This window comes from Coregonus lavaretus, assembly GCF_964263955.1.
Source record: "Coregonus lavaretus genome assembly, contig: HAP1_SCAFFOLD_751, whole genome shotgun sequence".
NCBI classification, from domain to species: Eukaryota; Metazoa; Chordata; class Actinopteri; order Salmoniformes; family Salmonidae; genus Coregonus; species Coregonus lavaretus.
The window spans coordinates 7,529-254,462 of NW_028160142.1; the positions used below are offsets into that span (position 1 = coordinate 7,529).

Here is a 246,934-nt window from a genome sequence, read left to right on the forward strand (position 1 = left end):
ACACTCAACCCATATTTGTCCTGGATGATTTGATGCCTGTAACATTATACTGTGTATTATAAGGATAGAGGGTTCATCTAGAACAGGGGTGTCAAACTCATTCCATGAAGGGCTCAGTGTCTGAGGGTTTTTGTTTTTTTCCTTTCAATTAAGACCTAGACAACCAGGTGAGGGGAGTTCTTTACTAATTAGTGACCTTAATTCATCAATCAAGTACAAGGGAGGAGTGAAAACCCGCAGACACTCGGCACTCCATGGAATGAGTTTGACACGTGATCTAGAGGGTTACTAGAAATGATCTCATTAGAACAAGTTTGTCCTTCTGTTCTCATTAGCAGATGAACCCAGTGGATCCAACAGTCCTAAAGATGAGTCAAAGCCTGAGGGTAAGACACAGTGGCATTCACCTGGAATTCTGCCATCTACTATGTTGTTGTTTACCTTGAGGATTGGTAGAGCAAGTTTGTGGTCCAGAATAGACAAACTAGGAAATCCCTGTACTGTTTGATTGTTGTAGCTTGTGAGGGTGTGAAGGGAGACCAGGGATGTGTGTGCACATGCGTGCTTACCTGCATGTGTATGTATGATTAAGTCCAACTCTTCTGTTGTGTGTTTTCTTGCCAGAAACCACACCGTTGATGGAGTATGAAGACAGACTGTAAATAATCCAGTGTTTTAGGATGGTAAGTCTGAGTCTGAGAAAGACAGTAACCACAAGATTTATTAAGAAAGCATTTGGAAGTGCTCACATTGTTATTACATTGTTATTATGTGTGTGATCAACATGTGGGATTTTTCTTTTAATTTGGATGCCATGAAAGTCAAACATTGAAGAGGTGAGATTGGTGTTGGCATTCTTAAAGCCAGACTCAGTGTCAGTTTCGTCATTTTGTTTACTTTGTATGTTTTGTTTTGTCGCGTCAACAAAACAAACCCAGCCATGATGTCATAACATACTCTAGAGTCTAGGCTACCTGAGAGAAATCTGACCTGCAATTTGTAAACAAAGCTGCTGTATTTATAACATAAGACCAAGAGTTTTTCCAGACCATGTGACCTGACCAGGGAAAAACTCCTGGTCCTAGTCATTAGTAATGTTTTGTCTGATGATCTCTGATCTCTATTGCTTCCTTCCAGCTGGTGGTCTTCCTGGTGGGGAACTGAGGACCACAAAAATGGGGTTTGAAGGCTCTCAGTACATGCCTCCATGTCTGTTACATTGAGACAAACGACCAAGAAGAGAGAAACTGTTGGAGATGTTTTTAATGTACTATACATTTAAAATGGAAAATAGGCAAATATTGCACATAGTAACTTGCATTCAATCAGATGAAGTACAGTGAGCTACAAAGTATTGGCACAGAGACATCTTTTGTTATTTTGGCTCTGTACTCCAGCACTTTGGATTTGAAATTAGATAATGACTATAAGGTTAAAGTGCAGACTGTCAGCTTTAACCCGATATGAATGAGAATACCCTCAAATTAAAGCTGACAGTCAGTCTGCACTTTAACCTCATAGTCATTGTGTCATTTAAAATCCAAAGTGCTGGAGTACAAAGCCAAAACAACCAAAACACGTGTGACTGTCCCAACAATTTTGGAGCTCACTGTATAATGTGATGAGCCGTGTGCTTTATGAACTTACAGTACTTCAGACATTTGAGGGCAATATTTGTATCTCAGAACATTTGGTGATTGACAAAAACAAGAGATTCTTACCCTTTCTCACTATTCATACCTCGTCTTTACAAATCTCCATCAATTTGTGCAGGTTGTTTTTGTTGTTTGAAGCCATAGTATCAATCACTTTGTGGTTGTATGATACCTTTTCAGGTATTTTCCCCAGAGCGCTTTATGCCAACCCACTCCACTTTCTGTTTTAAATCGCAGCTTGTGAATGTCTTATATCATTTCAGAATTTACTAATTCTTCAAGCCTTCACTTGACTTATATCAAGGTATTTGTACAGGTTGTTATTGTTATAGTTATTTTAATCAGAGTAATTTATGCCAACCCCCACACTAGGCAAAGTCTAGTGTAGGGAGAGAGTGTTGGTTGAGAGGAACCAGGCCTGAGGTAGAGCTCATCCTCATCTGCCTTGTAAAGAGAGTGCTCTGCAGTACTGAGATGTTGTATTACTAACAACAATGGTGCATGTGTATTTGTTTTAATACCTTAATATTCCTTCAAATTTCCCTCTGGTATACAGTGCTGCTTGAAAATATGTGAACCCTACAGGGCTGTCATTATTTTTGCTATAAAATATTAAAATAAACTTAAAATCCTTATCTAAACCCCAATTCGTAATAAAGACATTCAAGTAAATGACAAACAAAAAAGAAATGATATTTTCATTGTTTATTTAACAGAAACTCAGATTCGATGTGTCCAAAAATATGTGAACCCCTTCAGTCAATAGCTTGTGGCACCTCCATTAGCAGCGGTAACTTGGACTAAACGTCTCCTATAGCCAGTAAAATCAGTCTGACATCTGTTTTGAGTGATTTTTGCACACTCCTCCTTACAGAATTCAGCCAATTGAGTGAGGTTTGAGGGGTTTCTGGCATGAACTGCCCGCTTCAGGTCCTGTCACAGCATCTCGATTGGATTTAGGTCAGGACTTTGACTTGCCCAATCCAAAACACAAATCTTCTTTCTCCTGAGCCATTCTTTGGTAGATTTGCTTGAATGCTTTGGGTCGTTGTCTTGTTGGAAGACCCATTTTCGTCCCAGCTTTATCTCCTTGACTGATGGCCTGACATTCTGTTCAAGAATCTCCTGGTATACCTCAGAATTCATGGTTCCCTTAATGATGTGAAGTCATCCAGGTCCAGAGGAGAAAAAGCAGCCCCAGATCTTGACATTCCCACCACCATGCTTGACTGTTGGGATAAGGTTATTTTGGTGGTAGGCAGCGTTGGGTTTTCACCAAACATAGCGGTGTTGATTGTGACCAAAAAGGTCAATTTTGGACTCAACGGTCCAGAGACTGGACTTCCAGAAACCTTCAGGTTTGTCCAGGTGGTCTCTGGCAAAGTTAAGATGGGCAGTTTAGTTCTTTTTTGACAGCAGAGGCTTTTTCCTAGCAACCCTCCCATGAATGACATTTCGATTCAGTGTTCTTCTGATTGTTGAAGCATGCACAGTTACCTGAGATGCAGCAAGGGAGGTCTGCAAATCTCTAGATGTTATGTTTGGGTTGGCTTTTACCTGATTTATTATTGTTCTTGTGGCTCTTGGGGATATTTTGGAAGGGCGTCCACTTCTAGGCCGAGTTGCTGTCATGTTAAATGCTCTCCATTTGTAAATTATTTGCCTCACAGTGGACTGATTATGTTATAGCCTTCCCCAGACTGATGTGCTCTCACTACCCTCATCCTGATGTCCTCTGCGATCTCCTTTCCTCTCGGCATGGTGTGCTTTGCATTCACCTGGATGGGGAACACCAAATTGACCAGGTTTCTTATCTCTATTTATCAGAGTCCCGCCCAAACTCTTTCCTAATGATCTCTCCTTTGATTCGTTCATTTGGTAGCTAATTATTTACCCGCCTGATTCTACTTACCTACTTGATTTAACCAATGCAACTTGGGGTTCACTTATTTTTGCACCTGCAATAATTACTTTTTAATTTTGTTTTTCTACTACACGCATGATTTCCTCTACACCAACATATGGTATTGGTAAATATAAACCTGTTATGTCAGATCAAAAAGACTGGTTCTGATTAAAATAAGATTTCATGGTAAAAACGGAAAAAAGGTCTCACATACTTTCAAGCAGCACTGTATATCTGAGCGTATCTGTTTTCACAATATAATTTTGTCACCTGGATTTTAATAAAACAATTCTCATATCTGTACATCAATCTGTGATGGACCAAAGTAAGGAGTAACAGCGGTGTTGACTAGTTGCCACCAGATTGGTAAGAACATTTGTTGGGAAAGACAACTAACCTGGGATATCCCAGGTTTTAGTTTGTTTACTAGTATGTCTCAGGTAATTATGTTACAGAAGAAGATGTTATGAATTAAGACCAGCCACATTGCTTTATTTTGGAACTGGACTGTTCTAAAATGGAGTCCTGGTACATGCAAAAACCTGTACTTGTACAATCATTGTATGTATCCCTGTTTAAACTCCAGACCTCACACTGTAGTGGTGTGTTGATGACTGAATGCTTGTGTTGTCCATGTACACACAACATCTGAACACCAATTCTGTTTCAGCACTTTGTCTTAAGAATGTATTTTTTCCAAACTTGATTGGTGAAAGCAATACAGAGGAAGGTCTGTATAGGGCTGGGCTGAGCCATCATCAACATACTGTACGTATCCCTATCTGAACCCTTCAGATCTATGAATACTGAGCTAGGGAAAGGGACTAGTTGACTCTAGACTTAGAGATCAGTCTCTTTGCATGCACTGGATTACTTTCTCAGCCAGGTTCACTAAACGGATCACACCACAGGACTGACGATTCCTAAATCAAGTGTCAACTCCTTCCTTCCGAGACATGCTGCTGTGATAAACAAATGCACTTCAAAGCGCAGTGTGTTAAAAATATTTTATCTGCAACGATTGAATTCCAGACTGCATATACTGCCAATACTTTGTGAATTTGAGGTGTTTGATATTTATATTGTTTCAATAAAGGAGTTGAGTTCTATATTTCCTTTTCTTATTTTGACCTCTGACAGTGATCACATTTTTTACTAACCTGATAGGTGAAAGAAAACTACTGTATATATGATCTGTTATCAGTGTGTGTGTGCATGTTTGTTCCAATTCTTGCAGTATTGCTGTGTGTGTGTGTGTGTGCCTCTATATTACAGTGGGGGAAAAAAGTATTTAGTCAGCCACCAATTGTGCAAGTTCTCCCACTTAAAAAGATGAGAGAGGCCTGTAATTTTCATCATAGGTACACGTCAACTATGACAGACAAATTGAGAAAACAAAATCCAGAAAATCACATTGTAGGATTTTTAATGAATTTATTTGCAAATTATGGTGGAAAATAAGTATTTGGTCACCTACAAACAAGCAAGATTTCTGGCTGTCACAGACCTGTAACTTCTTCTTTAAGAGGATCCTCTGTCCTCCACTCGTTACCTGTATTAATGGCACCTGTTTGAACTTGTTATCAGTATAAAAGACACCTGTCCACAACCTCAAACAGTCACACTCCAAACTCCACTATGGCCAAGACCAAAGAGCTGTCAAAGGACACCAGAAACAAAATTGTAGACCTGCACCAGGCTGGGAAGACTGAATCTGCAATAGGTAAGCAGCTTGGTTTGAAGAAATCAACTGTGGGAGCAATTATTAGGAAATGGAAGACATACAAGACCACTGATAATCTCCCTCGATCTGGGGCTCCACGCAAGATCTCACCCTGTGGGGTCAAAATGATCACAAGAACGGTGAGCAAAAATCCCAGAACCACACAGGGGAACCTAGTGAATGACCTGCAGAGAGCTGGGACCAAAGTAACAAAGCCTACCATCAGTAACACACTACGCCGCCAGGGACTCAAATCCTGCAGTGCAAGACGTGTCCAGGCCCGTCTGAAGTTTGCTAGAGTGCATTTGGATGATCCAGAAGAGGATTGGGAGAATGTCATATGGTCAGATGAAACCAAAATAGAACTTTTTGGTAAAAACTCAACTCGTCGTGTTTGGAGGACAAAGAATGCTGAGTTGCATCCAAAGAACACCATACCTACTGTGAAGCATGGGGGTGGAAACATCATGCTTTGGTGCTGTTTTTCTGCAAAGGGACCAGGACGACTGATCCGTGTAAAGGAAAGAATGAATGGGGCCATGTATCGTGAGATTTTGAGTGAAAACCTCCTTCCATCAGCAAGGGCATTGAAGATGAAACGTGGCTGGGTCTTTCAGCATGACAATGATCCCAAACACACTGCCCGGGCAACGAAGGAGTGGCTTCGTAAGAAGCATTTCAAGGTCCTGGAGTGGCCTAGCCAGTCTCCAGATCTCAACCCCATAGAAAATCTTTGGAGGGAGTTGAAAGTCAGTGTTGCCCAGCGACAGCCCCAAAACATCACTGCTCTAGAGGAGATCTGCATGGAGGAATGGGCCAAAATACCAGCAACAGTGTGTGAAAACCTTGTGAAGACTTACAGAAAACGTTTGACCTGTGTCATTGCCAACAAAGTATTGAGAAACTTTTGTTATTGACCAAATACTTATTTTCCACCATAATTTGCAAATAAATTCATTAAAAATCCTACAATGTGATTTTCTGGATTTTCTTTTCTCATTTTGTCTGTCATAGTTGACGTGTACCTATGATGAAAATTACAGGCCTCTCATCTTTTTAAGTGGGAGAACTTGCACAATTGGTGGCTGACTAAATACTTTTTTTCCCCACTGTAAATAGCAGATTATTCAGTGCCTCACAAGCTTTTCTTCCTGCTTTGTCTTTGTCTCTCTCTCCTGGATTTACAGAGGCAGTCCCTAAACCCACAATCACTTCTTCCTGAAACTCCAACAAAACCTCCTGCACTCTGACCTGTGAAGGGGACGCCACTAATGCTGAACCAGTCACCTACAGCTGGAAAGTGGGAGAGGGGGCGTGGGAGGTCTTAGACAAACAGCTGTAAGAGTGACAATGGCAAATCAACCAACAGTTACAAGTACAGCTGCAAGCTGAAAAACTGTTAGTGGGGAAGTCAGCGAGCCAGTTGGAGAAGTGTTTGGCTCAGGTGAGTGGTAATGATAGGCCAGGGCATTAACTGAGAGGTCGCTTGTTCGAAACCCTGAGCCGACTAGGTCAAAACATCTGTCTGTGCCCTTGAGCAAGGCACTTAACCCTAATCACTCTGGATAGGAACGTCTGCTAAAGGACTAAAATGTCAATAGGCCTGATCATCATTACTGATGATTATGTTATTACATATAACAAAAAAATCTAATCAGTCTTCATTTTAGAGTCAAACAGTGCTGGTACTGCCATTTGAATTGCTGCCGGTGACCGTACCCTACTTGTTTTGACCACTTGCATTGGTGTTCATAGAAAATTGACCAGTAGGGACAATACATTCTTAGTATTTAGTAACGGAGCACTTGCTCATAGAATCTACTGTAGTTAGATGATTTGTTGTGGTGCAGGTTAACATAACAGTAACAGTGGTAACATTCCCCCTCTTACTTGTTAGTAGGCAACCTTTATGACAGGGTTTGGCTACATTAGGTTTGTGTTTTGGAAATTCCCATGGCTGCAAGAGTCACCGCGCTGAAGTGAACCATCTTATTGTCAACATGTGGTGTTAGTAAGTGCCAAGTTGTAGGTGAGTGGGAGCAAGTAGTACTACCAATATGTCTACATCATTTTGCCGACAAGCAGTAATTCTGAAGGTGGATACTGGTTCTATCTGTATTTACAGTAGTGTTCAGGTGTGCATGAACAGTACACCTGTTGCCTATTGGTATTATCTGATGTGTCCTCATTATTGAAGTAGCTTAGAGTATAAATGTGGGAGAAATCTTCAACAGCTCAGAGCTTGTGATCTTGCAACATAAAGCAACTTTATTTAATCATTTTTCTTACAGAATCTTGGATTCGAAAATATATGAGAACTGTTAAACTAATCTCTGTCTACTTCATAGAGAAGTATAGGTAAATCCTCTGGACCAGTAGACACCAGCTCAGATACAGCCTCTGTACCAGAAGAAACCAGTTGAAAAGCACTTATTGAATATATAGTTTGTTTGACAAATATTTAGATTATGTACAGGGAAGGTTTGTTTCTCTTCAGTAAACTCATCTCTTTTTCTATCAATTTCTACTATACATAATAGTATCATTGTTTTCCTGTATGGGCTGTCATGTTTAGCCTAGAATACTATCATTTTTCAACTTTGAATAATGTGAATTATAATGAAATGTTGATCCATGCAACAAGATGGCAAAAATGTATTATGTTTTGAGGAAAATATTTCGTTGTATGAATGTTTTTGTGTGCATGTCTCAAAGCCTATAGGTTAATGGCTAGGCTGGTGAATCAAAATTCCTCACTCAGTGTACAGGAGGAAAATTAAATGAACTATAATTATTACGTTACCTTTAAATATTACATTATTGCCAACTGTTGTTACATTATAGCACAGTGATCCTATCAATTCTAAATTCTATATGTAATTCTGTACATTGTAGCCAATTATACACACAGGGAGGCGTCAAAGACCAGGTATGGGCACGACTACAGCAAGGAATATTCCAGAAGTGGTTAGAAAAAAATTGATATTAAAGTTATGGCATATAAACATAATGCCAGGTGTAGGTATAGTGTGATTGTATTGCAGCTATTAAACATTATTTACAAGTCAAATGGAACATAATTTTATTTTCCACCACCTTATTTTATTTTCCACAAAGAGGTCAAACATAGGAGGAACTAAACCTAATTACTTTCACTTTCACAGCCTCGGGAAATAAAGATCAGACGTAGACTAGGTGAACCACACAGTGTTTTAGGATGTCTCATTTGAATTTACTGTTATGTATTATCTTCACAAATAAACTAGCAGCAAATATGCCCAAACTAACGCTAATCATCTGGCTTTGTCTGGCGCAAATGGTCTCCGCAGGTAAGTTGAACCGACTGGCAGGGGCGAACCTGGCATTTGGCCTACCTAATATTGGCTACTTGTTTGCTATTCTGTACTAATTGTATAGCCTAGTCTACAACATCACATCATAATCTTTGACATCTTTGATTATCATGAACAAAATGTATATGTAAGATAATGTGATTTATGAACACTATGTGCGCTGTAACTTCAAGTTAGAAGCGCATCCGCCGATGGGATTCTTATCACAGATTTTTATTTTTTAACTACGTTATGGATGAACAATAATCTAAACACGCTCTTCATATTGATTTTCAACATGGAAAATCAGAATGGTTTTAAACGACGTCTATGTGGGTTTCAATGAGAAATAAGCACCGCACCCTTCTAATTCAGTTTAGCTACAGTATGTGTAGACCATGTATCTGATGCTGTCTGGACCAAAAGAGTATGGCGCCAGAACGAATCATTTGGATGGGCATTTGATTTCTATAGGCGGGACCGTTTTTCCCCCGGGACCTCCTGTGTGGACGCCCTTGCATTGTTAATGAGGTTATAAATAAGCAATAAGGCCCAAGGGTGTGTGGTATATGGCCAGTATACCATGACTAAGGGCTGTTCTTATGCACAATGCTGAGTGCCTGGATACAGCCCTTTGCCATGGTATATTGGTAATATACCACATTTTTACATTTTACATTTTAGTCATTTAGCAGACGCTCTTATCCAGAGCGACTTACAGTTAGTGAGTGCATACATTATTTTTTTCATACTGGCCCCCCGTGGGAAACGAACCCACAAACGCCATGCTCTACCAACATCCCTGCCGGCCATTCCCTCCCCTACCCTGGACGACGCTGGGCCAATTGTGCGCCGCCCCATGGGTCTCCCGGTCACGGCCGGCTACGACAGAGCCTGGATACGAACCAGGATCTCTAGTGGCACAGCTAGCACTGCGATGCAGTGCCTTAGACCACTGCGCCACTCGGGAGTACCACAAACCCCTGAGGTGCCTTATTGCACCTAGTGTGAAAAAAATTTAGAATAATGTATGCACTCACTAACTGTAAGTCACTCTGGATAAGAGCGTCTGCTAAATGACTAAAATGTAAAAATGTAAATGTAAATTGTTATTATAAACTGGTTACCAACGTAATTAGAGCAGTAAAAATACATGTTTTGTCATACCCATGGTGTATAGTCTGATATACCACGGCTTTCAGTCAATCAGCATTCAGTGCTTGAACCACCCAGTTTATAATAAAGACCATAGGCAGCTCGTGAGTTTCAAGTTTAACCATTTCTACCTATCTGCGTGCCAGTTATGATAATTTTTATATGTACATTTTCATGCAACAGTTTCATTTTAAATAAAAAAGTTGTAGTTTCTCAGAATTATTGTCATGTGGTTGATCATAAAAATCTGAATTAAAATGATGAAAATCTAAAAGTGAAAATTCAACAAAATGCAAGACCACCAGCCTTTGCCATATGGACACACTGATACACCGTGATCCATTGGCGGCTAAAGAAATTAGCGCATGTAACTCAGAGATACGGTGCCCACAAACTGTTAGGGCCTACATAAAGCTGTCCCAACAACAGTCCCAACACCTTACCACTGCTACACCTGGCTATCAGCGGAGCCTTGTCTGGCAGCGAAACAGTTCATTCAGCCTCATTTACTGCCTTTTAAAAAAACATAGCTGATATGGCTGACTTGCTTAAACAAATGTGGTTTCTAATGACAATTGAGATGTACAAACTATGGCATAAGGGGACGAAGAGCTGATAAGAGGCAATCCGTAATTTCTATGAAGACATTAATGAGCGCGCTAGGACGGACGTAGTCAATATAACTATTTGTTTAGCACTTTTGAAATGTACAGCGACAGAATTCAGAACATGGGCCGTTCTTACAGTGTTCTCCCTGTACACCAAGTCAGAACCGTAAGATAAATAAAAGGGGGCATATAAGCAGACAATTAAAGCTCTTACAATATTTGATGATTACATTTCTCTAAAACAGGTTATAGGCTACATGTGCACTACCAAGTCAGAACAACAGGTGAAATTAAGAGGGGTAAATAGACCAAATTATTAGGGTGAGGCACATGGGCTACTAACAGCTTACTACACAACATACACTTAGTATTACTTTCTTAGCTACAGCATACATATCTCCCTGGCATATTACATCATTTATGCAGCAGCATACAATAAATTTTTTGATTCACCTTGTTGTGCTGTGCTCACTTGAACAGGAAGGTGGCGCGGCGGTCCTTCGTGGGCAAATTTTGTCATCAAAGTCTGCCATTCTCTGGATTGATGGTGCTTTCAAGACAACTGGGAACTCGGGGAAAAAACAAGGTTGAATCATGATGATGTAGCTTTTGAAAGAGGCCGGATTTACAATTCCGAGTTGGATGACCGTTCAAACCATATTTTCCCAGTCTGAGCTTGTTTATTCCCGACCTCCTAGTTGTCTTGAACTCAAGTTTTCGCAGTTCCGAGTTAACAGTTGTTTTGAGCGCGGCACAAATCATGCTTCATTGACAGCATGGCCAATGTCGAATGTTTATAATTTTAAACTTGGAAAATTAATTCCCTTAATCCCAGATTTGGGACCACACAGCCACTCCACTGAATAGCAGGCTAGTGATTGCTTTACAATGCTTGCAGTTAGCCACTGTCACTGATTCCTTCCAAACCACTCATTGTTGAATTTGCGATTTCCAACTTGTTGTGTAATGTTTATGTCCAATGGACGATGAGCCCCGATATGTTTTATCTATCATTTCTCTTCATTATTTCTCTTCATATGACAAGGATTAAAAAGGATTTGCCAGTAGATTGTCGACTTGATTCATGATGATGACTGCTAGCTAAGATTTTGAAAGTATGATGTTGACATGATCAGTCCAATCAAAGCTACTGTTGATATAACGTGATTTGACGTAATTTTATCTGTGGCCAATGACCTTGAGTCTTCTTGGATGGGCAAGTCTAATGTAAATTTATGGCAGCACCCAAGGGGCTTGAATTTTCCAGGTCTACCCTTAGACTTGGCGGTGACTTAGTGTCCCCATGAATGACAGAACACTGAGCCAATCACGACGCAACGCTCCGTATTTTCTGCTGGCTTGCCCCACCACCACAGAAAGCATTGTGCTAGGCTGAAACACCTGCATTTTGGAGCTGCCTTACTCAAGAAAACAAAAAAGAGACCATGTTTGTATGCAGCTTTTGTCACGTTTGTTCAATGACGGTTCAGACCAAGGCGCAGCGTGATATACGTACATGTTTATTAACTTATAAACACCACGACAAAACAACAAACGAAACGTGAAGTCCAAGGTAGAACACACAACTAGCCTAAACACAGAACAAGATCCCACAACTCAATAGTGCCAATCGGCTGCCTAAGTATGATCCCCAATCAGAGACAACGAGCGACAGCTGCCTCTGATTGGGAACCACACCGGCCAACATACAGTGGGAAGAACAAGTATTTGATACACTGCCAATTTTGCAGGTTTTCCTACTTACAAAGCATGTAGAGGTCTGTAATTTTTATCATAGGTACACTTCAACTGTGAGAGACGGAACCTAAAACAAAAATCCAGAAAATCACATTGTATGATTTTTAAGTAATTAATTTGCATTTTATTGCATGACATAAGTATTTGATCACCTACCAACCAGTAAGAATTCCGGCTCTCACAGACCTGTTAGTTTGTCTTTAAGAAGCCCTCCTGTTCTCCACTCATTACCTGTATTAACTGCACCTGTTTGAACTCGTTACCTGTATAAAAGACACCTGTCCACACACTCAATCAAACAGAATCCAACCTCTCCACAATGGCCAAGACCAGAGAGCTGTGTAAGGACATCAGGGATAAAATTGTAGACCTGCACAAGGCTGGGATGGGCTACAGGACAATAGGCAAGCAGCTTGGTGAGAAGGCAACAACTGTTGGCGCAATTATTAGAAAATGGAAGAAGTTCAAGATGACGGTCAATCACCCTCGGTCTGGGGCTCCATGCAAGATCTCACCTCGTGGGGCATCAATGATTATGAGGAAGGTGAGGGATCAGCCCAGAACTACACGGCAGGACCTGGTCAATGACCTAAAGAGAGCTGGGACCACAGTCTCAAAGAAAACCATTAGTAACACACTACGCCGTCATGGATTAAAATCCTGCAGCACACGCAAGGTCCCCCTGCTCAAGCAAGCGCATGTCCAGGCCCGTCTGAAGTTTGCCAATGACCATCTGGATGATCCAGAGGAGGAATGGGAGAAGGTCATGTGGTCTGATGAGACAAAAATAGAGCTTTTTGGTCTAAACTCCACTCGCCGTGTTTGGAGGAAGAAGAAGGATGAGTACAACCCCAAGAACACCATCCCAACCATGAAGCATGGAGGTGGAAACATCATTCTTTGGGGATGCTTTTCTGCAAAGGGTACAGGACAACTGCACCGTATTGAGGGGAGGATGGATGGGGCCATGTATCGCGAGATCTTGGCCAACAACCTCCTTCCCTCAGTAAGAGCATTGAAGATGGGTCGTGGCTGGGTCTTCCAGCATGACAACGACCCGAAACACACAGCCAGGGCAACTAAGGAGTGGCTCCGTAAGAAGCATCTCAAGGTCCTGGAGTGGCCTAGCCAGTCTCCAGACCTGAACCCAATAGAAAATCTTTGGAGGGAGCTGAAAGTCCATATTGCCCAGTGACAGCCCCGAAACCTGAAGGATCTGGAGAAGGTCTGTATGGAGGAGTGGGCCAAAATCCCTGCTGCAGTGTGTGCAAACCTGGTCAAGACCTACAGGAAACGTATGATCTCTGTAATTGCAAACAAAGGTTTCTGTACCAAATATTAAGTTCTGCTTTTCTGATGTATCAAATACTTATGTCATGCAATAAAATGCAAATTAATTACTTAGAAAATCATACAATGTGATTTTCTGGATTTTTGTTTTAGATTCCGTCTCTCACAGTTGAAGTGTACCTATGATAAAAATTACAGACTTCTACATGCTTTGTAAGTAGGAAAACCTGCAAAATCGGCAGTGTATCAAATACTTGTTCTCCCCACTGTAGATCTACACCTACTAGCATGCCCACATATAAAATACTACATAACAAAGAATATACACACCCTGACTCAACATATACGAGTCCCCTGAGTCAGGCCGTGACAGTACCCCCCCCCCCCCCCAAAGGTGCGGACTCCGACCGCACAACCTTCACATACCAGGGTAGGGGCCGGGTGGGCATTCCGCCTCGGAGGCGGATCCGGCTCCGGGCGTGACGACCACACCCTCTCCGCCTCCCTGTTGGGCCCCTGGTCTGGTCTGGACCTCGGCGCGCTGCTTCCCCTCTCCTTCCTCCCACGATACTCCAGGCCCTGTCTGGACCCTGGTGTGGGAGACCACCAACCTGGAGAGGGGCTGACGTCATGGTCTGGACTGGAGCCGCTGACAGGAGCTGGATCAGGCACCGGTGGAGCGGACTACTCAGGCTCCGGACTGGAGCCGCTGACCAGAGCTGGACTGGGCACCGGTGGAGCGGACTGCTCTGGCTCCGGAGTGGAGCCGCTAACCGGAGCTGGATCAGGCACCGGTGGAGCGGACTGCTCTGGCACCGGAGTGGAGCCACTGACCGTAGCTGGATCAGGCACCGGTGGAGCGGACTGCTCTGGCTCCGGAGTGGAGCAGCTGACCGGTGCCGTACCAGGCACCGGTGGAACGGGCACGGGCCGTGCCGGACTGGACAAACGCACCACTGGTCTGGTGCGAGGAGCAGGCACGGGACGGACCGGACTTGGAACGCGCACCACTGGCCTGGTGCGAGGGGCCGGACCGGACTGGCGACGCGCACCACTGGCTTGGTGCGAGGAGCAGGAACAGGCCGGGCCGGACTGGCGATGCGCACCGCTGGCTTGGTGCGAGGAGCAGGCACAGGCCGGACTGGCGACGCGCACCACTGGCTTGGTGCGAGGGGCAGGAACAGGCCGGGCCGGACTGGCGATGCGCACCACTGGCTTGGTGCGAGGAGCAGGAACAGGCCGGGCCGGACTGGCGACGCGCACCACTGGCTTGGTGCGAGGGGCAGGAACAGGCCGGGGCGACGTGCACCACTGGCTTGGTGCGAGGGCCAGGAACAGGCTGGGCCGGACTGGCGACGCGCACCACTGGCTTGGTGCGAGGGGCAGGAACAGGCCGGGCCGGACTGGCGACGCGCACCACTGGCTTGGTGCGAGGAGCAGGAACAGGCCGGGCCGGACTGGCGACGCGCACCACTGGCTTGGTGCGAGGAGCAGGAACAGGCCGGGCCGGACTGGCGACGCGCACCACTGGCTTGGTGCGAGGGGCAGGAACAGGCTGGGGCGACGTGCACCACTGGCTTGGTGCGAGGGGCAGGAACAGGCCGGGCCGGACTGTCGACGCGCACCGCTGGCTTGGTGCGAGGGGCAGGAACAGGCCTGGCCGGACTGGCGACGCGCACCACTGGCTTGGTGCGAGGGGCAGGAACAGGCCGGGCCGGACTGGCGACGCGCACCACTGGCTTGGTGCGAGGGCCAGGAACAGGCCGGGCCGGACTGGTGACGCGCACCACTGGCTTGGTGTGAGGAGCAGGAACAGGCCGGACTGTGGAGGCGGACTGGAGGTCTGGAGCGGAGAGCTGGCACCACCCGTCCTGGCTGAATGCCTACTTCCGCACAGTATGTGTGAGGCATCAGCACAGGACGCACTGGGCAGTGCACGCGCACTGGCGATACAGTTCGTAGAACTGGCGCAGGATATGCAGGACCGAGGAGGCGTACTGGAGACCAGGAGCGTTGAGCTGGCACACCCCGTCCTGGCTGGATGCCCATCTTGGAACGGCACGTGCGTGGTGCAAGCACAGGACGTACAGGACTGTGCCGGCGCACTGGCGACACAGTACGTAGCTCCACATAACACGGAGCCTGCCCAGTCATACGCTTCCTCGCGTGAGTACGGGGAGTTGGCTCTGCTCTGACACTAGGCTCCGCGCACCACCCCGTGTGCCCCCCCCCCAACATTTTTATTGGGGCTGCTTCTCGGGCTTCCTCCTCGACTGGCCTCCTCCGTGTTGCCGTTGCACCTCTCCTGCCTGGGCATCTACCTTAGCCCATGGTCCTCTCCCCGCAAATATCTCTTCCCATGACCACAAATTGCCCACCTGTGACATGGCTATTCGCTCCGCCTGGGCACGCTGCTTGGTCCTGGTTTGGTGGGATCTTCTGTCACGTTCGTTGAATGACGGGTCAGAACAAGGCGCAGCGTGATATACATACATGTTTATTAACTTATAAACACTACGACAAAACAACAAACGAAACGTGAAGTCCAAGGTAGCACACACAACTAGCCTAAACACGGAACAAGATCCCACAACTCAATAGTGCCAATCGGCTGCCTAAGTATGATCCCCAATCAGAGACAACGAGCGACAGCTGCCTCTGATTGGGAACCACACCGGCCAACATAGATCTACACCTACCAGCATGCCCACATAGAAAATACTACATAACAAAGATTATACACACCCTGACTCAACATATACAGTGGAGAAAAAAAGTATTTAGTCAGCCACCAATTATGCAAGTTCTCCCACTTAAAAAGATGAGAGAGGCCTGTAATTTTCATCATAAGTACACGTCAACTATGACAGACAAATTGAGGAAAAAAATTCCAGAAAATCACATTGTAGGATATTTAATGAATTTATTTGCAAATTATGGTGGAAAATAAGTATTTGGTCAATAACAAAAGTTTCTCAATACTTTGTTATATACCCTTTGTTGGCAATGACACAGGTCAAATGTTTTCTGTAAGTCTTCACAAGGTTTTCACACACTGTTGCTGGTATTTTGGCCCATTCCTCCATGCAGATCTCCTCTAGAGTAGTGATGTTTTGGGGCTGTCGCTGGGCAACACGGACTTTCAACTCCCTCCAAAGATTTTCTATGGGATTGAGATCTGGAGACTGGCTAGGCCACTCCAGGACCTTGAAATGCTTCTTACGAAGCCAATCCTTCGTTGCCCGGGCGGTGTGTTTGGGATCATTGTCATGTTGAAAGACCCAGCCACGTTTCATCTTCAATGCCCTTGCTGATGGAAGGAGGTTTTCACTCAAAATCTCACGATACATGGCCCCATTAATTATTTCCTTTACACGGATCAGTCGTCCTGGTCCCTTTGCAGAAAAACAGCCCCAAAGCATGATGTTTCCACCCCCATGCTTCACAGTAGGTATGGTGTTCTTTGGATGCAACTCAGCATTCTTTGTCCTCCAAACATGACGAGTTGAGTTTTTACCAAAAAGTTCTATTTTGGTTTCATCTGACCATATGACATTCTCCCAATCCTCTTCTGGATCATCCAAATGCACTCTAGCAAACTTCAGACGGGCCTGGACATGTACTGGCTGAAGCAGGGGGACACGTCTTGCACTGCAGGATTTGAGTCCCTGGCGGCGTAGTGTGTTACTGATGGTAGGCTTTGTTACTTTGGTCCCAGCTCTCTGCAGGTCATTCACCAGGTCCCCCCATGTGGTTCTGGGATTTTTGCTCACCGTTCTTGTGATCATTTTGACCCCACGGGGTGAGATCTTGCGTGGAGCCCCAGATCGAGGGAGATTATCAGTGGTCTTGTATGTCTTCCATTTCCTAATAATTGCTCCCACAGTTGATTTTTTCAAACCAAGCTGCTTACCTATTACAGATTCAGTCTTCCCAGCCTGGTGCAGGTCTACAATTTTGTTTCTGGTGTCCTTTGACAGCTCTTTGGTCTTGGCCATAGTGGAGTTTGGAGTGTGACTGTTTGAGGTTGTGGACAGGTGTCTTTTATACTGATAACAAGTTCAAACAGGTGCCATTAATACAGGTAACGAGTGGAGGACAGATGAGCCTCTTAAAGAAGAAGTTACAGGTCTGTGAGAGCCAGAAATCTTGCTTGTTTGTAGGTGACCAAATACTTATTTTCCACCATAATTTGCAAATAAATTCATAAAAAATCCTACAATGTGATTTTCTGGATTTTTTTTCCTCAATTTGTCTGTCATAGTTGACGTGTACCTATGATGAAAATTACAGGCCTCTCTCATCTTTTTAAGTGGGAGAACTTGCACAATTGGTGGCTGACTAAATACTTTTTTTCCCCACTGTACGAGTCCCCTGAGTCAGGGCGTGACAGCTTTATTAACTCAATGATATATATATATATATTTTTACATTGTTTGCAAACTGATATGCGACACGTATTAATGCCAAAATAACATGCAAAACAGGCAAGCCCCCCATTTTTGCAAAAAATGTGGGGCTCAAAACAGGTGGGGCCCTGAATGACGAGTCGCTGCTGCCTATAGGCCAATGCAGCAGAAGGCCTATAACTTCCATCATCAACTAAGTAAAATACATAGGCCTAAAGCCAACAAAATAAAAACAGTAGAACATATCCTGATGAAAATGCAGGTTATTTTAATTGCATTCATGTCTCTACTCCGCATGTCTGCCTCCCTTTCTATCTTCTTGACTTGAGTTATTGCTAGTGAAGCGCAACATTGTATCAAATTGGTTTGTTGGCGTGTTCAGGCGCGCACGCTGCCTCAACATTATCACGACAGAGAAACCACACACATGCTCAATGCTCACATGGAGCACTCCAAAAAAAATACAATGAATAAATGGACAACTCCTAAATGATAGTTATGGAATAGACAAGAACTTGTTTCTCACAAGTGTAGCAGGTTGTGAACTCTGCACACAACGTTTCCACTCCGAGAATGAGAAAGGTAAATGACTGTAATTCATGCATTAACAGTAATTAATGTAACCAAATGACGGGGATTAAGGGTACATTTACTAGACCTACTGGTTACATATGTAATGGGGATTTGATCAAAATAAACATTAAAAAGGCATTGAATTCACACAATGAAACAATTGATGTGCACGCTTTGGCGGGAGACAAAGGAGCACATTCTGGAGAGCTGAGTGAATGGAAAAAGACACACATATCTTCGCCACACACCCCTCCCCTTCTTCTTGTCTCAACATTTTAAATTATACTCAACACACATTATCTTCACGCATTTTAGATGCTTTTCACTGACAGCCGCAACTCAATAATCAGCTAGGCCTATTGCCACGTGCGCCGCCCAAATTGCTGGCTTCCCAAGTTGGCATAGGCCTATTCACTTGTGATTTGAAACATTCCACATATATATATTTTTTAAGAAGCTAATGATCCTCTGTGTCTAAGTCAAGCTCTTTGGTAAAGTAATTAGAGTTATTTTATTCAGACAGGAGTAATTATATCGTTTTTGGCAAAACTTAAATTTACTTTAGGGGAAGCCAGCATCCGAACAGTGCACTGTGCACCCGACAACTTTCCTTTCTAATTCGCAAGTGGCTGAAACCAGAGATCTGTATATACAGTGGCTTGCGAAAGTATTCACCCCCCTTGGCATTTTTCCTATTTTGTTGCATCTAGCCACTGGGATTTTTGCCCATTCTTCAAGGCAAAACTGCTCCAGCTCCTTCAAGTTGGATGGGTTCCGCTGGTGTACAGCAATCTTTAAGTCATACCACAGATTCTCAATTGGATTGAGGTCTGGGCTATGACTAGGCATTTCCAAGACATTTAAATGTTTCCCCTTAAACCACTCAAGTGTTGCTTTAGCAGTATGCTTAGTGCCATTGTCCTGCTGAAAGGTGAACCTCCGTCCCAGTCTCAAATCTCTGGAAGACTGAAACAGGTTTCCCTCAAGAATTTCCCTGTATTTAGCGCCATCCATCATTCCTTCAATTCTGACCAGTTTCCCAGTCCCTGCCGATGAAAAACATCCCCACAGCATGATGCTGCCACCACAATGCTTCACTGTGGGGATGGTGTTCTCGGGGTGATGAGAGGTGTTGGGTTTGCGCCAGACATAGCGTTTTCCTTGATGGCCAAAAAGCTCAATTTTAGTCTCATCTGACCAGAGTACCTTCTTCAATATGTTTGGAGAGTCTCCCACATGCCTTTTGGCGAACACCAAACGTGTTTGCTTATTTATTTCTTTAAGCAATGTTTTTTTTCTGGCCACTCTTCCGTAAAGCCCAGCTCTGTGGAGTGTACGGCTTAAAGTGGTCCTATGGACAGATACTCCAATCTCCGCTGTGGAGCTTTGCAGCTCCTTCAGGGTTATCTTTGGTCTCTTTGTTGCCTCTCTGATTAATGCCCTCCTTGCCTGGTCCGTGAGTTTTGGTGGGCGGCCCTCTCTTGGCAGGTTTGTTGTGGTGCCATATTCTTTCAATTTTTTAATAATGTTTTTAATGGTGCTCCGTGGGATGTTCAAAGTTTCTGATATTTTTTTATAACCCAACCCTGATCTGTCCTTCTTCACAACTTTGTCCCTGACCTGTTTGGAGAGCTCCTTGGTCTTCATGTTGCCGCTTGCTTGTTGGTGCCCCTTGCTTAGTGGTGTTGCAGACTCTGGGGCCTTTCAGAACAGATGTGTATATATACTGAGATCATGTGACGGATCATGTAACACTTAGATTGCACACAGGTGGACTTTATTTAACTAATTATGTGACTTCTGAAGGTTTGGTTGCACCAGATCTTATTTAGGGGCTTCATAGCAAAGGGGGTGAATACATATGCACTCATCACTTTTCCGTTATTTTATTTTTTTGAATTCTTTGAAACAAGTAATTTTTTTCATTTCACTTCACCAATTTGGACTATTTTGTGTATGTCCATTACATGAAATCCAAATAAAAATCAATTTTAATTACAGGTTGTAATGCAACAAAATATTATTTTTTTGCAAGGTACTGTAATGACTAGATTGTCTCCGCACTAACTATCTCCCGAGTGGCGCAGTGGTCTAAGGCACTGCATCGCAGTGCTAGCTGTGCCACTAGAGATCCTGGTTCGAATCCAGGCTCTGTCGTAGCCGGCCGTGACCGGGAGACCCATGGGGCGGCGCAGAATTGGCCCAGCGTCGTCCAGGGTAGGGGAAGGAATGGCCGGCAGGGATGTAGCTCAGTTGGTAGAGCATGGCGTTTGCAACGCCAGGGTTGTGGGTTTGATTCCCACGGGGGGCCAGTATTAAAAAATAATAATGTATGCACTCACTAACTGTAAGTCGCTCTGGATAAGAGCGTCTGCTAAATGACTAAAATGTTGTCCCAAAAGCGGGAATGCAGGCGACAAGCTTAGGTCTGCATATTATGTCCAAAGAAAAATATTGGGTTCATTCAGGACAGATTTTGGCTAGAGTGAGCTTTCTCGCTACAGATGAAATAAATTATTATGAACTTCACAGGGTGGAGAAAGTGCAGGGTGATCTTGATGCTACTTTCCAATAAATATCGAGGGTCTCATTCTGGTGACATGATGATCAATGCTTGACTGCCGTTGGACAAATAAAAATATTCTCGCTCTTATCCATGATAATCTCATAATGTAGATAGTTTACGCCCACTGTAGCTGCGAGCTGTTGGCTAGAGTGCATGTGCCAAGACCAGATTGGGCAGATTTGCTATATAATGCAACAGTTTTTGTGACAAACCATCAGTAGAGTTGAAAATGCGATGGAAACCCATGTTTCATTCGGTACATGGGAATTTAACGGCTAAAGTTATTTGTATGTGCACTACGTCATCACGCACAGCCTTTTATCCGCAGAAAGTCAGTTTGATGGAAACATACTGTATCTCTGGTAGAAAAATGTTCATATAGTTTTATGCATATTTTTGAATATTTGCATGAAAATCTGTTTCAAATAGGATGGAAACCTAGCTGGTGATATAATAGTGGAGAGCCTCAGAGGCAGGGTGTAGACAAAGATTTTCATCTGTGGTGTAGTATAGATCAATTTCTGCTCCAGTGGTGGTGGTGAGGGGGCAAATACTGGCAAAGTGGGCAGACTTCATAGGCCAGATATACCCAGCAAGCAGAATTCTTGATATAAAAAGTAAAGGTTCATAATAATGTCTCTTTCAATACCAATAGGGTTAGGACTACATATCTATACCCTAACCATAATGTGTTACCCTGGATACATTGATACTATCTTACATGTATGAAATGTCTGCTTTTCCAGATCTTTATCATAAAGTGGGAGGTGAGGTCTTGTTGAAACCAGACAAGACCACAGTGCCTGGCCCCATCACAAGCATACTATGGAAGCATGGGGAGAACAAGGTGGCAGAGTGGGACAATAATTTTGGTCTGGACATCTATGCTGCCTTCAAAGAGCGCACAGCCCTGAACCAGGCTACTGGAGAGCTGAGAATCAGTGGATTGACGAAAACAGACAGTGGAGTTTATTCTGTGGAGTTCAACAGCAAACTGCAATACAAGACATATAAACTGTCTGTTATCAGTAAGTGTTTCTGTGTGTGTGTGTGTGTGTGTGTGTGTGTGTGTGTGTGTGTGTGTGTGTGTGTGTGTGTGTGTGTGTGTGTGTGTGTGTGTGTGTGTGTGTGTGTGCGCATACGTCTGTCTGTATATACATGTGTGTATGTGTGTGTGTGTGGTCGTGTAGAAACAGCAGGTTATTCAGTGCCTCACAAGCATTTTCCCAAATTATTCCTGTTTCTTTCCTCTATTTACAGAAGCAGTCCCCAAACCCACAATCACTTCTTCCTGTAACACCAACAAAACCTCCTGCACTCTGACCTGTGAGGGCAACACCACTGATGCTGAACCCATCACCTACAGCTGGAAAGTGGGAGAGGGGGAGTGGGAGGTCTTAGACAAACAGATGAATGTCTCTAAAAGCGACACTGGCAATTCAAACAATGGTTACAAGTACATCTGCAAGCTGAATAACTCTGTTAGTGGGGAAGGGGAAGTCAGTGAGCCAGTTGGAGAGGTGTTTGTCTCAGGTGAGTGGACACTCATAAGTAGGCTACAGTCTTATGTATTGATATGTCAGTAACACTGCTAGTGTTGTAGGACATTTTGAATGCTGCACTATGTTGAATACCTGATCAACTCCTGTCAAAGTATCAGTACAAAATGTGTTTTCATTTCAGAGCCTTCCATCAGAGATGTTGTTGGTGTTGTTGTCACTGCCATCGTAGCGTTTGTTTTCATCGTCTTAACAGGTAAGAACAGCACATCTATAGTAACAGAGCACTGTACATGTACATATTTCTGAAGCACAGATTGACATAACAGCAGCAACAACAGTGAGCTATACCCCCTGAAGGGGATACCTGTTCTACCTGTATTTACAGTAGTGTTCAGGCTACTGCTACAGACAAGACAGGGGGTTAGATGCACCACCTGCCGTAGGGGACAGTCTTCATAATGTGTCACAGTGAGGCACCAATTTGGACCTCGCAGAGTATGGATTAGCCTAATCTGAATTAATTAATTAATCAGCAAAAAGGACCGTAATCACTTTGTGGTAACCTAAAAATATGTTTAGCGTACATTGGATATTAGATGTGAAATCACTGGCTATGTTATTTTACAGGTGTGCAGGTACTGTATGCAGGTTGTTTATTGGTGCTCTCAGAAATGGTTTCTTATTGCAGCTTATGCATGTAATTGTGGGTAAATTCAATAGCTGACAGAATATTAATGCAGACTTGTACTTTAAGAAGTTCTAAATTATTTGTATTTTTACTCCCCAGTTTGGTTGGTGTGGAATAAAATAAAAGGTATGATGATTATCTGTCTCTTCCTGGTTCAACTCTTCATACTCACTGATTGACCAAAATGTTACACAATGTGAATTTCATTTGATTGAAAGTGTCTTGATAATGTCTTAAATTAGAGCTTATAGTTAAAGCATTCATCTGCAGGGGTAGACAACCCTGGTCCTGGAGGTCTGCAGGCACTTCATGTTTTTGATTTTGATTTGGAAGACCAGGTGTGTTGAATTTAGGCAATCACTGAACTGATCAATTAGCTCAGTTGGTCTGGTGTGGTGCCTAGTTGGAAGAAAATCCTGCAGTACCTGCAGCACTCCAGGAACAGGGTTGCCTTTCCCTGATCTACTGTATGTTACAAATCAAAAAGTTGGATCATCATCATTCAAAATTGTCACAACAAAGATGTTTGAGAATGCAAACCTGATCTATTCTCTCTTCAGCTAGTGCCAGTGATGTAAACAACCAAACCACAGGCAAGTCATCCAGCTAATTTAAGACGTCATAAAGCAGAAGTAGCATAGATGGTCATCTGCATATCTCAGAATATCACGATAACATAGATTGATTGCTATTTTATTTGAATTCTGTTGTTGATTACTCTAAGTAGGAAGTCGTTATGTCAACCAGAAGGTAACACAAGTTGGGTGTTCCAGCCAGCAGATCCAACAGTCCTAAAGATGAGTCAAAGTTAAAGGGTAGATTTACTTTTACTGACTTTATTGTCCCCATGGGGAAGTTTTGTTGCAGTGTCTTGTACACATTTAAAGTGGTGTTTAAATACAAAACAAATTGACAATACAACTGTCATAACAGTTACATACCAATAAAAAGAGACTAGCCTGCTGGCCTTACTGGGTCGATAGGAACATTAGCCTGCTGGCCTTACTGGGTCGATAGGAACATTAGCCTGCTGGCCTTACTGGGTGGATAGGAACATTAGCCTGCTGGCCTTACTGGGTCGATAGGAACATTAGCCTGCTGGCCTTACTAGGTCGATAGGAACATTAGCCTGCTGGCCTTACTGGGTCGATAGGAACATTAGCCTGCTGGCCTTACTGGGTGGATAGGAACATTAGCCTGCTGGCCTTACTGAGTCGATAGGAACATTAGCCTGCTGGCCTTTCTGGGTCGATAGGAACATTAGCTTGCTGGCCTTACTGGGTCAATAGGAACATTAGCCCAAGCTATTTAGGAGGGATATCACACCTGGCACAAATTATTGTCTAGTTCTGTTTTTCCTGCCGAGGGGTGCCCTATACCTGCACCCAGAGGGGAGTAGTTCAGAGTCCGGGTACAGGGGGTGGCTTGGGTCTAAAATGATTTTATGAGCCTTGCGGAGGGCCCTGACCTTAAAGATCTCATCCAGGCCTGTCTGTTTGACTCCAAGTACCTTGCTTGCTGTGGTGATAATCCTTCTCAGCATATTTCTCTGGCTGACAGTGGCATTGCCAAACCAACAAACAATACAAAAAGTTAAAATAATCTCAATGAAAGATTTGTAAAACAGTCAGTATAGCACAGTCAACATTAAAAGATCCCAGCTTTTTGAGAAAGTACAGTCTCTGTTGACTCTTTTTGTAGATCAGGTCTGTACATTTACTCCACTGAAGCTTATTGTCCAAGAGGACACCCAGATATTTGTATTCCTCTACAATCTCTATGTTCTGACCTCTGATAGATGTTGCAGAGGTAGGTGTTGTACGCTTCCTGAAGTCTATGCACATCTCTTTGGTCTTGTTGGTATTGAGGACCAAGTGTGATTCGTCACACCACTCTACAAAATCATTTAGGACCGGGCCATGGTGTTCCTCGTCATCAGGCTGATCAAGGCAGTGTCATCAGTGAACTTATCGAGGTGTCTGTCAGGATGGGAACAGGTACAACTATTAGTGTACAAGATGTACAGGAGTGGGGACAAAAGGAGAGCCTGTGTTGGTGGTGCGTATGTCCGACACGTGGGGACCTACTCTGACCCGCTGTGACCTCTGGCTCAGGAAGTCCAACAGCCACAAAATCAGCCCCCCATCTAAGGAGAAGTCTCTAATTAGTCTCTGTGCAAGAATGTAAGCAGTGAATGATGCAGTAGGAGAGAGGCTGTAGTTAATGTTTTCCTTCTACGTGTGATTCTGCAGGGGTTAAGGTTCCACAAACGGCCAACCCCAAAACAGGGGAAGACGACGCAGACAAAGCTGGAAAGGGGCAGGAGAAGGGAGGTGTGTATGAAACTTAAGCGGATAGTTTACCCGGAAACAGAGTGCTCTGGCAGTTACAGTACACTCAAACCATATTTGTCCTGATGATTTGGTTCCTTGATTCACCGCTGCTGAATTGTTGCCACCGCTGCAAAAATGATGTATTTTTCTTATGTATATATTTTTGCCAAGATGCTTTTAAATGGATAGTCATTGGCTCAATAACCTGAAGTCTATGGGAACAGCTACACTATATATAGAAACGTATGTGGACACCCCTTCAAATTAGTGGATTAGGCTATTCCAGCCACACCCATTGCTGACAGGTGTATAAAATCGAGGACACAGCCATGCAATCTCCATAGTTTTGACAGTTTGAGTGAGTACTTCGTCAACTTATTCAGCCAGTTAGTTAGCTAGAATAGTTAGCAATTGGGTTGCCAGAGCAGCGAATAGCTTTGACTGGGCTGAGCGGGAACTGTGCTTCCGTAGAGGTAGGGGAGCTAGCAGGCCAGAGGGGGATGAACGTAGTGCCCTCGTTGGGTGTAGGGTCTGATCAGAGCCTGAAGGTAAGGAGGTGCCGTTCCCCTCACAGCTCCGTAGGCAAGCACCATGGTCTTGTAGTAGATGCGAGCCTCAACTGGAAGCCAGTGGAGTGTGCGGAGGAGCGGGGTGACATGAGAGAACTTGGGAAGGTTGAACACCAGACGGGCTGCAGCGTTCTGGATAAGTTGTAGGGGTTTAATGGCACAGGCAGGGAGCCCAGCCGACAGCGAGTTGCAGTAATCCAGACGGGAGATGACAAGTACCTGGATTAGGACCTGTGCCGCTTTCTGTGTAAGGTAGTGTCCTACTCTGCGAATGTTGTAGAGCATGAACCTGCAGGATCGGGTCACCGCTTTGATGTTAGCGGAGAACGACAGGGTGTTGTCCAGGGTCACGCCAAGGTTCTTTGCACTCTGGGAGGAGGACACAATGGAGTTGTCAACCGTGATGGCGAGATCATGGAGCGGGCAGTCCTTCCCCGGGAGGAAGAGCAGCTCCGTCTTGCCGAGGTTCAGCTTGAGGTGGTGATCCGACATCCACACTGATATGTCTGCCAGACATGCAGAGATGTGATTCGCCACCTGGTTATCAGAAGGGGGAAATTAATTGTGTGTCGTCTGCGTAGCAATGATAGGAGAGACCATGTGAGGATATGACAGAGCCAAGTGACTTGGTGTATAGAGAGAATAGGAGAGGGCCTAGAACTGAGCCCTGGGGGACACCAGTGGTGAGAGCACGTGGTGCGGAGACAGATTCTCGCCACGCCACCTGGTAGGAGCAACCTGTCAGGTAGGACGCAATCCAAGAGTGAGCAGCGCCGGAGATGCCCAACTCAGAGAGGGTGGAGAGGAGGATCTGATGGTTCACAGTATCAAAGGCAGCGGATAGGTCTAGAAGGATAAGAGCAGAGGAGAGAGAGTTAGCTTTAGCAGTGCGGAGAGCCTCCGTGACACAGAGAAGAGCAGTCTCAGTTGAATGACCAGTCTTGAAACCTGACTGGTTTGGATCAAGAAGGTCATTCTGAGAGAGCTAGCAGGAGAGTTGGCTAGAGATGGCACGCTCAAGAGTTTTGGAGAGAAAAGAAAGAAGGGATACTGGTCTTTAGTTGTTGACATCGGAGGGATCGAGTGTAGGTTTTTTGAGGAGGGGTGCAACTCTCGCTCTCTTGAAGACAGAAGGGACATGGCCAGCGGTCAAGGATGAGTTGATGAGCAAGGTGAGGTAAGGGAGAAGGTCTCCGGAAATGGTCTGGAGAAGAGAGGAGGGGATAGGGTCAAGCGGGCAGGTAGTTGGCCGGCTGGCCGTCACAAGTCACAAGATTTCATCTGGAGAGAGAGGGGAGAAAGAAGTCAAAGCATAGGGTAGGGAAGTGTGAGCAGGACCAGCGGTGTCATTTGACTTAATAAATGAGGATCGGATGTTGTCAACCTTCTTTTCAAAATGGTTGACGAAGTCATCCACAGAGAGGGAGGAGGGAGGGGGAGGAGGAGGAGGATGCAGCAGGGAGGAGAAGGTGGCAAAGAGCTTCCTAGGGTTAGAGGCAGAGGCTTGAAATTTTGAGTGGTAGAAAGTGGCTTTAGCAGCGGAAACAGAGGAAGATAATGTAGAGAGGAGGGAGTGAAAAGATGACAGGTCCGCAGGGAGTCTAGTTTTCCTCCATTTCCGCTCGGCTGCCCGGAGCCCTCTTCTGTGAGCTCGCAATGAGTCGTCAAGCCACGGAGCAGGAGGGGAGGACCGAGCCGGCCGGGAGGATAGGGGACATAGAGTCAAAAGATGCAGAAAGGGAGGAGAGGAGGGTTGAGGAGGCAGAATCAGGAGATCGGAGGGAGAAGGATTTAGCAGAGGGAAGAGATGATAGGATGGAAGAGGAGGGAGTAGCGGGACAGAGAGAGCGAAGGTTGCGACGGCACATTACCATCTGAGTAGGGGCAGAGTGAGTAGTGTTGGAGGAGAGCGAGAGAGAAAAGGATACAAAGTAGTGGTCGGAGACTTGGAGGGGAGTTGCAGTGAGATTAGTAGAAGAACAGCATCTAGTAAAGATGAGGTCAAGCGTATTGCCTGCCTTGTGAGTAGGGGGGGGGACGGTGAGAGGGTGAGGTCAAAAGAGGAAAGGAGTGGAAAGAAGGATGCAGAGAGAAATGAGTCAAAGGCAGACGTAGGGAGGTTAAAGTCACCCAGAACTGTGAGGGGTGAGCCATCCTCAGGAAAGGAACTTATCAAGGCGTCAAGCTCATTGATGAACTCTCCAAGGGAACCTGGAGGGGCGATAAATGACAAGGATGTTAAGCTTGAATGGGCTAGTGACTGTGACAGCATGGAATTCAAATGAGGAGATAGACAGATGGGTCAGGGGAAAAAGAGAGAATGTCCACTTGGAAGAGATGAGGATTCCTGTGCCACCGCCGCGCTGACCAGATGCTCTCGGGGTATGCGAGAACACATGGTCAGATGAGGAAAGAACAGTAGGAGTAGCAGTGTTTTCTGTGGTAATCCATGTTTCCGTCAGCGCCAAGAAGTCGAGGGACTGGAGGGTAGCATAGGCTGAGATGAACTCTGCCCTGTTGGCCGCAGAACGGCAGTTCCAGAGACTGCCGGAGACCTGGAACTCCACTTGGGTCGTGCGCGCAGGGACCACCAGATTAGAATGGCAGCAGCCACGCGGTGTGAAGCGTTTATATGGCCTGTGCAGAGAGGAGAGAACAGGGATAGACAGACACATAGTTGACAGGCTACAGAAAAAGGCTACAATAAGGCAAAGGAGATCGGAATGAAATGAACTAAACATCTGGGAAAGCGAGAGAGCGGGGCCTCCCTCACTTACATTTCACTGAAACACTCAAATATAACTCTCCCAACTTCCACTTTAGAAATTATAATTGTTGTAAACTACAGCGGTTCAATGTTTTCTAGGAATAGACTCTAACTTAGTTTATTCAGCTAGCTAACTTGGTACAGTATTCTTCTGTGAAAACCGTCCAGGGCACTGAATCCTATGACGCCATAGCCAACTAGCATGCCAGCCTCCAATAACACGGTTTAGCACCAATACTCGGTTACAACAAACCACCAGTGTGTTAACACGCCAAACAGATCATTCGTGTCCGTGTCTAACGTTGTGTAAAGTTTTGGGTTAGTTTTGACAGTTTGAGTGAGTACTTCGTCAACTTATTCAGCCAGTTAGTTAGCTAGAATAGTTAGCATACTAGCTAGCCATTACTCTCTGCCAACGAACCAACCCCTCCACCCACGGCACGAAACACAGAGAGAGCCAAGCTAACGTTAACTAGTCACCCTTGTCCCGAATTCCCTTGAACGACTCTAGTTACCAGTATGTAAAAACAAAACAAAAATAAATGTAGGTTATAACTTACCCTTAGTAGCTACTGTTAGCCAGTTAAGTGCAAAGCTAGCCACTGAATCGATTCAGCCAGTTCGCGTCTGTCCCAATGGAGAGAAAGCGTCTCCAAATATTACAGCTAGGTCGTTTCAGCTATTGTTTAGTTAGCTATCCAGGTAGCAACAAGCTAGCTACAGTTCGAGTACAGTAGCTACTAACTATCTAATGTTAACGCTTCAGATAATTAGAAAAACAGCTGAATGGTAGGTAGCTGGCTGGCATAATTACAGGTACTCTTAAGTGTGAAATAACATTGGAAACAACTATCCACAATTGCTAATAGTTACCAGTAGCTACCCGCTAGCTAGCTTTATTGGTCCAGGTAGTGGGTTAGCTAGCCTCGTGCTTCATCGGGCTCAGCCGAATACAATACTTACCTACAAATAAACTACCTTCAATACCTAACTACAATACCTACCTACAATCTAAATACATGGTTTAAGCTTTACTCAACACCATATAAGAAGCCAAGCTTACCTCCCGCTAGAGAAACACAACCTCACCCGACCAGTATCCTGTTGATGCCCCCATGCACAAAGCGAGGTCCATACAGAAATGGTTTGTTGAGGTCGGTGTGGAAGAACTTGACTGGCCTGCACAGAGCCCTGACCTCAACCCCATTGAACACCTTTGGGATGAATTGGAACGCCGACTGCGAGTGAAGAAGATTTTTTAGTAAACTATGAGATTAACTCTGTTTATCACAAACACGACGAACATGAAGTCAGAATTAGACATGGGTGCTCTCTGATGCTGGGCGGGAACTTGATTGGTTCCTTTCATTGGGTTTGTGTGTGTGTGAAGTGGGGATCTGACCTCGGGTCGAATTCTTCGCTCTTACCTAATCCATGGCTGTCTTACCTTATTGGAGACTGAAACCAGACTGTTGCCTTTTGACTCTCTCCTCAAACAAAGTAGAGAGAGTGGAGCCAGAGTTGAACAGAGTTTAGACTAATCATGAGTAATTACAGCATGATGGGAGGGAAGAGAGGAGTGGGTTTGGGTACGTTTGAAAGATTGAGTGTGGACCTGTCATGTCCAACAATCAATCTTCAGGTCAAGCCAGGGTGAGCCGGGGTTGAACAGTTTAAACTGAACATGATTGCTTTTGCATGACAAGGGTGTGATTGATTATACTACTATTGATTCTAAACTGAATAAAAGTCAAATGTAGCCGCTATCATAGACTAAGGAAGTGGGCGGAGCGGTAGAGAGAGGGAAACTGAAGATGGTGGCGGGGGAACCCAAGAGGGGGGGGCTTTAAGCTAAGATTTATGTGAATATGACTATATAAACGGAGAGCTGAGAGGTAGACGGGAGGTGCTCTGCAGACCAGCTCGGCTTCCGTTACTCTATGTAAAAAAATCTATATTGATTCTACAAAAACTCTGGAAGAACTTTGATTTTTAATAAGTATAGTGATAATTTTCCACATCACGAGCCAGGCCTAATCGCCCAACATCATTGCCCGACCTCACTAATGCTCTTGTGGCTGAATGGAAGCAAGTCCCTGCAGCAATGTTCCAACATCTAGTGGAAAGCCTTCCCAGAAGAGTGGAGGCTGTTATAGCAGCAAAGGGGGGACCAACTCCATATTAATGCCCATGATTTTGGAATGAAATGTTTGACGAGCAGGTGTCTACATACTTTTGGTCATGTAGTGTAGCATGTCATTGCGCTAACACTGGTAGCGTTTAAGCAGTGTTTGATGCAGTAGGAGAGAGGCTGTAGTTAATGTTTTCCTTCTACGTGTGATTCTGCAGTGGTTAAGGTTCCGCAAACGGCCAACCCCAAAAGAGGGGAAGACAACGCTGGAAAGGGGCAGGAGAATGGAGGTGTGTATGAAACTTAAGCAGATAGTTTACCCGGTAACAGAGTGATCTGGCAGTTACAGTGAACTCCAACCATATTTGTCCTGATGATTTGATTCCTGTAACTAACAGATTCTTAAAGGCTAAATACATTATACTGTGTATTATAAGGATAGAGGATTCATCTAGAACAGGGGTGTCAAACTCATTCCATGAAGGGCTTGGTGTCTGAGGGTTTTTGGTTTTTCCTTTCAATTAAGACCTAGACAACCAGGTTAGGGGAGTTCTGTACTAATTAGTGACCTTAATTCATCAATCAAGTACAAGGGAGGAGTGAAAACCCGCAGACACTCGGCCCTCCATGGAATGAGTTTGACACGTGATCTAGAGGGTTACTAGAAATGATCTCATTAGAACAAGTTGGTCCTTCTGTTCTCATTAACAGATGAACCCAGCGGATCCAACAGTCCTAAAGATGAGTCAAAGCCTGAGGGTAAGACACAGTGGCATTCACCTGGGATTCTGCCATCTACTATGTTGTTGTTTACCTTGAGGATTGGTAGAGCCAGTTTGTGGTCCAGAATAGACAAACTAGGAAATCCCTGTACTGTTTGATTGTTGTAGCTTGTGAGGGTGTGAAGGGAGACCAGGGATGTGTGTGCGCGTGCGTGCTTACCTGCATGTGTATGTATGATTAAATCCAACTCTTCTGTTTGTTTTCTTGCCAGAACACACCATTGATGAGTATAAAGACAGACAGTAAAGAATCCAGTGTTTCAGGACGGTAAGTATGAGTCTGAGAAAGACACGAAACACAATATGTATTAAGAACGCATTTGGAAGTGCTCACATTGTTATTACATTGTTATTATGTTTGTGATGATCAACATGTGGGATTTGTCTTTTAATTTGGATGCAATGAAAGTCAAACAATGAACAAGTGAGATTGGTGTTGGCATTCTTAAAGCCAGACTCAGTGTCAGTTTCGTTATTTTGTTTACTTTGTATGTTTTGTTTTGTCGCGTCAACAAAACAAACCCAGGCATGATGTCATAACATGCTCTGGAGTCTAGGCTACCTGAGAGAAATCTGACCTGCAATTTGTAAACAATGCTGCTGTATTTATAACTCATAAAAACGTATTTATCACTTTGAAGTGACCCAAATGGCAACTTAAGCTTTCATCTATCCATTTCGAGATATATTCAACAAAAAAAGAAAATGTGTATTTTATTTGGGACTGAGTCTGGCTTTAAAGGAAAGGAAGAACACATTTTGCATTTATAACATAAGACCAAGAGTTTTTCCAGACCATGTGACCTGACCAGGAAAAACTCCTGGCCCTAGTCATTAGTAATGTTTTGTCTCATGAGCTCTGTTCTATATTGCTTCCTTCCAGCTGGTGGTCTTCCTGGTGGAGAATTTAGGACCACAAAAATGGGGTTTGAAGGCTCTCAGTACATGCCTCCATATCTGTTACATTGAGACAAACGACCAAGAAGAGAGAAACTGAAGAGAGAAACTGTTGTAGATGTTAGCACACTCCGCCAACCCTGATGTTCTAGCAGTGTCTGAATCCTGGCTTAGGAAGGCCACCAAAAATTCTGAAATGTCCATCCCCAACTACAACATTTTCCATCTAGATAGAACTGCCAAAGGGGGTGGAGTTGCAATCTACTGTAGAGATAGCCTGCAGAGCTCTATCATACTATCCAGGTCTGTGCCCAAACAGTTTGAGCTTCTACTTCTAAAAATCCACATTTCCAGAAATAAGTCTCTCACTGTTGCCGCTTGCTACAGACCCTCCTCAGCCCCCAGCTGTGCCCTGGACACCATATGTGAATTGATTGCCCCCCATTTATCCTCAGAGTTCGTACTGCTTGGTGACCTAAATTGGGATATGCTTAACACCCCGGCCGTCCTACAATCCAAACTAGATGCCCTCAATCTCACACAAATTATCAACGAACCTACCAGGTACAACCCTAAATCCGTAAACATGGGTACCCTCATAGATATCATCCTGACTAACTTACCCTCTAAATACACCTCCGCTGTCTTCAACCAGGATCTCAGCGATCACTGCCTTATTGCCTGCGTCCGTAACGGGTCCGCGGTCAAACGACCACCCCTCATCACTGTCAAACGCTCACTAAAACACTTTAGCGAGCAGGCCTTCCTAATTGACCTGGCCCAGGTATCCTGGATGGATATAGATCTCAATCCGTCAGTAGAGGATGCCTGGTTGTTCTTTAAAAGTAATTTCCTCTCAATCTTAAATAAACATGCCCCATTCAAAAAATACAGAACTAAGAACAGATATAGCCCCTGGTTCTCCTCAGACTTGACTGCCCTTGACCAGCACAAAAACATCCTGTGGCGTACTGCATTAGCATCAATTAGCCCCCGCGATATGCAACTTTTCAGGGAAGTCAGGAACCAATATACACCATTAATTAGGAAAGCAAAGGCTAACTAAATTTGCATCCTGTAGCACTAACTCCAAAAAGTTTTGGGACACTGTAAAGTCCATGGAGAATAAGAGCACCTCCTCCCAGCTGCCCACTGCACTGAGGCTATCACTATCACCACTGATAAATCTACAATAATCGAGAATTTCAACAAGCATTTTGTTACGGCTGGCCATGCTTTCCACCTGGATACCACTACCCCGGGCACCACCTCCGCTGCAACTTGCCCATGCCCCCCCCGCTTCTCCTTCACACAAATTCAGACAGCTGATGTTCTGAAAGAGCTGCAAAATCTGGACCCCTACATCTGGGCTAGACAATCTGGACCCTTTCTTTCTAAAACTAGCCGCCGAAATTGTCGCAACCCCTATTACTAGCCTGTTCAACCTCTCTTTCGTAACGTCTGAGATCCCCAGAGATTGGAAAGCTGCCGTGGTCATCCCCCTCTTCAAAGGGGGTGACACTCTAGATCCAAACTGTTACAGACCTATATCCATCCTGCCCTGCCTTTCAAAAGTTTTTGAAAGCCAAGTTAACAAACAGATCACCGACCATTTCGAATCCCACCGTACCTTCTCCGCTATGCAATCCGGTTTCTGAGTTGGTAATGGGTGCACCTCAGCCACGCTCAAGGTCCTAAACGATATTATAACCGCGATCGATAATAGACAGCACTGTGCAGCCGTCTTCATCGACCTGGCCAAGGCTTTCGACTCTGTCAACCACCGCATTCTTATTGGCAGACTAAATAGCCTTGGTTTCTCAAATGACTGCCTCGCCTGGTTCACCAACTACTTCTCAGATAGAGTTCAATGTGTCAAATCGGAGGGCCTGTTGTCTGGACCTATGGCAGTCTCTATGGGGGTGCCACAGGGTTCAATTCTTGGGCCGACTCTTTTCTCCGTGTATATCAATGATGTCGCTCTTGCTGCTGGTGACTCTCAGATCCACCTCTACGCAGACGACACCATTTTGTATACATCTGGCCCTTCATTGGACACTGTGTTAACAAACCTCCAAACAAGCTTCAATGCCATACAACACTCCTTCAGTAGCCTCCAACTGCTCTTAAACAGTAGTAAAACTAAATGCATGCTCTTCAATCGAACGCTGCTGGCACCCGCCCACCCGACTAGAATCACTACTCTCGACGGGTCTGACCTAGAGTATGTGGACAACTACAAATACCTAGGTGTCTGGTTAGACTGTAAACTCTCCTTCCAGACTCACATTAAGAATCTCCAATCCAAAGTTAAATCTAGAATCGGCTTCCTATTTTGCAACAAAGCCTCCTTCACTCATGCTGCCAAACATGCCCTCGTAAAACTGACTATCCTACCGATCCTTGACTTCGGCGATGTAATTTACAAAACAGCCTCCAACACTCTACTCAGCAAATTGGATGTAGTCTATCACAGTGCCATCCGTTTTGTCACCAAAGCCCCATATACTACCCACCATTGTGACCTGTACGCTCTTGTTGGCTGGTCCTCACTACATATTCGTCGCCAAACCCACTGGCTCCAGGCCATCTATAAATCACTGCTAGGCAAATCCCTGCCTTATCTTAGCTCATTGGTCACCATAGCAACACCCACCCGTAGGATGCGCTCCAGCCGGTATATCTCACTGGTCATCCCCAAAGCCAACACCTCCTTTGGCCGCCATTCCTTCCAGTTCTCTGCTGCCAATGACTGGAACAAATTGCAAAAATCTCTGAAGCTGGAGACTCTTATCTCCCTCACTAACTTTAAGCATCAGTTGTCAGAGCACCTTACCGATCACTGCACCTGTACACAGCCCATCTGAAATTAGCCCACCCAACTACCTCATCCCCATATTGTTATTTATTTTGCTCATTTGCACCCTAGTATCTCTATTTGCACATCATCTCTTGCACATCTATCATTCCAGTGTTAATACTAATTGTAATTATTTTGCACTATAGCCTATTTATTGCCTTACCTCCATAACTTGCTACATTTGCACACGCTGTATATATATTTTCTGTTGTATTTTCGACTTTATGTTTTGTTTTACCCCATATGTAACTCTGTGTTGTTGTTTTTATCGCACTGCTTTGCTTTATCTTGGCCAGGTCGCAGTTGTAAATGAGAACTTGTTCTCAACTGGCTTACCTGGTTAAATAAAGGTTAAATAAAAAAATTTAAAAAATGTACTATACATTTAAAATGGAAAATAGGGAAATATTGCACATAGTAACTTGCATTCAATCAGATGAAGTACAGTGAGCTACAAAGTATTGGCACAGAGACATCTTTTGTTATTTTGGCTCTAAGTGGCAGGTAGCTTAGTTGTTAAGAGCATTGTGCCAGTAACCGAAAGGTCGCTGGTTCTAATCCCAGAGCCGACTAGGTGAAAAATCTGTCGATGTGCCCTTGAGCAAGGCACTTAACCCTAATTGCTCCTGTAAGTCGCTCTGGATAAGAGCATCTGCTAAATGACCTATTTACTCCAGCACTTTGTATTTGAAATTAGATTATGACTATAAGGTTAAAGTGCAGACTGTCAGCTTTAACCCGATATGAATGAGAATACCCTCAAATTAAAGCTGACAGTCAGTCTGCACTTTAACCTCATAGTCATTGTGTCATTTAAAATCCAAAGTGCTGGAGTACAAAGCCAAAACAAACAAAAAACGTGTCACTGTCCCAACAATTTTGGAGCTCACTGTATAATGTGATGAGCCGTGTGCTTTATGAACTTACAGTACTTCAGACATTTGAGGGCAATATTTGTATCTCAGAACATTTGATGATTGACAAAAACAAGAGATTCTTACCCTTTCTCACAATTCATACCTCGTCTTTACAAATCTCCATCAATTTGTGCAGGTTGTTTTTGTTGTTTGAAGCCATAGTATCAATCACTTTGTGGTTGTATGATACCTTTTCAGGTATTTTCCCCAGAGCGCTTTATGCCAACCCATTCCACTTTCTGTTTTAAATGTTTTATTACTAAAAGAGAGTCCTCTGCAGTACTGAGATGTTGTATTACTAACAACAATGGTGCATGTGTATTTGTTTTAATACCTTAATGTTTTAATTTGACAAACACAGTGGTTGTCTTCATCAAATTCCTTCAAATGTCCCTCTGGTATACAGAGCTGGTCATTATTTTGGTGGAGGAGGAATAATGGTCTAGGGTTGTTTTTCATGGTTCGGGCTAGGCCCCTTAGTTCCAGTGAAGGGAAATCTTAACGCTACAGCATACAATGACATTCTGTGCTTCCAACTATGTGGCAACCATTTGGGGAAGGACCTTTCCTGTTTCAGCATGACAATGCCCCCGTGCACAAAGCAAGGTCCATACAGAAATGGTTTGTCGAGATCGGTGTGGAAGAACTTGACTAGCCTGCACAGAGCCCTGACCTGAACCCCATCGAACACCTTTGGGATGAATTGGAACGCCGACTGCAAGCCAGGCCTAATCGCCCAACATCAGTGCCCCACCTGACTAATGCTCTTGTGGCTGAATGGAAGTAAGTCCCCGCAGCAATGTTCCAACATCTAGTGAAAGCCTTCCCAGAAGTGGAGACTGTTATAGCAGCAAAGGGGGGACCAGCTCCATATTAATGCCCATGATTTAGGAATGAGATGTTTGACGAGCAGGTGTCCACATACTTTTGGTAATGTAGTGTATATAGTTTGTTTGACAAATATTTAGATTCTGTACAGGGAAAGTTTGTTTCTCTTCAGTAAACTCATATCTCTTTTCTATTTCTTTTGGGTTAGCCTATTAAGTATCATATTGTTATCCTGTATGTGATGTGCTGTCATGTTTAGCCTAGGCTACTATAATTTTCCAACTTTGAATAATGTGCATTATAATGAAATGTTGATCCATACAACAAGATGAGAAAATGTATTATGTCTTAAGGAAAATATTTATTGTGTGAATGTTTTTGTGTGCATGCCAAATAGGCCTACAGGTGAATGGCTAGGCTGGTGAATCAAAATCCCTCACACTCAGTGGACAGGAGGACAAGTAAATGAACTATAGTTATTTATTTACGTTTGAATATTACAGTATTGTCAACTTTTGTTACATTATAGTAGAGATTCTATCAATTCTAAATTCTGTATGTAATTATGTGCATTGCAGCCAATTATACACACAGGGAGGCGCCAAAGACTAGGTATGGGCATGACTACATCAAGGAATATTCCAGAAGTGGTTAGAAAAAAATTATTATTAAATTATTAAAGTTAATGTGGTCCTCTGTAGCTCAATTGGTAGAGCATGGCGCTTGTAACGCCAGGGTATTGGGTTCGATCCCCGGGACCACCCATACGTAAAAATGTATGCACACATGACTGTAAGTTGCTTTGGATAAAAGCGTCTGCTAAATGGCATATTATTTATTTATTTATTATTAATATAGCATATAAACATAATGCAATGTGTTGGTATACAGTGTGATTGTATTGCAGATATTAACATGATTTACAAGTCAAATGGAACGTTATTTTATTTTCCAACAAGAGGTCATAAATAGAGAACTAAACCACATTTTACTTTCACGTTCACAGCCTCTGGAAATAAAGATCAGATGTAGGCTAGATGAACCACACAGTGTTTTAGCATGTCTCATTTGAACTTACTTTTATTTATTATCTAAACAAACTAACTATATGCCCAAACTAACGCTCATCAGATTGTGCTCCTGGCTTTGTCTGGCGCGAACAGTGGTCTCCAGAGGTAATTTGAAACGACTGGCGGGGCCGAAAGCACCGTTTGGCCTACCAAATATTGGTTAGGCTACTTGTTTGCTATTGTGTGCTAAATATTTATCCTAGGCAACAACATCACATCATAATATTTGATTATCATGAACAATAGGTATATGTAAGGTAATGTACTTTATGAACGCTATGTGCGTTGCAACTTCAAGTTCTTAGTGCAGCCGCCGAGTGGGATTCATATCACTGAAAAACAACAACTTGTAACGACATTATGGATGGACAATATCCTAAACACGCTCTTCACATTGATTTTTAACATGGAAAGTCAGAATGGATTTAAACGACGTCTATGTGGGTTTCGATGAGAAAGAAGGGTCTGCATGATCATGGCAGGGCCGGCGTTATGGGCTGGCCCACCCTACCTTACTTCCTTGCCCATCTGATATTACGTCTTTATACAGGATTAGATCATGTTTGATATTGTGAGCTGCATAAGGATTTGGAGAATGAGGACATTCCATGTATTTATTTCTGTCACTGGTCGGTGCCAGGAGGTATGCGGGCCAAGATAGCTGGGGGGCCACTGGTGCTAATCTTAGAAGGAGTGCGTGATGGAATATCCTGACTAGGGTGCAACACGATACCATATAGGGTAATCCTATTCTGGTGAGGAGTGACACTCAATAATGGTTGGCAACTGTTGGATAGAATTAGCTTGCAAACAAGTATATAAGCTAAGAGATTTCCTTTGTTCAGTGAGTTCAGATAGCAATGGGCCACCCACGTGCCGTTTGCTATGTGAACACGGTACCGCAATATTAAATACTTTGAATCAACTCTCCATGAAAGTATCTTCTTGCATACTGAATTACTTGACGTCAGAGAAACTCATAACACCATCCCAAAAAAATATTCAAATATTGATCATTAATTTGACCTAAACTCACGCTGACAGAAAGACCCATCAATCTCAGATAAAGCATCCGAGCGAGCGAAACAGCGCCCCTCTGTCTCAGAATGTGTCGACCATGTACAGTGCCCTCCACTAATATTGGCACCCTTGGTAAATATGAGCAAAACGGGCTGTGAAAAATCGAACCTTTAATTGAAGTAAAATGATTCAAAAAAAATTATGTGAAATAAATATTTTTCTCCGAAACATGTCTGCCACAATTATTGGCACCCCTAGAAATTCTTATGAGTAAAATATAACTGAAGTATATTCCCATTCATATTTTACGTTTTTAAGTTCACTTAGTGTGAAGGAACACTTAAGTGGTAAGCCATGACTTCCTGTTTCACTGGGGTATAAATATGAGGTGACACACAGGCCAAGTTCCCATAGTCATCCATCACTATAGGAAAGACCCAAGAATACTGTAATGATGTGCGAGAAAAGGTTGTTGAGCTGCACAAATCCGAAATGGCTATAAGAAAATATCTCAACAGTTGAAAATGCCTATTTCCACTATCAGGGCAATAATTAAAAAGTTTAAAGCAACTGGCGATGTTAAGAATCGGCCTGGAAGAGGACGTGTTTATTTTTATTTTTTGTAATTATAGTTTTTATTGTTTCCTTATATAATATAACAACAATGCAATTGAATTACATTTGGCATTAAACAATAATTTGACAGACATGAAAATGTCCGCAGATGTCAGAAAACGTATCGAGTTTACCATTCATTTTATAAATCAATCTTTCATATGAAGCTGTTTCTGCCAAGGCTACATAAAATTCCTTATATGAGGGAGTGTCCTTCTCCCTCCAGTGTCTCATTATGACTCTTTTGGCTTTTAGCCAGTTTAAACATGAGCTTCTCAGTCTATCAATATCCTTAGTGACATTCAGTAATAACAAAGCAGGATTTGCAAGTATTGTGGTACCCAGAATATCCCCAATATTTTCCATTACCTTCTGCCAAAAGGTATGCAAGCTTGGACAGTTACAGAACATATGGATCATGTCATCTGTACTTGACTGACATCTCCAGCATAGGTTGGATTCTATCAAACCTATTCTGTTCAACCTCCTATTGAACACTTTAAATTGAATCAGCTTGGACCGGGCATCTCTCATAGGGAGGAGCATCTGTTGTACTATTATATTCCATTCCTCCTCTCCAAATGTTACCTCCAAGTATTTTTCCCATATGGCCTTTAGGCCCTTACAAGTTCCATTAAATGCACCTATAAGGTGGCTATATATAAGCCCTGAGGTATGTGGTAATATGCATAGGATTTCTATATTAACACTTATATCGGAATGTACTGGGAATTTGTTGTTGTTTTGTCCTACCTTAAACATACAATCTCTAAGCTGGAGATACCTCCAAAAGTCTTGTTTCTGTAAATTATCCTTGGACCTTAGTTCTTCAGATGAGGTATAAGTGTTTTCTTGATACAGACAAACAATGTTCTTTATCCCCTTTCTATACCAATCTTTCCAGAAAACCATGTGTCCCCTGATTTTCAATTTAGGGTTGTTCCATAATGAAGCAGAGCTAGTCAAGAAAGGTGAAGATCTCTCTCTCTTATGAATCTGGCTCCATATATTTTTAGTATGGGACATTATTGGATTCTGCAGTCCCAACTTTTGTTGCCTCAAATAATCTGATGCTCCAAATGGGGCATTAAGTTCCTCTTCCATGTCCACCCAAATTGGCCTAGTTGAGTTCTCAAGAAAGAGAGAGCCTATTTGTGTCAGTGTGATGCGTTAGGACGAAGTCAGGCGCAGGACACAGAGCTAATCGAAAACGTACTTTACTCGTAGGTAACATAAATAACATAACCTCCACGCAGGGAGGAAACAAACCCGCTCACCAGACAACAACCAAACATGAACAAACCCGCACAACATACAGTGGGAGCCAGAGGGTTAAATAGGGAAGTAATCAATACTTAATGGTAACCAGGTGTGAACACTAAAGACAAGACAAGTAGAACACAGAAACATAGATCGGTAGCAGCTAGTACTCCGGTGACGACGAACGCCGAAACCTGCCCGAGCAAGGAGGAGGAGCAGCCTCGGCTGAATCCGTGACAGTACCCACCCCCCACCCTTGACGCGCGGCGCAGGGCGAGTCGGATGACGACGGTGGAAATCCCTCAACATGGAGGGATCGAGGATGTCCCTCCTAGGGACCCAGCACCGGTCCTCCGGACCGTACCCCTCCCACTCCACGAGATACTGCAGGCCCCCCACCCGACGCCTCGAATCCAGGATGGAACGGACAGAGTACGCCGGTGCCCCCTCGATGTCCAGTGGGGGCGGAGGAACCTCCCGTACCTCAGACTCCTGGAGTGGACTAGCTACCACCGGCCTGAGGAGAGACACATGGAACGAGGGGTTAATACGGTAATTCAGAGGAAGCTGTAATCTATAACAAACCTCGTTCAATCTCCTCAGGACTTTAAATGGCCCCACAAACCGCCGACCCAGCTTCCGGCAGGGCAGGCGAAGGGGCAGGTTTCGGGTCGAGAGCCAGACCAGGTCCCCCGGTGCATACACCGGGGCATCACTGCGGTGGCGGTCGGCGCTTGCCTTTTGTCGCCTGATGGCCCGCTGCAGACGTACATGGGCAGCGTTCCAGGTGTCTTCCGAGCGCCGAAACCACTCATCCACCGCAGGAGCCTCGATCTGGCTCTGATGCCAAGGTGCCAGGACCGGCGGATAACCTAACACACACTGAAAAGGAGAAAGGTTAGTGGATGAGTGGCGGAGTGAGTTTTGGGCCATCTCTGCCCAGGGGATAAAACCCGACCACTCCCCCGGCCGGTCCTGGCAATAGGACCGCAGAAACCTATCCAGATCCTGGTTAACTCTCTCCACCTGCCCATTACTCTCGGGGTGAAAACCTGAGGTCAGGCTGATCGAGACCCCCAGACGTTCCATGAACGCCCTCCAGACCCTTGAGGTGAACTGGGGACCCCGATCCGATACAATATCCTCAGGCACCCCGTAGTGCCGGAAGACGTGTGTAAACAGGGCCTCAGCAGTTTGTAGGGCCGTAGGGAGACCTGGCATAGGAATGAGACGGCAGGACTTAGAAAACCGATCCACAACGACCAGGATCGTGGTGTTCCCTTGTGAGGGGGGAAGGTCCGTAACAAAATCCACCGATAGATGGGACCTCGGCCGTTGTGGAATGGGTAGGGGTTGTAATTTCCCTCTGGGCAGGTGTCTAGGTGCCTTACACTGGGCGCACACCGAGCAGGAGGAAACATAAACCCTCATGTCCTTGGCTAAAGTGGGCCACCAGTACTTCCCACTAAGACAGTGCACTGTCCGACCGATGCCAGGATGACCAGAGGAGGGTGACGTGTGAGCCCAATAGATCAATCAATCGCAAACCTCGAGCGGCACGTACATACGACCCTCTGGACACTGGGGGGGAGTGGGCTCGGTACGTAACGCCCGCTCGATGTCCGCGTCAATCTCCCACACCACCGGTGCCACCAGACACGACGCCGGAAGTATGGGAGTGGGCTCAATGGACCTCTCCTCTGTGTCATACAGTCGGGACAGGGCGTCTGCCTTAGCGTTCTAGGAACCTGGTCTGTAAGTAAGAGTAAACACAAAACGAGTGAAGAACATGGCCCACCTTGCCTGGCGAGTGTTCAATCTCCTCGCCGCCCGGATGTACCCCAGATTGCGATTGTCAGTCAAAATGAGGAAAGGGTGTTTAGCCCCCTCAAGCCAATGCCTCCACACTTTCAGAGCCTTAACCACAGCTAACAGCTCCCGGTCCCCCACATCATAGTTGCGCTCTGCCGGACTGAGCTTCTTAGAAAATAAAGCACAGGGGCGGAGCTTTGGTGGCGTACCCGAGCGCTGAGACAGTACAGCTCCTATCCCAGCCTCGGACACGTCCACCTCAACCTGGAATGCTAAGGAGGGATCCGGATGAGCCAGCACTGGAGCCAAGGTAAACAGGTCCTTCAGATGACCAAAAGCCCTGTCCGCCTCAGCTGACCACTGCAGTCACACCGGTCCCCCCTTCAGCAAGGAGGTAATGGGAGCCGCTACCTGACCAAAGCCCTGGATAAGCCTCCGGTAGTAGTTGGCAAAACCCAAAAATCTCTGCACCTCCTTCACCGTGGTTGGAGTCGGCCAATTACACACGGCCGAAATGCGGTCAATCTCCATCTCCACCCCTCACGCGGACAGGCGGTGCCCTAGGAAGGAGATGGACTCTTGGAAGAACAGACATTTATCTGCCTTCACATACAGGTCATGCTCCAACAGTCGACCAAGCACTTGATGCACCAGGGACACATGCTCGGTCCGTGTAGCGGAGTATATGAGATTGTCATCAATATACACCACTACACCCTGTCCGTGCAGGTCCCTGAAGATCTCATCAACAAAGGATTGGAAGACTGATGGAGCATTCATCAACCCGTATGGCATGACGAGGTACTCATAGTGCCCAGAGGTGGTACTGAATGCTGTCTTCCACTCATCTCCCTCCCGGATACGCACCAGGTTGTACGCGCTCCTGAGATCCAATTTTGTGAAGAAGCGCGCCCTGTGCAATGACTCCGTCATACTAGCAATGAGCGGTAGTGGATAACTGTACTTGATAGTGATCTGATTGAGACCTCGGTAGTCAATGCACGGGCGTAAACCTCCATCCTTCTTCTTCACAAAAAATTAACTTGAGGAGACAGGTGAAGTGGCTGGCCGAATGTATCCCTGCCCCAGAGATTCGGAGACATATGCCTCCATAGCCGCCGTCTCTTCCTGTGACAGGGGATACACGTGACTCCGGGGAAGTGCAGCGCCTACCTGGAGATTTATCGCACAATCCCCCTGTCGATGGGGTGGTAATTGAGTCGCCTTCTTTTTACAGAAGGCGAGAGACAAATCGGCATATTCGGGGGGAATGTGCATGGTGGAGACCTGGTTTGGACTTTCCACCGTCGTTGCCCCTATGGAAACACCTACACACCTCCCCGAGCACTGACTTGACCATCCCTTGAGAGCCCTCTGTTGCCATGAAATCGTGGGGTCAAGAGAAGTTAACCAGGGAAGCCCCAACACGTCTGGAAACGCAGGAGAATCAATCAGATAGAGACTAATTTTCTCCTCATGACCCTCCTGCGTTTTCATCCAGAGTGGAGCTGTGACCTCCCTAATCAGGCCTGACCCTAAAGGGCGACTATCTAAGGCATGTATAGGGAAGGGCACATCAACAGGAACAATAGGAATCCCTAAACTACGGGAAAACTGACAATCAATAAAGTTCCCAGCTGCGCCTGAATCTACGAGTGCCTTATGCTGGGAATGAGGGGAAAACTCTGGAAATACAATATCAATACACATATGCGCAACAGGGAGTTCTGGGTGAGTCGGGTGCCTACTCACCTGAGACGGTCCACCAGTGCTCTGCCTACCGCCTCGACTCCTGAAAGACCCTCCCCAGCACCGACCAGCAGTGTGTCCTCCGCGGCCACAGTTGGTGCAGGAGATGGCCCTCCTTCCGGTCTCCCTAAGTGCAGCACCTTTGAGCTCCATAGGAGTAGGGTCGGAGGTGCTGGGGGATGGAATGGACGGCCCCTGATCCGGACGTCCGCAGGATGCCAACAGGTTATCCAGCCTTATCGACATGTCCACCAGTTGGTCCAGGTTAAGGGTGGTGTCCCTGCAGGCCAGTTCCCGACGAACGTCCTCCCGGAGGCTGCATCGGTAGTGGTCGATCAGGGCCCTCTCATTCCATCCTGCGCTGGCAGCCAGAGTCCTGAAGTCCAGTGCAAAGTCCTGTGCGCTCCTCCTCCCCTGTCTGAGGTGGAATAGACGTTCCCCCGCCGCTCTCCCCTCCGGTGGTTGATCGAATACCGCCCAAAAGCGGCGGGTGAAATCCTCATAGCGTACTGACGCTGCGTCTATTCCTCCCCACTCGGCGTTGGCCCACTCGAGCGCTCTTCCAGACAGACAGGAGATGAGGGCGGACACGCTCTCGTATCCCAAGGGAGCCGGGTGGATGGTAGCCAGGTAGAGCTCTACCTGGAGCAGAAAACACTGGCACCCGGCAGCTGTACCATCGTATGCCCTCGGGAGCGAGAGCCGAATCCCACTGGACCCAGGTGACGAAGGGGTGGACAGCGGTGTGGGTGGTTGTGTAGTTGGAGGAGGTGTAGGACCACTACCTCTCTCCCATCGCTCCATAGTGTTCAACACGCGCTCCATTGCGGTGCCGAGAGTCTGGATCATGGTCGCATGCTGTTGGACACGTTCCTCCATTGATCCGGACGAAATGTATGTACCTGCTGACTCCATATTTTGGTGCGTGTTTCTGTCAGGGTGTCAGTGTGATGCAGTAGGACAAAGTCAGGCGCAGGACACAGAGCTAATCGAAAACGTACTTTACTCGTAGGTAACGTAAATAACATAACCTCCACGCAGGGAGGAAACAAACCTCCATGCGTGAATAAACAGTGTGCCTATTTGAAAAGATTGTGTAAATACGAGCGGTTGGATTGATCAATCTCCATATATCATAAAGACCAGCATCTTTACACAGTGTTTTAATTGCTTCTTGAGTTTTTGAGGTCCTGGTTAGACCAGTTTTGGATGTATCTAAAAAATCAGGGACCTGATTGTAATCCCCCCCTAGTACCAGAGAAAAATCACTGAAATCCAGTATTATTTTGTTAAGTTGAAGGAAAAAGTCTGGATCCTCCTCATTTGGAACATAAATATTTCCCGATATGATGTTTTGTCCTGAAATCTTTACAAGTAAAATCAAGATTCGTCACCTCTTTGTCCTTAAACTCTTTTTTCACGTGAACATGTATACTTTTGGAAAATAGAATAGAGACGCCTCTTTTTTTTGGGTTGAATGTATTATGGTAAGCACTGCCCACCCATCTGTCTCCCACCCTAGGAGCATCCTTTTCCAGCAGGTGGGTCTCTTGGAGCATAATCACGTCCAAAAATGGAAGAGGAAAGTGGAAGGGGGAGAAAGTAAGGAACTTGTCTGTCGGCCTTGCATTAAAGAACATAATTGGTTAAGGAAAACTGTGATAAATAAAAAAGTATATCAGTTTCATTTAAGGACCAAAGGATTGACAGCCGTCCCATATACAGTGAGGGAAAAAAGTATTTGATCCCCTGCTGATTTTGTATGTTTGCACACTGACAAAGACATGATCAGTCTATAATTTTAATGTTAGGTTTATTTGAACAGTGAGAGACAGAATAACAATAAAAAAATCCAGAAAAACACATGTCAAAAATGTTATGAATTGATTTGCATTTTAATGAGGGAAATAAGTATTTGAGCCCCTCTCAAGCAGAAAGATTTCTGGCTCCCAGGTGTCTTTTATACAGGTAACGAGCTGAGATTAGGAGCACACTCTTAAAGGGAGTGCTCCTAATCTCCTAATCTCAGTTTGTTACCTGTATAAAAGACACCTGTCCACAGAAGCAATCAATCAATCAGATTCCAAACTCTCCACCATGGCCAAGACCGAAGGACTGAAATCCTGCTGCGCCCGCAAGGTCCCACTGCTCAAGAAAGCACATATACAGGCCCGTCTGAAGTTTGCCAATGAACATCTGAATGATTCAGAGGAGAACTGGGTGAAAGTGTTGTGGTCAGATGAGACCAAAATCGAGCTCTTTGGCATCAACTAAACTCGCCGTGTTTGGAGGAGGAGGAATGCTGCCTATGACCCCAAGAACACCATCCCCACCGTCAAACATGGAGGTGGAAACATTATGCTTTGGGGGTGTTTTTCTGCTAAGGGGACAGGCCACTTCACCGCATCAAAGGGACGATGGACGGCGCCATGTACCATCAAATCTTGAGTGAGAACCTCCTTCCCTCAGCCAGGGCATTGAAAATGGGTCGTGGATGGGTATTCCAGCATGACAATGACCCAAAACACACGGCCAAGGCAACAAAGGAGTGGCTCAAGAAGAAGCACATTAAGGTCCTGGAGTGGCCTAGCCAGTCTCCAGACCTTAATCTCATAGAAAATCTGTGGAGGGAGCTGAAGGTTCGAGTTGCCAAACGTCAGCCTCGAAACCTTAATGACTTGGAGAAGATCTGCAAAGAGGAGTGGGACAAAATCCCTCCTGAGATGTGTGCAAACCTGGTGGCCAACTACAAGAAACGTCTGACCTCTGTGATTGCCAACAAGGGTTTTGCCACCAAGTACTAAGTCATGTTTTGCAGAGGAGTCAAATACTTATTTCCCTCATCAAAATGCAAATCAATTCATAACATTTTTGACATGCGTTTTTCTGGATTTTTTTGTTGTTATTCTGTCTCTCACTGTTCAAATAAACCTACCATTAAAATTATAGACTGATCATGTCTTTGTCAGTGGGCAAACGTACAAAATCAGCAGGGGATCAAATACGTTTTTCCCTCACTGTAGATTCCAAAATAGTTGGGAAGAGATTTTTGACATACTGATCCCATGGCATAGTGTTTATGAACTGATACGCAAAACGACACCGGATTCAAAACGTAGAATCTTTCAATTTGAATTATTATATAAGATTCTTGCTACCAATAGAATGTTATTTATATGGGGGATACAATCTTCCCAGCTCTGCAGATTTTGCTGCGAAGAGACAGAATCATTAGATCATTTGTTTTGGTACTGTCCATTTGTAGCTTGTTTTTGGACAAAGGTCCAGGAATGGCTAAAGTATTGCAATATTTACCTGGAGCTAACCTTGCAGATAGCATTACTGGGTGATCTGAAAAGTCATAGTCAATCGTTCAATAATATAATAATACTTTTAGCAAAAATGTTTATTTTCAATTCACAATCTGTAGAAACAATGAGAATAGAAAGGTTCAGAACTTCACAGTACAGTTGAAATATATATGGCAAATAGAAATCCTATATGGATGGTGTTAAGAGATAGATGGGAGGTGTTGAATGGAATTGAAGGATGGGACTAATAACAACTAACAACAAATAATAACAAGATAACTAATAATGTAAGCATAGTGTGTCCATAATAAGTATATAGGTTGTAGGTTGGGAGCTTTTGTGAAAGAGCACAGTTAGAAAGATATGGCATATAGAAGCAAACCGGATGGACATCATGAAAATGATCGGAGAGGTTGAGAGTAGAAGAAGTTCAGGAGAAAAACAAACAAAATATAATGATTGTAAAATTGACTGTGTCCATAAAATGTAGATAGTAAGTATAAGCTGGAAGTAGAGGCCTAAGCATTGTTGTTCACTAGTTTACTCCAAGTAGGGAAAGGGTGGCGGGGTTGGAAAGTAATAAAGGGGAATATATATATATTTTTTATAGGATATGTATGTATGTGTGTATGTATGTATGTATGTGTGTGTGTGTGTGTGTGTGTGTGTGTGTGTGTGTGTGTATATGTGTATATATGTGTATGTATGTATATATATATGTATGTACAGTGGGGAAAAAAGTATTTAGTCAGCCACCAATTGTGCAAGTTCTCCCACTTAAAAAGATGAGAGAGGCCTGTAATTTTCATCAAAGGTACACGTCAACTATGACAGACAAATTGAGAGAAAAAAATCCAGAAAATCACATTGTAGGATTTTTTATGAATTTATTTGCAAATTATGGTGGAAAATAAGTATTTGGTCACCTACAAACAAGCAAGACTTCTGGCTCTCACAGACCTGTAACTTCTTCTTTAAGAGGCTCCTCTGTCCTCCACTCGTTACCTGTATTGATGGCACCTGTTTAAAAGTATAAAAGTCACCTGTCCACAACCTCAAACAGTCACACTCCAAACTCCACTATGGCCAAGACCAAAGAGCTGTCAAAGGACACCAGAAACAAAATTGTAGACCTGCACCAGGCTGGGAAGACTGAATCTGCAATAGGTAAGCAGCTTGGTTTGAAGAAATCAACTGTGGGAGCAATTATTAGGAAATGGAAGACATACAAGACCACTGATAATCTCCCTCGATCTGGGGCTCCACGCAAGATCTCACCCCGTGGGGTCAAAATGATCACAAGAACGGTGAGCAAAAATCCCAGAACCACACGGGGGGACCTAGTGAATGACCTGCAGAGAGCTGGGACCAAAGTAACAAAGCCTACCATCAGTAACACACTACGCCGCCAGGGACTCAAATCCTGCAGTGCCAGACGTGTCCCCCTGCATAAGCCAGTACATGTCCAGGCCCGTCTGAAGTTTGCTAGAGTGCATTTGGATGATCCAGAAAAGGATTGGGAGAATGTCACATGGTCAGATGAAACCAAAATAGAACTTTTTGGTAAAAACTCAACTCGTCGTGTTTGGAGGACAAAGAATGCTGAGTTGCATCCAAAGAACACCATACCTACTGTGAAGCATGGGGGTGGAAACATCATGCTTTGGGGCTGTTTTTCTGCAAAGGGACCAGGACGACTGATCCGTGTAAAGGAAAGAATGAATGGGGCCATGTATCGTGAGATTTTGAGTGAAAACCTCCTTCCATCAGCAAGGACATTGAAGATGAAACGTGGCTGGGTCTTTCAGCATGACAATGATCCCAAACACACCGCCCGGGCAACGAAGGAGTGGCTTCGTAAGAAGCATTTCAAGGTCCTGGAGTGGCCTAGCCAGTCTCCAGATCTCAACCCCATAGAAAATCTTTGGAGGGAGTTGAAAGTCTGTGTTGCCCAGCGACAGCCCCAAAACATCACTGCTCTAGAGGAGATCTGCATGGAGGAATGGGCCAAAATACCAGCAACAGTGTGTGAAAACCTTGTGAAGACTTACAGAAAACGTTTGACCTGTGTCATTGCCAACAAAGGGTATATAACAAAGTATTGAGAAACTTTTGTTATTGACCAAATACTTATTTTCCACCATAATTAGCAAATCAATTCATTAAAAATCCTACAATGTGATTTTCTGGAGAAAAAAAATCTCATTTTGTCTGTCATAGTTGACGTGTACCTATGATGAAAATTACAGGCCTCTCTCATCTTTTTAGTGGGAGAACTTGCACAATTGGTGGCTGACTAAATACTTTTTTTCCACACTGTAATACCCATCATATTGAACTAAACTTGGAGTCACGCAATGACATGTTGTGTGGTCCTCCCAATATTACTCGTCAGGAAAGCATGCAGTTTATTAGGCTAGAGATAAAATAAGTTATGATGAACTTCACAGGGTGGTGAAAGTGTAAGGTGATGAGCTTGATGCTCCTTTCCAATAAATATTGACGGTCTTATTCTGGTGACATTAAGATCAGCCGTTCATCTATTCTGCGTCTCACAAATACATGGCGGTTGGAACCAAAAATCTCACATTTGGACTCATCAGACCAAAGGACAGATTTCCACCGGTCTAATGTCCATTGCTCGTGTTTCTTGGCCCAAGCAAGTCTCTTCTTCTTATTGGTGTCCTTTAGCAGTGGTTTCTTTGCAGCAATTCGACCATGATGGCCTGATTCACGCAGTCTCCTCTGAACAGTTGATGTTGAGATGTGTCTGTTACTTGAACTCTGTGAAGCATTTATTTGGGCTGCAATTTCTGAGGCTGTTAGCTGTAATGAACTTATCCTCTGCAGCAAAGGTAACTCTGGGTCTTCCTTTCCTGTGGTGGTCCTCATGAGACCCAGTTTCATCATAGAGCTTGATGGTTTTTGCGACTGCACTTGAAGAAACTTTCAAAGTTCTTGACATTTTACGGATTGACTGACCTTCATGTCTTAAAGTAATGATGGACTGTCATTACTCTGCTTATTTGAGCTGTTCTTGCCATAATATTGACTTGGTCTTTTACCACATAGGGCTATCTTCTGTATACCACCCCTACCTTGTCACAACACATCTGATTGGCTCAAACACATTAAGAAGGAAAGATATTTCACAAATTAACTTTTAACAAGGCACATCTGTTAATTGAAATACATTCCAGGTGACTACCTCATGAAGCTGGTTGAGAGAATGCCAAGAGTGTGCAAAGCTGTCATCAAGGCAAAGGGTAGCTACTTTTAAGAATCTCAAATATAAAATACATTTTGATTTGTTTAACACTTTTTTGGTTACTACATGATTCCATATGTGTTATTTCATAGTTTTGATGTCTTCACTATTATTCTAGTAAAAATAAGAAAAACCCTTGAATGAGTAGGTGTGCCCAAACTCTTGACTGGTACTGTATATATATATATATATATATATATATATATATATATATATATATATATATATATATATATATTATTTTTTTATCAGGGGGTGCTGCAGCATCCTCAGTACACCTACTTCCAGCAGCTATGGTCATAGGGTAAATCAGGGATCATCAACTAGATTCAGCTGCAGGCAGATATTATTTTTTTGAGCCGATGGTTAGGGCGCCGGAACATAATTACAAATACATTATAGACCCCAAATTGACCGCAAGAAGCCCAAACAGATATAATATTTGACTAAAACATAATACATAATCATTTCAAACCTAGTTTACATTTGTATACGATCACATACAGTATCTCTCTGTATTCTGCGTGAGAATACTTTGGAATAGAGTTCCAAAATGTTAATCACTTGGAGCTGATTTGCTGGTGTTTTTAGTCTTTTATGTTCTACAATAAAACAAATAAAATAACTCAACAGGCAAGTTTTACTTTCATCATGTTATGTCTGCTACGTAGGCTAAAGACATAAGCTGTGTTCGAATACTCATACTACCCGCACTAACCATGCTATTTGTGACGTAAATTGAGTATGTAGTATGCTTATTGGTCATAGTATGGATCAGTGGAGGCTCCTCAGAGGAGGAAGGGGAGGACCATCCTCCTCAGTGAATTTCATTAAAAAAATAAGTTATCATTTTTAGATAAAACTATACTAAATATAATCACGTCACCAAATAATTGATTAAAACACACTATTTTGCAAAGAAGGTCTACAGTAGCCTCCACAGAACTCTGTAGGGTAGCACAATGGTGTAGCCGGAGGACAGCTAGCTTCCAAGTCAAGGTAAGCTTCTGGTTTTACTAATTTATTGCCACCGGGGCTTGCCGGTGTAAGTGCTTACTGACTATACAGTTGTGGTCAAAAGTTTTGAGAATGACACAAATACTAATTTTCACAAAGTCTGCTGCCTCAGTTTTGATGATGGCAATTTGCATATACTCCAGAATGTCATGAAGAGTGATCAGATGAATTGCAATTAATTGCAAAGTCCCTCTTTTCCATGAAAATGAACTTAATCCCCAAAAAACATTTCCACTGCATTTCAGCCCTGCCACAAAAGGACCAGCTGCCATCATGTCAGTGATTATCTCGTTAACACAGGTGAGAGTGTTGACGAGGACAAGGCTGGAGATCACTCTGTCATGCTGATTGAGTTAGAATAACAGACTGGAAGCTTTAAAAGGAGGGTGGTGCTTGAAATCATTGTTCTTCCTCTGTTAACCATGGTTACCTGCAAGGAAACACGTGCCGTCATCATTGCTTTGCATAAAAAGGGCTTCACTGGCAAGGATATTGCTGCTAGTAAGATTGCACCTAAATCAACCATTTATCGGATCATCAAGAACTTCAAGGAGAGAGGTTCAATTGTTGTGAAGAAGGCGTCAGGACGCCCAAGAAAGTCCAGCAAGCGCCAGGACCGTCTCCTAAAGTTGATTCAGCTGCGGGATCGGGGCACCACCAGTGCAGAGCTTGCTCAGGAATGGCAGCAGGCAGGTGTGAGTGCATCTGCACGCACAGTGAGGCGAAGACTTTTGGAGGATGGCCTGGTGTCAAGAATGGCAGCAAAGAAGCCACTTCTCTCCAGGAAAAACATCAGGGACAGACTGATATTCTTCAAAAGGTACAGGGATTGGACTGCTGAGGACTGGGGTAAAGTCATTTTCTCTGATGAATCCCCTTTCCGATTGTTTGGGGCATCCGGAAAACACCTTGTCCGGAGAAGACAAGGTGAGCGCTACCATCAATCCTGTGTCATTTGTTTTACATTTTAGTCATTTAGCAGACGCTCTTATCCAGAGCGACTTACAGTTAGTGAGTGCATACATTTTTCATACTGGCCCCCCGTGGGAATCGAACCCACAACCCTGGCATTGCAAGCACCATGCTCTACCAACTGAGCTACACGGGACTATCCAAAGCAACTTACAGTCACGTGTGCATACATGTTCGTATGGGTGGCCCCAGCGGGAATCGAACCCAAGACCCTTGGCGTTGCAAGCGCCTTGCTACCAACTGAGCCACATAGGACATACTTTTGACCAGGGCCCATAGTAGCTCTGGTCAAAAGTAGCGCTCTATATAGGGAATAAAGTGTAATTTGGGACACAAACCTGTTGTCATGTCAACAGTAAAGCATCCTGAGACCATTCATGTGTGGGGTTGCTTCTCAGCCAAGGGAGTGGGCTCACTCACAATTTTGCCTAAGAACACAGCCATGAATAAAGAATGGTACCAACACATCCTCCGAGAGCAACTTCTCCCAACCATCCAAGAACAGTTTGGTGACGACCAATGCCTTTTCCAGCATGATGGAGCACCTTGCCATAAGGCAAAAGTGATAACTAAGTGGCTCGGGGAACAAAACATTGACATTTTGGGTCCATGGCCAGGAAACTCCCCAGACCTTAATCCCATTGAGGACTTGTGGTCGATCCTCAAGAGGCGGGTGGACAAACAAAAACCCACAAATTCTGACAAACTCCAAGCATTGATTATGCAAGAATGGGCTGCCATCAGTCAAGATGTGGCCCAGAAGTTAATTGACAGCATGCCAGGGCGGATTGCAGAGGTCTTGAAAAAGAAGGGTCAACACTGCAAATATTGACTCTTTGCATAAACTTAATGTAATTGTCAATAAAAGCCTATGACACTTATGGAATGCTTGTAAATATACTTCAGTATACCATAGTAACATCTGACAAAAATATCTCATAACACTGACGCAGCGAACTTTGTGAAGACCAATACTTGTGTCATTGTCAAAACTTTTGACCATGACTGTACACTGTAACGTTACTAAGTGATTGTAGCGGGTTTACTAATGCGTTAGTTCTATTAGCTATGCTGACTATGACGTTACTTTAGCAAATATGGTGACAACGATGTAGGATGTGTGTAGCGGTTTGGCTTGGAAAGGTTTTTTCGCCTGGTCACATACAGCTGATGTGTTGTTCATTGAAGTCCACAAGTGAAGGGAAGAGGTGAGCGGAGGAGAGCGCATGCGAGAAGGAATACAACGTGGCTGCTATGAAAGTGAACCTGTTTACGCGTGATCAGGGGTGTATTCATTCCTCTGATTTTGTTGAAAAACGTTTCTTAAAAATAATAAATAATATAAATAATAAATAATATGCCATTTAGCAGACGCTTTTATCCAAAGCGACTTACAGTCATGCGTGCATAAATTTTTTTGTGTATGGGTGGTCCCGGGGATCGAACCCACTACCCTGGCGTTAAACGGAAGCAAACGGAACAAAACGGGGATAAAATACCTGAATTTGTCCAATAGAAACTCTCGTTTGCAACTATTGGACTGATGATTACACCCTATATCAGCTTGATGGGGGGTTTGAGAGTAGGAGATATGTACCAGTACAGTGGGATAGGCAAGCAAGTGATATATGTTTCAGTAAGATTGGATTTTTAGCGTTTATAGCAATGGTTATTAATTGTACTGCAGGGATGGAACGCAAATCGAAGAAAATTGAGGTTGTGGTGGCAGCTGCAGAGATATTTGGGTGTGCGAGACGTGACAGCAGAAGAGTTACAGGGAGTGTTAAGTGGTGATGTCCCATCAATTCAGGTTGAGGGCATTATGTAGGAGTGAGTATATTTAAATAGTGGAGAAGGGTGGGGTTAATCATTAGTAGTAGCTTTGAAGTTATGAGTGTAGTGTTAGATGGTAGGATATTTCTTTGCTTTGTTGTATTTTATTTTTCAAGGAAAGATAAGGGAGTTGTACTCCAGTCTAGTAGGTGGCAGTAATGCAACAAATTGGATGCCAACCGCCGTTAAACCTCATTGAAGAAGAAGAAGAAGAAGAAGAAGAAGAAGCATAAAATGGCGGAAAATATGCAGCTGAAGTCCAACGAGAGCAGATACAAATTCATTGCCTTAACTAATTATGACAAATGTTAAGAAAATGTTGAGCAATGTAATAAAGTAATGACTTTTCAAATAAGTTACACGTTATGTTTGCTGACAATTTGTTAACTACGCTATCCTTACAGCAGTATGTACCAATATGTTAGCTAGCTACCTAACATTAGTTGGCTACTAATACATCGAACTTGCCAGTATATTAACTATATGCTATCTAACTAACTACCCAACATTCTTAGCGTTGCAAAGTGGTATAGCTAGTTGTGCGTTCTCAATGAACATTGTTAATTCGGGTGCTTTCTTAAATACACTGTCTATCTACTCCAATTTCAGAGCACTGAATAACTGATGAATTTACCAACGCTCAACACCCGTTGAGTATGTAGTGTACAATATGTTAGTATGGGTATTCGAACACAGATAATACAACATAATGTCGCACAAGTATGCTTCGTTTATGATATCATATCAACCGCACACTATAACTATAATATGTGACTGTGCATAAGGCCTATCTGCAGGTCCATAAAAGGATGGTTCATTTTGGCAGTGTGTGTGTGTTTGGCTTTACCAGAAGAAATATGGGGTTTCCAGGGTTGGGTAGGTTACACGTAATCAGTTACTCCCTAACTCTTGGGGTTTCCACTTCTGCCTCCCAATGATGACATATTATAGGCCTGTTGTATTGGCAAGGACAGACATTTTAACAGCTGAAATTGTGCGTGGTAACCTTCACTTACCTCCTGTCGTTTGGCATCAGTTATTTTAAGGGCTATACATAAACCATGCATAACATAATGTCCACATAGGAACTACATGACACATCATTTAAAACTGACATTAACTGTTATTATGGTTACTGTAGATAATATATATCACGTTCAATGTCAATAGGGAAATGTAGGCCCATTTAGAGTGTTAACCTCTAACCTGGACACAAGTCACTAGTTCACTTTCACGTATGATGTCTGGTTTTCACTAAGTGTGTGTGTGTGTGTGTGTGTGTGTGTGTGTGTGTGTGTGTGTGTGTGTGCCACCACGTGTCCTCTGCTATGTGACATACACCTCAATTTCGGTCCACAGATCCAGTATAAAAAACTGAAGTCACCTGTGAATTTAACGATACCATGTCCATGGCAACACTTCCTGCAGCGCTGAGTGTCCACTGGTGGAGTACCGCTGGTCTTGGCCTGACCACCAGGGGGAGATGTGGAGCCAGGAGCAGACTGGACAGCACTACAACATCACATCCCCAGAGTCAGACAGCTACACCTGTGAGATCAAAAAACCCATAAGTGAGAAGACACAGACCTACAACAGTAAATACTGCCTGGCCACAGGTAAATTCAAGATCTGAATTAAGGTAGGGGAGGGAATGGCCGGCAGGGATGTAGCTCAGTTGGTAGAGCATGTCGTTTGCAACGCCAGGGTTGTGGGTTCGATTCCCACGGGGGGCCAGTATGAAAAATAAAATAATGTATGCACTCACTAACTGTAAGTCGCTCTGGATAAGAGTGTCTGCTAAATGACTAAAATGTAATGTAAATGTAATATAGTGAGAAAAGGTTTGGGTTTTGAAAAGTAAATACCATTCTGTTAATATACTCAGTCAGGGTTTAATCATGTCCAAGTATTTTGATGCGGTTGGTAAAGGAATTTCCTTGTTCAGGTTTCACTGATCACAGTGGTGGAAAAAGTACCCAGTTGTCATACTTGAGTAAAAATAAAGATACCTTAATCGAAAATGACTGAAGTAAAAGTGAAAGTCACCCAGTAAAATACTACTTGAGTAAAAGTCTAAAAGCATTTGGTTTTAAATATACTTAAGTATTAAAAGTAGAAGTAAAAGTAAAAATAATTTAAATTCCTTATATTAGGCAAACCAGAAAGGACAGTTTTCTTTTCGTTTTTTTCATTTACAGATAGCCAGGACCCAGAGGCACACTCCAACAACATTTACAAACAAAGCATTTGTGTTTAGTGAGTCTGCCAGATCAGAGGCAGTAGGGATGACCAGGGATATTCTCTTGATGAGTGCATGAATTTTGACAATTTTCCTGTCCTACTAAGCACTCAAAATGTAACAAGTACTTTTGGATATCAGGGAAAATGTGTGGAGTAAAAAGTAAAACATTTTCTTCAGAAATGTAGTGAAGTAAAAGTAAAAGTACTTCAGTACTTTACACCATTGAATGATCACATGACCTGTGTGTGTGTGTGTGTGTGTGTGTTACAGGCAACTGGAAGGTCATAGCTTTGGTTTCTGGTGGTGTTATTGGTGTCAATCTGTTGTTAGTTGTGGTTGCTGTTGTGGTCTGTTTCATCAAGAAGTGTTCCAAAGGTAAGCCCATGTCTTTTTAAAGAATCACTTATTACATTGTATTACAGGGTGTATACTTAAACTAAACAACATTACATTGTTAAACACATTTTAAACCCAACATACCTCCTTGCCTGTTGACTTCCCCTTCTTTTTTCTCCCTTGTTTTTATAACCATGGCTAGGCCAATGGAGACGCTGAGAATAGTGACCATCGGCCATCGACATTAACTCTGAGGTGGAGCCAGAGTCAGAGGAGCAAGAGGAGGAATCCAGCAGAGCCACACACAACAGCCAGACTGACGGTCAGAGGTCTCCACCAACCCCTCAGAGAAGGGATGAAGATGGAGCATCAGAGAGAGAGGAGGGAAAGAACATAACTTCTTCCAAACAAACACCTCCATACCGAATTCCCTTACATCAAGACCCAACTTCTCCTAAAACAACGACATTCCCCCACAATCCCCCACCACGTGTTGCACCAAGACCACCATCTATAAGATACTATCATGGCTATCAGATGGGTGTAGAACAAGGAAGAGTAGCGAAAGCAATGGAAACCCAGAGGAGCAGTGGTCAGGTAGACCGAAAGGGAGGAACACCTGGCCTATCAGGTCTGAGGAGACCCACTAGCTCAGTGTCAGACAGTCCAGACACTCCTGATAGAAGCAGTCCAGGATTGTCAGCTGGTCTCAGAGCCACAGCATGTAGGTACACTATCTACTCCAGTAAAATACAGTTCAGGTGCACCCTCTGGACCAGTAGACACTAGCTCAGATACAGCATGTACAGCCATAGAGAGTAGCTCAGATACTGTCTACTTCATAGAGAAGTATAGGTAAATCCTCTGGACCAGTAGACACTAGCTCAGATACAGCATGTACAGCCATAGAGAGTAGCTCAGATACTCTGTTTACTTCATAGGGAAGTATAGGTAAATCCTATGTACCAACAGAGACCAGTACAGCTCCAGCCTCTGTACCAGGAGAAACCAGTTGAAAAGCACTTGTTGAATATATAGTTTGTTTGACAAATATTTAGATTCTGTACAGGGAAGGTTTGTTTCTCTTCAGTAAACTCATATCTCTTTCTGGTTATTATGTATCATATTGTATGAAAAAAAATATGTATGCACTCACTACCTGTAAGTCGCTCTGGATAAGAGCGTCTGCTAAATGGCTTAAATGTAAAATATTGTTATCCTGTATGTTATGTGCTGTCATGTTTAGCCGACGCTACTATAATTTTTTATAAACTTTGAATAATGTGAATTATAATGAAATGTTGATCCATGCAACAAGATGGCAAACACATATTATGTTTTGAGGAAAACAGTTCATTGTGTGAATGTTTTTTTGTGCATGCCTCATACAGTAGTCCTAGAGGTCAATGGCTATAGGCTGGTTAATCAAAAGCCCTCAGACTCAGTGGACAGGAGGACAATTAGACAAACTATAGTTATTAAGTTACCTTTGAATATTACAGTATTGCCAACTTTTGTTACATTATAGCACAGTGATCCAATCAATTCTAAATTATATATGTAATTCTGTACATTGTAGCCAATTATACACGCAGCCAAAGACCAGGTATGGGCACGACTACAGCAAGGAATATTCCAGAAGTGGTTTGAAAAAATGTATATTAAAGTTATTATAGCATATAAATATAATGGAATGTTGTATTGCAGCTATTAAACATTATTTACAAGTCAAATGGAACGTTATTTTATGTTCAACCTCATGCAGAGGGAGGAACTAAAATCCACATTTTACTTTCACTTTCACAGCCTCGGTAGGCTAGGCTAGGAACCACACAGTGTTTTACCATATCTCATTTGAACTTAGTTTATTTAGATAATACATAAAAGTAACTAACTAGCAAATATGTCCAAACGAACGCTCATCAGATTGTGCTTCTGGCTTTATCTGGCGCGACCGGTGGTCTCAGGAGGTAAGTTGAACTGACTGGCGGAGCCGAAGGAAGCGTTTGGCCGACCTAATATTTGTTAGGCTACTTGTTTGCTATTGTGTGCTAGTTGTATAGCCTAGCCTACAACATCACATAATATTTGATTATCATGAACAATTGGTATATATATATGTAAGATAATGTGCCTTATGAACACTATGTGGGCTGCAACTTCAAGTTAGAAGCGCAGCCGCCGAGTGGGATTCATATAAAAGAAAAAAAGAAACATGGCACTCTGAAATCATAAACGACATTATGGATGGATGGACAATAGCCTAAATACGCTCTTCCTATTGATTTTCAACATGGAAAGTCAGAATAACGACGTCTATGTGGGTTTCGTTGAGAAATAAGGACCGCACCCTTATTCAGTTTAGCTACACACAGAGCCAACTTCAGGAAGTTATCGGATGAGTCCTGGCCTAACCAAGGCTCAAAACTACAGAAGGGTCTGCATGATCGTGGCAGGGCCGGTTTTAGGGGCTGGCCCGCTATACCGTACCTCCTTGCCCATCCAAATAAAATATTGAAATATTTGTCATTTATTTGACCGAGACTCACGCCGACAGAAAGACCCATCAAACTCAGATAAAGAATCCGAGCGAGCGAAACAGCGTTCCTCTGTCTCAGTATGTGTAAACAATGTATCTGATTCTGTCTGGACCAAAAGAGTATGGCATGTCATACTATTTCTGTCCAGACAGCATCAGATACATGGGCAACATATAGGATACTGGCTTCCCCTAAAGTATTTACTAGGGATCCCCCTTACTAGGGATGCCCCCTACTCTTCCTGGGGTCCAAACACATTTAGGCACTTACATTACACATAAAACAGAAGATAAAACAGTTCATCATATAACATTATTACACCACTACATATCTACAATACAAAATGTATAATACCACCATACAACAATATTACAATGTACATGTGTGTAGAGTGTGTGTGCTAGCGTTTGTGTGTGTCTGTACCTGTGTGTGTGTGTCTCTTCACGGTTCCCGCTGTTCCATAAGGTGTATTTTTATCTGTTTTTTAAATTTGATTCTACTGCTTGCATCAGTTACCTGATGTGGAATAGAGTTCCATGTAGTCATGGCTCTATGTAGTACTGTACGCTTCCTATAGCACTTCGAGATATTAGCTGATGTAAGAAGGGCTATATAAAATAAAATTGATTGATTGATATAGTGTGTTCTGGACTTGGGGATTGTGAAGAGACCTCTGGTGTCATGTCTTGTGGGGTATGCGTGGGTGTCCGAGCTGTGTGCTAGTAGTTTAAACAGACAGCTCAGTGCATTCAGCTTGTCAACACTTCTTACAAAATCAAGTAGTGATGAAGTCAATCTCTCCTCCACTTTGAGCCATGAAAGATTTACATGCATATCATTAATGTTAGCTCTCCGTGTACATTTAAGGGCCAGCCGTGCTGCGCTGTTCTGAGCCAATTGTAATTTTCCTAAGTCCCTCTTTGTGGCACATGACCACACGACTGAACAGATTGTTTTGCCACAATTACATAATTACTCCTGACTAAATAAAAACATTGAAAATACTTCACCAGAGAGCTTGACTTAGCCACAGAGGATCATTAAAATACTTCACCAGAGAGCATGACTTAGCCACAGAGGATCATTAAAATACTTCACCAGAGAGCTTGACTTAGCCACAGAGGATCATTAGCTTAATATAAAAATATATCTGTGGATTGTTTCAAATCACAAGTGCATAGGCCTATGCCTATTTTGGAATCCCACAATTTGGGCAGTGGGCGTGACAATATGTCTAGCTGATTGAGTTGCAGCTGTCAATGAAAAGCATAAAAAATGTGTGAAGATAATGTGTGTTGAGTATAATTTTTAATGTTGCAACAAGATGAAGGGGAAGGGTGTGTGGCGAAGATATGGCGTCTCTCTCCAGAATGCACTCAGCTCTCCAGAATGCACTCAGCTGTCTCCCGCCAATCCTTGCCCATTCATTGTTTCATTGTGTGAATTGTTTGCCCTTTGATTGTTGATTTTTAAAATCAATTCCCCATTACATAGAGAATGGCGCCGGAGGAGATGGCTGCCATTTTACCGGCTCCTGACCAATTGTGCTATTGTGTGTGTTTTTTTCGCGTTATTTGTAACTTATTTTGTTCCTAATGTTTCTGCCACCATCTCTTATGACCGAAAAGAGCTTCTGGATATCAGGACAGCGATTACTCAACTCGTATTGGACGAAGATTTTTTCTTTAACAAGTCGGACGCAAAGGATTTTCTTCAGACACCGGACAAGGCCCAAATCCCTGTCATTCGCATGAGAAAGAGACGGAGATATCGGGGACGTAGGTCAGGGTGCCTTGTAAGGATCCGACGGCGAGTGGGTAATCTGCCTCTACCATCAGTCCTATTAGCCAATGTACAATCATTGGATAACAAAATAGACGAACTACGATCACGGATATCCTACCAACGGGACATTAAAAACTGTAAGATCTTATGTTTCACCGGGTCGTGGCTGAACGACGACATGGATAACATACAGCTGGCGGGATATACGCTGCATCGGCAAGATAGAACAGCTGCCTCCGGTAAGACAAGGGGTGGCGGTCTGTGTATATTTGTAAACAACAGCTGGTGCACGAAATCTAATATTAAGGAAGTCTCGAGGTTTTGCTCGCCTGAGGTAGAGTATCTCATGATAAGCTGTAGACCACACTATTTATCAAGAGAGTTTTCATCTATATTTTTTTGTAGCTGTCTATTTACCACCACAAACCGATGCTGGCACTAAGACTGCACTCAATGAGCTAATTAAGGCCATAAGCAAACAGGAAAACGCTCATCCAGAGCATGACTTAGCCACAGAGGATCATTAAAATTGCAGCTGTCAGTGAAAAGCATAAAAAATATGTGTGAAGATAATGTGTCTTGGGTATAATTTTTTATGTTGCAACAAGAAGGGGAGGGGTGTGTTGTGAATGTATGTAGTGTGTATCTCCAGAATGCGTGCACTCAGCTCTCCAGAATGCACTTAGCGGTCTTCCGCCAATCCTTGCCCATTCATTTTTTCATTGTGTGAATTGTTTGCCCTTTGATTGTTGATTATTTAAATAAATTCCCCATTACATACAGTGCATTTGGAAAGCATTCAGACCCCTTCCCTTTTTCCACATTCTGTTACGTTACAGCCTTATTCTAAAATGGATTAAATTCATTTTTTCCTCATCAATTTACACACAATGCCCTATAATGACAAAGCAAAAACATTTATTTTTTTGGGAGCAAGTAAAAAAAAATGTAAAAGCAGAAATACCTTATTTACATAAGTATTCAGACCCTTTGCTATGAGACTCGAAATTGAGCTCAGGTGCATCCTGTTTGCATTGATCATCCTTGAGATGTTTCTACAACTTGATTGTAGTCCACCTGTGGTAAATTCAATTGATTGGACATGATTTGGAAAGGTACACACCTGTCTATATAAGGTCCCACAGTTGACAGTGCATGTCAGAACAAAAACCAAGCCATGAGGTTGAAGGAATTGTCCGTAGAGCTCAGAGACAGGATTGTGTCGAGGCACAGATCTGGGGAAGGGTACCAAAACATTTCTGCAGCATTGAAGTTCCCCATGAACACAGTGGCCTCCATCATTCTTAAATGAAGAAGTTTGGAACAACCAAGACTCTTCCTAGAGCTGGCCTCCTGGCCAAACTGAGCAATCGGGGTAGAAGGCCCTTGGTCAGGGAGGTGACCAAGAACCCGATGGTCACTCTGACAGATGTCCAGAGTTTCTCTGTGGATATGGGAGAACCTTCCAGAAGGACAACCATCTCTGCAGCACTCCACCAATCAGGCCTTTATGGTAGAGTGGCCAGACGGAAGCCACTCCTCAGTAAAATGCACGACAGCCCACTTGGAGTTTGCCAAAAGGCACCTTAAGGACTCTCAGACCATGAGAAACAAGATTCTCTGGTCTGATGAACCCGATCTAACATTTCTGGAGAGACCTGAAAATAGCTGTGCAGCGACGCTCCCCATCCAACCTGACAGAGCTTGAGAGGATATGCAGAGAAGAATGGGAGAAACTCCCCAAATACAGGTGTGCCAAGCTTGTAGAGTCATACCCAACAAGACTTGAGGCTGTAATCGCTGCCTAAGGTGCTTTCTTCAACAAAGTACTGAGTAAATGGTCTGAATACTATGTAAATGTGATATTTCAGTAAAAAGAAAAAAAACTTGTTTCTCACAAGTGTAGTACAGTGAGGGAAAAAAATATTTGATCCCCTGCTGATTTTGTACGTTTGCCCACTGACAAAGAAATGAGCAGTCTATAATTTTAATGGTAGGTTTATTTGAACAGTGAGAGACAGAATAACAAAAAAAAATCCAGAAAAACGCATGTGAAAAATGTTATAAATTGATTTGCATTTCAATTAGGGAAATAAGTATTTTACCCCCTCTCAATCAGAAATATTTCTGGCTCCCAGGTGTCTTTTATACCGTTAACAAGCTGAGATTAGGAGCACACTCAGTTTGTTACCTGTATAAAAGATACCTGTCCACAGAAGCCATCAATCAATCAGATTCCAAACTCTCCACCATGGCCAAGACCAAAGAGCAAGGATGTCAGGGACAAGATTGTAGACCTACACAAGGCTGGAATGGGCTACAAGACCACGGCAAGCAGCTTGGTGAGAAGGTGACAACAGTTGGTGCGATTATTCGCAAATGGAAGAACTGTCAATCTCCCTCGGCCTGGGGCTCCATGCAAGATCTCACCTTGTGGAGTTGCAATGATCATGAGAATGGTGAGGAATCAGCCCAGAACTACAAGGGAGGATCTTGTCAATGATCTCAAGGCAACTGGGACCATAGTCACCAAGAAAACAATTGGTAACACACTACGCCGTGAAGGACTGAAATCCTGCAGCGCCCGCAAGGTCCCCCTGCTCAAGAAAGCACATATACAGGCCCGTCTGAAGTTTGCCAATTAACATCTGAATGATTCAGAGGAGAACTTGGTGAAAGTGTTGTGGTCAGATGAGGCCAAAATTGAGCTCTTTGGCATCAACTCAACTCGCCGTGTTTGGAGGAGGAGGAATGCTGCCTATGACCCCAAGAACACCATTCCCACCGTCAAACATGGAGGTGGAAACATTATGCTTTCGGGGTGTTTTTCTGCTAAGGGGACAGGACATCTTCACCGCATCAAAGGGATGATAGACGGGGCCATGTATCAAATCAAATCAAATTTTATTGGCCACATGCGCCGAATACAACAGGTGCAGACATTACAGTGAAATGCTTACTTACAGCCCTTAACCAACAGTGCATTTATTTTTAATAAAAAAAGTAGAATAAAACAACAAAAAAGTGTTGAGAAAGAAAAGAGCAGAAGTAAAATAAAATAACAGTAGGGAGGCTATATATACAGGGGGGTACCGGTGCAGAGTCAATGTGCGGGGGCACCGGCTAGTTGAGGTAGTTGAAGTAATATGTACATGTGGGTAGAGTTAAAGTGACTATGCATAAATAATTAACAGAGTAGCAGCTGCGTAAAAAGATGGGGTGTGGGGGCAGTGCAAATAGTCTGGGTAGCCATGATTAGCTATTCAGGAGTCTTATGGCTTGGGGGTAGAAGCTGTTGAGAAGTCTTTTGGACCTTTTGTTTTTAATAACCTGCCCAGAGACTGCGGTTGAAAATTAGCCGGCTGGCTAAAACCGGCACTTTTACTGAAACGTTGATTAATGTGCACTGTCCCTGTAAAAATAAACTCAAACTCAAACCTAGACTTGGCACTCCGGTACCGCTTGCCGTGCGGTAGCAGAGAGAACAGTCTATGACTAGGGTGGCTGGAGTCTTTGACAATTTTGAGGGCCTTCCTCTGACACCGCCTGGTATAGAGGTCCTGGATGGCAGGAAGCTTGGCCCCAGTGATGTACTGGGCCGTACGCACTACCCTTTGTAGTGCCTTGCAGTTGGAGGCCAAGCAGTTGCCATACCAGGCATGTTCCAGTCTGTGCTAGCAAAACAGTCCTGTAGCTTAGCATCTGTGTAATCTGACCACTTTTATTAACCGAGTCACTGGTGCTTCCTGCTTTAGTTTTTGCTTATAAGCAGGAATCAGGAGGATAGAGTTATGGTCAGATTTGCCAAATGGAAGGCGAGGGAGAGCTTTGTATGCGTCTCTGTGTGTGTAGTAAAGGTGGTCTAGAGTTTTTTTTCCTCTGGTTGCACATTTAACATGCTGGTAGAAATTAGGTAGAACGGATTTAAGTTTCCCTGCATTAAAGTCCCCGGCCACTAGGAGCGCTGCCTCTGGATGAGCGTTTTCCTGTGGCCTTCTTATGGCCTTATACAGCTCATTCAGTGCAATCTTAATGCCTTGTCGGTTGTCTGTAGGATATCCTTCGCGGCCGCCTCGTTGAAGAAAAAATCTTCGTCCAATACGAGGTGAGTAATCGCTGTCCTGATATCCAGAAGCTCATTTTGGTTATAAGAGACGATGGCAGAAACATTATGTTCAAAATAAATTACAAATAACGCGGAAAAACACACATAATAGTACAATTGGTTAGAGGGCTGTAAAACCGCAGCCATCTTCTCCGGCGCCACTATATTCACCGTCAAATCTTGGGTGAGAACCTCCTTCCCTCAGCCAGGGCATTGAAAATGGGTCGTGGATGGGTATTCCAGCATGACAATGACCCAAAACACACGGCCAAGGCAACAAAGGAGTGGCTCAAGAAGAAGCACATTACGGTCCTGGAGTGGCCTAGCCAGTCTCCAGACTTTAATCCCATAGAAAATCTGTGGAGGGAGTTGAAGGTTCGAGTTGCCAAACGTCAGCCTCGAAACCTTAATGACTTGGAGAAGATCTGCAAAGAGGAGTGGGACAAAATCCCTCCTGAGATGTGTGCAAACCTGGTGGCCAACTACAAGAAACGTCTGACCTCTGTGATTGCCAACAAGGGTTTTGCCACCAAGTACTAAGTCATGTTTTGCAGAGGGGTCAAATACTTATTTCCCTCATTAAAATGCAAATCAATGTATAACATTTTTGACATGCGTTTTTCTGGATTTTTTTGTTGTTATTCTGTCTCTCACTGTTCAAATAAACCTACCATTAAAATTATAGACTGATCATGTCTTTGTCAGTGGGCAAACATACAAAATCAGCAGGGGATCAAATACTTTTTTCCCTCACTGTAGGTAGTGAACTCTGCAAACAACGTTTCCACTACGAGAATGAGAACGGTAAATGACTGTAATGCTTAACAGTAATGAATGTAACCAAATCACGGGGATTAACGGTACATTTACTAGGCCTACTGGTTACATACAGTGTATTCGGAAAGTGTTCAGACCGCTTCTCTTTTTCCACATTTTGTTTCGTTACATGTCTGTATTCCCAGTGATGTGAAATCCATAGATTAGGGCCTAATTAATTTATTTTAATTGACTGTTTTCCTTATATGAAATGTAACGAAATTGTTATTTGGAAATACAATGATTCGGAAAGTATTCAGACCCCTTGACTTTTCCACATTTTGTTACGTTACAGCAATATAAATAAATAAATAAATAAAAATCCTCATCAATCTATACACAATACCCCATAATGACAGTTTTTTTGAAATTTTTGCAAATGTATTACAAATAAAAAACAGAAACAATCAAAAGGGCAAACAGTTCACACAAAGTAACAATGAATGTGCAAGAATTGTCCGGAGACTGCAGGCTTATTCAGGACAGATTTTGGCGAGAGTGTGCCCTCTCGCTTCGCCTCTTCCTCTCTGCTGAAACTAGCGAGTGAAACGCCGCCCCTCTGTCTTACTATATGTAGCCCATGTATCTGATTCTGTCTGGCCAGAAAAGGTATGACATGCCATACTCCTTTTGTCCAGACAGAATCAGATACATGGGCTACACTTACAGAGAAAGAGGGGCGCTGTTTCGCTCGCTCGGACGCTTTATCTAAGGTTGATGGGTCTTTCTGTCGGTGCCGTCTCGGTCAAATAAATGATCAATATTTCAATATTTTATTTAGACGGGCAAGGAGGTACGGTAGGGCGGGCCAGGCCCCCTAGCACCCGCCTATAACGCCTGCCTTGCTTTATGTGCAAATATTGATATAATAACCATCAGATCGAAGTCAACTTGGAGTCACGCGATAAGTTGTGTGGTCCTCCCACTATGACTCGGGAAAGCATACAGTTTATTAGGCTACAGATTAAATTAGTTATGATGAACTTCACAGGCTGGTGAATGTGCAAGGTGATGAGTTTGATGCTCCTTTCCAATAAATATTGACATTCTTATTCTGGTGACATGATGATCGATGCTTTGCTGCCATTTGACAAATACAAATAATATCGTTCTTATCCATAATAATGTCATAATGTAGATAGTTTACCCCCACTGTAGCTGCGAGCTGTTGGCTAGAGCTTATGTGCCAAGACCAGAGTGGGCACATTTGCTATATAACACAGCAGTCTACAGTGGCTTGCGAAAGTATTCACCCCCCTTGGCATTTTTCCTATTTTGTTGCCTTTGTATCATTTGATTTACACAACATGCCTACCACTTTGAAGATGCAAAAACAGAAAACTTGAGCATGCATAACTATTCACCCCCCCCCCCCCCCCCCCCCCTCCAAGTCAATACTTTGTAGAGCCACCTTTTGCAGCAATTACAGCTGCAAGTCTCTTGGGGTATGTCTCTATAAGCTTGGCACATCTAGCCACTGGGAGTTATGCCCATTCTTCAAGGCAAAATTGCTCCAGATCCTTCAAGTTGAATGGGTTCCGCTGGTGTACAGCAATCTTTATGTCATACCACAGACTCTCAATTGGATTGAGGTCTGGGCTTTGACTAGGCCATAAATGTTTCCCCTTAAACCACTCAAGTGTTGCTTTAGCAGTATGCTTAGGGTCATTGTCCTTCTGGAAGGTGAACCTCCGTCCCAGTCTCAAATCTCTGGAAGACTGAAACAGGTTTCCCTCAATAATTTCCCTGTATTTAGCGCCATCCATCATTCCTTCAATTCTGACCAGTTTCCCAGTCCCTGCTGATGAAAAACATACCCACAGCATGATGCTGCCACCACCATGCTTCACTGTGGGGATGGTGTTCTCGGGGTGATGAGAGGTCTTGGGTTTGCGCCAGACATAGCGTTTTCCTTGATGGCCAAAAAGCTAAATTTTAGTCTCATCTGACCAGAGTACCTTCTTCCATATGTTTGGGGAGTCTCCCACATGCCTTTTGGTGAACATGTTTGCTTATTTCTGGCCACTCGTCCGTAAAGCCCAGCTCTGTGGAATGTACGGCTTAAAGTGGTCCTATGAACAGATACTCATATCTCAGCTGTGGAGCTTTGCAGCTCCTTCAGGGTTATCTTTGGTCTCTTTGTTGCCTCTCTGATTAATGCCCTCCTTGCCTGGTCTGTGAGTTTTGGTGGGCGGCCCTGTCTTGGCAGGTTTGTTGTGGTGTCATATTCATTCCATTTTTTTATAATGGATTTAATGGTGCTCAAAGTTTCTGATATTTTTTTAGAACCCATCCCTGATCTGTACTTCTCCACAACTTTGTCCCTGACCTGTTTGGAGAGCTCCTTGGTCTTCGTGGTGCCGCTTGCTTGGTGGTGCCCCTTGCTTAGTGGTGTTGCAGACTCTGGTGCCTTTCAGAACAGGTGTATATATACTGATATCATGTGACAGATCATGTGACACTTAGATTGCACACAGGTGGACTTTATTTAACTAATTATGTGACTTCTGAAGGTAACTGGTTGCACCAGATCTTATTTAGGGGCTTCATAGCAAAGGGGGTGAATACATATGCATGCACCACTTTTCCGTTATTTTTTTAAAATTATTTTTTTAACAAGTATTTTTCTTCATTTCACTTCATCAATTTGGACTATTTTGTGTATATCCATTAAATGAAATCCAATTAAAAATCTATTACAAAATCTAAATTACAGGTTGTACTGCAACAAAATAGGAAAAATGCCAAGGGGGATGAATACTTTTGCAAGGCACTGTATATAACACAACAGTCTATATAACACAGTCTATATAACACAACAGTGTCACGCTCGTTATAATGATTGGACCAAGGCGCAGCGTGATATGCGTACATCTCTTTTAATAGTGTACTAGCAACACGATACAAAATACAAAAACAACAAAACGAAACGTGAAGTCCTCGGTCATGAACACAAACCAACACGGAACAAGATCCCACAAAACACAAGTGCACAACAGGCTGCCTAAGTATGGTTCCCAATCAGAGACAACAAGCAATAGCTGATTCTCGTTGCCTCTGATTGAGAACCACCCCGGCCAACCTAGAAAACACATGAACTAGAAACTGAACATAGAACACAAAACATAGACCCTACACACCCTGGCTCAACATATAAGAGTCCCCAGAGCCAGGGCGTGACAGTACCCCCCCCCCCCCCCCCCAAAGGCGCGGACTGCGACCGCGCCAACATAAACCCAACAGGGGAGGGGCCGGGTGGGCATTCCACCTCGGAGGCGGATCCGGCTCCGGGCGTGACCACCACCCTCTAACAACCCCCCCCCCGTAGCGCCCCTGGTCTGGTCCCGCTGGCTGGAGCTGGACTGGACATCGGTGGAGCGGATTGCTTAGGCTCCGGTGTGGAGCAGCTGACCGGTACCTGACCAGGCACCGGTGAAACAGGCACGGGCTGTGCCGGACTGACGACGCGCACCACAGGATTGGTGCGGAGAGCAGGAACGGGCCGGACCGGGCTGACGACGCGCACCACTGGCTTGGTGAGGGGAGCAGGAACAGGCCGGACCGGGCTGACGACGCGCACCATTGGCTTGGTGCGAGGGGCAGGAATGGGCCGGACCGGGCTGACGAAGCGCACCACTGGCTTGGTGCGGGAAGCAGGAACAGGCCGGGCCGGGCTGACGACGTGCACCATTGGCTTGGTGCGGGGAGCAGGAATGGGCCGGACCGGGCTGACGAAGCGCACCACTGGCTTGGTGCGGGGAGCAGGAACAGGCCGGGCCGGGCTGACGAAGCGCACCACTGGCTTGGTGCGGGGAGCAGGAACAGGCCGGGCTGGGCTGGCGACACGCACCATAGGCTTGGTGCGGGGAGCAGGAACAGGCCGGGCCGGGCTGTTGACGCGCACCATTGGTTTGGTGCGGGGAGCAGGGACGGGCCGGACCGGGCTGACGAAGCACACCACTGGCTTGGTGAGGGGAGCAGGAACAGGCCGGACCGGGCTAGCGACGCGCACCACAGGCTTGGTGCGAAGGGCAGGAACAGGCCGGGCCGGGCTGGCGACGCGCATCACAGGCTTGGTGCGAGGGACAGGAACAGGCCGGACCGTACTGAGAACACACACCACTGGCCTTGTGTGGGGATCAGGAACGGGCCGGACCGGACTGGTAACACACCTCAGTACCTCTCGCCGTGCCTCTACACTCTCCTTCCCTCTACTGACCAATGGCCCCCGTAACCTGGTGGCCTTCTCTCCTCGTCCACAAACTCGCCCTTTATCTGCCTCCAGCAGCCCCGTCGTCCCTGCCATGTGCCCCCCCAAAATGTTTAATTGGGGGTGCCTCTCGCCTGTCCGACGACGGCCCGGTTGGCACCGCTTCTCCTCTCCTGCCTGGGTCTCCCCCTTCATCGCCATCTGGTAACGGACGGCCTCCTCCTCTGTGATCTGCCCCCAACCGAGGAGGACATCCACTAACGTTACCTCCGGCGTTTGCTCATGGACACGCTGCTTGGTCCTGTATTGGTGGGATCTTCTGTCACGCTCGTTATAATGATGGACCAAGGCGCAGCGTGATATGCGTACATCTCTTTTAATAGTGTACTAGCAACACGATACAAAATACAAAAACAACAAAATGAAACGTGAAGTCCTCGGTCATGAACACAAACCAACACAGAACAAGATCCCACAAAACACAAGTGCACAACAGGCTGCCTAAGTATGGTTCCCAATCAGAGACAACAAGCAACAGCTGATTCTCGTTGCCTCTGATTGAGAACCACCCCGGCCAACCTAGAAAACACATGAACTAGAAACTGAACATAGAACACAAAACATAGACCCTACACACCCTGGCTCAACATATAAGAGTCCCCAGAGCCAGGGCGTGACAAACAGTCTATATAACACAGTCTATATAACACAACAGTTTATATAACACAGTCTATATAACACAACAGTCTATATAACACAGTCTATATAACACAACAGTCTATATAACACAGCAGTCTATATAACACAACAGTCTATATAACACAGTCTATATAACACAACAGTCTATATAACACAGTCTATATAACACAACAGTCTATATAACACAACAGTCTATATAACACAACAGTCTATATAACATCTATATAACACAACAGTCTATATAACACAGTCTATATAACACAACAGTCTATATAACACAGTCTATATAACACAGAAGTCTATATAACACAACAGTCTATATAACACAACAGTCTATATAACACAACAGTCTATATAACACAACAGTCTATATAACACAGTCTATATAACACAACAGTCTATATAACACAACAGTCTATATAACACAACAGTCTATATAACACAACAGTCTATATAACACAGCAGTTTGTGACAAACCATCAGTAGAGTGTAAAATGCAATGGAAACCCATTTAACTTGTATTTTTCATTTGGTACACTCTAAAAAGAAAAAGGTTCCTAGAGTATCCTTTAGGGGTTCTTCAAATTGAAACTGTGGGGGAACCCCTATAAGTTCTTAGAAGAACCCTTTAAAAGGAGAAGAACCCCTTTTAATGGATCCTCGAATAACCTTTTGAAGAACCTTTTGGGCTTAATTTTTGAACTACCCCCCCTCCCCTATTATTATTATTATTATTATTATTAATAATAATAATTAGCATAACAATAACAATAACAATAACACAATATTTTAGTTGTCAGTGTTTATTATGATTTTAGTGGCAAAGCAGAATTAAAAAATCTAAATATGAGGTAAACTCCCAGTAGAACCCCAAGTCCAATGGGTATATCTCTGTATCCATAGCCAGAATGATTTTGCAGTACATGGTGATCGAACAGGTTTCCTGTTATATTCATCAGAGGTGTAGGGAGGGTGAAGTCTGTGAATCCCCAAAATAGTAATTATACAGATGATTAACAAAACATGCACACAACAGTATTCATACCTTGGTTTTTGTGGTAAATGTGAATGGAGAAAAAAAACTGTTTTGAGACACATAACATGTCCATAATGTAGAGACCTATGGGATTTTCATTGAAGAGGTAAGGGAGGAGGATGGTAAATGTGATCTGCATAACATACCAATACCAATTGGCATACCTTTGTATGCCTCCTCGTCTGTATACCTGCAGACACAGACACAAAAGTGAGCAGTTCAGTCATCTGCACCCAATACAGCGAGCCTTCAACATATTCTTGTAGCCTACATATTCTTACCTCTTTGTTTATTGATATCCATTGAATTGTGTCCATTTTCTGTTTAAGAAAGATTTACACAAATATGAAAAGATAGATGGTATCATCATAAAACAATATCAATTTAGATCTTTCAAGGGACAAACCTTACCTTAAATTGAGGAGATCTTTACATTTTTCAGTTAAGTGCCTGCACCTGCTGTCCTTTCAAATTCATATCCAAATGTTTCAGTTGGGCAGTTAGGTTCCTGCAAGAACCCCCACCAACTAAGGTTCCTTGATGAACCCCACCTCCTATGGGGTTCATGGAATAACCTTTTGGGGTCCATGTTCAGTGCCAAGAACCCTAAGGTTCTTCAAAGAACGTTGAGGATCTTAGAAGAAACCTTGTTGAACCCCTAAAAGGTTCAACAAGGAGTGTACATGGGAATTTAATGGCAAAAATTATTTTTATGTACACTATGTCATCACACACAGCCTTTTATCTGCAAAAAGTCAGTTTGATGGAACAATATCTCTGGTGGGAAAATGTGCGTATTGTTTTATGCAGATTTTAGAATATTCACATGAAAATATGTCACAAATTGGATGGAAACCTAGCTGGTGATATAATAGTGGACAGCCTCAGAGGCAGGGTGTAGACAAAGATACATTTCCACTCCAGTGGTGGTGGTGAGGAGGGAAATACTATCAAAGTGGGCAGACTACATAGACCAGATACGCCCAGCAAGCACAATTCTAGACATAAAAAGTAAAGGTTGATAATAATGTCAGTTCAATGTCAATAGGGTTAGGACTACATATTTATACCCTAACCATAATGTGTTACCCTGGATACATTGATACTATCTTACATGTATGAAATGTCTGCTTTTCCAGATGATCTTTATCATGAAGTGGGAGGTGTGCTCGTGTTGAAGCCAGACAAGTCCACAGTGACTGACCCCATCATAAGCATCCTATGGAAGCATGGGAAGAACAAGGTGGCAGAGTGGGACAAGGATTTTGGTGGTCTGGAAATCTATGCTGCCTTCAAAGGCCGCACAACCCTGAACCAGGCTACTGGAGAGCTGAGAATCAGTGGATTGACGAAAACAGACAGTGGAGTTTATTCTGTGGAGTTCAACAGCAAATCGCTTGACAAGACATATCAACTATTTGTTATCAGTAAGTGTTTCTGTGTGTGTGTGTGTGCATACATCTGTGTGTGTGTGTACATGTGTGTATGTGTGGTCGTGTAGAAACAGCAGGTTATTCAGTGCCTCACAAGCATTTTCCCAAATTATTCCTGTTTCTTTCCTCTATTTACAGAGGCAGTCCCCAAACCCACAATCACTTCTTCCTGTAACACCAACAAAACCTCCTGCACTCTGACCTGTGAGGGCGACACCACTGATGCTGAACCCGTCACCTACAGCTGGAAAGTGGGAGAGGGGAAGTGGGAGGTCTTAGATAAACAGATGAATGTCTCTAAAAGCGACACTGGCAAACCAACCAATGGTTACAAGTACATCTGCAAGTTGAATAACGCTGTTAGTGGGGAAGGGGAAGTCAGTGAGCCAGTTGAACATGTGTTTGGCCCAGGTGAGTGGACATTCATAAGTATGCTACAGTAATATGTATTGATATGTCAGTAACACTGCTAGTGTTGTAGGACATTTTGAATGCTGCACTATGTTGAATACCTGATGAACTCCTGTCAAAGTATCAATACAAAATGTGTTTTCATTTCAGAGCCTTCTGAAGTTGGTGTTGTTGCTGGTGTTGTCGTTGTCATATTAGTACTTGTCGCCACCATAACAGGTAAGAACAGCACCTCTATAGTAACAGAGCACTGCACATGTACATATTTCTGAAGCACAGATTGACATAACAGCAGCAACAACAGTGAGCTATACCCCCTGAAGGGGATATCTGTTCTACCTGTATTTACAGTAGTGTTCAGGCTACTGCTACAGACAAGACAGGGGGTTAGATGCACCACCTGCCGTAGGGCACAGTCTTCATAATGTGTCACAGTGAGGCACCAATTTGGACCTCGCACAGTATGGATTAGCCTAATCTGAATTAATTAATTAATCAGCAAAAAGGACCGTAATCAATTTGTGGTAACCTAAAAATATGTTTAGCGTACAATGGATATTAGATGTGAAATCGCTGGCTATGTTATTTTACAGGGGTGCAGGTACTGTATGCAGGTTGTTTATTGGTGCTCTCAGAAATGGTTTCTTATTGCAGCTTAACCATGTAATTGTGGGTAAATTCAATAGCTGACATAATATTAATGCAGACTTGTAATTAAGAAGACACCATTTTGTATACATCTGGCCCTTCATTGGACACTGTGTTAACAAACCTCCAAACGAGCTTCAATGCCATACAGCACTCCTTCCGTAGCCTCCAACAGCTCTTAAACGCTAGTAAAACTAAATGCATGCTCTTCAAACGAACGCTGCTTGCACCCGCCCGCCCGACTAGAATCACTACTCTCGGCGGGTCTGACTTAGAATATGTGGACAACTACAAATACCTAGGTGTCTGGTTAGACCGTAAACTCTCCTTCCAGACTCATATTAAGCATCTCCAATCCAAAGTTAAATCTAGAATCGGCTTCCTATTTCGCAACAAAGCCTCCTTCACTCATGCTGCCAAACATGCCCTCGTAAAACTGACTATCCTACCGATCCTTGACTTCAGCGATATAATTTACAAAATAGCCTCCAACACTCTACTCAGCAAATTGGATGTAGTCTATCACAGTGCCATCCGTTTTGTCACCAAAGCCCCATATACTACCCACCATTGTGACCTGTACGCTCTCGTTGGCTGGCCCTCACTACATATTTGGCGCCAAACCCACTGGCTCCAGGTCATCTATAAATCACTGCTAGGCAAATCCCCGCCTTATCTTAGCTCATTGGTCACCATAGCAACACCCACCCTTAGTATGTGCTCCAGCAGGTATATCTCACTGGTCATCCCCAAAGCCAACACCTCCTTTGGTAGCCATTCCTTCCAGTTCTCTGCTGCCAATGACTGGAACAAACTGCAAAAATCTCTGAAGCTGGAGACTCTTATCTCCCTCACTAACTTTAAGCATCAGTTGTCAGAGCAGCTTACCGATCACTGCACCTGTACACAGCCCATCTGTAATTAGCCCACCCAACTACCTCATCCCCATATTGTTATTTATTTTGCTCATTTGCACCCCAGTATCTCTATTTGCACATCATCTTCTCCACATCTATCATTCCAGTGTTCATACTAAATTGTAATTATTTTGCACAATGGCCTATTTATTGCCTTACCTCCATAACTTACCACATTTGCACACACTGTATATATATTTTCTATTGTGTAATTGACTGTACGTTGTGTTTATCCCATATGTAACTCTGTGTTGTTGTTGTTTTTATCGCACTGCTTTGCTTTATCTTGGCCAGGTCGCAGTTGTAAATGAGAACTTGTTCTCAAGTGGCTTACCTGGTTAAATAAAGGTTAAATAAAATAAAATAAAAAAGTCATAAAATATTTGTATTTTTACTCCCCAGTTTGGTTGGTGTGGAAGAAAAAAAACGGTAGGATGATTCTCTGTCTCTTCCTGGTTCAACTCTTCATACTCACTGATTAACCAAAATGTTACACAATGTGAATTTCATTTGAATGAAAGTGTCTTGAAAAACACACCTTTTACATGGTACTTCTATGGGGCCATTTTGACAATGCAGATATGTGGAGATGTTGCCAGAAATGTGTTACTCACATTATTTGTGGCAGCATTTATTTGAAGAACATGTTTTAGTGACATCTACATACAGTATGAGAAGGTGATGACTAATGTGAGTTTAAAGTTAGCAGTGTGTGGACTAGCCTATATAAAATGTGTATTATGCAGTTGGAATCTGCAACAGAAATGTGCTTTAAAAAATGTACGTTTGATGAGTATTTGAAATAACCTGTTTGGTTTTGGTTTCTCTTCACATCTATGCATTCATGCACTGTCAAAATGTTTCCAATAGAGGTAACATTGTGGATAAAGATTCTGTCAACGTCACCCCTTGCTAGTTTATATGTTCCAAAAGCCAATCATTTAATGTGCTTCAGTGTGATTCTTCTGCTTTATTTTATTTGCTCCATGGTTGTCAATCAGGACATTTTCAGTTCTGAGAACTGCTTCCATTTTGTTTTGTTTGATATGCCTGTTGCTGGTTTAGAAATGTGGCTTGTTTCAGAACGTCTCAAGACCTTTGCAGGTTTTGTGTCTTTAAGAGCTTGTGGTTAAAGCGTTCAACTACTGCAGGGGTAGGTAACCCTGGTCCTGGAGGTCTGCAGGCACTTCATGTTTTTGATTTAACCGACCTGGAAGACCAGGTGTGTTGAATTTAGGCAATCACTGAACTGATCAATTAGCTCAGTTGGTCTGGTGTGGTGCCTAGTTGGAAGAAAATCCTGCAGTACCTCCAGAACTCCAGGAATAGGGTTGCCTATCCCTGACCTATTGTATGTTACAAATCAAAAAGTCAGGGTACAGGGGTTGGCTAGAGTCTAAAATGATTTTATGAGCCTTGCGGAGGGCCCTGACCTTAAAGATCTCATCCAGGCTTTTCTGTTTGACTCCAAGTACCTTGCTTGCTGTGATGATAATCCTTCTCATCATATTGCTCTGGCTGACAGTGGCATTGCCAAACCAACAAACAATACAAAAAGTTAATAAAATAATCTCAATGAAAGATTTGTAAAACAGAGTCAGTATAGTACAGTCAACATTAAAAGATCCCAGCTTTTTCAGAAAGTACAGTCTCTGTTGACTCTTTTTGTAGATCAAGTCTGTACATTTATTCCACTGAAGCTTATTGTTCATGAGGACACCCAGATATTTGTATTCCTCTACAATCTATATGTTCTGACCTCTGATAGATGTTGCAGAGGTAGGTGTTGTACGCTTCCTGAAGTCTATGCACATCTCTTTGGTCTTGTTGCTATTGAGGACCAAGTGTGATTTGTCACACCACTCTACAAAGTCATTTAGGATGGTGTTCCTCGTCATCATGCAACAGGCTGATCAAGGCAGTGTCATCAGCGAACTTAATGAGGTGTCTGTCAGGATGGAAACTAGTACAACTATTAGTGTACAGGAGTGGGGGAAAAACACATCCTTGAGGCGAGCCTGTGTTGGTGGTGCATATGTCCGACACGTGGGGATCTACTCTGACCCGCTGTGACCTCTGGCTCAGGAAGTCTAACAGCCACAAAACCATTCCCCCATCTAAGGAGAAGTCCCTTATGAGACTCTGTGCCAGAATGTAAGGCTGGATTGTGTTGAAGTCAGAAGAAAAGTCAACAGAATAATAATAAGCCATTTAGCAGACGCTTTTATCCAAAGCGACTTACAGTCATGTGTGCATACATGTTTACGTATGGGTGGTCCCGGGCATCGAACCCACTACCCTGGCGTTACAAGCACCATGCTCTACCAATTGAGCTACAGAGGACCACAGAACCCTGACATGGGATTTGGCGCCCTCTAGATGTGTATAGACCATGTTGAGGAGAGTAAGAACGGCATCATCAAGTCCTCTGCTGGGCTGATAGGCAAACTGAAACGGGTCGAGGAGGTTCTGGGTGGCACTAAGAATATGACTTCTCACAATTTTCTCAAAGCATTTCATTACTAAGGATGTCAAGGCGACAGGGCGGTGGTCATTCGGCACAGAGGGATTAGATGCTTTAGGAATGGGTATAATTATTGAGTTTTTCCACAATACTGGCACATGTTGCTGGTAGAGCGAGGATTGCTAAATGTCTGTAAAAACACCAGTCAGTGGTTCAGCACAGTGCTTTAACACGTCCAGTTATTTTGTCTGGGCCTGGGCTTTTGTGTGCGTTACACCCCCTGAACAACTTTACAACATCAGCCTGTTTAACAACAACCCTCTCAAACATTTGTAATGATGCTTCCATTTGTTTTACCTCCGACACAAAGTCGTCAGATTCAAATCGTGAGAAGAAAACATTCAGTTCATTAGCCATGTTCTGGCCCTCATGTCTCCCAAGGTCAGCATTGGTTAGCCATGTTCTGGCCTTCATGTCTCCCAAGGTCAGCATTGGTTAGCCATGTTCTGGCCCTCATGTCTCCCAAGGTCAGCATTGGTTAGCCATGTTCTGGCCCTCGTGTCTCCCAAGGTCAGCATTGGTTAGCCATGTTCTGGCGTTCATGTCTCCCAAGGTCAGCATTTGTTAGCCATGTTCTGGCCCTCATGTCTCCCAAGGTCAGCATTGGTTAGCCATGTTCTGGCCCTCATGTCTCCCAAGGTCAGCATTGGTTAGCCATGTTCTGGCCCTCATGTCTCCCAAGGTCAGCATTGGTTTTTACCCTGCCTATGTGGGAGGCACTAGCCATGGATTTAATCCCTCGCCAGGCCACCCTTGAGTTTCCTGAGGAGAGGGTCCTCTCCACCCTTTGCTTGTATGCCTCCTTGTCCACCAGTATCTGTCTTTTGATCTCACGTTGTCTAGCCTGTCTATAACCATCAGCATAAAAGGCCTTCTTCCTATTATGTAGTGATTTTAGATTTTTTGATACCCAAGGCTTATTGTTAGGGAAGATTTTACAGGTTTTAGTAGGCACAACTGACTCAGAAGTTTACATAGTCTGAAACAACATCTGTGAGTTCATCAAGATCAGAGCTGTCCTCATATACCTCATATATCCTCATATACCTCCCACATAGTACAGTCAAAACACCCTTGGAGATGAGTGATACTATTGTCGTTCCAGATCTGAACAGTTTTAACTGTAGGTTTCTCCCTCTCCAGGAGCCGACAGTAGGTTGGCCAGAGGTAGACAACATTGTGGTCTGATGTCCCCAGGGGAGGTCTAGTGGTGGCAGAGAAAGCATTTGGTATTGTCCCATAGCACAAATCAAGAGTCTTATTTTTCCTAGTGTGACATTTCACATACTGGTGGTACGTGCGCAGGATCTTGTGCAAAGTACAGTTGTTAAAATCCCCTAAAATAAATGTGGGTGCGTCGGGGGAGATGGATCCCAGTTTCTGTGACAGATTATAAATAATCTCTGATGCTTTTGCTATATTAGCTTTTGGTTGAATGTACACAACGGTAACAAACAATTGGGGGAGCTCACGGGGCAGATAGTAGGGTCGCAGTGACACAGAAAGCAGTTCAATGTTGGGGGTACAGAGTATCTGTCTTACCAGGATCGATTTACACCACTGGTCCCTGACAAGCAGGCCACAGTGATGTTTCCCTGTGACGGTCAGATCACGGTCCGCTCTGACCATTGTGAAGCCGGCCGGCTCCACTTCCTTGTCCGGGACTCTGTCATCCAGCCAAGTCTCAGTAAACGCCAGCAAACAGGCCTCCCAGTATTCGTGTTGGAAGCACAGATTCTCTGACAGCTCATCCACTTTCCCCCTCAGTGACTGGGCATTGATCAGCAAGGTGGTGGGTAAGGGACATTTTGGTCTTTAATTTTTAAGTATTTGTCTGATTCCCCCGCGTTTTCCACTCAGGGATTATATGTGCCATTGGGATATCCATGGCATTCGTGTTTGAGTTGCATTGTAGTAGGAACTCTCTTCTGTATTGGATTCCGCTGCCAGCAGCGTTTTCATAATTTAGTCCATCTGTAGCGGGTACACGATCAACAAGATCAGTCCAACACCCCACCACTGTAAAGCCATCGTTGACAGATGGTTTACAAACAAAGTGTACAAATTAAAAACATAAAAGAACGTCACACCAAACTTCACACACACTGCGGGATGCAACAGAGCCTCGCACTCCAGGAACAGAGTTGCCTATCCCTGATCTACTGTATGTTACAAATCAAATAGTTGTATCATCATCATTAAATATTGTCACAACAAAGATGTTTGAGAATGCTAAACTGATCTCTTCTCTCTTCTTCAGCCAATGCCAGTGATGGAAACAACCAAACCACAGGCAAGTCATCCAGCTAATTTAAGACGTCAGTAAAGAATCCAGTGTTTTAGGATGGTAAGTATGAGTCTGAGAAAGACACTAACCACAAGATTTATTAAGAAAGCATTTGGAAGTGCTCACATTGTTATTACATTGTTATTATGTTTGTGATCAACATGTGGGATTTGTCTTTTAATTTGGATGCCATGAAAGTCAAACATTGTTTTGTCGCTTCAACAAAACAAAACCAGCCATGATGTCATAACATACTCTAGAGTCTAGGCTACCTGAGAGAAATCTGACCTGCAATTTGTAAACAAAACTGCTGTATTTATAACTCATAAAAACGTATTCATCACTTTGAAGTGACCCAAATGGCAACTTAAGCTTTCATCTATCCATTTCGAGATATATTAAACAAAACAAAAAAAGTGATATTTTATTTGGGACTTAGTCTGGCTTTAAAGGAAAGGAAGAACACCTGTTGTTGCATTTATAACATAAGACCAATAGTTTTTCCAGACCATGTGACCTGACCAGGGAAAAACTCCTGGTCCTAGTCATTGGTAATGTTTTGTCTCATGAGCTCTGATCTCTATTGCTTCCTTCCAGGTGGTGGTCTTCCTGGTGGTGAACTGAGGACCACGAAAATGGGGTTTGAAGGCTCTCAGTACATGCCTCCATGTCTGTTACATTGAGACAAACGACCAAGAAGAGAGAAACTGTTGGAGATGTTTTTAATGTACTATACATTTAAAATGGAAAATAGGCAAATATTGCACATAGTAACTTGCATTCAATCAGATGAAGTACAGTGAGCTACAAAGTATTGGCACAGAGACATCTTTTGTTATTTTGGCTCTGTACTCCAGCACTTTGGATTTGAAATTAGGTAATGACTATAAGGTTAAAGTGTAGACTGTCAGCTTTAACCCGATATGGATGAGAATACCCTCAAATTAAAGCTGACAGTCAGTCTGCACTTTAACCTCATAGTCATTGTGTCATTTAAAATCCAAAGTGCTGGAGTACAAAGCCAAAACAACCAAAACACGTGTGACTGTCCCAACAATTTTGGAGCTCACTGTATAATGTGATGAGCTTTGTGCTTTATGAACTTACAGTACTTCAGACATTTGAGGCCAATATTTGTATCTCAGAACATTTGGTGATTGACAAAAACAAGAGATTCTTACCCTTTCTCACAATTCATACCTCGTCTTTACAAATCTCCATCAATTTGTGCAGGTTGTTTTTGTTGTTTGAAGCCATAGTATTAATCACTTTGTGGTTGTATGATTCCTTTTCAGGTATTTTCCCCAGAGCGCTTTATGCCAACCCACTCCACTTTCTGTTTTAAATCGCAGCTTGTGAATTTCTTATATCATTTCATAATTTACTAATTCTTCAAGCCTTCACTTGACATATATCAAGGAATTTGTACAGGTTGTTATTGTTATAGTTATTTTAATCAGAGTAATTTATGCCAACCCCCACACTAGGCAAAGTATACGGTAGGGAGAGAGTGTTGGTTGAGAGGAACCAGGCCTGAGAGGTAGAGCTCATCCTCATCTGCCTTGTAAAGAGAGAGAGCTCTGCAGTACTGAGATGTTGTATTACTAACAACAATGGTGCATGTGTATTTGTTTTAATACCTTAATATTCCTTCAAATTTCCCTCTGGTATACAGTGCTGCTTGAAAATATGTGAACCCTACAGGGCTGTCATTATTTTTGCTATAAAATATTAAAATAAACATAAAATCCTTATCTAAACCCCAATTCGTAATAAAGACATTCAAGTAAATGACAAACAAAAAAGAAATGATATTTTCATTGTTTATTTAACAGTAACTCAGATTTGATATGTCCAAAAATATGTGAACCCCTTCAGTCAATAGCTTGTGGCACCTCCATTAGCAGCGGTAACTTGGACTAAACGTCTCCTATAGCCAGTAAAATCAGTCTGACATCTGTTTTGAGTGATTTTTGCACACTCCTCCTTACAGAATTCAGCCAATTGAGTGAGGTTTGAGGGGTTTCTGGCATGAACTGCCCGCTTCAGGTCCTGTCACAGCATCTCGATTGGATTTAGGTCAGGACTTTGACTTGCCCAATCCAAAACACAAATCTTCTTTCTCCTGAGCCATTCTTTGGTAGATTTGCTTGAATGCTTTGGGTCGTTGTCTTGTTGGAAGACCCATTTTCGTCCCAGCTTTATCTCCTTGACTGATGGCCTGACGTTCTGTTCAAGAATCTCCTGGTATACCTCAGAATTCATGGTTCCCTTAATGATGTGAAGTCATCCAGGTCCAGAGGAGGAAAAGCAGCCCCAGATCTTGACATTCCCACCACCATGCTTGACTGTTGGGATAAGGTTATTTTGGTATAAAAATGCGCTGCAATTTTTCAATAAAATAAACTGCTGTTCCAATTGCGTCCACTGGATGGCGCAATAGCAATTGTGTTAAGCAAGCAAACTGTTTATACCGGGGCAGAGCAAGTAGGTCAAGCACGTGCAGCCAATGAGCTACTTTGTTTTGCCCGCGATATTTATTACGGCTTCTACTTTTAACATAATGTGCTTTGGCACCCTCATTGCCCCAATATGTCTCTGTCAAAAAAGAGAAAAGTGGACGCAGAGTGCAGAGTGTTCCAAGAAAAATGGTCATCCTATTTAATCACGGAACTGAATGGGAAAGCTGTATGTTTGGTGTGTTCAGAGCATGTTGCAGTGCTGAAAGAATATAACCTTCGTCGCCACTATGTGAGTCTTCATGCCGACAAATATGACAACTCTCAAGGACAGCGGAGATGAGAGAAGGTGAATGAACTGTTGGCGGTCTGAAGAAACAGCAGTCTGTGTTTACTCACAGCCGAGACATCAGTGACGCTGCAGTGAAAGCTAGCTACCTCATTGCTAATGTAATCGCAGTGGCTTCAAAACCATTTAGTGAGGGTGAATTTGTAAAAACATGCATGATGAAGGCAGCGGAGATTGTGTGCCCTGAAAAGCGGCAGGCTTTTGCAAATATCAGCCTGACAAGAAACATAGTTGCAGACAGGATTTCCGATCTTTCAGTGGATTTGGACAGCCAGTTGAAGCAAAAAGTAAAGTCATTTATTGCGTTTTCGGTTGCAATTGATGAAAGCACGGACATTACAGATGTTGCACAACTGGCCATTTTTTCATCCGCGGAGTTGATGACACATTGACCGTCACCGAGGAGTTCGTGGAGTTGGTGCCGATGACAGATACAACGACAGTAGCTGATATTTTTACCGCACTCGTTGGCGCGCTGGACAGGTTCGGCCCTCAATGATCGGGAAAAAAGCAGGCGTTGTGACAAAGTTCAGAGAGAAAGTGCAATCTGCAAATGGAGGACGTGATTTTTTGACTTTTCACTGTATTTTGCACCAGGAGGCTTTGTGTTGCAAGTCATTAAAGATGGATAACGTCATGAAGGTGGTCATCCAAACTGTTAATTTCATCCGATCCAGAAGCCTGAATCACCGTCAGTTTGACAGCCTTCTCAGAGAGAAAGACCACATCTATGGCCTGCCATACCACACTGAGGTAAGATGGTTAAGCCGAGGTGCTGTGCTGAGGCGTTTCTTTGATTTACGAGAAGAAATTGAACAGTTCATGGAAGAAAAGGGCAAACCAGTGTTAGAATTTCATTCCGCAGAATGGATGCCGGACCTTGCATTTATGGTGGATGTTACAGAGCACCTGAATAACTTGAACAAACAGCTGCAAGGGTGCAACAAAGTTGTCACGCAGTATTATGACAGCATGCGTTCTTTCAAGTTGAAGCTGTCATTGTGGGAGACGCAACTTGCCGGTGGTGATGCAGCTCACTTCCCCTGTCTGAAAAATGTGTGCGCGACCCAACATGTGGCAGACATGAAGCGGTTCAAAGATAAAATAACTGGACTGTTACGGGAGTTTGAGCAACGCTTTCAGATTTATGTTTATATGTTTTTATGTTGATGTGCTATTGTTTTTAATTGATTTTATTTTTATTTGTATATTTAACCTATTCTTGACTCTGTAGTTCTTGCACTTGTTTGGGGAACAGGATTTCATTATTTTTATCTACATTTCTGCCTGAGAAATGACACCCTGATATAGTTCTGTGATCTGTGAAACAGTTCTGTTAATCACTGAGGCATTGTGCGTTTGTGTGTTCTTTTTCTTTAGAATTTTCAAATAAACTTGACGTGTTTTATGATTAATAGTGATGTTGTGCTTGTACTATTTTGGACACACTGTCCTCAGGCTCCAGCTTTATGTTGTATGTTGATCGTATTAAAACAAAGAAAACAATCTGAAGTTGTTGTTTTTAAGTTATATATACCATGATTTTTCCGGTCCGGTCCACTTGGGAATAGATTTTCCTCCATGTGGCCCCTGAGCTAAAATGAGTTTGACACCCCTGCTCTAGATGGTATGTTTGGGTTGGCTTTTACCCTGATTTATTATTGTTCTTGTGGCTCTTGGGGATATTTTGGAAGGGCGTCCACTTCTAGGCCGAGTTGCTGACATGTTAAATGCTCTCCATTTGTAAATTATTTGCCTCACAGTGGACTGATTATTTTATAGCCTTCCCCAGACTGATGTGCTCTCACTACCCTCATCCTGATGTCCTCTGCGATCTCCTTTCCTCTCGGCATGGTGTGCTTTGCATTCACCTGGATGGGTAACACCAAACCGACCAGGTTTCTTATCTCTATTTATCAGAGTCCCCCCAAACTCTTTCCTAATGATCTCTCCTTTGATTCGTTCATTTGGTAGCTCATTATTTACCCACCTGATTCTACTTACCTACTTGATTTAACCAATGCAACTTGGGGTTCACTTATTTTTGCACCTGCACTAATTCCTTTTTAATTTTGTTTTTCTACTACACGCATGATTTCCTCTACACCAACATATGGTATTGGTAAATATAAACCTGTTATGTCAGATCAAAAAGACTGGTTCTGATTAAAAGAAGATTTCATGGTAAAAACTGAAAAAAAGGTCTCACATACTTTCAAGCAGCACTGTATATCTGAGCGTATCTGTTTTCACAATATAATTTTGTCACCTGGATTTTAATAAAACAATTCTCATATCTGTACATCAATCTGTGATGGATCAAAGTAAGGAGTAACAGCGGTGTTGACTAGTTGCCACCAGATTGGTAAGAACATTTGTTGGGAAAGACAACTAACCTGGGATATCCCAGGTTTTAGTTTGTTTACTAGTATGTCTCAGGTAATTATGTTACAGAAGAAGATGTTATGAATTAAGACCAGCCACATTGCTTTATTTTGGGACTGGACTGTTCTAAAATGGAGTCCTGGCACATGCAAAAACCTATGCTTGTACAATCATTGTGTCACGATCGCCAATGAAGTATGACCAAAGCGCAGCGTTGGGAGTGAACATGATGATTTTAATTTTGAAACACACGACAAAACAAAACACGATCCGTGACGTCCTCAGTTACACCGACTGAATAAAGAACAAAAACCCACAACCACAAGGTGAACACAGACATTTAAATATGGCTCCCAATCAGAGATAACGAGCCGACAGCTGACACTCGTTACCTCCGATTGGGAGTCACTGACCAAACATAGAACGCGAACACCTAGACACTACCCACAGTACACAACACACGGAAATCTACACACCCTGACTAAACACAAAAAGTCCTAGAACCAGAGTGTGACAGTACCCCCCCCCAAAGGCGCGGACTGCGACCGCGCCTAACTACAAGCAAACAGGGGAGGGCTGGGTGGGCATTCCTCCTCGGCGGCGGCTCCGGCTCCGGGCTTCCTCCCCACTTCCTCTCCAACCCCCCAAAGTACCCCTGGTCCTGCCTAGCCCCGCTGGCCGGAACCGGACTGACGACACGCGCCCCTGGCTTGGTGCGTGGATCCTGGCTGGACGGCTCTGGCGGATCCCGGCTGGACGGCTCTGGCGGATCCCGGCTGGACGGCTCTGGCGGATCCCGGCTGGACGGCTCTGGCGGATCCCGGCTGGACGGCTCTGGCGGATCCCGGCTGGACGGCTCTGGCGGATCCCGGCTGGAAGGCTCTGGCGGATCCCGGCTGGAAGGCTCTGGCGGATCCCGGCTGGACGGCTCTGGCGGATCCCGGCTGGACGGCTCTGGCGGATCCCGGCTGGACGGCTCTGGCGGATCCTGGCTGGACGGCTCTGGCGGATCCTGGCTGGACAGGGCTGACGACGCACCCCGTAGGCTCGGGGCGTTGAGCAGGGACAGGCAGAACCGCACTGGGGACACACACCCCTGGCCCTACACGGGGATCAGGAACGGGCCGGACCGGACTGGAAACACCCCCCAGTACCTCTCGCCGTGCCTCCACACTTTCCATCCCCTTCGTAACCAGTGGCCCCCTTAAACTGGCGGCCATCTCTGCCAACCTCTTGCACTCCTCCGGGCCGTACACCTTCTGCCCCGACGTCGTGAGCCCCCCCCTAAACATTTTCTGGGGGTCTCTCCTCTCGGTGGACCAGGCCTCCATAGTCCTCTCCCAACCTTCGCTCTTCTGGCTCCACCACCCGTTATCCAACTGCTGCTTGGTCTCGTTGTGGTGGGTTTTTCTGTCACGATCGCCAATGAAGTATGACCAAAGCGCAGCGTTGGGAGTGAACATGATGATTTTAATTTTGAAACACACGACAAAACAAAACACGATCCGTGACGTCCTCAGTTACACCGACTGAATAAAGAACAAAAACCCACAACCACAAGGTGAACACAGACATTTAAATATGGCTCCCAATCAGAGATAACGAGCCGACAGCTGACACTCGTTACCTCCGATTGGGAGTCACTGACCAAACATAGAACGCGAACACCTAGACACTACCCACAGTACACAACACACGGAAATCTACACACCCTGACTAAACACAAAAAGTCCTAGAACCAGAGTGTGACACATTGTATGTATCCCTGTTTAAACTCCAGACCTCACACTGTAGTGGTGTGTTGATGACTGAATGCTTGTGTTGTCCATGTACACACAACATCTGAACACCAATTCTGTTTCAGCACTTTGTCTTAAGAATGTATTTTTTCCAAACTTGATTGGTGAAAGCAATACAGAGGAAGGTCCGTATAGGGCTGTGCTGAGCCATCATCAACATACTGTACGTATCCCTATCTGAACCCTTCAGATCTATGAATACTGAGCTAGGGAAAGGGACTAGTTGACACTAGACTTAGAGATCAGTCTCTTTGCAGGCACTGGATTACTTTCTCAGCCAGGTTCACTAAACGGATCACACCACAGGACTGACGATTCCTAAATCAAGTGTCAACTCCTTCCTTCCGAGACATGCTGCTGTGATAAACAAATGCACTTCAAAGCGTAGTGTGTTAAAAATATTTTATCTGCAACGATTGAATTCCAGCCTGCATATACTGCCAATACTTTGTGAATTTGAGGTGTTTGATATTTATATTTTTTCAATAAAGTAGTTGTTCTATATTTCCTTTTCTTATTTTGACCTCTGACAGTGATCAAATTTTTTACTAACCTGATAGGTGAAAGAAATATACTGGATATATGATCTGTTATCAGTGTGTGTGCGCATGTTTGTTCCAATTCTTGCAGTATTGCTGTGTGTGTGTGTGCCTCTATATTACAGTGGGGGAAAAAAGTATTTAGTCAGCCACCAATTGTGCAAGTTCTCCCACTTAAAAAGATGAGAGAGGCCTGTAATTTTCATCATAGGTACACATCAACTATGACAGACAAATTGAGAAAACAAAATCCAGAAAATCACATTGTATGATTTTTAATGAATTTATTTGCTAATTATGGTGGAAAATAAGTATTTGGTCACCTACAAACAAGCAAGATTTCTGGCTGTCACAGACCTGTAACTTCTTCTTTAAGAGGCTCCTCTGTCCTCCACTCGTTACCTGTATTAATGGCACCTGTTTGAACTTGTTATCAGTATAAAAGACACCTGTCCACAACCTCAAACAGTCACACTCCAAACTCCACTATGGCCAAGACCAAAGAGCTGTCAAAGGACACTAGAAACAAAATTGTAGACCTGCACCAGGCTGGGAAGACTGAATCTGCAATAGGTAAGCAGCTTGGTTTGAAGAAATCAACTGTGGGAGCAATTATTAGGAAATGGAAGACATACAAGACCACTGATAATCTCCCTCGATCTGGGGCTCCACGCAAGATCTCACCCTGTGGGGTCAAAATGATCAAAAGAACGGTGAGCAAAAATCCCAGAACCACACGGGGGGACCTAGTGAATGACCTGCAGAGAGCTGGGACCAAAGTAACAAAGCCTACCATCAGTAACACACCACGCCGCCAGGGACTCAAATCCTGCAGTGCCAGACGTGTCCAGGCCCGTCTGAAGTTTGCTAGAGTGCATTTGGATGATCCAGAAGAGGATTGGGAGAATGTCATATGGTCAGATGAAACCAAAGTAGAACTTTTTGGTAAAAACTCAACTCGTCGTGTTTGGAGGACAAAGAATGCTGAGTTGCATCCAAAGAACACCATACCTACTGTGAAGCATGGGGGTGGAAACATCATGCTTTGGGGCTGTTTTTCTGCAAAGGGACCAGGACGACTGATCCGTGTAAAGGAAAGAATGAATGGGGCCATGTATCGTGAGATTTTGAGTGAAAACCTCCTTCCATCAGCAAGGGCATTGAAGATGAAACGTGGCTGGGTCTTTCAGCATGGCAATGATCCCAAACACACTGCCCGGGCAACGAAGGAGTGGCTTCGTAAGAAGCATTTCAAGGTCCTGGAGTGGCCTAGCCAGTCTCCAGATCTCAACCCCATAGAAAATCTTTGGAGGGAGTTGAAAGTCAGTGTTGCCCAGCGACAGCCCCAAAACATCACTGCTCTAGAGGAGATCTGCATGGAGGAATGGGCCAAAATACCAGCAACAGTGTGTGAAAACCTTGTGAAGACTTACAGAAAACGTTTGACCTGTGTCATTGCCAACAAAGGGTATAACAAAGTATTGAGAAACTTCTGTTATTGACCAAATACTTATTTTCCACCATAATTTGCAAATAAATTCATTAAAAATCCTACAATGTGATTTTCTGGATTTTTTTTCCTCATTTTGTCTGTCATAGTTGACGTGTACCTATGATGAAAATTACAGGCCTCTCCCATCTTTTTAAGTGGGAGAACTTGCACAATTGGTGGCTGTAAATGCCCGTGCCTGCGCACTGTCAAATTGCGTCAATTCAAAATCTGGTATAGGAACAAAAAGAGGTCAATACACGTCTTTTAAGATATACTAGTATTTTAATTAATGCAAACACTTGAATGGTAAATGGGTGATTCTTTAACTATGGTACTTTTCTTGTCCCTGGATGAAATAATAAAAACTAAAAAACATTTCTTCTTTTTTGTTTTTGTCATACTTACTCCACCCTAAGGGGAACTTATAAAAAATGTATCATGGCTCAATCATTCTTTTTATTATATAATATGAGGCCTTTTATGCATGGTTTTTACTGTTTTCCCTCTGTCCCTAAGCCAGACTTTGTATCTTCAACCTCGCTTAATTCTAAATTAAATATTTAAATAATGTAGATTTCAAGTACAAATGATAAAATACCATTTATTTCAATTCTACATATTATATATTGTGATACATATTCACATTTTCCTATATTTTTCATAAATAGAACCCTTGTCCCTTGGGGTCACTGTCATTTCCACCACACTGTACAAAATAGAATCCTGGGATCAGTGTTTTAGGTTTGTATATTTAGTAACCATAGCAACAGAAACTCCACAGTGGAACACATGGCTGGATGAAATGGTGTCCTCTACAGGGGGTAATGAAAAGAAGAAAAATCAAGGTAAATATGAGTAAAACTGAGAGTATGTTTATTGGTCGTCATTTCCAAACAGCTCATATTTCACATGGACGTAAAAATAACTAGATACATTTAATTTAATAATGTGTAATTTGTGTATATTTAATGCTAACTCTAAAACTAATATTAGCAGGCTAACATAGCATGAGATTTTAGAGGGAAAGTGGGGAAATGTCATTTCCACCACAGTCATTTCCACCACGGTGTTCATTGTGGTGGTAAAGACAGGTTGTGGTGGAAATGACATTGTTCGTGCTAAACAGCAATGGGAAGGGCCCAGCTGATGGAATTGGTGCGGCTGTTAAGCGCCAAGCAGACTCGCTTGTGGCCAAGGGCATTGACCTTCCAACTGGAAAAGTATTGTATGAACAACTGCTTAACCAGCCATCAACTGTCAAGTTAATGTACATCACTGAGGGGGAAATTGAAGAGATGGATAGTCTCCTTCCTGATGACCTGCTGACCATCAAAGGAACCATGCAGATACATCAGGTATCACACATGTCACTTTTGTTATGAGAGTTTAACATTTTTCAATTTATATCTCCACAGTATTCAAATGCACTTTGTTCTTTTAGATTGTCTCTACAAGACCGGAGGAGATTTCTTGGCGAGTTCTCAGCTGCTTTTGTGCAGATCCCCATCCTTGCCAGTGTTTTGGTCTCAAAAAAGTCAACATACTGGGAGCACAGAACATGGAGACTGCATTGGGATCACCAAGTTCAAGCACACTTACCAGCACATCTCAACCCATCATAGACCTGCATGAGGGACTGATTGGAAGTTGGTGTGTGGTACGGTATGATGGGGATCCTTACCCTGGCATTATACAGGATGTGGACCCTGAGGGTTGTGCTCTGGTGAGAACCGTGAGTCATATTGGCAAAAACAAGTTCTTCTGGCCTATGAGAGACGATGTTATTTGGTATCGGCCAGAAGATGTGATCAGGCTGGTCCCAGAGCCTCAACCAGTAACAAAGAGGCATGTGATGGTGGAGCCAACAGTTTGGAAAGAAATATGCTCTGTTCTTGACCATGAAACATAACTGAACCTCTGGCCCATATGCAAGTTTGACAGATACAGTATTTAGCAAATACAATGTCTATTTAGTCAGATTCAACTTGTTATTCCACATGATTACATTTGACAGTACATGGATTTACGATATAACACACATGACAGTAATGTTTAAGTACAGAGTGTTTGCTCTGGTTCAGCATAGGCATATAAGTTTTCAATTTCAAAATATATTGCCTATTTTATCTGTTATTCAACTGGTTATATTAAGGTTATGTTAAGGTAATGATGACATAAAGGGTTTGCTCTAGTTTGTACTAGTTTGCTCTAGTTCAGCATGTAGAAAACAGTGAAGAAATGATTTGCTGATTTTTAACACAAATTCATGTTTTTTCATTTTTTGGATTGTTTTTAATTTAAAAATATTGGTGATATGTTTTTGTTCACAAATGCTGTTGCTTATTGATTTGCTCTGGTTCACCACATAGAGCAGTAGAAAAATTGTTTTTAATTGGAAGTTGCCTATCTGTCATTTCCGCCACACACTGTCTCTTCCGCCACGCCATGTCATTTCCACCACAACACATATTTTAAAGTAAAACATATAAAAAACATACAATCAAACCAACTATATTCAGTGGTGTTGATAATTGTGCAGTTAGGGCCAGGGGCGGTGTGTTCAATAGGGTGATATGGGCGACGCACTGCCAAACGGGAAAAGGAAGGGATTTTTTTTCTAATCAATTATATCACGGCAACAGTAGTTATCAGTGTTGTAATCTGCCACAGTGCCACACTGCCACTAAATGTCCAATCAGGCTAAAGTCGTGCTTCAAATGGCTCCCCCCCCTTTTGGGGCGATTTCAGTCAGGTTGAAAATCGCCCAGAAGTCTGTCATAGACTCCCATGTAAAATCTATTTTTTTCAAATTTCAGAGCTTTCAATACAATCTCTATGGGTGTCTGAGGGCTTGCACTTACGCGCTTTCGTCATACGTAACGTAACCATGAACGTAACTAAGAAAATAGCGGGTAGCAGCATCAATCAATTCACTATTACTGTCAAAATGGCTAGGCTTCAGTGCAACGCGATTGTGTCTTTGAAAGAAGTTCCTTTTTGTCGGCGAACAAATGAAGATAAATTGGCAACGAAACAATTAGGACCTCCCAGACCAAATTTAATAATTCAACAGGTTTCTACTAAAGGCGGAAAGTCCTACACCCGAGGATTTTCCAAAAATTGGTACGAACGAAAAAATAACATTGCCACTCAACTGGATGAGGGATACAGGCTAGCTGTCCGCCGCCACAACGATGAGGTTAGTGTTGATAATCACAAGTTTACTGGAGAACTGAGACCAAGTAGAGACTTTGGACAGGGTGGATATGGTATAATAAAGGCAGTTTATTCAGAGGTAAAGATATCTGGAATCGCGTGCACGGACCCGTTCGTCAAACTCTTAGGGAGCTATATATTAAGCCCCATTACTTACCATATCAGATAAGAGAAATTGCTGCAGCTACATATATTTTACATCCTGGCCCTACATAGTTCACTATTTGCATCACTTACCAAAATATTACATGTGGTCATATATGCTTGGAAAGTGGAGATGCCATAGAACGTCAAAAAAGTAAACATTGCTGGAGACACATTGCCGTTTTGGAGAAGACATCGCGTTTGCTAGCGAAGAGATTTGTTGTGGCAAATGAACTTGGGCTGGGAATTGCCAGGAACCTCACGATAAGATATATGCATTGCGAGTCTCATGATTCTATACGTATTGCGATTCGATACTGTGATTTTATTGCGCACCATATGTCTGTTGCAGAGGGATCAGAAAGCCATGAGAACGAGTTTTGATCAGTCATGGAAATAAAAGTGCTGAAAACAAATTGGCTCCCAATGTGAAAAGATTGAGAACAAGCTATGAAGGAACAATAATGGTGTTTTGGTGCAGGTACAGCCAACTAGCGCTAAAATATTGCGATATTGTCAATACAGTATATCGTAAAGTATCACTATGTAACTCGATTTCTTTCACCCCAATCTCTCAAATTAACGGTAAATAACTGAATTGTTTGCCCCACATTTAGCTAAGATGATTAACTAGCCAGCTAAAATGTTTTATTTAGTTAGCAGTCGCATCTACAATAGTTTACTGTCAATAACACGTCTCCAAAAATGACGTGGTGTCTCCAATTGTGTTGACATTTTACAATTGCGATGCGCATCCATGAGTATCCACTTTCTGTAGCTCAGCTGGTAGAGCACGGCGCTTGTAACGCCAAGGTAGTGGGTTCGATCCCCGGGACAACCCATACACAAAAATGTATGCACGCATGACTGTAAGTCGCTTTGGATAAAAGCGTCTGCTAAATGGCATATTATTATTATTATTATTATTATCTGAAGAGAGCCCCGAAACATTGTGTGCAGACATTTTATGCAATAAATGAAGTAGGTTGAATCTAGTAGTTCTGATCTTCTGATTGGTCCTGATGAGTTGGGCGAGGTCCCCTCCAGGCTACTGTCACTGTTGCATTGGCTCTGAGTCGGGTTCTCTGTCTTCAAATGTTCAGCCTAAGAGAGGGGATTTTTGTGTGTGTGTGTGTTTAACAGTGATGATGTGTGTGTGTGTGTGTGTGTGTGTGTGTGTGTGTTTAACAGTGATGATGTTTGTGTGTGTGTGTGTGTGTGTGTCCTCAGAGCAAGAACTCGTGAGTTGGAAGAACTGAGAGGCCTATGGCGTGGGTGTTGTCCTTGGCCACCTGCTGACAAGGCTGACAAGATAGGACCCTTTTGTCCATTGTTATTGGATAGGAACAGAACTTATAACCAGCTCCTGACCTAAATAGATCTTAGCACAACATTTTACTCAACATATCATATTCCATATTCACTATAACAAATATATTTACTACGACATTAGCAAGAACCGCCACATCCTCAGCCGGCTAATCCAGTGTGTGAAGTTTTGCGGAGTGTTTGAGTTAGCTTTGCGAGGCAAAGATGAAACTGAGGGCTCCACCAACCCTGGTAAGCCAACACTTTTGAGATCAGTCAATAAATGCTTCTGGTATTGACTTATATGCTGCCCCTGTCTTCATGTTGTTGCTGGACATATCTTTTTTAAAATGTGTGTAGGTCACCTAAATCATCAGAAAAATTGCCCCCCCTGAGAATTTTTTCAGGAGCCGCCACTGGTTAGGGCTAAGATTTGTGTATACACTTTGAGAAATATATGATTTTGAGCTATGATAAGAAAATGAAATGTTCCATTGACCTAGTTTTAGGTGTTTTTTAGTGTAAACATTGTAAAATCTTTACAGTTACATTTCTGAAAAAAATAATAAATTACAAATTTGAACAGATATGTGTGTGCTATTTAATCAAATATATTTATAACAGAAGATATTTCATTATTTTCTCTTAAAAATACATGTTTTGTTATGTGATGGAAATGACCGTTTTCTTGGACTGTCAGATAAAAATGGCAAAAAATATATATTAGTAAATACAAATCATCAAAGCCAACTTCAGGGAAGGTTTCCAGACAGATTGAGAAACCAAATGATACTAAAAAATTGTTTGTAGAAATGTTTTTATTTTCTGAAACTGTCTAGCTCAAAGAGTACCATAGTTGAAGAATTACCCAATATGATGTTCGTATATACGGGCCCACTGAAAAACCACGCAGGGCAGACAGAGAACTAACTTTTTCAACCCAAGGTTCTTCTTTAATACTCTGACAGAGATAGTTCCTGCTCCAGGCTGGGCCTGTCAGAGTAGAGGCTGGGTGTGGTTTAAACTTACCCAACCTATCGTTGGCGCACAGGCTGGTCCCATCCTCTTGGCGCATCCCTGTTGCCAGGTGTTAGTTGTTTCTGTTGCAGTACACATGTCCTTGAGCGGTTTAACAAAGAGGCAGTGTGTGTGAGTCACAAGTCTCTCAGCCTACCCCCTAACGGTTCCTCACATTAATCACAGCTTGTTATGTTAAACAATCTATATCAGTACAGCACAAACCTATTATGTTTAATCATTAATGTATTCTTTCTAAGCTAGGCATCACATCTAGTTGTAAGAGAATAGATCCCACAGCACACAAGGTAAACTAGATGGATGGGGAAGAAATGTGGGGTGTAACTAACTAAAATAACCAGACACAACAACCAGAACTCAATGTTAGCCCTCTGGTGTTGTTTAGTAAAGTTTTAAACAAAATAATATACAACACCTATAAAGAAACTGTAATAAAACAAAGACCAATCAAACAAACCAGGGAAGGTAAGAGAATGGAATATTTGGGAACGGGGTCCAAGTAATGAAAATAAATAAAAGGTCCCTCTACACACCTAATCCTTCCTAACACACTCTAAGCCTTAACCAGCTTTCCTACCTGTTACCATAAATACAGGAGTGACACCCGCCCGGCTAACCTAGTGTGTAAAACAATGGGTTATATATGTGTGAATGTACACCCATGGGCAGAACTACCCTTCCCTTCTCCAGGACCCAGGTAGGGTGGAATAAAGCAGGAGGAAAGGCTGAAACACAAACAAAGATATATCAAAACAACCAATAACCAACTCCTCAAACAAAAAGTGCCCCCTCTATCTCTCTCGAGGTCACACGTTCTACAGTTTATACTCTAGTCAATCAGTCACTCAACCACAGCTGCCAGCACTCCGAACCGAAGCCACGCCCACCATCGTCAGCCGCAACTCAGCACACCTGTAATAACGAGAACACACACACAGAACAACCACTCTAAACCACACACACACACTACAAAAGAAAATTGGGAGAAAGAAAAACATGTCACACGTAACATCAACACCTCTTACAAAAACAAGTAGTGATGAAGTCAATCTCTGCTCCATTTTGAGCCATTGACATATATATATATCATTAATGCTCTCCGTGTACATTTAAGGGCCAGCCATGCTGCCCTGTTCTGAGCCAATTGTAATTTTCCCTCTTTGTGGCACCTGACCACATGACTGAACAGATTGCTTTGCCACAATTATATAATTACTATTATCTAAATAAAAACATTCAAAATACTTTACCAGAGAGCATGACTTGGCCACAGAGGATCATTAGCTTCTTTAAAAAAAAATAGCTGTTGATTGTTTCAAATTACAAGTGTGCCTACTTGGGCGTGGCAATATGTCTAGCTGATTGAGTTGTCAGTGAAAAGCATATAAACTATGTGTGAAGATAATGTGTCTTGAGTATACATTTTCATGTTACTACAAAAATAAGCTATGAAATAACACATGGAATCATGTAGTAACCAAAAAAGTGTTAAACAAATCTAAATATATTTTAGATTTTAGATTCTTCAAAGTAGCCATAGATCCTTCAAAGTAGCCACCCTTTGCCTTGATGACAGCTTTGCACACTCTTGGCATTCTCTCAGCGAGCTTCACCTGGAATGCTTTTCCAACAGTCTTGAAGGAGTTCCCACATATGCTTAGCACTTGTTGGCTGCTTTTCCTTCACTCTGCCGTCCAACTCATCCCAAACCATCTCAATTGGGTTAAGGTCGGGGGATTGGAGAGGCCAGGTCATCTGATGCAGCACTCCATCACTCTCCTTCTTGGTCAAATAGCCCTTACACAGCCTGGAGGTGTGTTGGGTCATTGTCCTGTCGAAAAACAAAATGATTGTCTCACGAAGCGCAAACCAGATGGGATGGCATATTGCTGCAGAATGCTGTGGTAGCCATGCTTGTTAAGTGTGCCTTGAATTCTAAATACATCACAGAGAGTGTCACCAGCAAGGCACCCCCACACCATCACACCATCACACCTCCTCCTCCATGCTTCACGGTGGGAACCACACATGCAGAGATCATCCGTTCACCTACTCTGCATCTCACAAAGACACAGCGGTTAGATTCCAGACCAAATTTGGATTCCAGACCAAAGGATAGATTTCCACCGGTCTAATGCCCATTGCTCGTGTTTCTTGGCCCAAGCAAGTCTCTTCTTCTTATTGGTGTCCTTTAGTCGTGGTTTCTTTGCAGCAATTCAACCATGAAGGCCTGATTCACGCGGTCTCCTCTGAACAGTTGCTGTTGAGATGTGTCTGTTACTTGAACTCTGTGAAGCAATTATTTGGGCTGCAATTTCTGAGGCTGGTAACTCTAATGAACTTATCCTTTGCAGCAGAGGTAACACTGAGTCTTCCTTTCCTGTGGCAGACCTCATCAAATCAAATCAAATTGTATTTGTCACATGCGCCGAATACAACAGGTGTAGACGTTACAGTGAAATGCTTACTTAAAAGCCCTTAACCAACAATGCAGTTTTAAGAAAGAATACCAAAAAAAATCACACAAAAATACAATCTAAAATAATACGAAATAAATGTAACAAATAATTAAAGAGCAGCAGTAAAAATACAATAGCGAGGCTATATACAGGGGGTACCGGTACTGAGTCAATGTACGGGGGCACCAGTTAGTCGAGGTAATTGGGGTAATATGTACATGTACAGTGGGGAGAACAAGTATTTGATACACTGCCAATTTTGCAGGTTTTCCTACTTACAAAGCATGTAGAGGTCTGTAATTTTTATCAAAGGTACACTTCAACTGTGAGAGACGGAAGTTAAAACAAAAATCAAGAAAATCACATTGTATGATTTTTAAGTAATTAATTTGCATTTTATTGCATGACATAAGTATTTGATACATCAGAAAAGCAGAACTTAATATTTGGTACAGAAACGTTTGTTTGTAATTACAGAGATCATATGTTTCCTGTAAGTCTTGACCAGGTTTGCACACACTGCAGCAGGGATTTTGGCCCACTCCTCCATACAGACCTTCTCCAGATCCTTCAGGTTTCGGGGCTGTCGCTGGGCAATACGGACTTTCAGCTCCCTCCAAAGATTTTCTATTGGGTTCAGGTCTGGAGACTGGCTAGGCCACTCCAGGACCTTGAGATGCTTCTTACGGAGCCACTCCTTAGTTGCCCTGGCTGTGTGTTTCGGGTCGTTGTCATGCTGGAAGACCCAGCCACGACCCACCTTCAATGCTCTTGATGAGGGAAGGAGGTTGTTGGCCAAGATCTCGCGATACATGGCCCCATCCATCCTCCCCTCAATACGGTGCAGTCGTCCTGTCCCCTTTGCAGAAAAGCATCCCCAAAGAATGATGTTTCCACCTCCATGCTTCACGGTTGGGATGGTGTTCTTGGGGTTGTACACATCCTTCTTCTTCCTCCAAACACGGCGAGTGGAGTTTAGACCAAAAAGCTCTATTTTTGTCTCATCAGACCACATGACCTTCTCCCATTCCTCCTCTGGATCATCCAGATGGTCATTGGCAAACTTCAGACGGGCCTGGACATGCGCTGGCTTGACCAGGGGGACCTTGCGTGCGCTGCAGGATTTTAATCCATGACGGCGTAGTGTGTTACTAATGGTTTTCTTTGAGACTGTGGTCCCAGCTCTCTTCAGGTCATTGACTAGGTCCTGCCGTGTAGTTCTGGGCTGATCCCTCACCTTCCTCATGATCATTGATGCCCTACGAGGTGAGATCTTGCATGGAGCCCCAGACCGAGGGTGATTGACCGTCATCTTGAACTTCTTCCATTTTCTACTAATTGCGCCAACAGTTGTTGCCTTCTCACCAAGCTGCTTGCCTATTGTCCTGTAGCCCATCCCAGCCTTGTGCAGGTCTACAATTTTATCCCTGATGTCCTTACACAGCTCTCTGGTCTTGGCCATTGTGGAGAGGTTGGCGTCTGTTTGATTGAGTGTGTGGACAGGTGTCTTTTATACAGGTAACAAGTTCAAACAGGTGCAGTTAATACAGGTAATGAGTGGAGAACAGGAGGGCTTCTTAAAGAAAAACTAACAGGTCTGTGAGAGCCGGAATTCTTACTGGTTGGTATGTGATCAAATACTTATGTCATGCAATAAAATGCAAATTAATTACTTAAAAATCATACAATGTGATTTTCTGGATTTTTGTTTTAGATTCCGTCTCTCACAGTTGAAGTGTACCTATGATAAAAATTACAGACCTCTACATGCTTTGTAAGTAGGAAAACCTGCAAAATTGGCAGTGTATCAAATACTTGTTCTCCCCACTGTAGGTAGAGTTATTAAAATGACTATGCATAAATAATAAACAGAGAGTAGCAGCAGCGTAAAAGAAGGGTTGGGGGGCAATGCAAATAGTCTGGGTAACCATTTGATTAGATGTTCAGGAGTCTTATGGCTTGGGAGTAGAAGCTGTTTAGAAGCCTCTTGGACCTAGACTTGGCGCTCCGGTACCGCTTGCCGTGCGGTAGCAGAGAGAACAGTCTATGACTAGGGTGGCTGAAGTCTTTGACAATTCTTAGGGCCTTCCTCTGACACCGCCTGGTATAGAGATCCTGGATGGCAGGAGGCTTGGCCCCAGTGATGTACTGGGCCGTACGCACTACCCTCTGTAGTGCCTTGCGGTCGGAGGCCGAGCAGTTGCCATACCAGGCAGTGATGCAACCAGTCAGGATGGTCTCGATGGTCCTTTTGCGGATTTGAGGACCCATGCCAAATCTTTTCAATCTCCTTAGGGGGAATAGGTTTTGTCGTGCCCTCTTCACGACTGTCTTGGTGTGCTTGGACCATGTTAGTTTGTTGGTGATGTGGACACCAAGGAACTTGAAGCTCTCAACCTGCTCCACTACAGCCCCTTCCATGAGAATGGGGGCGTGCTCGGTCCTCTTTTTCCTGTTTTCCACAATCATCTCCTTTGTCTTGATCACGTTGAGGGAGAGGTTGTTGTCATGGCACCACTCGGCCAGGTCTCTGACCTCCTCCCTATAGGCTGTCTCGTCGTTGTCGGTGATCAGGCCTACCACTGTTGTGTCATCGGCAAACTTAATGATGGTGTTGGTCGTGCCTAGCCATGCAATCATGAGTGAACAGGGAGTACAGTAAGGAACTGAGCACGCACCCCTGAGGGGCCCCTGTGTTGAGGATCAACGTGGCGGTTGTGTTATTACCTACCCTTACCACCTGGCGCGGCCCGTCAGGAAGTCCAGGATCCAATTGCAGATTGAGGTGTTTAGTCCCAGGGTCCTTAGCTTAGTGATGAGCTTTGAGGGCACTATGGTGTTGAACGCTGAGCTGTAGTCAATGAATAGCATTCTCACATAGGTGTTCCTTTTGTCCAGGTGTGAAAGGGCAGTGTGGAGCGCAATAGAGATTGCATCATCTGTGGATCTGTTGGGGCGGTATGCAAATTGGAGTGGGTCTAGGGTTTCTGGGATAATGGTGTTGATGTGAGCCAGGACCAGCCTTTTAAAGCACTTCATGGCTACAGACGTGAGTGCTACAGGTAATTTAGGCAGGTTACCTTAGTGTTCTTGGGCACAGGGACTATGGTGGTCTGCTTGAAACATGTTGGTATTACAGACTCAGACAGGGTGAGGTTGAAAATGTCAGTGAAGACACTTGCCAGTTGGTCAGCGTCCTGGTAATCCGTCTGGCCCTGCGGCCTTGTGAATGTTGACCTGTTTAAAGGCCTTACTCACATCGGCTACGGAGAGCGTGATCACACAGTCATCCGGAACAGCTGATTCTCTCATGCATGTTTCAGTGTTACTTGCCTCGAAGCGAGCATAGAAGTAATTTAGCTCGTCTGGTAGGCTTGTGTCACTGGGCAGCTCGCGGCTGTGCTTCCTTTTCTAGTCTGCAATAGTTTTCGAGCCCTGCCACATCCGACGAGCGTCGGAGCTGGTGTAGTACGATTTGATCTTAGTCCTGTATTGACGCTTTGCTTGTTTGATGGTTCGTTGAAGGGCATGGCGGGATTTCTTATAAGCTTCCAAGTTAGCGTCCCGCTCCTTGAAAGCGGCAGCTCTACCCTTTAGCTCAGTGCGGATGTTGCCTGTAATCCATGGTTTCTTGTTGGGGTATGTACGTACAGTCACTGTGGGAACGACGTCATCGATGCACTTATTGATAAAGCCAGTGACTGATGTGGTGTACTCCTCAATGCCATCGGAAGAATCCCGGAACATATTCCAGTCTGTGCTAGCAAAACAGTCCTGTAGCTTAGCATCTGCTTCATCTGACAAATTTTTTATTGACCGAGTCACTGGTGCTTCCTGCTTTAGTGTTTGCTTGTAAGCAGGAATCAGGAGGATATAATTATGGTCAGATTTTGCAAATGGAGGGCGAGGGAGAGCTTTGTACTCGTCTCTGTGTGTGGAGTAAAGGTGGTCTAGAGTTTTTTTTCCCTCTGGTTGAACATTTAACATGCTGGTAGAAATGAGGTAAAACGGATTTAAGTTTCCCTGCATTAAAGTCCCCGGCCACTAGGAGTGCCGCCTCTGGTTGAGCATTTTCCTGTTTGCTTATGGCCGTATACAGTTAATTGAGTACGGTCTTAGTGCAATCATCGGTTTGTGGTGCTAAATAGACAGCTACAATGAATATAGATGAAACTCTCTTGGTAGAAAGTGTGGTTACAGCTTATCATGAGATACTCTACCTCAGGCGAGCAAAACCTTGAGACTTCCTTAGATATCGTGCACCAGCTGTTTTTTGCAAATATACATAGACCGCCCCTCCTTGTCTTACCAGAGGCTGCTGTTCTATCCTGCCGATACAGTGTATAACCCGCCAGCTGTATGTTATTCATGTCATCGTTCAGCCACGACTCGGTGAAACGTAAGTTTGTAATGTCCCGTTGGTAGGATATTCGTGCCTGTAGTTCGTCCATTTTATGAATGAGTAAGTGTGTCCAAACTTTTGACTGGTACTGTATGTCACCAGTAGACCTAGTAAATGTACCGTTAATCCCTCGTCATTTGGTTACATACATTTCTGTTAATGCATATATTAATTACAGTAATTTACCGTTCTCATTCTCGGAGTGGAAACATCGTTTGCAGAATTCACAACCTGCTACGCTTGTGAGAAACAAGTTTAGGTTTATTTCATAACCATTATGAGTTTTGTCAATCTTTTCCTTGTCTTTTGTTTGCAGTACTTTGTGAGCAATGAGCATGTGTCTGGTTTCTCTGTCTTGATATTGTTGAGGGAGCATGCGTGCCTGAGCATGCATAGAAGTATGCCTACCTGGCCTGCTGCATGCAAATGTAGGAAAGTGCCCATTTGGCAATGTCTGATTTCTGATTATCTCATCACGTTCACCACTAATAAGCTGAGTTTCTCAGTCATTTTTTCTTCACCTCACACATTGTAAACAAAGTCTGTTTTTTAACATCCATTGCAAATGATAGTTCCTCAGTATTTGAAAAATCTTTCCAACACTCGATACATTTACATTTTTTACATTTACGTCATTTAGCAGACGCTCTTATCCAGAGCGACTTACAAATAGGTGCATTCACCCTATAGCCAGTGGGATAACCACTTTACAATATATATTTTTATTTTTTTTAGGGGGTGGGTATAGAAGGATTACTTTATCCTATCCCAGGTATTCCTTAAAGAGGTGGGGTTTCAAATGTCTCCGGAAGGTGGTGAGTGACTCCGCTGTCCTGGCGTCGTGAGGGAGCTTGTTCCACCATTGGGGTGCCAGAGCAGCGAACAGTTTTGACTGGGCTGAGCGGGAACTATGCTTCCTCAGAGGAAGGGGAGCCAGCAGGCCAGAGGTGGATGAACGCAATGCCCTCGTTTGGATGTAGGGACTGATCAGAGCCTGAAGATACAGAGGTGCCGATCCCCTCACAGCTCCATAGGCAAGCACCATGGTCTTGTAACAGATGCGAGCTTCAACTGGAAGCCAGTGGAGTGTGCGGAGGAGCGGGGTGACGTGAGAGAACTTGGGAAGGTTGAATACCAGACGGGCTGCGGCATTCTGGATGAGTTGTAGGGGTTTAATGGCACAGGCAGGGAGCCCAGCCAACAGCGAGTTGCAGTAATCCAGACGGGAGATGACAAGTGCCTGGATTAGGACCTGTGCCGCTTCCTGTGTAATGCAGGGTCGTACTCTCCGAATGTTGTAGAGCATGAACCTGCAGGATCGGGTCACCGCCTTGATGTTAGCGGAGAACGACAGGGTGTTGTCCAGGGTCACGCCAAGGCTCTTCGCACTCTGGGAGGAGGACACAATGGAGTTGTCAACCGTGATGGCGAGATCATGGAACGGGCAGTCCTTCCCCGGGAGGAAGAGCAGCTCCGTCTTGCCAAGGTTCAGCTTGAGGTGGTGATCCGTCATCCATACTGATATGTCTGCCAGACATGCAGAGATGCGATAATCACCAAGCCTCGGTGTGAAAAAGCTAAATGTCATATATATCAAAAATCATCTGATGATTTGAACATCTGTCCCGAGCTCACTGGTGTGGGAAACTCTCAGGCCCAGAATAGGCTAGTTGATACTATGATGCAAGTTTGCTAGGGACAGCCAGTTGATGATTTGATACAATGTTGCGCTTCACTAGCAATAGCTCAAGTCAAGACAGATAGAAAGGGAGGCAGACAGGCGGAGTAGAGAGATGAATGTTTTAATTGTCGGTTTAGGCCTATCTATCTTACTTAGTTGATTATGGAAGTTATATGCCTACTGCTGCATTGGCCTATAGGCTATTTCTGAGTTCTATGCACTAATTTCCTTAGCTGCCACTGGACCACAGTTTATCAATGTGTCCATATGGCAGAGGCTGGTGCTCTCGCCTTAAGCCAGGTGTACACTACACGATTTTGTCCACGATTAGGCTGTCCCAGACCCAGTTTTTGAGATTGGAGACAAAATCCTTTGCCTACTGGGGGCGCGTGGCCATCACTGATGCTAGTTTAATGTGAGTAGGTCAAAGACGCAATCTGAAGGCTACCGATCTCGTCTTTGAGCAGTACCAGACATCCCGATATTTTCAAACATGTTTGATTTTATCGCCACAAAATCTACAGTCGTGGTCAAAAGTATTGAGAATGACACAAGTACTGGTCTCCACAAAGTTTGCTGCTTCAGTGTTCTTAGATCTTTATGTCAGTAGTTACTATGGTACACTGAAGTATAATTACAATTATTCCATAAGTGTCAAAGGCTTTCATTGACAATGACATTCAGTTTATGCAAAGAGTCAATATTTGCATTGTTGACCCTTCTTTTTCAAGACCTCTGCAATCCGCCCTGGCATGCTGTCAATTAACTTCTGGGCCACGTCTTGACTGATGGCAGCCCATTCTTGCATAATCAATGCTTGGAGTTTGTCAGACGTTGTGGGTTTTTGTTTGTCCACCCGCCTCTTGAGGATCGACCACAAGTTCTCAATGGGATTAAGGTCTGGGGAGTTTCCTGGCCATGGACCCAAAATGTCGATGTTTTGTTCCCCGAGCCACTTAGTTATCACTTTTGCCTTATGGCAAGGTGCTCCATCATGGTGGAAAAGGCATTGGTCGTCACCAAACTGTTCTTGGATGGTTGGGAGAAGTTGCTCTCGGAGGATGTGTTGGTACCATTCTTTATTCATGGCTGTGTTCTTAGGCAAAATTGTGAGTGAGCCCACTCCCTTGGCTGAGAAGCAACCCCACACATGAATGGTCTCAGGATGCTTTACTGTTGGCATGGCACAGGACTGATGGTAGCGCTCACCTTGTCTTCTCCGGACAAGGTGTTTTCTGGATGGCCCAAACAATCGGAAAGGGGATTCATCAGAGAAAATGAGTCTACCCCAGTCCTCAGCAGTCCAATCACTGTACCATTTGCAGAATATCAGTCTGTCCCTGATGTTTTTCCTGGAGAGAAGTGGCTTCTTTACTGCCATTCTTGACACCAGGCCATCCTCCAAAAGTCTTCGCCTCACTGTGCGTGCAGATGCACTCACACCTGCCTGCTGCCATTCCTGAGCAAGCTCTGCACTGGTGGTGTCCCGATCCCGCAGCTGAATCAACTTTAGGAGACGGTCCTGGCGCTTGCTGAACTTTCTTGGGCACCCTGAAGCCTTCTTCACAACAATTGAACCTCTCTCCTTGATGTTCTTGATGATCCGATAAATGGTTGATTTAGGTGCAATCTTACTAGCAGCAATATCCTTGCCCGTGAAGCCCTTTTTGTGCAAAGCAATGATGACGGCACGTGTTTCCTTTCAGGTAACCATGGTTGACAGAGGAAGAACAATGATTTCAAGCACCATCCTCCTTTTAAAGCTTTCAGTCTGTTATTCTGACTCAATCAGAATGACAGTGATCTCCAGCCTTGTCCTCGTCAACACTCTCACCTGTGTTTATTGCCTTACCTCCATAACTTGCTACATTTGCACACACTGTATATATATGTATTTCTGTTGTATTTTTGACTTTGTTTTGTTTTACCCCATATGTAACTCTGTGTTGTTGTTTTTATCGCACTGCTTTGCTTTATCTTGGCCAGGTCGCAGTTGTAAATGAGAACTTGTTCTCAACTGGTTTACCTGGTTAAATAAAGGTGAAATAAATAAAAAAACGAGAGAATCACTGAAATGATGTCAGCTGGTCCTTTTGTGGCAGGGCTGAAATGCAGTGGAAATGTTTTTGGGGGATTAAGTTCATTTTCATGGCAAAGAGGGACTTTTCAATTAATTGCAATTCATCTGATCACTCTTCATGACATTCTGGAGTATATGCAAATTAACATCATCAACACTGAGGCAGCAGACTTTGTGGAGACCAATACTTGTGTCATTCTCAAAACTTTTGACCACGACTGTACAATGCTCTTGTAGTGTGAGATGTGCAACAACAAGTTTTGAGAACGATGATCAGCAATAGCCAATGAGAGCTCGGTAGAGAAGAAGCCAGTGAGATGATGACGTTGTTTCGCATCACCCAAAATGTGTAGATCTCGAGCAGCAGCAATGACTTGTCTACTACTAGTATGCGTTTGTAATTGCCTTTAACCAAAGCCAAAGTGTCAAATTGTTAAAGCTCTCTAGTTCACAAGCAATGTTATTCAATTCAAAATGTGGGCTAGAAATTTGAACTCTGTATGGCAAGCATGAATGTCTGACTGAACGTTTATGAAGCTGCTTTGAGCCACAGCTCGTAGCTACGTACATCTAATCACATCATTGTTTTCACGAGACAGCGTGGTATCAAGAATCCTCATGACCAAGTGAAGAATCTTATAGTGTGTGACCCCCGTCTGTGCCACATCGTTTAGTGTGAGCACCGCTACATTGGCAACACCAAAACAATGACAGGAAACACGGTCGTTTAATGTGAGATTCTCAGCGTTATTAGGATTTTGAAAGTCGTGTAGTGTCCACCCAGCTTTAGTTGAATTTCAACTTTGAGATTTTTATAATTAACCACGTGCCAATGATTTAGAGAAACTAAAACGTTATTATTGAAATGAAACTGTTCCACGAAAATGCACCTATAAAAATAATCATTACCTTCATGCAGATCGGTAGAAATGGTAGGATAAATTGTAAGCTTCCCCAAAACATCAATCTCACGAGCTGCCTATGGTCTTTACTATAACACCCATAAAAAAAAATAGGAGTAATTATATAATTTTGGCAAAACATCTATTTACTTTAGAGGATGCCAGCATCCGTTGTCCCAAAGGCGGGAATTCAGGCGACAAGTTTAGGTCAGCATATTATGCCCATAGAAACGCATTGGGCTTATTCTGGACAGATTCGGGCGAGCGTGAGCCCTCTCGCTTCGCCTCTTCCTCTCTGCTGAAACTAGCCAGTGAAACAGCGCCCCTCTGTCTTACTATATGTAGACCATGTATCTGATCCTGTCTGCCCAGAAAAAGTATGACATGCCATACTACTTTTGTCCAGACAGCATCAGATACATGGTCTACACATACGCAGACAGAGGGGCGCTATTTCACTCTTTCTGTCGGCGCGCGTCTCGGTCAAATAAATGATCAATAGTTCAATATTTTATTTGGAAGGGCAAGGAAGTACGGTAGGGCGAGCATGACCCCTTGCCCCGCCCATGACACCTGCTCTGCTTTATAAACAAATATTGACATAATAACCATCATGTTGAAGTAAACTTGCAATCACATGATGATAAGGTGTGTGGTCCTCCCATTACCACTCATCGGGAAAGCATGCAGTTTATTAGGCTACAGATGAAAGAAGTTATGATGAACTTCACAGGGTGGTGAAAGTGCAAGGTGATGAGCTTGATGCTCCTTTAAAATAAATATTGAGGGTCTTATTCTGGTGACATGATGATCAATGCTTGACTGCCGTTGGACAAATACAAATATTCTCGCTCTTATCCATAATAATGTCATAATGTAGATAGTTTACCCCCACTGTAGCTGTGAGCTGTTGGCTAGAGTGCATGTGCCAAGACCAGATTGGGCAGATTTGCTATATAATGAAACAGTTTTTGTGACAAACCATCAGTAGAGTTGAAAATGCGATGGAAACCCATGTTTCATTCGGTACATGGGAATTTAACGGCTAACGTTATTTGTATGTGCACTACGTCATCACACACAGCCTTTTATCCGCAGAAATCAGTTTGATGGAAACATACTGTATCTCTGGTGGGAAAATGCGCATATTGTTTTATGTAGATTTTAGAATATTCGCATGAAAATATGTCACAAACTGGATGGAAACCTAGCTGGTGATATAATAGTGGAGAGCCTCTGAGGCAGGGTGTAGACAAAGACTTTCATCTGTGGTGTAGTCTAGATCAGTTTCCACTCAAGTGGCGATGGTGAGGGGGAAAATACTGGCAAAGTGGGCAGACTACTTAGGCCAGGTACACCCAGCAAGCAGAATTCTAGACATAAAAAGTAAAAGTTCATAATAATGTCACTTTCAATGCTAATAGGGTTAGGACTACCTATTTATACCCTAACCATAATGTGTTTCCCTAGATACGTTGATACATGAATGAAGTGTCTGCTTTTCCAGATCTTTATCATAAAGTGGGAGGTGAGGTCTTGTTGAAACCAGACAAGTCCACAGTGCCTGGCCCCATCACAAGCATCCTATGGAAGCATGGGAAGAACAAGGTGGCAGAGTGGGACAATGATTTTGGTGGTCTGGAAATCTATGCTGCCTTCAAAGGCCGCACAACCCTGGACCAGACTACTGGAGAGCTGAGAATCAGTGGATTGACGAAAACAGACAGTGGAGTTTATTCTGTGGAGTTCAACAGCAAACTGCAATACAAGACATATAAACTGTCTTTTATCAGTAAGTGTTTCTCTGTGTGTGTGTGGGTGTGTGTGTGTCTGTGTGTGCATACATCTGTGTGTATGTACATGTGTATATGTGTGTGGGTGGACTTGTAGAAACAGCAGGTTATTCAGTGCCTCACAAGCATTTTCCCAAATTATTCCTGTTTCTTTCCTCTATTTACAGAGGAAGTCCCCAAACCCACAATCACTTCTTTCTGTAACACCAACAAAACCTCCTGCACTCTGACCTGTGAAGGTGACACCACTGATGCTGAACCCGTCACCTACAGCTGGAAAGTGGGAGAGGGGGTGTGGAAGGTCATAGACAAACGTCTGGTTGTCTCTAAAAGCGACACTGGCAAATCAACCAACAGTTACACCTGCAAGCTGAATAACGCTGTTAGTGGGGAAGGGGAAGTCAGCGAGCCAGTTGGAGAGGTGTTTGGCTCAGGTGAGTGGACAATCATAAGTATGCTACAGTCTTATGTATTGATATGTCAGTAACACTGCTAGCGTTGTAGGACATTTTGAATGCTGCACTATGTTGAATACCTGATCAACTCCTGTCAAAGTATCAATACAAAATGTGTTTTCATTTCAGAACCTTCTGAAGTTGGTGGTCTTGTTGTTGCTTTGGTTGCCATTTTCATTGTAGCTCTTGTTGTCGCCGCCATAACAGGTAAGAACAGCACCTCTATAGTAACAGAGCACTGCACATGTACATAGTTCTGAAGCACAGATTGACATAACAGCAGCAACAACAGTGAGCTATACCCCCTGAAGGGGATACCTGTTCTACCTGTATTTACTGTAGTGTTCAGGCTACTGCTACAGACAAGACAGGGGGTTAGATGCACCACCTGCCGTAGGGGACAGTCTTCATAATGTGTCACAGTGAGGCACCAATTTGGACCTCGCAGAGTATAGAGCCTAATCTGAATTAATTAATTAATCAGCAAAAAGGACAGTAATCACTTTGTGGTAACCTAAAAATATGTTTAGCGTACAATGGATATTAGATGTGAAATCGCTGGCTATGTTATTTTACAGGTGTGCAGGTACTGTATGCAGGTTGTTTATTGGTGCTCTCAGAAATAGTTTCTTATTCCAGCTTAAGCATGTAATTGTGGGTAAAGTCATATTCAATAGCTGACAGAATATTAATGCAGACTTGTACTTTAAGAAGTTATAAAATATTTGTATTTTTACTCCCCAGTTTGGTTGGTGTGGAAGAAAAAAAACGGTAGGATGATTCTCTGTCTCTTCCTGGTTCAACTCTTCATACTCACTGATTCACCAAAATGTTACACATTGTGCATTTCATTTGAATGAAAGTGTCTTGATAATGTCTTACATTTGCCAACTGTGGAGTTTCAGGGGTTCGCTCTGGGGTTACCATGGATACAGTTTATAGCACTGTAGGGGAGAAGTCTTCTAGAGATTACTCCATGAATCAGAATAATAACAATCAGCCCACTAACACAGGTGTTAACACTAACACACCTTTTACATGGTACTTCTAAGGGGCCATTTTGACAATACAGATATGTGGAGATGTTGCCAGAAATGTGTTACTCACATTATTTGTGGCAGCATTTATTTGAAGAACATGTTTTAGTGACCTCTACATACAGTATGAGAAGGTGATGACTAATGTGAGTTTAAAGTTAGCAGTGTGTGGACTAGCCTATATAAAATGTGTATTATGCAGTTGGAATCTGCAACAGAAATGTGCTTTAAATGATGTACGTTTGATGAGTATTTGAAATAACCTGTTTGGTTTTGGTTTCTCTTCACATCTATGCATTCATGCACTGTCAAAATGTCTCCAATAGAGGTAACATTGTGGATAAAGATTCTGTCAACGCCACCCCTTGCTAGTTTATGTGTTCCAAAAGCCAATTATTTAATGTGCTTCAGTGTGAGTGTTCTGCTTTATTTGATTTGCTCCATGGTTGTCAATCAGGACATTTTGAGTTCTGAGAACTGCTTTCATTTTGTTTTGTTTGATATGCCTGTTGCTGGTTTAGAAATGTGGCTTGTTTCAGAACGTCTCAAGACCTTTGCAGGTTTTGTGTCTTTAAGAGCTTGTGGTTAAAGCGTTCAACTACTGCAGGGGTAGGTAACCCTGGTCAATTGGCTCAGTTGGTCTGGTGTGGTGCCTAGTTGGAAGAAAATCCTGCAGTACCTCCAGCACTCCAGGAACAGGGTTGCCTATCCCTGACCTATTGTATGTTACAAATCAAAAAGTCTGGGTACAGGGGGTGGCTTGGGTCTAAAATGATTTTGTGAGCCTTGCGGAGGGCCCTGACCTTAAAGATCTCATCCAGGCCTGTCTGTTTGACTCCAAGTACCTTGCTTGCTGTGGTGATAATCCTTCTCATCATATTGCTCTGGCTGACAGTGGCATTGCCAAACCAACAAACAATACAAAAAGTTAATAAAATAATCTCAATGAAAGATTTGTAAAACAGAGTCAGTATAGTACAGTCAACATTAAAAGATCCCAGCTTTTTCAGAAAGTACAGTCTCTGTTGACTCTTTTTGTAGATCAGGTCTGTACATTTATTCCACTGAAGCTTATTGTTCATGAGGACACCCAGATATTTGTATTCCTCTACAATCTCTATGTTCTGACCTCTGATAGATGTTGCAGAGGTAGGTGTTGTACGCTTCCTGAAGTCTATGCACATCTCTTTGGTCTTGTTGGTATTGAGGACCAAGTGTGATTTGTCACACCACTCTACAAAGTCATTTAGGATGGTGTTCCTCGTCATCATGCAACAGGCTGATCAAGGCAGTGTCATCAGCGAACTTAATGAGGTGTCTGTTAGGATGGAAACTAGTACAACTATTAGTGTACAGGAGTGGGGACAAAACACATCCCTGAGGCGAGCCTGTGTTGGTGGTGCATATGTCCGACACGTGGGGATCTACTCTGACCCGCTGTGACCTCTGGCTCAGGAAGTCTAACAGCCACAAAACCATTCCCCCATCTAAGGAGAAGTCCCTTATGAGACTCTGTGCCAGAATGTAAGGCTGGATTGTGTTGAAGTCAGAAGAAAAGTCAACAGAATAATAATAATATGCCATTTAGCAGACGCTTTTATCCAAAGCGACTTACAGTCATGTGTGCATACATGTTTACGTATGGGTGGTCCCGGGCATCGAACCCACTACCCTGGCGTTACAAGCACCATGCTCTACCAATTGAGCTACAGAGGACCACAGAACCCTGGCATGGGATTTGGCGCCCTCTAGATGTGTATAGACCATGTTGAGGAGTGTAAGAACGGCATCATCAACTCCTCTGCTGGGCTGATAGGCAAACTGAAACGGGTCAAGGAGCTTCTGGGTGGCACTAAGAATATGACTTCTCACAATTTTCTCAAAGCATTTCATTACTAAGGATGTCAAGGCGACAGGGCGGTGGTCATTCAGCACAGAGGGATTAGATGCTTTAGGAATGGGAATAATTATTGAGTTTTTCCACAATACTGGCACGTGTTGCTGGTAGAGCGAGGATTGCTAAATGTCTGTAAAAACACCAGTCAGTGGTTCAGCACAGTGCTTTAACACGTCCAGTTATTTTGTCTGGGCCTGGGCTTTTGTGTGCGTTACATCCCCTGAACAACTTTACAACATCAGCCTGTTTAACAACAACCCTCTCAAACATTTGTAATGATGCTTCCATTTGTTTTACCTCCGACACAAAGTCGTCAGATTCAAATCTTGAGAAGAAAACATTCAGTTCATTAGCCATGTTCTGGCCCTCATGTCTCCCAAGGTCAGCATTGGTTAGCCATGTTCTGGCCTTCATGTCTCCCAAGGTCAGCATTGGTTAGCCATGTTCTGGCCTTCATGTCTCCCAAGGTCAGCATTGTTTAGCCATGTTCTGGCCTTCATGTCTCCCAAGGTCAGCATTGGTTAGCCATGTTCTGGCCTTCATGTCTCCCAAGGTCAGCATTGGTTAGCCATGTTCTGGCCTTCATGTCTCCCAAGGTCAGCATTGGTTAGCCATGTTCTGGCCCTCATGTCTCCCAAGGTCAGCATTGGTTTTTACCCTGCCTATTTGGGAGGCACTAGCCATGGATTCAATCCCTTGCCAGGCCACCTTTGAGTTTCCTGAGGAGAGGGTCCTCTCCACCCTTTGCTTGTATGCCTCCTTGTCCACCAGTATCTGTCTCTTGATCTCACGTTGTCTAGCCTGTCTATAACCATCAGCATAAAAGGCCTTCTTCCTATTAAGTAGTGATTTTAGATTTTTTGATACCCAAGGCTTATTGTTAGGGAAGATTTTACAGGTTTTAGTAGGCACAACTGACTCAGAAGTTTACATAGTCTGAAACAACATCTGTGAGTTCATCAAGATCAGAGCTGTCCTCATATACCTCATATATCCTCATATACCTCCCACATAGTACAGTCAAAACACCCTTGGAGATGAGTGATACTATTGTCGTTCCAGATCTGAATAGTTTTAACTGTAGGTTTCTCCCTCTCCAGGAGCCGACAGTAGGTTGGCCAGAGGTAGACAACATTGTGGTCTGATGTCCCCAGGGGAGGTCTAGTGGTGGCAGAGAAAGCATTTGGTATTGTCCCATAGCACAAATCAAGAGTCTTATTTTTCCTAGTGTGACATTTCACATACTGGTGGTACGTGCGCAGGATCTTGTGCAAAGTACAGTTGTTAAAATCCCCTAAAATAAATGTGGGTGCGTCGGGGGAGATGGATTCCAGTTTCTGTGACAGATTATAAATAATCTCTGATGCTTTTGCTATATTAGCTTTTGGTTGAATGTACACAACGGTAACAAACAATTGGGGGAACTCACGGGGCAGATAGTAGGGTCGCAGTGACACAGAAAGCAGTTCAATGTTGGGGGTACAGAGTATCTCTCTTACCAGGATCGATTTACACCACTGGTCCCTGACAAGCAGGCCACAGTGATGTTTCCCTGTGACGGTCAGATCACGGTCTGCTCTGACCAGTGTGAAGCCGGCCGGCTCCACTTCCCTGTCCGGGACTCTGTCATCCAGCCAAGTCTCAGTAAACGCCAGCAAACAGGCCTCCCAGTATTCGTGTTGGAAGCACAGATTCTCTGACAGCTCATCCGCTTTCCCCCTCAGTGACTGGGCATTGATCAGCAAGGTGGGTGGGTAAGGTGGGTAAGGGAAGTTTGGTCTTTAATTTTTAAGTATTTGTCTGATTCCCCCGCGTTTTCCACTCAGGGATTATATGTGCCATTGGGATATCCATGGCATTCGTGTTTGAGTTGCATTGTAGTAGGAACTCTCTGCTGTATTGGATTCCGCTGCCAGCAGCGTTTTCATCATTTAGTCCATCTGTAGCGGGTACACAATCAACAAGATCAGTCCAACACCCCACCACTGTAAAGCATCGTTGACAGATGGTTTACAAACAAAGTGTACAAATTAAAAACATAAAAGAACGTCACACCAAACTTCACACACACTGTGGGATGCAACAGAGCCTCGCACTCCAGGAACAGGGTTGCCTATCCCTGATCTACTGTATGTTACAAATCAAATAGTTCCATCATCATCATTAAATATTGTCACAACAAAGATGTTTGAGAATGCAAACCTGATCTATTCTCTCTTCTTCAGCTAAACCCAGTGATGGAAACAACCAAACCACAGGCAAGTCATCCAGCTAATTTAAGACGTCAGTAAAGAATCCAGTGTTTTAGGATGGTAAGTATGAGTCTGAGAAAGACACTAACCACAAGATGTATTAAGAAAGCATTTGGAAGTGCTCACATTGTTATTACATTGTTATTATGTTTGTGATCAACATGTGGGATTTGTCTTTTAATTTGGATGCCATGAAAGTCAAACATTGTTTTGTCGCTTCAACAAAACAAAACCAGCCATGATGTCATAACATACTCTAGAGTCTAGGCTACCTGAGAGAAATCTGACCTGCAATTTGTAAACAAAGCTGCTCTATTTATAACTCATAAAAACGTATTCATCACTTTGAAGTGACCCAAATGGCAACTTAAGCTTTCATCTATCCATTTCGAGATATATTTAACAAAACAAAAAAAGTGATATTTTATTTGGGACTTAGTCTGGCTTTAAAGGAAAGGAAGAACACCTGTTGTTGCATTTATAACATAAGACCAAGAGTTTTTCCAGACCATGTGACCTGACCAGGGAAAAACTCCTGGTCCTAGTCATTGGTAATGTTTTGTTTCATGAGCTCTGATCTCTATTGCTTCCTTCCAGGTGGTGGTCTTCCTGGTGGTGAACTGAGGACCACAAAAATGGGGTTTGAAGGCTCTCAGTACATGCCTCCATGTCTGTTACATTGAGACAAACGACCAAGAAGAGAGAAACTGTTGGAGATGTTTTTAATGTACTATACATTTAAAATGGAAAATAGGCAAATATTGCACATAGTAACTTGCATTCAATCAGATGAAGTACAGTGAGCTACAAAGTATTGGCACAGAGACATCTTTTGTTATTTTGGCTCTGTACTCCAGCACTTTGGATTTGAAATTAGATAATGACTATAAGGTTAAAGTGTAGACTGTCAGCTTTAACCCGATATGAATGAGAATACCCTCAAATTAAAGCTGACAGTCAGTCTGCACTTTAACCTCATAGTCATTGTGTCATTTAAAATCCAAAGTGCTGGAGTACAAAGCCAAAACAACCAAAACACGTGTGACTGTCCCAACAATTTTGGAGCTCACTGTATAATGTGATGAGCCGTGTGCTTTATGAACTTACAGTACTTCAGACATTTGAGGCCAATATTTGTATCTCAGAACATTTGGTGATTGACAAAAACAAGAGATTCTTACCCTTTCTCACTATTCATACCTCGTCTTTACAAATCTCCATCAATTTGTGCAGGTTGTTTTTGTTGTTTGAAGCCATAGTATTAATCACTTTGTGGTTGTATGATTCCTTTTCAGGTATTTTCCCCAGAGCGCTTTATGCCAACCCACTCCACTTTCTGTTTTAAATCGCAGCTTGTGAATTTCTTATATCATTTCATAATTTACTAATTCTTCAAGCCTTCACTTGACATATATCAAGGAATTTGTACAGGTTGTTATTGTTATAGTTATTTTAATCAGAGTAATTTATGCCAACCCCCACACTAGGCAAAGTATACTGTAGGGAGAGAGTGTTGGTTGAGAGGAACCAGGCCTGAGAGGTAGAGCTCATCCTCATCTGCCTTGTAAAGAGAGAGAGCTCTGCAGTACTGAGATGTTGTATTACTAACAACAATGGTGCATGTGTATTTGTTTTAATACCTTAATATTCCTTCAAATTTCCCTCTGGTATACAGTGCTGCTTGAAAATATGTGAACCCTACAGGGCTGTCATTATTTTTGCTATAAAATATTAAAATAAACATAAAATCCTTATCTAAACCCCAATTCGTAATAAAGACATTCAAGTAAATGACAAACAAAAAAGAAATGATATTTTCATTGTTTATTTAACAGTAACTCAGATTTAATATGTCCAAAAATATGTGAACCCCTTCAGTCAATAGCTTGTGGCACCACCATTAGCAGCGGTAACTTGGACTAAACGTCTCCTATAGCCAGTAAAATCAGTCTGACATCTGTTTTGAGTGATTTTTGCACACTCCTCCTTACAGAATTCAGCCAATTGAGTGAGGTTTGAGGGGTTTCTGGCATGAACTGCCCGCTTCAGGTCCTGTCACAGCATCTCGATTGGATTTAGGTCAGGACTTTGACTTGCCCAATCCAAAACACAAATCTTCTTTCTCCTGAGCCATTCTTTGGTAGATTTGCTTGAATGCTTTGGGTCGTTGTCTTGTTGGAAGACCCATTTTCGTCCCAGCTTTATCTCCTTGACTGATGGCCTGACGTTCTGTTCAAGAATCTCCTGGTATACCTCAGAATTCATGGTTCCCTTAATGATGTGAAGTCATCCAGGTCCAGAGGAGGAAAAGCAGCCCCAGATATTGACATTCCCACCACCATGCTTGACTGTTGGGATAAGGTTATTTTGGTATAAAAATGCGCTGCAATTTTTCAATAAAATAAACTGCTGTTCCAATTGCGTCCACTGGATGGCGCAATAGCAATTGTGTTAAGCAAGCAAACTGTTTATACCGGGGCAGAGCAAGTAGGTCAAGCACGTGCAGCCAATGAGCTACTTTGTTTTGCCCGCGATATTTATTACGGCTTCTACTTTTAACATAATGTGCTTTGGCACGCTTATTGCCCCAATATGTCTCTGTCAAAAAAGAGAAAAGTGGATGCTGAGTGCAGAGTGTTCCAAGAAAAATGGTCATCCTATTTAATCACGGAACTGAATGGGAAAGCTGTATGTTTGGTGTGTTCAGAGCATGTTGCAGTGCTGAAAGAATATAACCTTCGTCGCCACTATGTGAGTCTTCATGCCGACAAATATGACAACTTTCAAGGACAGCGGAGATGAGAGAAGGTGAATGAACTGTTGGCGGTCTGAAGAAACAGCAGTCTGTGTTTACTCACAGCCGAGACATCAGTGACGCTGCAGTGAAAGCTATCTACCTCATTGCTAATGTAATCGCAGTGGCTTCAAAACCATTTAGTGAGGGTGAATTTGTAAAAACATGCATGATGAAGGCAGCGGAGATTGTGTGCCCTGAAAAGCGGCAGGCTTTTGCAAATATCAGCCTGACAAGAAACATAGTTGCAGACAGGATTTCCGATCTTTCAGTGGATTTGGACAGCCAGTTGAAGCAAAAAGTAAAGTCATTTATTGCGTTTTCGGTTGCAATTGATGAAAGCACGGACATTACAGATGTTGCACAACTGGCCATTTTTTCATCCGCGGAGTTGATGACACATTGACCGTCACCGAGGAGTTCGTGGAGTTGGTGCCGATGACAGATACAACGACAGCAGCTGATATTTTTACCGCACTCGTTGGCGCGCTGGACAGGGTCGGCCCTCAATGATCGGGAAAAAAGCAGGCGTTGTGACAAAGTTCAGAGAGAAAGTGCAATCTGCAAATGGAGGACGTGATTTTTTGACTTTTCACTGTATTTTGCACCAGGAGGCTTTGTGTTGCAAGTCATTAAAGATGGATAACGTCATGAAGGTGGTCATCCAAACTGTTAATTTCATCCGATCCAGAAGCCTGAATCACCGTCAGTTTGACAGCCTTCTCAGAGAGAAAGACCACATCTATGGCCTGCCATACCACACTGAGGTAAGATGGTTAAGCCGAGGTGCTGTGCTGAGGCGTTTCTTTGATTTACGAGAAGAAATTGAACAGTTCATGGAAGAAAAGGGCAAACCAGTGTTAGAATTTCATTCCGCAGAATGGATGCCGGACCTTGCATTTATGGTGGATGTTACAGAGCACCTGAATAACTTGAACAAACAGCTGCAAGGGCGCAACAAAGTTGTCACGCAGTATTATGACAGCATACGTTCTTTCAAGTTGAAGCTGTCATTGTGGGAGACGCAACTTGCCGGTGGTGATGCAGCTCACTTCCCCTGTCTGAAAAATGTGTGCGCGACCCAACATGTGGCAGACATGAAGCGGTTCAAAGATAAAATAACTGGACTGTTACGGGAGTTTGAGCAACGCTTTCAGATTTATGTTTATATGTTTTTATGTTTATGTGCTATTGTTTTTAATTGATTTTATTTTTATTTGTATATTTAACCTATTCTTGACTCTGTGGTTCTTGCACTTGTTTGGGGAACAGGATTTCATTATTTTTATCTACATTTCTGCCTGAGAAATGACACCCTGATATAGTTCTGTGATCTGTGATATACTTCTGTGAATCACTGAGGCATTGTGTGTTTGTGTTCTTTGTCTTCAGAACTTTCAAATAACTTGAGGTGTTTTATGATTAATAGTGATGTTGTGCTTTTGGACACTGTCCTCAGGCTCCAGCTTTATGTTTATATGTTTTTATGTTGATGTGCTATTGTTTTTAATTGATTTTATTTTATTTGTATATTTAACCTATTCTTGACTCTGTGGTTCTTGCACTTGTTTGGGGAACAGGATTTCATTATTTTTATCTACATTTCTGCCTGAGAAATGACACCCTGATATAGTTCTGTGATCTGTGAAACAGTTCTGTTAATCACTGAGGCATTGTGCGTTTGTGTGTTCTTTTTCTTTAGAATTTTCAAATAAACTTGACGTGTTTTATGATTAATAGTGATGTTGTGCTTGTACTATTTTGGACACACTGTCCTCAGGCTCCAGCTTTATGTTGTATGTTGATCGTATTAAAACAAAGAAAACAATCTGAAGTTGTTGTTTTTAAGTTATATATACCATGATTTTTCCGGTCCGGTCCACTTGGGAATAGATTTTCCTCCATGTGGCCCCTGAGCTAAAATGAGTTTGACACCCCTGCTCTAGATGGTATGTTTGGGTTGGCTTTTACCCTGATTTATTATTGTTCTTGTGGCTCTTGGGGATATTTTGGAAGGGCGTCCACTTCTAGGCCGAGTTGCTGACATGTTAAATGCTCTCCATTTGTAAATTATTTGCCTCACAGTGGACTGATTATTTTATAGCCTTCCCCAGACTGATGTGCTCTCACTACCCTCATCCTGATGTCCTCTGCGATCTCCTTTCCTCTCGGCATGGTGTGCTTTGCATTCACCTGGATGGGTAACACCAAACTGACCAGGTTTCTTATCTCTATTTATCAGAGTCCCGCCCAAACTCTTTCCTAATGATCTCTCCTTTGATTCGTTCATTTGGTAGCTAATTATTTACCCACCTGATTCTACTTACCTACTTGATTTAACCAATGCAACTTGGGGTTCACTTATTTTTGCACCTGCAATAATTACTTTTTAATTTTGTTTTTCTACTACACGCATGATTTCCTCTACGCCAACATATGGTATTGGTAAATATAAACCTGTTATGTCAGATCAAAAAGACTGGTTCTGATTAAAATAAGATTTCATGGTAAAAACGGAAAAAAGGTCTCACATACTTTCAAGCAGCACTGTATATCTGAGCGTATCTGTTTTCACAATATAATTTTGTCACCTGGATTTTAATAAAACAATTCTCATATCTGTACATCAATCTGTGATGGACCAAAATTAGGAGTAACAGCGGTGTTGACTAGTTGCCACCAGATTGGTAAGAACATTTGTTGGGAAAGACAACTAACCTGGGATATCCCAGGTTTTAGTTTGTTTACTAGTATGTCTCAGGTAATTATGTTACAGAAGAAGATGTTATGAATTAAGACCAGCCACATTGCTTTATTTTGGAACTGGACTGTTCTAAAATGGAGTCCTGGCACATGCAAAAACCTGTACTTGTACAATCATTGTATGTATCCCTGTTTAAACTCCAGACCTCACACTGTAGTGGTGTGTTGATGACTGAATGCTTGTGTTGTCCATGTACACACAACATCTGAACACCAATTCTGTTTCAGCACTTTGTCTTAAGAATGTATTTTTTCCAAACTTGATTGGTGAAAGCAATACAGAGGAAGGTCCGTATAGGGCTGGGCTGAGCCATCATCAACATACTGTACGTATCCCTATCTGAACCCTTCAGATCTATGAATACTGAGCTAGGGAAAGGGACTAGTTGACTCTAGACTTAGAGATCAGTCTCTTTGCATGCACTGGATGACTTCTCAGCCAGGTTCACTAAACAGATCTCACCACAGGACTGACGATTCCTAAATCAAGTGTCAACTCCTTCCTTCCGAGACATGCTGCTGTGCTAAACAAATGCACTTCAAAGCGCAGTGTGTTAAAAATATTTTATCTGCAACGATTGAATTCCAGACTGCATATACTGCCAATACTTTGTGAATTTGAGGTGTTTGATATTTATATTTTTTAAATAAAGGACCTCTGACAGTGATCACATTTTTTACTAACCTGATTGGTGAAAGCAATATACTGTATATATGATCTGTTATCAGTGTGTGTGCGCATGTTTGTTACAGTTCTTGCAGTATTGCTGTGTGTGTGTGTGCCTCTATATTACAGTGGGGAAAAAAGTATTTAGTCAGCCACCAATTGTGCAAGTTCTCCCACTTAAAAAGATGAGAGAGGCCTGTAATTTGCATCATAGGTACACGTCAACTATGACAGACAAATTGAGAAAGAAAATTCCAGAAAATCACATTGTAGGATTTTTAATGAATTTATTTGCAAATTATGGTGGAAAATAAGTATTTGGTCACCTACAAACAAGCAAGATTTCTGGCTCTCACAGACCTGTAACTTCTTCTTTAAGAGGCTCCTCTGTCCTCCACTTGTTACCTGTATTAATGGCACCTGTTTGAACTTGTTATCAGTATAAAAGACACCTGTCCACAACCTCAAACAGTCACATTCCAAACTCCACTATGGCCAAGACCAAAGAGCTGTCAAATGACACCAGAAACAAAATTGTAGACCTGCACCAGGCTGGGAAGACTGAATCTGCAATAGGTAAGCAGCTTGGTTTGAAGAAATCAACTGTAGGAGCAATTATTAGGAAATGGAAGACATACAAGACCACTGATAATCTCCCTTGATCTGGGGCTCCACGCAAGATCTCACCCCGTGGGGTCAAAATGATCACAAGAACGGTGAGCAAAAATCCCAGAACCACATGGGGGGACCTAGTGAATAACCTGCAGAGAGCTGGGACCAAAGTAACAAAGCCTACCATCAGTAACACACTATGCCGCCAGGGACTCAAATCCTGCAGTGCAAGACATGTCCCCCTGCTTAAGCCAGTACATGTCCAGGCCCGTCTGAAGTTTGCTAGAGTGCATTTGGATGATCCAGAAGAGGATTGGGAGAATGTCATATGGTCAGATGAAACCAAAATATAACTTTTTGGTAAAAACTCAACTCGTCGTGTTTGGAGGACAAAGAATGCTGAGTTGCATCCAAAGAACACCATACCTACTGTGAAGCATGGGGGTGGAAACATCATGCTTTGGGGCTGTTTTTCTGCAAAGGGACCAGGACGACTGATCCGTGTAAAGGAAAGAATGAATGGGGCCATGTATCGTGAGATTTTGAGTGAAAACCTCCTTCCATCAGCAAGGGCATTGAAGATGAAACGTGGCTGGGTCTTTCAGCATGACAATGATCCCAAACACACCGCCCGGGCAACGAAGGAGTGGCTTCGTAAGAAGCATTTCAAGGTCCTGGAGTGGCCTAGCCAGTCTCCAGATCTCAACCCCATAGAAAATCTTTGGAGGGAGTTGAAAGTCTGTGTTGCCCAGCGACAGCCCCAAAACATCACTGCTCTAGAGGAGATCTGCATGGAGGAATGGGCCAAAATACCAGCAACAGTGTGTGAAAACCTTGTGAAGACTTACAGAAAACGTTTGACCTGTGTCATTGCCAACAAAGGGTATAAAACAAAGTATTGAGAAACTTTTGTTATTGACCAAATACTTATTTTCCACCATAATTTGCAAATAAATTCATTAGAAATCCTACAATGTGATTTTCTGGATTTTTTTTTCTCATTTTGTCTGTCATACTTGACATGTACCTATGATGAAGATTACAGGCCTCTCTCATCTTTTTAAGTGGGAGAACTTGCACAATTGGTGGCTGACTAAATACTTCCCCCCCCCCCCTGTAAATAGCAGATTATTCAGTGCCTCACAAGCTTTTCTTCCTGCTTTGTCTTTGTCGCTCTCTCCTCTATTTACAGAGGCAGTCCCTAAACCCACAATCACTTCTTCCTGTAACTCCAACAAAACCTACTGCATTCTGACCTGTGAAGGCAACGCCAATGGTGCTGAACCCATCACCTACAGCTGGAAAGTGGGAGAGGGGGCGTGGGAGGTCTTAGACAAACAGCTGCAAGAGTGACAATGGCAAATCAACCAACAGTTACAAGTACAGCTGCAAGCTGAAAAACTCTGTTAGTGGGGAAGTCAGCGAGCCAGTTGGAGAAGTGTTTGGCTCAGGTGAGTGGTAATGATAGGCCAGGGCAGTAGGTATCCTAGCGGTTAAGAGCGTTGGGCCAGTAACTGAGAGGTCGCTTGTTCGAAACCCTGAGTCGACTAGGTCAAAACATCTGTCTGTGCCCTTGAGCAAGGCACTTAACCCTAATCACTCTGGATAGGAACGTCTGCTAAAGGACTAAAATGTCAATAGGCCTGATCATCATTACTGATGATTATGTTATTACATATAACAAAAAAATGTCAAATCAGTCTTCATTTTAGAGTCAAATAGTGCTGGTACTGCCATTTGAATTGCTGCCGGTGACCGTACCCTACTTGTTTTGACCACTTGCATTGGTGTTCATAGAAAATTGACCAGTAGGGACAATACATTCTTAGTATTTAGTAACGGAGCACTTGCTCATAGAATCTACTGTAGTTAGATGATTTGTTGTGGTGCAGGTTAACATAATAGTAACAGTGGTAACATTCCCCCTCTTACTTGTTAGTAGGCAACCTTTATGACAGGGTTTGGCTACATTAGGTTTGTGTTTTGGAAATTCCCATGGCTGCAAGAGTCACCGCGCTGAAGTGAACCATCTTATTGTCAACATGTGGGGTTAGTAAGTGCCAAGTTGTAGGTGAGTGGGAGCAAGTAGTACTACCAATATGTCTACATCATTTTGCTGACAACCACTAATTCTGAAGGTGGATACTGGTTCTATCTGTATTTACAGTAATGTTCAGGTGTGCATGAACAGTACACCTGTTGCCTATTGGTACTATCTGATGTGTCCTCATTATTGAAGTAGCTTAGAGTATAAATGTGGGAGAAATCTTCAACAGCTCAGAGCTTGTGATCTTGCAACATAAAGCAACTTTATTTAATCATTTTTCTTACAGAATCTTGGATTCTAAAATATATGAGAACTGTTAAACTAATCTCTGTCTACTTCATAGAGAAGTATAGGTGTACCTTCTGGACCAGTAGACACCAGCTCAGATACAACATGTGTACCAGAAGAAACAAGTTGAAAAGCACTTATTGAATATATAGTTTGTTTGACAAATATTTAGATTATGTACAGGGAAGGTTTGTTTCTCTTCAGTAAACTCATATCTCTTTTTCTATCAATTTCTACTATACATAATAGTATCATATTGTTTTCCTGTATGGGCTGTCATGTTTAGCCTAGGATACTATCATTTTTCAACTTTTAATAATGTGAATTATAATGAAATGTTGATCCATGCAACAAGATGTCAAAAATGTATTATGTTTTGAGGAAAATATTTCGTTGTGTGAATGTTTTTGTGTGCATGCCTCAAAGCCTATAGGTCAATGGCTAGGCTGGTGAATCAAAATCTCTCACTCAGTGGACAGGAGGAAAATTAAATGAACTATAATTATTAAGTTACCTTTGAATATTACAGTATTGTCAACTGTTGTTACATTATAGCACAGTGATCCCATCAATTCTAAATTCTATATGTAATTCTGTACATTGTAGCCAATTATACACACAGGGAGGCGTCAAAGACCCGGTATGGGCACGACTACATCAAGGAATATTCCAGAAGTGGTTAGAAAAAATTTATACTACAGTTATTATGGCATGTAAACATAATGCCAGGTGTAGGTATAGTGTGATTGTATTGCAGCTATTAAACATTATTTACAAGTGAAATGGAACATAATTTTATTTTCCACCACCTTATTTTATTTTCCACAAACAGGTCAAACATAGGGAGGAATTACTTTCACTTTCCTAATTACTTTCACTTTCACAGCCTCGGGAAATAAAGATCAGAAGTAGGCTAGATGAACCACACAGTGTTTTAGCATGTCTCATTTACTGTTATGTATTATCTTTACAAACAAACTAGCAGCAAATATGCCCAAACTAACGCTCATCATCTGGCTTTGTCTGGCGCAAATGGTCTCCGCAGGTAAGTTGAACCGACTGACAGGGGCGAACCTGACATTTAGCCTACCTAATATTGGCTACTTGTTTGCTATTCTGTGCTTATTGTATAGCCTAGTCTACAACATCACATCATAATATTTGACATCTTTGATTATCATGAACAATATGTATATGTAAGATAATGTGCTTTATGAACACTGTGCGCTGTAACTTCAAGTTAGAAGCGCATCCGCCGATGAGATTCTTATCACAGATTTTTATTTTTTAAACTACGTTATGGATGAACAATAATCTAAACACACTTCATATTGATTTTCAACATGGAAAGTCAGAATGGTTTTAAACGATGTCTATGTGGGTTTCAATGAGAAATAAGGACCGCACCCTTCTAATTCAGTTTAGCTACAGTATGTGTTGACCATGTATCTGATGCTGTCTGGACCAAAAGGGTATGGCGCCAGAACGAATGTGGATGGGCATTTGATTTCTATAGGCGGGCCCGTTTTTTCCTACGGGACAGGTAGCTTAGTGGTTAAGAGCGTTGTGCCAGTAACCGAAAGGTCGCTAGTTCTAATCCCCGAGCCGACTAGGTGAAAAATCTGTCGATGTGCCCTTGAGCAAGGCACTTAACCCTAATTGCTCCTGTAAGTCGCTCTGGATAAGAGCGTCTGCTAAATGACTAAAATGTAAATGTAACCTCCTGTGTGGACGCCCTTGCATTGTGAATGGGTGTTATAATTAAGCAATAAGGCCCAAGGGTGTGTGGTATATGGCCAATATACCATGACTAAGGGCTGTTCTTATGCGGAGTGCCTGGATACAGCCCTTTGCCATGGTATATTGGCAATATACCACAAACCCCTGAGGTGCCTTATTGCTATTATAAACTGGTTACCAACGTAATTAGAGCAGTAAAAATAGATGTTTTGTCATACCCATGGTATATAGTCTGATATACCAAGGCTTTTAGACAATCAGCATTCAGTGCTTGAACCACCCAGTTTATAAAAAGACCATAGGCAGCTTGTGAGTTTCAAGTTTAACCATTTCTACCTATCTGCTTGCCAGTTATTTTTACATGCACATTTTCATGCAACAGTTTCATTTCAATAATAAAGTTTTAGTTTCTCAGAATTATTGTCATGTGGTTGATCATAAAAATCTGAATGAAAATTATTAAAAGCGTCTGCTAAATGGCATATTATTTATAATTATTGATTAAAATCTAAAAGTGAAAATTCTACTAAATGCAAGAGCACCAGCCTTTGGCATATGGATACACTGATACACCGTGATCCATTGGCGGCTAAAGAAATTAGCGCATGTAACTCAGAGATAGCCAATAGGCAGTGGCGATTTTAGCATGTAAATCTTGGTGAAAAAATAGAAAGTGGGATGCATGCCAGCAAAGCCACTGCACAACACAACACTAAATAACACATTAATTGCACAATAAAAGTGACAAACGGTGCCCACAAACTGTTAGGGCCTACATAAAGCTGTCCCAACACCAGTCCCAACATCTTACCACTGCTACACCTGGCTATCAGTGGAGTCTTGTCTGGCAGCGAAACAGTTCATTCAGCCTCATTTACTGCCTTTTAAAAAAACATAGCTGATATGGCTCACTTGCTTAAACAAATGTGGTTTCTAATGACAATTGAGATGTACAAACTATGGCATAAGGGGACGACAAGCGGATAAGAGGCAATCCGTAATTTCGATTAAGACATTAATGAGTGCGTTAGGATGGTCGTAGTCAATATAACTATTTGTTTAGCACTTTTGAAATGTACAGTGACAGAATTCAGAACATGGGCTGTTCTTACAGTGTTCTCCCTGTACACCAAGTTAAACCGTAGGATAAATAAAGGGTGTCACGGTTTTCTAAGCCAGAACCCAGAAGCAGACCAGGACAAGGTGTCACGGTTTCGGCCGAGGCTGCTCCTCCTCCTTGTTCGGGCAGGCTTCGGCGGTCGTCGTCCCCGGAGTACTAGCTACCACCGTTCGATGTTTCTTGTTTGTTTGGTTTTGTCTGTTTGTACACCTGTCCCTTGTTAGTGTTTGATTTTGGTTCCTATTTAGTTATCGTGTGTTGGGTCAGGTGTTATGTGTGATTGTTATGTCAGCTGTTAGCTGTTGGTGGGTTTTCCTCTCATGTTGTTTGTTTTTTGAGAGTCCGCACTGCGTGCGCGTTTCTACTATTTTACGCACTGTTGTGTGTGTGCGTAATTGTTCATGCCTCCCGGTTGGGTTGGCCAGTTACCTGTTTGGAGTTATATTTTTGGATCACTAAAGTCTGTTGACGAACGCCCTTGTTCCTGCGCTTGATTTCTCGCACCACATCCACACTCAGCATTCTTGACAGAATCACACATCACACCATGGAATCAGCAGGAGCAACCGCGCCAACGGACATCATGGAGGACCGTCTTCGTGGGCAGGAGGACAGGATCAACCAGATCGGTCACGCCTGTATCGGGTGATGAACACTCTCCACCGATGGGAAAGCAGCGGGGTACCCACGCCCCCACCTACCGGACCATCCCCATCGGTCAGTCCTCCTGTTCCCCTTCCGGAACCCAGCGGGATTCGGCTCTCGCTCCCGAGGGCGTACGACGGCTCCGCTGCCGGGTTTCAAGGGTTCCTGCTGCAAGTGGAGCTCTACCTCGCCACCGTACACCCGGCGCCCTCGGGACACGAGAGCGTCTCCGCCCTCATCTCCTGTCTCACCGGCAAGGCGTTGGAGTGGGCCAACGCCGAATGGAGGAGAATAGACACCGCTACTATTACCTATGCGGAGTTCTCCCGCCGCTTCCGTGCCGTGTTTGACCATCCACCAGAAGGGAAGGCAGCGGGGGAGCGTCTGTTCTACCTCCGACAGGGGATGAGGAGCACACAGGATTTTGCTTTGGAGTTCCGGACTCTAGCGGCAGATGCAGGGTGGAATGAACGGGCCCTCATAGACCACTTCCGCTGCAGCCTCCGGGAGGACGTCCAGAGAGAGTTGGCGTGCAGGGATACCACGTTGTCGTTTGACCAACTGGTCGACATGGCCATTCGGCTGGACACCCTGCTCGCCACCCGTGGACGTCCTGGGTGGGGGTTGCCCATTCCACCCTCCGGCACCTCCGAGCCGAGCCCTATGGAGCTCGGAGGTGCTGGCGCTAGAGAACGGAGGAGTAGGAACCCGAGGGGGGCCGTTCCCTGCACCAACTGTGGCCGTGGAGGGCACACCGCGGCTAGGTGTTGGGGAAGGTCCCCCGGTGGAGGTGAAGGCAGGCCACGCATTGGGGAGTCCTCCCAGGTGAGTAGGCGCCCTACTTACCCAGAGCTTTCTGTCGTTCACATAACCTTGCCTGTTTGTTTTCCACAGGTTGCACCTCGTTCCCAGCATAAGGCGCTAGTAGATTCAGGCGCAGCTGGGAATTTTGTAGATCGCCAGTTCTGTGTAGAGTTAGGGATTCCTCTCCTTCCCGTTGATAAGCCTTTCCCTGTACATGCCCTAGATAGCCGTCCGTTAGGATCTGGGTTAATTAGGGAGGTCACAGCGCCCCTTAGGATGAAGACGCAGGGGGGTCATGAGGAGACGATTCAGCTCTATCTGATTGACTCTCCTGCGTATCCGGTGGTGCTGGGACTTCCCTGGTTGATTACCCATGATCCTACTATTTCGTGGCGAGAGAAAGCTCTTAAAGGGTGGTCTGTTCAGTGTGAGGGGCTATGTCTGGGTGTTTCCATAGGGGCGACCTCGGTGGAGAGTCCAAATCAAATGCCCGCACTGCATATTCCCCCCGAGCAGGGGCGGTGTGTTCATTAGGGCGATATGGGCGACGCACTGCCAAACGGGAAAAGGAAGGGATTTTTTTTCTAATCAATTATATCACGGCAACAGTAGTTATCAGTGTTCTAATCTAGACGTCTGATCTGCCACTAAATGTCCAATCAGGCTAAAGTCGTGCTTCAAATGGCCCCGCCCCTTTTGGGGCGATTTCAGTCAGGTTGAAAATCGCCCCAGAAGTCTGTCATAGCCTCTCATGTAAAATCTTTTTTTTTCAAATATCAGAGCTTTCAATACAATCTCTATGGGTTTCTGAGGGCTTGCACTTACGCGCTTTCGTCATACGTAACATAACCATGAACGTAACTAAGAAAAGAGCGGGTAGCAGCGTCAATCAATTCACGTACTGCTATCAAAAGACGGCTAGCGTTCAGTGCAACTCGATTGTCTCTTTGAAAGAAGTTCACATCAAAGACCATTCAAAACGAGCTACTGGAGTGTATGCTAGCGGTCATGAGTGAACATATTGTGGAGGAGGTGAAGTCGGCGAACTTCGTAGCTATCCAAGCTGACGAGACCACGGACGTTTCTACACAGACACAGCTGGTGCTTGTGCTGAGGTACATAGATAGCAACCACAAAGTGCAGGAGCGCTTTTTTGAGTTCCTTCCCATCTCGGAATCAACCTCAGTCTCAATCGCCAGTGTGCTTTTGGAGAGACTGAACGGTCTTTTTGCAGACGACGAGAAAGTCAAACTGTGGTGCACTGGCACTGTACCAGGTTCTCATGAGCTACAACCTCCAGGAGACGTTCTCTGAGACTGTGACTCTGTTGAACATCCTCATAACTACTCCCATGACAACAGCTGAAGCTGAGAGATGTTTCTCAACTTTGACACGAGTTAAGACATTCCTGCGAAATTCAATGGGCCAGGAACGTCTGAATGCACTGGCCATGCTTTCCATGGAGAGGGAACTCGTCCTCAGCATGCCTGATTTCAATGAGAAAGTCATTGACCGCTTTGCTGCATTGAAAGAGAGAAGAGAACAGTTTCAGTACAAGTAATGTAGCCTCTCTCTCTCTTTGTCCCTCCCTGTCTGTCTCTTTAACACACACACGCCCAAATCAGTTCACAGTTGATGTTGTTTAAAATAGTTATTTTTCATTTAAAAAAAAGTAAAAAAAATAAAATAATCTGTTCATGTTCACTTTTACAAATATATTAGGGGTGTAACGATCCATCTACTACATCGATGTATCGATTTATATTCATATGATCCAACTACATCGATCTGTGCTCGGCGAGTTGGCCTTTTGGACAACATATATCGATCTAACATCGTTTTAAAATGTAATAAATCGATTGTATCGATACTAGGAAATAACCCATTGGATTTAAGCACGTCAGACTTTATATGCAGGGGTGCACATAACTGGTACGCAGATACGCAAGCGCGACAAAAATCAGGAATGCGTAATGCCACTTGTGTTACTACGCGCCTTTGCGTACTTGACCGATCTTCTCATCTAACCTTACACATGACATGTTGCTTGTCAACTACTGTCAGGGATGTCCAAAAAGCAACAGACATTAAGCAGCTTCTTTGGCGTTTCGCCACCTACAAAGAAACGCCAACTGGAGCCAGAGCCGAAGAAAATACTTTTTTCGGAAAAGTGGCTCCAAGATGTGCAGTGGCTTGAAGCTAACGATGAGCGCACTGAAATGTGGTGCAAGATTTGCCGCTCAAATCCACATCTAGCAGACAAAACAGGTGCATTTTATAAAGGCTCAAAGAATTTCAACCATCCTTTATTTGACAAACATGAAAAGAGCAAGGAGCACACGAATGTGGCGCAAGCCATTGCTAAAAGCTAGCCGAGAATAAATGTCCAGTCGCCCACTTGCCAGATGGCGAGACAAGCTGAATGAAGAACAGCGGCAAGCTCTGTTTAATATTTTTCTCTTTCCATAAAGCTAAACACGCACGTCCCATGTCTTCCTATTCTGAGGATGTTCCTTTACTGAATGCTTTTTGATGGATCTGAGGACATCACAAAAACTGAGCAGGAAATAGTTTACATTGTGTCTGTGTCCAGCAACGGAGAGTTTACTTCGGACTTTATTGGACTGATTGAATTGGGTGCTGACCGAACCGCACAGGCCATAACAGACGGACTTGTGAGACTTTTCCAGGACACAGGCTTGGATGACTGGACAACAAAGTTGGTCGCTGTGTGCACAGACGGGGCTGCTGTCAACGTAGGTATCTACAACGGCGTTGTGCCAAAACTCCGGCAACATGCTGCGGTTGGAGACTCCCTTGTGCACATTCTGTGCACCGCACACACACTGGAGAATTGCGCGAAATCAGCTGATCGCAACGTTCCTTACTGTGAGACATTTCATCGCTCTGTGGTCAAGCTGCTGCAGTTTTATTTACAAAAAGGTGGAGCAAAAAAAACTGCTGCACTGAATAAAGCTATGTGAAGAAAATGGGATCTCCTTTGTGGAACTGGGTAAGTTTCATAATACCAGATGGTCTGCATAGAGGCATGAAACACTGTTAAAAATATCAAGACTATTGCCAGCCATTAAAATGCAACTGGTTACCAGGTATTTATTTCAGTCACACTGGTTGAATTTTTGGCTAAAAGGTTACTGAATCGATTTCAAGTCACTGAATCGTTTCGGATCGTATCGTTCTAAATGAACCAATATCGTCCTTGAATCGTATCGACAACCACGAATCGTGATACAAATCGAATCGTTGTTAAAACGAATCGTTACACCCCTAAAATCTATACAATTGGCCAGAATATGGTTGTTCATATTTACAAATCTATACAATTGGCCAGAATATGGTTGTTCATTTTTACAAAGCCATACAGATAGCTGTGTTTACCTTTTCTATAAATTATTTTCAAATTCTGTTTTCAGGCAAAATGTCTATCACTGTTCATTTTCACAAATCTATACAAGAGGGCAGAATATGGAAGTCTATAAACATTTCTAATTACCAATAACTTGCATCAATGTTTTCAGTAGCCTCTATCAAAAGCTCCTGCTTGCTTGTTGTGAATTATGCTCAGGTGCACATATTTCCAATTCAACCATGAGGCAAAAAATGTGGTAAAAGCTCTTGTTGATCCTGCAATCTGAACAAATACCAAGATGCTGTATTTTCAGCTGATATTTCATTTGTTTATGGAAATGCATATTGTTTATGCAGTGTTGAGGAATGTGAAAGAACACCCTTGATTATTTTTACTGTGATAACTTATTTTGCTTTTGTAAGCCAACACTTTTGAGATCAGTCAATAAATGCTTCTGGCATTGACTTATATGCTGCCCCTGTCTTCATGTTGTTGCTGGACATATCTTTTTTTAAATGTGTGTAGGTCACCTAAATCATCAGAAAAATTGCCCCCCCTGAGAATTTTTTCAGGAGCCGCCACTGCCCCCGAGTATGAGGATTTGACACTGGTGTTTAGTAAGACAAGGGCGGCGCAGCTGCCGCCTCATAGACAGGGGGATTGTGCGATAGATCTCCAGTTAGGAGCAGCACTCCCGCGGAGCCATGTGTATCCCTTGTCTCAAGAGGAGAGGAAGGCGATGGAAACTTACATTGCCAAGTCTCTGAGACAGGGATACATACGGGCCTCCACTTCACCCGCTTCCTCAAGCTTCTTTTTTGTGAAGAAAAAAGATGGAGGTTTGCGCCCGTGTATTGATTACCGCGGTCTCAATCAGATTACGGTGAAGTACAGTTATCCACTTCCTCTGATTGCGACTATGACAGAGTCATTACACGGTGCTCAGTTCTTCACAAAATTGGATCTCAGGAGCGCATATAACTTGGTGCGCATTAGAGAGGGCGATGAATGGAAGACAGCATTTAGCACGACCTCCGGTCATTACGAGTATATCTCGTCATGCCATATGGGTTAATGAATGCTCCCTCAGTCTTCCAATCCTTTGTAGATGAGATTTTCCGGGACATGCAGGGGCAGGGAGTAGTCGTGTACATAGATGATATTCTGGTGTACAGTTCTACCCGAGCTGAGCATGTAGCCATGGTGCGCCGAGTATTGAGGAGGCTGTTGGAGCATGACCTATATGTCAAGGCAGAGAAATGTCTGTTCTTTCAGGAGTCGGTCTCCTTTTTGGGTTATCAGTTGTCTGCGTCAGGGGTGAAGATGGAGGTTGACCGGGTGTCAGCTGTGCGTAATTGGCAAACCCCAACCACTGTGAAAGAGGTGCAACAGTTCTTGGGTTTTGCGAATTACTACCGGAGGTTTATCCGGGGTTTTGGACAGGTGGCAGCTCCCATAACGTCCCTGTTGAAGGGGGGTCCGGTGCGCTTGCGGTGGTCAGCTGAGGCGGACAGGGCTTTTGGGAGACTGAAGGACCTGTTTACCTCGGCGCCGGTGCTGGCGCATCCGGATCCCACTTTACCATTCCAGGTAGAGGTAGACGCGTCTGAAGCCGGTATCGGGGCCGTTCTCTCACAACGGTCTGGCACACCACCTAAACTCCGCCCCTGTGCTTTTTATTCTAAGAAGCTCAGTCCGGCGGAGCGGAATTATGACGTAGGGGACAGGGAGCTGTTAGCCGTGGTACAAGCCCTAAAGGTGTGGAGGCATTGGCTTGAGGGGGCTCAACACCCTTTCCTCATTTTGACCGACCACCGTAACCTGGAATACATCCGGGCAGCTAGGAGACTGAATCCTCGCCAGGCTCGCTGGACTATGTTTCTAGCCCGGTTTGTATTTAAAATCACTTACATCCCTGGGTCCCAGAACGGGAAGGCAGATGCCCTGTCTCGGCGGTATGACACGGAGGAGAGGTCCGTTGAGCCCACTCCCATACTACCAAAGTCTTGTCTGGTGGCACCGGTGGTATGAGAGGTCGATGCAGAGATCGAGCGGGCGTTACGCACCGACCCAAGTCCTCCACAGTGTCCAGTGGGTCGGACGTACGTTCCGCTCGAGGTACGCGATCGCCTCATTTATTGGGCTCATACGTCCCCCTCCTCTGGACATCCAGGTATCGGCCGGACAGTTCACTGCCTTAGCACTAAGTACTGGTGGCCAACGTTAGCCAGGGATGTGAGGGTTTATGTTTCCTCCTGTTCGGTGTGTGCCCAGTGTAAGGCGCCCAGACATTTGCCCAGGGGTAAGCTACAACCCCTGCCCGTTCCGCAACGACCCTGGTCCCACCTCTCGGTGGACTTTGTTACAGACCTTCCCCCCTCACAGGGGAATACTACCATCCTGGTCATTGTGGATCGGTTCTCGAAGGCCTGTCGTCTCCTTCCCATGCCGGGTCTCCCTACTGCCCTACAGACCGCTGGGGCTCTGTTTACCCATGTCTTCCGGCATTACGGGGTACCCGAGGATATAGTGTCTGATCGAGGCCCCCAGTTCACCTCCAGAGTGTGGAGAGCCTTTATGGAACGTTGGGGGTTTCGGTGAGCCTTACCTCGGGTTACCACCCGGAGAGTAATGGGCAGGTTGAACGTGTCAACCAGGATGTGGGTAGGTTTCTGAGGTCATATTGCCAGGGCTGGCCGGAGGAGTGGGCGAGATATGTTCCCTGGGCCGAAATGGCACAAAACTCTCTCCGCCACTCCTCCACCAAACTAACCCCTTTCCAGTGTGTGTTAGGGTACCAGCCGGTTCTGGCACCTTGGCATGAGAGACAGATCGAGGCCCCTGCGGTGGATGAGTGGGTGCGGCGCTCGGAGGAGACGTGGAACGCTGCCCACGTTCATCTGCAGCGGGCCATCCGTCGACAGAAGACGAGCGCCGATCTCCACCGCAGTGAGGGGCCTGTGTATGCACCTGGAGATCGAGTCTGGCTCTCGACCAGAAACCTGCCCCTCCGCCTGCCCTGCCGGAAGCTGGGTCGGCGGTTTGTGGGGCCGTTCAAAGTCCTGAGGAGGTTGAACGAGGTGTGTTACAGGTTAGAACTGCCCATTGATTACAAGAATATTAACCCCTCGTTCCATGTGTCTCTCCTCAGGCCGGTGGTAGCTGGTCCACTCCAGGACTATGAGATAGAAGAGACTCCTCCGCCCCCGTTGGACATCGAGGGGGCTCCGGCGTACACCGTTAGGTCCATCCTTGATTCGAGACGCCGGATGGGGGGTCTCCAATATCTCGTGGAGTGGGAGGGGTACGGCCCGGAAGAGCGGTGCTGGGTGCCGAGGAGGGACATATTAGACCTGTCTCTTCTGACCGAGTTCCATCGGGGTCATCCTACGCGCCCTGTTCCGCGTCTTCCTGGTCGTCCCCGAGGCCGGGGTCGGCGCACGGCTGGGGCCGCGTGTCAAGGGGGGGGGTACTGTCACGGTTTCGGCCGAGGCTGCTCCTCCTCCTTGTTCGGGCAGGCTTCGGCGGTCGTCGTCCCCGGAGTACTAGCTACCACCGTTCGATGTTTCTTGTTTGTTTGGTTTTGTCTGTTTGTACACCTGTCCCTTGTTAGTGTTTGATTTTGGTTCCTATTTAGTTATCGTGTGTTGGGTCAGGTGTTATGTGTGATTGTTATGTCAGCTGTTAGCTGTTGGTGGGTTTTCCTCTCATGTTGTTTGTTTTTTGAGAGTCCGCACTGCGTGCGCGTTTCTACTATTTTACGCACTGTTGTGTGTGTGCGTAATTGTTCATGCCTCCCGGTTGGGTTGGCCAGTTACCTGTTTGGAGTTATATTTTTGGATCACTAAAGTCTGTTGACGAACGCCCTTGTTCCTGCGCTTGATTTCTCGCACCACATCCACACTCAGCATTCTTGACACAAGGTGAGTTGAACTAAGGTGAGTATTTATTAACAGATTCAAAAAAAGATGCAGAATAATCCAGGAGACGGAGCGTGCGGCGGAGATTAGTTGGTGGAGGTGAAGTGGCAGATCCAATGATGGCTCGGCAGCCGCCGACAACCAGGCAGGGGTTGGGTGAAGGTTCCGGGAGAATGACTGTAGACAGAAAAAAACTGAGGTAAGTACACGGCAAGCCAACAAGGTGCAAAACAACAAAACTAACGCTAGTAACTCAGAGGCTGATACGCTGACAAACATACTGTTCATGGCTAACGATCTGGCAGAGAATGGATGTCAGGTCAGGGCTTATGAAGGGGTGATGATCAGGACCAGGTGTGCCGAAGCTGATGAGAAGCAGGTGCGGGTAATCGAGAAATCACCCGCCTAGCAACGTCGCCCGGCAACCGGACAGGGTGCGTTCAGGAACCCTCAGGAAACAGGCGATTCAGAGCAGAAAAAACGGCAACACAGGCAGGAACAGACTCAGGACGCAGGGTTCATGACAAAGGGGGCATATAAGCAGACAATTAAAGCTCTTACAATATTAGATGATTACATTTCTCTAAAACAGGTTATAGGCTACATGTGCACCACCAAGTCAGAACAACAGGTGAAATTAAGAGGTGTAAATAGACCAAATTATTAGGGTGAGGCACATGGGCTACTAACAGCTTACTAGACAACATACACTTAGTATTACTTTCTTAGCTACAGCATACATATCTCCCTGGCATATTACATCATTTATGCAGCAGCATACAATACATTTTTTGATTCACCTTGTTGTGCCGTGCTCACTTGAACAGGAAGGTGGCGCAGCGGTCCTTCGTGGGAAAATGTTGTCATCAAAGTCTGCCATTCTCTGGATTGATGGTGCTTTCAATACAACTGGGAACTCGGGGAAAAAACAAGGTCGAATCATGATGATGTAGCTTTTGAAAGAGGCCGGATTTACAATTCCGAGTTGGATGACCGTTCAAACCATATTTTCCCAGTCTGAGCTTGTTCATTCCCGACCTCCTAGTTGTCTTGAACTCAAGTTTTCGCAGTTCCGAGTTAACAGTTGTTTTGAGCGCGGCACAAATCATGCTTCATTGACAGCATGGCCAATGTCGAATGTATATAATTTTAAACTTGGAAAAGAGCCCTTTAATCCCAGATTTGGGACCACACAAATAGCAGGCTAGTGATTGCTTTACAATGCTTGCAGTTAGCCACTGTCACTGATTCCTTCCAAACCACTCATGACGGGTCGGCGCTGCCTATAGGCCAATGCAGCAGAAGGCCTATAACTTCCATCATCAACTAAGTAAAATACATAGGCCTAAAGCCGACAAAATAAAAACAGTAGAACATATCCTGATGAAAATGCAGGTTATTTTAATTGCATTCATGTCTCTACTCCGCATGTCTGCCTCCCTTTCTATCTTCTTGACTTGAGTTATTGCTAGTGAAGCACAACATTGTATCAAATTGGGAGGTTGGCGTGCTCAGGCGCGCACGCTGCCTCAACATTATCACGACAGAGAAACCACACACATGCTCATTGCTCACATGGAGCACTCCAAAAAAAAATACTATGAAAAAATTGACAACTCCTAAATGATGGTTATGGAATAGACAACATCTTGTTTCTCACAAGTGTAGCAGGTTGTGATCTCTGCACACAACATTTCCACTCCGAGAATGAGAAAGGTAAGACTGTAATTCGTGCATTAACAGTAATTAATGTAACCAAATGACGGGCATTAACGGTACATTTACTAGTCCTACTGGTTACATATGTGTTATGATGAGTTTCTCAGGTATCAAGTAATTCATGATGCAAGAAGATATTTAACACTTAGATGGAGAGTTCATTCAAATATTTAATAGGTACCGTGGTTCGCATAACAAAAGGCACGTGCTTCGCCTCTTTCCAGTCGAACTCACTGAACAAAGGAAATATCTTACTTATATACTTTCAGTTACACGTTCCTTCAACAACATCTGTTAACCCTCAGTGGGCACTCCCTTCTTTGATGTTATTACCTTGTACCCCAAGTCAGTATATCATATCTATCAATCATTCTAAGATAAACCCCCAGTAAGCTCCCTTGACATAATGGAATCCTTGTTATTCAGACTCTGTGGAACCAAGTCACTTATCTCATACTTTTAACCTGGTTCCCACAACACTGTGAAATGACATCATAACAATATGTAATGGGGATTTGATCAAAATAAACATTCAAAGGGAAAAGATTTCACACAATGAAACAATTGATGTGCACGCATTGGCGGGAGACAGTGGAGCACATTCTGGAGAGCTGAGTGAATACAATCTGGAAAAAGACGCCCATATATTCGCCACACACCCCTCCCATTCTTCTTGTCTCAACATTTTAAATTATATCATAACAATCCTCCAATTATTTTCGTATTTTTGTGGTAAGTAACATTACTCAGATATAACTTTACTTAACCCAAACAATTCACATAAAACTTCATATAAAATAAAATGTTCTCCAATCAGTAGTATAGATATATGATTAGAATCTAAACTATGCCCAATAACTAAGAATTCATCCCCCTTATTCCTTCTATACCCGAATCCAACCAGATTCTCAATATTTAATCAACAAAGGTATACATTCTCAATCACTTAGCTCATCATTATCAAACCTCTCAAACGTTTATGTAGTCAGTCTGAGTAAAAGATAAATACATGATTAACTACTATATATTCACACTAAAAAAATATATGTAGTCAAAACCTTACTGATATAAGGAAAAATCCCACATAGACATCCCTATTTTTTTATGACACCCTTGTATTTTCAAATATACACATCCTCTTAGACATGCTACCAAGAAAAACATACATAGAAATAAATTGTTAACATCATGAAATCATCCCCACAACTACAATGATACATGACCCTCTCTAAGTTACATGGAAATTATAATATATTCAAATGAATATATATCAATACAAATAACGTCAGTCTTCTTCATCCATGTTCATTCAGAGGAACCCCAAGCTTTTCTCTGGTCACTTGGGGCACTATCTGATTGACTGAGATCCACATCTTCAATCATGTAAATCTTAAATTCCACGTTATACAATTCAAACTTAACATTCCCCATTCCTCAATCAACATTGTCAATGGACTCTAAACTGGAATAAGATGATATAGAAGAATATGTACTTTCCCTCCTTGCATTAATATCGACTGATGCATCTCTTACTGCAGACACTGTCATATTAGTAATCGTTTGTATAGATCTCAAAATCAATCCCCGATAAATGGGAAAACAACACCCCATAACTATGACTACAATAATGACTATGGTCACTAATGTACCTATAATGCTTGCCATCCATGTTCCTATTGAATTATCACTAAAAGAAAACTTGAAAAGACTTCAACCGCGTTCAAATTACCATATTCCCCCACAATCTTTGCATCTCTATTCTTACCCTTAATACCTTCCTGTATGTCTCTAATATTTCCCATAGCTTTAATTACATTCCCAATACCTTCCTACTCTTATGACACTCTGTTTCCAGTCCCTGTTAAATCATTATTTCCTTGGACTAGTTAGGATTGAGAAATTCAACCAAAATCAGATCAGATGAAAATAGCATAAACATTCCTATGTCACAAATATCAAACCCCATGATAGGAACCAATTAAGTTCTTGACTATCAACAAAGATGTGTAAAACTGTCAAGGGCTGATGTAAATGTGGTGTGGGAGTCAGGCGCAGGACACTGAAGCTTAGTCCAACAGACTTTACTAGTCAACACTAGGCAAAATACAAACAACGGCCTCAACAAAACAGAGGCGAGCGATTACGCAAACTGTGCGTAAACTACAAAACAAAAACAGAGAAAAACACGCAGCACCAACGGACAGGCGTACAATAACACACAAACTAACCAACACAAAGCAGGCAACTTATAGGACACATAATCAGACACAAACGGACACAGGTGCAATAGACAGACAAAACCAATCTAACATCGAAACATCTAACGGTGGTAGCTAGTACTCCGGGGACGGCGAACGCCGAAGCCTGCACGAGCAAGGAGGAGGAGCAGCCTCGGCAGAATCCGTGACAGTACCCCCCCCTTGACGCGCGGCTCCAGCCGTGCACCGACCCCGGCCTCGGGGACGACCAGGAGGACGCGGAGCCGGGCGCGTGGGATGACCACGGTGGAACTCAGTCAGGAGAGATGGATCTAGGATATCCCTCCTAGGCACCCAGCACCGTTCCTCCGGACCGTACCCCTCCCACTCCACGAGATACTGGAGACCCCCCATCCGACGTCTCGAGTCCAAGATGGTCCTGACCGTGTACGCTGGAGCTCCCTCGATGTCCAGTGGGGGCGGAGGGGTCTCTCCTATCTCACCTTCCTGGAGTGGACCAGCTACCACCGGCCTGAGAAGAGACACATGGAACGAGGGGTTAATATTCTTATAATCAATAGGCAGTTGTAACCTGTAACACACCTCGTTCAATCTCTTCAGGACTTTAAAAGGCCCCACAAACCGCCGACCCAGCTTCCGGCAGGGCAGGCGGAGGGGCAGGTTTCAAGTCGAGAGCCAGACTCGATCTCCCGGTGCGTACACCGGACCCTCACTGCGGTGGCTTTCGGCGCTCGCCTTCTGTCGACGGATGGCCCGCTGCAGATGGACATGAGCAGCGTTCCACGTCTCCTCCGAGCGCCGAATCCACTCATCCACCGCAGGAGCCTCGATCTGGCTCTCGTGCCATGGTGCCAGAACCGGCTGATACCCTAACACACACTGGAAAGGGGTTAGATTGGTGGAGGAGTGGCGGAGAGTTTTCTGTGCCATCTCTGCCCAGGGGATATACCTTGACCACTCCTCCGGCTGGCCCTGGCAATAGGACCTCAGAAACCTACCCACATCCTGGTTGACTCGTTCTACCTGCCCATTGCTCTCTGGGTGGTAACCCGAGGTAAGGCTCACCGAGACCCCCAAGCGTTCCATGAACGCCCCCCAGACTCTGGAGGTGAACTGGGGACCTCGGTCAGACACTATATCCTCGGGAACCCCATAGTGCCGGAAAACGTGGGTAAATAGGGCCTCAGCGGTCTGTAGGGCAGTAGGGAGACCCGGCATTGGGAGGAGATGACAGGCCTTGGAAAACCGATCCACAACGACCAAAATGGTGGTATTCCCCTGGGAGGGGGGAAGGTCGGTCACAAAATCCACCGAGGGGTGGGACCATGGTCGTTGTGGAACGGGCAGGGGATGTAACTTTCCCCTGGGCAGGTGTCTAGGCGCCTTACACTGGGCGCACACCGAGCAGGAGGAGACATAAACCCTCACATCCCTAGCTAACATTGGCCACCAGTATTTCACGCTAAGGCAGTGCACTGTCCGGCCAATACCTGGATGTCCAGAGGAGGGTGATGTATGAGCCCAATAAATAAGGCGATCACGAACCTCGAGCGGAACATACGTCCGCCCCACAGGACACTCTGGGGGAGTAGGGTCGGTACGCAATGCCCGCTCGATCTCCGCATCGACCTCACACACCACCGGAGCCACCAGACAAGACTCCGGCAGTATGGGAATAGGCTCAATGGACCTCTCCTCTGTATCATACCGCCGGGACAGGGCGTCTGCCTTACCGTTCTGGGACCTTGGGATGTATGTGATCTTAAAAACAAACCGGGTCAGGAACATGTTCCACCTAGCCTGACGAGGGTTTAATCTCCTAGCTGCCCGGATGTACTCCAGGTTACGGTGGTCAGTCAGAATGAGGAAAGGGTGTTGAGCCCCCTCAAGCCAATGCCTCCACAACTTTAGGGCCTGAACCACAGCTAACAGCTCCCTGTCCCCTACGTCATAATTACGCTCCGCCGGGCTGAGCTTCTTAGAATAGAACGCACAGGGGCGGAGTTTAGGTGGCGTGCCGGACCGTTGCGACAGAACTGCCCCAATACCGGCCTCGGACGCGTCTACCTTTTTATTTTTATTTTTTTACCTCAACTTGGAATGGTAAAGCGGGGTCCGGATGCGCCAGCACCGGAGCCGAAGTGAACAGGTTCTTAAGTTTAACAAATTCCCTGTCCGCTTCAGCTGACCACTGCAAACGCACCGGGCCCCCCTTTAGCAGGGACGTAATGGGAGCTGCCACCTGTCCAAAGCCCCGGATAAACCTCCGGTAGTAATTAGCAAAACCCAAAAACTGCTGCACCTCTTTTACAGTGGTTGGAGTTTTCCAATTACGCACGGCCGACACACGGTCAACCTCTATCTTCACACCAGACGCGGACAATCGATAACCCAAAAAGGAGATGGACTCCTGGAAAAACAAGCATTTCTCTGCCTTGACATAGAAGTCATGCTCCAACAGCCTCCTCAACACTCGGCGCACCAGGGCTACATGCTCGGCTCGTGTGGAAGAGTACACTAGGATGTCGTCGATGTAAACTACCACACCCTGCCCATGCATGTCCCGGAAAATCTCGTCCACAAAGGATTGGAAGACTGAAGGAGCATTCATTAACCCGTATGGCATGACGAGATACTCGTAATGACCCGAGGTGGTGCTAAATGCTGTTTTCCATTCATCCCCCTCCCTAATGCGCACCAGATTGTACGCGCTCCTGAGATCCAACTTTGTGAAGAACCGCGCTCCGCGTAATGACTCAGTCATAGTCGCAATCAGAGGAAGAGGATATCTGTACTTAACCGTGATCTGATTGAGACTATGGTAATCAATACACGGGCGCAAACCCCCGTCCTTCTTCTTCACAACGAAGAAACTCGAGGAAACCGGGGAAGTGGAGGACCGTATGTATCCCTGTTCCAAGGACTCGGCTATGTAAGTCTCCATAGCCACTGTCTCCTCTTGAGACAGGGGATACACACGGCTCCGCGGAAGTGCCGCTCCTGTTTGGAGATCTATCGCACAATCCCCCTGTCTATGAGGTGGCAGCCGTGTTGCCCTAGTCTTGCTGAACACAAGTGCTAAATCATCATATTCAGGGTAAAACTGAATGATCTCCTCATGACCCCCCTGCGTAGTCATCTTAAGTGGTGCTGTGACTTCTCTAATCAACCCCGACCCCAGCGGCCGGCTGTCTAGGGCATGAACAGGGAAGGGGGCTTCCACCGGCCGAAGGGGAATTCCTAACCTAGAACAAAATTCACGATCAACAAAATTCCCAGCTGCGCCTGAATCTACTAGCGCCTTATGCTGGGAATGAGGTGCCATCTGTGGAAATCTCACAGGTATACACAGGTGACCAACAGAGAGCTCTGGGTAAGTGGGACGCCTACTCACCTGAAATGACTCCCCAGTGCGTGACCTGTTGTCCCCTCTCCCAGGAGACCCTCCCCAGCACCTAGCCGCAGTGTGCCCTCCACGGCCACAGTTGGTGCAGGGGACGGCCCCCCTCGGGTTCTCTCTCCTCCTCTCCCTAGCGCCAGCACCCCCGAGCTCCATGGGAATCGGCTCGGAGGTGCTGGAGGGCGGAATGGACGACCCCCATTCGGGACGTCCGCGGGTAGCCAGCAGGGTGTCGAGACGGATGGAAATGTCCAACAACTGGTCGAAGGATAGGTTGGTGTCCCTGCAGGCCAGCTCACGACGAACGTCCTCTCGTAGGCTGCACCGATAATGGTCGATGAGGGCCCTCTCATTCCACCCCGCATCCGCCGCTAAAGTCCGGAACTCCAGGGCGAACTCCTGTGCACTCCTCTTCCCCTGTCGGAGGTGGAACAGACGCTCCCCCGCCGCCTTCCCCTCAGGTGGATGATCGAACACAGCCCTGAAGCGGCGGGAGAACTCCGCGTAGGTGATGGTGGCGGCGTCTATTCCCCTCCATTCGGCGTTGGCCCACTCCAATGCCTTGCCGGATAGACAGGAGATGAGGGCGGAGACGCTCTCGTATCCCGAGGGCGCCGGGTGTATGGTGGCCAGGTAGAGTTCCACCTGCAGGATGAACCCCTGACACCCGGCTGCAGTACCATCATATGCCCTCGGGAGCGAGAGCCGAATGCCACTGGGTTCCGGTGCTGGGAGAGGAGGACTGGCCGATGGTGATGGTAAGGTGTGCGAAGGCATGGGCACCTCTCCAGTGACCAAACGGCGCAGAGTGTTGGACACCTCGTTCATGGCGGCCCCAAGTTGCCGGATCATGGTGTCTTGATCGCTGATCCGTTCCTCCAGCGACTTGGGTGCCGCCGCTGCTCCTGCTGACTCCATAGGGGTGTGTTATTCTGTCAAGGGCTGATGTAAATGTGGTGTGGGAGTCAGGCGCAGGACACTGAAGCTTAGTCCAACAGACTTTACTAGTCAACACTAGGCAAAATACAAACAACGGCTTCAACAAAACAGAGGCGAGCGATTACGCAAACTGTGCGTAAACTACAAAACAAAAACAGAGAAAAACACGCAGCACGAACGGACAGGCGTACAATAACACACAAACTAACCAACACAAAGCAGGCAACTTATAGGACACATAATCAGACACAAACGGACACAGGTGCAATAGACAGACAAAACCAATCTAACATCGAAACATCTAACGGTGGTAGCTAGTACTCCGGGGACGGCGAACGCCGAAGCCTGCCCGAGCAAGGAGGAGGAGCAGCCTCGGCAGAATCCGTGACAAACACTCTAAACATCCATATCAATACCACCCTATACTTCAAATGTATATATTGACTACTATGTTAATACGGTAACTTAATAACCAACATATTCATGATTTCATTTCCATTAACTTACATGTTTCAAACAGTATGATTCAAAAATGTCTACCCAAAATACATCACACAAGTGTATCCTAAGACATTACCATAATGTATCACTGTTTTAACCATAATATCTACAGTGAGGGAAAAAAGTATTTGATCCCCTGCTGATTTTGTACATTTGCCCACTGATAAAGAAATTATCAGTCTATAATTTTAATGGTAGGTTTATTTGAACAGTGGAAGACTGAATAACAACAACAAAATCCAGAAAAATGCATGTCAAAAATGTTATAAATTGATTTGCATTTTAATGAGGGAAATAAGTATTTGACTCCTCTGCAAAACATGACTTAGTACTTGGTGGCAAAACCCTTGTTGGCAATCACAGAGGTCAGGTCAGAAAGTCTTAAAAACATTGTGAGGTGTGACACAGTATGCTACTTTCCCCTGTCTTCTTATCAGTCAGGAGAAGCCTCGAGATTAGGAAGTGCACATACTTGCAGCTTGTTGCAGTCCACTAGTTTTATAGACAGACCTCCTCCACATCCTGCCTTATACCACAAATATATATTTCACCTAAAACATTTAATCTAACCCATAACACATTAATTACTACTGCTCATATTCTTAATACAAGTTGCATATTTACCAAACATCCTCATGCTAGCAGTACTTCCCTCCTTTGGACACATGACTCACATCATGATTCATGCGTTCAAAAACAAAACAACGTTGCCTGTTAAACCAAAATAATAAATGACAACATTGATAATACCTTCACTTACTTGTATCCCATAAAGTAATTCAAGAATAGTAAAATGGACTAGGGACATGTATCCCTCATTCAGGGATAGTGCTCTCTCTCTCTGTCCTTGTCATGGTCCGAATCATATATTTAAGACTATTGTCAAATTATAAACTTCTTCATAATTATCAGTATTACACAGTACCCTCAACTCGGTATAATAAATCACCTTAAATTCCTCATCCCATGCCTCTAGGATTTCCAGTGTGGGTGATCAATTCACACTAGAAAGTCAGGACAGAGTTCAGAGGTCATTCAAACCCTTCAAAGAAATGTTCCATTCTCCCAAGCATACAGTAAGTCCTCCTGACATTTCTTCTCAAAATAAATTACGTGTGCACCCAAAACTTACTCAGAAAACCAAAACATACAATTCAGTGTGTGCCCTTTAAGACTTATCATCGCTAACTCGTGAAAAACTCATAAAATCGAAATAAAATCTCTATATTACCATTGTAATAGGTGGGTTGTGTGTGGTTATTTAAAAAACCCAATTGGAAAACAACAAACAAAAATAGCCAGGCCTTATTTAATTTGGTATCTCCCTTTTACGACCTAATAATAAGACTGCCAAATATTACTAACTTCGCCCCCCAGCCCACAGACTTGGGAAACATTCCAATGAGAGATAAGGAAATCTCCATTCTCCTGGAAGAGAAAGTATACATTTCATTAACATTCAGTTATAATCAGCAATCCAAAATGGTAATTACACACTAAACATGATTCACATATACCATTTCCTACCTTACATCAATAGTTGTTTGTTTTAATCTAATCCCTCATAACTATTCCAAAAGAAGATTCCATAAAATCTCTCAAAAGATGAAAACCACTCAAGTTTCTCTGAGTTTACAATGAGTATTTTTAATTGATTACCCTTCAGACTTCATCCTCTGTAATTCTCACAATGATTATTCAAAACCCAAAATCTGCTCCTTTTGATCCCATATCAAATTATCCTAGTATCGTTACTTAATCAACAACATAGGAAATATATTTTCCCCCTTATATTGTTCCTGTCACCCCTCTAAATGTCATATTTCATTCATTCGCCAATATAATAAATTACTCCGCATAAGTAAGCCGTGATATTTTATCCCAGGTATCTATTAAAAAATTGTTTTAGACATTGTCTCCTCCTCTGTAGCTCAGCTGGTAGAACACGGCGCTTGTAACGCCAAGGTAGTGGGTTCGATCCCCGGGACCACCCATACACAAAAATGTATGCACGCATGACTGTAAGTCGCTTTGGATAAAAGCGTCTGCTAAATGGCATATTATTATTATTTATTTTCCTTAACATATACTGTAGGTGACTTCCATCAATCCTGGAAAAAAATACTCCCACTCAAAAGACATCAGATAAAACCATGTTTCATTAAGTTCACTACACCTTCTAATATACCTATAACCCCTGTTTGGTCATGTAATCTTCTCCACTTGTTGCATTGATGTTTTAAAATAACAACCTATTGTTTAATAACTTCAGAACTTACACATTTACATTTACATTTACATTTACATTTACGTCATTTAGCAGACGCTCTTATCCAGAGCGACTTACAAATAGGTGTATTCACCTTATAGCCAGTGGGATAACCACTTTACAATGAAGGATTAATAATGTTCAAAAACAAAACATAATAGTTTACTACTCCATCAGCCTAATAGTAAAAACGATCTCCCATTGTTCAACGTACCAGAAACAGATTATCGTGTTTAGAATGAATGAACTGTCTGCATAACTCATTGTTTTCTAAAGAAACTATAGAATTTAATAATAATAATAAAAAATTGTCAAATAACGTTTTATATTCAACTATTCAGACATCGGCTTCACATTATCCCAATGCGTCCTTTACATCTCGATATACCCCAACGAGCACTACTCTCTTTCACCTATTTATTAAATCATGGCATTAGTCAATTATATCCACAAACCACTACTACTTACTAACATATTTGCATTCACATAACTATAAATAATTATTTTAATACCAGTCTACTACAAACAATCCAATTCAACATTTCTCATCTCCTAATTAACCTACTTACTGTATCCTTCTAACACAGAAAACCCTCAACAATATCTATTTTTCTTTATCTCTGACTTTCCATCTAACGGTACTAATCATATGACAAATTATTTTTAAGTTATATTCAAAACAACCAAAACATCTATTTACAGTGATGCAACTTTAATTACTATGTTATCCTATGCCGCCATGTGTCGGTAAGACAATCCCTTTCCTATAATGTTATCAATTCACTCAGTGATCTAGGTCAATAGCATCAATGTAACAGTTTTGCTTCCGTCCCTACCTGGGCTTGAACCAGGGACACGCTGCACACATCGACAACAATTACCCTTGAAGCACCGTAACCCGTCGCTCCACAAAAAACGCGGTCCTTGCAAATCAAGGCAAACAACTACTTCCAGGTCGCAGATCAAGTTACGTCACCACTCTAAACGCTACTAGTTCACACCACTAACTAGCTAGCCCTTCCACACTGGTAACATTCACCTTTCTTTGACTTCCTTCTCCTCAGCAACCATTTATCTGTGTACACCAAACGTAACCCATAATGACACTTACAGCTCTCTCACGTTCAGCGAGCCCCAGTGGCTAACACCCGCAGACAAAAACATTGAAACTCTTCCATTCTTACTAGTAGACCAAATAAAACCCATTCTCAAACATCGTTCTGCATTTACCTCTATCATAGGGTTTAAAAACTAACTTAACAATATTAACAATCAATTGCTGTAGTAGCTTCATGTTTGGTTCAGTTTATCCGTTACGATATTGTGTCAGTAATATTTATGTAGTGACCTCAACAAGAAGTTGCTATATTCCTCAGTCAATGTTATCTTTCATACTCTGCTTCCTTCCAACACTGCTTCATTATCCCTGATGTTTGTTTAATATTCCTTTTATTCTCCGAGTTCCCTTGCTTCACTTCCCATGAAGATAATACACTCGCTACCCTGTGCGTCGTCACTACACCCTTATTTTCCCCTGTTATCAACTAAGATCATAGCCACAGCTCTTGTGAAACCACCAATCCTCCATTATTAGAATACAGCAGGTCTAGGTAACCGTCCTTTCTAAGTAGGCTACAAGCAATAAACCAAAACACTTCCTGTAGTTGAGAAGCATATATAGAATTTATATCCATAGTATCAATATTCAATTTATTGATACACATTATGTCACCATTCTCAATCGTCTAATCTAGCAAACCCTTAGGCAACGCAAAAAAATTAATAATAATGACTACCACGAAATCGTCTCACTATTCCTGTTAAATAAGTGAGTCTTTCCATTTGAACCAAACACTCTACAAACCTTCCATTCTACATTACCAAACCAAATACTTTGTAGTATCTGTCTAAGCAACACATACCCACAGTTTAATTACACTCAGAAACCCAGATTTGTTTACTCTATGCCATTACCCCAATGCTATTGAAATGAAACAGAAATCCCACAAATATCTCAATTACAATGGTTTTTCGTCTTAACATCTGATCCATAATGAAATTCCTTCACTTCACCACCTTAGCTCCACAATGATAATTAATTTAATGGAAACCCCAAATTGGCTTTGTACTATGTTATAAGTTACGTCTATAAATTCCAGTCCTTATGGGCAGTTTATTCCTTAAACCTTATCTCTATCACATGATCCATAAACGGCACCAACATCGAAAACTTTTATTTATCGCTTCCCACCCCTGACGTACATCTACGTTTGGGTGAGCAAGTTAATACATACATAAACTTAATCCTATTTCCACATCGTCACAAACTCCATATAGAACGTTATAAACTTCTTGGTTCTCACATCAAAGAATACTTCTGTGTTTTTTTTTAACCAATTCTCAATCGACACTAATCAACTTCTTCAAACATGCTCCCAGCGGAACCCCCCAAAAAACAGACTGTAATTTCCAGGATCAAATCAAATCAAATCAAAAATCAAATCAAATTTTATTGGTCACATGCGCCGAATACAACAGGTGCAGACATTACAGTGAAATGCTTACTTACAGCCCTTAACCAACAGTGCATTTATTTTAAACAAAAAAGTAAGAATAAAACAACAACAAAAAAGTGTTGAGAAAAAAAGAGCAGAAGTAAAATAAAGTGACAGTAGGGAGGCTATATATACAGTAAAATAAAGTGACAGTAGGGAGGCTATATATACAGGGGGGTACCGTTGCATAGTCAATGTGCGGGGGCACCGGCTAGTTGAGGTAGTTGAGGTAATATGTACATGTGGGTAGAGTTAAAGTGACTATGCATAAATACTTAACAGAGTAGCAGCAGCGTAAAAAGGATGGGGTGGGGGGGCAGTGCAAATAGTCCGGGTTGCCATGATTAGCTGTTCAGGAGTCTTATGGCTTGGGGGTAGAAGCTGTTGAGAAGTCTTTTGGACCTAGACTTGGCACTCCGGTACCGCTTGCCGTGCGGTAGCAGAGAGAACAGTCTATGACTAGGGTGGCTGGAGTCTTTGACAATTTTGAGGGCCTTCCTCTGACACCGCCTGGTATAGAGGTCCTGGATGGCAGGGAGCTTTGCCCCAGTGATGTACTGGGCCGTACGCACTACCCTCTGTAGTGCCTTGCGGTCAGAGGCCAAGCAGTTGCCATACCAGGCGGTGATGCAACCAGTCAGGATGCTCTCGATGGTGCAGCTGTAGAATTTTTTGAGGATCTGAGGACCCATGCCAAATCTTTTTAGTCTCCTGAGGGGGAATAGGCTTTGTCGTGCCCTCTTCACGACTGTCTTGGTGTGTTTGGACCATGATAGTTCGTTGGTGATGTGGACACCAAGGAATTTGAAGCTCTCAACCTGTTCCACTACAGCCCCGTCGATGAGAATGGGGGCGTGCTCAGTCCTCTTTTTTTTCCTGTAGTCCACAATCATCTCCTTTGTCTTGGTCACGTTGAGGGAGAGGTTGTTGTCCTGGCACCACACGGCCAGATCTCTGACCTCCTCCCTATAGGCTGTCTCATCGTTGTCTGTGATCAGGCCTACCACTGTTGTGTCGTCGGCAAACTTAATGATGGTGTTGGAGTCGTGCCTGGCCATGCAGTCATGGGTGAACAGAGAGTACAGGAGGGGACTGAGCACGCACCCCTGAGGGGCCCCCGTGTTGAGGATCAGTGTGGCAGATGTGTTGTTACCTACCCTTACCACCTGGGGGCGGCCCGTCAGGAAGTCCAGGATCCAGTTGCAGAGGGAGGTGTTTAGTCCCAGGATCCTTAGCTTAGTGATGAGCTTAGAGGGCACTATGGTGTTGAATGCTGAGCTGTAGTCAATGAATAGCATTCTCACGTAGGTGTTCCTCTTGTCCAGGTGGGAAAGGGCAGTGTGGAGTGCGATAGAGATTGCATCATCTGTGGATCTGTTGGGGCGGTATGCAAATTGGAGTGGGTCTAGGGTTTCTGGGATTATGCTGTTGATGTGAGCCATGACCAGTCTTTCAAAGCACTTCATGGCTACAGACGTCAGTGCTACGGGTCGGTAGTCATTTAGGCAGGTTATCTTAGAGTTCTTGGGCACGGGGACTATGGTGGTCTGCTTGAAACATGTTGGTATTACAGACTCAGTCAGGGACATGTTGAAAATGTCAGTGAAGACACTTGCCAGTTGGTCAGCACATGCCCGGAGTACACGTCCTGGTAATCCGTCTGGCCCTGCGGCCTTGTGAATGTTGACCTGCTTAAAAGTCTTACTCACATCGGCTACGGAGAGCGTGATCACATAGTCGTCCGGAACAGCTGGTGCTCTCATGCATGCTTCAGTGTTGCTTGCCTCGAAGCGAGCATAGAAGTGGTTTAGCTCGTCTGGTAGGCTTGTGTCACTGGGCAGCTCGCGGCTGTGCTTCCCTTTGTAGTCTGTAATAGTTTTCAAGCCCTGCCACATCCGACGAGCGTCAGAGCCAGTGTAGTATGATTCAATCTTAGACCTGTATTGACTCTTTGCCTGTTTGATGGTTCGTCGGAGGTCATAGCGGGATTTCTTATAAGCGTCCGGGTTAGAGTCCCGTTCCTTGAAAGCGGCAGCTCTACCCTTTAGCTCAGTGCGGATGTTTCCTGTAATCCATGGCTTCTGGTTGGGGTATGTACGTACGGTCACTGTGGGGACGACATCATCGATGCACTTACTGATGAAGCCAGTGACTGATGTGGTGTACTCCTCAATGCTGTCTGAAGAATCCCGGAACATGTTCCAGTCTGTGCTAGCAAAACAGTCCTGTAGCTTAGCATCTGCGTCATCTGACCACTTTTTTATTAGCCGAATCACTGGTGCTTCCTGCTTCAGTTTTTGCTTATAAGCAGGAATCAGGAGGATAGAGTTATGGTCAGATTTGCCAAATGGAGGGCGAGGGAGAGCTTTGTATGCGTCTCTGTGTGTGGAGTAAAGGTGGTCTAGAGTTTTTTCCCCTCTGGTTGCACATTTAACATGCTGGTAGAAATGAGGTAGAACGGATTTAAGTTTCCCTGCATTAAAGTCCCCGGCTACTAGGAGCGCTGCATCTGGATGAGCGTTTTCCTGTTGATTAATGGCCTTGTACAACTCATTCAGTGCAATCTTAATGCCAGCATTGGTTTGTGGTGGTAAATAGACAGCTATGAAAAATATAGATGAAAACTCTCTTGGTAAATAGTGTGGTCTACAGCTTATCATAAGATACTCTACCTCAGGCGAGCAAAACCTTGAGACTTCCTTAGTATTTGATTTTGTGCACCAGCTGTTGTTTACAAATATACACAGACCGCCGCCCCTTGTCTTACCAGAGTCTGCCGTTCTGTCTTGCCGTGCCTGTCCCAGAAAATACAGACTTTTACACTACTCTCTAAAATAACCTCACAATCTCCATACCACTCCTTGATATTCTATGACCTAATTCTGTTCTATATCGAAACTTCTTATCCAAACTTCAAATTATCATATCCATTTCTATAACTTATTATGCACCCTTCAGATTCAAATTACTTTCTGCTCTTTGTTCATAAGATAGCCCATATGTTGTTCCATTGCCCTGTTGCTTAATTCCTTAGCTGACTTTTTCTCCTTACTAATTACATGCCCAGGCCACCGTGCACTCATTAAATCGCATGCTTTATACGCCTCTTTTATATCATCTAAATCCCATTTCGTGTTGCTTATGACGATATTGTCAATTATATATTTTCGCGCTATCTGAAACGTATCCCTTTTGAAAACACCTTCTTGAGGATACTCATTATCTGTCCATGCTGATAAATCACCAAGATATTGTCCCACATAGAAAAATCCTAATTTACTTAACATCCATTCGTGCATTGTCTGATTAACATTACTATTACAAGAGACTTGTTCTAAATGCGGATTTGTCTGTAATAATTTCATCACTTTCTGTATCTCTCTTCGAGGTAAATGAAGCTCTGATTTACTCTTAATGGTGACAGTTTTTATTTATTTACCGGTCTACTAAGCTGGCCATTCATTACTTATATTAGTTCATGCAATATTAGTAATCAAATACTTAAATGAAATCCCCACATTGATCTCTATTAAAATTCAGTTTGCCACTTTTGTCTTTGGTGCTATGATTCAACAGGCTCACTTGTATCTGTTCCCTGTCCTGGCCGTTTTGAGTAATTCACAAAGGACTAATTCTCTCTTCACCCAGGTACTCTACCTCTCATAAGGCTGAACCTCATTAATTTGTACTTCTCCTCTATAAGGCTTTTACAAATGACTCTAACCTTAAACCTAGTACGTTAACCTTCAACCAAGGACTTGAACCTCTTTTCATCTAATACTTTATGATATCTTTCATATCAAAGGGCTTAAACCTATTTTATAATGTCTTACAAGGACTTGAAACTTCAACAATGTCTATTCTTTCATCACAGGACTTGAACCTATGAACATTGTCTATTCCTTCAACACAGTACTTACTTTATAATGGGTTATGTCACTTTATAGGACTCAAACCTATTTTATAATGTTGTACACCTTATAATCTCATCATGTTAAGGACTCGAACCTCTGACCTTACTATAATGTCGTACCCATTAAAAGACCCTACACCCAATCTTGTTAAACTGTCACGATGCTGTGTATAGGTGTGGTGTAGAATCAGGCGCAGGCAGCAGAGGGTAAGTCCAACAAGACTTTACTAAAGCACAAAAATAATCCAAAACAGCCCGGAGGCAAAAAGACGCACACAGGCGTAAATGCAAGCGCACACACAGGTGCGTAAAACTCTCCTAACACAACAAGGAATAAGCTAAGGAAAAATGGCGTACCGACACGGGTAGCGCAACCACGACACGAACAATTACACACAACACTAACCTAACAACAAGGAAACTAAATAGGGTGCTAAATGAGACCTAACACAAAACAGGTGTGACTAACAGACAAAACCAAACAAACACGAAACATAGAGCGGTGGCAGCTAGAACTCCGGAGACGACGACCGGCGAAACCTGCCCGAACAAGGAGGAGGAGCCGCCTCGGCCGAAACCGTGACATAAACCCATTCTCCTTCTCCTCTGTTGTTTTCTATTCATTACTCTGAACAAATCCTGCTTAGAATCATAGCACCCTGTTATTGTCTAATTTTATCTTTCTCCTTACATCCCTTACATAACTCAACACCACTCATCTTCCCCCTTTTAAAATATAGAATTTTAAATGTTCCTTACAGCTCAGCCTTACCACAGATAAGCAGAATTTGACATGAAAGTCTGCTTACCTGTTAGTTCGGCAGTGAACTGCATCCTGTTCGTTTAGACGCCAATCTGTTATGATGAGTTTCTCAGGTATCAAGTAATTCATGATGCAAGAAGATATTTAACACTTAGATGGAGAGTTCATTCAAATATTTAATAGGTACCGTGGTTCGCATAACAAAAGGCACGTGCTTCGCCTCTTGCCAGTCGAACTCACTGAACAAAGGAAATCTCTTACTTATATACTTTCAGTTACACGTTCCTTCAACAACATCTGTTAACCTTCAGTGGGCACTCCCTTCTTTGATGTTATTACCTTGTACTCCAAGTCAGTATATCATATATATCAATCATTCTAAGATAAACCCCCAGTAAGCTCCCTTGACATAATGGAATCCTTGTTATTCAGACTCTGTGGCACCAAGTCACTTATCTCATAAATTTAACCTGGTTCCCACCACACTGTGAAATTACATCATAACAATATGTAATGGGGATTTGATCAAAATAAACATTCAAAGGGCAAAGATTTCACACAATGAAACAATTGATGTGCACGCATTGGCGGGAGACAGTGGAGCACATTCTGGAGAGCTGAGTGAATGCATTCTGGAAAAAGACGCCCATATATTCGCCACACACCCCTCCCATTCTTCTTGTCTCAACATTTTAAATTATACTCAAAACACATTATCTTCACACATTTTAGATGCTTTTCACTGACAGCCGTAACTCAATAATCAGCTAGGCATATTGCCACGCGCGCTGCCCAAATTGCTGGCTTCCCAAGTAGGCAAAGGCCTATTCACTTGTGATTTGAAACAATCCACAGATATATTTTTTGAAGAAGCTAATGATCCTCTGTGGCTAAGTCAAGCTCTTTGGTAAAGTATTTTGAGTTATTTTATTCAGACAGGAGTAATTATATTGTTTTTGGCAAAACATCAATTTACTTTAGGGAATGCCAGCATCCGAACAGTGCACTGTGCACCCGACAACTTTCCTTTTTAATTCGCAAGTGGCTGAAACCAGAGATCTGTATATACAGTGGCTTGCGAAAGTCTTCACCCCCCTTGGCATTTTTCCTATTTTGTTGCCTTACAACCTGGAATTAAAATTGATTTTTGGGGGGTTTGTATCATTTGATTTACACGACATGCCTACCACTTTGAAGACGCAAAATATTTTTTATTGTGAAACAAAGAAGAAATAAGACAATAAAACAGAAAACTTGAGCGTGCATAACTATTCTCATCTGACCAGAGTACCTTCTTCCATATGTTTGGGGAGTCTCCCACATGGCTTTTAAGTGAACACCAAACGTGTTTGCATATTTCTTTCTTTAAGCAACAGCTTTTTTCTGGCCACTCTTCCGTAAAGCCCAGCTCTGTGGAGTGTACGGCTTAAAGTAGTCCTATGGACAGATACTCCCATCTCCACTGTGGAGCTTTGCAACTCCTTAAGGGTTATCTTTGGTCTCTTTGTTGCCTCTCTGATTAATGCCCTCCTTGCCTGGTCCATGAGTTTTAGTGGGCAGCCCTCTCTTGGCAGGTTTGTTGTGGTGCCATATTCTTTCAATTTTTTTATAATGGATTTAATGGTGCTCCGTGGGATGTTCAAAGTTTCTGATATTTTTTTATAACCCAACCCTGATCTGTACTTCTCCACAACATTGTCCCTGACCTGTTTGGAGAGCTCCTTGGTCTTCATGGTGCCGCTTGCTTGTTGGTGCCCCTTGCTTAGTGGTGTTGCAGACTCTGGGGCCTTTCAGAACAGGTGTGTATATATACTGAGATCATGTGACGGATCATGTGACACTTTGTACACAGGTGGACTTTATTTAACTAATTATGTGACTTCTGAAGGTAACTGGTTGCACCAGATCTTATTTAGGGGCTTTAAAAAAAAATCACTTCACCAGTTTGGACTATTTTGTGTATGTCCATTACATGAAATCCGAATAAAAACCAATTTAAATGACAGGTTGTAATGCAACAAAATAGGAAAAACAAATACTTTTGCAAGGCACTGTAATGACGAGATACTCATGTCTCCGCACTAACAATGCAAGTCTTTGTCCCAAAGGCGGGAATGCAGGCGACAAGCTTAGGTCGGCATATTATGCCCATAGAAAAATATTGGGTTTATTCAGGACAGATTTTGGCTAGAGTGAGCTCTCTCGCTATAGATGAAATAAATTATTATGAACTTCACAGGGTGGAGAAAGTGCAGGGTGATCTTGATGCTCCTTTCCAATAAATATCGAGGGTCTCATTCTGGTGACATGATGATCAATGCTTGACTGCCGTTGATTATCTCATAATGTAGATAGTTTACGCCCACTATAGCTGTGAGCTGTTGGCTAGAGCGCATGTGCCTAGACCAGATTGGGCAGATTTGCTATATAATGGGCCTTCTGTAACTCAATTGGTAGAGCATGGCGCTTGCAACGCCAGGGTTGTGGGTTCGATTCCCACGGGGGGCCAGTATGAAAAATGTATGCACTCACTAACTGTAAGTCGCACTGGATAAGAGCGTCTGCTAAATGACTAAAATGTAAATAATGCAACAGTTTTTGTGACAAACCATCAGCAGAGTTGAAAATGCGATGGAAACCGTATTGTTTCATTCAGTACATGGGAATTTAACAGATAAAGTTATTTGTATGTGCACTACGTCATCACGCACAGCCTTTTATCCGCCGAAAGTCAGTTTGATGGAAACATACTGTATCTCTGGTAGAAAAATGTTCACATTGTTTTATACATATTTTTGAATATTTGCATGAAAATCTGTTTCAAATAGGATGGAAACCTAGCTGGTGATATAATAGTGGACAGCCTCCGAGGCAGGGTGTAGACAAATATTTTCATCTGTGGTGTAGTCTAGATCAATCTCCGCTCAAGCCCAGCAAGCAGAATTCTAGACATGAAAAGTAAAAAGTTGATAATGTCAGTTCAATACCAATAGGGTTAGGACCACATATTTATACCCTAACCATAATGTGTTACCCTGGATACATTGATACTCTAAAACATTTATGAAATGTCTGCTTTTCCAGATCTTTATCATAAAGTGGGAGGTGAGCTCGTGTTGAAGCCAGACAAGTCCACAGTGCTTGGCCCCATCACAAGCATCCTATGGAAGCATGGGAAGAACAAGGTGACAGAGTGGGACAATCACTTTGGTCTGGACATTTATGTTCCCTTCAAAGAGCGCACAACCCTGGACCTGGCTACTGGAGAGCTGAGAATCAGTGGCTTGACGAAAACAGACAGTGGAGTTTTTTCTGTGGAGTTCAACAGCAAACTGCTTGACAAGACATATAAACTATCTGTTATCAGTAAGTGTTTCCGTGTGTGTGTGGGGGGGGGGGGGGGGGGGCATACGTCCGTGTGTGTGCATACGTCTGTGTGTATATACATGCGTGTATGTGTGTGCGTGGTTGTGTAGAAACAGCAGGTTATTCAGTGTCTCAGAAGCATTTTCCCAAATTATTCCTGTTTCTTTCCTCTATTTACAGAGGCAGTCCCCAAACCCACAATCACTTCTTCCTGTAACCCAGATAAAACCTCCTGCATTCTGTCCTGTGAAGGCGACACCACTGATGCTGAACCCGTCACCTACAGCTGGAAAGTGGGAGAGGGGGAGTGGGAGGTCTTAGACAAACAGCTGAATATCTCTAAAAGCGACACTAGCAAACCAAACAATGGTTACAAGTACATCTGCAAGCTGAATAACTCTGTTAGTGGGGAAGGGGAAGTCAGTGAGCCAGTTGTAGAGGTGTTTGTCTCAGGTGAGTGGACACTCATAAGTATGCTACAGTCATATGTATTGATATGTCAGTAACACTGCTAGTGTTGTAGGACATTTTGAATGCTGCACTATGTTGAATACCTGATCAACTCCTGTCAAAGTATCAATACAAAATGTGTTTTCATTTCAGAGCCTTCCATCAGAGATGTTGTTGTTGTTGTGGTCACTGCCATCGTAGCGTTTGTTTTCATCATCTTAACAGGTAAGAACAGCACATATATAGTAACAGAGCACTGCACATGTACATAGTTCTGAAGCACAGATTGACATAACAGCAGCAACAACAGTGAGCTATACCCCCTGAAGGGGATACCTGTTCTACCTGTATTTACAGTAGTGTTTAGGCTACTGCTACAGACAAGACAGGGGGTTAGATGCACCACCTGCCGTAGGGCACAGTCTTCATAATGTGTCACAGTGTTGCACGAATTTGGACCTCACAGAGTATGGATTAGCCTAATCTGAATTAATTAATTAATCAGCAAAAAGGACCGTAATCACTTTGTGGTAACCTAAAAATATGTTTAGAGTTCAATGGATATTAGATGTGAAATCGCTGGCTATTTTATTTTACAGGTGTGCAGGTACTGTATGCAGCTTGTTTATTGGTGCTCTCAGAAATGGTTTCTTATTGCAGCTTAAGCATGTATTTGTGGGTAAAGTTATATTCAATAGCTGACAGAATATTAATGCAGACTTGTACTTTAAGAAGTTATAAAATATTTGTATTTTTACTCCCCAGGTTGGTTGGTGAGGAAGAAAAAAAACGGTAGGATGATTCTCTGTCTCTTCCTGGTTCAACTCTTCATACTCACTGATTCACCAAAATGTTACACAATGTGAATTTCATTTGATTGAAAGTGTCTTGATAATGTCTTAAATTAGAGCTTATGCTTAAAGCATTCATCTATTGCAGGGGTAGACAACCCTGGTCCTGGAGTTCTGCAGGCACTTCATGTTTTTGATTTAACCGACCTGGAAGACCAGGTGTGTTGAATTTAGGCAATCACTGAACTGATCAATTAGCTCAGTTGGTCTGGTGTGGTGCCTAGTTGGAAGAAAATCCTGCAGTACCTCCAGCACTCCAGGAACAGGGATGCCTATCCCTGTTACAAATCAAAAAGTTACATCTTCAGACTTCTCCCATCATCATTCAATATTGTCACAACAAAGATGTTTGAGAATGCTAAACTGATCTATTCTCTCTTCAGCTAATGCCGGTGATGGAAACAACCAAACCACAGGCAAGTCATCCAGCTAATTTAAGACGTCATAAAGCAGAAGTAGCATAGATGCTTATCTGCATATCTCAGAATATCCCGATAACATAGATTGCTATTTTATTTGAATTCTGTTGTTGATGACTTTTAGTAGGAAGTTGCTATGTCAACCAGAAGGTAACACAAGTTGTGTGTTCCAGCCAGCAGATCCAACAGTCCTAAAGATGAGTCAAAGTTAAAGGGTAGATTTACTTTTACTGACTTTATTGTCCCCATGGGGAAGTTTTGTTGCAGTGTCATGTACACATTTAAAGTGGTGTTTCAATACAAAACAAATTGACAATACAACTGTCATAACAGTTACATACCAATAAAAAGAGACTAGCCTGCTGGCCTTACTGGGTCGATAGGAACATTAGCCTGCTGGCCTTACTGGGTCGATGGGAACATTAGCCTGCTGGTCTTACTGGGTCGATAGGAACATTAGCCTGCTGGCCATACTGGGTCGATAGGAACATTAACCTGCTGGCCTTACTGGGTGGATAGGAACATTAACCTGCTGGCCTTACTGGGTCAATAGGAACATTAGCCTGCTGGCCTTACTAGGTCGATAGGAACATTAGCCTGCTGGCCTTACTGGGTCAATAGGAACATTAGCCCAAGCTATTTAGGAGGGATATCACACCCGGCACAAATTAATGTCTAGTTCTGTTTTTCCTGTCGAGGGGTGCCCTATACCTGCACCCAGAGGGGAGTAGTTCAAAGTCCGGGTACAGGGGGTGGCTTGGGTCTAAAATGATTTTGTGAGCCTGGCGGAGGGCCCTGACCTTAAAGATCTCATCCAGCCCTGTCTGTTTAGCATTGCCTAACCAACAAACAATACAAAAAGTGAAAATAATCTCAATGAAAGATTTGTAAAACAGTCAGTATAGTACAGTCAACATTAAAAGATCCCAGCTTTTTGAGAAAGTACAGTCTCTGTTGACTCTTTTTGTAGATCAGGTCTGTACATTTACTCCACTGAAGCTTATTGTCCAAGAGGACACACATATATTTGTATTCCTCTACAATCTATATGTTCTGACCTCTGATAGATGTTGCATAGGTAGGTGTTGTACGCTTCCTGAAGTCTATGCACATCTCTTTGGTCTTGTTGGTATTGAGGACCAAGTGTGATCCGTCACACCCCTCTACAAAGTCATTTAGGACTGGGCCATGGTGTTCCTTGTCATCAGGCTGATCAAGGCAGTGTCATCAGTGAACTTAATGAGGTGTCTGTCAGGATGGGAACAGGTACAGCTGTTAGTGTACAAGGTGTACAGGAGTGGGGACCAAACACATCCCTGAGGAGAGCCTGTGTTGGTGGTGCGTATGTCCGACACGTGGGGACCTACTTTGACCCGCTGTGACCTCTAGCTCAGGACGTCCAACAGCCACAGAACCAACCCCCCATCTAAGGAGAAGTCCCTAATTGGTCCATATTAATGCCCATGATTTTGGAATGAAATGTTTGACGAGCAGGTGTCTACATGCTTTTGGTCATGTACTGTAGCATGTTATTGCGCTAACACTAGTAGCAATGCCCCCCGTCTACCACTGCTGAAAAGATCCTAGGGAAAACACTGCTGTAACTGACTGATTCTTAAAGGTTAAATATAATCTACTGTGTATTATAAGTACAGGAGTGTTTCTTTCAAATGATCAGATTAGAGAAAGTTTGCCCTTCTGTTCTCCTTAGCAGCTGAAGCCAGCGGATCCAACAGTCCTAAAGATGAGTCAAAGCCTGAGGGTAAGACACAGTGGCATTCACCTGGAATTCTGCCACTTACCATCCTTTTCATTGTCATCCAGAAGTGAACACAACAAATACTAATATGGTCTGTGTATGAGAATGTTAAGGTAAACTTTTCTCTCTTCTCCTCAACTAAAGGCAGTGATGTAGTCCAGCAAGCCCCAGGCAAGTCATCCAGTTAATTTCAGACTGTATAAAGGAGAAGTAACTTCTTTAAAGATGTAATATACAGAAATCACTAAGTTTCCTGGTTGATAAAATTGTAATAGTTTGCCTAATTTCAGATTATGTGAAAAAACAAGCAGTCATTGTGTAGAGAATCACTGTACCATCTAAACCGCTGTGAAATATATTTTTCCATAACCAAAAATATTGTATATTCAGTTGTTTGAAGCTGGTGTACAAAACCAAAATGGGAAGCATAGAAATAGAACAGATTTACCACTTCTTAGACTTGCTTAAAACGGGAATGAAAGATCTATAACTCACATTTCTATGTGAATTTGGCTGGGTCGCCCAAAAAGTGACATATCGTAGCTTTAAGCAGTGTTTGATGCAGTAGGAGAGAGGCTGTAGTTAATGTTTTCCTTCTACGTGTGATTCTGCAGGGGTTAAGGTTCCACAAACGGCCAACCCCAAAACAGGGGAAGATGACGCAGACAAAGCTGGAAAGGGGCAGGGGAAGGGAGGTGTGTATGAAACTTAAAGCAGATAGTTTAACCGGTAACAGAGTGCTCTGGCAGTTACAGTGAACTCCAACCATATTTGTCCTGGATGATTTGATTCCTGTAACATTATACTGTGTATTATAAGGATAGAGGGTTCATCTAGAACAGGGGTGTCAAACTCATTCCATGAAGGGCTTAGTGTCTGAGTTTTTTATTTTTATTTTTTTATTAAGACCTAGACAACCAGGAGTTCTGTACTAATTAGTGACCTTAATTCATCAATCAAGTACAAGGTAGGAGTGAAAACCCGCAGACACTCGGCACTCTGTGGAATGAGTTTGACACGTGATCTAGAGGGTTACTAGAAATGATCTCATTAGAAAAAGTGTATCCTTCTGTTCTCATTAGCAGATGAACCTAGCGGATCCAACAGTCCTAAAGATGAGTCAAAGGGTAAGGCACAGTGGCATTCACCTGGAATTTTGCCATCTACTATGTTGTTTACCTTGAGGATTGTTAGAGCCAGTTTGTGGTCCAGAATAGACAAACTAGGAAATCCCTGTACTGTTTGATTGTTGTAGCTTGTGAGGGTGTGAAGGGAGACCAGGGATGTGTGTGCGCGTGCGTGCTTACCTGCATGTGTATGTATGATTAAGTCCAACTCTTCTGTTGTGTGTTTTCTTGCCAGAAACCACACCGTTGATGGAGTAGAAAGACAGACTGTAAAGAATCCAGTGTTTTAGGATGTTAAGTCTGAGTCTGAGAAAGACAGTAACCACAATATTTATTAAGAAAGCATTTGGAAGTGCTCACATTGTTATTACATTGTTATTATGTGTGTGATCAACATGTGGGATTTTTCTTTTAATTTGGATGCCATGAAAGTCAAACATTGAACACGTGAGATTGGTGTTGGCATTCTTAAAGCCAGACTCTGTGTCAGTTTTGTCATTTTGTTTACTTTGTATGTTTTGTTTCGTTGCGTCAGCAAAACAAACCCAGGCATGATGTCATAACATACTCTAGAGTCTAGGCTACCTGACAGAAATCTGACCTGCAATTTGTAAACAAAACTGCTGTATTTATAACTCATAAAAACGTATTTATCACTTTGAAATGACCCAAATGGCAACTTAAGCTTTCATCTATCCATTTCGAGATATATTAATCAAAAAAAGAAATGTGATATTTTATTTGGGACTGAGTCTGGCTTTAAAGGAAAGGAAGAACACCTGTTATTGCATTTATAACATAAGACCAAGAGTTTTTCCAGACCATGTGATCTGACCAGGGAAAACTCCTGGCCCTAGTCATTAGTAATGTTTTGTGTCATGAGCTCTGATCTCTATTGCTTCCTTCCAGGTGGGGAAGTGAGGACCACAAAAATGGGGTTTGAAGGCTCTCAGTACATGCCTCCAAATCTGTTACATTGAGACAAACGACCAAGAAGAGAGAAACATGTTTGAACGGTTGGAGATGTTTTTAATGAAATATATAATGAAGGAAACAACAGGCAAATATTGCACATAGTAACTTGCATTCAATCAGATGAAGTACAGTGAGCTACAAAGTATTGGCACAGAGACATCTTTTGTTATTTTGGCTCTGTACTCCAGCACTTTGGATTTGAAATTAGATAATGACTATAAGGATAAAGTGTAGACTGTCAGCTTTAACCCGATATGAATGAGAATACCCTCAAATTAAAGCTGACAGTCAGTCTGCACTTTAACCTCATAGTCATTGTGTCATTTAAAAATCCAAAGTGCTGGAGTACAAAGCCAAAACAACCAAAAAACGTGTGACTGTCCCAACAATTTTGGAGCTCACTGTATAATGTGATGAGCCGTGTGCTTTATGAACTTACAGTACTTCAGAAATTTGAGGGCAATATTTGTATCTCAGAACATTTGATGATTGACAAAAACAAGAGATTCTTACCCTTTCTCACAATTCATACCTCGTCTTTACATATCTCCATCAATTTGTGCAGGTTGTTTTTGTTGTTTGAAGCCATAGTATCAATCACTTTGTGGTTGTATGATACCTTTTCAGGTATTTTCCCCAGAGCGCTTTATGCCAACCCATTCCACTTTCTGTTTTAAATGTTTTATTACTAAAAGAGAGTCCTCTGCAGTACTGAGATGTTGTATTACTAACAACAATGGTGCATGTGTATTTGTTTTAATACCTTAATGTTTTAATTTGACAAACACAGTGGTTGTCTTCATCAAATTCCTTCAAATGTCCCTCTGGTATACAGAGCTGGTCATTATTTTGGTGGAGGAGGAATAATGGTCTAGGGTTGTTTTTCATGGTTTGGGCTAGGCCCCTTAGTTCCAGTGAAGGGATATCTTAACACTACAGCATACAATGACATTCTGTGCTTCCAACTACAGTGGGGAGAACAAGTATTTGATACACTGCCGATTTTGCAGGTTTTCCTACTTACAAAGCATGTAGAGGTCTGTAATTTTTATCATAGGTACACTTCATCTGTGAGAGACGGAATCTAAAACAAAAATCCAGAAAATCACATTGTATGATTTTTACGTAATTAATTTGCATTTTATTGCATGACATAAGTATTTGATACATCAGAAAAGCAGAGCTTAATATTTGGTACAGAAACCTTTGTTTGCAATTACAGAGATCATACGTTTCCTGTAGGTCTTGACCAGGTTTGCACACACTGCAGCAGGGATTTTGGCCCACTCCTCCATACCTTCTCCAGATCCTTCAGGTTTCGGGGCTGTTGCTGGGCAATACGGACTTTCAGATCCCTCCTAAGATTTTCTATTGGGTTCAGGTCTGGAGACTGGCTAGGCCACTCCAGGACCTTGAGATGCTTCTTATGGAGCCACTCCTTAGTTGCCCTGGCTGTGTGTTTCGGGTCGTTGTCATGCTGGAAGACCGAGCCACGACCCATCTTCAATGCTCTTACTGAGGGAAGGAGGTTGTTGGCCAAGATCTCGCGGCATGGCCCCATCCATCCTCCCCTCAATACGGTGCAGTCGTCCTGTCCCCTTTGCAGAAAAGCATCCCCAAAGAATGATGTTTCCACCTCCATGCTTCACGGTTGGGATGGTGTTCTTGGGGTTCTTCTCATCCTTCTTCTTCCTCCAAACACGGCGAGTGGAGTTTAGACCAAAAAGCTCTATTTTTGTCTCATCAGACCACATGACCTTCTCCCATTCCTCCTCTGGATCATCCAGATGGTCATTGGCAAACTTCAGACGGGCCTGGACATGCATGGCTTGAGCAGAGGGACCTTGCGTGCGCTGCAGGATTTTTAGTGTTAGGGTGTAGTGTGTTACTAATGGTTTTCTTTGAGACTGTGGTCCGAGCTCTCTTCAGGTCATTGACCAGGTCCTGCCGTGTAGTTCTGGGCTGATCCCTCACCTTCCTCATGATCATTGATGCCCCACGAGGTGAGATCTTGCATGGAGCCCCAGACCGAGGGTGATTGACCGTCATCTTGAACTTCTTCCATTTTCTAATAATTGCGCAAACAGTTGTTGCCTTCTCACCAAGCTGCTTGCCTATTGTCCTGTAGCCCATCCCAGCCTTGTGCAGGTCTACAATTTTATCCCTGATGTCCTTACACAGCTCTCTGGTCTTGGCCATTGTGGAGAGGTTAGAGTCTGTTTGATTGAGTGTGTGGACAGGTGTCTTTTATACAGGTAACGAGTTCAAACAGGTGCAGTTAATACAGGTAATGAGTGGAGAACAGGAGGGTTTCTTAAAGAAAAACTAACAGGTCTGTGAGAGCCGGAATTCTTATTGGTTGGTAGGTGATCAAATACTTATGTCATGCAATAAAATGCAAATTAATTACTTAAAATCATAGAATGTGATTTTCTGGATTTTTGTTTTAGATTCCGTCTCTCACAGTTGAAGTGTACCTATGATAAATATTACAGACCTCTACATGCTTTGTAAGTAGGAAAACCTGCAAAATCGTCAGTGTATCAAATACTTGTTCTCCCCACTGTATGTGGCAACCGTTTGGGGAAGGACCTTTCCTGTTTCAGCATGACAATGCCCCCGTGCACAAAGCGAGGTCCATACAGAAATGGTTTGTCGAGATCGGTGTGGAAGAACTTGACTAGCCTGCACAGAGCCCTGACCTGAACCCCATCGAACACCTTTGGGATGAATTGGAACGCCGACTGCAAGCCAGGCCTAATCACCCAACATCAGTGCCCCACCTGACTAATGCTCTTGTGGCTGAATGGAAGTAAGTCCCCGCAGCAATGTTCCAACATCTAGTGAAAGCCTTCCCAGAAGTGGAGACTGTTATAGCAGCAAAGGGTGGACCAGCTCCATATTAATGCCCATGATTTAGGAGTGAGATGTTTGACGAGCAGGTGTCCACATACTTTTGGTAATGTAGTGTTTATAGTTTGTTTGACAAATATTTAGATTCTGTAAAGGGAAGGTTTGTTTCTCTTCAGTAAACTAATATCTCCTAGTATCTCTTTTGGGTTAGCCTATTAAGTATCATATTGTTATCCTGTATGTGATGTGCTGTCATGTTTAGCCTAGGCTACTATAATTTTTCAACTTTGAATAATGTGCATTATAATGAAATGTTGATCCATACAATAAGATGAGAAAATGTATTATGTCTTAAGGAAAATATTTATTGTGTGAATGTTTTTGTGTGCATGCCAAATAGGCCTACAGGTGAATGGCTAGGCTGGTGAATCAAAATCCCTCACACTCAGTGGACAGGAGGACAAGTAAATGAACTATAGTTATTCATTTACGTTTGAATATTACAGTATTGTCAACTTTTGTTACATTATAGTAGAGATTCTATCAATTCTTAATTCTATATGTAATTATGTGCATTGCAGCCAATTATACACACAGGGAGGTGCCAAAGACCCGGTATGGGCACGACTATATCAAGGAATATTCCAGAAGTGGTTAGAATTTTTTTAAATTAAAGTTAATGTGGTCCTCTGTAGCTGAATTGGTGGAGCATGGCGCTTGTAACGCCAGGGTAGTGGGTTCGATCCCCGGGACCACCCATACATAAAAATGTATGCACACATGACTGTAAGTGGCTTTAGATAAAAGCATCTGCTAAATGGCATGTTATTTATTTATTATTATATTATTATTAATATAGCATATAAACATAATGCAATGTGTTGGTATACAGTGTGATTGTATTGCAGATATTAAACATGATTTACAAGTCAAATGGAACGTTATTTTATTTTCCAACAAGAGGTCATACATAGGGAGGAACTAAACCACGTTTTACTTTCATGTTCACAGCCTCTGGAAATAAAGATCAGATGTAGGCTAGATGAACCACACAGTGTTTTAGCATATCTCATTTGAACTTACTTTTATTTATTATCTAAACAAACTAACTATATGCCCAAACTAACGCTCATCAGATTGTGCTTCTGGCTTTGTCTGGCGCGAACGGTTGTCTCCAGAGGTAATTTGAAACGACTGGCGGGGCCGAACGCACCGTTTGGCCTACCAAATATTTGTTAGGCTACTTGTTTGCTATTGTGTGCTAAATGTTTATCCGAGGTAACAACATCACATCATAATATTTGATTATCATGAACAATAGGTATATATATGTAAGGTAATGTACTTTATGAACGCTATGTGCGTTGCAACTTCAAGTTCTTAGCGCAGCCGCCGAGTGGGATTCATATCACTGAAAAACAACAACTTGTAACGACATTATGGATGGACAATATCCTAAACACGCTCTTCACATTGATTTTCAACATGGAAAGTCAGAATGGTTTTAAACGACGTCTATGTGGGTTTTGATGAGAAAGAAGGGTCTGCATGATCATGGCAGGGCCGGCGTTATGGGCGGGCCTTAGGGGGGCTGGCCCACCCTACCTTACTTCTTTGCCCATCTGATATTACGTCTTTTATACAGGATTAGTTCATGTTTGATATTGTGAGCTGCATAAGGATTTGGAGAATGAGGACATTCCATGTATTTATTTCTGTCACTGGTCGGTGCCAGGAGGTATGCGGGCCAAGATAGCTGGGGGGCCATTGGTGCTAATCTTAGAAGGAGTGCGTGATGGAATATCCTGACTAGGGTGCAACACGATACCATATAGGGTAATCCTATTCTGGTGAGGAGTGACACTCAATAATGGTTGGCAACTGTTGGATAGAATTAGCTTGCAAACAAGTATATAAGCTAAGAGATTTCCTTTGTTCAGTGAGTTCAGTTAGCAATGGGCCAACCACGTGCCGTTTGCTATGTGAACCCGGTACCGCAATATTAAATACTTTGAATCAACTCTCCATGTAAGTATCTTCTTGTATACTGAATTACTTGATGTCAGAGAAACTCATCATAACACCATCCAAATAAAATATTCAAATATTGATCATTTATTTGACCTAAACTCACGCTGACAGAAAGACCCATCAATCTCAGATAAAGCATCCGAGCGAGCGAAACAGCGCCCCTCTGTCTCAGAATGTGTCGACCATGTACAGTGCCCTCCACTAATATTGGCACCCTTGGTAAATATGAGCAAAACGGGCTGTGAAAAATATGTCTTTGCTGTTTATCCTCTTGGAATTTCATTCAAAATATTCACAAAAATCGAACCTTTAATTGAAGTAAAATGATTCAAAAAAATTAATGTGAAATAAATATTTTTCTCCGAAACATGTCTGCCACAATTATTGGCACCCCTAGAAATTCTTATGAGTAAAATAGAACTGAAGTATATTCCCATTCATATTTTACGTTTTTAAGTTCACTAAGTGTGAAGGAACACTTAAGTGGTAAGCCATGACTTCCTGTTTCACTGGGGTATAAATATGAGGTGACACACAGGCCAAGTTCCCATAGTCATCCATCACTATAGGAAAGACCCAAGAATACAGTAATGATGTGCGAGAAAAGGTTGTTGAGCTGCACAAATCCGAAATGGCTATAAGAAAATATCTCAACAGTTGAAAATGCCTATTTCCACTATCAGGGCAATAATTAAAAAGTTTAAAGCAACTGGCGATGTTAAGAATCGGCCTAGAAGAGGACGTGTTTATTTTTATTTTTTGTAATTATAGTTTTTATTGTTTCCTTATATAATATAACAACAATGCAATTGAATTACATTTGGCATTAAACAATAATTTGACAGACATGAAAATGTCCGCAGATGTCAGAAAACGTATCGAGTTTACCATTCATTTTATAAATCAATCTTTCGTATGAAGCTGTTTCTGCCAAGGCTACATAAAATTCCTTATATGAGGGAGTGTCCTTCTCCCTCCAGTGTCTCATTATGACTCTTTTGGCTTTTAGCCAGTTTAAACATGAGCTTCTCAGTCTATCAATATCCTTAGTGACATTCAGTAATAACAAAGCAGGATTTGCAAGTATTGTGGTACCCAGAATATCCCCAATATTTTCCACTACCTTCTGCCAAAAGGTATGCAAGCTTGGACAGTTACAGAACATATGGATCATGTCATCTGTACTTGACTGACATCTCCAGCATAGGTTGGATTCTATCAAACCTATTCTGTTCAACCTCCAATTGAACACTTTAAATTGAATCAGCTTGGACCGGGCATCTCTCATAGGGAGGAGCATCTGTTGTACTATTATATTCCATTCCTCCTCTCCAAATGTTACCTCCAAGTATTTTTCCCATATGGCCTTTAGGCCCTTACAAGTTCCATTAAATGCACCTATAAGGTGGCTATATATAAGCCCTGAGGTATGTGGTAATATGTATAGGATTTCTATATTAACACTTATATCGGAATGTACTGGGAATTTGTTGTTGTTTTGTCCTACCTTAAACATACAATCTCTAAGCTGGAGATACCTCCAAAAGTCTTGTTTCTGTAAATTATTCTTGGACCTTAGTTCTTCTGTCAAGGGGTGCTGAAGGTGGGTGTGGTGCAGGAATCAAGCGCAGGACGCAGAAGCTCAGTCCAAAAGACTTTAGTGAAATATTCACGTAGTAAATGAGCACAATAAGCCCGGAGGCGAAATAACGGCGCACACAGGCGTCAAACAAACGGCGCACTAACATGTGCGAAAACCTCTCCAAACACTGGAGGGAAGTACGTAGCTCAAACACCAAAACAGAAGAGCAATCACACACAAACACAGACACACACAACGAGAACTAAATAGGACACTAACGAGGACTAACTAGACACAGGTGTACAACATCAAGACAAAACCAAACGAACATGAAACATAGATCAGTGGCAGCTAGTACTCCGGGGACGACGACCGCCGAAGCCTGCCCGAACCAGGAGGAGGAGCAGCCTCGGCCGAAACCGTGACAGTACCCCCCCCTTGACGCGCGGCTCCAGCCATGCGCCGACCCCGGCCTCGGGGACGACCAGGAGGACGCGGAGCAGGGCGCGCGGGATGGTCCCGGTGGAACTCCGACAGGAGAGATGGGTCTAGGATGTCCCTCCGCGGCACCCAGCACCGCTCCTCCGGGCCGTACCCCTCCCACTCCACGAGATACTGTAGACCCCCCATCCGGCGTCTTGAGTCCAAGATGGACCGAACGGTGTACGCCGGAGCCCCCTCGATGTCCAGTGGGGGCGGAGGAGTCTCTCCTATCTCACCTTCCTGGAGTGGACCAGCTACCACCGGCCTGAGAAGAGACACATGGAACGAGGGGTTAATATTCTTATATTCAACAGGTAGATGTAACCTATAACACACCTCGTTCAATCTTCTCAGGACTTTAAAAGGCCCCACAAACCGCTGACCCAGCTTCCGGCAGGGCAGGCGGAGGGGTAGGTTTCTGGTAGAGAGCCAGACTCGATCTCCGGGTGCGTACACCGGCCCCTCACTGCGGTGGAGATCGGCGCTCGCCTTGTGACGACGGATGGCCCGCTGCAGGTGGACGTGGGCAGCGTTCCACGTCTCCTCCGAGCGCCTCATCCAATCATCCACCGCAGGGGCCTCGATCTGGCTCTGCTGCCAAGGTGCCAGAACCGGCTGGTAACCTAACACACATTGGAAGGGGGTTAGGTTGGTAGAGGAGTGGCGGAGAGAGTTCTGGGCCATCTCGGCCCAGGGAATGTACCGAGCCCACTCCTCAGGCCGGTCCTGGCAATACGACCTCAGAAACCTACTCACATCCTGGTTGACACGTTCTACCTGCCCGTTACTCTCCGGGTGGTACCCTGAGGTAAGGCTAACCGAGACCCCCAAACGCTCCATGAACGCTCTCCATACTCGGGAGGTAAACTGGGGGCCTCGATCAGACACTATATCCTCGGGTACCCCGTAATGCCGGAAGACGTGGGTAAATAGGGCCTCTGCGGTTTGTAGGGCAGTAGGCAGACCCGACATAGGGAGAAGACGACAGGCCTTAGAGAACCGGTCCACAACGACCAGGATGGTGGTATTCCCCTGAGAGAGGGGAAGGTCTGTCACAAAATCCACCGAGAGGTGGGACCATGGTCGTTGTGGAACGGGCAGGGGTTGTAACTTACCCCTGGCCAGGTGTCTGGGTGCCTTACACTGGGCGCACACCGAGCAGGAGGAGACATAAACCCTCACATCCCTGGCTAACGTGGGCCACCAGTATTTAGTGTTAAGACAATGCACTGTCCGGCCAATACCCGGATGTCCAGAGGAGGGTGACGTGTGAGCCCAGTAAATGAGTCGATCCCGAATCTCGAGCGGAACGTACTTCCGACCCTGAGGACACTGTGGAGGGCTGGGGTCGGTACGCAACGCTCGCTCGATTTCGGCATCGACCTCCCACACCACCGGTGCCACAAGACAAGACTCCGGTAGTATGGGAGTAGGCTCAACGGACCTATCCTCCGTGTCATACCGCCGGGACAGCGCATCTGCCTTACCATTCTGGGACCCAGGGATGTACGTGATTTTAAATACGAACCTGGTGAGAAACATACTCCATCGAGCCTGGCGAGGGTTCAGTCTCCTCGCTGCCCGGATGTACTCCAGGTTCCGATGGTCAGTCAAAATGAGGAAAGGGTGTTGAGCCCCCCAAGCCAATGCCTCCACACCTTAAGGGCCTGAACTACAGCCGACGTCATAATTACGCTCCGCCGGGCTGAGCTTTTTTGAGTAAAAAGCACAGGGGCGGAGTTTAGGTGGCGAGCCGGACCGTTGAGAGAGAACGGCCCCTATACCAGCCTCAGACGCGTCCACCTCAACCTGAAAGGGTAATGCGGGATCCGGATGCGCCAGCACCGGAGCCGATGTAAACAGGTCCTTCAGTCTCCTAAAGGCCCTGTCCGCATCAGCTGACCACTGCAGGCGCACCGGACCGCCTTTCAGAAGGGACGTGATGGGAGCTGCCACCTGTCCAAAACCCCGGATAAACCTCCCGTAGTAATTCGCAAAGCCCAAGAACTGCTGCACCTCTTTGACAGTAGTTGGGGTTTGCCAATTACGCACAGCGGACACACGATCCACCTCCATTCTCACCCCTGACGCGGACAACCGATAACCCAAAAAGGAGACCGACTCCTGGAAAAACAGACATTTCTCTGCCTTGACATATAGGTCGTGCTCCAACAGCCTCCTCAATACACGACGCACCAGGGTTATATGCTCGGCTCGGGTAGACGAGTACACCAGAATGTCATCAATGTACACGACCACCCCTTGCCCCTGCATATCCCGGAAAATGTAATCTACGAAGGATTGGAAGACTGATGGAGCATTCATCAACCCATATGGCATGACGAGATACTCGAAATGACCTGACGTGGTACTAAACGCTGTTTTCCATTTGTCGCCCTCCCTAATGCGCACCAAGTTATACGCGCTCCTGAGATCAAGTTTTGTGAAAAACCGCGCTCCATGCAATGACTCCGTCATGGTCGCAATCAGAGGGAGTGGATAACTGTATTTCACAGTAATCTGATTGAGACCACGGTAATCAATGCACGGGCGCAACCCTCCATCTTTTTTCTTCACAAAAAAGAAGCTTGAGGAGGCGGGAGAAGTGGAGGGCCGAATGTATCCCTGTCTCAAAGATTCGGCTATGTAAGTCTCCATAGCTTTTCTCTCCTCTTGAGACAACGGATACACGTGGCTCCGTGGGAGCGCTGCTCCTGCCTGGAGATCAATCGCGCAATCCCCCTGTCTATGAGGAGGCAACTGCGTCGCCCTAGTTTTACTAAACACGAGAGCTAAATCCCCATATTCAGGCGGAATGTGCAGTGCGGGCACTTGGTTTGGACTTTCCACCGAAGTGGCCCCCACGGAAACATCCAGACATCGCCCCTCGCACTGAGCAGACCACCCATCGAGAGCCCTCTGTTGCCACGAAATAGCAGGGTTATGGGTGCTTAACCAGGGAATTCCCAGCACCACTGGGTACGCAGGAGAGTCGATCAGATACAGCTGTATAGTCTCTTCATGACCCCCCTGCGCACACATCCTAAGTGGTGCTGTGATCTCCCTAATCAACCCCGACCCCAACGGGCGGCTATCTAAGGCATGAACGGGAAAAGGTTTGTCAACAGGTAGGAGAGGGATCCCTAAATCTAAACAAAACTTCCGATCAACAAAATTCCCAGCTGCGCCTGAATCTACTAGTGCCTTATGCTGGGAATGAGGTGCAACCTGTGGAAAACAAACAGGTATACAAAAGTGCGCAACAGAGAGCTCTGGGTAAGTGGGGCGTCTACTCACCTGGGAGGGCTCCCCAGTGTGTGGCCTGTTGTCTTCTCCCCCGGAGAACCCTCCCCAGCACCTGGCCGCAGTGTGCCCTCCACGACCGCACTTGGTGCAGGAGACAGGCCCCCTCGGGCTCCTCCTATTCCTTTCTCTAGCGCTGGCACCCCCGAGCTCCATAGGGCTTGGCTCGGAGGTGCCGGAGGGCGGAATGGACGGACCCCCCTCGGGACGTCCACGGGTGGCCAGCAGGGTGTCCAGACGGATGGACATATCGACCAACTGGTCGAAGGTGAGATTGGTATCCCTGCAGGCCAACTCACGTTGAACGTCCTCCCGTAGGCTACATCGAAAATTGTCGATGAGGGCCCATTCATTCCACCCTGCGTCCGCCGCTAGAGTCCGGAACTCCAGCGCAAACGCCTGTGCGCTCCTCCTCCCCTGTCTCAGGTGGACTAGACGCTCCCCCGCCGCTTTGCCCTCAGGTGGATGGTCGAACACGGCCTTGAAGCGACGGGAGAACTCGGCGTAGGAGATGGTGGTGGCGTCCATCTTCCTCCACTCGGCGTTGGCCCATTCCAACGCCTCGCCCGTGAGACAGGAGATGAGGGCGGAAACGCTCTCGTGTCCCGAGGGCACCGGGTGTACAGTGGCCAGGTAGAGCTCCACCTGCAGGAGGAACCCCTGACACCCGGCAGCTGTTCCGTCATACGCCCTCGGGAGCGAGAGCCGAATCCCCCTGGGTTCCGGACCTGGGACTGGTGGACCGGCCGATGGGGTTGGCAGGGTAGGTGGAGGTGTGGGTACCCCTCTGGCCTCCCATCAGTGCAGGGTGTTGATGACGTCCTGTAGAGCGGTCCCCAGTTGTCGTATCTGGTCATCCTGGCCGCGGACATGCTCCTCGAGCGACTCAGGCGTGACTGTTGATCCTGCTGATTCCATTCAATTGGTGTGTGATTCTGTCAAGGGGTGCTGAAGGTGGGTGTGGTGCAGGAATCAAGCGCAGGACGCAGAAGCTCAGTCCAAAATACTTTAGTGAAATATTCACGTAGTAAATGAGCACAATAAGCCCGGAGGCGAAATAACGGCGCACACAGGCGTCAAACAAACGGCGCACTAACATGTGCGAAAACCTCTCCAAACACTGGAGGGAAGTACGTAGCTCAAACACCAAAACAGAAGAGCAATCACACACAAACACAGACACACACAACGAGAACTAAATAGGACACTAACGAGGACTAACTAGACACAGGTGTACAACATCAAGACAAAACCAAACGAACATGAAACATAGATCGGTGGCAGCTAGTACTCCGGGGACGACGACCGCCGAAGCCTGCCCGAACCAGGAGGAGGAGCAGCCTTGGCCGAAACCGTGACATCTTCAGATGAGGTAAAAGTGTTTTCTTGATACAGACAAACAATGTTCTTTATCCCCTTTCTATACCAATCTTTCCAGAAAACCATGTGTCCCCTGATTTTCAATTTAGGGTTGTTCCATAATGAAGCAGAGCTAGTCAAGAAAGGTGAAGATCTCTCTCTCTTATGAATCTGGCTCCATATATTTTTAGTATGGGACATTATTGGATTCTGCAGTCCCAACTTTTGTTGCCTCAAATAATCTGATGCTCCAAATGGGGCATTAAGTTCCTCTTCCATGTCCACCCAAATTGGCCTAGTTGAGTTCTCAAGAAAGAGAGAGCCTATTTGTGTCAGTGTGATGCGGTAGGACGAAGTCAGGCGCAGGACACAGAGCTAATCGAAAACATACTTTACTCGTAGGTAACGTAAATAACATAACCTCCACGCAGGGAGGAAACAAACCCGCTCACCAGACGACAACCAAACATGAACAAACACGCACAACATACAGTGGGAGCCAGAGGGTTAAATAGGGAAGTAATCAATACTTAATGGTAACCAGGTGTGAACACTAAAGACAAGACAAGTAGAACACAGAAACATAGATCGGTAGCAGCTAGTACTCCGGTGACGACGAACGCCGAAACCTGCCCGAGCAAGGAGGAGGAGCAGCCTCGGCTGAATCCGTGACAGTACCCACCCCACACCCTTGACGCGCGGCTCCAACCGTGCGCCGACACCGGCCTCGGGGACGGCCAGGACGACGCGGCGCAGGGCGAGTCGGATGACGACGGTGGAAATCCCTCAACATGGAGGGATCGAGGATGTTCCTCCTAGGGACCCAGCACCGTTCCTCCGGACCGTACCCCTCCCACTCCACGAGATACTGCAGGCCCCCCACCCGACGCCTCGAATCCAGGATGGAACGGACCGAGTACGCCGGTGCCCCCTCGATGTCCAGTGGGGGCGGAGGAACCTCACGTACCTCAGACTCCTGGAGTGGACCAGCTACCACCGGCCTGAGGAGAGCCACGTGGAACGAGGGGTTAATACGGTAATTCAGAGGAAGCTGTAATCTATAACAAACCTCGTTCAATCTCCTCAGGACTTTAAATGGCCCCACAAACCGCCGACCCAGCTTCCAGCGGGGCATCACTGCGGTGGCGGTCGGCGCTTGCCTTTTGTCGCCTGATGGCCCGCTGCAGACGTACATGGGCAGCGTTCCAGGTCTCTTCCGAGCGCCGAAACCACTCATCCACCGCAGGAGCCTCGATCTGGCTCTGATGCCAAGGTGCCAGGACCGGCGGATAACCTAACACACACTGAAAGGGAGAAAGGTTAGTGGATGAGTGGCGGAGTGAGTTTTGGGCCATCTCTGCCCAGGGGATAAAACCCGACCACTCCCCCGGCCGGTCCTGGCAATAGGACCGCAGAAACCTATCCAGATCCTGGTTAACTCTCTCCACCTGCCCATTACTCTCGGGGTGAAAACCTGAGGTCAGGCTGATCGAGACCCCCAGACGTTCCATGAACGCCCTCCAGACCCTTGAGTTGAACTGGGGACCCCGATTCGATACAATATCCTCAGGCACCCCGTAGTGCCGGAAGACGTGTGTAAACAGGGCCTCAGCAGTTTGTAGGGCCGTAGGGAGACCTGGCATAGGAATGAGACGGCAGGACTTAGAAAACCGATCCACAACGACCAGGATCGTGGTGTTCCCTTGTGAGGGGGGAAGGTCGGTAACAAAATAGATGGGACCTCGGCCGTTGTGGAATGGGTAGGGGTTGTAATTTCCCTCTGGGCAGGTGTCTAGGTGCCTTACACTGGGCGCACACCGAGCAGGAGGAAACATAAACCCTCATGTCCTTGGCTAAAGTGGGCCACCAGTACTTCCCACTAAGACAGTGCACTGTCCGACCAATGCCAGGATGACCAGAGGAGGGTGACGTGTGAGCCCAATAGATCAATCGATCGCAAACCTCGAGCGGCACGTACATACGACCCCCTGGACACTGGGGGGGAGTGGGCTCGGTACGTAACGCCCGCTCGATGTCCGCGTCAATCTCCCACACCACCGGTGCCACCAGACACGACGTCGGAAGTATGGGAGTGGGCTCAATGGACCTCTCCTCTGTGTCATACAGTCGGGACAGGGCGTCTGCCTTAGCGTTCTAGGAACCTGGTCTGTAAGTAAGAGTAAACACAAAACGAGTGAAGAACATGGCCCACCTTGCCTGGCGAGTGTTCAATCTCCTCGCCGCCCGGATGTACCCCAGATTGCGATTGTCAGTCAAAATGAGGAAAGGGTGTTTAGCCCCCTCAAGCCAATGCCTCCACACTTTCAGAGCCTTAACCACAGCTAACAGCTCCCGGTCCCCCACATCATAGTTGCGCTCTGCCGGACTGAGCTTCTTAGAAAAGAAAGCACAGGGGCGGAGCTTTGGTGGTGTACCCGAGCGCTGAGACAGTACAGCTCCTATCCCAGCCTCGGACACGTCCACCTCAACCTGGAATGCTAAGGAGGGATCCGGATGAGCCAGCACTGGAGCCGAGGTAAACAGGTCCTTCAGATGACCAAAAGCCCTGTCCGCCTCAGCTGACCACTGCAGTCACACCGGTCCCCCCTTCAGCAAGGAGGTAATGGGAGCCGCTACCTGACCAAAGCCCTGGATAAACCTCTGGTAGTAGTTGGCAAAACCCAAAAATCTCTGCACCTCCTTCACCGTGGTTGGAGTCGGCCAATTACGCACGGCCGAAATGCGGTCAATCTCCATCTCCACCCCTGATGCGGACAGGCGGTGCCCTAGGAAGGAGATGGACTCTTGGAAGAACAGACATTTCTCCGCCTTCACATACAGGTCATGCTCCAACAGTCGACCAAGCACTTGACGCACCAGGGACACATGCTCGGTCCGTGTAGCGGAGTATATGAGATTGTCATCAATATACACCACTACACCCTGTCCGTGCAGGTCCCTGAAGATCTCATCAACAAAGGATTGGAAGACTGATGGAGCATTCATCAACCCGTATGGCATGACGAGGTACTCATAGTGCCAAGAGGTGGTACTGAATGCTGTCTTCCACTCATCTCCCTCCCGGATACGCACCAGGTTGTACGCGCTCCTGAGATCCAATTTTGTGAAGAAGTGCGCCCTGTGCAATGACTCCGTCATACTAGCAATGAGCGGTAGTGGATAACTGTACTTGATAGTGATCTGATTGAGACCTCGGTAGTCAATGCACGGGGGTAAACCTCCATCCTTCTTCTTCACAAAAAATTAACTTGAGGAGACAGGTGAAGTGGATGGCCGAATGTATCCCTGCCCCAGAGATTCGGAGACATATGCCTCCATAGCCTCCGTCTCTTCCTGTGACAGGGGATACACGTGACTCCGGGGAAGTGCAGCGCCTACCTGGAGATTTATCGCACAATCCCCCTGTCGATGGGGTGGTATTTGAGTCGCCTTCTTTTTACAGAAGGCGAGAGACAAATCGGCATATTCGGGAGGAATGTGCATGGTGGAGACCTGGTTTGGACTTTCCACCGTCGTTGCCCCTATGGAAACACCTACACACCTCCACGAGCACTGACTTAACCATCCCTTGAGAGCCCTCTGTTGCCATGAAATTGTGGGGTCATGAGAAGTTAACCAGGGAAGCCCCAACACGTCTGGAAACGCAGGAGAATCAATCAGATAGAGACTAATTTTCTCCTCATGACCCTCCTGTGTTTTCATCCAGAGTGGAGCTGTGACCTCCCTAATCAGGCCTGACCCTAAAGGGCGACTATCTAAGGCATGTACAGGGAAGGGCACATCAACAGGAACAATAGGAATCCCTAAACTACGGGAAAACTGACGATCAATAAAGTTCCCAGCTGCGCCTGAATCTATGAGTGCCTTATGCTGGGAATGAGGGGAAAACTCTGGAAATACAATACCAATACACACTCCAAGATGGCGAAGTAGTGCAGTCCTGTTTCTGTCGTGTGTCTGTAAATAGCCTGTAAATACCCTGTTTTTTTGTATTTTTCGTACATATTTCCCTATCAGACTTTTCATCCTTCTACAAAATATACTTTCCTGCAACCCGCCTCACTCAATGTGGAACGGATTCTATTATTGACTTACCTTTTATCTAGAATCTAGAATCTCCAGTTGAAACTAGCTAGCCAGCTAACTAGCTACTTGCTATTAGCCACAGCTAGCGGTGTTTCTCCCAGATCATTGGATTTTTTTCCGCGGGATTAATTTTAATCACTGGACATTGATCACCGGATATTCGGCCAGTCTGCACAGCGCGTTATCGACCCAGAACATATCAGTTTTTCCGCCGGAATCACTGATTCACTGGACCTTTAACTCCGGATTCATCGCTACCAGCTGGCTACAACAAAACGGACGCTGTGGTCTGGCTAATCATCCCGAGCTAGGCCCATCTCCCGGCTATCTACCTCTCTATCAACCGGACGGGACCACCTAGTGTTGACACGGAGCCCCGCCGATCCTACACGACTGGTCTGCCGACGAAATCGTCTGATGTGGTTACGACGTTAACCACGAAGATTCCATCCATCTGCTAGCCCTGGCCCGTTAGCACACGTTATCCGTGGCCTCTTACTCACTAAACTGAACTAGCTACTGAACTAGCTACTTGCTATTAGCCACAGCTAGCGGTGTTTCACCCAGAATATTGGATTTTTTTCCGCGGGATTAATTTTTAATCACTGGACATTGATCACCGGATATTCGGCCAGTCTGCACAGCGCGTTATCGACCCAGAACATATCAGTTTTTCCGCCGGAATCACTGAATCACTGGACCTTTAACTCCGGATTCATCGCTACCAGCTGGCTACAACAAAACGGACGTAGCACACGCTAGCCGTGGCCTCTTACTTACTAGCGCTTCACCACCGGACCTTATGATAACTCAGCTATACAGCTGATATCTGCTGGACTGTTCCTTTTTACGGTACTACATCCTGTTTATGTTTAGCCTCAGCCCAAACATGGTTAGTTTATTGTTGTTTCGGTTATTTCTAATTGTACTATATCACTGTAGACCCCCCAGCCTAGCTAAACATGCCTTAGTTAGCTCCTTTGTTCCTCCCCCCATACACTCAGAGACCGACTCAATTGATGCCTCTAGAGATACTATCTCTTTCATTGTTACCCAACGCTTAGGTTTACCTCCACTTTACTCATATCCTTCCATATCCTTGTCTGTACATAATGCCCTGAATCTTTTCTATAACACCCGGAAATCTGCCCCCTTTATTCTATGTACCCAACGCACTAGAAGACCAGTTCTTAAAGCCTTTAGCCGTATCCTTATTCTAGTCCTCCTCTGTTCCTCTGGTGATGTAGAGGCTAACCCAGGCCCTGTAGCCCCCAGTATCACTCCTACTCCCCAGGAGCTATCATTTGATGACTTCTGTAATCGCAAAAGTCTTGGTTTCTTGCACATAAATATCAGAAGTCTACTTCCTAAGTTTGAGTTATTCACTGCGTTAGCACACTCTGCCAACCCTGATGTTCTAGCAGTGTCTGAATCCTGGCTCAGGAAGGCCACCAAAAATTCTGAAATTTCCATCCCCAACTATAACATTTTCTGTCTAGATAGAACTGCCAAAGGGGGTGGAGTTGCAATCTACTGTAGAGATAGCCTGCAGAGCTCTATCATACTATCCAGGTCTGTGCCCAAACAGTTTGAGCTTCTACTTCTAAAAATCCACCTTTCCAGAAATAAGTCTCTCACTGTTGCCGCTTGCTACAGACCCCCCTCAGCCCCCAGCTGTGCCCTGGACACCATATGTGAATTGATTGCCCCCCATTTATCCTCTGAGTTTGTACTGCTTGGTGACCTAAATTGGGATATGCTTAATACCCCAGCCATCCTACAATCCAAGCTAGATGCCCTCAACCTCACGCAAATTATCAACGAACCTACCAGGTACAACCCTAAATCCTTAAACATGGGTACCCTCATAGATATCATCCTGACTAACATACCCTCTAAATACACCTCAGCTGTCTTCAACCAGGATCTCAGCGATCACTGCCTTATTGCCTGCATCCGTAACGGGTCCGCGGTCAAACGACCACCCCTCATCACTGTCAAACGCTCCCTAAAACACTTTAGCGAGGAGGCCTTCCTAATTGACCTGGCCCAGGTATCCTGGATGGATATAGATCTCATTCCGTCAGTAGAGGATGCCTGGTTGTTCCTTAAAAGTAATTTCCTCTCAATCTTAAATAAACATGCCCCATTCAAAAAATACAGAACTAAGAACCGATATAGCCCCTGGTTCTCCTCAGACTTGACTGCCCTTGACCAGCACAAAAACATCCTGTGGCGTACAGCATTAGCATCAAATAGCCCCCGCGATATGCAACTTTTCAGGGAAGTTAGGAACCAATATACACAAGGAGTCAGGAAAGCAAAGGCTAACTTTTTCAAACAGAAATTTGCATCCTGTAGCACTAACTCCAAAAGGTTTTGGGACACTGTAAAGTCCATGGAGAATAAGAGCACTTCCTCCCAGCTGCCCACTGCACTGAGGCTAGGAAACACTATCACCACCGATAAATCTACAATAATTGAGAATTTCAACAAGCATTTTGCTACAGCTGGCCATGCTTTCCATCTGGCTACCACTAACCCGGCCACCAACTCTGCACCCTCTGCTGCAACTTGCCCATGCCCCCCCGCTTCTCCTTCACACAAATTCAGACAGCTGATGTTTTGAAAGCGCTGCAAAATCTGGACCCCTACAAATCAGCTGGGCTAGACAATCTGGACCCTTTCTTTCTAAAACTAGCCGCCGAAATTGTCGCAACCCCTATTACTAGTCTGTTTAACCTCTCTTTCATAACGTCTGAGATCCCCAGAGATTGGAAAGCTGCCGCGGTCATCCCCCTCTTCAAAGGGGGTGACACTCTAGATCCAAACTGCTACAGACCTATATCCATCCTGCCCTGCCTTTCGAAAGTATTCGAAAGCCAAGTTAACAAACAGATCATCGACCATTTCGAATACCACCGTACCTTCTCCGCTATGCAATCCGGTTTCCGAGCTGGTCACGGGTGCACTTCAGCCACGCTCAAGGTCCTAAACGATATTATAACCACGATTGATAATAGACAGTACTGTGCAGCCGTCTTCATCGACCTGGCCAAGGCTTTCGACTCTGTCAACCACCGCATTCTTATTGGCAGACTAAATAGCCTTGGTTTCTCAAATGACTGCCTCGCCTGGTTCACCAACTACTTCTCAGATAGAGTTCAGTGTGTCAAATCGGAGGGCCTGTTGTCTGGACCTATGGCAGTCTCTATGGGGGTGCCACAGGGTTCAATTCTTGGGCCGACACTTTTCTCCGTGTATATCAATGATGTCGCTCTTGCTGCTGGTGACTCTCAGATCCACCTCTACGCAGACGACACCATTTTGTATACATCTGGCCCTTCATTGGACACTGTGTTAACAAACCTCCAAACGAGCTTCAATGCCATACAACAATCCTTCAGTAGCCTTCAACTGCTCTTAAACACTAGTAAAACTAAATGCATGCTTTTCAATCGAACGCTGCTAGCACCCGCCCACCCGACTAGAATCACCACTCTCGACGGGTCTGACCTAGAGTATGTGGACAACTACAAATATCTAGGTGTCTGGTTAGACTGTAAACTCAACTTCCAGACTCACATAAAGAATCTCCAATCCAAAGTTAAATCTAGAATCGGCTTCCTATTTCGCAACAAAGCCTCCTTCACTCATGCTGCCAAACATGCCCTCGTAAAACTGACTATCCTACCGATCCTTGACTTCGGCGATGTCATTTACAAAATAGCCTCCAACACTCTACTCAGCAAATTGGATGTAGTCTATCACAGTGCCATCCGTTTTGTCTCCAAAGCCCCATACACTACCCACCACTGTGACCTGTACGCTCTTGTTGGCTGGTCCTCACTACATGTTCGTCGTCAAACCCACTGGCTCCAGGCCATCTATAAATCACTGCTAGGCAAATCCCCGCCTTATCTTAGCTCATTGGTCACCATAGCAGCACCCACCCGTAGTCTGCGCTCCAGCAGGTATATCTCACTGGTCATTCCCAAAGCCAACACCTCCTTTGGCCGCCATTCCTTCCAGTTCTCTGCTGCCAATGACTGGAACGAATTGCAAAAATCTCTGAAGCTGGAGACTCTTATCTCCCTCAATAACTTTAAGCATCAGTTGTCAGAGCACCTTACCGATCACTGCACCTGTACACAGCCCATCTGAAATTAGCCCACCCAACTACCTCATCCCTATATTGTTATTTATTTTGCTCTTTTGCACCCCAGTATCTCTATTTGCACATCATCTCTTGCACATCTAGCATTCCAGTGTTAATACTATTGTAATTATTCTGCACTATAGCCTATTTATTGCCTTACCTCCATAACTTGCTACATTTGCACACACTGTATATATATTTTCTGTTGTATTTCTGACTTTATGTTTTTTTTTACCCCATATGTAACTCTGTGTTGTTTTTATTGCACTACTTTGCTTTATCTTGGCCAGGTCGCAGTTGTAAATGAGAACCTGTTCTCAACTGGCTTACCTGGTTAAATAAAGGTGAAATAAAAAATAAAAAATAAAAAATATGCGCAACAGGGAGTTCTGGGTGAGTCGGGTGCCTACTCACCTGAGACGGTCCACCAGTGCTCTGCCTACCGCCTCGACTCCTGAAAGACCCTCCCCAGCACCGACCAGCAGTGTGTCCTCCGCGGCCACAGTTGGTGCAGGAGATGGCCCTCCTTCCGGTCTCCCTAAGTGCAGCACCTTTGAGCTCCATAGGAGTAGGGTCGGAGGTGCTGGGGGATGGAATGGACGGCCCCTGATCCGGACGACCGCAGGATGCCAACAGGTTATCCAGCCTTATCGACATGTCCACCAGTTGGTCCAGGTTAAGGGTGGTGTCCCTGCAGGCCAGTTCCCGACGAACGTCCTCCCGGAGGCTGCATCGGTAGTGGTCGATCAGGGCCCTCTCATTCCATCCTGCGCTGGCAGCCAGAGTCCTGAAGTCCAGTGCAAAATCCTATGCGCTCCTCCTCCCCTGTCTGAGGTGGAATAGACGTTCCCCCGCCGCTCTCCCCTCCGGTGGTTGATCGAATACCGCCCAAAAGCGGCGGGTGAAATCCTCATAGCGTACTGACGCTGCGTCTATTCCTCCCCACTCGGCGTTGGCCCACTCGAGCGCTCTTCCAGACAGACAGGAGATGAGGGCGGACACGCTCTCGTATCCCAAGGGAGCCGGGTGGATGGTAGCCAGGTAGAGCTCTACCTGGTGCAGAAAACCCTGGCACCCGGCAGCTGTACCATCGTATGCCCTCGGGAGCGAGAGCCGAATCGCACTGGACCCAGGTGACGAAGGGGTGGACAGCGGTGTGGGTGGTTGTGTAGTTGGAGGAGGTGTAGGACCACTACCTCTCTCCCATCGCTCCATAGTGTTCAACACGCGCTCCATTGCGGTGCCGAGAGTCTGGATCATAGTCGCCTGCTGTTGGACACGTTCCTCCATTGATCCGGACGAAATTAATGTACCTGCTGACTCCATATTTTGGTGCGTGTTTCTGTCAGGGTGTCAGTGTGATGCAGTAGGACGAAGTCAGGCGCAGGACACAGAGCTAATCGAAAACGTACTTTACTCGTAGGTAACGTAAATAACATAACCTCCACGCAGGGAGGAAACAAACCTCCATGCGTGAATAAACAGTGTGCCTATTTGAAAAGATTGTGTAAATACGAGCGGTTGGATTGATCAATCTCCATATATCATAAAGACCAGCATCTTTGCACAGTGTTTTAATTGCTTCTTGAGTTTTTGAGGTCCTGGTTAGACCAGTTTTGGATGTATCTAAAAAATCAGGGACCTGATTGTAATCCCCCCCTAGTACCAGAGAAAAATCACAGAAATCCAGTATTATTTTGTTAAGTTGAAGGAAAAAGTCTGGATCCTCCTCATTTGGAACATAAATATTTCCCGATATGATGTTTTGTCCTGAAATCTTTACAAGTAAAATCAAGATTCGTCACCTCTTTGTCCTTAAACTCTTTTTTCACGTGAACATGTATACTTTTGGAAAATAGAATAGAGACGCCTCTTTTTTTTGGGTTGAATGTATTATGGTAAGCACTGCCCACCCATCTGTCTCCCACCCTAGGAGCATCCTTTTCCAGCAGGGGGGTCTCTTGGAGCATAATCACGTCCAAAAATGGAAGAGGAAAGTGGAAGGGGGAGAAAGTAAGGAACTTGTCTGTCGGCCTTGCATTAAAGAACATAATTGGTTAAGGAAAACTGTGATAAATAAAAAAGTATATCAGTTTCATTTAAGGACCAAAGGATTGACAGCCGTCCCATATACAGTGAGGGAAAAAAGTATTTGATCCCCTGCTGATTTTGTATGTTTGCACACTGACAAAGACATGATCAGTCTATAATTTTAATGTTAGGTTTATTTGAACAGTGAGAGACAGAATAACAATAAAAAAATCCAGAAAAACACATGTCAAAAATGTTATGAATTGATTTGCATTTTAATGAGGGAAATAAGTATTTGAGCCCCTCTCAAGCAGAAAGATTTCTGGCTCCCAGGTGTCTTTTATACAGGTAACGAGCTGAGATTAGGAGCACACTCTTAAAGGGAGTGCTCCTAATCTCCTAATCTCAGTTTGTTACCTGTATAAAAGACACCTGTCCACAGAAGCAATCAATCAATCAGATTCCAAACTCTCCACCATGGCCAAGACCGAAGGACTGAAATCCTGCTGCGCCCGCAAGGTCCCACTGCTCAAGAAAGCACATATACAGGCCCGTCTGAAGTTTGCCAATGAACATCTGAATGATTCAGAGGAGAACTGGGTGAAAGTGTTGTGGTCAGATGAGACCAAAATCGAGCTCTTTGGCATCAACTAAACTCGCCGTGTTTGGAGGAGGAGGAATGCTGCCTATGACCCCAAGAACACCATCCCCACCGTCAAACATGGAGGTGGAAACATTATGCTTTGGGGGTGTTTTTCTGCTAAGGGGACAGGCCACTTCACCGCATCAAAGGGACGATGGACGGCGCCATGTACCATCAAATCTTGAGTGAGAACCTCCTTCCCTCAGCCAGGGCATTGAAAATGGGTCGTGGATGGGTATTCCAGCATGACAATGACCCAAAACACACGGCCAAGGCAACAAAGGAGTGGCTCAAGAAGAAGCACATTAAGGTCCTGGAGTGGCCTAGCCAGTCTCCAGACCTTAATCTCATAGAAAATCTGTGGAGGGAGCTGAAGGTTCGAGTTGCCAAACGTCAGCCTCGAAACCTTAATGACTTGGAGAAGATCTGCAAAGAGGAGTGGGACAAAATCCCTCCTGAGATGTGTGCAAACCTGGTGGCCAACTACAAGAAACGTCTGACCTCTGTGATTGCCAACAAGGGTTTTGCCACCAAGTACTAAGTCATGTTTTGCAGAGGAGTCAAATACTTATTTCCCTCATCAAAATGCAAATCAATTCATAACATTTTTGACATGCGTTTTTCTGGATTTTTTTGTTGTTATTCTGTCTCTCACTGTTCAAATAAACCTACCATTAAAATTATAGACTGATCATGTCTTTGTCAGTGGGCAAACGTACAAAATCAGCAGGGGATCAAATACGTTTTTCCCTCACTGTAGATTCCAAAATAGTTGGGAAGAGATTTTTGACATACTGATCCCATGGCATAGTGTTTATGAACTGATACGCAAAACGACACCGGATTCAAAACGTAGAATCTTTCAATTTGAATTATTATATAAGATTCTTGCTACCAATAGAATGTTATTTATATGGGGGATACAATCTTCCCAGCTCTGCAGATTTTGCTGCGAAGAGACAGAATCATTAGATCATTTGTTTTGGTACTGTCCATTTGTAGCTTGTTTTTGGACAAAGGTCCAGGAATGGCTAAAGTATTGCAATATTTACCTGGAGCTAACCTTGCAGATAGCATTACTGGGTGATCTGAAAAGTCATAGTCAATCGTTCAATAATATAATAATACTTTTAGCAAAAATGTTTATTTTCAATTCACAATCTGTAGAAACAATGAGAATAGAAAGGTTCAGAACTTCACAGTACAGTTGAAATATATATGGCAAATAGAAATCCTATATGGATGGTGTTAAGAGATAGATGGGAGGTGTTGAATGGAATTGAAGGATGGGACTAATAACAACTAACAACAAATAATAACAAGATAACTAATAATGTAAGCATAGTGTGTCCATAATAAGTATATAGGTTGTAGGTTGGGAGCTTTTGTGAAAGAGCACAGTTAGAAAGATATGGCATATAGAAGCAAACCGGATGGACATCATGAAAATGATCGGAGAGGTTGAGAGTAGAAGAAGTTCAGGAGAAAAACAAACAAAATATAATGATTGTAAAATTGACTGTGTCCATAAAATGTAGATAGTAAGTATAAGCTGGAAGTAGAGGCCTAAGCATTGTTGTTCACTAGTTTACTCCAAGTAGGGAAAGGGTGGCGGGGTTGGAAAGTAATAAAGGGGAATATATATATATTTTTTATAGGATATGTATGTATGTGTGTATGTATGTATGTATGTGTGTGTGTGTGTGTGTGTGTGTGTGTGTGTATATGTGTATATATGTGTATGTATGTATATATATATGTATGTACAGTGGGGAAAAAAGTATTTAGTCAGCCACCAATTGTGCAAGTTCTCCCACTTAAAAAGATGAGAGAGGCCTGTAATTTTCATCAAAGGTACACGTCAACTATGACAGACAAATTGAGAGAAAAAAATCCAGAAAATCACATTGTAGGATTTTTTATGAATTTATTTGCAAATTATGGTGGAAAATAAGTATTTGGTCACCTACAAACAAGCAAGACTTCTGGCTCTCACAGACCTGTAACTTCTTCTTTAAGAGGCTCCTCTGTCCTCCACTCGTTACCTGTATTGATGGCACCTGTTTAAAAGTATAAAAGTCACCTGTCCACAACCTCAAACAGTCACACTCCAAACTCCACTATGGCCAAGACCAAAGAGCTGTCAAAGGACACCAGAAACAAAATTGTAGACCTGCACCAGGCTGGGAAGACTGAATCTGCAATAGGTAAGCAGCTTGGTTTGAAGAAATCAACTGTGGGAGCAATTATTAGGAAATGGAAGACATACAAGACCACTGATAATCTCCCTCGATCTGGGGCTCCACGCAAGATCTCACCCCGTGGGGTCAAAATGATCACAAGAACGGTGAGCAAAAATCCCAGAACCACACGGGGGGACCTAGTGAATGACCTGCAGAGAGCTGGGACCAAAGTAACAAAGCCTACCATCAGTAACACACTACGCCGCCAGGGACTCAAATCCTGCAGTGCCAGACGTGTCCCCCTGCATAAGCCAGTACATGTCCAGGCCCGTCTGAAGTTTGCTAGAGTGCATTTGGATGATCCAGAAAAGGATTGGGAGAATGTCACATGGTCAGATGAAACCAAAATAGAACTTTTTGGTAAAAACTCAACTCGTCGTGTTTGGAGGACAAAGAATGCTGAGTTGCATCCAAAGAACACCATACCTACTGTGAAGCATGGGGGTGGAAACATCATGCTTTGGGGCTGTTTTTCTGCAAAGGGACCAGGACGACTGATCCGTGTAAAGGAAAGAATGAATGGGGCCATGTATCGTGAGATTTTGAGTGAAAACCTCCTTCCATCAGCAAGGACATTGAAGATGAAACGTGGCTGGGTCTTTCAGCATGACAATGATCCCAAACACACCGCCCGGGCAACGAAGGAGTGGCTTCGTAAGAAGCATTTCAAGGTCCTGGAGTGGCCTAGCCAGTCTCCAGATCTCAACCCCATAGAAAATCTTTGGAGGGAGTTGAAAGTCTGTGTTGCCCAGCGACAGCCCCAAAACATCACTGCTCTAGAGGAGATCTGCATGGAGGAATGGGCCAAAATACCAGCAACAGTGTGTGAAAACCTTGTGAAGACTTACAGAAAACGTTTGACCTGTGTCATTGCCAACAAAGGGTATATAACAAAGTATTGAGAAACTTTTGTTATTGACCAAATACTTATTTTCCACCATAATTAGCAAATCAATTCATAAAAAATCCTACAATGTGATTTTCTGGAGAAAAAAAATCTCATTTTGTCTGTCATAGTTGACGTGTACCTATGATGAAAATTACAGGCCTCTCTCATCTTTTTAGTGGGAGAACTTGCACAATTGGTGGCTGACTAAATACTTTTTTTCCACACTGTAATACCCATCATATTGAACTAAACTTGGAGTCACGCAATGACATGTTGTGTGGTCCTCCCAATATTACTCGTCAGGAAAGCATGCAGTTTATTAGGCTAGAGATAAAATAAGTTATGATGAACTTCACAGGGTGGTGAAAGTGTAAGGTGATGAGCTTGATGCTCCTTTCCAATAAATATTGACGGTCTTATTCTGGTGACATTAAGATCAGCCGTTCATCTATTCTGCGTCTCACAAATACATGGCGGTTGGAACCAAAAATCTCACATTTGGACTCATCAGACCAAAGGACAGATTTCCACCGGTCTAATGTCCATTGCTCGTGTTTCTTGGCCCAAGCAAGTCTCTTCTTCTTATTGGTGTCCTTTAGCAGTGGTTTCTTTGCAGCAATTCGACCATGATGGCCTGATTCACGCAGTCTCCTCTGAACAGTTGATGTTGAGATGTGTCTGTTACTTGAACTCTGTGAAGCATTTATTTGGGCTGCAATTTCTGAGGCTGTTAGCTGTAATGAACTTATCCTCTGCAGCAAAGGTAACTCTGGGTCTTCCTTTCCTGTGGTGGTCCTCATGAGACCCAGTTTCATCATAGAGCTTGATGGTTTTTGCGACTGCACTTGAAGAAACGTTCAAAGTTCTTGACATTTTCCGGATTGACTGACCTTCATGTCTTAAAGTAATGATGGACTGTCATTACTCTGCTTATTTGAGCTGTTCTTGCCATAATATTGACTTGGTCTTTTACCACATAGGGCTATCTTCTGTATACCACCCCTACCTTGTCACAACACATCTGATTGGCTCAAACACATTAAGAAGGAAAGATATTTCACAAATTAACTTTTAACAAGGCACATCTGTTAATTGAAATACATTCCAGGTGACTACCTCATGAAGCTGGTTGAGAGAATGCCAAGAGTGTGCAAAGCTGTCATCAAGGCAAAGGGTAGCTACTTTTAAGAATCTCAAATATAAAATACATTTTGATTTGTTTAACACTTTTTTGGTTACTACATGATTCCATATGTGTTATTTCATAGTTTTGATGTCTTCACTATTATTCTAGTAAAAATAAGAAAAACCCTTGAATGAGTAGGTGTGCCCAAACTCTTGACTGGTACTGTATATATATATATATATATATATATATATATATATATTATTTTTTTATCAGGGGGTGCTGCAGCATCCTCAGTACACCTACTTCCAGCAGCTATGGTCATAGGGTAAATCAGGGATCATCAACTAGATTCAGCTGCAGGCAGATATTATTTTTTTGAGCCGATGGTTAGGGCGCCGGAACATAATTACAAATACATTATAGACCCCAAATTGACCGCAAGAAGCCCAAACAGATATAATATTTGACTAAAACATAATACATAATCATTTCAAACCTAGTTTACATTTGTATACGATCACATACAGTATCTCTCTGTATTCTGCGTGAGAATACTTTGGAATAGAGTTCCAAAATGTTAATCACTTGGAGCTGATTTGCTGGTGTTTTTAGTCTTTTATGTTCTACAATAAAACAAATAAAATAACTCAACAGGCAAGTTTTACTTTCATCATGTTATGTCTGCTACGTAGGCTAAAGACATAAGCTGTGTTCGAATACTCATACTACCCGCACTAACCATGCTATTTGTGACGTAAATTGAGTATGTAGTATGCTTATTGGTCATAGTATGGATCAGTGGAGGCTCCTCAGAGGAGGAAGGGGAGGACCATCCTCCTCAGTGAATTTCATTAAAAAAATAAGTTATCATTTTTAGATAAAACTATACTAAATATAATCACGTCACCAAATAATTGATTAAAACACACTATTTTGCAAAGAAGGTCTACAGTAGCCTCCACAGAACTCTGTAGGGTAGCACAATGGTGTAGCCGGAGGACAGCTAGCTTCCAAGTCAAGGTAAGCTTCTGGTTTTACTAATTTATTGCCACCGGGGCTTGCCGGTGTAAGTGCTTACTGACTATACAGTTGTGGTCAAAAGTTTTGAGAATGACACAAATACTAATTTTCACAAAGTCTGCTGCCTCAGTTTTGATGATGGCAATTTGCATATACTCCAGAATGTCATGAAGAGTGATCAGATGAATTGCAATTAATTGCAAAGTCCCTCTTTTCCATGAAAATGAACTTAATCCCCAAAAAACATTTCCACTGCATTTCAGCCCTGCCACAAAAGGACCAGCTGCCATCATGTCAGTGATTATCTCGTTAACACAGGTGAGAGTGTTGACGAGGACAAGGCTGGAGATCACTCTGTCATGCTGATTGAGTTAGAATAACAGACTGGAAGCTTTAAAAGGAGGGTGGTGCTTGAAATCATTGTTCTTCCTCTGTTAACCATGGTTACCTGCAAGGAAACACGTGCCGTCATCATTGCTTTGCATAAAAAGGGCTTCACTGGCAAGGATATTGCTGCTAGTAAGATTGCACCTAAATCAACCATTTATCGGATCATCAAGAACTTCAAGGAGAGAGGTTCAATTGTTGTGAAGAAGGCGTCAGGACGCCCAAGAAAGTCCAGCAAGCGCCAGGACCGTCTCCTAAAGTTGATTCAGCTGCGGGATCGGGGCACCACCAGTGCAGAGCTTGCTCAGGAATGGCAGCAGGCAGGTGTGAGTGCATCTGCACGCACAGTGAGGCGAAGACTTTTGGAGGATGGCCTGGTGTCAAGAATGGCAGCAAAGAAGCCACTTCTCTCCAGGAAAAACATCAGGGACAGACTGATATTCTTCAAAAGGTACAGGGATTGGACTGCTGAGGACTGGGGTAAAGTCATTTTCTCTGATGAATCCCCTTTCCGATTGTTTGGGGCATCCGGAAAACACCTTGTCCGGAGAAGACAAGGTGAGCGCTACCATCAATCCTGTGTCATTTGTTTTACATTTTAGTCATTTAGCAGACGCTCTTATCCAGAGCGACTTACAGTTAGTGAGTGCATACATTTTTCATACTGGCCCCCCGTGGGAATCGAACCCACAACCCTGGCATTGCAAGCACCATGCTCTACCAACTGAGCTACACGGGACTATCCAAAGCAACTTACAGTCACGTGTGCATACATGTTCGTATGGGTGGCCCCAGCGGGAATCGAACCCAAGACCCTTGGCGTTGCAAGCGCCTTGCTACCAACTGAGCCACATAGGACATACTTTTGACCAGGGCCCATAGTAGCTCTGGTCAAAAGTAGCGCTCTATATAGGGAATAAAGTGTAATTTGGGACACAAACCTGTTGTCATGTCAACAGTAAAGCATCCTGAGACCATTCATGTGTGGGGTTGCTTCTCAGCCAAGGGAGTGGGCTCACTCACAATTTTGCCTAAGAACACAGCCATGAATAAAGAATGGTACCAACACATCCTCCGAGAGCAACTTCTCCCAACCATCCAAGAACAGTTTGGTGACGACCAATGCCTTTTCCAGCATGATGGAGCACCTTGCCATAAGGCAAAAGTGATAACTAAGTGGCTCGGGGAACAAAACATTGACATTTTGGGTCCATGGCCAGGAAACTCCCCAGACCTTAATCCCATTGAGGACTTGTGGTCGATCCTCAAGAGGCGGGTGGACAAACAAAAACCCACAAATTCTGACAAACTCCAAGCATTGATTATGCAAGAATGGGCTGCCATCAGTCAAGATGTGGCCCAGAAGTTAATTGACAGCATGCCAGGGCGGATTGCAGAGGTCTTGAAAAAGAAGGGTCAACACTGCAAATATTGACTCTTTGCATAAACTTAATGTAATTGTCAATAAAAGCCTATGACACTTATGGAATGCTTGTAAATATACTTCAGTATACCATAGTAACATCTGACAAAAATATCTCATAACACTGACGCAGCGAACTTTGTGAAGACCAATACTTGTGTCATTGTCAAAACTTTTGACCATGACTGTACACTGTAACGTTACTAAGTGATTGTAGCGGGTTTACTAATGCGTTAGTTCTATTAGCTATGCTGACTATGACGTTACTTTAGCAAATATGGTGACAACGATGTAGGATGTGTGTAGCGGTTTGGCTTGGAAAGGTTTTTTCGCCTGGTCACATACAGCTGATGTGTTGTTCATTGAAGTCCACAAGTGAAGGGAAGAGGTGAGCGGAGGAGAGCGCATGCGAGAAGGAATACAACGTGGCTGCTATGAAAGTGAACCTGTTTACGCGTGATCAGGGGTGTATTCATTCCTCTGATTTTGTTGAAAAACGTTTCTTAAAAATAATAAATAATATAAATAATAAATAATATGCCATTTAGCAGACGCTTTTATCCAAAGCGACTTACAGTCATGCGTGCATAATTTTTTTTGTGTATGGGTGGTCCCGGGGATCGAACCCACTACCCTGGCGTTAAACGGAAGCAAACGGAACAAAACGGGGATAACATACCTGAATTTGTCCAATAGAAACTCTCGTTTGCAACTATTGGACTGATGATTACACCCTATATCAGCTTGATGGGGGGTTTGAGAGTAGGAGATATGTACCAGTACAGTGGGATAGGCAAGCAAGTGATATATGTTTCAGTAAGATTGGATTTTTAGCGTTTATAGCAATGGTTATTAATTGTACTGCAGGGATGGAACGCAAATCGAAGAAAATTGAGGTTGTGGTGGCAGCTGCAGAGATATTTGGGTGTGCGAGACGTGACAGCAGAAGAGTTACAGGGAGTGTTAAGTGGTGATGTCCCATCAATTCAGGTTGAGGGCATTAGGTAGGAGTGAGTATATTTAAATAGTGGAGAAGGGTGGGGTTAATTATTAGTAGTAGCTTTGAAGTTATGAGTGTAGTGTTAGATGGTAGGATATTTCTTTGCTTTGCTGTATTTTATTTTTCAAGGAAAGATAAGGGAGTTGTACTCCAGTCTAGTAGGTGGCAGTAATGCAACAAATTGGATGCCAACTGCCTTTAAACCTCATTGAAGAAGAAGAAGAAGAAGAAGAAGCATAAAATGGCAGAAAATATGCAGCCGAAGTCCAACGAGAGCAGATACAAATTCATTGCCTTAACTAATTATGACAAATGTTAAGAAAATGTTGAGCAATGTAATAAAGTAATGACTTTTCAAATAAGTTACACGTTATATGTTTGCTGACAATTTGTTAACTACGCTATCCTTACAGCAGTATGTACCAATATGTTAGCTAGCTACCTAACGTTAGTTGGCTACTAATACATCGAACTTGCCAGTATATTAACTATATGCTATCTAACTAACTACCCAACATTCTTAGTGTTGCAAAGTGGTACAGCTAGTTGTGCGTTCTCAATGAACATTGTTAATTCGGGTGCTTTCTTAAATACACTGTCTATCTACTCCGATTTCAGAGCACTGAATAACTGATGAATTTACCAGCGCTCAACACCCGTTGAGTATGTAGTGTACAATATGTTAGTATGGGTATTCGAACACAGATAATACAACATAATGTCGCACATGTATGCTTCGTTTATGATATCATATCAACCGCACACTATAACTATAATATGTGACTGTGCATAAGGCCTATCTGCAGGTCCATAAAAGGATGGTTCATTTTGGCAGTGTGTGTGTGTTTGGCTTTACCAGAAGAAATATGGGGTTTCCAGGGTTGGGTAGGTTACACGTAATCAGTTACTCCCTAACTCTTGGGGTTTCCACTTCTGCCTCCCAATGATGACATATTATAGGCCTATTGTATTGGCAAGGACAGACATTTTAACAGCTGAAATTGTGCGTGGTAACCTTCACTTACCTCCTGTAGTTTGGCATCAGTTTATTTTAAGGGCTATACATAAACCATGCGTAACATAATGTCCACATAGGAACTACATGACACATCATTTAAAACTGACATTAACTGTTATTATGGTTACTGTAGATAATATATATCACGTTCAATGTCAATAGGGCTATGTAGGCCCATTTAGAGTGTTAACCTCTAACCTGGACACAAGTCACTAGTTCACTTTCACGTATGATGTCTGGTTTTCACTAAGTGTGTGTGTGTGTGTGTGTGTGTGCCACCACGTGTCCTCTGCTATGTGACATACACCTCAATTTCGGTCCACAGATCCAGTATAAAAAACTGAAGTCACCTGTGAATTTAAAGGTACCATGTCCATGGCAACACTTCCTGCAGCGCTGAGGGTCCACTGGTGGAGTACCGCTGGTCTTGGCCTGACCACCAGGGGGAGATGTGGAGCCAGGAGAAGACTGGACAGCACTACAACATCACATCCCCAGAGTCAGACAGCTACACCTGTGAGATCAAAAAACCCATAAGTGAGAAGACACAGACCTACAACAGTAAATACTGCCTGGCCACAGGTAAATTCAAGATCTGAATTAAGGTAGGGGAGGGAATGGCCGGCAGGGATGTAGCTCAGTTGGTAGAGCATGTCGTTTGCAACGCCAGGGTTGTGGGTTCGATTCCCACGGGGGGCCAGTATGAAAAATAAAATAACGTATGCACTCACTAACTGTAAGTCGCTCTGGATAAGAGTGTCTGCTAAATGACTAAAATGTAATGTAAATGTAATATAGTGAGAAAAGGTTTGGGTTTTGAAAAGTAAATACCATTCTGTTAATATACTCAGTCAGGGTTTAATCATGTCCAAGTATTTTGATGCGGTTGGTAAAGGAATTTCCTTGTTCAGGTTTCACTGATCACAGTGGTGGAAAAAGTACCCAGTTGTCATACTTGAGTAAAAATAAAGATACCTTAATCGAAAATGACTGAAGTAAAAGTGAAAGTCACCCAGTAAAATACTACTTGAGTAAAAGTCTAAATCATTTGGTTTTAAATATACTTAAGTATTAAAAGTAGAAGTAAAAGTAAAAATAATTTAAATTCCTTATATTAGGCAAACCAGAAAGGACAGTTTTCTTTTCATTTTTTTCATTTACAGATAGCCAGGACCCAGAGGCACACTCCAACAACATTTACAAACAAAGCATTTGTGTTTAGTGAGTCCGCCAGATCAGAGGCAGTAGGGATGACCAGGGATATTCTCTTGATGAGTGCATGAATTTTGACAATTTTCCTGTCCTACTAAGCACTCAAAATGTAACAAGTACTTTTGGATATCAGGGAAAATGTGTGGAGTAAAAAGAAAAACATTTTCTTCAGAAATGTAGTGAAGTCAAAGTAAAAGTACTTCAGTACTTTACACCACTGAATGATCACATGACCTGTGTGTGTGTGTGTGTGTGTGTGTGTGTGTGTGTGTGTGTGTGTGTGTGTGTTACAGGCAACTGGAAGGTCATAGCTTTGGTTTCTGGTGGTGTTATTGGTGTCAATCTGTTGTTAGTTGTGGTTGCTGTTGTGGTCTGTTTCATCAAGAAGTGTTCCAAAGGTAAGCCCATGTCTTTTTAAAGAATCCCTTATTACATTGTATTACAGGGTGTATACTTAAACTAAACAACATTACATTGTTAAACACATTTTAAACCCAACATACCTCCTTGCCTGTTGACTTCCCCTTCTTTTTTCTCCCTTGTTTTTATAACCATGGCTAGGCCAATGGAGACGCTGAGAATAGTGACCATCGGAGATCTGTGCTGAGTACAGATAATAAAAGTCATTTTGAAGAGGGTCCGGAGAAGGCCGCTGAGGGAACCAGCCTGGGAGAGAAAATGGAAGAAGAGAAGCAGTCATTACTGAATGTGAGAACCGGAGAGGATAAGGGAGAGGATCAGCCATCACAGTACAATGACAAGGCAGGATCTACTGATAACATAGGTGGTACTGTGAGTAATAGCCAGAATCAGGGCTGAGATTCCAACCAGCCTAAATATCAGATGAGGACACCGACTAAGGAATGTGAAGACGGAGAGGGGGAGGGAGAGAAAGAGAGAGAGAGGAAAGTAAAGAAAGAGAGTGAGGGAAAGGAAGAGGATGGGCTCATCTCACCCCCTCCAAAGCCCAACCAGATGCCACTTGCCAGCAATGGATACAGCCTGAAACACAATCTAATTCTCCCAACAGGTTCAGGATAAACAGTGGGGGAACAGAGCTGACCGGGGGTTACATGAGGAAAGTGACAAAGGAAATGACTCAGAGAGAGAGAGAGAGAGAGATGGACAGGGAATGAGAGATGTTGATGGGGAGAGACAGAGGGAAGACCAGATGGAGAGAGGGAGGGGGAGGAAGAGAAAGAAGGAAAGCAAGAGGGTGAGGGAGAGGAGAATGATGTAAAGACAACAGGAGGACATTAACTCTGAGGTGGAGCCAGAGTCAGAGGAGCAAGAGGAGGAATCCAGCAGAGCCACACACAACAGCCAGACTGACGGTCAGAGGTCTCCACCAACCCCTCAGAGAAGGGATGAAGATGGAATATCAGAGAGAGAGGAGGGAAAGAACATAACTTCTTCCAAACAAACACCTCCATACCGAATTCCCATACATCAAGACCCAACTTCTCCTAAAACAACGACATTCCCCCACAATCCCCCACCACGTGTTGCACCAAGACCACCATCTATAAGACACTATCATGGCTATCAGATGGGTGTAGAACAAGGAAGAGTAGTGAAAGCAATGGAAACCCAGAGGAGCAGTGGTCAGGTAGACCGAAAGGGAGGAACACCTGGCCTATCAGGTCTGAGGAGACCCACTAGCTCAGTGTCAGACAGTCCAGACACTCCTGATAGAAGCAGTCCAGGATTGTCAGCTGGTCTCAGAGCCACAGCATGTAGGTACACTATCTACTCCAGTAAAATACAGTTCAGGTGCACCCTCTGGACCAGTAGACACCAGCTCAGATACAGCATGTACAGCTATAAAGAGTAGCTCAGATACTCTGTCTACTTCATAGAGAAGTATAGGTAAATCCTCTGGACCAGTAGACACCAGCTCAGATACAGCATGTACAGCCATATAGAGTAGCTCAGATACTCTGTCTACTTCATAGGGAAGTATAGATAAATCCTATGTACCAACAGAGACCAGTACAGCTCCAGCCTCTGTACCAGGAGAAACCAGTTGAAAAGCAAGTTTGTTTGACAAATATTTAGATTCTGTACAGGGAAGGTTTGTTTCTCTTCAGTAAACCCATATCTCCTTTTCTATCTTTCTGGTTATTATGTATCATATTGTATGAAGAAAAAATAATGTATGCACTCACTACCTGTAAGTCGCTCTGGATAAGAGCGTCTGCTAAATGACTAAAAATGGTCTGGCACCCCAATGGTGGAACAAGCTCCCTCACGACGCCAGGACAGCGGAGTCACTCACCACCTTCCGGAGACATTTGAAACCCCACCTCTTTAAGGAATATATCCTTCTACCCCCCCCCCCCCCTAAAAAAAAAAAAAAAAAAAAAAGATATTGTAAAGTGGTTATCCCACTGGCTATAGGGTGAATGCACCTATTTGTAAGTCGCTCTGGATAAGAGCGTGTGCTAAATGACTTAAATGTAAATGTAAATGTAAAATGTAAAATATTGTTATCCTGTATGTTATGTGCTGTCATGTTTAGCCGACGCTACTATAATTTTTTATAAACTTTGAATAATGTGAATTATAATGAAATGTTGATCCATGCAACAAGATGGCAAACACATATTATGTTTTGAGGAAAATATTTCATTGTGTGAATGTTTTTTTGTGCATGCCTCACACAGTAGTCCTATAGGTCAATGGCTATAGGCTGGTGAATCAAAAGCCCTCAGACTCATTGGACAGGAGGAAAATTAAATGAACTATAGCTATTAAGTTACCTTTGAATATTACAGTATTGCCAACTTTTGTTACATTATAGCACAGTGATCCTATCAATTCTAAATTCTATATGTAATTCTGTACATTGTAGCCAATTATACACGCAGCCAAAGACCAGGTATGGGCACGACTATATTCCAGAAGTGGTTAGAAAAAAATGTTATTAAAGTTATTATAGCATATAAATATAATGGAATGTTGTATTGCAGCTATTAAACATTATTTACAAGTCAAATGGAACGTTATTTTATTTTCAACCTCATGCAGAGGGAGGAACTAAAATCCACATTTTACTTTCACTTTCACAGCCTCGGTAGGCTAGGCAAGGAACCACACAGTGTTTTACCATATCTCATTTGAACTTACTTTTATTTATTATCTAAATAAACTAACTAACTAGCAAATATGTCCAAACTAACGCTCATCAGATTGTGCTTCTGGCTTTATCTCGCGCGACCGGTGGTCTCAGGAGGTAAGTTGAACCGACTGGCGGAGCCGAACGAAGCGTTTGGCCTACCTAATATTTGTTAGGCTACTTGTTTGTTATTGTGTGCTAGTTTTTTAGCCTACAACATCACATAATATTTGATTATCATGAACAATTGGTATATATATGTAAGATAATGTGCCTTATGAACACTATGTGCACTGCAACTTCAAGTTAGAAGCGCAGCCGGCGAGTGGAATTCATATCAAAGAAAAAAAGAAACATGGCAATCTGAAATCATAAACGACATTATGGATGGATGGACAATACCCTAAATACGCTCTTCCTATTGATTTTCAACATGGAAAGTCAGAATAATTTAAAAAGACGTCTATGGGGGTTTCGTAGAGAAATAAGGACCGCACCCTTCTTATTCCGTTTAGCTACACACAGAGCCAACTTCAGGAAGTTATTGTCATAGGTGGACGATGGCACAATGCTGTCATCTGTTGGTAAATGTTAATTACTGCAACTCCAGTGTTTTACCGGTGTACTTGAGATACCCGGATGAATTGCAAGATACTGAACAAGACTGGTTACTCGCATCAATGCCTCTGTCTCGTCATTTAACATTCAAACATGGTGTCAGAGTCGGATAACTAACCATGCTTTCCGCAAATTAGAGTCACCTGTTCTGGTTTACAAAAAAAAGCTTAGTTGAGTAAAACTTCGCCGGAATTGTCCTTAGCTAGATTGAGTTTGCTAGTTAGCTTCTGTGTTGTTAGCACCGTTTAGACATGGCAGCGAACATTCCCCCTCCCGCCGTTATGAAGCTCAGCGGAGATTGGAGCACAAACTGGGATACGTTTAGAGGTGAATGGGAGGACTATGCACTAGCAACGGGACTTCGGGAAAAGGACGATGAGGTAGTGGCTGCCACTTTGAGGACTATAATGGGAGCTGAATGCCGACACGTATACAAACACAACCTGAACCTAACAGCAAATCAAATCAAAACAAATGTTATTGGTCACATGCGCCGAATACAACAGGTGCAGACATTACAGTGAAATGCTTACTTACAGCCCTTAACCAACAGTGCATTTATTTTTAAAATAAAAATAAAACAACAACAAAAAAAGTGTTGAGAAAAAGAAAAAAAAAAGAGCAGAAGTAAAATAATATAACAGTAGGGAGGCTATATATACAGGGGGGTACCGGTGCAGAGTCAATGTGCGGGGGCACCGGCTAGTTGAGGTAGTTGAAGTAATATGTACATGTGGGTAGAGTTAAAGTGACTATGCATAAATAATTAACAGAGTAGCAGCAGCGTAAAAGGATGGGGTGGGGGGGCAGTGCAAATAGTCCGGGTAGCCATGATTAGCTGTTCAGGAGTCTTATGGCTTGGGAGTAGAAGCTGTTGAGAAGTCTTTTGGACCTAGACTTGGCACTCCGGTACCGCTTGCCGTGCGGTAGCAGAGAGAACAGTCTATGACTAGGGTGGCTGGAGTCTTTGACAATTTTGAGGGCCTTCCTCTGACACCGCCTGGTATAGAGGTCCTGGATGGCAGGAAGCTTGGCCCCAGTGATGTACTGGGCCGTACGCACTACCCTCTGTAGTGCCTTGCGGTCGGAGGCCAAGCAGTTGCCATACCAGGCGGTGATGCAACCAGTCAGGATGCTCTCAATGGTGCAGCTGTAGAATTTTTTGAGGATCTGAGGACCCATGCCAAATCTTTTCAGTCTCCTGAGGGGGAATAGGCTTTGTTGTGCCCTCTTCACGACTGTCTTGGTGTGTTTGGACCATGATAGTTCGTTGGTGATGTGGACACCAAGGAATTTGAAGCTCTCAACCTGTTCCACTACAGCCCCGTCGATGAGAATGGGGGCGTGCTCAGTCCTCTTTTTTTTCCTGTAGTCCACAATCATCTCCTTTGTCTTGGTCACGTTGAGGGAGAGGTTGTTGTCCTGGCACCACACAGCCAGGTCTCTGACCTCCTCCCTATAGGCTGTCTCATCGTTGTCGGTGATCAGGCCTACCACTGTTGTGTCGTCGGCAAACTTAATGATGGTGTTGGAGTCGTGCCTGGCCATGCAGTCATGGGTGAACAGAGAGTACAGGAGGGTACTGAGCACGCACCCCTGAGGGGCCCCCGTGTTGAGGATCAGTGTGGCAGATGTGTTGTTACCTACCCTTACCACCTGGGGGCGGCCCGTCAGGAAGTCCAGGATCCAGTTGCAGAGGGAGGTGTTTAGTCCCAGGATCCTTAGCTTAGTGATGAGCTTAGAGGGCACTATGGTGTTGAATGCTGAGCTGTAGTCAATGAATAGCATTCTCACGTAGGTGTTCCTCTTGTCCAGGTGGGAAAGGGCAGTGTGGAGTGCAATAGAGATTGCATCATCTGTGGATCTGTTGGGGCGGTATGCAAATTGGAGTGGGTCTAGGGTTTCTGGGATAATGCTGTTGATGTGAGCCATGACCAGCCTTTCAAAGCACTTCATGGCTACAGACGTCAGTGCTACGGGTCGGTAGTCATTTAGGCAGGTTATCTTAGAGTCCTTGGGCACAGGGACTATGGTGGTCTGCTTGAAACATGTTGGTATTACAGACTCAGTCAGGGACATGTTGAAAATGTCAGTGAAGACACTTGCCAGTTGGTCAGCACATGCTCGGAGTACACGTCCTGATAATCCGTCTGGCCCTGCGGCCTTGTGAATGTTGACCTGCTTAAAAGTCTTACTCACATCGGCTACGGAGAGCGTGATTACATAGTCATCCAGAACAGCTGGTGCTCTCATGCATGCTTCAGTGTTGCTTGCCTCGAATGAGCATAGAAGTGGTTTAGCTCGTCTGGTAGGCTTGTGTCACTGGGCAGCTCGCGGCTGTGCTTCCCTTTGTAGTCTGTAATAGTTTTCAAGCCCTGCCACATCCGACGAGCGTCAGAGCCAGTGTAGTACGATTCAATCTTAGTCCTGTATTGACTCTTTGCCTGTTTGATGGTTCGTCGGAGGGCATAGCGGGATTTCTTATAAGCGTCCGGGTTAGAGTCCCGTTCCTTGAAAGCGGCAGCTCTATCCTTTAGCTCAGTGCGGATGTTTCCTGTAATCCATGGCTTCTGGTTGGGGTATGTACGTACGGTCACTGTGGGGACGACATCATCGATGCACTTATTGATGAAGCCAGTGACTGATGTGGTGTACTCCTCAATGCTGTCTGAAGAATCCCGGAACATGTTCCAGTCTGTGCTAGCAAAACAGTCCTGTAGCTTAGCATCTGCGTCATCTGACCACTTTTTTATTAACCGAGTCACTGGTGCTTCCTGCTTTAGTTTTTGCTTATAAGCAGGAATCAGGAGGATAGAGTTATGGTCAGATTTGCCAAATGGAGGGCGAGGGAGAGCTTTGTATGCGTCTCTGTGTGTGGAGTAAAGGTGGTCTAGAGTTTTTCTTCCTCTGGTTGCACATTTAACATGCTGGTAGAAATTAGGTAGAACGGATTTAAGTTTCCCTGCATTAAAGTCCCCGGCCACTAGGAGCGTTGCATCTGGATGAGCGTTTTCCTGTTGATTTATGGCCTTATACAACTCATTCAGTGCAATCTTAATGCCAGCATTGGTTTGTGGTGGTAAATAGACAGCTATGAAAAATATAGATGAAAACTCTCTTGGTAAATAGTGTGGTCTACAGCTTATCATAAGATACTCTACCTCAGGCGAGCAAAACCTCGAGACTTCCTTAGTATTTGATTTTGTGCACCAGCTGTTGTTTACAAATATACACAGACCGCCACCCCTTGTCTTACCGGAGTCAGCCGTTCTATCCTGCCGATGTAGCGTATAGCCCGCTAGCTGTATGTTATCCATGTCGTCGTTCAGCCACGACTCGGTGAAACATAAGATATTACAGTTTTTAATGTCCCGTTGGTAGGATAACCGTAATCTTAGGTCATCCAATTTGTTATCCAATGATTGAAGATTGGCTAATAGGATTGATGGAAGAGGCAGTGTACTCGCTCGCCGTCGGATCCTTACAAGGCACCCCGATCTACGTCCACGATATCTCCGTCTCTTCCTCCTGCGAATGACGGGGATTTGGGCCTTGTCGGGTGTCTGTATGATATCCTTCGCGGCCGCCTCGTTGAAGAAAAAATATTCGTCCAATACGAGGTGAGTAATCGCTGTCCTGATATCCAGAAGCTCTTTTTGGTTATAAGAGACGATGGCAGAAACATTATGTACAAAATAAATTACAAATAACGTGGAAAAACACACATAATAGTACAATTGGTTAGAGGGCTGTAAAACGGTAGCCATCTTCTCCGGCGCTGTTCTTCTAGCAGCTCAGCAAGGTAACGCTACAGCTATTCTTGATGCTCTCAAACTTTACTTTAAGCCAGCAAAGAACGTTATCTACGAGCGTTATGTTTTCGGTTGTTGCAAACAGGAGGACGGGGAGTCCATTGACAGCTTTGTCACTAGGCTAAGGGAAAAGGCAGCTACATGTGACTATGGTGCTTTAAGAGATGAACTGATCAGAGATAAGATAGGGCTTGGCATAATTGATGAGGGCACCCGCAGACGTTTGCTGAGAGAACGTGACCTGACACTGGTCTTGGTAGTGGAGACATGCCGTGCAGCAGAGCTTACTGATATACGGATAAGGTCCATGGAGCTAGAAAGGCAACATATGGACAATGTCAATGCTACATTCAGGCAGCCAGTAAAGAAATTCCCTTTCGCCACAGCTAATGCTAATACTACAGCCAACTCTGCAGTAGACAACCCCAATGCATGCCGATATTGTGGCATTTCTCATGGACGAGGAAAAGAACACTGCCCAGCCTATGGAAAAATATGCAAATCCTGTGGTACAGCTAATCACTTCGCAAGGGCCTGCATGAAAAGCAAGAGAAAGGAGGGTAAATTGCACTCCATTGAAATAAACACAGATGAAGGGAACAACAGCACAGAGGATGTATATGCTAGCGAGTGCATAGGGGCAGTAAGGGCAATATAAAAAAAAATGTTTGTCATTCTGCTACTTAATAATAAACCACAGCAATGCCAACTAGATTCAGGGGCCACATGTAACGTTATGAGCCTTAAAGATAAAAGGAGGCTCGCGCCCAGAGACAAACTCACACAGAGTAACACCAAGCTGAAACTGTATTCAGGCCAGTTCATGACCTCTTTAGGCCTGTTTGTGACAGAGTGTGTTTTACGTGGTCAGAAACACACTTTTGAGTTTGAAATAGTTGAGGCTAGTCAACAGCCATTACTGTCAGGTTCTACATGCGAGCGCCTTGGGCTTATTAACTTCACCATCCCAGCTGATCTTAACATTATAGACAAAGTCCAGGCTGGGCCCCTGAGCAAGGAGACACTCCTAAGCAAGTACCATGATGTCTTCAATGCACCGGTCGAGTCAGTTCCCGGCGAAGTCCACTTTGAGTTGGACGCAGCAATCCAGCCTGTCCAGTGTGCACCCCGCAATGTACCAATGGCCATGAAAGCAGCTACGAAGGCTCAGCTTGACAAATACGAAGCAGATGGCCACATCATATCCGTCACCGAGCCTACAGACTGGATAAGTAATATGGTTATCGTCAAGAAACCAGACAAGCTATGGATATGCATTGATCCTAAACACCTCAACCGGGCTCTGAGACGTTTACATTACATTATGCCCACGTTGGAGGATGTTCTTTACAAGCTCCCAAAGGCCAGAGTCTTCACGCTCGTGGACGCCAGAGATGCCTTCCTGCAGTGCAAGCTTGACGAGCCCAGCAGCTACATGACCACCTTTTGGACACCCTGGGGCAGGAAGAGGTGGTTGAAGCTCCTGTTTGGTTTCTCCGTGGCTCCAGAGGTGTATCAGTGGAAACAGCACAAGCTGTTGATGGGACTCAGTGGCGTGGAACCCATAGCAGATGACATCCTCGTAGTGGGCTGTGGGGACAGTGATGAGGAGGCAGAATGTGACCATGACGCCAAGCTGCTGGCCCTGATGGTCAGATGCAGACAGGTCAAGCTAAGGCTAAGCATAACAAAGCTTCAGTTTAAAGTGCCAGAGGTTCGCTTTCATGGGCACATCTTGTCCTCCACCGGATTGAAGGCGGAACCAGAAAAAGTGAAGGCTGTCTTGGATATGCCCCACCTATCTGACGTGAAGGCAGTGCAGCGCTTCGTCGGATTCGGCCAAGTTCCTACCACGGCTCTCTGAAATGTGTGAACCACTAAGGAGGCTCATGGACAAGGACACCATCTGGCATTGGCTCCCAAAACATGACACAGCGGTGAGGGAAATAAAACAACTGGTCACCCAGACACCTGTACTGCGATACTACGATGTGTCAAAACCTGTCACGATTCAGAGTGACTCAAGCCAGTATGGACTGGGCTGTTGCCTCATGCAAGAGGGCCAGCCTGTGGCATTCGCCTCTAGGGCACTCACTCCAACAGAGCAGAACTATGCCCAGATAGAGAAGGAGTGTCTCAGCATTGTGTTTGCATGCCAACGCTTCCACCACTACCTGTACGGGCGTGACAATATTACCGCAGAGACGGATCACAAGCCCCTTATTGCTATATTCAGCAAGCCTCTCCTGAATGCCCCGAAACGACTGCAGAGCATGCTACTGCCCCTACAAAACTACAACCTCACGGTGGTGTATAAGCCAGGGCCAGAGATGTATGTGAGTGACACGCTCAGCAGGGCTACTGCATCAGGCACTCGCACACGCTCCATGCATGAACAATACGCAGTGTGCAGCTAACAAACAGAGCAAGTGGATGTTGAACACATCAACCAGGCTGACTACCTCAATGTTACAGACCAGCGCCTTATACAAATCAGACAGCACACAGACAGGGACGAGCAACTCCAGGCATTGAGGTCTGTGATTCTGATGGGCTGGCCCGACTGCAAGGAAGAAACTGCTTTAGCCATCAGAGAATATTGGCCAGTCAAAGAAGAGCTCAGTGTTCAAAATTGAGTAATATTCAAGGGTCAGAGAGTCGTTATTCCCCGGTCTCTGCGCCCTGAGATGTTGGCGCGCGTGCACTCAAGTCACATAGGAGGTGAGGCCTGTTACAGACAAGCACGTGACACACTGTATTGGCCAGGAATGCAGAGTGAAATCAAAGACTATGTCAGTAAATGCACAATCTGCAATGAATATGCCATTGAGCAACAGAGAGAGACGATGTCCCACGAGCTACCAATGCGCCCCTGGCAGATAGTAAGTCTAGATCTCTTCCAGCACAGTGGCAAAGACTTTCTGCTGGTAGTTGATCATTACTCAGACTTCTGGGAGATTGACCTCCTCCCCGACCTCTCAGCAGAGACAACGATCAAACGCTGCAAGGCTCAGTTTGCCCGCTATGGCCAGCCAGATAGGGTAATTTCAGATAATGGACCCCAATTCTCCGGATGTGAGTTCCGAAAATTTGCTGCAGAATGGGAATTCGAGCATGTCACTTCATCACCACGACACCCAAAAGCTAATGGGAAGGCTGAGTCGGCAGTCAAAATCGCAAAGAACCTCTGCAAAAAAGCTCTGCGAGAGGGCAAAGATGCCTGGAAAGCAATCCTGCAGTGGCGCAATACCCCGACAGAAGGCATGGATAGCAGCCCGGCCCAGCGCCTCATGGCACGGCGTTTAAAAGCAGCTCTGCCAGTAGCAAGCACTTTCCTGGAGCCATGTGTGGTGACAGACGTGCTGGTGAAGCTACGTCACAGAAGACAGGTCTCCAAGTTCATCTACGACAAATCAGCAAAATACTTACCTGAGGTCAGGGTGGGTGAAACGGTGCGAATGAAGCCACTACCAGGGGACCGGACGGGCCTCTGGAGACTCGGATCCTGTGTACAGAAAGTGGCACCACGCTCCTACTTGGTCGAAGTGAATGAATCACTGTACCGTCGTAACAGGGTTGACCTTCGGATTGATGAGCCAGCATCTACTCAGAACTCTGATGGTCATAGGGGTCGCATGACAAAAGACGGAACCCCAGCAAGTCACAAAATAAATACAAAAACTGTTCATGTTGGAAATTACTACTAGGTTTGTTTTGTTAGTGAATTGACTGCTCTTGTCCTATTTTATAAAAGGGAAGATGTTATGGGTGGAAGATGGCACAATGATGCCATCTGTTGGTAAATGTTAATTACTGCAACTCCAGTGTTTTACCGGTGTACTTGAGATACCCAGATGTATTGCAATATACTGAACAAGACTGGTTACTCGCATCAATGCCTCTGTCTCGTCATTTAACATTCAAACAGTTATCGGATATTGAGTCCTGGCCTAACCAAGGCTCAAACCTAAAGAAGGGTCTGCATGATCATGGCAGGGCCGGTGTTAGGGGCGGGACTTAGGGGGGCTGGTCCGCTCTACCGTACCTCCTTGCCCATCCAAATAAAATATTGAAATATTTGTCATTTATTTGACAGAGACTCACGCCGACAGAAAGACCCATCAAACTCAGATAACGAATCAGAGTGAGCGAAACAGCGCCCCTCTGTCTCAGTATGTGTAAACAATGTATCTGATTCTGTCTGGACCAAAAGAGTGTGGCATGTCATACTATTTCTGTCCACACAGCATCAGATACATGGGCTATATATAGGATACTGGCTTCCCCTAAAGTATTTGCTTGAGATCCCCATTAGCTGATGCCAAGGCAGCTCTACTCTTCCTGGGGTCCAAACACATTAATGCACTTACATTACACATAAAACAAAAGATAAAACAGTACATCATATAACATTATTACACCACTACATATCTACAATACAAAATGTACACTGCTCAAAAAAATAAAGGGAACACTTAAACAACACAATGTAACTCCAAGTCAATCACACTTCTGTGAAATCAAACTGTCCACTTAGGAAGCAACACTGATTGACAATACATTTCACATGCTGTTGTGCAAATGGAATAGACAACAGGTGGAAATTATAGGCAATTAGCAAGACACCCCCAATAAAGGACTGGTTTTGCTGTGGTGACCACAGACCACTTCTCAGTTCCTATGCTTCCTGGCTGATGTTTTGGTCACTTTTGAATGCTGGCGGTGCTTTCACTCTAGTGGTAGCATGAGACGGAGTCTACAACCCACACAAGTGGCTCAGGTAGTGCAGCTCATCCAGGATGGCACATCAATGCGAGCTGTGGCAAGAAGGTTTGCTGTGTCTGTCAGCGTAGTGTCCAGAGCATGGAGGCGCTACCAGGAGACAGGCCAGTACATCAGGAGACGTGGAGGAGGCCGTAGGAGGGCAACAACCCAGCAGCAGGACCGCTACCTCCGCCTTTGTGCAAGGAGGAGCACTGCCAGAGCCCTGCAAAATGACCTCCAGCAGGCCACAAATGTGCATGTGTCTGCTCAAACGGTCAGAAACAGACTCCATGAGGGTGGTATGAGGACCCGACGTCCACAGGTGGGGGTTGTGCTTACAGCCCAACACCGTGCAGGACGTTTGGCATTTGCCAGAGAACACCAAGATTGGCAAATTCGCCACTGGCGCCCTGTGCTCTTCACAGATGAAAGCAGGTTCACACTGAGCACATGTGACAGACGTGACAGAGTCTGGAGACGCCGTGGAGAACGTTCTGCTGCCTGCAACATCCTCCAGCATGACCAGTTTGGCGGTGGGTCAGTCATTGAGTGGGGTGGCATTTATTTGGGGGGCCGCACAGCCCTCCATGTGCTCGCCAGAGGTAGCCTGACTGCCATTAGGTACCGAGATGAGATCCTCAGACCCCTTGCGAGACCATATGCTGCTGCGGTTGGTCCTGGGTTCCTCCTAATGCAAGACAATGATAGACCTCATGTGGCTGGAGTGTGTCAGCAGTTCCTGCAAGAGGAAGGCATTGATGCTATGGACCGCCCGTTCCCCAGACCTGAATCCAATTGAGCACATCTGCGACATCATGTCTTGCTCCATCCACCAACGCCACGTTGCACCACAGACTGTCCAGGAGTTGGCGGATGCTTTAGTCCAGGTCTGAGAGGAGATCCCTCAGGAGACCATCCGCCACCTCATCAGGAGCATGCCCAGGCGTTGTAGGGAGGTCATACAGGCACGTGGAGGCCACACACACTACTGAGCCTCATTTTGACTTGTTTTAAGGACATTACATCAAAGTTGGATCAGCCTGTAGTGTGGTTTTCCACTTTAATTTTGAGGGTGACTCCAAATCCAGACCTCCATGGGTTGATACATTTGATTTCCATTGATCATTTGTGTGTGATTTTGTTGTCATCACATTCAACTATGTAAAGAAAAAAGTATTTAATAAGATTATTTCATTCATTCAGATCTAGGATGTGTTATTTTAGTGTTCCCTTTATTTTTTTGAGCAGTGTATAATACCACCATACAACAATATTACAATGTACGTGTATATAGAGTGTGTGTGCTAGCGTTTGTGTGGGTATGCGTGTGTCTGTACCTGTGTGTGTGTCTCTTCACGGTTCCCGCTGTTCCATAAGGTGTATTTTTATCTGTTTTTTAAATCTGATTCTACTGCTTGCATCAGTTATATAATAATAATAGAGTTCCATGTAGTCATGGCTCTATGTAGTACTGTGCGCTTCCCATAGTGTGTTCTGGACTTGGGGATTGTGAAGAGACCTCTGGTGTCATGTCTTGTGGGGTATGCATGAGTGTCCGAGCTGTGTGCTAGTAGTTTAAACAGACAGCTCAGTGCATTCAGCTTGTCAACACTTCTTACAAAATCAAGTACATTTTACATTTTAATCATTTAGCAGACGCTCTTATCCAGAGCGACTTACAGTTAGTGAATACATATTATTATTTATTTTTTTATACTGGCCCCCGTGGGAATCGAACCCACAACCCTGGCGTTGCAAACGCCATGCGCTATCAACTGAGCTACATCCCTGCCGGCCATTCCCTCCCCTACCCTGGACGACGCTGGGCCAATTGTGCGCCGCCCATGAGTCTCCCGGTCGCGGCCGGCTGCGACAGAGCCTGGATTCGAACCAGGATCTCTAGTGGCATAGTTAGCACTGCGATGCAGTGCCTTAGACCACTGCGCCACTCGGGAGACACAAGTAGTGATGAAGTCAATCTCTCCTCCACTTTGAGCCATGAGAGATTGACATGCATATCATTAATGTTAGCTCTCCGTGTACATTTAAGGGCCAGCCGTGCTGCCCTGTTCTGAGCCAATTGTAATTTTCCTAAGTCCCTCTTTGTGGCACCTGACCACACGACTGAACAGATTGTTTTGCCACAATTATATAATTACTCCTGACTAAATAAAAACATTGAAAATACTTCACCAGAGAGCATGACTTAGCCACAGAGGATCATTAAAATACTTCACCAGAGAGCATGACTTAGCCACAGAGGATCATTAAAATACTTCACCAGAGAGCATGACTTAGCCACAGAGGATCATTAGAATACTTCACCAGAGAGCATGACTTAGCCACAGAGGATCATTAAAATACTTCACCAGAGAGCATGACTTAGCCACAGAGGATCATTAGAATACTTCACCAGGGTGCATGACTTAGTCACAGAGGATGATTAGCTTAATATAAAAATATATCTCTGGATAGTTTCAAATCACAAGTGCATAGGCCTATTCCTATTTTGGAATCCCACAATTTGGGCAGCGGGCGTGACAATATGTCTAGCTGATTGAGTTGCAGCTGTCAATGACAGTGGTCCTCTGTAGCTCAATTGGTAGAGCATGGCGCTTGTAACGCCAGGGTAGTGGGTTCGATCCCCGGGACCACCCATATGTAAAAATGTATGCACACATGACTGTAAGTCGCTTTGGATAAAAGCGTCTGCTAAATGGTATATTAATGAAAAGCATCAAAAATGTGTGAAGATAATGTGTCTTGAGTATAATTTTTTATGTTGCAACAAGACGAAGGGGAGGGGGGGTGGCGAAGATATGGCGTCTCTCTCCAGAATGCACTCAGCTCTCCAGAATGCACTCAGCTGTCTCCCGCCAATCCTTGCCCATTCATTGTTTCATTGTGTGAATTGTTTGCCCTTTGATTGTTGATTTTTAAAAATCAATTCCCCATTACATAGAGAATGGCGCCGGAGGAGATGGCTGCCGTTTTACGGGCTCCTAACCAATTGTGCTATTGTGTGTGTTTTTTCGCGTTATTTGTAACTTATTTTGTTCCTAATGTTTCTGCCACCATCTCTTATGACCGAGAAGAGCTGCCTCTACCATCAGTCCTATTAGCCAATGTACAATCATTGGATAACAAAATAGACTAACTACGATCACGGATATCCTACCAACGGGACATTAAAAACGGTAATATCTTATGTTTCACCGAGTCGTGGCTGAACGACGACATGGATAACATACAGCTGGCGGGATATACGCTGCATCGGCAAGATAGAACAGCTGCCTCCGGTAACACGAGGGGTGGCGGTCTGTGTATATTTGTAAACAACAGCTAATGCACGAAATCTAATATTAAGGAAGTCTCGAGGTTTTGCTCGCCTGAGGTAGAGTATCTCATGATAAGCTGTAGACCACACTATTTACCAAGAGAATTTTCATCTATATTTTTTTGTAGCTGTCTATTTACCACCACAAACCGATGCTGGCACTAAGACTGCACTCAATGAGCTAATTAAGGCCATAAGCAAACAGGAAAACGCTCATCCAGAGCATGATTTAGCCACAGAGGATCATTAAAATTGCAGCTGTCAGTGAAAAGCATATAAAATATGTGTGAAGATAATGTGTCTTGAGTATCATTTTTTATGTTGCAACAAGAATGGGAGGGGTGTGTGGCGAAGATATGGAGTGTGTATCTCCAGAATGCGTGCACTCAGCTCTCCAGAATGCACTTAGCGGTCTTCCGCCAATCCTTGCCCATACATTTTTTCATTGTGTGAATTGTTTGCCCTTTGTTGATTTTTTAAAATCAATTCCCCATTACATACAGTGCATTTGGAAAGTATTCAGACCCCTTCCCTTTTTCCACATTTTGTTACGTTACAGCCTTATTCTAAAATGGATTAAATTAATTTTTTCCTCATCAATTTATACACAATGCCCTATAATGACAAAGCAAAAACATTTTTATTTTTTTTAGCAAATTTATATTTAAAAAAAAACAGAAATACCTTATTTACATAAGTATTCAGACCCTTTGCTATGAGACTCGAAATTGAGCTCAGGTGCATCCTGTTTGCATTGATCATCCTTGAGATGTTTCTACAACTTGATTGTAGTCCACCTGTGGTAAATTCAATTGATTGGACATGATTTGGAAAGGCACACACCTGTCTATATAAGGTCCCACAGTTGGCAGTGCAGGTCAGAGCAAAAACCAAGCCATGAGGTTGAAGGAATTGTCCGTAGAGGTCAGAGACAGGATTGTGTCGAGGCACAGATCTGGGGAAGGGTACCAAAACATTTCTGCAGCATTGAAGTTCCCCATGAACACAGTGGCCTCCATTATTCTTAAATGAAGAAGTTTGGAACAACCAAGACTCTTCCTAGAGCTGGCCTCCTGGCCAAACTGAGCAATCGGGGGAGAAGGCCCTTGGTCAGGGAGGTGACCAAGAACCCGATGGTCACTCTAACAGATCTCCAGAGTTTGTCTGTGGAGGTGGGAGAACCTTCCAGAAGGACAACCATCTCTGCAGCACTCCACCAATCAGGCCTTTACGGTAGAGTGGCCAGACGGAAGCCACTCCTCAGTAAAATGCACGACAGCCCACTTGGAGTTTGCCAAAAGGCACCTTAAGGACTCTCAGACCATGAGAAACAAGATTCTCTGGTCTGATGAAACCAAGATTGAACTCTTTGGCCTGAATGCCAAGCGTCACGTCTGGAGGAAACCTGGCACCATCCCTACGGTGAAGCATGGTGGTGGCAGCATCATGCTGTGGGGATGTTTTTCAGCGGCAGGGACTGGGAGACTAGTCAGGATGAAGGGAAAGATGAACGGATCAAAGTACAGAGAGATCCTTGATGAAAACCTGCTCCAGAGCGCTCAGGACCTCAGACTGGGGCGAAGGTTCACCTTCCAACAGGACAACAACCCTAAGCACACAGCCAAGATAATGCAGGAGTGGCTTCGGGACAAGTCTATGAATGTGCTTGAGTGGCCCAGCCAGAGCCCGGACTTGAACCCGATCTAACATTTCTGGACAGACCTGAAAATAGCTGTGCAGCGACGCTCCCCATCCAACCTGACAGAGCTTGAGAGGATCTGCAGAGAAGAATGGGAGAAACTCCCCAAATACAGGTGTGCCAAGCTTGAAGTGTCATACCCAACAAGACTCGAGGCTGTAATCGCTGCCTAAGGTGCTTTCTTCAACAAAGTACTGAGTAAATGGTCTGAATACTATGTAAATGTGATATTTCAGTAAAAAAAAAAAAAACTTGTTTCTCACAAGTGTAGTAGGTTGTGAACTCTGCAAACAACGTTTCCACTACAAGAATGAGAACGGTAAATGACTGTAATGCTTAACAGTAATTAATGTAACCAAATGACGGGGATTAACGGTACATTTACTAGACCTACTGGTTACATACAGTGTATTCGGAAAGTGTTCAGACCGCTTCTCTTATTCCACACATTTTGTTTCGTTACATGTCTGTATTCCCAGTGATGTGAAATCCATAGATTAGGGCCTAATGAATTAATTTCAATTGACTGTTTTCCTTATATGAAATGTAAGTAAATTGTTATTTGGAAATACAATGATTCTACATTTTGTTACGTTACAGCATTATTCTAAAATGGATGAAATAAATCAAAATCCTCATCAATCTACACACAATACCCCATAATGACAGTTTTTTTGAAATTTTTGCAAATGTATTACAAATAAAAAACAGAAATACCTTATTTACATGGGGTATTGATCAAAATAAACAATCAAATGGGCAAACAATTCACACAAAATAACAATGAATGTGCAAGAATTGTCCGGAGACTGCAGGCTTATTCAGGACAGATTTTGGCGAGAGTGAGCCCTCTCGCTTCACCTCTTCCTCTCTGCTGAAACTAGCGAGCGAAACAGGCCATGTAGCCCATGTATCTGATTCTGTCTGGCCAGAAAAGGTATGACATGCCATACTACTTTTGTCCAGACAGCATCAGATACATGGGCTACACTTACGGAGAAAGAGGGGCGCTGTTTCGCTCGCTCAGACGCTTTATCTAAGGTTGATGGGTCTTTCTGTCGGTGCGCGTCTTGGTCAAATAAATGATCAATATTTCAATATTTTATTTAGACGGGCAAGGAGGTACGGTAGGGCGGGCTAGGCCCCCTAGCACCCGCCTATAACGCCTGCCTTGCTTTATGCGCAAATATTGATATAATAACCAGTCAACTTGGAGTCACGCGATATGTTGTGTGGTCCTCCCACTACGACTCGGGAAAGCATACAGTTTATTAGGCTACAGATTAAATTAGTTATGATGAACTTCACAGGGTGGTGAATGTGCAAGGTGATGAGTTTGATGCTCCTTTCCAATAAATATTGACATTCTTATTCTGGTGACATGATGATCGATGCTTTGCTGCCATTTGACAAATACAAATAATATCGTTCTTATCCATAATAATGTCATAATGTAGATAGTTTACCCCCACTGTAGCTGCGAGCTGTTGGCTAGAGCTTATGTGCCAAGACCAGAGTGGGCACATTTGCTATATAACACAGCAGTCTACAGTGGTTTCCGAAAGTATTCATCCCCCTTGGCATTTTTCCTATTTTGTTGCCTTTGTATCATGTGATTTACACAACATGCCTACCACTTTGAAGATGCAAATTATTTTTTCTTGTGAAACAAACAGGAAATAAGACAAAAAAACTGAACTTGAGCGTGCATAACTATTCCCCCCCCAAGTCTCTTGGGGTATGTCTCTATAAGCTTGGCACATCTAGCCACTGGGAGTTATGCCCATTCTTCAAGGCAAAATTGCTCCAGATCCTTCAAGTTGAATTGGTTCCGCTGGTGTACAGCAATCTTTATGTAATACCACAGACTCTCAATTGGATTGTGGTCTGGGCTTTGACTAGGCCATAAATGTTTCCCCTTAAACCACTCAAGTGTTGCTTTAGCAGTATGCTTAGGGTCATTGTCCTTCTGGAAGGTGAACCTCCGTCCCAGTCTCAAATCTCTGGAAGACTGAAACAGGTTTCCCTCAATAATTTCCCTGTATTTAGCGCCATCCATCATTCCTTCAATTCTGACCAGTTTCCCAGTCCCTGCCGATGAAAAACATACCCACAGCATGATGCTGCCACCACCATGCTTCACTGTGGGGATGGTGTTCTCGGGGTGATGAGAGGTCTTGGGTTTGCGCCAGACATAGCGTTTTCCTTGATGGCCAAAAAGCTCAATTTTAGTCTCATCTGACCAGAGTTCCTTCTTCCATAAGTTTGGGGAGTCTCCCACATGTATTTTGGCGAACACCAAACATGTTTGCTTATTTTTTTCTTTAAGCAATGGCTTTTTTCTGGCTACTCTTCCGTAAAGCCCAGCTCTGTGGAGTGTACGGCTTAAAGTGGTCCTATGAACAGATACTCATATCTCAGCTGTGGAGCTTTGCAGCTCCTTCAGGGTTATCTTTGGTCTCTTTGTTGCCTCTCTGATTAATGCCCTCCTTGCCTGGTCTGTGAGTTTTGGTGGGCGGCCCTCTCTTGGCAGGTTTGTTGTGGTGTCATATTCATTCCATTTTTTAATAATGGATTTAATGGTGCTCAAAGTTTCTGATATTTTTTTAGAACCCAACGCTGATCAGTACTTCTCAACAACTTTGTCCCTGACCTGTTTGGAGAGCTCCTTGGTCTTCGTGGTGCCGCTTGCTTGGTGGTGCCCCTTGCTTAGTGGTGTTGCAGACTATGCGGCCTTTCAGAACAGGTGTATATATACTGATATCATGTGACAGATCATGTGACACTTAGATTGCACACAGGTGGACTTTATTTAACTAATTATGTGACTTCTGAAGGTAATTGGTTGCACCAGATCTTATTTAGGGGCTTCATAGCAAAGGGGGTGAATACATACAGTGGGGAAAAAAAGTATTTAGTCAGCCACCAATTGTGCAAGTTCTCCCACTTAAAAAGATGAGAGAGGCCTGTAATTTTCATCATAGGTACACGTCAACTATGACAGACAAATTGAGATTTTTTTTCTTCAGAAAATCACATTGTAGGATTTTTTATGAATTTATTTGCAAATTATGGTGGAAAATAAGTATTTGGTCACCTACAAACAAGCAAGATTTCAGGCTCTCACAGACCTGTAACTTCTTCTTTAAGAGGCTCCTCTGTCCTCCACTCGTTACCTGTATTAATGGCACCTGTTTGAACTTGTTATCAGTATAAAAGACACCTGTCCACAACCTCAAACAGTCACACTCCAAACTCCACTATGGCCAAGACCAAAGAGCTGTCAAAGGACACCAGAAACAAAATTGTAGACCTGCACCAGGCTGGGAAGACTGAATCTGCAATAGGTAAGCAGCTTTGTTTGAAGAAATCAACTGTGGGAGCAATTATTAGGAAATGGAAGACATACAAGACCACTGATAATCTCCCTCGATCTGGGGCTCCACGCAAGATCTCACCCCGTGGGGTCAAAATGATCACAAGAACGGTGAGCAAAAATCCCAGAACCACACGGGGGGACCTAGTGAATGACCTGCAGAGAGCTGGGACCAAAGTAACAAAGCCTACCATCAGTAACACACTACGCCGCCAGGGACTCAAATCCTGCAGTGCCAGACGTGTCCCCCTGCTTAAGCCAGTACATGTCCAGGCCCGTCTGAAGTTTGCTAGAGTGCATTTGGATGATCCAGAAGAGGATTGGGAGAATGTCATATGGTCAGATGAAACCAAAATAGAACTTTTTGGTAAAAACTCAACTCGCCGTGTTTGGAGGACAAAGAATGCTGAGTTGCATCCAAAGAACACCATACCTACTGTGAAGCATGGGGGTGGAAACATCATGCTTTGGGGCTGTTTTTCTGCAAAGGGACCAGGACGACTGATCTGTGTAAAGCAAAGAATGAATGGGGCCATGTATCGTGAGATTTTGAGTGAAAACCTCCTTCCATCAGCAAGGGCATTGAAGATGAAACGTGGCTGGGTCTTTCAGCATGACAATGATCCCAAACACACCGCCTGGGCAACGAAGGAGTGGCTTCGTAAGAAGCATTTCAAGGTCCTGGAGTGGCCTAGCCAGTTTCCAGATCTCAACCCCATAGAAAATCTTTGGAGGGAGTTGAAAGTCTGTGTTGCCCAGCGACAGCCCCAAAACATCACTGCTCTAGAGGAGATCTGCATGGAGGAATGGGCCAAAATACCAGCAACAGTGTGTGAAAACCTTGTGAAGACTTACAGAAAACATTTGACCTGTGTCATTGCCAACAACGGGTATATAACAAAGTATTGAGAAACTTTTGTTGTTGACCAAATACTTATTTTACACCATAATTTGCAAATAAATTCATTAAAAATCCTACAATGTGATTTTCTGGAAAGATTTTTCTCATTTTGTCTGTCATAGTTGACGTGTACCTATGATGAAAATTACAGGCCTCTCTCATTTTTTAAGTGGGAGAACTTGCACAATTGGTGGCTGACTAAATACTTTTTTTCCCCACTGTATGCATGCACCACTTTTCCGTATTTAAAAAAATAATAATTTAACAAGTATTTTTCTTCATTTCACTTCATCAATTTGGACTATTTTGTGTATCTCCATTACATGAAATCCAATTAAAAATCTATTACAAAATCTAAATTACAGGTTGTACTGCAACAAAATAGGAAAAATGCCAAGGGGGATGAATACTTTTGCAAGGCACTGTATATAACACAACAGTCTATATAACACAGTCTATATAACACAACAGTCTATATAACACAGTCTATATAACACAACAGTCTATATAACACAGTCTATATAACACAACAGTCTATATAACACAGTCTATATAACACAACAGTCTATATAACACAACAGTCTATACAACACAACATCTATATAACACAACAGTCTATATAACACAACATCTATATAACACAACAGTCTATATAACACAACATCTATATAACACAACAGTCTATATAACACAGTCTATATAACACAGTCTATATAACACAGTCTATATAACACAACAGTCTATATAACACAACAGTCTATATAACACAGCAGTCTATATAACACAGCAGTCTATATAACACAGCAGTCTATATAACACAGCAGTCTATATAACACAGCAGTTTGTGACAAACCATCAGTAGAGTGTAAAATGCAATGGAAACCCATTTAACTTGTATTTTTCATTTGGTACACTCTAAAAAGAAAAAGTTTCCTGGAGTGTCCTTTAGGGGTTCTTCAAATTGAAACTGTGGGGGAACCCCTATAAGTTCTTAGAAGAACCCTTTAAAAGGAGAATAACCCCTTTTAATGGATCCTCGAATAACCTTTTGAAGAACCTTTTGGGCTTAATTTTTGAACTACCCCCCCTACCCTATTATTATTATTATTATTATTAATAATAATAATTAGCATAACAATAACAATAACACAATATTTTAGTTGTCAGTGTTTATTATGATTTTAGTGGCAAAGCAGAATTAAAAAATCTAAATATGAGGTAAACTCCCAATAGAACCCCAAGTCCAATGGGTATATCTCTGTATCCATAGCCAGAATGATTTTGCAGTGCATGGTGATCGAACAGGTTTCCTGTTATATTCATCAGAGGTGTAGGGAGGGTGAAGTCTGTGAATCCCCAAAATAGTAATTATACAGATGATTAACAAAACATGCACACAACAGTATTCATACGTTGGTTTTTGTGGTAAATGTGAATGGGAAAAAAAACTGTTTTGAGACACATAACATGTCCATAATGTAGAGGCCTATGGGATTTTCATTGAAGAGGTAAGGGAGGAGGATGGTAAATGTGATCTGCATAACATACCAATACCAATTGGCATACCTTTGTATGCCTCCTCGTCTGTATACCTGCAGACACAGACACAAAAGTGAGCAGTTCAGTCATCTGCACCCAATACAGCGAGCCTTCAACATATTATTATAGCCTACATATTCTTACCTCTTTGTTTATTGATATCCATTGAATTGTGTCCATTTTCTGTTTTAAGAAAGATTTACACAAATATGAAAAGATAGATGTTATCATCATAAAACAATATCAATTTAGATCTTTCAATGGACAAACCTTACCTTAAATTGAGGAGATCTTTACATTTTTCAGTTAAGTGCCTGCACCTGCTGTCCTTTCAAATTCATATCCAAATGTTTCAGTTGGGCAGTTAGGTTCCTGCAAGAACCCCCACCAACTAAGGTTCCTTGATGAACCCCACCTCCTATCGGGTTCATGGAATAACCTTTTGGGGTCCATGTTCAGTGCCAAGAACCCTAAGGTTCTTCAAAGAACTTTGAGGATCTTAGAAGAAACCTTGTTGAACCCCTAAAAGGTTCAACAAGGAGTGTACATGGGAATTTAATGGCAAAAATTATTTTTATGTACACTATGTCATCACACACAGCCTTTTATCTGCAAAAAGTCAGTTTGATGGAAAAATATCTCTGGTGGGAAAATGTGCGTATTGTTTTATGCAGATTTTAGAATATTCACATGAAAATATGTCACAAATAGGATGGAAACCTAGCTGGTGATATAATAGTGGACAGCCTCAGAGGCAGGGTGTACCCAAAGATTTTCATCTATGGTGTAGCGTAGATACATTTCCACTCCAGTGGTGGTGGTGAGGAGGGAAATACTATCAAAGTGGGCAGACTAGATAGGCCAGGTACGCCCAGCAAGCAGAATTCTTGACATAAAAAGTAAAAGTTCATAATAATGTCAGTTCAATGTCAATAGGGTTAGGACTACATATTTATACCCTAACCATAATGTGTTACCCTGGATACATTGATACTATCTTACATATATTAAATGTCTGCTTTTCCAGATGATCTTTATCATAAAGTGGGAGGTGTGCTCGTGTTGAAGCCAGACAAGTCCACAGTGCCTGACCCCATCACAAGCATCCTATGGAAGCATGGGAAGAACAAGGTGGCAGAGTGGGACAAGGATTTTGGTCTGGAAATCTATGCTGCCTTCAAAGGCCGCACAGCCCTGGACCTGACTACTGGAGAGCTGAGAATCAGTGGATTGACGAAAACAGACAGTGGAGTTTATTCTGTGGAGTTCAACGGCAAATTGCTTGACAAGAAATATAAACTATTTGTTATCAGTAAGTGTTTCTGTGTGTGTGTGTGTGTGTGCGCATACATCTGTGTGTGTGTACGTGTGTATGTGTGGTCGTGTAGAAACAGCAGGTTATTCAGTACCTCACAAGCATTTTCCCAAATGATTCCTGTTTCTTTCCTCTATTTACAGAAGCAGTCCCCAAACCCACAATCACTTCTTCCTGTAACTCCAACAAAACCACCTGCACTCTGACCTGTGAGGGCAACACCACTGATGCTGAACCCGTCACCTACAGCTGGAAAGTGGGAGAGGGGGAGTGGAAGGTCTTAGACAAACAGATGAATGTCTTTAAGAACAACACTGGCAAATCCACCAACAGTTACAAGTACTTCTGCAAGATGAAGAACTCTGCTGGGGAAGGGGAAGTCAGTGAGCCAATTGGAGAGGTGTTTGGCCCAGGTGAGTGGACACTCATAAGTATGCTACAGTCTTATGTATTGATATGTCAGTAACACTGCTAGTGTTGTAGGACATTTTGAATGCTGCACTATGTTGAATACCTGATCAACTCCTGTCAAAGTATCAATACAAAATGTGTTTTCATTTCAGAGCCTTCCAATATCGGTGCTGTTGTTGCTTTGGTTGTCTTTACCATATTAGTACTTGTCGCCATCATAGGTAAGAACAGCACATCTATAGTAACAGAGCACTGCACATGTACATAGTTCTGAAGCACAGATTGACATAACAGCAGCAACAACAGTGAGCTATACCCCCTGAAGGGGATACCTGTTCTACCTGTATTTACAGTAGTGTTCAGGCTACTGCTACAGACAAGACAGGGGGTTAGATGCACCACCTGCTGTAGGGCACAGTCTTCATAATGTGTCACAGTGATGCACAAATTTGGACCTCGCACAGTATGGATTAGCCTAATCTGAATTAATTAATTAATCAGCAAAAAGGACCGTAATTACTTTGTGGTAACCTAAAAATATGTTTAGAGTTCATTGGATATTAGATGTGAAATCGCTGGCTATGTTATTTTACAGGTGTGCAGGTACTGTATGCAGGTTGTTTATTGGTGCTCTCAGAAATTGTTTCTTATTGCAGCTTAAGCATGTAATTGTGGATACAGTCATATTCAATAGCTGACATAATATTAATGCAGACTTGTAATTAAGAAGACACCATTTTGTATACATCTGGCCCTTCATTGGACACTGTGTTAACAAACCTCCAAACGAGCTTCAATGCCATACAGCACTCCTTCCGTAGCCTCCAACAGCTCTTAAACGCTAGTAAAACTAAATGCATGCTCTTCAAACGAACGCTGCTTGCACCCGCCCGCCCGACTAGAATCACTACTCTCGGCGGGTCTGACTTAGAATATGTGGACAACTACAAATACCTAGGTGTCTGGTTAGACCGTAAACTCTCCTTCCAGACTCACATTAAGCATCTCCAATCCAAAGTTAAATCTAGAATCGGCTTCCTATTTCGCAACAAAGCCTCCTTCACTCATGCTGCCAAACATGCCCTCGTAAAACTGACTATCCTACCGATCCTTGACTTCGGCGATATCATTTACAAAATAGCCTCCAACACTCTACTCAGCAAATTGGATGTAGTCTATCACAGTGCCATCCGTTTTGTCACCAAAGCCCCATATACTACCCACCATTGTGACCTGTACGCTCTCGTTGGCTGGCCCTCACTACATATTTGGCGCCAAACCCACTGGCTCCAGGTCATCTATAAATCACTGCTAGGCAAATCCCCGCCTTATCTTAGCTCATTGGTCACCATAGCAACACCCACCCGTAGTATGTGCTCCATCAGGTATATCTCACTGGTCATCCCCAAAGCCAACACCTCCTTTGGTAGCCATTCCTTCCAGTTCTCTGCTGCCAATGACTGGAACAAACTGCAAAAATCTCTGAAGCTGGAGACTCTTATCTCCCTCACTAACTTTAAGCATCAGTTGTCAGAGCAGCTTACCGATCACTGCACCTGTACACAGCCCATCTGTAATTAGCCCACCCAACTACCTCATCCCCATATTGTTATTTATTTTGCTCATTTGCACCCCAGTATCTCTATTTGCACATCATCTTCTGCACATCTATCATTCCAGTGTTAATACTAAATTGTAATTATTTTGCACAATGGCCTATTTATTGCCTTACCTCCATAACTTACCACATTTGCACACACTGTATATAGATTTTCTATTGTGTAATTGACTGTACGTTGTGTTTATCCCATATGTAACTCTGTGTTGTTGTTGTTTTTATCGCACTGCTTTGCTTTATCTTAGCCAGGTCGCAGTTGTAAATGAGAACTTGTTCTCAACTGGCTTACCTGGTTAAATAAAGGTTAAATAAAATAAAATAAAAAAGTCATAAAATATTTGTATTTTTACTCCCCAGTTTGGTTGGTGAGGAAGAAAATAAAAGGTAGGATGATTCTCTGTCTCTTCCTGGTTCAACTATTCATACTCACTGATTAACCAAAATGTTACACAATGTGAATTTCATTTGAATGAAAGTGTCTTGATAATGTCTTACATTTGTGTGTCTCTTTTTCATCTCTGGATATCCCCAAGACACCTGCATCGACTTTTTGAGAAAGTGTTGTGGTGGAATGTTTGGTAAGTTTTACCCTAACTTGACTCTGATCCATATTCAACCTGCTAACTGGCTCCCCGCAGTAATACAAACACAACATTATTATTATTATTATTCATGCACTGCACCTTATACACATACAGTACTTCCATGCACTGCACACATGCTTCCTCACAGCACAGGACAGGAGTGTTGTTTTTGTCCCATCCCAGAAATCCAGAAATCTGTTTTAATTGAATTAGGGCCCTTACTAAGTAACAGGTATCTCCTATTGTGTGTGTTTGTGTGAGAGAAAGCGAGAGTGCGAGTGCACAGCAGTAATCCCACAACCCAGAATATTTCCAAGTTTTCTTATATGCAAATTTAAAGGGCAAATACATCTTAAATTCAAGGAACTTCTTCTACTCTGTTTGCTGTAAACACATGTTGATGGATGGTGTAACTTTACAGGGGATGCAGTCAACAATCAGAATTCTATTGCCACGGATACTGTTTATCACACTGTTGGGGATGATCAGGTTGCCAACCGTGGAGTTTCAGGGGTTCTCTCTGGGGTTGCCATGGATACAGTTTATAGCACTGTAGGGGAGAAGACACCTAGAGATTACTCCATGAATCAGAATAATAACAATCAGCCCACTAACACAGGTAATAACACTAACACACCTTTTACATGGTACTACTATGGGGCCTTTTTGACAATGCAGATATGTGGAGATGTTGCCAGAAATGTGTTACTCACATTATTTGTGGTAGCATTTATTTGAAGAACATGTTTTAGTGACATCTACATACAGTATGAGAAGGTGATTAATAATGTGAGTTTAAAGTTAGCTGTGTGTGGACTAGCCTATATAAAATGTGTATGATGCAGTTGGAATCTGCAAGGGAAATGTGCTTTAAATGATGTACGTTTGATGAGTATTTGAAATAACCTGTTTGGTTTTGGTTTCTCTTCACATCTATGCATTTGTGCACTGTCAAAATGTCTCCAATAGAGGTAACATTGTGGATAAAGATTCTGTCACCGCCACCCCTTGCTAGTTTATACGTTCCAAAAGCCAATTATTTAATGTGCTTCAGTGTCACGCCCTGGCTCTGGGGACTCTTAAATGTTGAGCCAGGGTGTGTAGTGTCTATGTTATATTTTCTATGTTGATGTTCTAGATCGTTTAGATCTATGTTGGCCAGGGTGGTTCCCAATTAGAGGCAGCTGTATCTCGTTGTCTCTGATTGGGGACCATACTTAGGCAGCCTGTTTGGCACCAGTCGGTGTGGGATCTTGTTCCGTAAAGGTTTGTTTTGTGTAGCCTCAGGACTTCACGTATCGTTTGTTTGTTGTTTTTGTTCGTGTTGTGTACTACAATAAAGATGTACGCTTATCACGCTGCGCCTTGGTCCGTATCTTCCATTAACGAGCGTGACAGAAGATCCCACCAAAAGAGCAGCGTGCCCAGCAGGAGAGAATAGCGATGTCTCAGGTGGGCAAATGGTGGTCATGGGAGGATATATTCGCGGGGAAAGGGCCATGGGCAAAGGTTAATGCCCAGGCAAGAGAGGAGAAATGGCGCCAACCGTGCCGACGATGGACACCCGAGAGGCAACCCCAAGAAAATTTTGGGGGGGCACACGGCGTGGACGACGGGGCAGCAGGAGGCAGCGACAGGGCGTATCTGCAGAAGGGAGAGGGAGAGTGTAGAGGCACGGCGAGAGGAGCTGGTTAGGCAGCAGAAGGAGTGGAGGTTTATAAGGAAACCCAGTCCCGCTCCTCGCACCAAGCAAGTGGTGTGTGTCACCAGTCCGGTCCGGCCCGTTCCTGATCCCCGCACTAAGTTAGTGGTGCGTGTTCCCAGTACGGCCCGACCCGTTCCTGCTCCTCGCACTAAGCCAGTGGTGCGTGTTCCCAGTCCGGCCCGGCCCGTTCCTGCTCCCCGCACCAAGCCAGTGGTGCATGTCCACACTACGGCCCGACCCGTTCCTGCTCCCCGCACCAAGCCAGTGGTGCGTGTTCCCAGTCCGGCCCGGCCCGTTCCTGCTCCCCGCACCAAGCCAGTGGTGCGTGTTCCCAGTCCAGCCCGGCCTGTTCCTGCTCCCCGCACCAAGCTAGTGGTGCGTATTCCCAGTCCAGCCCGGCCTGTTCCTGCCCCTCGCACCAAGCCAGTGGTGCGCGTCGCCAGCCCGGTCCGGCCTGTTCCCTGCCCCTCGCACCAAGCCAGTGGTGCGCGTCGCCAGCCCGGTCCGGTCTCTTCCTGCCCCTCGCACCAAGCCAGTGGTGCGCGTCGCCAGCCCGGTCCGGCCCGTTCCTGCTCCCCGCACCAAGCCAGTGGTGCTCGTCGTCAGCCCGGTCCGGCCCGTTCCTGCTCCCCGCACCAAGCCAGTGGTGCGCGCCGTCAGCCCGTTCCTGCTCCCCGCACCAAGCCAGTGGTGCGTGTGTCCAGTCCGGCACGGCCCGTGCCTGTTCCACCGGCACCGGTCAGCTGCTCCACTCCGGAGCCAGAGCAATCCGCTCCACCGGGGTCCGGTCCAACTCCAGTCAGCGGATCCACTCCGGAGCCAGAGCAATCCGCTCCACCGGTGCCCAGTCCAGCTCCGGCCAGCGGCTCCAGTCCGGAGCCTGTACGGGTTGATCCACCGTCGTCGGGTCCAGCTCCAGTCACCGGTGCCAGACCAGACCAGGGGAGCAACGGGGAGGTGGAGAGAAAGTGGTGGTCACGCCCGGAGCCGGATCCGCCTCCGAGGCGGAATGCCCACCCGGCCCCTACCCTGTTGTATTTGTGTGGCGCGGTCGCAGTCCGCGCCTTTGGGGGGGGGGGGGGGTACTGTCACGCCCTGGCTCTGGGGACTCTTAAATGTTGAGCCAGGGTGTGTAGTGTCTATGTTATATTTTCTATGTTGATGTTCTAGATCGTTTAGATCTATGTTGGCCAGGGTGGTTCCCAATCAGAGGCAGCTGTATCTCGTTGTCTCTGATTGGGGACCATATATAGGCAGCCTGTTTGGCACCAGTCGGTGTGGGATCTTGTTCCGTAAAGGTTTGTTTTGTGTAGCCTCAGGACTTCACGTATCGTTTGTTTGTTGTTTTTGTTCGTGTTGTGTACTACAATAAAGATGTACGCTTATCACGCTGCGCCTTGGTCCGTATCTTCCGTTAACGAGCGTGACATTCAGTGTGAGTCTTCTGCTTTATTTGATCTGCTCCATGGTTGTCAATCAGAACATTTTGAGTTCTGAGAACTGTTTCCATGTTGTTTTGTTTGATATGACTGTTGCTGGTTTAGAAATGTGGCTTATTTCAGAATGTCTCAAGACCTTTGCAGGTTTTGTGTCTTTAAGAGCTTGTGGTTAAACCGTTCATCTACTGCAGGGGTAGGTAACCCTGGTCCTGGAGGACTGCAGGCACTTCATGTTTTTGATTTAACTGACCTGGAAGACCAGGTGTGGTGTGAATTTAGTCAATCACTGAACTGATCAATTAGCTCAGTTGGTCTGGTGTGGTGCCTAGTTGGAAGAAAATCCTGCAGTACCTCCAGCACTCCAGGAACAGGGTTGCCTATCCCTGACCTATTGTATGTTACAAATCAAAAAGTCAGGGTACAGGGGGTGGCTTGGGTCTAAAATGATTTTGTGAGCCTTGCGGTGGGCCCTGACCTTAAAGATCTCATCCAGGCTTTTCTGTTTGACTCCAAGTACCTTGCTTGCTGTGGTGATAATCCTTCTCAGCATATTTCTCTGGCTGACAGTGATTGCCAAACCAACAAACAATACAAAAAGTTAAATTAATCTCAATGAAAGATTTGTAAACAGAGTCAGTATAGTACAGTCAACATTAAAAGATCCCAGCTTTTTGAGAAAGTACAGTCTCTGTTGACTCTTTTTGTAGATCAGGTCTGTACATTTACTCCACTGAAGCTTATTGTCTAAGAGGACACCCTGATATGTGTATTCCTCTACAATCTCTATGTTCTGACCTCTGATAGATGTTGTACGCTTCCTGACGTCTATGCACATCTCTTTGGTCTTGTTGGTATTGAGGACCAAGTGTGATTTGTCACACCACTCTACAAAGTCATTTAGGATGGTGTTCCTCATCATCATGCAACAGGCTGATCAAGGCAGTGTCATCAGCGAACTTAATGAGGTGTCTGTCAGTATGGAAACTAGTACAACTATTAGTGTACAGGATGTACAGGAGTGGGGACAAAACACATCCCTGAGGAGAGCCTGTGTTGGTGGTGCGTATGTCCGACACGTGGGGACCTACTTTGACCCGCTGCGACCTCTGGCTCAGGAAGTCCAACAGCCACAAAACCAGCCCCCCATCTAAGGAGAAGTCCCTTATGAGTCTCTGTGCCAGAATGTAAGGCTGGATTGTGTTGAAGGCAGAAGAAAAGTCAACAGAACCGTGACATGGGATTTGGCGCCCTCTAGATATCTATAGATCATGTTGAGGAGAGTAAGAACGGCATCATCAACTCCTCTGCTGGGCTGATAGGCAAACTGAAACGGGTCGAGGAGCTTCTGGGTGGCACTGAGAATATGACTTCTCACAATTTTCTCAAAGCATTTCATTAATAAGGATGTCAAGGCGACAGGGTGGTGGTCATTCAGCACAGAGGGATTAGATGCTTTAGGAATGGGTATAATTATTGAGTTTTTCCACAATACTGGCACATGTTGCTGGTAGAGCGAGGATTGCTAAATGTCTGTAAAAACACCAGTCAGTGGTTCAGCACAGTGCTTTAACACGTCCAGTTATTTTGTCTGGGCCTGGGCTTTTGTGTGCGTTACATCCCCTGAACTACTTTACATCATCAGCCTGTTTAACAACAACCCTCTCAAACATTTGTAATGATGCTTCCATTTGTTTTACCTCTGACACAAAGTCGTCAGATTCAAATCGTGAGAAGAAAACATTCAGTTCATTAGCCATGTTCTGGCCCTCGTGTCTCCCAAGGTCAGCATTGGTTAGCCATGTTCTGGCCTTCATGTCTCCCAAGGTCAGCATTGGTTAGCCATGTTCTGGCCCTCATGTCTCCCAAGGTCAGCATTGGTTTTTACCCTGCCTATGTGGGAGGCACTAGCCATGGATTCAATCCCTTGCCAGGCCACCCTTGAGTTTCCTGAGGAGAGGGTCCTCTCCACCCTTTGCTTGTATGCCTCCTTGTCCACCAGTATCTGTCTTTTGATCTCACGTTGTCTAGCCTGTCTATAACCATCAGCATAAAAGGCCTTCTTCCTATTAAGTAGTGATTTTAGATTTTTTGATACCCAAGGCTTATTGTTAGGGAAGATTTTACAGGTTTTAGTAGGCACAACTGACTCAGAAGTTTACATAGTCTGAAACAACATCTGTGAGTTCATCAAGATCAGAGCTGTCCTCATATACCTCATATATCCTCATATACCTCCCACATAGTACAGTCAAAACACCCTTGGAGATGAGTGATACTATTGTCGTTCCAGATCTGAACAGTTTTAACTGTAGGTTTCTCCCTCTCCAGGAGCCGACAGTAGGTTGGCCAGAGGTAGACAACATTGTGGTCTGATGTCCCCAGGGGAGGTCTAGTGGTGGCAGAGAAAGCATTTGGTATTGTCCCATAGCACAAATCAAGAGTCTTATTTTTCCTAGTGTGACATTTCACATACTGGTGGTACGTGCGCAGGATCTTCTGCAAAGTACAGTTGTTAAAATCCCCTAAAATAAATGTGGGTGCGTCGGGGGAGATGGATTCCAGTTTCTGTGACAGATTATAAATAATCTCTGATGCTTTTGCTATATTAGCTTTTGGTTGAATGTACACAACGGTAACAAACAATTGGGGGAACTCACGGGGCAGATAGTAGGGTCGCAGTGACACAGAAAGCAGTTCAATGTTGGGGGTACAGAGTATCTGTCTTACCAGGATCAATTTACACCACTGGTCCCTGACAAGCAGGCCACAGTGATGTTTCCCTGTGACGGTCAGATCACGGTCCGCTCTGACAAGTGTGAAGCCGGCCGGCTCCACTTCCCTGTCTGGGACTCTGTCATCCAGCCAAGTCTCAGTAAACGCCAGCAAACAGGCCTCCCAGTATTCGTGTTGGAAGCATACATTCGCTAAAAGCTCATCTGCTTTCCCCCTCAGTGACTGGGCATTGATCAGCAAGGTGGTGGGTAAGGGAAGTTTGGTCTTACATTTTTAAGTCTTTGTCTGATTCCCCGGCGTTTTCGAAGTTTGCATTTGGGTTTGTAATCCACTTGCAGACAATCAGGGATTAAGATGGGCCATTGGGATATCCATGGCGTTCGTGTTTGAGTTGCATTGTAGTAGGAACTCTCTGCTGTATTGGATTCCGCTGCCAGCAGCGTTTTCATCATTTAGTCCATCTGTAGCGGGTACACGATCAACAAGATCAGTCCAACACCCCACCACTGTAAAGCCATCGTTGACAGATGGTTTACAAACAAAGTGTACAAATTAAAAACATAAAAGAACGTCACACCAAACTTCACACACACTGCGGGATGCAACAGAGCCTTGCACTCCAGGAACAGGGTTGCCTATCCCTGATCTACTGTATGTTACAAATCAAATAGTTCCATCATCATCATTAAATATTGTCACAACAAAGATGTTTGAGAATGCTAAACTGATCTATTCTCTCTTCTTCAGCTAAACCCAGTGATGGAAACAACCAAACCACAGGCAAGTCATCCAGCTCATTTAAGACGTCATGAAGCAGAAGTAGGATAGATGCTCATCTGCATATCTCAGAATATCACGAGAACATAGATTGATTGCTATTTTATTTGAATTCTGTTTTTAATTACTTTAAGTAGGAAGTCTCTGTTTAAGTCAATGACACTTGATGGTAAGACACAGTGGCATTCCCCTGGAATTCTGCCACTTAGCATCCTTTTCATGGTCATCTAGAAGTGAACACAACAAATACTAATATGGTCTGTGTATGAGAATGTTAAGCTCAACTTTTCTCTCTTCTTTTCTCCTCAACTAAAGTCAGTGATGGAGTCCAGTCAGAACAAGGCAAGTCATCCAGTTAAGATTGTAAAGCAGAAGTAACTTCTTTAAGTAGCATTTGATGCAGTAGGAGAGAGGCTGTAGTTGATGTTTTCCTTCTGTGTGATTCTGCAGAGGTTACGGTTCCGCTAACGGACATCAACATAACAGGGGAAGAGGATGCAGACAATGCTGGAAAGGGGCAGGAGAATGGAGGTTTGTATGAAACTTAAGCGCATAGTTTACCTGGTAACAGAGTGCACTGGCAGTTACAGTACACTCAAACCATATTTGTCCCGGAGGATTTGATTCCTATAACTGACTGATTCTTAAAAGCTAAATATACTGAACAAAAATGTAAATGCAACATGCAACAATTTCAACGATTTTACTGAGTTACAGTTCAAATAAGGAAATCATTCAATTGAAATAAATTCAGTAGGCCCTAATCTATGCATTTCATATGACTGGGTAGGGGCGCAGCCTTGGATGGGCCTGGGAGGGCATAGGCCCACCCAATTGGGAGCCAGGCCCACCCACTAGGGAGCCAGGCCCAGCCACGTGGTCTGCGGTTGTGTGGCCGGTTGGACGTAGTGATCCCTAATAAATACAAATACTGCCAAATTCTCTAAAACGACATTGGAGGCGACTTATGGTAGAGAAATGAACATTAAAGTATTTGACAACAGCTCTGGTGGACATTCCAATTGTACGCTCCCTCAAAACTTAACATCTGTGGCATTGTGTTGTGTGACACAACTGCACATTTTAGAGTGGACTTTTTTTGTCCCCACACAAGGTGCACCTGTGTAATGATCATGCTGTTTAATCAGCTTCTTAATATGCCACACCTGTCAGGTGGATGGATTATCTTGGCAAATGAGAAATGCTCACTAACAGGGATGTATACAAATTTGTTCACAATATTTGAGAGAAATAAGCTTTTTGTGCATATGGAACATTTCTGGGATCTTTTATTTCAGCTCATGAAACATGCAGCCAACACTTTAAATGTTGTGTTTATATATAGGGTTAGGACTACATATTTATACCCTAACCATGATGTGTTACCCTGGATACATTGATACTCTGATACATTTATGAAATGTCTGCTTAAAGTGGGAGGTGAGTTCATGTTGAAACCAGACAAGTCCACAGTGCCTGGCCCCATCACAAGCATCTTATGGAAGCATAGGAAGAACAAGGTGGCAGACTGAGCTGAGAATCAGTGGATTGACAAAAACAGACTGGAGTTTAATCTGTGGAGTTCAACAGCGAACTGCTTGACAAGACATATAAACTATCTGTTATCAGGATGTGTTTCTGTATGCGTGTGTGTGTTCATATATCTGTGTGTATGTATCCGTGTGTATGTGTGCGCGTGGTCGTGTATGAAACAGCAGGTTATGCAGTGCCTCACAAGCATAATTTTTGTTTTGTATACAGTCGTGGTCAAAAGTTTTGAGAATGACACAAATATAAATGTTCATAAAGTCTGCTGCCTCAGTTTTTATGATGGCAATTTGCATATACTCCAGAATATTATGAAGAGTGATCAGATGAATTGCAATTAATTGCAAAGTCCCTCTTTGCCATGAAAATGAACTTAATCCCCAAATAACATTTCCACTGCATTTCAGCCCTGCCACAAAAGGACCAGCTGACATCATGTCAGTGATTCTCTCGTTGACGAGGACAAGGCTGGAGATCACTCTGTCATGCTGATTGAGTTAGAATAACAGACTGGAAACGTTAAAAGGAGGGTGGTGCTTGAAATCATTGTTCTTCCTCTGTTAACCATGGTTGCCTGCAAGGAAACACGTGCCGTCATCATTGCTTTGCACAAAAAGGGCTTCACAGGCAAGGATATTGCTGCTAGTAAGATTGCACCTAAATCAACCATTTATCGGATCATCAAGAACTTCAAGGAGAGAGGTTCAATTGTTGTGAAGAAGGCTTCAGGGCGCCCAAGAATGTCTAGCAAGCGCCAGGACCATCTCTTAAAGTTGATTCAGCTGCGGGATCGGGGCACCACCAGTGCAGAGCTTGCTCAGGAATGGCAGCAGGCAGGTGTGAGTGCATCTGCACGCACAGTGAGGCGAATACTTTTGGAGGATGGCCTGGTGTCAAGAAGGGCATCGAGGAAGCCACTTCTCTCCAGTAAAAACATCAGGGACAGACTGATATTCTGCAAAAGGTACAGGGATTGGACTGCTGAGGACTGGGGTAAAGTCATTTTTTCTGATGAATCCCATTTCCGATTGTTTGGGGCATCCGGAAAAAAGCTTGTCCGGAGAAGACAAGGTGAGCGCTATCATCAGTCCTGTGTCATGCGAACAGTAAAGCATCCTGAGACCATTCATGTGTGAGGTTGCTTCCCAGCCAAGGGAGTAGGCTCACTCACAATTTTGCCTAAGAACACAGCCATGAATAAAGAATGGTACCAACACATCCTCAGAGAGCAACTTCTCCCAACCATCCAAGAACAGTTTGGTGACGACCAATGCCTTTTCCAGCATGATGGAGCACCTTGCCATAAGGCAAAAGTGATAACTTGCAACAGGCTGATCAAAGCAGTGTCATCGAACTTAACGAGGTGTCTGTCAGGATGGGAACTAGTACAACTATTAGTGTACAAGAGTGGGGACAAAACACATCCCTGAGGAGAGCCTGTGTTGGTGGTGCATATGTCCGACACGTGGGGACCTACTTTGACCCGCTGTGACCTCTGGCTCAGGAAGTCCAACAGCCACAAAACCATCCCCCCATCTAAGGAGAAGTCCCTTATGAGTCTCTGTGCCAGAATGTAAGGCTGGATTGTTTTGAAGGCAGAAGAAAAGTCAACAGAACCGTGACATGGGATTTGGCGCCCTCTAGATATCTATAGACCATGTTGAGGAGAGTAAGAATGGCATCATCAACTCCTCTGCTAGACTGATAGGCAAACTGAAACGGGTCGAGGAGCTTCAGGGTGGCACGAGGGCCAGAACATGGCTAATGAACTCAATGTTTTCTTCTCAAGATTTGTGTCGGAGGTAAAACATACATGCAAAAGGTGGAGAGGACCCTCTCCTCAGGAAACTCAAGGGTGGCCTGGCAAGGGATTAAATCCATGGCTAGTGCCTCCCACATAGGCAGGGTAAAAACCAATGCTGACCTTGGGAGACATGAGGGCCAGAACATGGCTAACCAATGCTGACCTTGGGAGACATGAAGGCCAGAACATGGCTAACCAATGCTGACCTTGGGAGACATGAGGGCCAGAACATGGCTAATGAACTGAATGTTTTCTTCTCACGATTTGAATCTGACGACTTTGTGTCAGAGGTAAAACACATGGAAGCATCATTACAAATGTTTGAGAGGGTTGTTATTAAACAGGCTGATGTTGTAAAGTTGTTCAGGGGATGTAACGCACACAAAAGCCCAGGCCTAGACAAAATAACTGGACGTGTTAAAGCACTGTGCTGAACCATTGACTGGTGTTTTTACAGACATTTTCCAATCCTCGCTCTACCAGTTCCAGTATTGTGGAAAAACTAAATAATTATTCCCATTCCTAAAGCATCTAATCCCGCTGTGCTGAATGACTACCGTCCTGTCGCCTTGACATCCTTAGTAATGAAATGCTTTGAGAAAATTGTGAGAAGTCATATGCCAAGAGTGTGCAAACTGTCATCAAGGCAAAGGGTGGCTAATTTGAAGAATCTCAAATATAGAATAACTTTTTATTTATTTAGCAGTTTTTTGGTTACTACATGATTCCATGTGTGTTATTTCATAGCTTTGATGTCTTCACTATTATTCTACAATGTAGAAAATAGTAAAAATAAAGAAAAACCCTTGAATGAGTAGGTGTGTCCAAACTTTTGACTGGTACTATACATTATACTGTGTATTATAAGTATTGGAGGTTTTCTTTCAAATGATCAGATTAGAAAAAGTTTGTCCTTCTGTTCTCCTTAACATCAGAAGTCAGCAGATCCAGTAGTCCTAAATATGAGTCAAGGCCTGAGGGTAAGAAGACACAGTGGCATTCACCTGGAATTCTGCCACTTAGCATCCTTTTCATTGTCATCCAGAAGTGAACACAACAAATACTAATGTGGTCTGTGTATGAGAATGTTAAACTCAACTTTGACTGGACTACTGATGTAGTCCAGTCAGAACAAGGCAAGTCATACAGTTAATTTCAGACTGTATAAAGCAGAAGTAACTTCTTTAAAGATGTACTATAAAGAAATCACTAAGTTTCCTGGTTGATAAAATTCTAATAGTTTGCCTAATTTCAGTTTATGTGAAGAAACAAGCAGTCATTGTGTAGAGAATCATTGTACCATCTAAATATATGTTTCCATAACCAAAAATGTTGTATATTCAGCTGTTTGAAGCTGGTGTACAAAACCGAAATGGGAAGCATAGAAATAGAACAGATTTACGGCTTCTTAGACTTGCTTACAATGGGAATGAAAGATCTATAACTCAAATTTCTATGTGAATTTGTAAGGGTCGCCCAAAAAGTTACATATCGTAGCTTTTAGAAGTGTTTGATGCAGTAGGAGAGAGGCTGTAGTTAATGTTTTCCTTCTACGTGTGATTCTGCAGGGGTTACGGTTCCACAAACGGCCAACCCCAAAACAGGGGAAGACGATGCAGACAAAGATGGAAAGGGGCAGGGGAATGGAGGTGTGTATGAAACTTAAGCGGATAGTTTACCCGGTAACAGAGTGCTCTGGCAGTTACAGTACACTCAAACCATATTTGTCCTGATGATTTGGTTCCTTGATTCACCGCTGCTGAATTGTTGATGTATTTTTTTTATGTATATATTTTTGCCAAGATGCTTTTAAATGGATAGTCATTGGCTCAATAACCTGAAGTCTATGGGAACAGCTACACTATATATAGAAACGTATGTGGACACCCCTTCAAATTAGTGGATTAAGCTATTTCAGCCACACCCATTGCTGACAGGTGTATACAATCGAGGACACAGCCATGCAATCTCCATAGACAAATATTGGCAGTAGAATGGCCTTACTGAAGAGCTCAGTGAATTTCAACGTGGCACCGTCATAGGATGCCACCTTTCCAACAAGTCAGTTCGTCAAATTTCTGCCTGGCTAGAGCTGTCCCGGTCAACTAAGTGCTGTTATTGTGAAGTGGAAACGTCTAGGAGCAATAACGGCTCAGCCACGAAGTGGTAGGCCACACAAGCTCACAGAACGGGACCGGCGAGTGCTGAAGCGCGTAGCGTGTAAAAATAGTCTGTCCTCGGTTGCAACACTCACTACCGAGTTCCAAACTGCCTCTGGAAGCAACGTCAGCACAAGAACTGTTCTTTGGGAGCTTCATGAAATGGGTTTCCATGGCCGAGCAGCTGCACACAAGCCTAAGATCAGCATGCACATTGCCAAGTGTCAGCTGGAGTGGTGTAAAGTTCACCGCCATTGGACTCTGGAGCTGTGGAAACGCGTTCTCTGGAGTGACGAATCACGCTTCACCATCTGGCAGTCTGACGGACAAATCGGGGTTTGGCGAATGCCAGGAGAACGCAACCTGCCCCAATGCATAGTGCCAACTGTAAAGTTTGGTGCAGGAGGAATAATGGTCTGGGGCAAGTTTTTTTTATGGTTCGGGCTAGGCCCCTTAGTTCCAGTGAACAGCATACAATGATATTCTAGACGATTCTGTGCTTCCACCTTTGTGGAAACAGTTTGGGGAAGGCCCTTTCATGTTTCAGCATGACAATGCCCCCGTGCACAAAGCGAGGTCCATGCAGAAATGGTTTGTTGAGGTCGGTGTGGAAGAACTTGACAGGCCTGCACAGAGCCCTGACCTCAACCCCATTGAACACCTTTGGGATGAATTGGAACGCCGACTGCGAGTTAAGAAGATTTTATAGTAAACTATGAGATTAACTCTGTTTATCACAAACATGACGAACATGGAGTCAGAATTAGACATGGGTGCTCTCTGATGCTGGGCGGGAACATGATTGGTTCCTTTCACTGGGTTTGTGTGTGTGTGAAGTGTGGATCTGACCTTGGGTCGAATTCTTTGCTCTTACCTAATCCATGGCTGTCTTACCTTATTGGAGACTGAAACCAGACTGTTGCCTTTTGACTCTCTCCTCAAACAAAGTAGAGAGAGTGGAGCCAGAGTTGAACAGAGTTTAGACTAATCATGAGTAATTACAGCATGACGGGAGGGAAGAGAGGAGTGGGTTTGGGTATGTTTGAAAGATTGAGTGTGGACCTGTCATGTCCAACAATCAATCTTCAGGTCAAGCCAGGGTGAGCCGGGGTTGAACAGAGTTTAAACTGAACATGATTGTTTTTGCATGACAAGGGCGTGATTGATTATACTACTATTGATTCTAAACTGAATAAAAGTCCAATTTAGCCGCTATCATAGACTAAGGAAGTGGGCGGAGCGGTAGAGAGGGGGAAACTGAGGATGGTGGTGGGGGAACCCAAGAGGGAGGGGCTTTAAGCTAAGATGTATGTGAATATGACTATATAAACGGAGAGCTGAGAGGTAGACGGGAGGTGCTCTGCAGACCAGCTCGGCTTCCGTTACTCTATGTAAAAAAATCTATATTGATTCTACAAAAACTCTGGAAGAACTTTGATTTTTAATAAGTATAGTGATAATTTTCCACATCACGAGCCAGGCCTAATCGCCCAACATCATTGCCCGACCTCACTAATGCTCTTGTGGCTGAATGGAAGCAAGTCCCTGCAGCAATGTTCCAACATCTAGTGGAAAGCCTTCCCAGAAGAGTGGAGGCTGTTATAGCAGCAAAGGGGGGACCAACTCCATATTAATGCCCATGATTTTGGAATGAAATGTTTGACAAGCAGGTGTCTAGATACCTTTGGTCATGTAGTGTAGCATGTCATTGCGCTAACACTAGTAGCAATGCCCCCCGTCTACCACTGCTGAAAAAGTCCTAGGGAAAACACTGCTGTAACCGACTGATTCTTAAAGGTTAAATATAATATACTGTGTATTATAAGCATAGGAGTGTTTCTTTCAAATGATCAGATTAGAGAAAGTTTGTCTTTCTGTTCTCCTTAGCAGCTGAAGCCAGCAGATCCGACAGTCCTAAAGAGAAGTCAGAGCCTGATGGTAAGGCACAGTGGCATTCACCTGGAATTCTGCCACTTAGCATCCTTTTCATTGTCATCCAGAAGTGAACACAACAAATACTAATGTGGTCTGTGTATGAGAATGTTAAGCTCAACTTTTCTCTCTTCTCCTCAGCTAAAGGCAGTGATGGAGTCCAGCCAAAACAAGGCAAGTCATCCAGTTAATTTAAGACTGTATAAAGCAGAAGTAACTTCTTTAAAGATGTATTATACAGAAATCACTAAGTTTCCTGGTTGATAAAATTCTAATAGTTTACCTAATTTCAGTTTATGTGAAAAAACAAGCAGTCATTGTGTAGAGAATCATTGTACCATCTAAACCGCTGTGAAATATATTTTCCATAACCAAAAATATTGTATATTCAGCTGTTTGAAGCTGGTGTACAAAACTGAAACAGGAAGCATAGAAATAGAACAGATTTACCACTTCTTAGACTTGCTTACAACGGGAATGAAAGATCTATAACTCACATTTCTATGTGAATTTGGCTGGGTCGCCCAAAAAGTTACATATCGTAGCTTTAAGCAGTGTTTGATGCAGTAGGAGAGAGGCTGTAGTTAATGTTTTCCTTCTACGTGTGATTCTGCAGGGGTTAAGGTTCCACAAACGGCCAACCCCAAAACAGGGGAAGACGACGCAGACAAAGCTGAAAAGGGGCAGGAGAAGGGAGGTGTGTATGAAACTTAAGCGGATAGTTTACCCGGTAACAGAGTGCTCTGGAAGTTACAGTGAACTCCAACCATATTTGTCCTGATGATTTGATTCCTGTAACTGACAGATTCTTAAATGCTAAATACATTATACTGTGTATTATAAGGATAGAGGGTTCATCTAGAACAGGGGTGTCAAACTCATTCCATGAAGGGCTTAGTGTCCGAGGGTTTTTGGTTTTTCCTTTCAATTAAAACCTAGACAACCAGGTGAGGGGAGTTCTTTACTATTAGTGACCTTAATTCATCAATCAAGTACAAGGGAGGAGTGAAAACCCGCAGACACTCGGCCCTCCATGGAATGAGTGTGACACGTGATCTAGAGGGTTACTAGAAATGATCTAATTAGAAAAAGTTTGTCCTTCTGTTCTCCTTAGGAGCTGAAGCCAGCGGATCCGGTAGTCCTAAAGAGAAGTCAGAGCCTGATGGTAAGGCACAGTGGCATTCACCTGGAATTCTGCCACTTAGCATCCTTTTCATTGTCATCCAGAAGTGAACACAACAAATACTAATGTGGTCTGTGTATGAGAATGTTAAGCTCAACTTTTCTCTCTTCTCTTCTCCTCAACTAAAGGCAGTGATGTAGTCCAGCCAGAACAAGGCAAGTCATCCAGTTAATTTCAGACTGTAAAAAGCAGAAGTAACTTCTTTAAAGATGTACTATACAGAAATTACTAAGTTTCCTGGTTGATAAAATTCTAATAGTTTACCTAATTTCAGTTTGTGAAAAAACAAGCAGTCATTGTGTAGAGAATCATTGTACCATCTAAACCGCTGTGAAATCTATTTTTCCATAACCAAAAATATTGTATATTCAGCTGTTTGAAGCTGGTGTACAAAACCAAAACGGGAAGCATAGAAATAGAACAGGTTTACCGCTTCTTAGACTTGCTTACAACGGGAATGAAAGATCTATAACTCACATTTCTATGTGAATTTGGCTGGGTCGCCCAAAAAGTTACATATCGTAGCTTTAAGCAGTGTTTGATGCAGTATGAGAGAGGCTGTAGTTAATGTTTTCCTTCTACGTGTGATTCTGCAGTGGTTACGGTTCCGTTAACTGCCAACCCCAAAACAGGGGAAGACGACGCAGACAAAGCTGAAAAGGGGCAGGAGAAGGGAGGTGTGTATGAAACTTAAGCAGATAGTTGACCCGGTAACAGAGTGCTCTGGGAGTTACATTACACTCAACCCATATTTGTCCTGGATGATTTGATGCCTGTAACATTATACTGTGTATTATAAGGATAGAGGGTTCATCTAGAACAGGGGTGTCAAACTCATTCCATGAAGGGCTCAGTGTCTGAGGGTTTTTGTTTTTTTCCTTTCAATTAAGACCTAGACAACCAGGTGAGGGGAGTTCTTTACTAATTAGTGACCTTAATTCATCAATCAAGTACAAGGGAGGAGTGAAAACCCGCAGACACTCGGCACTCCATGGAATGAGTTTGACACGTGATCTAGAGGGTTACTAGAAATGATCTCATTAGAACAAGTTTGTCCTTCTGTTCTCATTAGCAGATGAACCCAGTGGATCCAACAGTCCTAAAGATGAGTCAAAGCCTGAGGGTAAGACACAGTGGCATTCACCTGGAATTCTGCCATCTACTATGTTGTTGTTTACCTTGAGGATTGGTAGAGCAAGTTTGTGGTCCAGAATAGACAAACTAGGAAATCCCTGTACTGTTTGATTGTTGTAGCTTGTGAGGGTGTGAAGGGAGACCAGGGATGTGTGTGCACATGCGTGCTTACCTGCATGTGTATGTATGATTAAGTCCAACTCTTCTGTTGTGTGTTTTCTTGCCAGAAACCACACCGTTGATGGAGTATGAAGACAGACTGTAAATAATCCAGTGTTTTAGGATGGTAAGTCTGAGTCTGAGAAAGACAGTAACCACAAGATTTATTAAGAAAGCATTTGGAAGTGCTCACATTGTTATTACATTGTTATTATGTGTGTGATCAACATGTGGGATTTTTCTTTTAATTTGGATGCCATGAAAGTCAAACATTGAAGAGGTGAGATTGGTGTTGGCATTCTTAAAGCCAGACTCAGTGTCAGTTTCGTCATTTTGTTTACTTTGTATGTTTTGTTTTGTCGCGTCAACAAAACAAACCCAGCCATGATGTCATAACATACTCTAGAGTCTAGGCTACCTGAGAGAAATCTGACCTGCAATTTGTAAACAAAGCTGCTGTATTTATAACATAAGACCAAGAGTTTTTCCAGACCATGTGACCTGACCAGGGAAAAACTCCTGGTCCTAGTCATTAGTAATGTTTTGTCTGATGATCTCTGATCTCTATTGCTTCCTTCCAGCTGGTGGTCTTCCTGGTGGGGAACTGAGGACCACAAAAATGGGGTTTGAAGGCTCTCAGTACATGCCTCCATGTCTGTTACATTGAGACAAACGACCAAGAAGAGAGAAACTGTTGGAGATGTTTTTAATGTACTATACATTTAAAATGGAAAATAGGCAAATATTGCACATAGTAACTTGCATTCAATCAGATGAAGTACAGTGAGCTACAAAGTATTGGCACAGAGACATCTTTTGTTATTTTGGCTCTGTACTCCAGCACTTTGGATTTGAAATTAGATAATGACTATAAGGTTAAAGTGCAGACTGTCAGCTTTAACCCGATATGAATGAGAATACCCTCAAATTAAAGCTGACAGTCAGTCTGCACTTTAACCTCATAGTCATTGTGTCATTTAAAATCCAAAGTGCTGGAGTACAAAGCCAAAACAACCAAAACACGTGTGACTGTCCCAACAATTTTGGAGCTCACTGTATAATGTGATGAGCCGTGTGCTTTATGAACTTACAGTACTTCAGACATTTGAGGGCAATATTTGTATCTCAGAACATTTGGTGATTGACAAAAACAAGAGATTCTTACCCTTTCTCACTATTCATACCTCGTCTTTACAAATCTCCATCAATTTGTGCAGGTTGTTTTTGTTGTTTGAAGCCATAGTATCAATCACTTTGTGGTTGTATGATACCTTTTCAGGTATTTTCCCCAGAGCGCTTTATGCCAACCCACTCCACTTTCTGTTTTAAATCGCAGCTTGTGAATGTCTTATATCATTTCAGAATTTACTAATTCTTCAAGCCTTCACTTGACTTATATCAAGGTATTTGTACAGGTTGTTATTGTTATAGTTATTTTAATCAGAGTAATTTATGCCAACCCCCACACTAGGCAAAGTCTAGTGTAGGGAGAGAGTGTTGGTTGAGAGGAACCAGGCCTGAGGTAGAGCTCATCCTCATCTGCCTTGTAAAGAGAGTGCTCTGCAGTACTGAGATGTTGTATTACTAACAACAATGGTGCATGTGTATTTGTTTTAATACCTTAATATTCCTTCAAATTTCCCTCTGGTATACAGTGCTGCTTGAAAATATGTGAACCCTACAGGGCTGTCATTATTTTTGCTATAAAATATTAAAATAAACTTAAAATCCTTATCTAAACCCCAATTCGTAATAAAGACATTCAAGTAAATGACAAACAAAAAAGAAATGATATTTTCATTGTTTATTTAACAGAAACTCAGATTCGATGTGTCCAAAAATATGTGAACCCCTTCAGTCAATAGCTTGTGGCACCTCCATTAGCAGCGGTAACTTGGACTAAACGTCTCCTATAGCCAGTAAAATCAGTCTGACATCTGTTTTGAGTGATTTTTGCACACTCCTCCTTACAGAATTCAGCCAATTGAGTGAGGTTTGAGGGGTTTCTGGCATGAACTGCCCGCTTCAGGTCCTGTCACAGCATCTCGATTGGATTTAGGTCAGGACTTTGACTTGCCCAATCCAAAACACAAATCTTCTTTCTCCTGAGCCATTCTTTGGTAGATTTGCTTGAATGCTTTGGGTCGTTGTCTTGTTGGAAGACCCATTTTCGTCCCAGCTTTATCTCCTTGACTGATGGCCTGACATTCTGTTCAAGAATCTCCTGGTATACCTCAGAATTCATGGTTCCCTTAATGATGTGAAGTCATCCAGGTCCAGAGGAGAAAAAGCAGCCCCAGATCTTGACATTCCCACCACCATGCTTGACTGTTGGGATAAGGTTATTTTGGTGGTAGGCAGCGTTGGGTTTTCACCAAACATAGCGGTGTTGATTGTGACCAAAAAGGTCAATTTTGGACTCAACGGTCCAGAGACTGGACTTCCAGAAACCTTCAGGTTTGTCCAGGTGGTCTCTGGCAAAGTTAAGATGGGCAGTTTAGTTCTTTTTTGACAGCAGAGGCTTTTTCCTAGCAACCCTCCCATGAATGACATTTCGATTCAGTGTTCTTCTGATTGTTGAAGCATGCACAGTTACCTGAGATGCAGCAAGGGAGGTCTGCAAATCTCTAGATGTTATGTTTGGGTTGGCTTTTACCTGATTTATTATTGTTCTTGTGGCTCTTGGGGATATTTTGGAAGGGCGTCCACTTCTAGGCCGAGTTGCTGTCATGTTAAATGCTCTCCATTTGTAAATTATTTGCCTCACAGTGGACTGATTATGTTATAGCCTTCCCCAGACTGATGTGCTCTCACTACCCTCATCCTGATGTCCTCTGCGATCTCCTTTCCTCTCGGCATGGTGTGCTTTGCATTCACCTGGATGGGGAACACCAAATTGACCAGGTTTCTTATCTCTATTTATCAGAGTCCCGCCCAAACTCTTTCCTAATGATCTCTCCTTTGATTCGTTCATTTGGTAGCTAATTATTTACCCGCCTGATTCTACTTACCTACTTGATTTAACCAATGCAACTTGGGGTTCACTTATTTTTGCACCTGCAATAATTACTTTTTAATTTTGTTTTTCTACTACACGCATGATTTCCTCTACACCAACATATGGTATTGGTAAATATAAACCTGTTATGTCAGATCAAAAAGACTGGTTCTGATTAAAATAAGATTTCATGGTAAAAACGGAAAAAAGGTCTCACATACTTTCAAGCAGCACTGTATATCTGAGCGTATCTGTTTTCACAATATAATTTTGTCACCTGGATTTTAATAAAACAATTCTCATATCTGTACATCAATCTGTGATGGACCAAAGTAAGGAGTAACAGCGGTGTTGACTAGTTGCCACCAGATTGGTAAGAACATTTGTTGGGAAAGACAACTAACCTGGGATATCCCAGGTTTTAGTTTGTTTACTAGTATGTCTCAGGTAATTATGTTACAGAAGAAGATGTTATGAATTAAGACCAGCCACATTGCTTTATTTTGGAACTGGACTGTTCTAAAATGGAGTCCTGGTACATGCAAAAACCTGTACTTGTACAATCATTGTATGTATCCCTGTTTAAACTCCAGACCTCACACTGTAGTGGTGTGTTGATGACTGAATGCTTGTGTTGTCCATGTACACACAACATCTGAACACCAATTCTGTTTCAGCACTTTGTCTTAAGAATGTATTTTTTCCAAACTTGATTGGTGAAAGCAATACAGAGGAAGGTCTGTATAGGGCTGGGCTGAGCCATCATCAACATACTGTACGTATCCCTATCTGAACCCTTCAGATCTATGAATACTGAGCTAGGGAAAGGGACTAGTTGACTCTAGACTTAGAGATCAGTCTCTTTGCATGCACTGGATTACTTTCTCAGCCAGGTTCACTAAACGGATCACACCACAGGACTGACGATTCCTAAATCAAGTGTCAACTCCTTCCTTCCGAGACATGCTGCTGTGATAAACAAATGCACTTCAAAGCGCAGTGTGTTAAAAATATTTTATCTGCAACGATTGAATTCCAGACTGCATATACTGCCAATACTTTGTGAATTTGAGGTGTTTGATATTTATATTGTTTCAATAAAGGAGTTGAGTTCTATATTTCCTTTTCTTATTTTGACCTCTGACAGTGATCACATTTTTTACTAACCTGATAGGTGAAAGAAAACTACTGTATATATGATCTGTTATCAGTGTGTGTGTGCATGTTTGTTCCAATTCTTGCAGTATTGCTGTGTGTGTGTGTGTGTGCCTCTATATTACAGTGGGGGAAAAAAGTATTTAGTCAGCCACCAATTGTGCAAGTTCTCCCACTTAAAAAGATGAGAGAGGCCTGTAATTTTCATCATAGGTACACGTCAACTATGACAGACAAATTGAGAAAACAAAATCCAGAAAATCACATTGTAGGATTTTTAATGAATTTATTTGCAAATTATGGTGGAAAATAAGTATTTGGTCACCTACAAACAAGCAAGATTTCTGGCTGTCACAGACCTGTAACTTCTTCTTTAAGAGGATCCTCTGTCCTCCACTCGTTACCTGTATTAATGGCACCTGTTTGAACTTGTTATCAGTATAAAAGACACCTGTCCACAACCTCAAACAGTCACACTCCAAACTCCACTATGGCCAAGACCAAAGAGCTGTCAAAGGACACCAGAAACAAAATTGTAGACCTGCACCAGGCTGGGAAGACTGAATCTGCAATAGGTAAGCAGCTTGGTTTGAAGAAATCAACTGTGGGAGCAATTATTAGGAAATGGAAGACATACAAGACCACTGATAATCTCCCTCGATCTGGGGCTCCACGCAAGATCTCACCCTGTGGGGTCAAAATGATCACAAGAACGGTGAGCAAAAATCCCAGAACCACACAGGGGAACCTAGTGAATGACCTGCAGAGAGCTGGGACCAAAGTAACAAAGCCTACCATCAGTAACACACTACGCCGCCAGGGACTCAAATCCTGCAGTGCAAGACGTGTCCAGGCCCGTCTGAAGTTTGCTAGAGTGCATTTGGATGATCCAGAAGAGGATTGGGAGAATGTCATATGGTCAGATGAAACCAAAATAGAACTTTTTGGTAAAAACTCAACTCGTCGTGTTTGGAGGACAAAGAATGCTGAGTTGCATCCAAAGAACACCATACCTACTGTGAAGCATGGGGGTGGAAACATCATGCTTTGGTGCTGTTTTTCTGCAAAGGGACCAGGACGACTGATCCGTGTAAAGGAAAGAATGAATGGGGCCATGTATCGTGAGATTTTGAGTGAAAACCTCCTTCCATCAGCAAGGGCATTGAAGATGAAACGTGGCTGGGTCTTTCAGCATGACAATGATCCCAAACACACTGCCCGGGCAACGAAGGAGTGGCTTCGTAAGAAGCATTTCAAGGTCCTGGAGTGGCCTAGCCAGTCTCCAGATCTCAACCCCATAGAAAATCTTTGGAGGGAGTTGAAAGTCAGTGTTGCCCAGCGACAGCCCCAAAACATCACTGCTCTAGAGGAGATCTGCATGGAGGAATGGGCCAAAATACCAGCAACAGTGTGTGAAAACCTTGTGAAGACTTACAGAAAACGTTTGACCTGTGTCATTGCCAACAAAGTATTGAGAAACTTTTGTTATTGACCAAATACTTATTTTCCACCATAATTTGCAAATAAATTCATTAAAAATCCTACAATGTGATTTTCTGGATTTTCTTTTCTCATTTTGTCTGTCATAGTTGACGTGTACCTATGATGAAAATTACAGGCCTCTCATCTTTTTAAGTGGGAGAACTTGCACAATTGGTGGCTGACTAAATACTTTTTTTCCCCACTGTAAATAGCAGATTATTCAGTGCCTCACAAGCTTTTCTTCCTGCTTTGTCTTTGTCTCTCTCTCCTGGATTTACAGAGGCAGTCCCTAAACCCACAATCACTTCTTCCTGAAACTCCAACAAAACCTCCTGCACTCTGACCTGTGAAGGGGACGCCACTAATGCTGAACCAGTCACCTACAGCTGGAAAGTGGGAGAGGGGGCGTGGGAGGTCTTAGACAAACAGCTGTAAGAGTGACAATGGCAAATCAACCAACAGTTACAAGTACAGCTGCAAGCTGAAAAACTGTTAGTGGGGAAGTCAGCGAGCCAGTTGGAGAAGTGTTTGGCTCAGGTGAGTGGTAATGATAGGCCAGGGCATTAACTGAGAGGTCGCTTGTTCGAAACCCTGAGCCGACTAGGTCAAAACATCTGTCTGTGCCCTTGAGCAAGGCACTTAACCCTAATCACTCTGGATAGGAACGTCTGCTAAAGGACTAAAATGTCAATAGGCCTGATCATCATTACTGATGATTATGTTATTACATATAACAAAAAAATCTAATCAGTCTTCATTTTAGAGTCAAACAGTGCTGGTACTGCCATTTGAATTGCTGCCGGTGACCGTACCCTACTTGTTTTGACCACTTGCATTGGTGTTCATAGAAAATTGACCAGTAGGGACAATACATTCTTAGTATTTAGTAACGGAGCACTTGCTCATAGAATCTACTGTAGTTAGATGATTTGTTGTGGTGCAGGTTAACATAACAGTAACAGTGGTAACATTCCCCCTCTTACTTGTTAGTAGGCAACCTTTATGACAGGGTTTGGCTACATTAGGTTTGTGTTTTGGAAATTCCCATGGCTGCAAGAGTCACCGCGCTGAAGTGAACCATCTTATTGTCAACATGTGGTGTTAGTAAGTGCCAAGTTGTAGGTGAGTGGGAGCAAGTAGTACTACCAATATGTCTACATCATTTTGCCGACAAGCAGTAATTCTGAAGGTGGATACTGGTTCTATCTGTATTTACAGTAGTGTTCAGGTGTGCATGAACAGTACACCTGTTGCCTATTGGTATTATCTGATGTGTCCTCATTATTGAAGTAGCTTAGAGTATAAATGTGGGAGAAATCTTCAACAGCTCAGAGCTTGTGATCTTGCAACATAAAGCAACTTTATTTAATCATTTTTCTTACAGAATCTTGGATTCGAAAATATATGAGAACTGTTAAACTAATCTCTGTCTACTTCATAGAGAAGTATAGGTAAATCCTCTGGACCAGTAGACACCAGCTCAGATACAGCCTCTGTACCAGAAGAAACCAGTTGAAAAGCACTTATTGAATATATAGTTTGTTTGACAAATATTTAGATTATGTACAGGGAAGGTTTGTTTCTCTTCAGTAAACTCATCTCTTTTTCTATCAATTTCTACTATACATAATAGTATCATTGTTTTCCTGTATGGGCTGTCATGTTTAGCCTAGAATACTATCATTTTTCAACTTTGAATAATGTGAATTATAATGAAATGTTGATCCATGCAACAAGATGGCAAAAATGTATTATGTTTTGAGGAAAATATTTCGTTGTATGAATGTTTTTGTGTGCATGTCTCAAAGCCTATAGGTTAATGGCTAGGCTGGTGAATCAAAATTCCTCACTCAGTGTACAGGAGGAAAATTAAATGAACTATAATTATTACGTTACCTTTAAATATTACATTATT

General features: G+C 43.9%; 5 protein-coding genes across 5 annotated transcripts in view; all 5 read left to right on the top strand.

Moving 5' to 3' along the window:
• LOC311122089 (uncharacterized protein) overlaps window positions 1–4,672 on the top strand; it is a gene marked incomplete at its 5' end in the record, with an annotated part of 6,637 nt that extends 1,965 nt beyond the window's left edge. The window contains 3 exons of the mRNA XM_084196504.1: window positions 336–386; window positions 625–683; window positions 1,138–4,672. Of these exons, the coding sequence (XP_084052630.1) occupies window positions 336–386; window positions 625–662 (89 nt within the window). The remainder of the gene's footprint in view (window positions 1–335; window positions 387–624; window positions 684–1,137) is intronic.
• A 3,928-nt stretch (window positions 4,673–8,600) lies between these two features.
• Window positions 8,601–31,994, top strand: LOC311122091 (uncharacterized protein; the record flags this gene model as incomplete). Its single annotated transcript, XM_084196505.1, has 7 exons — window positions 8,601–8,613; window positions 21,722–22,003; window positions 22,236–22,508; window positions 25,418–25,498; window positions 31,184–31,255; window positions 31,677–31,724; window positions 31,960–31,994. The coding sequence occupies 7 exons, from the start codon at window positions 8,601–8,603 to the stop codon at window positions 31,992–31,994; spliced, it is 804 nt and encodes a 267-aa protein (XP_084052631.1).
• A 27,573-nt stretch (window positions 31,995–59,567) lies between these two features.
• Window positions 59,568–243,500, top strand: LOC311122092 (uncharacterized protein). Its single transcript, XM_084196506.1, has 21 exons — window positions 59,568–59,724; window positions 108,926–109,210; window positions 109,379–109,645; window positions 219,911–220,195; window positions 220,342–220,611; window positions 220,762–220,830; window positions 222,585–222,611; window positions 222,761–222,805; window positions 229,436–229,468; window positions 229,775–229,807; window positions 229,916–229,996; window positions 234,386–234,466; window positions 236,864–236,914; window positions 237,050–237,082; window positions 237,525–237,605; window positions 238,023–238,073; window positions 238,220–238,246; window positions 238,688–238,768; window positions 239,164–239,214; window positions 239,453–239,511; window positions 239,966–243,500. The coding sequence occupies exons 1-20, from the start codon at window positions 59,658–59,660 to the stop codon at window positions 239,488–239,490; spliced, it is 1,956 nt and encodes a 651-aa protein (XP_084052632.1). The 5' UTR covers window positions 59,568–59,657; the 3' UTR covers window positions 239,491–239,511; window positions 239,966–243,500.
• Window positions 61,929–77,994, top strand: LOC311122093 (T-cell surface antigen CD2-like). The gene is made up of 5 exons (XM_084196507.1): window positions 61,929–62,318; window positions 74,085–74,372; window positions 74,517–74,789; window positions 74,940–75,008; window positions 76,757–77,994. The coding sequence occupies exons 1-5, from the start codon at window positions 62,045–62,047 to the stop codon at window positions 76,834–76,836; spliced, it is 984 nt and encodes a 327-aa protein (XP_084052633.1). The 5' UTR covers window positions 61,929–62,044; the 3' UTR covers window positions 76,837–77,994.
• On the top strand, window positions 125,016–162,852 carry LOC311122088 (T-cell surface antigen CD2-like; the record flags this gene model as incomplete). Its single annotated transcript, XM_084196503.1, has 6 exons — window positions 125,016–125,068; window positions 156,985–157,266; window positions 157,447–157,719; window positions 160,698–160,748; window positions 161,360–161,440; window positions 162,782–162,852. Exons 1-6 carry the CDS (start codon window positions 125,056–125,058, stop codon window positions 162,850–162,852), a joined length of 771 nt encoding a protein of 256 aa, XP_084052629.1. The 5' UTR covers window positions 125,016–125,055.
• Window positions 243,501–246,934: the final 3,434 nt, after the last annotated feature.

Bases quoted from the DNA above. Each gene is read 5' to 3' on its own strand.
- LOC311122092 (XM_084196506.1), top strand. From the start codon at position 59,658: ATGTCCAAACGAACGCTCATCAGATTGTGCTTCTGGCTTTATCTGGCG. The intron at 59,725-108,925 runs GTAAGTTGAACT...CTGCTTTTCCAG, and splicing joins GCGACCGGTGGTCTCAGGAG to ATCTTTATCATAAAGTGGGA. The intron at 238,074-238,219 runs GTAAGGCACAGT...CCTCAACTAAAG, and splicing joins AGAGAAGTCAGAGCCTGATG to GCAGTGATGTAGTCCAGCCA.
- LOC311122093 (XM_084196507.1), top strand. From the start codon at position 62,045: ATGAGAAAGAGACGGAGATATCGGGGACGTAGGTCAGGGTGCCTTGTA. The intron at 74,373-74,516 runs GTAAGTGTTTCT...CTCTATTTACAG, and splicing joins ATATCAACTATTTGTTATCA to AGGCAGTCCCCAAACCCACA. The intron at 74,790-74,939 runs GTGAGTGGACAT...TTTTCATTTCAG, and splicing joins TGAACATGTGTTTGGCCCAG to AGCCTTCTGAAGTTGGTGTT.